This window comes from Hippopotamus amphibius, chromosome 10 (genome assembly GCF_030028045.1).
Source record: "Hippopotamus amphibius kiboko isolate mHipAmp2 chromosome 10, mHipAmp2.hap2, whole genome shotgun sequence".
NCBI classification, from domain to species: Eukaryota; Metazoa; Chordata; class Mammalia; order Artiodactyla; family Hippopotamidae; genus Hippopotamus; species Hippopotamus amphibius.
Window position 1 is genome coordinate 93375954 of NC_080195.1, and position 288358 is coordinate 93664311.

At 34.4% G+C, this 288358-nt stretch overlaps 1 protein-coding gene and 1 pseudogene across 1 annotated transcript; one reads left to right on the forward strand and one right to left on the reverse strand.

Moving 5' to 3' along the window:
• Window positions 1-122952: 122952 nt before the first annotated feature.
• Window positions 122953-239600, reverse strand: LOC130829871 (ubiquitin-conjugating enzyme E2 J2-like; annotated as a pseudogene).
• A 28425-nt stretch (window positions 239601-268025) lies between these two features.
• On the forward strand, window positions 268026-271044 carry LOC130829704 (cullin-4B-like). Its single transcript, XM_057696108.1, is given in 1 exon segment — window positions 268026-271044. A coding segment is annotated over 1 exon segment (2694 nt). The 5' UTR covers window positions 268026-268058; the 3' UTR covers window positions 270753-271044.
• Window positions 271045-288358: the final 17314 nt, after the last annotated feature.

Here is a 288358-nt window from a genome sequence, read left to right on the forward strand (position 1 = left end):
CTGAGGAAGTTTTAATTCATTTTCTTAATCAAACACCTTGAACACATGTGGCACTATAAAGTCATACAAAACTTAAAAATAGGTAGTCTTCAACCTTTAGTGTTAAAAAGATATCATATCTTTAAGGAAGTTCTCTTCTTAAAATAGGGATTGTTAGAATATAAAAGCCACATGAAATAATTTGAAATAAACCACCAAGAACACTGTACATAACCTGTCAAAGCTTCCTCTGTGAGATATTATCAGGGTGACATGCAAAGCAAACATGTTTCACCCAAGAACTCTGCTTGTCAGGAATGAATCATATCATAACAGTTATCACTGAAAAGATAAATGCTTAAAAAAAGAAAATTGATATTTCCAGATGTGGCCCAGAGAGATCTGTCAATTGCAAGGTTAAATTCAAGATTTTTTTAAATGTAAAAGGCACAATTCTGACTCTACTACTTTAATAATGATAGAGTACAAATAAAAAAATTTCCAGTGAATATGAAATTTTAAATTTCAATATATGAGCTAAGGGGCAAATTAACTGGCTTTTTAGAATTCTGAGATTGTTTAAATACATAGTGGATGTTCAATAAATATTTTTTGAATTAATTATCAATGAACTAAGAAGTATACTTTTCAGTCTATAATACTTGCAAATATGGATTTCACATTCATATCTGCATCTGTATTTAGATTTACTTTTAAATCTCCACATTTATGGATATGACTTTGTGAGGGTATTTTTTTTGGTTTCTTTTGCTGAAAAATATTTTGCTATTACTCTAAAGAAACATTTTTAAAATGCACTAATAATCAGTGCTAATTGTCCTGGAGTTGTGGTATTATCTCATTAGTGGTCATCTCATGGATGTGAGAATCCTGTGGTTTGCAGGGGAGAATCTTTGCAGGGCTCTTCCTCCTTCACTGTTTCACTCCTATGTCTCTCACTTTTGCTTTCTGGCATCACATTTCCAAATACACTACTCACAGAGAAGTCTTTGAGCAAAAACCACAATAAGCCACTCTAATCCAGAAGTATTTATTTAAATTCATAATCAATGTTTCATGGTTATGAGTTATTGAGTATGGCATTAAATTCCACCACAGAGAAAACTTGTTGCCCTCACCTGAGTGTAGGGTTCTAGCAGGGATAATTTGTGTTAATTCATATTTGTAATACACAAAGAGCCTGGTATGATGTCTTATACACATAATGAATACTGTTTTCTGTACACAAGCAATAAATGCTGAAATAATTTTATCAAGTGCTTTGTTTATATTATCAGGGCTTTCTTACAATAATGTTTCATACAAAGCTAAATGACAGAGTACTGACAACAAACCAGAAATACCTTAAAGGTGAAAAATATAAATGACATAATTGTTTTGATCTATAATTCCATGTTCACTACCTTAATTGTAAAAAGTGCATAATCAAAACTAAAAATTTATTTAAAAAATGTTTCTGTGGGAGTAGAAGTCACTTTCTATTTGCTAATCACAAAAAAGTTTCTATAAAATTTTTTAAAAAGATGAAAGTTATTTATTTTAATCAACTGGCACCTCTAAATATAGTAGAGTAGATGAAATGCCATTTATCTACAATGCACTTTTAAAAATATTTACCTCAAATGCTTTAAATATTGTGAATAATGTTCTTTCACTTAACCTGATAATCATCCCTACTGTTATCATTACAATAATAATGTAGCATTTTATCTGACTATAGAGTAAAATAAATTCTATATATGAGGAAAACCTAGAAGGCTATAAATTATTTTTGTTACTTTACTCACTGATTACTTCTATTACTATCTGAAAGTCTATAATCTTAATTATGAAGCATTACATTTAAAATATGATTTGTTGCTGATTAAAATGATTTAAATACAACCAAAAGACATTTTATACAATTAGTATGTGAAATTTCCAGGTCATCAAAATGTTAAAATGTATAATTTATTTTTTGCTACATCATGTAGCTTTCACAATTTGCAGTTTGCAACTACTCAGTCCTCTGCAACCTGAGATTAAAAAATACAATCAGTTCAGAGCTGATGTTGCTACATTTCAATCACTATCATTGCAGAAAGAATTCTCAGTCAACTGGATTCTTTTTTTTTTTATTTTTCAATTCTTTACTGACTCAATAAAAACAAAGACTGAAATTAGTTTTCAAATTATTGTTTGAATTAGCAAATGTCCAGAGCAGTAGTTTTTTTTTTAAGTTTGGCAGATGTTTTCTTTTTTTTTAATCCCTTTTTAAATTAGAATGAAATAGTCTTTCAATTCTATAGTGCTTTATAATTTTCAAAAGTTTCACACACATGATTTTATATAATCCCATAATAAGCCTATACTTCCCTCTATCCCTCCCCTTTCCTCTCCCCACTGGTAACCACTAGTTTATTCTCTATGTCTGTGAGTCTGCTTCTTTTTTATTTTATTCACTAGTTTGTTGTATTTTTTATAGTGTATATATGTGATATCATACAGTATGATGTCTTTGTATGACTTATTTCATTTACTATAATGCCCTCTAAGTCTATCCATGCTGCTACAAATGGCAAAATTTCATTCTTTTTAATCAAAACCACAATGAGATATCACCTCATGCCTGTAAGAATGGCTATCATCAAAAAGAACACAAATAACAAATATTGGTGAGGATAAGGAGGAAAGGAAACCCTCCTACACTGTTGATGGGAACGTAAATTGGTGCAGTCACTGTGGAAAACAGTATGAAGGTTTCTTAAAAAACTAAAAATAGAACTACCATATCACCTAGCAATTCCACTCCTGGGTATATATCCAAAAGAAACAAAAACACTAAGTTGAAAAGATACATGCACCCCAATGTTTCATAGCAGCATTACTGATGATTGCCAAGGTATGGAAGCAACCTAACTATCTATCAAAAGATGAATGGGTAAAGAAGATGTGGTATATACATAGCAACAGTTTCAATTGCTGATTTGAGCTCAGCCATCCCAGTATGGGCCCTCCACTAGGTGGTGTTCTTAGAACAAACTTAGTTTCTCACAGGTTCCTCTCCTTGAAGACAACTACATCATAAACTTGGGATATTAGGTGGAAGGGCACTGCTTAGCTTTCAAGCTATGTTATCTTATTTTGAAAAATAACATTTAGAAATATTACAATTAAAAAATACTTTAGTACAGTGGTACCAACCAGTAAAACTTTATTCATACATTCATTCAATAAATATTTTCCAACTTTCAAATATGTTCCAAATAGTTTGCTGAAAGAATAGTGAGCAAACATACATGGTACTTGCCTGCCCATACAATGTTTACAGTATAGTGAGAACATTGGGAAATAAGCAAACAAACTACAAGTATGTAAATAATTACAGTGGAATGTTAGGATGTAAAATAAGATAGATACAACAGTTTAGAGAACAATATGGAATATAACTTAATGGAGAAATCATCTGTAAAAAAGTTATGTTTTTAGTTTTTTAGAAGGAAGAGAAAGAATCAGAAATGTGAAGATAATTTTAGGGAGAAGAATTATGATGGACTCAAATTTTAAGAATGATTCAGTAACTTGGCAGATTTGAGAAATGGAAGAAGGCCAGTGTCCCTGAATCTCACTGCTTGAGGGGAAAAGAGACTTCAGAGAGAGAAGCAATGATAGATTACTTGGGAATAAAATAAGCCATTGTACACAGTGTAGATGTCATCGTAAGGATAATGGTAAGGAATTCAAAAGTTTTAAGCTAAGAAGGGACAAATCTATTTTATTTTTAAAGAAAGCTTTGGCAGAGTGGGTAGAGGTAAAAACAAGAAGATCTGGGAGAGCAGGTAGAAGTTGACTGGAATTGTAAAAAGGCAGATGATATTTGCTTGGATTAAGGGAGGAATCAATAGTGATGGAAAAGATAGATATATCTATAGAAGGTTCTGGAGATGTGACTGGATAAAGCATGTGAATTGGTCCTGTTCTGCACATCTTTGTCCAAACATAATAGTGACAAATATTTAGTGCCTTGACATTTTATTTTACTAAAGTTAACTTCATGTGCTATAAGGATATTAATAAGGAGGACAAGGAAGACTACCAGGTAAAAGAGAAAGAAAGAAGTAGATGACATTTAAAAGAAAAAAGGCAAAGGGAGGAACTCATTCAAGAATATGGTATAAATTAAGGCAAAGATTATATAAACTAAGAAACAGTTTGTAAATCTACTGAAAGTAAAATAAACTTGAGAATTCAGAAAAAAGTACTTTTGATACATTTATTATTCACCTTCTGTTTTTTTCATTTAAATATACATAATCGTGAAAATGATTTGTGAATATATTACATAGTACATTCTGATATTAATGAGTGATACATCCCCAAACTAATCCCTAAATATAAATATAAATGTATAGCATATAAATCTCCCCATAAATTGTCTTATGATGATGAGTAGACAACAACAAAGTCAATGAAAAGAAATGTCCATGACAAGCAAATCCTGTATTCAATAAATCTGTATTTCCAATTTATGGAAAACTTTCTCTTATACAGCTAAATTTATTCCTCATGTATGACCTAAACAGGAGAAAAAAGAGTAAGAAGTAACATAAGAAACTTTGAAGAGGTAATATATGCAAAATGGGGAGTAGAATTTTTGAGAACTGACAGTCCAAGACCAGTGTTGCTTGAGAGAAGTTAAGAAACAGAACGTCAGACTACAATGGGCCTGGGATGCGTGGAAAGGAAGCAAAGCAGTAGCAGATTATATATGAGTAGTAGCACAAGAATATATGGTGACACTGGTGGTGATGCGCAGAGGCAATATATGAAGAGAAATTCTTCTGAATAGAACGCAGGTACAGTTAGAAATCTATCTGATGTGATTCCAGATTCTCAGAATTCCTACATTCACAGTATCTCCTTCAATTATTTTTTAATAATGTTAAGGTCCACCCATTTCTGTTTAAATATGAATACTTTGGGGATAAGTATTTTATTTAGGCATTATCGGTCATTGCTAACATATATATATTTATTTCACAATTTTTTCATGACAAAGGATTTAGATAGGAGAATTAAAAAGCAAAGGATATGCAATTCTTTCATGGAAACAGCATTTGATATTATATCATACTTAATATAATTTATTTGGTAATGTAAATGTCAAGTTATATACTAACTGTATTACTCTCAGAAATTTCTTAGAATAGTTTTTATCATTTATTTGTCCTAAGACCATACAGTAATTTTCTAATCATTGGAATCTGACAAAGTAGAAATTTAGTTTATTTCACTTCACAGGGAACAAAGTCTTCAAATTTGACTTTGTAATTATAATTGTTTATAATCTTTTTTCTGATGATTACACCCATTTACATGAAATCTGTCACAAAATTGGAATAACTAATACCATCTAATTAAGAGCACTATAAAAATACAATGATCATATTTTTCAAAACAATAAAACATTCCTATTGGGTTGCATCTGTGTTAACAAACATTCACTTATGTAATCAGCAATCATTTGTATACACTGGAATATTGGACAGAATTTTAATTATATTCTATTACAAGTTAATCACTAAAGGAATGTTGCCTATAAGTTTAAGTTATACATAATGGCCCATCTCTAGGAACCCTGCTTCCAAGGCAATGAGCATTAAGCTAAAATACCTTTGTTTAGCTCACAGGAAACATCTTGACCAGGCCCACCTGTGAATGACAGCAGGGAGGAAGAAACTAACACATCCCCTCTGGAGGCTGATGGGAACCAGGACGTGTTTGACTTTACTCCCTTCCCTTTTAGTGTAAAAGGAGCCTGAATTCTAACTCAAGCAAGATGGTTCTTTGGGGCATGAGCTCACCATTTTCTTGGTTTGCTGGGTTTTCAAATAAAGTCATTATTCCTTGCCCCAACAATTTTGTCTCTCAATTATTGGCCTGTGGTGCAGTGAGCAGTACCAGCTTAGACTTGGTAACAATATTTTGACCTTCTTCCAGGATGTATCAATTTTATTGTCTACTATCTGACTATGGTATGAATAATTCTAAGATGGACCCCCAAATTCCTACCTTATGGTTACACATGCATTGTAGAAATCCCTTCTCTTGAATGTATCCTAGTCTGTGCACATGACAGATTTCACAACTGTGATTAGGTTACATTATATAACAAACATGAAATAATTTTGCTGAGGGAATTAAGGAAACCAAATCAGTTGATTTTTTGGTTAATAAAAAGGGAATTTTCAGGGATGGCCTGAATTAATCATGTGAGGACTCAAGAAAGAAAGAGACCTAGAGTATAAGAGAAATTCAATTCCATTGTTATTTAAGAAGATAGAGGGGGACCACATGGCAAGGAGCTTAAGGCGGCCTCTAGGACATTGGGCAATAGCTAGAAACAGAATAGGGGCCTGAGTGCTAAAGCACTAAGACTAAATTCTGTCAAAATCCACATTAGCCCTAAAAAAGATGCCAAGCTCCATAAAGAAGGCAGCTCAACCAACACCTTGATTTCAAAACCTGATTAGCTCTTGAGCACAGAGTCAAATTAATACTAATGCTGTGACTCCTGACCTATAGGTATTTTGAGACAATAAGTGGATGTCCTTTTAAGCTAATAAGTTTGTGATAATTAGTTACACAGGAATAAAAATCTAATGCAATGACCAAAGTTATTTTCATCTGAATTCTGAATGTTAGAACTGGACAAGAAACCAAAATTATTTAAGACCCAAATACATCACATACAGTTGAAACTAGTGCCACATTTCTGCGTGGCTAAAAATATTTTATAGCGATAGATACATTTGTTAAAGAAAGGGATGGACATCAGGAAGAGTATATATCAAGAGAGTTTGGGAAGCAATGAATTCAATTTTATAAGGTGAAAGTTAAAGTGAATCTATTGAGATCTAGATCATAACTATAATCTTATTCACTCCGGTAACTGCACCATTATACAAACTCCAAATTGTTAAATCCAGTCAGTCTCTGAAAGACGGCTATACTTTAAAGATAACATATTTATGTTATATAATTCCACACTGTACACTGGCTGATGCTCATGTAAATAGCAACAATTACAATAATTAACAAACAAGTTTTGTTCTAAACTTCTAATTTCCTCAAATACAGTTAATGACCTTAGGAAAACTATTACTTTAATTTTCAAATAAGTTTGGTAGGTGTAGTAAAGAGAATTGATAATAATGATGTTTCTAATCCTTATAATTATGACAGTGATTATCTATGGAGCTCTCATCCTTAGCCAGAAACAAGGCTAAGTGTCTTATATGCATATTATCTTGTTAAATTGTACCTGTATGACAACTGAGATTGCTTCTCTTCATATTTTATACATAAGACCTAAAGAAGTGCCTAACACAACATACCCAGTGTGCAATAAATTGAAGTAATGAAATTAACCATTCTCTATCTCTACAGCCTAAGGTTTTAACTACTAAATTACTCAGCCCAGCAATACGATAAAGATCTATAGTTCGTGGTTTTCAGCTGGCTCCAAGCCAAAAATTTAATTTCTTCCCCAAAAAGCCCTTGATGCAGTCATTTTGTTGAGTGGAACTGAACTTAAAAAATTATTTCTATAAACTTTTATTCAAAGTTGTTCACCTCGCCTGTTAATAAGGCGTACAATTAATGCTTTCTTGAAATATTACTAGACCTACTCATTGCCAGTAACGGACTTTGAGAAAACACGTCCTGACACCCAGAAGTTAAATTACTCTTTTCAAAATATACCAAACTCCCAAAACTTGCAAGAGTATTATATTCATCATTTTCCCATCAATATTTGTCTGAAATTGCATTTTTAATCTACATCAGTAGCGCGTACAAATCAAAATACTAAGTAACTAATATTAGACAAGAGTATTTTACAAATGTTACAATACATATTATCTTGCAATTTGAAACATTACATTTCATATTTGTGTAAGTTTTAGATAACTGAAACCTCACAGAATTTAACAGCAAAAATAGTTTAAAAAATCAGCTTTGGGGCTTCCTAGGTGGCGCAGTGGTTAAGAATCCGCCTGCCAATGCAGAGGTCATGGGTTCGATCCCAGCTCCAGGAAGATCCCACATGCCGCGGAGCAACTAAGCCCGTGTGCCAAAAAAAAAAAAAAAAAAGAAAAATCAGCTTTGTATATTAGTTTCAACTATTTCCATTTCAGTCTATAAGGCTCATGTTCAGTTCAGCACCAAAAAGATCTGCAAAACTATCTAACCAGTCTTCTTATTTGTCTCATGTGATAGTTTTTTTGGTTTTTAAGGTGAAAGTCTGAGAAAATGCTTTAAAAGAGAGTGTTGGGCTTTGTATTTTGTCATCTTGCTAGTATTATCTCTCTCAAATTATTTTGACCATACAATAAACAGCTATTGGCAATATTTAGAAATATATATTAAGACAGTAAACTTCCATAAAAATAATAAAAATTTTAACTCAATCAATCTTACAATGTAACTTTTATTTACAACCAAAGAATTGCATTTAAAACATGTAACTATAAAATGACCAATTATAGTTTATCACTTTAGTTCAACTGTAACCCACTTGAAATAATATATTATAGAACGGAGAGACTTAATATTCAGAATAGACAATGACCAGACTGCATATGACAATGGAACCCTAACCCACATAAGAAGCCCACAAAGCCAATCCACAACCTCTGCAACAATTGACCCAGAATATTTAGGAGTTGATCATGACTACCAATTTATCTGTTTTTGTCTCAAACCAGTCACATAATATGCCCTGTTGTTAGTTAGCTGACTTCAAGCAACCCTATGACAATGACTTCCAGTTGGAGCATACCTGAAGTCATCCATTTTTTTCACTATAAAGCATTCCCACTGCCCAGCCTGCCTTTGAGTCTCTGTCAAATTTAAGCTTGCTATAGAAAGCTCTGAATAGACTCTGTTTGGTCTTCATTTGATTTGTTTGGTCTTCATTTATTTCATGAGCATATTAATAAAAGTATCTTCAAGTATATAGTAATCACAATGATATCTATCAGGACTGAATGATACTTGAATATCTCATTACAACAATTTCCTTCAATTTTAGTTTACATATTATACTGAAAACTTCATATTTTTCAAAGTGCTTGCCATCAGAAAAACAAAGTAGGCATTAAATTGGCTTTTCTTAGGAATTTCTAAATAGCTTTTTTATTTCCTATATATAAACATGAAAAATGTGAAATTTTATCACATTAAAGACTATGTCAGTGGGGCATATCAAGCAGCCAACAATCACTGCTGAAACGTGGAGAAAGTGAAGAAAGGGTGAAAGAGAAGAGGCTCTGAATACTGTGACTTAACCTGACCTTGTAAATATCTGTGGAGTGAATTTAAGGTAGAGGTGTAGTATTTTGGAACTAAGTCGTAGGTTATCTTACAAAATCTGAATTTCTTTTCCGTGATGCCACTCTGCTTGTCACCATAAAGACCCTCTATCCACGCATAATTTTTGTGTTTAAAATATATTGACAGTATGTGAGACGATTACTGGTGCCTCTAAGGACCAGAGTAGCTACCTGAACTTCACAGGTAGCTGAGGGAAGAAGTACCTCAAGAGATCCTATCAAAATAGGGGAAGATAGCATCACTGGAGCATTCATCAGTACTGTGAGGAACTGTGTAGTTCATCTGCATCACGTCTGGTTCATACACTCTACAGATTTTTCATGGTTTTTTAAATAGTTGAAACCTAAAAATACAAGCTATTCAATTTCACATTTAGATTTTTAATGGTTATAAATTTGGAAATCTATACTAAAAGGTTTCTTATATAAGTAAAACACGTGAGTGGAATTTAATCTTAAGACACAATTTTAAATTTCCAACTAAAGTACAGTTATGGTGCTTAAGGTATGTAATTCTAAGTGAGCCTTTTATGGACTTTTAATATAGCTCATTTTTAACACAAAGTTAAAACATAGGCTAAATAGAATACATTAATAAAAATATCATCAACTCTGAAACTAATAAAATGTCAGGGGTACTTAATATTATTGAAATGCTAAATGCTTTAATATGGCCTAAATGGTCCTACCTATGTACACCCATGGCTACTTCTTTAACATTATCTCCTGCAACTATTCCCCTCATATTCTAGCTCTAGCCACATTGGCCTTTCCCCCAGTTTCTAGAACACACCAAGCTTTCCCATGCCTTGAGAACCCTGTACCACTTGCTTCTTCCATTAGAAACACACCCCTTCCCAATGATACTTGCATGTTTTACCCTTCACTTTACTCAATTCTCTGCTCCACCGTTGTTTAAAAACAGCATCAATTATTCTCTTTTCTATAACCTTGCTGATGTGCAATATGCCTTTGCTGCAATTTCAAGATAGCTAGCCCTATGACTTCCTTTGACTAACAGAACACAGCGAAAGTGACATTTATGTCTGTTTCCACCTTAATATTTAAAAGGCCTTGAGCACTTTGGCTCAGTCTCTTGACAGTGTTCTTCCACATAGACAAGTCCTACTTCTCTGCTGGATGTAAGAGACCACAATGGAGCAAAGAAAAGCCATCACAACTGAGATCAACCCAAAACAGTCACCTTAGCAGTTGATTACATACACAGCAGTGAGCCTGAGATCAGAAAAACACCCAGCCAAGCTTTTCTCAAATTACCAAACCACAAAATTTTCAGTCAAATAAATGATTATTCTTTTAAGGCCCTATATTTTGAAATGGGTTGAGCCCTAACAATGGCTAAGTAATAATTTCCTCAGGGTGGGTACTTTTTTCCTATTAAGTAGCATGTGCTTATTCCTCAACATCCACCTTGATTTTTTTGTTCCATCATTGTACTCATACTAACCGCTGAATACTCATTTATTTATGTGTGCATTTATGTATGTAGGTATATATGTATTTATTTTTATGAGTGACCCCAAAGGTAAGTCCTTATCCGTGCCATTCAGGTTGCATCACTAGCACCCAGAACACATAATGCCTAACACACAACGGTCATTAAATACATATTTACTGAATGAATATTTTTATTTTACACTTTCACTTAGTTTAGTAAGACTAAAACAAAATAGCATAAGTAAACAAAAGAGAAGATAAAAAGCAAGATTTACTAATTTAGTCACATAATGAAAAGGGCTAAGTTGAATACCAGAACTTTTCCTGAAAAGGAGATACTTCCTCCCTTGCCTAGAATTTTTTATGATTTTTAGTGGCTAATAAGGGTATACAGGAATAAAAATGTTTTAGTGAGGATATAGCTCACAAGTCATAGACTCCTACATGTTACAATTGGAATATAGAATTAGTGGGCTAGATATCTCCGCACAGATCCTGAGATCTTTGGGAAATTGTTTGTTAGAGAATCTAAAGATGTAGTGATTCATTAGATTTTTTGGAAATATTTTTGCAATATTATTGGGTCATGAAAGACAGAGAAAGAAATTAGTTTGGAAGACAAATAAAAGGATTCTAGTTTGGTCTTCTTAAATTTGATATACCATAGAAGCCTCTAATTTTACAGAAATAAAGAGGATTATGAGACAGTGCTATGAATTACAAGCTGGATAATGTATATGAAATGAATAAGTTCCTAGAAACACAACCAATTTTGACTGAATCATGAATATATAGAAATTCTGAACAGAAAACAAATGAATGAGATTGAATCAGCAATCAAAAATCCTTTTGAAAAAGAAAATCCCAGTCCAAAAGTCTTCGCTGCTAAATTCTACCAAATATTTTAGATATAACACTAATCTTTTCAAACTCTTCAAAAATTAAAGAGGAAGTAACACTTCCTAACTCATTCTGTGATGGCAACATTACCCTGATACCAAAGTCAGACAAAGACACTATAGGAAAACTACAGACTAATATCTTTGTGAATACTGCTGTTGCAAAAATCATCAACACAATGCTAGCAAATGAATTCAACAGCACATTAAAAGGGTTATACACCATTAGTAAGTGGGTATATTCCTGAACTGCAGGGATGGCTTAACATACAAAAGTCAATTAAAGCAATATACCACATTAATAGAATGAAGAGAAAGAAAAACAATGATTTTGCTTGATGCAGAAAAAAATTTGACACAATTCAACATGCTTTCATTATAAAAACACTCAACAAACTAGTAATTGGAGGAAACTATATCACATAATAAAGACCATTAATGAAAAACCCACAACACGTCATACTTAATGGCAAAACACTGGAAGCTTTTCCTCTAAGATCAGGAACAAAGTAAAGATGCCTGATTTTACCACTTCTATTTAAAATAGTAGTACAAGAACAGGTAAACAAGAAAAACAAATAAGGGGCATCGAAATAAGAAGTGGAGAAGCAAAATCATCTCTGTAGATGATACAATCATATTACATAGAAAACCCTAAAAACTAAACACATAAAATGTTAAAACACATAAATGAATTCTGTAGTGTTGTGGGATACAAAATCAGCACACAAAATTAGTTCTATTTCTATATACTACCAATGAACAATCTGAAAAGAAAATTAAGACAACACTTCTGTTTACAATAGCGTTAAAAATAATAAGGTAATTAGGGGAGAAAGTTCAAGATGGTGGAGTAAAAGGATGTGCGCTCACTTCCTCTTGCAAGAGCACTGGAATTACAACTAACTGCTGAATAATCATTGACAGAAAGACACTGGAACTCACCAAAAAAGACACCCCACATCCAAAGACAAAGGAGAGGCTACAATGAGACAGTAGGAGGGGCACAATTGTGATAAAATCAAATCCCATAACCGCTGGGTGGCCACTCACAAACTGGAGAACAGTTACAGCACAGAAGTCCACCCTCTGGAGTGAGGGTTCTGAGCTCCATGTCATGCTTCCCAACCTGGGGGTCTGGCAACAGGAGGAGGAATCCCCAGAGAATCAGACTTTGAAGGCCAGCGGGATTTGACAGCAGGACCTCCACAGGACTGGGAGAAACAGAGACTCCACTCTTGGAGGACTCACAAAAAGTAGTGTTCACACCAGGACCCAGGGGGAAGGAGCAGTGACCCCATAGGAGACAGAACCAGACCTACCTGCTGGTGTTGGAGGATTTCCTGCAGAGGTGGAGGGCAGCTGTGGCTCACTGGGGGACAGAGATACTGGTGGCAGGGGGTCGGGGAAGTGCTCATTGGCATGAGCCCTCCCAGAGTACACCATTAGCCCTGCCAAAAGCCTATAAGCTCCAGTGCTGGATTACCTCAGGCCAAACAATCAACAGGGTGGAAATGCAGCCCTACCCATTGGCACACAAGTGGATTGAAGTTTTACTGAGCTCCACCCACCAAAGCAACACCCAGCCCTACCTACCACCAGTCTGTCCCATCAGGAAGCACACACAAGCCTCTTAGAGAGCATCCTCCATAAGAGGGTAGACAAAAATATCAACCAGTATCAGCAGTACTTCCTTCTGTGGAACTAAAAACCACAGCCACAGAAAGAAAGATGATGAAAAGACAAAAGACTTTGTACCAGATGAAGGGATAAGATAAAACCCAGAAAAACAACTAAATGAAGTGCAGATAAGCAAAATTCCAGAAAAAGAATTCACAATAATGATAGTGAAGATGATCCAGAACTTTGAAAAAACACTAAATGCAAAGATCAAAAAGATGAAAGAAAAGTTTAACAAAGACTTAGAATTAAAGAAAAAACAAACAGAGATAACAATAAAATAACTGAAATGAAAAATACACTAGAAGGAACCAATAGCAGATTAACTGAGGCAGAAGGGCGAATAAGTGAGCTGGAAGACAGAATGGTGATAATCACTTATGTGGAAAAGAATACAGAAAAAAGAATGAAAAGAACTGAAGACAGCCTAAGAGACCTCTGGGACAACATTAAACACACCAAAGTTCACATTATAGGGGCCCCAGAAGGAGAAGAGAGAGAGAAAGGACTCAAGAAAATATTGGAAGAGATTATAGTTGAAATCCTCCCTAATATGGGAAAGGAAATAGCCACCCAAGTCCAGGAAGTGCAGAGAGTCCCAGGCAGGATAAACCCAAGGAGAAACATGCCAAGACATGTAGTAGTCAAACTGACAAAAATTAAAGACAAAGAAAAATTATTAAAAGCAACAAGGGAAAAATGATAAATAACATACAAGCAAACTCCCATAAGGTTAACAGCTGATCTCTCAGCAGAAACTCTGCAAGCCAGAAGGGAGTGGCACAATATATTTCAAGTGATGAAAGGGAAGAACCTCCAACCAAGAATACTCTACCCAGCAAGGATCTCATTCAGACTCGACGGAGAAATCAAAAGCTTTACAGACAAGCCAAAGTTAAGAGAATTCAGCACCACCACACCCCAGCCCTATAACAGATGCTAAAGGAACTTCTCTAAGTGGGATCCACAAGAGAAGGAAAGGACCTACAAAAACAACAACAAAACAATTAAGAAAATGGTAACAGGAGCATACACATCAATAATTACCTTGAATGTAAATGGACTAAATGCACCAACCAAAAGACACAGACTAGCTGAATGGATACAAAAACAAGACCCATATATATGCTATCTACGAGAGACACACCTCAGACCTAGGGACACATGCAGATGGAAAGTGAGGGGATGGAAAAAGATATTCTATGCAAATGGAAATCAAAAGAAAGCTGGAGTGGCAATACTCATATCAGATCAAATAGACTTTAAAATAAAAAATGTTGCAAGAGACAAGACAGGACACTACATAATGATCAAGGGATCAATCCAAGAAGAGGAGATAAGTATAAATATATATGCACCCAATATAGGAGCATCTCAATATATGAGGCAAATGCTAATAACTATAAAAGAGGAAATCAACATTAACACAGTAATAGTGGAGGACTTTAACACCCCACTTACACCAATGGACAGATCATTCACACAGAAAATTAACAAGGAAACACAAGCTTTAAATGACACAATAAAACAGCTAGATTTAATAGATATCTATAGGACATTCCATCCAAAAACAGCAGATTACACATTCTTCTCAAGTGCACATGGAATATTCTCCACAACAGATCACATTTTGGGTCACAAATCAAGTCTCAGTAATTTAAGAAAATTGAATTTGTATCAAGTATCTTTTCTGACTACAACGCTATGAGATTAGAAATCAATTACAGGAAAAAAACTGTAAAAAACACAAAAACATAGAGGTTAATAATATGCTACTAAATACCAAAAGGTCACTAAAGAAATCAAAGAGGAAATCAAAAAAAAAAAAATACCTAGAGACAAAACACAGCGAAAGATAATGATTAAAAACCTATGGGATGGAGCAAAAGCAGTTGTAAAAGGGAAGCTTATAGCAATACAATCCTACCTCAAGGACAAGAAAAATCCCAAATAAACAATTTAACCTTACACCTAAAAAAAAACAGGGAAAGAAGAACAAACAAAACCCACAGTTAGTAGAAGGAGAGAAATCATAAAGATTAGAGCAGAAATAAATGAAATAGAAACAAAGAAAATGATAGCAAAAATCAATAAAACTAAAAGCTGGTTCTTTGAGAAGATAAATAAAATTGATAAATCTTTAGCAAGACTCATCCAGAAAAAGAGGGAGAAGACTCAAATCAGTAAAATTAGAAATGAAACAGGAGAAGTTACAACAGACACTGCAGAAATAAAAAGCACCATAAGAACTACTACAAGCAACTACATGCCAGTAAAATGGACAACCTGGAAGAAATGGACAGATTTTTAGAAAGATATAATCTTCCAAGGCTGAATCAGGAAGAAATAAAAAATATGAACAGACCAATCACAAGGAATGAAATTGAAAGTGTGATTAAAAATCTCCCAACAAACAATAGTCCAGGACCAGATGGCTTCACAGGTGAAATCTATCAAACCTTTAGAGAAGAGCTAACACCCATTCTTCTCAAACTCTTCCAAAAACCTGCAGAGTAAGGAATACTCCCAAACTCATTCTATGATGCCACCATCACCCTGATACCAAAACCAAAGATATTACAAAAAAAAATTATAAACCAATATCACTGATGAATTTAGATACAAAAATCCTCAACATAATACTAGCAAATAGAATCCTACAATACATTAAAAGGATCATACACCATGATTAAGTGGGGTTTATCCCTGGAATGTAAGGATTCTTCAATATATGCAAATCAATCAATGTGATACACCATATTAACAAACTGAAGGATAAAAAACACACGATCATCTCAACAGATGCAGAAAAAGCTTTTGAAAAAATTCAACACCCATTTATGATAAAAACTCTCCAGAAGGTAACCACAGAGGGAACCTACCTCAACATAATAAAGACCATCTATGATAAACACACAGCAAACATCATTCTCAATGGTGAAAAACTGGAAGCATTCCCTCTAAGATCAGGAATAAGATAAGGATGTCCACTCTCACCACTAGTATTCAACACAGTTTTGGAAGTCCTTGCCCCAGCAATCCAAGAAGAAAAAGAAATAAAAGGAATCCAAATTGGAAAAGAAGTCAAACTGTCACTGTTCGCAGATGACATGATATTATACATAGAAAATCCTAAAGAGGCCACCAGAAAACTACTTGAGCTAATCAATGAATTCAGTAAAGTTGCAGGATACAAAATTAACATATAGAAATCTCTTGCATTTCTATACACTAACAATGAAAGATCAGAAAGAGAAATTAAGGAAACAATCCCATTCACCATTGCAACAAAAAGAATAAAGTACCTAGGAATAAACCTAACTAAGGAGGCAAAAGACCTGTATGCAGAAAACTATAAAACACTAATGAAAGAAATCAAAGATGACACAAACAGATGGAGAGATATACCATGTTCTTGGATTGGAAGAATCAACACCGTGAAAATGAGTATACTACCCAAAGCAATCTACAGATTCAATGCAATGCCTATCAAATTACCAATGGCATTTTTTTATAGATCTAGAACAGAAAATCCTAAAATTTGTATGGAGAAACAAAAGACCCCGAATAGCCAATGCAATCTTGAGGGAAAAAAATGGAGCAGGAGGAATCAGTCTCCCTGACTTCAGACGATACTACAGAGCTAGAGTAATTAAGACAATATGATACTGGCACAAAAAAAGAAATATAGATCAATGGAACAGCATAGAAAGCCCAAAGATGAATTTTGGTCAGCTAACTTATGACAAAGAAGGCAAAGATATACAATGGAGAAAAGACAGCTGCTTCAATAAGTGGTGCTGGCAAAACTGGACAGCTACATGTAAAAGAATGAAATTAGTACACTCCCTAACACCATACACAAAAATAAACTCAAAATGGATTAAAGACCTAAACGTAAGGCCAGACACTGTAAAACTCCCAGAGGAGAACGTAGAAAGAACACTCTGACATAAATCAACGCAAGATCTTTTTTGACCCACCTCCTAGTATAATGGAAATAAAAACAAAAATAAATAAGTGGGGCCTAATGAAACTTACAAGCTTCTGCACAGCAAAGGAAACTATAAGCAAGACGAAAAGACACCCCTCAGAATGGGAGAAAATATTTGCAAACGAATCAACAGACAAAGGATTAATCTCCAAAATATATAAACAGTTCATGCAGCTCAATATCAAAAAAACAAACAACCCAATCAAAAAATGGACAGAAGACCTAAATAGATATTTCTACAGGAAGACATATGGGTGGCCAAGAGGCACATGAAAAGCTGCACAACATCACTAATTATTAGAGAAATGCAAATCAAAGCTACAATGAGGTATCACCTCACACCAGTTAGAATGGGCATCATCAGTCAATCTACATGCAGTAAATGTTAGAGAGGATGTGGAGAAAAGGGAATGCTCCTGCACTGTTAGTGGGAATGTAAATTGACACAGCCACTATGAAGAACAGTATGGAGGTTCCTTGCAAAACTAAAAATAGTGTTACCATATGACCCAGCAATCCCACTACTGGGCATATACCCAGAGAAAACCGTAATTCAGAAAGACACATGCACCCCAATGTTCACTGCAGCACTGTTTACAATAACCAGGTCATGGAAGCAACTGAAATGTCCATCAAAGATGAATTGATAAAGAAGAAGTGGTATATATACACAAGGAAATACTACTCAGTTGTAAAAAGGATCAAAATTTGGTCATTTGTAAAGACATGGATGGACCTAGAGACTGTCATACAGAGTGAAGTGAGTCAGAAAGAGAAAAACAAATATTGTATATTAACACATATATGTGGAATATAGAAAAATGGTACAAATCAACCAGTTTGCAAGGCAGAAATAGAGACACAGATGTAGAGAACAAACATACGGACACCAAATGGGGAAAGCAGGGTTGAGGTGGGATGAATTGTGAGATTGGGATTGCCATATATACATTACTAATAAGAAAAAAAAATCAAATTGAACTTTAAATATATGCAGTTTATGCATATCAATTGTATATCAGTAGAAGTTCTTAAAAAATAAAAATAATAATGTACATAGGAATAAACTTAACCAAGGTGCAAAAGCCTGTACACTGAAAACTACAAAATGTTGCTGAAAGCAATTAAAGAATATACACACAATGGAAAGATACCTAGTGTTCACAGATTAGAAGACTTTATATTGGTAAGATATCTATACTACTCAAAGTGACAGATTCAAAACATTCCTGATCAATCTGATGACATTTTTGCAGAAATAGAAAAATTTTTCATAAAATTATATGGAAATCTCAACAGATCCCAAATAACCAAAACAATATTGAAAAAGAACAAAGCTGAATGTAGCACACTTCTTGATTTTAAACTTATTAGAAAGCTAATCGCAATCAAAGCAGCGTGGTACTGGCATAAAAACAGACATGTCAACCAATGGAACTGAATAGAGAGCCCAGAAATAAGCCACTGCATATATGGTCAAATGGTTTTCACTGGTGCCAAGACCATTTAATGGGGATAGGGCAGTATTTACAGCAAATGGTGTTGGTAAAACTGGATAATCATATGCAAAATAATAAACCTGGATCTATTCCTTATACTATATACAAATATTAACTTAAATTAAAAATTTAAATATACACAAGAGGGCAGACAGCAGTATCAAGCAGTATCTGCAGTATCAAGCAGTATCAGCAGTATTTTGTCTTGTGGAACTGAAAACCACAGCCACAGAAAGATACAGAAAATGAAAAAGCAGAGGACTTTGTACCAGATGAAGGGACAGGATAAAAACCCAGAAAAACAACTAAATGAAGAGGAGATAGGCACCCTTCCAGAAAAAGAATTCAGAATAATGATGGTGAAGATGATCCAGGACTTTGAAAAAAGAATGGATGCAAAGATCAAAAAGTTTACCAAAGACATAGAAGAATTAAAGCGCAAACAAACAGAGATATGCAACACAATAACTGAAATGAAAAATACACTAGAAGGAACCAGCAGCACATTAACTGAGGCAGAAGGGCAAATAAGTGACCTGGAAGATAGAATGATGATAATCACTGATGTGGAAAAGAATACAGGAAAAAGAATGAAAAGAACTGAAGACAGCCTAAGAGACCTCTGGGACAATGTTAAATGCATCAACATTCGCATTATGGGGTCCCAGAAGGAGAAGAGAGAGAGAAAGGACCCGAGAAAATACTGGAAGAGATTATAGTTGAAAACTTCTCTAACACGGGAAAGGAAATAGCTACCCAAGTCCAGGAAGCGCAGAGTTCCAGGGAGAATAAACCCAAGGAGAAACATGCCAAGACATATAGTAGTCAAACTGACAAAAAATTAAAGACAGAGAAATGTTATTAAAAGCAACAAGGGAAAAATGACAAATAACATACAAGCGAACTCCCATAAGGTTAACAGCTGATCTCTCAGCAGAAACTCTGCAAGCTAGAAGGGAGTGGCACAATATATTTCAAGTGATGAAAGGGAAGAACCTCCAACCAAGAATACTCTACCCAGCAAGGATCTCATTCAGACTCAACGGAGAAATCAAAAGCTTTACAGACAAGCCAAAGTTAAGAGAATTCAGCACCACCACACCCCAGCCCTATAACAGATGCTAAAGGAACTTCTCTAAGTGGGATCCACAAGAGAAGGAAAGGACCTACAAAAACAACAAAACAATTAAGAAAATGGTAATAGGAACATACATCTCGATAATTACCTTGAATGTAAATGGACTAAATGCACCAACCAGAAGACACAGACTAGCTGAATGGATACAAAAACAAGACCCATATATATGCTGTCTATGAGAGACCCACTTCAGACCTAGGGACACATGCAGATGGAAAGTGAGGGGATGGAAAAAGTTATTCCATGCAAATGAAAATCAAAAGAAAGCTGGAGTAGCGATAGTCATATCAGATAAAATAGACTTTAAAATAAAAAATGTTGCAAGAGACAAGACAGGACACTACATAATGATCATTGGATCAATCCAAGAAGAGGAGATAACAATTATAAATATATATGCACCCATTATAGGAGCACCTCAATACCTAAGACAAATGCTAACAACTATGAAAGAGGAAATGCAAGGCAGAAATAGAGACACCGATGTAGAGAATAAACATATGGACACCAAGTGGGGAAAGCAGGGAGGATTGGGGGGGAATGAATTGGGAGATTGGGATACCAAATTGTACACTCTAAACATATGCTGTTTATTGTCTGTTAACTGTATCTCAATAAAATTCTTAAAATAAAAAAAAAACAAATGTGAGAGTTAAAATTACAAAACACTTAGAAGAAAACATAGGAAAAAATGACTTATTAAGTTGGATTTGGCAATGATTAATTGAAAATGACAACAAAAGCATAGTCAACAAAAGAAAAATTAAATTGACTTTGTCAGAGTTAGAAATATATGCAACAAAAGATACTATAAAGTTAAAAAGTCAAACCATGAAATGGTAAAAAAAATTGCAAGTCTTTTATCTGACAGAAGATTAATATTTAGAATGTATAAAGGACTCCCACAGCTGAACAACAAAATCATCTGATTCAAAAATAAAGGACTTGAATAGATATTTCTTCAAAGAAGATATACAAATGGCCAATAACCACATGAAAAGATTCTCAACATCACTAAATTTAGGGAAATGCAAATTGAAACTGCAATAAAATACTAATTTCAGGATGAATATTGAAAAAAAAAAGGAAATCTACAAGTTTTGGTGAGAATGTGGGGAAACTGGAATCTTCCTGCAATGTTGGTCGGAACATAAAATAACATAGCCACTGTGGCAAATAGTACAGCATTTCCTCAAAAATGTAACCACACAATTACCATTTCATCTAAGAATTCCACTTCTGGGAATAGAACCAATATAACTGAATGCAGGAAGCTGAACAGGTATCTGTACACCCATGTCCATAACAGCATTATTATTCACACTAGTCAAAAAGCCGAAGTAACCTATGTCGATCAGTGGTTGAATGGACAAAAAATGTGGTATATGTGTGTATATATATATATTGTAATATTAATCAGCCTTGGAAAGAAAGGAAATTCTGGGACTTCCCTGGTAGTGCAGTAGTTAAGAATCTGCCTGCCAATGCAAGAGATAAGGGCTCGATCCCTGGTCCGGGAAGATCCCACATGCTGCGGAGGAACTAAGCCCATGCACCACAACTACTGAGCCTGCACTCTAGAGCCTGTGAGCCACAACTATTGAGCCCCCATGCCACAACTACTGAAGCCCGCGAAACTAGAGCCTGTGCTTCACAACAAGAAGCCACCGCAATGAGAAGCCTGCGCACCGCAAAGAAAGGTAGCCCCCACTTACCGAAACTAGAGAAAGCCAGCACACATCAATGAAGATCCAACTCAGCCAAAGAAAATAAATAAAAGCAAATTACACACAAGTATAAATATGGTGGTAAAACAAACAAAAACAAACAAAAATCAGAAACAAATTCAAAAAAAAAAAAGAAAGGAAATGCTGACACATGCTACACCATATATGAAACTTGAGGAAATTATACTAAGTGAAATAAACGTGTCACAAAATGACAAATATTACATGATTCTACTTATATGAAGTACCTAAAGTAGTCAAATTTATAGAGACAAAATAGGATGATGGTTGTCTGACACTGGGAAGAAAGGAGAATGGGGAGTTTTTTCTTTAAAGGGTACAGAGTTTCAGTTTGGGAAGAAGAAAAAGTTCAGAAGGTGGATGGTTGCACAGCAATATGAATGTACTTAACATTATTGAACTATATACTTAAATATGGTTAAAATCGTAAATCTTAAAAAAAAAGATTTTATGTGTTTTTGGACCTTTACAGAGAAGGCCATCAGTTGGATGAAAATTTACATTTTTAAATCATGGGGAAGTCACTATTTACCAGACTACACAGGAATGAAAAGCGTTTCAAGAACTGAGTTTTGGTGAAAAAAGACATCTTCACCAAAGTCCTCAATTCTTAACATGCCTAATTTTTTCCCATTGACACACCTTAATTTCTTTGTGGATTTGTGGAGGTAAATATTGTTTTGTATCATTCATAAATGTTATCATAATAATAATCTTTACAATCCCTTATACTACTATGTTACTTACAAATCCTTCTATGATTTTTAGATATCTTATTACCCAAGTAGGGGGAAAGGACCAGGCATCTCTCAGTCCCTTTAAAGTTAAATACCCAAGCCCTCAGTAGTTTCTAATATTCCAGAGTCCAGACTCCCTTTGGTCAGTCTTTCCAGAGACTAAATTTGGTCTTCACTAGAGCTGTTTTCTGGCTGAACATTAGAAGAAGAATATCATCATTGAAATACTTCTTTTATGCAATTTGTATTTAATTCCAGTCAGCACTTCTATATTCAAAAGGCTATGTTGCAAAATTCAGGTTTCTGTTGTTGGCTTATTCCTGCTTCCCATGGTGGGACTTAGCTTTTGGCTTTTTCTACTCCAGTCAGTTGAAACATCCTTTTGTTTTTCCAGTTTGCAAACATATTTGATTCCTCTTCTCTTTCCAGTATTGATGACCTTATGGATTTATGCTTTTAACACCACTGGCACCATTTAGTGTGGACAGAAGAGGAAAGGAAAGGAAAATTGTGTTCAGTCCTTTATGCTTTCCTTGCTAATGCCAACTGACTCTTAATCTTATTTACCTCTCCCGTTTCGTTCTGTTTCATGTTTGTTTTAAATTGAATTACTTTATTTTCTGAAAATACCCTCTGTACCTTGGTTTATACTGTTCTCTCTCTTCCTTTCATAATCCTCTTAACTTTTATCCAAATTCCAGATTATTTTACATGGTATATGCTCCTGGGATAACTTCATCTCCCAAACTGCTTACTGTATTAATATCTCAGTAGATGATGTTGAATGATTAAATTCCAAAGAGAAAACCATGGAGAATATGCTGTAAAAATAAATGCTGTATAAATTAGTTCTGTTTGTGTATATGTATTTGTATAATTTTTGTTATTACATGAGTGAATGTCCCAATTTACATAAATAGTTCAAAAGGAAAACTGAGGAAACAATTAAATGTGGGCATGTATCCCTTTATTATCCCAGAGACAAAGTAAAAGTAGTACCTTCCTAGGATTTTCATATACTTGAAAAGAAAATTTCTAGAGATGCTGTAAAGAAAGTTAAACTTAAAAAAACTTTTTTTGATGTGGACCATTTTTAAAGTCCGTGTTTACTTTGTTACAATATTGCTTCTGTTTATGTTTTGGGTTTTTTTGGCCACGAGGCATGTAGGACCTTAGCTCCCTGACCAGGGATCGAACCCTCACCTCCTATATTGGAAGGCAAAGTCTTAATCACTGGACCACCAGGGAAGTCCCATTAAACTTTAATTTTACAATAATAAATAAGAAATGTAAATTAAAAATAGTATATTTATTAGAAGAAAAATTAATTAAGAAATTATTAAGTATGAGATTAATTAATTAATATACCATAGCTTTATGTAAACCACGGATATGGTATAAGGTATGCTGAACTGTTATTTAGGAAAGGTTGGAGGGTTATTTTGGCTATAAAAAACACAGATTATGTTAATTAATTTACTGACATTGTAAACAGCAAAGAATATTAAAAGCAAGGCTACAGGTATAGGGTTATATACAGTAGTTCCCACTCATCTGTGGGGACTGCAGTCCAAGAACCCCAGTAGGTGCCTGAAACCACAGGTAGTACAGAACCCTATATGTATTGTTTTTTCCTGTACATACATATCTATAATAAACTATAATTTATAAATTAGGCACAGTGATGAACAATAATTAATAATAAAATAGAACATTTATAACAACATATTGTAATAAGGGTTATGTGAATGAGGTCTCTTTCTCTCAAAATATATTATTGTACAAATTTAATATCTTTTCCATCTTAACTAAGCACTTACAACACACTGTGGCCATACCTTTTGCAGTCTGAGGTGCAATAGCAAATCTAGGATTGATTTCTTTTTCCTTCCTTATAATTTCATGGATAGAAGATTAGTTCTTACCATAGATTTTAGGGATCTCAGCATATGATTTTTTTTCTTTCCTCTTTAAGTCTAGAACTTTAACCTTTTCATTTAAAGGAAGCATTTTAAAGCTTCTCTTGGTCATAGCTGAGTTGCAAGCATCACTACTATTGTGCTTTGGGGCCATTATTAAGCAAACTGAGTTTCTTGAACACAAGAACTGCAGTCAAACTGATAACCAAGACAGCTACTAAGTGACTAACTGGATACACTGGAGAAAGTGATGATTCACTTCCTAGGTGGGATGGAAGGGACCACATGAGAGTTCCTCATGCTATTCAGAACAACACACAAAACTTAGGAATTGTTTATTTCTAGAATTTTGCATTTAATATTTTCAGACCACAGTTGACTGCAGGTAACTGAAATAGCAAAAAATGAAACCAAAGATAACAAGGGACTACTGTATGTATACATGCATATATATCTATGTATATATGAAAGAATGAACTATTACACAGAATACACTGTATAAAGGACTTGTCTAGTATATAGATGTATTTAATCCTCTCTTTTTCTGTTGTTCCAAGAATAAAAACAGTGAAATTAATTCCTCTAATTATTATAATAATAACTAGTGGGCAACAGGAAAAATATAGAGGCTGGAAGCAGAAGAAAATGAAATGTATTTATAATATTTGTCAGAATTTATTTCAATGAAAAGACCGTATATAACTGTGACTAGTACATTCTATTCCATTATGAAGTACAGTTTTAGTGTTTGATTATTCTACAACCCCTGAAAATAGGTGCAATTTTGGAAAAAAAAATTCATTCCATAACAAGTTACTCTTTTAATTGATTTTAATGGTTTGAGAAACATCCTAAAATTATTAGTAGTGAAAAATTATTTGAGATATAGATTGAACCATTGGTCATGCATACAATTTGCCATAATTTTTATTTTTCCATTTCATAAATACAACTTTTTAAAAAAGCAGTGTGATCCCATGGTAAAGGTTAAAATACAACTGGCTGTCTGTATGATCGATTCTAAATTTGATTATAAAATTTTTTTATTATAAAACAAACAAGCCAAAACAATAACAAAGAGGTAAACAGAGACATAAAGAGAAAGAAGTGAGAATTGGGAACCATTAGACTGCTTTGATTGACATGGCCAATCAAAATGGGAGAGTGATTGGTCCCACATATAATAATAAAAACAAGAAAACATCGTAAACTCCTCAGCTTTGCATCAAAATGCCTTACCTTCCTCTCTATAGCCTTACCGTTCTTTTATTTTAGTTTTGAGACAATATGTAAACATAATTCTTCACTAGCTCCGTGCCTAAGACATTCAGCTAAAGGTTAAACCTCTGGGTTAAAACTTCTATTAATGCTGGTGATTATTTCCATTTTAGGTAGTAGAATTAACATTGGTTCAACATACTGACTTCCATAATTACTCTTAAAAACAGTGAAATAAATGAAATTAGTGAACAATAATGTTCTAATATTGACAAATAAAACTGAGTGTGTTGGCTTCCAAAAAAAAAAAAACTATCTCCTATACTGAGTAGTCATAGCTAAATTTCATTTATATTGATGAAAGTTTAAAAAAATTAACACTTTTGCAAAAAATTAAATTATGTGTGTACAACATTGCAGATTGTTCTTACCATTAACCAGCATTTTGCAATTGTGCTCATTTTAATATATTTCAAGACTCTGTAACTTTACAGGATTTTTCAATAGTAAAACATTTATATGTACTGTACTAGTATTTAGATTGAAATGTTTTCTTCATTTCATTTAAATTTTATTTAATTACTGTTAAATATCTATAGCTTAAGAATATAATAGCTTTGATAACATGATTAACTTTTTTCTGGACAATTACTGTCATTATGGAAGAATTAATCACTTTAACACAAAATATTTTTTTGGAATAAAATTATTGTATTTTAGTACATTTTTTAAAGCCAAGACAACAGGCTGAGGTTAAATTTTAATTTTGATGGCACTTTTTTAATGAACTGGACTCCAAACTTTATTTAGATTTCACCAGTTTTTATATTACTGTTCTTTTTCTGCTCTGATATGCAATGTAGAATACCATATTAAGCATTTAGATGTCATCTCTCTTTAGTCTCCTCCAGTCTGTGAGTTTCTCCCATTTTCCTTGTTTTTCATGACTTTGACAATTTTGATGAGTTGATCAGATATTTTGTAGCACATTCCTCAAGTTGAGCTGCTTGATGTTTTCCTCCTGATTGTGTGGCAGTTAGGGGTTTTCAAAAGAATTCCACAGAGGCAAAATGACCTTCTCATCCCATCATAGTAGGACTTACTATAGCCATATCACATCACTAGTGATGTTAACTTTGATACTTGGTTAAAATAGTGTTTGCTAGGTATTTTTAGGTTTCCTTCATAGTTATTATTTTTCCCTTTCTATACTCTTATGATTTGGAAGTGAGTCACTAGGTCTAGACCACACACGCAAGGGGGAAAGAGTTAGCTCCTTCTGGAGAAGGATTACCTAGATGTATTATTTGGGATTCACCTGTAAGATGTTTCCGGCCTACTGCTTGTTTATTCAGTTATTTATTTATATCAATATATGTTTATTATATGCTTGGGTTTACAATCAAAGAATATGTTATTTTTTTGCTCCAATTGTTGCAGATTTGGCCACTGGGAACTATTTCGGCTTGGCTCCTGTGTCTTTGACATACTCTTATTCGTTTTCTTTTTGAGCACTTCTTTACATTTTAGTACTGCAAAATGGTACAGATCCATCTTGTATTTGTCCTGCCCTTGTTGTAGAATCAGTCATTTCTCATAGAAGCCCTGCTTCTATCAACTAGGGAACAGCATTTAGTGCCAAGATCTGGGAGTAGGGTATGCCTGTCTTTACTGGCATGTCATTAATTTAAAGCCCTCTCAGCAGAGAGAGTTAATAACAAATTTATGTAAACTGGAACATGTATACATGTGTATCTATAATTGTTTCTGTATTTATTCATGTGTATTTATATTAAACTAAACGTAATTCACAGTGTCTTCAAGTAAACCTAACAGTACAGTATATTCTAGCTTCTCCCTCTTGTTTATTTGCAACTTCTATGCCAACAGTGAGATGCTTGCTTTCTTCAAAAACCATGTATTCACATATTTGTTCAACCTACTATACATGGAAAGCAGTTTCAGAATATTAAAACTGTGTACCTGTAAGAAGCTAATTTACTAACTTGAGTACAGTGTTTATCATGCACAATTCATTTTATCCTTAGCTTCACAGATTCCAGTCTAAACATTTTTTTCCAGTATTACTTAGGCCAGCTCCTTCTTACCCCCTTGAACAATTTCAATGTGGTTATGTCATGCTTTTGTAATATAGTTAGATTTATTTGTCTTCATTGTGTTATAATTCACATAACCATACAATTCACCTTGTTAAAGTGTACAATTCATTTTATCAATACTCGCAGAATTTTACTCTAAAAAGGTTTAAAATACTGTATGTAAATTGTCTTAATAAATAATAATAACATTTAAAAATATCAATTGAAAAGACATGATAATTCTGGAACACAGAAATATCACTGGGAAGAGATTTGATATAATAAGATATCCAGGGTCGGGTAAGTTTATTCACTTTTTGTGGTATGTATAAATTTACAAGATGATAATTTTATTTAAAATTTAGGGACAACTATCAAAAATTCCCTAAATATTTGCATTTGTTTAATGTAAATTTACTCAATGTTACATAAAAACAAATTGAGCAAATAGTGTATGAGTGTAATTAACAGTACTTGTCACATTTATCATTACATTTCCATAGATGCAATATATAGCTTACTTTATCTTTTTATGCATTATAAAACTAGGTTTCTCTTTGGAATAAATATAAAGCACTTCCAGATTTACATGTATTTCATATAACACCCAGAAGAAAAGGAAAGCTCTTTGTAGGCTGTGACATAAATATTACTGACTTATTTTCAGAAGAATGTAAAAATTTTATGTTTTGAATATTATGCTAAGTATCTAGGACAGATATCAACAGGGCTAAACATGTACTTCCCTGTATGCATACTTGCGTATGTGTGTGTGTGTGAAAGAGAAAGAGAGAGAGATCGATCACATTTAAAATGCATCTCTGAGAACAAAAGAGCAGGAGTACAAAAGCGCAGTTATTAATATTTAATGGAGAGTTTAAATCTAGGCACATCCATTCCTGTAGAACTGCCAAACAGGAAAAGTTTTAATCCTCTTAAATTGGTCTCCTTCATTCATGGTTTAAAAAATAAATATACTGGAAGTCTTCCATAACAGACTCAGTACTAGTCACTGGGAGTGTTGTGATGAATAAATCAATAAATCCTGCCATGGGAGCATTTGTAGTATATTGAAAGAGAAAGGCTTGTAATCAGATAAACTTACTAAAACTCATCAGTGCAATGAAAGGGGCAAAGGTGAAACTGGAGAGGCCAGAATAATCATATTGCATCCATTTTTTAATTGAATGCCTTCATCATTTTCCAAATGTTATTCACTTTAATCAGTATTATTCATGACATTGCATACTGGTGACTACACAAGTCTTGAGATTATTTAACTGTGTAAAACTATTCATCAAGAAACTCATTGTCAAGTATATTAACTTCTTTTCAAATGATGTATATCCTATATTTACATATAAACCAACTCCTCCAAGTACAACTTTACTCTTAGGGAGATATTTAGCTGCATGATGATAGGCTTTTCCTTAATACGTGACTACTCCTTACAACATTTTGAAGAAAACTAAAAAGAAAAAGGAAGAATAGGGAAAACACATTAGGAATAGAGTACTAGCTATGCCTCTTGAATAAATAAATGTATACACATGATCCTGTTTACTGATTAACTGCTTTTGCACAAAAAATGATGTGTGATGCATTGAATAGACGTTTGAAAACTATTCACTGTCTAGAAGACATCCCTCTGGGTGATCTGACCCCAGCCTTCTACTGCCTTTGATCTATTTTATAACTCCCTAGTGGTAAGTAACTGATAACCAAGTAAATGATTCCTATTGACATTTTAATTCTGTTATGATCAGTAGAATTTCAACTAATAAACCTTTTCCCCTGCTGAAGAAAAAAATATTTTTGCCTTCACTTACATACTTCAACATTCTTGATCTACATATTTGTCTCTTCTTTGGATTACCTTTTGAATCAGTTATATCTTCAGCTAGGTTGCCTCAAGAGTTAAAATCTCTAACAGTTTCAATTTTATATCAGTATGAAAGTCATGGTTTTACTGTTTTTTCAAAAAATACCTTTTAGCACTATTAATAACACTCTCTCTAAGTGCCTCAAAATTTTCTTCAAAAATATTAAGTGAGCTGGATACTGAGGACAGAGCCACTAGAAGCAGAGTCTGAGAGAAGGGTTAAGGTGTGCCTGAATTTTGGGGTAAGTGCTCTTCAGGAAAAGAACTGAAGCAGTATAGGGGAGGGAAAGAGAGGACCAAAGATGTTCTGATCCACAAGGAGAGGATTTTGGATTATACATCACCCCATAAGATTGTGTTTTTATTTTAGATCAGGGGGTGGGGCTTTTAAACCCTCATATTGTTAACCATGGACTGAAGGCCATTCTCTGAGGGAGGGGTGATGTTGTAAGTTTTCTAGTGAGGTGGTTCTCTTTAGCCAATTAGGGTAATTCTCTGGAGATACTTGGCAGCTCTGAGCTGTTACCAGTCAACCTTCATTACTGCTAGGGGCTGCACATAAAGGGGGTCTAGACTGGACAATTTTACACCTACTACTGCTCATAAAGATGCTCTATGTCTAGGCCCTCATACAGCAAAGCCTAGATACAGTAAATATTTACATTATGTAAATTATATTTATTTACCAAATGAATATGAATATTTTAGCACGGGATTTTGCCAATCTTATGTACGAAGCCACAGACGTTGTCCACTATTATAAAAAACAACTTTAGAACTTATACTTTTCTGAAAACCTATCACCATTCTTCCTAAAGGACCAGAAATGGACCATTCAGGCCAGAAAATATATGTGGCTGACCTCAGTATAGCAATGGGCAGAGGAAACTCACAAAAGAAGAAATACAAATCATCAATTAAAATCTAACTCACTATCTAATCTCACCAGCAATAAAAAATATTTCTCTAAAAAAATGAAGTATTTTTCCTATCTAATGTGCTAAAATTTTACTTTCTTGGATTAATGAAGATGGCACGTAAGTAAACAGGATAACTTGAGATTGTGAAACTTTTACATCGGTATAAACTTTTAGAACAATTTAGTAACCAGGAGCATATTTTTTGAAATATCAATACCACTGGTGAAAATAATCCAAAGGAAATTAATCAGAGCTATGTAAAACTGGAAGTCATTCTTAGACAGGCAAAGGTGAAAGAAAGATACTCTCTGAGGCACTTCCTGAAAATATACATGACAAATGTCTACAAAAGCTAAGTTCTTTACTTTGTATAAAGAAGTCCTATTATGGCAGTGGTGAGAGATTTATATGACAAAATTACATACCCTAAAAAATTATTCATATATAAAAGTAATAGAGAGAAAGAAAGGAGGGGAGGAAGGAATAAAGGAAAATCTGGTACATACATAGATATAGGACTACAGAAGTCAAGTTCTTCTTGAGAAACTAGAGTCAAGATGATAAAAAATCCAAACTAAGAATTTAGTCTTGGTTCCACTTCCTTAATTTTTTGTCCCTGCTCCTAATGTAACAACATAGTACCCTTGATAGGGTATTTTCAGATCCTTTAAGCCCGTATTAATACTACTTAATGTTGCTCTGCCTTTGCAGAAACCTTTGCATTTGACCATACAGGGCATTCAACTGGAAAACCCAAGTTGGTCCTTATTTCTTTCACCAACTAGAGTTATACTTAGCTTTTTTGGTCAAATGTAATACCAGGCTGTAAGGTGAGCAACACATGAAAATATATTTAATCTATAAACTGTCAGCTCTAAATTTTTTGCTACTTTAAATGTTTATTAACAGCCTTTACATTATAATGTCAATTTCTTGTCACCACAGAAAAGTGCCCAAAGAGGTACAGAGGAAGCGATATTTCATCAGAGGCTGCAGTATGGCTAGTCTTATATGCATCAAAAGATGACATTCAAATTTTAATTATTCCAAGCCTAAGTCTCAAGTGTATAGATACCCCAAGGTTTCAAAAATCCCAGGCAGAGAACAGGACCAGGGCAACTATCAAATGCCCATAGTTACTGTCCTAATCATTTAGAAGTCTTTAAAACCTTGCCTTTTCACCCGAAGAGGCTTGAACCCTCAGTAGCTCTGAAAAATGACTCAAGACTCATACCTTTTATCAGAACCTTCTTGTTCAAGTGTAGTATATATGGTTTCTACCATGTTACCTTGTATTCAAATAGCACTAGTTGTCCTACTTAGGAATTACAAATCAGATAAGTCTCACTGTCTCTCTTAGAAATTATTCTAAACTCAGGTTCTTCAGTCAATCATTCCTATCCTAAACCTCTGCTAATTAAAGCTTCCTCACCCCACAAAATGAAAGGAATTCAAGATACATCCTTGGTTCTTTATAGGACACTGTGAAAGCATGTCTTGAAATAAGTAACAGCATTAGTATTTTGGATTCTCTTCAATCATTAATGTGTAAATTTTCTCTATGTAAAATATATTACAAAAGAATTACAAAATTTTTGTAAAATGTATCACAAAAGAATTACAAAATTTTAAAAATTTCTCTTGAATTATGAGCCACTGGTTTCTTACCTTTCATAAAAAAATAATGGCAATAGGAACAGTAATGCAAATCAGGTTCATAACCTACCATTTTTGTATCTTTTATTGTTATATGTGACAGAAATAACTGTTTTTAAATAACTAAAGCCAGACCTATTGTACACAATCATAATTTTATCTATTTTGAATATCTTTAAACAACCTCACAGTGGGGTCATGGTCTCTAGCAAAGCCTATTCTCCACTAAAAAATACCTATGAGCACTGTATAAAAAGTCAGGCATTTTCACTCCCTTTAAAACACAAAGAGAAAATACTGTTATTTTAAAAGCCTGCTAATAATTAAATGGAGATCTAAAGGACCAATTTCCAATAGGCTTTTAAAAAAGGCAAGTTCATTGTGCTGAGTTGAACTTACAGTTGTTCATTGAATATTTGCATATGAGACTTATCTGCATTCCTCAAAACAGTGGGATAAAATTGGAATTCTCCTCTTCTTAATATATTTGAATGCATCTACATGTGCACAGTGAATTGGAGAAACATGGTTATTATATGGAATAACATTTTACCACTTTCTGAAATATTTGAATATAGAAGCAAATGGTATTTAAAAATGGAATTATTTTTCTCTCTAATTCAGTGTTTCTATTTTAATTTTTAAGCTCAAATTATAGATTATTTAGCAACTATGACTGAGTATAGATACACCAAATATGCAGATCATCTGACTTCTTTAGTTAAAACAGTGGTGGGTTAATTCATGTCCTCGGTGTCACAAATCCTTGCCCAAATGTGTTATTTTTATAGAAACCATGAAGGTTTCAGTTCTATTGATTCCAACATGGTTAAACAAACGTGTCTCCAAAAAAGCATCTAAATCTGTCTATTTATAAATACTTTGTTGTGGCATTCCATTAGAAAATTCCATTACTTTTATCAGAAATTTCATTATTTTTATGTATAATTTTAATTGAAAATTGGAGGTGACAAAAGTATTAAAGAAAAAAATCTAAAAATAAAAAATCTTCTGTAACTTCTATTTTAAATACTTATTTAATATTTTAATCAAAAACATTCTATTATTTTTATTATAATCCTCTTTCTTATCTATAAGTGTGATGGTTAACTTTCTATATTAACTTGACTGGGCTAAAGGATGCCCAGGTAGCTGGTAAACCATTATTCCTCGCTGTGTCTGTGTGGGTGTTTCTGTAAGAGGTTAACATCTGTGTCTGTAGACACAGAGTAAGGAAGTAAAGAAGATTGCCTTCACCAGTGCAGGTGGGCATCATCCAATCTTTTGAGGCCCTGAATATAACAAAAAGTAGAAGAAGGGCAAATTTGCTCTCTCTGCTTGAGCTGAGACATCTATCTTCTCCTGCCCTCCACATTCATGCTCCTGGGTCTCAGGCCTTCAGACTCAGACTGAATTATACCACATGCTTTCTTGGGTCTATACTTTGCAAACGGCAAATCATGGGATTTCTCAGTCCCAATTTCATGACCCAATTTCTATAATAAATCTCTCTCTCTCTCTGTCTCTCTCTGTCTCTCTCTCTCTCCATATAAGTTAACTATATTAATCTGGCTAGGCTGAGCTACATTTAATGTTTGATGTAGCTGTAGGTGCCAGAGTTTCAGTTTCCCCTAGTGTTCTTATTTGTTTTTCTCCCCTATTTTCTTTGGATTATTCATTCATTCCTAGGGTGAAATTTGTAGATTTAATGAGCTAAAAGTTTGTATTTCATCCCAACATTTCAATAATATAAAGATCTACCTACTTCTGCTGTTATGATATGATCTACAGACTGGAGAATGTTTATAGCATGCCCTGTATTTTTTGTCTTCTACCCTGCAATTTTTATTCCATCACTCAAAGCAGAATCACTTCCCTCAATTAAGTTTTTATTATTCAGACACATTCCCATGCATAAAACTGGACTATAAATAGAAAAATATAAAATACACATAATCACTATGTTGGTTTCCCCATGTTAATAATTGTTCTTTATAGATACAGTGTTAATTACATGAGAAAATAAAGAAAGAATATTTATGAGTATAACCATAGCCATTTTGGTTATTTTGATACAGCATTCAAGCTCATACCTTAAGTTTATTTCTCCACTATAAACATTAACTAATTCCCAGTATCAAACATGCTCTCTTAGGTTTTGTAACATCCTGTATTCACTCACTAAGCTTCCATAGAAACAGTGAAAGGACATGATAAGACAAGCACACTCTAAGGATCATATCTATTTAGGATGTTACATATGGTAACATTTGTTCCATAATATACATGATATTATGGAAAACAAAAACCTAAAAGGAGAAATATGTCTGGATAAAGCACCGAGCTGGGAGTTTCTGGGGTGAGCTGGCTATAGACTGAGTCTGTTATTAGCCTACTACACAACCACCAGCTGTCTATGACTGATTTGCCTCTAAAAGTGTGTGGGATGTTCAAGGGACTTGGAGATTGATTAAGGAAAAAGGTAGGACTACAAAAGGCAGTAACTCACAGTAAGCTTTATTGGGCAATGCTTATACAGAATTGCATGAGAGGGGAAATCCCTGAGAGCATGAGACTATCCAAAGACTTAAGGCATGGGGGCCACCAACCAGAAGGAAAGAAGGGTAGGGGAAGTCTTAGGGAAGAGGGGGACCAGAGAGGGTGCCTCCATGTCTAGGTGATGCTGCTCAGCAAAGCATGGTAAAGAGTCTGTGTCAGAGAGCTACAGAGGGTCACAGAAGCCTGGGGACTTAGAACTACAAGGCCCCACTTCATCTATGGACAGCACACAGAAGCTGAAGTTTTACAGCTATGCAAAATAGGCAGGCTCTAAATGGCTAAAAATCTGCTTTGGGGAGGGACTATTTTTGAAATAATTAGATGTATAGATTTTGAGTTTGGCACTGGCAGGCTTTCAAACTAATGGGTGTCAGCATGCCGTGAATAAATAAACAACCTAGGGACCAATACACACAGGCCATCTTTAGCTCATTTGTATGACAAAGTGGAATAAGCATTCTTGCCACGTGCCTGCCACATAAGTGCTAGGGGGATTAATGAAATAATATTTGCAAAGCCTTTTGGGGTTCTTGTCAATGAAGTACTTTATTAATACAAAACAGACTATCATGGTAAGAAGCCTTTTTCCAAAGTAGCTTACATACCATCATTCCTGGTATATTCTTTGCAACTGAAAAGAGCTGTTCATGGAGATTATAAACATTAAAATGATTCCTCTAGGTTTTATTGGGAGGGTACTAGTTTTCATATTAAAGTACTTCAGGAAATTTTTTAATCAATTTAAAACATGGTTTAAACAGTATTATAAAATATGCATTTGGGTTTGCATAGAAATATTTAAATAATTAGTTTTCCAAGGATTATTTCTATTTAAATGAGTTGTTACAAATAAACTGAGTGAAACATTCCTAACATTATAAAATATAAAAAAATTCTTGGCTTCATAAGTCTGTTTTAACATATATCTAAATCAGTGTTATACAATTTAACATATATTTAAATCTATATCTATGATCCCTTTGGGGTAATATATTTTTTAAATAAATGAATTCATTCTTCACATAAGTCACTGTAAACGTTACACTTTAGAGCGTGTGTGTGTGGTTTCTGACCAACTTTTCTGTAAATCTTGTGTTTCCTTACATAAATCTTGTAGTATTTAATTATTTTAAATCAAGAAAATTCCCTCTTTGTCATTATTTTGATCTCTCTCTTTCACGTGTGTGTGTGTGTGTGTGTGTATACATGTTTAGTATACATGTTTACATATGTATATGTGTGTATACATATGTTTAGTGAGACTGAATGCACAAGTGGAAATAAATTGTTTTATATACCAGAAGAGCAGATATGTCATGGTTAATGAGTGCCTTCTGTATGATTTATTTACATTTATATAGCTAATGTCAGCATAGCATAGGTGAGTGAAAAGATAGCTGAAATAATAATCTTACATATTCTTTAAGTAAACTGTATATATTTTTCACCATTAACCTTTTATCAAATAAAGAGCAAATAATATAAATGACAACTGATGCTGATACTTCCTCTAATTTTATAATACATCGCCTCTTAAAATTGTGAATTTATGAAAAGAGGAGCAAATATCTAGCAGGAGAAAGATAAAAACTGTATAATCTGGTCCAACTTAATATTGTCAAGGTACTCTTTATTACTTATTTACCCTAGGTGTTAATTTTCCACCTTCTCTCTTCTACTGGATCTATAAACTTCCTACATATTACCATACTTCAGATTGCTTAGAAACATTAACAGGCAAACAGATACTCTTTATTTTTGTTTGGAGTCCTGGCCCTTACTCTGTGCTTAATCACTGGTGATCAGGCCTGAACAATAATTCATATCAAAAGCATCTATTGTAGTGAATACAGATTTTATATTAGGTAACTTAGGAAAAGGAATTTTTATTTTTTTTATTTTTTTTCCCCCCCTTGAGTCCCTGCCACCCTCCCTGCCCCAGTCCTCTAAGGCATCTTCCATCCTCGAGTTGGACTCCCTTTGTTATACAACAACTTCCCACTGACTATTTTACAGTTGGTAGTATATATATGTCTGTGCTACTCTCTCGCTTTGTCTCAGCTTCCCCTTCACCCTCCGCCCCCTCCCATACCTCGAGTTCTCCAGTCCATTCTCTGTATCTGCATCCTTGTTCTTGTCACTGAGTTCATCAGTACCATTTTTAGATTCCGTATATGTGAGTTGGCATACAATATTTGTCCTTCTCTTTCTGACTTACTTCACTCTGTATGACAGATTGTAGTTCTATCCACCTCATTACATATAGCTCCATCTCATCCCTTTTTATAGCTGAGTAATATTCCATTGTATATATATGCCACATCTTCTGTATCCATTCATTTGTTGATGGGCATTTAGGTTGCTTCCATGTCCTGGCTATTGTAAAGAGTGCTACAATAAACATTATGGTACATGTTTCTTTTGGGATTATGGTTTTCTTTGGATATATGCCCAGGAGTGGGATTACTGGATCATATGGTAGTTCTATTTGTAGTTTTTTAAGGAACCTCCAAATTGTTTTCCATAGTGGCTGTACCAACTTACATTCCCACCAACAGTGCAGGAGAGTTCCCTTTTCTCCACACCCTCTCCAACATTTGTGGTTTCCAGACTTTGTGATGATGGCCATTCTCACTGGTGTGAGGTGATACCTCATTGTGGCTTTGACTTGCATTTCTCTGATGATGAGTGATGTTGAGCATCTTTTCATGTGTTTGTTGGCCATCTGTATGTCTTCTTTGGAGAAATGTCTATTTAGGTCTTCTGCCCATTTGTAGATTGGGTTATTTGCTTTTTTGGTGTTAAGCTGCATGAGCTGCTTGTATATTTTGGAGGTTAATCCTTTGTCTGTTGTTTCATAGGCAATTATTTTTTCCCATTCTGAGGGTTGCCTTTTAGTCTTGTTTATGGTTTCTTTTGCTGTGCAAAAGCTTTTAAGTTTCATGAGGTCCCATTGATTTATTCTTGATTTTATTTCCCTGATTCTAGGAGGTGGGTCAAAAAGGATGTTGCTTTGATGGATGTCATAGAGTGTTCTGCCTAGGTTTTCCTCTAGGAGTTTTATCGTGTCTGGCCTTACATGTAGGTCTTTAATCCATTTGGAGTTGATTTTTGTGTATGGTGTTAGGAAGTGTTCTAATGTCATTCTTTTACATGTTGCTGTCCAATTTTGCCAGCACCACTTACTGAAGAGGCTGTCTTTTTTCCATTGTATACTCGTGCCTCCTTTGTCAAAGATAAGGTGCCCATATGTGTTTGGGCTTACTTCTGAGTTCTCTATTCTATTCCATTGATCGTCCTTTCTCTTTTTGTGCCAGTACCATACTGTCTTGATCACTATGGCCTTGTAGTATAGTTTGAAGTCAGGAAGCCTGATTCCACCAACTCCATTTTTCCTTCTCAAGATGGCTTTTGCTATTCGGGGTCTTTTGCGTTTCCATACAAATCGTAAGATTTCTTGCTCTGGTTCTGTGAAAAATGCCATTGGTAATTTGATCGGGATTGCATTGAATCTGTAAATTGCTTTGGGTAGTACAGTCATTTTCACGATGTTGATTCTTCCAATCCAGGAACATGGTATGTCCCTCCATCTGTTTGTGTCCTCTTTGATTTCTTTCATCAATGTCTTAAAGTTTTCTGCATACAGATCTTTTGCCTCCTTAGGCAGGTTTATTCCTAGGTATTTGATTCTTTGGGTTGCAATGGTGAATGGGAGAGTTTCCTTAATTTCTCTTTCTGCTCTTCTATTGTTAGTGTATAGGAATGCAAGAGATTTCTGTGCATTAATTTTGAATCCTGCTACTTTACTAAACTCATCAATTAGTGCTAGCAGTTTTCTGGTAGAGTCTTTAGGGTTTTCTATATATAATATCATGTCATCTGCAAAGAGGGACAATTTTACTTCTTCTTTTCCAATGTGGATTCCTTTTATTTCTTTTTCTTCTCTGATTGCTGTGGCTAAAACTTCCAAAACTATGTTGAATAATAGTGGTGAGAGTGGACACCCTTGTCTTGTTCCTGTTCTTAGAGGGAATTCTTCCAGTTTTTCCACATTGAGAACGATGGGGCCAGAGTAACACGAGGTGAGAATTCCACCAGCCCTAAAAGTTCTCTCCCCTAGAAACTCCAGAAAGGAACACAGCTCCTCCAATACCTTGGATTTAGCCCAATAAAACATCCAAACTACAGAAAGACTTAATATTCCTTTAATCCAATACTTGGACATTAGTCTGAGGCTTGGACAGTCTTCTATAAACACCTCTATCGCCAGGACAAGTAACCCCAAAAGTTTGGACAACCATGAGGAAACAAAGAAACACCATGCAGGCAAAGGAGCAGCAAAAAAACCCACAAGACCAAATAAATGAGGAGGAAACAGGAAAAATGCCTGAAAAAGAATTTAGAGTAATGATAGTAAAAATGATACAAAATCTCGATAACAAAATAGAGAAAGTACAAGAAACAGTTCATAAGAACTCAGAAAAACAAACAGCAATGGATAACAAAATAACTGAAATTAAAAATACTCTAGATGCTATAACCAGCAGAATGACTGAGGCAGAAGAACGAATAAGTGAGTTGGAAGATAGAATGGGGGAAATAACTGCCACAGAGCAGGAAAGAGAAAAAAGAATAAAAAGATTAGAAGACAGTCTCAGAGACCTCAGTGATAACCTTAAACGTACCAACATTCGAATTATAGGCATCCCAGAAGAAGAAGAAAACAAGAAAGGGTCTGAGAAAATATTTGAAGAGGTTCTAGTGGAAAACTTCCCCAACATGGGAAAGGAAATAATTCACCAAGTCCAAGAAGCACAGAGAGTCCCATACAGAATAAAACCAAGGAGAAATACACCAAGACACATATTAATCAAACTAATGACAATTAAACACAAAGAAAAAATATTAAAAGCAGCAAGAGAAAAGCAACAAACAACATACAAGGGAAAACCCATAAGGATAACAGCTGACCTTTCTCCAGAAACTCTGCAGGCCAGAAGGGAATGGCAGGATATCCTGAAAGTCCTGAAAGAGAGAAATCTACAGCCAAGAATACTCTACCCAGCAAGAATCTCACTCAGATTTGAGGGAGAAATCAAAAGCTTTCCAGACAAACAAAAGTGAAGAGAATTCAGCACCACCAAACCAGCCTTACAACAAGTGCTAAAGGAACTTCTCTAAGTAGGAAACACAAGAAAAGGAAAACACCTACAAATGCAAACCCAAAACAATTAAGAAAATGGTCATTGGAACACACATGTCAATAATCACTTTAAATGTAAATGGATTAAATGCTCCAACCAAAAGACACAGACTGGCTGAATGGATACAAAAACAAGACCCTTCTATATGCTGCCTACAAGAAACCCACTTCAGACCAAGGGATACATACAGACTGAAAGGAAAGGGATGGAAAAAGATACTCCATGCAAATGGAAGTCAAAAGAAAGCTGGAGTAGCAACACTCATATCAGACAAATTAGACTTGAAAGTAAAGACTATTAAAAGAGACAAGGAAGGACACTACATAATGATCAAGGGATCCATTCAAGAAGAACATATCACAATGGTAAATATCTATGCCCCCAATATAGGAGCACCTCAATACATAAGGCAAATGCTAACAGCTATAAAAGGGGACATCGACAGGAACACAATAATAGTGGGAGACCTGAACACCCCACTTACATCAATGGACAGATCATCCAAACAGAAAATAAACAAAGACACACAAGCTTTAAATGACACATTAGACCATCTCAACTTAATTGATATTTATAGGACATTCCATCCAAAAACGACAGACTACACTTTCTTCTCAAGTGCACACGGAACATTTTCCAGGATAGATCACATCTTGGGTCACAAATCAAACCTCAGCAAATTCAAGAAAATTGAAATCATATCAAGCATCTTCTCAGACCACAACGCCATGAGACTAAATATCAATTACAGGAAAAAAACTGCAAAAAATACAAACACATGGAGGCTAAACAATTCACTTTTAAACAACAAAGGAATCACTAAAGAAATCAAAGAGGAAATCAAAAAATATCTAGAAACAAATGACAATGAAAACACAACAACCCAAAACCTATGGGATGCAGCAAAAGCAGTTCTAAGAGGGAAGTTTATAGCAATACAGTCCTACCTTAAGAAACAAGAAAATGATCGAATAAACAACCTAACCTTACACCTCAAACAACTAGAGAAAGAAGAACAAAGAAACACCAAAGTGAGCAGAAGGAAAGAAATCATAAAGATCAGAGCAGAAATAAATGAAAAAGAAAGGAAAGAAACCATAAGAAAAATAAATAAAACTAAAAGTTGGTTCTTTGAGAAGATTAACAAAATTGATAAACCATTAGCCAGACTCATCAAGAAAAAAAGGGAGAAGATGCAAATCAACAGAATTAGAAATGAAAAAGGAGAAGTCACAACGGACACCTCAGAAATACAAAACATCATGAGAGACTACTACAAGCAACTATATGCCAATCAATTGGATAACCTGGAAGAAATGGATACTTTCTTAGAAAAATACAATCTTCCAAGACTGAACCAGGAAGAAATAGAAACCATGAACAGACCAATCACAAGTATGGAAATTGAGGCAGTGATTAAAAATCTCCCAACACACAAAAGCCCAGGACCAGATGGGTTCATGGGCGAATTCTATTAAACATTTCGAGAAGAGTTAACACCTATCCTTCTCAAACTCTTCCAAAATATTGCAGAAGGCGGAACACTCCCAAACTCATTCTACGAGGCCACCATCACCCTGATACCAAAACCAGGCAAAGATGTCACAAAAAAAGAAAACTACAGACCAATATCACTGATGAATATAGATGCAAAAATCCTCAACAAAATACTTGCTAACAGACTCCAACAGCACATTAAAAAAATCATACACCATGATCAAGTGGGGTTTATCCCTGGGATGCAAGGATTCTTCAATATACGCAAATCAATCAACGTGATACATCATATCAACAACTTGAAGGATAAAAACCATATGATCATCTCAATAGATGCAGAAAAAGCTTTTGACAAAGTTCAACATCCATTTATGATAAAAGCTCTCCAGAAAATGGGCATAGAAGGAAATTACCTCAACATAATAAAAGCCATATATGAAAAACCAAAAGGAAAAGGAATTTTTAAAAAAGAACTTTGGAGAGTAATTTTTGTTTATTTTCTACCAAGCAAAGAAACACACTATCCAATAATTAAAATAACCAGACACTAACAGGTTAAAAACCTCCAAAATAATTCAATATATTCAATTTAATGACTGATGGTCAACATCAACATAACAACTGAGAGATGAAATACTTCTGCCTTTTTATGTTCTTAATCCACAAAATTGATTTATAATGAGTAAAATCTATTTGTGATTAGTTGCCCCAGTGGAATCTAGGATAAAACAAATGACCAAGGGCCAGAAAACAGATTCAAGAAGATGTGAGGTGATAAGAGAAAGTATCTTACACAGTCATGTTAGTTCGTTCAGGTCCATTTGTTTCCTTACTACCAAGCTCCCATCTAACACGTGGAGCCTCCAAATTTTGTAAGAATAATATGCTTTCACTTATTACCTGAAAGAGTAGCCATGCACATCCAAAGAATCACAAAATTTCCTTCACATTGGTGACCAGCCACAGTATCTGAAAAGACAAAGTGAGAGAATTTTAGTGAGACAATCTCCAATCTCCAGTGCTATAGCTATTTTCAAGGTGTGACTGATTGCACTTTTTTCCACAACCCATTCAATATGTCCTTCATTTTCAGCCAGAACTTCTACTGGTCTGGCTGCTTTATTAGTAACAGGTCTCCAAACCTTCATCCCTGAGAGATCTGTGCTCACACACAGTTACTTTGCCCTTGTTATTAGGTGGTTGCTGCAATTTACAATTTTCAATTCTTTTTTGGGTATGGATATACCAAGAAACATCCCATAAAATCTCCAGGATCCAGTCATATTTCTTCCTTACCCTACTGTGTATAGGAAACTATAGTCTCACCTGGACAAACAGGGTTAATTACCCAACTAGTTCTGTAAATCCTTTCTTTTTTTCTGGATTCATTGGTGTGAGGAGGCTAAAATGGCAAGAAGGTTCTATTTTGCTTTTAGTTGAATGTAACTCATAATATTTTTCTTGAGGGAGGTATTCTTTTCCTAGGAGCAAAGACCTTAAACCTAGTAGTATCTAAGATTGCAAAGATGTGAAGCACACACTGGAAGTGATGCAGCTAACAACCGATTCTACTTCTACTCCATGGTTCTAGACCTACTGTTATCAAGGCACTCTGCCATATGTCTGCTCTTGGAACAGTGCATCTAGCGCAACCTAGAAACAATGTCTCAATCCTATAGGGTTTTTTGTTCATGCTGACTCTTCAGGAGAAATCGAAAGCTTTACAGACAAGTAAAAGCCAAAAGAATTCAGCACCACCAAGCCAGCTTTACAACCAATGCTAAAGGAACCTCTCTAGGCAGAAAAGATAAGGCCACAACACTTCTGAAACAAGAAAATTACAGAATTGAAAAATAAAGCCACACTGGTTTAGGCAAACAAACAATAAAGGTAGGAAATTATCCATGCACAATGGTAGTAGGGAGATTAAAAGACAAAAAAATGGTAAAATCATTTGTATCCATAATGCACAGTTAAGCATTGACTCTTAAGAAGATCCTTTAAATGTCATTACACTGGCCTAATATTTTGCCATAAAATGGATCCCCTTCTCTGAGGTAGTATTGTTTTTGAGATACCGCATAAATATATTGCCTTTTAGCTTTTGGATATTGGGGATGAAGAAGGCACTGAATATGAGGAAGACAAATACTTATCTAGAAAATTACATAATTGATAATTTAGAATAGTTATCAATTACGGTAAGGCTGTCCTCTTCAGGCTGGAAGAATTGATATAAGTGATCTACTACCAAATGGCTGAATGGTTCACTAAACAGTACTCACTGTTGGTATCTGCAGTGGTGACATTGACATTTACTACTGGCAGAGGCTAGAACTGACTTTGGCAAGAAGAAGCCTATGAAATTAGGCCATTTCATAGTTGCCATCCTTGCCACCATGACTCTTCTGTTAATGAGGTTATTATACTGGCCCTGAAGTAGCTAAGAAGAGAAGATGACTGACATCATTCTATGGTCGCAGTTGTAGTAAGAGTCAAATATGTATACATTTGTGCTTACTTCTACATCTCCCTCTCAGACCTCCAGGCTCCTCATCTTCCAATAAGTTTTATTCTTTCCAAACCCATGATGAAATGTTCAGTTGCTCATCAAGCAATCGCACTTAGGCACTTTCTCCTTTCATAGAAATCCATGTGAATTACAATGGCCAAGTACAATGCTCACAATCCTGCCCTCTGGGCGCCATCCCTAAGCAGAGATATCATGTGACAGTTTTTTTCTTCCTAGCTATCACCAGCTCAAACCCCTAACTTACCTGTGATCTAGGCCTACAACTCTCAGTTAGTTGTAGAGAAACCACCACAAATCTACAGTTGTGAAGTAGGTAACATGGTAGTTTGGACCCCTTATTATACATATTACTTATGTATACCATCTTATTCATAAGCCATAATCATCTGGTTTTCATAGAGGCCAGAGAAATACAATAAACTGGAATTGATGAGAATCACTATTTCATTCTTCAAGACTTTGAATACGAACTCAATCTGAAATTTGACACTGCTTTTGATTTGCTATTTTCCTCAGAAATAAGTTATTTCCTATAACATGTCCTTTTATTCACATGTGAGATAAAAGACATGAAAATTCTATCAGATTGTAAGTATATCTCTCCAAGTTGACCCCAGTGTGATATAGGCTTAAACCAAAACTCTATTTAACAACAGACTAATCAGAAAATCTGATAGTGTCTCAGGTCTCAGTGGAAGAAGTTATTTTACAGCTGGACTAGGACTGCCTCTGCTTATCTCTGAGGAAGTTTGAAATTATGATACTTAACTTTAGCCAAAATAATGTCAAATGAGCTAAATAATAATTTATAATATGCTGGTTAAAGTTCTAAAACCCCACAGTGGCTCCCAAGGCTGGTTTGTTTATTGGAGGCTGTGTGAAAAGGACATAAAACACTCTGCTAGAAACTTTTAGAGTTCTTCCAAAACCAAAATTCCTCACACAAATCTCAGTCATTGAGATAGAAAACTTTATAAAAAAGAACCCTGGGGAATATGCCTAGGAGTCTTCTGGGCCTCACAACTTGTTTGCACTCATTTTTCTCTTCCTGTATCATATTATTTACCTTCAATAAAGCCTTACAGTAAAATTCTCTGTGGAGTTTAGTAAGTCCATTTAATTATCTGATGTGTATAACGTACAGTGCTCTTACAGCAACGTCAACCAAGATTCAAAATCTAAGTGTTCACAATTGATTATTGATTTTTTGGGGGGTAGGATCTGAGGAATATCTATCACATATACATGCAAGATCATTTAAGTGTCTTTATTCAACAGAACTCAGCACTGTTTGATCAAGAGACTCTGTGCCTGATTCACATTAGTACACTGGGTGGGTGATGACTTTTCATGCAATGGTAGCCTTTAGCCTCTGCTCAGCAGTTCTTACTTATTTTTTACTTCTCCATTTTATTTGTTATTAATTTATTATTCTTGAATTTAGACAATTCAAGAAATGTTATAGTCAACTGTGTACATAACATGCCCCTAAGAGCACCATAATATACTACCTTAAGGCATCAGGTAACTGAGAATCAAATACCCTCATTTTCACTCTGGCCTTCCTTTCTTCTATGGCAATCATTTCCACCTTGCTTTCTGACAGTTAAATGCTGCCATTATGAAGGCTCCAATATCAGTAATACTATGGACTCAAGTTTCATGGCAACAATGCCTGCTACCAACTCTTGTCTTTAGAGGATAGCCACTGTGGAGCCTCGAAGATACCAGGTTCCCTCACCAGGGAATTCTTTATCCCTTTAGTGCAGGGAGTGTCTTCTGGGCTCATCCCGGAAACAGAACTCATAGACAGTATATGCTAAATATAGTCTGAACCCTTTTATCCCTTCCTCAATACTCCAACAAAGTGGTTCTGTCATGTTTTACTCCCTTATTCCAGGCTGTTTTCAACTTTCAAGCTGACATTTCAGAAAACTATGAAGACTAGGTTCAATTTTCCTTCCAGTACATAAAATCTTGAGCCACAGTATGGTCATATAAATAAATTCTCTCCAATACATGTTTATATCCCACTCACCTTATCCCTACACTTTCCAGTCTACTCACAAAGTTTTCTACCAGTTTCTGCAGGACTCACTTTCCAGGTTCTGTATTTTCTTTAGCAGATAAACTATTTCATTTTGCTGGATGAACCACACTGCCCTTCTGAAGCTCTTCTCAGAAGTGATTCTGATTAATGTCCTGAAGGCAATGAGTGGTGAAACAGACACATGTTGAGGAGAAAAAGAATTATCTTACGAGGATCTTACCTCCCATGAGGTCACTGCACATGTTTAGACATGAGGACATTTCTCACATGTAAGACTGGGATGAGGGTGCTGTTGATGTTAGCCCAGGGGGTGGAGGAGAATATAAGGGTTCAGTATTTTCAGGTTCAATTTCCTCATTCTCCTTGTCAGGTCACAAGTCCACAATATTTACTTATCAGAGCCTTGCTGTAATGTAAGAACATTGTCAAGGCTGGCCATTAATTTTAATTGTCAGCTTTGCTACCTTTACAATTAGATCTGTGGCTTAATTTTCAATAAAAGCTGCCCTAAGCCCGTAAGAGATGAGCGTTTACTCAAAAGCTGCCGCAGAAGCTCTTTTACAGTTTTACAGAACACCTTCAATTTCCAGTTGGCTGCCCTGAGCCTATAATTTTCTTTCTGTGGGCTTTCCAATGCCATTAACGGAAGCCAGCTCACTCTTCAGCCATCATCATTATCACTGCCCTCGTACCATTCAAGTGCCACAGTTCCCAGATACCCAACAGCTCTCCGTCCACTCACACCTCATCCCGATTAATCAAAGGTGAAATCCTTAACACTTGTGATGGGAATACATGCCATATTTTATCACCAGTTCATTTCTAGTATCAGCTGTTTTATTGTGGGCTTATCAGAAAGCAGACCTTGAGGCAAACACTCATAGGCTACTACTTTACCAGGAAGTACAATCCTAAAGAAGCCAGAGGTGGGGAAAATGTGAGTGAGACAAGGAATGTCAAGGAGAAAATAAAACCTCAAGGTTATCGGAAACTCTGTATTGAGTAAAACCAATTCTTTTCTGAGAAGCAGTACATGTCACTTTGCCTATCAACAATTCAGACCTGGAGTGAAAGAATTTACCTGCTGGCTTCTCTCTCTCATTGGTTAAAACTTTATGTCTCTCCAGTGTGGGATATGTGGGGGTAATATGCATGTCCCATGGATTTGCATGTCTTGGGGTCACAGGGAAAACTTGAGGGGGAGGAGAGAGACACTTAGGTGGACATGAGGTAAAGCGACCTTGGGCTGTGCCTGCTGCTTGGGCTGCAACTTGGCTGAGACAAAACAGAGATTGCTGCCATGGTCAGCTGGTATGAATCAAGTTGGCAAGAGCTCCAGACATATGCAAATTACAAGTTTATGAAATTGTGTAAATGAAGTGACTCATCCAAACATACCAAAACCAAAACCAACACCAAACAGCATTTCTCTTCTCCACACTCTGTTGCTCTCTTGATTTTTACCTCTCAAAGGCAAAACTTTCAACTCTTTTTAGCTCTTTCTTCTGATATTTAGCAAAATACTTTTAATGACAAACTTATTGGTATTTAGGCAAACGTTTTAAAACAACATGCTTCTACTCTTCTTCCTTTTTTGCAAAAATCATGTTAGGCAATAACTATTGATCTTCTGAAGCTGATGATTAGGTCACATGAATTACACTACCACATCCAACATTTACACCCATACACACACACAGTGCACTCATGCTCTAATATGCATGCACACACCAAAAGTGCACACACACACATCTGTTCTACCCACTTAAAAATAAGATTGTATTATAACTGCTTGATTGAATTACTGTTATGACCACATAAATGCTATTCACAGCTGGCCCACATTCTAATACATGTTTCTGTTGCTCTTCCACTGATCTAGCTTTAATAATTGACTAATTTATTTGCTTGCACAGTTTTTCTCCTGCCACTAATTCAGCATCAAACATTTTTTTAAAAAAGAAAACTATAAAAATTGCCCTCAGGTTCATCAAAAAGAACTCTCTTATGATCCACCTCTCTTACTCTACCACTGAACTGCCAGCTTCAGCTTGTAGCTGTGTTCCACAGCTGTCCTACTGGGATGTCCACAGCTGTTCTTCTGTGATGTGCCCTCATAGTTAGTCTGGGATTTGCTTATTCCTCAATCTTGCATTAAATTCCTCATTGAGATTCCTGGGTTCTAAGGTTTTCTTTTGCTTGTTTTACTTCATTATTTATTATAGAGTATATCTTTTTAAAAAGGAGAATTGTAATATAATATATTAACACCTTGCATTTCTTAAAACATATTCATACTGCTCTTATATCTGACTATTTTGCCTGTACCTCTCTGCCAAGTCATTTAGCACCCTCCTATCTCAATACCTCCTATTTTCCCAAGTCTTTTTTTTTTTCTGTCTCTCATTTGATGAGGTCTTCTGATTAAAAAATTTTTTTTATTTATATACAATTTTTATTCTCTAATATATTCTGAGTGACAATTTAGGAGAGAATGAATATACACATGTGGCACCAACCAACCATGTTTAATCTTAAGTCTATATTCTCTAATCTTTTCATTGTTCCTAAATTATGAGGAAGGAAAAGCTACTGAAAGATTTACATGAATCTTGTGATATCGTCACTTATGTTATATACTATTTTCTTCCAGTGGGACATTCATTTCTTCTGGACACATGATTCCCCAAAATAACTTAAATAAATAACATGCCAGAAGACAATATTCAAGTCCAGAAAAATGCAAGAATTTCCACAATTCAATGGGTCTTTTATTATCAATTGGGTAATAAAAGCCACTTCTTAATCACTCTAATATGTAATAACAAAATTGTGTGATAGTTTCTTCAGTAAATATGTCAGAATGCTAGTCTAAATCTTGTTACCAAGAACATTCTACATATTGACATTTTCTGAAGTTGCATATTTCAATTAGACACCAGAAAATTTCTATTTTCTCTCAAACCCTCTTGCAAAGGTATTATATTTGACTAGATTAGGCAAGCTATGTTTAACTTTCTTGATGGAAAAACAGAATATTTATGTCATTGTATAGTCAGAAAACAAAATAATAAGTGGCATTGTTTAAAATATATATTATTACAAACATAATGAATGTGAGGTGAAAAACAATATACACCACTTCTCTTGTGAAAATAAACATAACAAAGATTGATGTCAGCTGACAGAAATTCTTTGTAAATGTCATAGTTGGAGACTGATTTGCTGCTTTTTAAATATATGATGGCTATTATTAAATTCAATTTATACATAACTTCAGTGCTCTGGAAATGAGATGATTTTATAAGAAAGAGTTTGCTAGATTTGTTAAAGACTGTGAAGGCATTCTAGAAATGAACGGTCACTCATGCATGTGTATCAGGTTAACTCTTACCAAAGATGCTAAGCTTTTTCAACTTTAAGAATGTTATTTTCTTAAATATTTAAGCAGTTATCAGGAGAAAAGTATTTAAAGTAGTATTGATTCAAAATTTTGGGAAAATAGTATCTCAGTAGTAGCAGGGTTAGAAAGAAACAATACAACCTGCAGCAGAGCAATGGGGAATCAGATACACCTTTTTCTTTGTGCACTTACTGTTAAGAAAATACCGGGATTTTAAAGATTCACAATGTTTTAGACATAATACTTTGATGTGACAGAGATTTACAAAGACTGATATTTTCTTTCTTCCTGAAACTTAGTTTTAGAAAACCAAATTTTTAAATGTGACATTCTAATAAAGTTATGTTGAATTTTTGGCCTGTACATTTTGCAATATATTTTAAAAACAGTATTAGCTTTTGACTTCAGATTGTTGTGTATATGAATTATTAGAAGTGTAATATATGGAAAAGAGTTAAATGTTCCATTGCTAAGACTATAATTATAAATGTGAGACATTTTTACATCCAAATCCCCTTTAAGAGAAGAAGTAAAAGCATAATAAAGAGCTTTTTGTCTAAAACGGAACAAATATGCTTAGTAATAGAAAGAAGTACTGTAACGTGTTTAATTGACATTAAGAAGATTAGTCTCGGTCCTGCAGTAAAGTGAAATAGCCAATTCTACTTAACAACATGATTGTTCCAAAGGAATTTAATAAGAAACAGCTGAAATTTCTTGAGTCCTTAATCAAAATCTTTTGTTTTCAAGTGTATCATCAAATAACTTACTCCCATACATTCTGTATTAGCTGAAATCTTAAATTAATTTACTTGACATTTCTAACTAACTTTATTCTAATTCCTAATGTTCTAATGATAAATGTACGCTAAGTTAAACATGTTCAACCTTGATTCGATTGTATAGGCTAGTTTTATTTCAGGTTTTCAAGAGTATATTTTTATACACACATAGTCTATGATTTATTACATTACAATGATGCTGGGAACAATAATAATGGATGTAAAGGTCTGTGGCCTTTTAAAGAATATATGAAAACCTTTTGGGTGAATGATTAATACAAAGTACGTACAAAGACAGATGGTGTAAGATCTTTGACATTATACCATGTTAGTATTTCAGGCCAGTTTGCTATAGAAAAAGGTCACTCAATATTAGAGACAGGCTGTAATAGAAAACGTAGCTTCAAAGACTGAGGAAATAAAAGTTGAGAATGTGGTAGGACCTCTCTGAATATTAACTGTATTATGATTATAGATATAAGCAAATGTATCTAAAACTCCTGCAAGTATATAAAGGAGTAAAGATGCTCTATCATTGATACAACTTCTAGAGTATTTTGAAGTATGTTAACTTTCAATTAACTCAATACATAAGTATATGTGATTTTTAAAAAAAACAATTTGGCCCATATCTGCCTTTTCTTCTCTAACTTCACACCACCTTTGATCACATTTTCCCCTTCTTTAAATACTGTATAAAGTGTTGACTCCCAAATCTATGAGTTTCCATCCCATAATCTCCAAGGATCTCTAGAATTGCACGTGTAAATTCCTCTGACATCTCCCTTTGAAAATCTAAAACATCTTAATGTTAACATGGACAAAAAGTAGAATTATTGATTCCAGCCTAGCTGCTCCCCCACCCCATGCTATCTGTCTCCTCAGTTTTTCCTGGTTCTGTACATAGTGTCTCATCTAGCCAACATAAAAATCAAGGGCATAGAAGATAGGATTAAGATGGCTGAGTAGGAGGACGTGTGCTCACTCCCTCTTGCAAGAGCACCGGAATTACAATTAACTGCTGAACAATCATCGACAGAAAGACACTGGAGCTCACCAAAAAATAAGACACCCCACATCCAGAGGCAAAGGAGAAGCCGCAATGAGATGGTAGGAGGGCCACAATCGCGTTACAATCAAATTCCATAAATGCTGGGTGGGTGACTCACAAACTGGAGAATAGTTATACTGCAGAAATCCACCCACTAAAGTGAGGGTTCTGAGCCCCACGTCAGGCTTCCCAACCTGGGAGTCCAGCAACGGGAAGAGGAATCCCCAGAGAATCAGACGCTGAAAGCCAGCGGGATTTGATTGCAGGACCTCCACAGGACTGGTGGAAACAGAAACTCCACTCTTGGAGGGCACACAAAAATATGTGCTCACCAGGACCAAGGGGGAAGGAGCAGTGACCCCATAGGAGACTGAACCAGACCTACCTGCTGCTCTTGGAGGGTTGCCTGCAGAGGTGGGGGGCAGCTGTGGCTCACCAAGGAGGCAGGGGCACTGGAAGCAAGGGTTTTGGGAAGTGCTTATTGGTGTGAGCCCTCCCAGAGTCCACCATTAGCCCCACCATAGAGCCTGTGGGCTCCAGCGTTACATGGCCTCAGGCCAATCAACAAGGCATGAACACAGCCCTACCCATTAGCAGACAAGCAGATGAAAGTTTTACTGAGCTCCGCCCACCAAATTGGATTAAAGCTTTACTGAGCTCCGCCCACCCAGCCCTACACACCATCAGTCCCTCCCATCAGGAAGTACACAGGAGGCTCCCAGATAGCTTCCTCCACAAGAAGGCAGACAGCAGTATCAAGCAGTATCAGCAGTATTTCATCTTGCAGAACTGAAAACCACAGCCACAGAAAGATAGAGAAAATGAAAAAGCAGAGGACTTTGTACCAGATGAAGGGACAGGATAAAGCCCCAGAAAAACAACTACATGAAGAGGAGATAGGCACCCTTCCAGAAAAAGAATTCATAGTAATGATGGTGAAGATGATCCAGGAATTTTAAAAAAGAATGGTTGCAAAGATCGAAAAGTTTACCAAAGACCTAGAAGAATTAAAGAGCAAACAAACAGAGATATGCAACACAATAACTGACATGAAAAATACACTAGAAGGAACCAATAGCAGATTAACTGAGGCAGAGGGCGAATAGGTGACCTGGAAGACAGAATAGTGATAATCACTGATGTGGAAAAGAATAAAGAAAAAAGAATGAAAAGAACAGAAGACAGCCTAAGATACCTCTGGAACAATGTTAAACATGCCGACATTTGCATTATAGGGGTCCCAGAAGGAGAAGAGAGAGAGAAAGGACTCGAGAAAATATTGGAAGAGATTATAGTTGAAAACTTCCCTAACATGAGAAAGGAAATAGCAACCCAAGTCCAGGAAGCACAGAGAGTCCCAGGGAGGATAAACCCAAGGAGAAACATGCCAAGACATATAGCAGTCAAGTTGACAAAAATGAAAGACAGAGAAATGTTATTAAAAGCAACAAGGGAAAAACGACAAATAACATACAAGCGAACTCCCATAAGGGTAACAGCTGATTTCTCAGCAGAAACTCTGCAAGCCAGAAGGGAGTGGCATGACGTATTTCAAGTGATGAAAGGGAAGAACCTCCAACCAAGAATACTCTACCCAGCAAGGATCTCATTCAGATTTGATGGAGAAATCAAAAGCTTTACAGACAAGCAACAGCTAAGAGAATTCAGCACCACCAAACCAGTCCTACAACAAATGCTAAAGGAACTTCTCTAAGAGGGAAACATAAGAGAAGAGAAGGACCTACAAAAACAACAACAAAACAATTAAGAAAATGGTAATAGGAACATACATCTCAATAATTACCTTGAATGTAAATGGACTAAATGCACCAACCAGAAGACACAGACTGGCTGAATGGATACAAAAACAAGACCCATATATATGCTGTCTACAAGAGACCCACTTCAGACCTAGGGACACATACAGACTGAAAGTGAAGGGATGGAAAAAGATATTCTATGCAAATGAAAATCAAAAAAAGCTGGAGTAGCAATGCTCATATCAGATAAAATAGACTTTAAAATAAAAAATGTTACAAGAGACAAGAAGGGCTATTACATAAAGATCAAGGGATCAATCCAAGAAGAGGAGATAACAATTATAAATATATATGCACCCAATATAGGAGCACCTCAATACATAAGACAAATGCTAACAACTATGAAAGAGGAAATGCAAGGCAGAAATAGAGACACAGGTGTAGAGAACAAACACATAGACACGAAGTGGGGAAAGCGGGTAGGGTTGGGGGGGAATGAATTGGGAGTTTGGGATACCAAATTGTACACTCTAAATATATGCTGTTTATTGTCTATTAAAAAAAAAATCAAGGACATATTTCTGGTTCTTCCCTATCTCTAAACTTCTATCTCATCCGCCATCAAATTCTTCAATTACTATCTTTAAAATGTATATTAAGTCCCCACATATTCCATCTCAACTGCAACTATCTACATAAGCAATGTCTTCCCCTAGACCACTGTAATACATACTTACTGGCTTCTCTGCTTCTAATTCTGGCCTTTACAATCCATTTTCCACATAGCAAGTTATTATAAATTTCTCTAAAGAAAATTATTTATGTAATTCCCCTGCTTAAATTGTTTCCATCATTTCCCAAAGCAGTAAGAATAAAGCCCCAACTCTCTAAACTAGATTACAAAATATGACAGGATCAGCTTACACATCCTTTAACTACCTACTCTTTCACATTGCCATTATTTTCCAAAGGCACTGGCTTTTGAAATGCTAAGATTATTCCTGCCCTAGGACATTTGTGATAATTGGCTGCTCTTCTTTGGAATATACCTTCCTTTGGTCTTCATGGAGATGACATCTTACCTTTTCACATGCCCCCAAATGGCATGTACAAAAATGAAACAAAGAATAAAAAGGAAGTATGGAACCCTGACTACATGTAGTGAAAAAAAAAAAGGGAGGACCCTGGGGTGACACTGAATAAAAAACCCAAAAGATTAGCACAGAAGCCTAGTGATAAGATTTATGTATTCAACCCTAAATTCACTTGAACTTTTTATAGTGAATTACTGTTCTTCCCTTACCACCTCTAATATGTTCCACATCCCCATATCAGTTGATGGCTAATACATAATAGCTGATCATATAAAATCCCCTTAGGATCATCTTTGACTCCTCTCTCGTTTTCATAAGCTGTATCTCTTTTGTCTGAATTTTTTTGGTTACACATAACATACCCAGAATTTGATTACTCATCAACACACCCATTACTCCACCTTGGGTTAAATTTCTATTCCATATGGCTACCAGCAATAGCCTCCATAGGCATCCTTAAAAAAAAGTAAGTCATATCATATTTCTCTTCTGCTCAAAAAACATACATGGACTTCCTAGCTCACTCAGGGAAGAATGAATGATTATTGAACTGGATAACAGAAATGATAAGACCTGGCTTCCAATTCAGATCTAGTGTCATCTTCTACTTGTCCTCTTTGATCTTGTCACAAAGGTCTCACTGGATATTTTAAATCAAACCAAGTCTGCACAGGCTGGATTTGCCACTTCCTTGGCTCTCTGCCTTAAATGCTCTCTCCCCTGGTATTTACCTGGCTTGTTCACTCATCAACTTCAAGTCTTTTCTCAAATGTTAACTTCTCAGTGGGAGATAACTAAAGACTGTGTTTAACAATACATGCTCTTTCTTTCCTCACTCTTTCTCTCCCTTCCTTGCTTTATTTTTATAGCACTTTTCACCATCTAATACTCTATAAACGTTACTTAATCAATTTGCTTAAACTCTCTTCTCTCTTTCTCTTTCTTCTAAATGAATATAAATTATATAAATGTAGGGATTTTTGCCCGTTTTGTTCAATGTTATTAATGCTCAGTAGACAAGATGGCAATACTGGATATTAAATAAATAACTATATAAATAAATATGCAAATGACCAATTAGTTAATGAACCTAATACACAATATGAAAACTTTAAAGAAAAAATTTTAACTTTATGGTAAGACTTTAAAGAATACATATATCAGTATCATTTACTCCATTTTCACAGATAAAAATGATCATTACAAACTTAACCTCTTCAAATAGGTTACAGATTCAATGCAATTTAAAATCAAAATGACAACAGAAATTTAATTTTTTGAAACTTGGTAAGTCTATTAACATTGTATAAAATAATTAAGTCCCAAGGATATTCAAGATACTCCCAAAGAAGGATATATTGGTGGCACTAGCCTTATCAGATACACATTCTAATTATAAATACATTGTGTGGTAGGCAGCCTTTAAGATGGAGTTCAGCGATTTCTTCTTCCTGGTCTTCTAACCCTTTGTAATCCACTCCCTTTAAGTGTCTCCTGAATTTACTGACTTGTATGTAATAGGTAGCATAGAGCAGATACATGTGATGTTAATTTAGAGACTGGGTAATAAAAATATGATGACTTTTGCCTTGGGTGTACTCTCTCTCACTTGTCCTCAAACTGTTTTTACTGTGACATGAAAATACAGCTGCCATGTCATGAGGCAGCCCTGTGGGGAGCCCCAGGTGATGAGGTGCCAAGGCCAACCACGTTGGGACACAGATCCTCCCCCAAGCTGAGCAGTCAGTTGACACTGTTGTTCAGTTAATATCTGGACTACAACCTCATGAGTGACCTTGACCCAGAGGCACATGATGGATGAAGTCATGTTTGGATTGCCAACCCAAAGAAAGTGTAAAATAATAAATGTTTGTTGTTATTAGATTCTAAGTTTGGGTATAATTTCTAACGCAGCAATATGCATTACAGCAGCATAATATGCAGCAAAATCAGGGTAATAGGAAATGATGTATTGGAAAGAAGATATAGAAATGTTAAAAGAAGAAAACAGAGAGTCCAGAAACATATTTATGTATATATAAAATCTTGATACAAAATAGATGTAGCATTACAGGTAAAAAAATGGGTCCCACTTATTGCTGATTTGTCTAATAAAATTTAAAATGTGATTTTTTTTCTTGTAAAATTGCAGAAGTGAGATGGAAAAATACTAACCAATCTAGAATGCTACTTGTTTATTTGGAACTGATGCAACGAAGCTATATTTCTAGCTTGTGGAAGAACAGATTATTATTAAGTTCTTATTGTTACTAGGCTATCAAATGCTATAACAAATTGGTACTGACAGAAGGATTTGACTGAATTATCAAATGCACTCAGTCAAAATCCTAATACAACAAAATCAACTGCACTTCTGTTCTTTTGTCATTTAAGCCCATTTGTCTCAGATGGGGAAAGAAATAGGAAAAAAACAGGAAATAATTTTACTCATTCATTAAAATATTTCCATTATTTTTTCTGAAATAAAAGTTTTATACATTACCCAATGTTAATACTAACAGTAGTCTGAGTAGCTTACTAAAACAGGACATGAAGACCTCTAATTATTACCCAATATCTTAAGAAGTGTATATATCTACTAATGTGGCTAATTAATCATCAAACATCACTGGAAGATGCAGAGGTAACTAGTACCAATCATCTAGTATTTCACATAGAAGCATATCTGAACAACATAAGTTAAGTCCCTTGTCAAAAGTCACACATTGATTTGTTAACAAACAAAAACCTGTCTCATCTATCATCAAGAAGAAAAATAGCTTTGTTATTATTATACAAATACTTCCTGAATAACTGACAGTTATGTACAACCAATCGTTTTTGGTTCCTACCCTTAGTATTAAAGTCAATAAAATATGTATACTTGAAATTTTTTTCTGTACCTGATGTAATTTCTTAGGCTCTATGCTTTCATAAAGTAGAATTTAAGCATCAAGATGATCTCCAACAGTATGTAATTTCTCCATTTTCATCACTAAATTTATGGGCTATAAAAAGAAGAGATTAAACTCTAGTTGTGTCAGACCATAAAGAAAAAGGCTCAAAGTATCTGACCTTATAGACTTTGTATGAATTAGTGTCCATCAAGGATGATGAAAAGCTATTAATTGAAAATTCTGAATGTATCATAAAAGTTTTAATAGAAGTTTGGACCCATCATTTACTGATAATATATAATTTTAGGAATTATTTTGGCAAATTATCAGACAATTGTGTGATGGAGATATTGATATACATGTTATGATCTTAATATATCCTACAATTAAATATAGAGTGAATTCAATGTCTATGATTCCTAAAGGTTAACTTCTGGTAGCTTGGGTGCATGTGTGTGTGTGTGTGTGTGTGTGTGTGTGTGTAATGCCTTTAATTCTCATCTTTCATGTGTATATGGAAAACATATGAAATGTGATAGGGCCTCAGTGTTCTATCATTTGAACTCACCATTTCATGCATAAATCCTCTTTACTTTGCTCTTAAAAGATAGTTTGGCCACCAATCATTGATGGAAATTATAGGTATTAATGACCATTACAACAGGTTATTTAAAAATTATTTTAATTTTACATATAAGCTCCAAGATAATAAAACATCAACTACTCATATATCAAAATGAAGTGTAAGTTCACTCTTCAGGACAAGCAAAAATGTTTCCTGAAAAACAAGTCTGTGACTCTTTCAACATTACCCACATTTAGGACAGAAAATGGTTAGGATTAGAAATTAAAATATAAATAGGTCCATGAAAGAAAAATCAATAAATGGTATATCATGCAAGTTGGAAATTTCTGCTCTGCAAAAGACTTTATTCATTAGATGAAAAGTCACAGAATGGGAAAAAAATATTTGCAAATGGCATATCAAAGGAATTTTATCCAGAATATAGAAAGAGCTCTCTATGCTCAAAAGCAAAAAAAAAAAAAAAAAAAAAAAAAAAAAAAAAAAATTCAATTAGAAGATATGCAAAGGAGTTGAATAGACACTTTAATTAAAAAGGAGAGTAGATGGAAAATAAGCATATGAAAAGACATTTAATTCATTAGCCATTAAAGAAATGCAAATTAAATCTATGAGATAGTACTGCACACCTATTAGAAAGGCTGGTATAGACAGTACTGATTGTTCCAAGTACTGGTGAGAATGTGGAGTAATGGCATCTCTCATACATTTCTGGTGGCGAGTAAAATGACAGTCATTCTGGAAAACCATTTGGCAGTTTCTTATAAAAATATAACATGCATCTACATACAACCCAGCAATTACACTGATGGGTATTTAGCCTAGAACACTGAAAGCTCATATTCATGGAAAAACCTGTTCATCCATGCTTATAGCAGATTCGGGCTCATATGACCCCAAAACTGAAGTCAACCCAAATGTTCTTTAACAGATGAATGCAAGAACAAATGGTTTTACACCCATGCAACTGAATATTACTTAGCAGTAAAAAGGAATTGACTATTGATTTACACAACAACTTTGATGGATTTCGAGGTCATTACACTGAGTGAAAAAAAGCCAATATCAAAGGTTACATACTGTAAGAATCCATTTGTATAATTCTCTTCAAGTTACACAATCATTGTGTCAGTAATAGAGAAAAGATTAGTGTTTCTCATAGATTAGGGTTTGGAGGAGGTTATATCACAAAGAGTTTCTTTTTTGTGATGGAAGAGTTTTGTTTTCTGATTGTGATGATGCTTACACAAATCTATACATGTGATAAAATTACATAGCACTATACACCAAAAGAAAGAAAAAAAGGTGTATGTAAAAACTAGTGAATCTGAATAAGGTTTGTAACTGTGTTAGTAGTATTGTATGCTTCCTGGTTTTGACAACATATCATGGCTATGTAAGGTGTTGTCACTGAGGGAAAATGGGTAAAGAATACACAAGAACTCTGCATTAATTTATAACTTGTGAATCATTTTCAAAATAAAAAATTACAGAAGATGATGTACTCTAAAATTCAATTTAAGTATTAAAGTATTCATGATGGGGGTATTTATGGTGTCATTGATTCTACTTATTATGGCCTTTAATTCTCTGAAAAGTTTGTAGTAATAAAGCATAATCATTTATTGTGGTTGCATCCCACTCACATTCCCTCTCAGCTTCAACAACAAAGGCTGAGAGGTACTTGCACCTCACCCTCAAGCCTGGGAAATGGAGTGTCACCAGGTCTACACAGAACACATGTTATATTTTCTTTGTGTTTTTGAGAACTCAGTAGACTTTTATGAGACTAACCCTTCAACATGTCTAAGAAAAGAGAAGAAGGGTGGGTAAGTGCTCTCATGCGGGGGAAAGGAGCACCAGCTGTGCAGTGACTGTCTTGGATTTCAAATATGGATGCAGATAACAATCCTGTGTGACAGAGAAGGAACAGGGGACTGGGACTGAGGCCAAACATAGCTCATGGAATAACAAGTTCCAAAGACTCCCAAAAGTACTGCATCTTTGAAATTATGTTTGGCATATAAAGCTGAAACTGCCATAGTTCATTTAAGAAATAGTGTCCTTTTTTTTAAGGTGCTTACAACAGAAATTGTACATTTCAGTCAATGTTTTTTTTTTTTCAAAAAATTTAAAGGGCTACAAGGACATGTTCTACTGAGAGTCTTATGGAAAATTTCTGTCCCCAATTCTGGTACTCAGAAACTCCTGGGAACCGTTCTCTCTCTTGCCTGTTCTTCTGATACACCTACCCTTAGAAATACAGGGTTTCTCCTCTGACTGCTTGCTCTGACTTCTCACTAATCGTCATCAGTCCTTTTCCACATAGAGAGAAATGAAAAAACAGCTCAGTTGTGATGCCCAAATGCTCTGATCAGGAGACCCACACATTGATATTTTCAGTCTCTCATTATTATTTGTCAGTTGATCAAATTCACAGAACTTTCAAAAAATAATTTTATTTGGGAATTTGGGGCCTTGATACACATTACCTTTTTCATGCCACTCCTTATTCAACAGTAAATACGTACATATATGAGTTATTTTTGAAATACTAAAATTTATGTTTGACGAGTTGTATTTTTAAAATTTGCAACAGAGGCTTTTCTTTAACATAAATGAAAAGTTATAGCCACATCTTTTCTTTGACCATTGGAAAAATGACTCACTTATAAGTTTGATTTGTACTAACAGCATTATGTTTTTTGTCACTTCTATATCAATTTAAAATTTCCCATTTCATTTGTTAATAGGCTTTTTTGTTGAAGTCTTGCTAAACCTACCATTTGTCATTAGTTCTTATCCATGTTACATTTTTATATGTGTATTCTTTTGAAGAAATATTTATGATATGTGACTGTAATTAGTTAAGGTCTTAGTAATATTAGGTACTAGTGTGAAAATATAATCATTTAAAAATTATACTTAAAGAAGAACTAAAGGAAAATACCACAATATATTATATAGAACTGATAGAAATAATTTCATGTATCCAAAAATATTTATTTTTCTAATTATATAAACACTTCCTATATAAATAATTAAGCTGCTAACATTTTATCTTTCTGTTTGCAACTTAACAGAATATGAATATTTTAAAATAGTACCTTAAATATATTACCTTCTTTTGCTCCTAAATTTAGGATTTATTGATATTTTCCAAGAAATGGTGGAAAAATAACTGTTTCCAGGTGTTATTAATCTTTAGCCATCTTAAAAAATAGCAACATGCAAACAGCTTTATGTCTAAAGGCCTCAGTAGGTAATATTCCAAAGCTGACATTCATTCCTAGTGTTTATTAGCACTCTGATTACATAAAACTAATAATTAATGCAAACCAAAATTTTTGATCTTGGATGTCAATTTTCCATTATGGAACTTAGAAAAATATGTTTTACTAAGTGGTACTGGGAAAACTGGACAGTTACATGTAAAAGAATGAAATTAGAACATTCCCTAACACCATACACAAAAATAAACTCAAAATGGATTAAAAACCTAAATGTAAGATCAGACACTATAAAACTTTTAGAGGAAAACACAGGCAGAACACTCTGACATAAATTGCAACAAGATTTTTTGGACCCACCGCCTAAAGTAAATAAAAACAAAAATAAACAAATGGGACCTAATTAAACTTAAAAGCTTTTGCACAGCAAAGCAAACCATAAACAAGATGAAAAGACAACCCTAAGAATGGGAGAAAATATTTGTAAACGAAGCAACTGATAAATCAGTTTACAACAGTGTAGAACAACTATACTCCAATCGAATTAATAAAAAATAGAAAAATATGTTCTACTTCTTACATCTTCTTTCTTTACATATTTTTAAATAAATGTGTGAAAGCCTAATTTAAAAAAAATATGGAAATTATAAGTGACATTTCTGATCAAAAGAAACTGGCAAGGTGTCTATTCCAGAATGCATGCAGCCCTACCAGCCATGGAGCTTGTGACTTATGGGGCCTCATCTACCAACCTGCTTCAAGCCAAGCAGCTTTGTTTTGATCTCTATTATATATTGGCTACACTACAAAATGCAATTCTACTTGAAGAAAGAGATCTGCTGCTGAAAAAGAAAAAGAAACACCACCAAACTCTTCCACTGGCTTCAGGCTTAATCTCCACCATTTCTGAAATGGGCTCCTAGATTCCATGTAAAATACGGACTGGCCAAATTTTACATTAACTTAACCTAGCTCTTCATAATTTTTTTCTTTTTTTGTTGGCCATGATTCTGCATGTTTAATAAATATGAGGTTTTTATCCTTTACCTAATGCTACATTTCTTTGAATAAAAATAAGGGCATTATAGGAGCTACAAAACAAAAAAATGGGGGGTAATTTTGTTTCAATATTGCTTCTTTTGTTGTTATTATTCTATTCATTAACTATACTTACAAAGAATTAGAAAAACTAGAGTAGAGATTCAAGTAATTTAGAGGAAAATATTTTTTCAGAAACACAAGCATATGTAGGCACAAAAATTTAGATAATATAATCCGTTTAACCTATCATGAGTATTCTTTAAATTTCTTATTGTTTTTGTTTGTACATTAGCAGGTATCTTGTGGCAATTGCACTCCTGTGTTTGGTATGGAAATATATGTATGAATTTTCTATCTTTTTGTTCAATTTGGGAATGTAACTTTGTCTTTCACAGGAGAGTAGCTAAATTTTCCTTGGCTTTGTGTCTAACCAATCCATCATACACATCAACAACTTAAATCTTCTTTCCTTCTTTCCTTCCTTCCTTTTCTTTTTTTGGTACAAAGTACTTCAGGCATGTGTGAGGAACCAAAAAAAAAATAGAGATGTGAAACATCTTCCTTGGTTCAGTCTGATCAGTCTCCCAAGATTTAACTTAACCCATTATATCATGAAAACAAAAAATTAGCATTTTCACCACAGTGATTATACCATATAACAAGAGAGGGTGCATGAAGACCCAAACAATTTATCCTTTAGTGCAGTGTTAGGAGATGGTGTGTCATATGCCAAAGGAAAAAAATTTCTCAATTGTCATTATTATTTAAGTGGTTTAAATTCACTTTCTTTGGGATATGTTTCCAATACTAAAATGAGATAAAATTTTCACACCCAGAAGAAACAGCTGATTAGAAATAGAAAGGTACATGACTCTACGGGTGATAAGATAGTATGGATGATATTTAAGTTAAGTTAGCATGAAAGCAATTAAATTAGTATGAAAGTGCTCAGTCCTATACATACCTTGAGAATTTAGATAGAATATACTAGAAAACAAAACTCTAATTTTATGTTCCTCTGCTTTCACTAGTAAAACCAGCATTTGTATTTTCCTCCAAATACATTTAAAAGTTATTTTCCAATAACAGAAGCTCTATTATTCTTTATTTGAATATTTTCAGCAATATTTCCAAGAATTATTTTATTTATAATAGCTTTCTAATACACCTTTTAATTTTATTTCCTGTGCAATCTAGCTCCAACAAATTCTATATCATTTCACCTATCTCAATGTTATTGAAAGGATATGAAGCAATAGCATGTGACAGAAAGTGCATATCTTGAGGAATGGTTTTATATCTCCTGAGTCTTATAACCACAAGAATAAAGGCATTTTCTTCCTATTTTTAAAGCAAGACAGCTATTTTTGGATAAATTCCATAAGGTACACAGACAATTAGGAATGTAGACTTATCATCACAAAAGTAAAATTTGCAGTGAACCAAGAATGAACCAAATTAAATGGAGAAAACAAGACAGGGCCTGAGTTGTACTAGAAAGAACTTTAATCAACAAAAATGCAAGGGTTATCCTTTTTAAGAATCTGAATAAGATTACATTCCATTGTTCAATTTCTTTGAAGATTAACACTCTGCTTATGAGATATGTAGCAAATCTTGAAAATTAGCTTAAACTTAAAATAGAAGTTTAGAATTGGCAGAAATATATAATATCACATGTCAGAAAATTTATTTCATACATATATGTACATACTCAAAAATATGTGTGTATACTTATGAATAGAGACACCACTCTACTTTAAATATTACAAATTTGTTAGGTAAATAAATTTGTATTTGAAAATACAAAGCAAACATTTAAAATTTTTTTCTATAACATATAAGGCTTTTAACCATTGTACATAACTTATGTTTAAGCACATATTTTACTACGAGAGCTAGTTTAAAATTCCAAATTTTAGCAATTATGAATAAGGCTGCTATAAACATCCATGCGCAGGTTTTTGTATGGACTTATGTTTTCTACTCCTTTAGGTAAACACCAAGGAGCACAATTGCTGGACTGCATGAGATAGTTTTATAAGAAACCACCAAATTGTATTCCTAGCTGCCTATACCATTTTGCGTTCACACCAACAATGAATGAGAATTCCTACTGTTCTATAACCCTGTCAGCATTTGGTGGTGTGAGGGTTCTAGATGTTGTTCATTCTAGTAAGTGTGTAGTGGTATCAAGGTGTTAATTAAATTTGCAATTCCTTGATGATGTATGATACGGAACATCTTTTCATATGCTTTTTCCAACTGTAACTCTTCTGTCATGAATCTTTTGTTAAGCTCAGTTTTTAAGTGTTGTTTAGTTATCTCATCGTTGAGTAAGAACACTGTATATTTTGGATAATGATCCTTTATCAGATGTGTTTTTTGCAAATGTTTTCTCCCAATCTGTGGCGTGTCTTCTCATTCTCTTGATATTATCTTTCACAAAGCAGAAATTTTAAATTTTAACTTCAACTTATCCTTTAACCAATTGTGACTTTGGTGTTGTATGCAAAATCATTTCATATCCAAAGACATGTGGATCTTCTCCTATGTCACTATGTTGTCTTTTAGGAATTTTATAGTTTGGGGTTTTACATTTAAGTCTGTGACTCACTTTTTTTACCTGTGGATGTCCAGTTGTTTAAATTTAATCCCAATGCAAGAATGGTACTTGTATATAATGGGATAATAGTAATACAATCTGTTATTTGGGGGGCTGTGCACTAAAGGATAGAATCAGAAAATCTGGGTTATATTCCTACCTTCTGCCACTTAGTAGCTTAGCTATGTAGCTTCTTTAAACCATAAATTTTTATCTGTATTATGATAATAAAAATATTTATTACATGGTATTCATTTGGTGATTCAATGAGATTATGAATTTGAAACTGCTTTATAAACTCTTAAATGTTCTACAAACTCTCAATAACGTTTGAAACTATTGAGGACTCCTTGAAATGTTTCATCTTGTTTCAGAGACACCATGGCCCCTGATAATCTTTTTGCTTGATTAAATTGTACTCTCCTGTATTGTCTTTTTTTACGTATATGATGCTGACCAAGTAAGTTTATGATGATCAAATGAAATTCTCTACTCCTCTTGAGCACATTGTTCATCATTTGGTTTACAATAATTAATATCAATGATATATGGTCACAATGTTGCAGGACAGTTTCGATTCCCTTGGTGCTTAATATTCTTAACTATGTGATATACTATTGTACTCAGTCATGTTCAAGACTTCTTGTGCTCAAGATCATAAAATCTAAGAAGCTAACTAAGGAATAGAGAGTGATTTGGATCTAACAGGTTGGATTCCATCTTGGGTCTATACATTCACAGGAAAAAAATCTCACTATTGGTGTAAAAATTCTATATTTCTCAAAATTAGAGAATCTGTTCATTAACAATTTGAGTAGAGTTGAAAATAAATAAAACTTTATCAAAATGACAGACTTTACAGATCAATCACTGACTCATACTAATGTGAATGGTATATTATTTCTGCACAAAATGTTGCCAGATATATTTTGTAATTTCACACCATTTTACTCTTATTTAATAAAAAGGTCCCCATGTTAAAATTTTACTTACCTAAATGTTGATGACTTAAAAGAATTAAAATATAGCATCAGAAAACTTTTTTCTCAAGCATACAAGTACTTCTATTTGGGTAGGTTACTTAAACTTTCAAGGGTTGATTTACATGGTCAGCCTAAGAGGATAAATTAATAATAATAACACATATTTTTATTTAGACTTTTCTACATGCCATGTTATTTATACACAATGAATCTACCCTGTATTTGAATATGGATGTATCCAAATTCAAAGTTTAGGTACCTTTGCTGCTATAATATTCCCACACCAGAGTGTTTGCTATTTTAAAAAAAAGAGAGAGACAGGTATAATAAATTGCTATGAATGTTTTTTGTAAAATTTGTCAGATATTTATTTTTCAAAATCAAATGGCATAAATTTAGAAATACTCCTTCAAGCTATTATGCACATAAAAATGCAATTTAAAGCTTATAAAATATTGATATAAAAGATAGCATGAAATTGTAACCAAATATTTGATAGGTTACAATCTATTTTGGGATGTGTTAAATTAGAGAATATAAAATGTGTGCACCTTTTAAAATTCTGTTTTCAATCTTTGTAGCATATTAAATAGAAATTGTACATGAATTCTAGTAAATATATTTTCCTTTAGATTTGATAGTTATTGATCATTTATAATATGAACAACCAAACCAAGAAATCTGAGTTTTGCAAACTGAGAAGGAATAAGCTACCTCTATGCCACTCTTTTCTTTTCATTTTATAGTAAAACAAAATTCTACTTTGCTGTTTCTTTTCCTAAAAAAATGTTGATAGAGAGCAACAGAAATCCAATAAACCAATGAAATGAAAGTATCCTCTGAAACATACCTCAGTTAAATCTGTATAAAGTTTTAACAAATCAGTCATTTTTATTTACTTAAATTTACCAGAAAAGAAGCTTCAATATTTGGCTAAAATGAGGACAGACATTTTAGTCAGACAGGAAAAACCAGGATGCCCAACTCTACTTTAAAATAAAACAAACTAAAAAGGAATAACATACTATAACTTAAAATACTGCCCTCATCAGAACTTGGCAAAATAAAATGAATACAGACCCACTCTTTGTTTTAATTTTTATTTCTGCTTAATATTCAATTCTAGTACTGCAACCATGATGCAATCGTGTTGCTAACCTGCTTCTATGTGCAATTCTGGTTGGATAAAATTAGAAAATTTTCTGATTTTTTAAAGTTCTGTGATCTTTTAATAGTTTGTCTTAGATCTTTGTTTACTTTTTCATATTTTTAAATTTTATTTTAAAAATTAGTCAGCCAAGCCTGGTACAAATTAGTCTCATACAGACTTTGATTAAAAAAAAAATAGACTAAGAAACCACAGAAATCATCTTTCCACTAACAAAGGAATGACCTTTACTATTTACTATCTTTTATACTTTGTTGAGGAATATGGTCATAAGGAGTATTTTTAAAATACTAATGTTTTTATCATTTGGAGACCTTTAACTCTGAGGAATTTATAGTATACAGATATTGTTTCCCTGCGTCTCCAGCCATAGGGCACTAAATCACTGGCAAGAATTACTAGTTCACATATAGCCGCAGCTTCTATTATTCTCCCAGTAAGAAGCTCTGCTGACTGAGGAATACGTTCATGGTTAGTTGTGTGCTTGGAAGCTTCACCCACTAAAATAACAGATACTTTCTATTTTATAATATTTACATTTCACCCATGACATTGTTTGCCTTCATTTCTTCCTGAATTATTTTTCAGTTTCAGCTCCTGCCTCCAGTTCAAATGGCTTAAAAAGCTCTTGGTATTATGCTGACTTATGATCCATTTTTACTCTAGTTCCTCCAGGATCCCAGTTTGTGTCCTGTCAGTCAAGATTTTTTTCTTGTCTCCAGTATCTAGTATCTTCTAATGCTCTCCATATACTGAAAACTACATTTGAATCAAAGTCTGCAGCTCTATAAGATGCAGAAAATCCAGTGCAGATGAAAATATTCCAGAGTATAGAGAAGAATCAACATGTAACAGATTATGTCATGTATGATTAATATCAAAATTATTTAAAAGCAAAAACTCGGGGCTTCCTAGGTGGCGCAGTGGTTAAGAATCCGCCTGACAATGCAGAGGTCACGGGTTCGATCCCAGCTCCAGGAAGATCCCACATGCCACGGAGCAACTAAGCCCGTGTGCCAAAAAAAAAAACTGTTATTTAAAAGCAAAAACTCTGCAAACCAATCACATTAATAAATGTTAACAAAAAAACTTTAAACAAAACATCAGAAATCTGAAGGCAGCAGAATACTAGAGTATTTTCTATGTCATAATTAATAATTATGATAGTAATACAAGGAGAATTTATAAAAAATAATCTATAATATATTTAATTAAAATAATAAGCTAAATAAAATTATAATGAAAAAATCTAAAATTTATAAAATTCAACTAAATATCTGCTTATGATAAAATATTTTACATAAAATCATACAAATATATTCTGTAAAATGTTTTATTTATAGCAAGATATTCACAATGAAAGGTTAGATAAAAGTCAATTCAAAAGCATGGATATGAGTAACGACTAGTACTCTGGAAATCTGAGCCACTGGCAAAAGACAAGGAACATAAATACACATAATTGAAAGGAAGTTTCAGGATTCTGTATAAATCCTATGATTATCTACTTTCAAAATATAAGAAATGCAACTGTAAGCTATTAGTTCTAGAAATTATGTTTAGTAAGGTGATCAGGTAAGTTACATACACACACACCTTTTTTTTTTAAATATTTGCAAAAAAATCTTCTGAGTAGTTATAGTAAATGTGCAGGAGTCATTTGAAGAATATTGCAAACATTCACTTACAGGAAAAAGAAAAGACTTAGATAAGAGTATACAGTGGTACAAAATGTATGCTACTCCCAAACAATCTATGTAACTCAGAAAATTTCAACCAAAATACTGATGTGATTTTTTATTTGTAGTAACCTAACAAAATTATTGTAATAATCATCTAAAATAGCAAAAACGAGAACAGCCAAAACCGATTTTCAAAAATAAAAATGTTTGAGGTTAAGCACAAGCAAACATAAAATATACTAAAAATCTATAGAATTTAAAATCATGTGGTGCAGGGGTAGAAATATATTTCCGTATGTATTTTATTTCTTACCACTATCCTTATCCTTATTTCATTTGTTTTACATTCATTTTTAACATTTTCAAGTCTGTTAATTATGGTTCTGTGTCTAAAAAAGCCATACTGCTTTGTCTCTAAATCTGTTGTAAGTTTGAAGCCAATGTATTCCTCTACATGTATGTAAATATTCTTTATTGTAGGATCCAATTACTAAGTCCATTTTCTTTTTCATTGATAAAACAGCACAAATCCTGGGACTCTGAGAGCATGTTCACAGCTTAAAGAATATCTTGCTATATGCACTTTTAAACACACTGTACTTACTGAAAACCCTGCCATGTTTGTGTTTGCTTGGAATATGGATTAACATTGTCTTTTATGCCACTGGTGTTCATATGTGTGTGACTGAATGTTCAAGTACGGGTGTCTGGCTGTATGTGATGTTTCTAAATTAATTTTATATTTTTGTTGTTGTTTTAAAAAAATGGATATGGCCTATTTTCACACTTATCTAGTTTGGTAGGTAACATATGTTTAGCAGGATCCTGATTTCCTCCCTAGAGACATCTCTCCTAGTATCCTCAGTCTTCTGCCTCTAAACTGAACTACAGTACTTTACTCTCCAGAGCTGCAAGGAAACTATTGTACTGGAATTACCCCTCCACTGTTTTCCATATGGGAGCCACTATCTCCTGGTTCTCAGATAATTTCTCTTGATATCTTTGACTTATTTCATTTTTACAGATTTTATTATATATTCATATATATGTGTATATATATATATATATATATATATATGCAGTCCATTTTCCTTGCAAAGTTTGAAGAGTTGTTCTATTGTTTTTTATCATCAGGCCTTGCAGATGCAAGACTGACACCGACTTGAGATGCATTTCTTGGCAAGAGATATGAATCACTTGGGTTTCCTTTATCCTTCTAGAGGTGAGACTTCATAAATGTGTTAGCATGGGTCAGGTTATTTGATATAGTGCTCAGTGGACCCCTGTTCTCAGAAAGTTATTCCTTCAAATGTTCTTGGAAATTTTATTTTGTTATTTTGTTTATGATTTCTGTTTTCATATGTTCTTAGATTCTTGTTCTCAGGTACTGTATCTTTTGGAGTGATCTGTACCTCTTTACCATTTCTCACATATTTTCCTTATTTTTATCTTTGCTTCTAATTTTAGGAGAATTTAATTGGATAGTTTTCTGACCCATTGAATCTCTGCTTTTCTTATAAATCATAATTTTTATTTCAATTAATTCTACATTCATCTAATTGTTTCTTCTTCATAACATCCTTTTATCCAATGTTTCTATCTCTTATATTACTATATCCCTGTATACTGAGTATATAGTATACCCCTTACATATAATCTCTATGTCTCTCTTGGGAAGCTTTTTCATGCATTTTCATCCATAATTTAAATTATATTTTCCACATCTATAACCAGTTTTTAAAAAATGTGTTCTTTGTTTTGCTGTTTATTTATTTTTACCTATATTCACTTTTTATGAATGCTGTCTGCTTGATTGTCTATTCATATTTAAGAATGGAATACTGGATTTTTTATTTAAATTAGTAAGGTGTCTTTCTTCTGCTTTAGTGTATAAAAATCTGTTTCCTTAAGGACATAATTAAAAAATAAAAAAACTGGGACATTTATTCAGATAAAGCTGTATGTTAACTGAACAACTTCATTTTAAGAGTGATCACTAGAAAACCAGTGCCACCTTCCCCACACATGGTATTCATAAATAAATGTTTACCGTGGATGACCCACAGATACTACAAACACCTTTGCTCTCCTGTAAAGCCTGTATAATTTCTTTGCAGAAGTGCCCTATATCTTTTTAATTTCCCCGGAGTTAAATTCCTCGCATGATGTTATATCTTTACATTTAAATCCTGCCCATCAACTTTACCTGCCAAATAACTGTGAGTTCCCCTCTGGTATTTCAACTTGGAGAGTGACATCATACTTCCTTTCAGTGTTATCTAAGCTGCACCTGCTTCCATCCTGCATATATGTAAACAGTATTTACCAATAGTTCATGTTTGTGAATACAAACTTATTTATTTAATGTTGAAGGTTCATTTTTCTCCTCAACCCTTATATCCTCTTTATTGTTATACCATTTTTACTTTAGTCATGTGGCATTGTTATTTCAATAGGGGTATTGGGAAGGATAGGCATTCACATGATCTTTATACCCAGTAGCTGAACTATCTTAGATTTCAGAGTACCAAATATATAATGTTAATTTCATGTGAGTTGTGTATATATATATATGGCTGTGGAGTTCAAACTTAATTATATTAATATAAAAATAATATTTGCTTATCAATAGTATATAAAATATATTTTGTACCTTATAGGATTTTTGTGAAGATTAAATGTTCTCTATAAACATTAATTCTAAACCTTAGTAACTATTTTATTGCTATTCAGTTGATCTGAATTCAACACAAATTAATTACTGCTAATTATGTTTTAATCTGACTCTTTGGAATATTCACTTTTCTGAAAATCTAATCTAAGAAATAATACCCAAGACTTTAATAATGCATGGTGATACAGCTTATGTAAGCTATTTACATTGTTGAACAGTAAAAAAACAAAAGTCATCAAATTAAGCAATAAGAACAAAACTTTTATAGGTTAGTTAGTAAAAAGACATGTCCTGAAGGAGCAACGCATTTTCGCTAGTATTTATGTGTTATGTACTAAACATACATAGATTTTTTTCTGCGGCGCCACAGACAGTTTATGTGTCATAATTAGACAAGTGACACCTAGTTAAATCTAGCTTAAGTAACAAATGTTTTCATTATTCTCCTTTCTCACTGAATATTTATTTTACATGTAAAACATTTGTTTTCACTATTAAATATATATTTATATCTATTTTTGAAATTTTGACCCATTTGGTTGACCCGTTGTGACTGCTGGTTAAGTAAATTTCTATGTTTTATTTTGTAATAAATGGCAGCATTTTTGAATAAACAAAATTAGCCAAACTTTCAGCTTTATAATACTTTTCTTTTGGCTTTTATATTTTTTCGATCCTATGATAATGTTGTCACTTAATAAGAAAGAACTAAAAAGTTGCTTTCTGCCCTATTTGCCATTGAAAGAGGTTGACTACAATTGGATTGAATCCAGAAATTCTAATATATACTAAACTCTTAAGAAACATTTTCACTTTGAGCATTTTCATTCAAAATAAAATTCACTTTGAGACCATGAAGAATTAATTTAAATATTCTTTAAAATAACATATTTCACTTACCCGTTCACACTTAGTGATTGATTTTTAATGTATTTTTGAAATATATTTAGTTCTTTTAAAATATTATCACTTATAATCAACATCTCATACATTGTAAAAAATGAATGTCAAATTAACACCACAGTATTTAAATGAAAGTTTCAAATGTATTAAATAAACAACATTTTACATCTCATATGTCTTTAAGCTCACTGTTAAACTCACTGCACTTTCAGAAGGGCATATAAGGAGGTGGTAGATCAATGTTTTCCTTTATAAAACACAGTGCAAGGAATTTTTATTTTTCTGAATGAGTTTAGTTAGACTTGGACAAAACATACTGTCATCCATAAGAAATAAATACATATTTACACAGCAAACACTTATATTTTTTAATAATCTACTTATTTGGTTTTATAACTTCCATACAATTTATGTTTTATTACAGCAATGTAAACTTTGATATTTTCAAAACAGTTCTCCCAAATACAGGTCTGAACCACAAAACTCTTAGAAGAAAACATAGGCAGAACACTGACATAAATCATAGCAATATTTTTTTTTTTGGATTAGTCTCCTCAGGCAAAGGAAACATAAGCAAAAATGAACAAAATTGAACTTAAAAGCTTTTGCACAGCAAAGGAAATCATGAACAAAATGAAAAGACAACCTACTAAATGGGAGAAAATATTTCAAATGATATGACTGATAAGGGCTTAATATGCAAAATATACAAACAGCTCATACAACTCAACATCAAAAAATTTTAAAAAAATTTAAAAATGGGCAGAAGACCCGAACAGACATTTTTTTTCCAAAGAAGACATACAGATGGCCAATGAGTACATGAAAAAATGATCAACATCTCTAATCATTAGAGAAATGCAAATCAAAACCACAATGAGATATCACCTCACACCTGTGAGAATGGCTATCATCAAAAAGATTGCAAATAACAAATGGTGGTGAGGCTGTGGTGAGAAAGCAACCAAGTAAACTGTTGGTGAGAATGTAAACTAGTGCAGCCACTGTGGAAAAAAATGGTATGGGGATTCATCAAAAAACTTAAAACAGAACAATCACATGATCCAGCAATTCCACTCCTGGGCATAGAGCTGAAGAAAACAAAAACAAGAAATAGAAAAGATACACACATCCCACAATTTATAGCAGCATTGTTTACAAGAGCCAAGATAAGAAAGTAACCTAAATGTCCATCAACAGATGAATGGATAAAGATGTGGTATATGTACAATGGAATACTCATCAGCCATAAAAAATAAATTTTGCCATTTGCAACAACATGATGGATTTGGATGGTCTTATACTCAGTAAAATGTATCAGACAGAAAGAGTAATATTGAATGATATCACTTATATGTGGAATCTAAAAAATACAACAAAGTGAATGTAACAACAAAAGAAACAAATCCACAGTTAGAAAAAACTAGGGTTACCAGTGTGCGGAGGGAAAGGGGGAGGGGCAAGATAGGGTAGAGCAGTAAGAGACACTACTATGTATAAAATAAATAAGCTACAAGGATATATTCTACAACACAGGGAATATAGCCAATATTTAATAATAACTATAAATGGAGTATAAACTTAAAAAATTGTGAATCACTATGTTGCACACCTGAAACTTATATAATACTGTACATCAAATATACCTCATCTTAAAAACCAGAAATTTTTAAAAAATAAAATAAAACGAACTTTAATTTTTGACCAGTGCAATGGTTACAGACTGGATCCACACAGTAAACAAAGTGTGAATCCATTTAAATTTCTCCCTACATTAAAGACTGCAAAGACATTTTTCTTTGTCACTTAATTTTTTCTTCAGCTTCCTTAGTTCCTTTATCTACTGTATTTCTCAAGTTGTCCAATTTATGTTTATGGTGCAAATCTAAAAAAAAGTATCAAGTACTATGACTGATGTCACCACTCACACATTTTAACTGACATTTACCGAAAGGATGACAAGCTGAAGAATACATTCTGTGTAGCAACATGACTTTTATTGGCACATAAACATCTCTCTTCCAACTGTAAGAAACACTATGCTTACCCAACATTCCAGCTGGCACCTCTGAAAGATCATAAAGACATATTCACACAGTGATATAAAGTCACACAACACTGCTGGTAAAGTTCTGCTGGTAGAAAGAATTTATTTATATTTTCTATAAATTATATTTTATTTAAGGGCTTCATATTTTTCTATGATGTGGAATCCAGAGGCATCTTAGAGGATGCCTAAGTAATTTTTCAGGATTTATCTTTATTTTTATTTCATTTTTGGCATTTTACAGTCTATACAATTGTATAAGAATGCCTTATTTTTCTTTATTTTTTTGAAACTATCCTAGCCACTTGATAATTTTCAATCTAAGTATTCAGGCTACAACTTAGCTTGTATAATTGGTAATATATAATCTACATGTACATTATATATAAAATTCCCCTTCTCTAATTTTCTTCTGTCTTTTCAGGGATTCTATTTATATACCTGCCCTTATGTATTGCTTTTAATGTTTTTTTTTCTCTCATATAGTCTGGGATTTCCATCCCCCCTTCATTTGGGAACATTTCAGGATTTTTATCCACCAGTTGTTCTACAGAATGTTTATTTTCACCTATCATATGTATAATATCTAAAACTAATTTTTCTTTAATCTTCAGCTGTTCATAATGTCCTATTTGTTATTTGAATGTGGTAACTTCTCAGTAATTTCACTAATATTAAATTTATTATGTTGATTTAAGGTTTTTTGTTTTGTTTTGTTGTTTTGTCTCCTGAATTATCTCTATGTAATTGTATCCTGCTCTTTATTTTTTCGCCAAGTATATGAAGGTCCAATCACATTCATGTTTATGTATACTGTCCATTCTTTTGTCCTCCCAATTCTATTTCCCTCTCTCCTCCAGAATTTTTAATCCCCTCTTTGTCCCGTGCTTCACCCTCTCCTTTTAGAAAACATCTTTTTTTGTTTGCACTTCTGTACAGTACTAGTTTCTTATGAAAGATAAAGGGAATACATATAAGCCTGGACCGCCATCTTAATCTAAATGTTCAATGTTTAATTTTTATATAAAAACATAAAGAACAATATAATATTAGCATATCTATTGAATTAAAGATAATATAGTTTATGGAAAATGGATATGCAGTTACCTAGTATTAATTTTATATGATTTCTGTAAGTATATCTATACTGTTACTTAGTCTAATTAAGGAATTTAAATCTTTTAGATCTCAAATATGATAGACTCAAAGTTGTAAATGTAGGAAAATGTTTAAAGGTAAACAGTAAAATAAAATATTTATTAACAAACAGGAAGGAAAATTTTTGTTTGATACAATGATCAATTCTGCACCATTAAAAATATTCCTCTTTTGTGGGTTAAATTGTGTACCCCTGCAAATTCATATACTCCAGTATCCTAAAATGTAATCTTATTTAGAAATAAGATCTTTGGAGATGTAAATAGTTAAGATGAGGCTATTAGGGTGGACCCTAACGCAGAAAGATTGGTGTAGTTGTAAAAGGGGGAAATTCGAACATAGACACATACACACAGAAGGAAAATGCCATGTGAAGACTGAAACCATGTTGCCACAAGCCACAACCAGAAGCTGGGAGAGAGGCCTGGTTTAGTCATTTTCTGGACGGTGATTTCATTCTTTCGTATTCTGTTGTCACATATGCTTTTGGGAATCAGAATAACACCAGCAGATACATTTCTAGAGTCATGTAAGATCAAGACAGAATGAAGACAGCACATATTTTTAAGGAGCTGGATGGAAGGTATCAGAAATGCCTAACTTATTTGATTCCTCCAAATATTTATGCTTCAATATCCAGGCTTTTTGTATTTGTAATCTGAGAAGCCTAAAGCAGCAGAGAATTCAAGTCAGGCTGTAGTTAAGCAACATATGAGAGCACTATTTGGACCAAGTTTTCAGCAGGCTCAGAGCTCTGGCTACACCGGGAGATGTGGCAGTAGCAACAGCTACTAATTTTGAGTGCTTATATGTCAAACCATGTTTAAAATTTTCATATGTATAAACTGGTTTAATTTAAACATTTCCTTATCTACTTATAGACAGACAATATAAGACTAAACTGGTTGGACTCCTGCTGCAAATAACAATAAAATTTAAAACACTCATTCTTATCTTTTCCTTAAATTGCTCTAAAATCACCAGCAAAAAAGGTCTCTAGGTATTTAGATTCCAACTGATAATCAACAAAAACTTTATTAAGTGCATCAGTAACACAAACTGTGGACCATCAGCCTGTTCTCCTGGCACTGGAGTCCCTAGAGTCTGCTGCTCAGTGCTATGCTTCAACCAGCTCAATATGCCCTCTGTTTATAGATTTCTTCTGGAATCCCACCCCACTTCTTTGGGTAACTTTTGTTTTTCTGACTCTGAAGAACAAAGACAGACAGAGATTATTATATGGGAAGTGAAAAGCTATTGTTCCCATAAGCTTGGGTGATAACTGAAATCAGAAAACTGCCAGGGATTGAGTTATTAGGATCAGCTTTGCTATCTATTCATTTTTACCAATTGGAAATGTGCTTTATTCTGCATGTTTCCTCACATTACACTTGTTAGCCCTCTTCTTAATTCTTAGTAAAAACTCTCAGAGCTTCTAAGTGCATAGTTCTGAACCCTGAGTAGGGTACTATAACCAGGACAATTATAGCCATGGTGGAATTTGGGAACAATTATAGCAGTGATGTACTTGCCCATAAAATTAACATATCATTTGCATGATTCAGTTACTGTAGTTGCTCTTCTTATAAGATATAAAATGCAAGTTTAGGAGTCATCCTTACCTGAAATTATCAATAATTATTCTTAATTTGAAAAACTGCGTTTTAAAAGTAAAAAAAAAAAATTAACATTTAAATAAATCTTACAGATATCACCAAGTATCAACTAAGAGTGAATACTGTGCTAGCCATATAGGATACCAAAATGATTAAAATATAGATATTATCCATGTAATAACTGTTTGGAGACTAGAGACATACATACTGTTATGGGAGGTTATTAATCATTATATGCCTCTTTTTCCCTTCGCTACTGTCACCTATGGAAGAATAATGAAATTGAGTACTGGAGAATAAGTGACGAAAAAACAGAAACATGTCATGAGGCAGTGTGGGAAGAGGGAGAGACAGAGAGACTTTTGTTTTGGTAATGTCCACAAATGATTAGAGTTAAAAGTAAAGAAAACAAAACTACAGCTGAAACAGGGAATTAAAAACAAAGATCTATGTGACAAAATGCCTTTATTCATTCAGGCTGCTAAAAAAAAATAACATAGACTAAGTAACTTAAACAGCAAACATTTATTTCTCACGTCTGGGGAATTCAAGCTGAAGGATCCTTCAAATTTGGTGTCTGGTAAGAGCCTGCTTCCTGGTTCTTAGGCTGCTGCCTTCTTGCTGTGCCCTTACTTGGCAGAAAGGATGAGGGAGCTCTGTGGGTCTCTTTTATAAGGGCCCTAATTCCATTTATGAGGACTCTATTCTCATGACCTAATCACTTCCAAAGGTCTCACCTCCAAATACCATCACACTGAGAAATGTTTCAATATACAAATTTTGGGGGGGATATAAAACTCAGCCTAAAATACTCAAGATAGAAAAATAAGCAAACATCAACATGAACACACAATTATTTGGGAGTTGAGGAGTACAGCAGGCTGGTAAATACAGTAAGAGGTAAGGATTTTATATCCAACTTAGTTATCCTTCTAATACTAAGGCTACAGAAGCACATAGAACACTATAGAACAGGAACAACAACAAGTTTTAAAATGCAACACTCAGGGAATACACTGGCCCACAATTCCTTCCTGAGACTCTACAAAAGAATGACCTTCATCCAAAGAAGCGATAAAGGAGGAAATACTAGCAAAAGGAATGATGGTTAACATTTCATATAGTTAAAAGTAGTTCTAATTGTTTTAAAGTGGATACATATATAGGAGAAAAGTAAATATTATATGTTCTGATAAAGAAGCATTAATATAATAGCAAAGAGAGGTGAGAGAAAGAAAAAATAAAGCATGGTAAGCCCACTATCTAGTGCATAGGAAATAGATGTGAGTCAAAAATACCCAACAATGCAGTGTTATCAACTATAATTGCCATGTTTTACATTAGAACCTCAGACCTTACTTATCTTATAACTAAAATTTGTACCCTTTTACCAACCTCCCTCTATCTTCTCCAGCCACTAGCCCCTGGCAATTACTTTTCTACTCTCTGTGTTTGTTTTTATAAGTTCAACTTTTTTTTTCACATGTGATACCATGCAGTATTTATTTTCGTCTGTCTGGCATTAAACCTGACTAACCAGATATTTGAAGGCTAAATAAGATAACAGGAATCTAAAGACAAGTTTAAAAGGAATAAGAACAGAGGAAAAAATTAGAACAAAAGTGCAAACTTTCTTAAATATCAAAATTATTTTTAAAACCTGTAAGAAATCACATTGTACAGAGAAAGAAAAATATTTTATAATAAACATAGTAACCATGACATAAAATAATGTAAAACTTGAGACCCAATATATCACCTTATTCATAAATGTTAATGGGCTCAACTCATATATTGAAAAAAAAAGAAATCTAATTGTAAAATAAATAGGAAGAAAGATAGATAAAGGGACATGAAGCATTCAAATCATGGGTAAATTCCTCTCTAACCTGAGTTATGGGAAAGAATCTCTAAATCTACCTCAAAATCTAGACACAATAAAAGATTAATATAACTGACATGAAACTTTCTTTAGAAACCCTGCATGTCCTAAATAACACACAGACAGAAAACAAATGACAAAAAGTAGAAGAACTGTGCAACATATATCAGAAATAAAGAGCTAATACATGTTTTAATTGTATAAAACATTCTTATAATTGATGGAATCAAGACCAACAACCAGGTAGGAAATGTGCAAAACATATGAACAGAGATCTCACAAAATGTTATAATGACCTTTATACATTTAAAAAGTTTTCATTCACTCATTATAAATGCATGCAAATCAAACCTACACTGAGATACCATTTCTCATCTCTCAGATTATGAAAAACAAAAAGCTTTACAAAATGTTCCATTGGTGAGGCTGTGAGAAAACGAGCCTTCTCCCAGATTCACACATATGAAAGAAAATCTGGGTATACTGTTTATGTGTTTACATTTTGATCAAGAAACTTCACTGACGGTACCTGTCTAATAATATGAAAATATATATTACAGCATTCTTTACAATCACAAAATTTTAGAAACAAACTAGATGCCCATACATTGGGAGATTAAGCAACCTGCAGCAAATCTTCAGATAGGAGTAATACGCAGCTGCAAAAAGGAATGTGTAGCATTTCTGTTAACTGAGTGATTTCTAGGATATAGTGTTACATAAGAAAAGCAAACTACTAAAGAGAGTATGTATTTTACATTTTTTTCTGTAAGAAAGAGGAATAATTAAATATTCATGTATCTGCTTAGTTTTGCAAAAAGAAATCCAATAGAGAGAAGCCAGACAAAATTTTAATTAGTTATTTATAGTGAGTGGGTGGAAAATGTTTGGAAGTGTTAAATATCATGGTTGGAAACTTCTATAACTTTATTATATTCTTTACTTTAGGAACTCATCCTAAAAAAATAAGATAAAATATTTCAAATGACTAATATGACTACAGTAAAGAGGAGGAAAGAACTCCCCGAAGTAATTTAAAAAGCAGAATTGTAATGATAATGTATAGTCTACAAATAAAAAGAAAAAAATACAGACAAAATCTAAATTATAATGAATAGGTTTGGGTCTAGGGGCAGTGCTATAAGAAATAACAAAACTATTCTGAGATTTTTGGTTTTTTCTTTCTTTCTTCCTTTTCTTTTGTTTAGTTTGAGCAAAATAATTTTATTATGGATAAAGGGAGCCAGCTTTCTCATTGCTGAAGTAATACTGTATCTACACAAAAATGGAGGCAGACTAAAATAATGCTGGTGGTGTTCTACTGGGATTGGGGTTACCAGTGTGAACATATGACCTAAGCCTCCTTGAATAATTGGCTGATTTCAGGACTGAAGAAGTAAAGTATAAGATAAGCCTGGAATACCCTTTTTAAAAAAAATTTATTCTTTATTGGCCAGAAAGTAAAGATGTACTCAAAGAAAATTAGGGCATGTAAAACTAAGACACTAAGGGACACTGGATCCAGTCTGAAGGGGCTCCCACTGGATAAATCTGGGACACTGACTATCAAAGTAATAACAATACCTATAACTTACACCAAATAAATAAAATGAGGAATCATGTATTTATATTTAAATAAATAAACAAATGATTATGTCAAGAGGGAGAAAAAAATATTCATTTAGGGTTGAATTCCACCTAATAGGAATGATGGAATGACGGAGATTTTTTAAAAATGCCATTTAGTGACTACGATATTAGTAACTGTTTCAGGTAAGATTCACTAATGGATGCCAAGACTCATTGCAAAAAGGTTGATGAGAACCAGGGTACAGTATGTATTAATTACCTACATACTACTCTCTCACTCGCTCACTCACTCTTTATCTAGAGAGTGAGAGAGAGAGAGAAACCAATATGACAATAATTTTAGATTGGGAAATCTGGGTGAAAAGTATGGGAAATTGTTTTCAGTATTCCTGCAACTTTACTATAAGTATTAAATTTACCAAAATGGCAAACTGTTTAACACTTGTGACCTCAATTTTATTCAATACAGAATGGGATACAGAGTATAGTTTTGATTACAAAAATGATACAGGTAAGTAAAAGTAGGTATCTGAACAACTAGAGTGTAGATTCTAAGCATATAACAGTTTTCCCCTCTTCCTCAAAGGTGTAAATCTGGTTAAAAAAAATGTCAACTCATGAATGATTCATCATTTTATGTCTACAGTGGATGCATTACAACAATAACACATAACATAACAATGCTTCTCTGTTTAAAAGTGGGGGTTATCAGAAAAACATGTGTACAATGACAGAAGGTGTATGGCATGAAAACAAGAACTAGGTTCTAGAAGCAGACAGACATGGGTTCAGATTCCAGTTCAGCTGCTTCAGCTTCTTGATATCAGAAAAATTACTTAGAATCTCTAAAGTTTTGTTTCCTTATCAATAGCATGAGGATAATTAGTAATAATCCCTTAACGGAGTTGTCACAGGGCCCAATGGAGAAAATTCAAGAAAACAGCAAGCACAATACCTGCACCATAGTTAGTTTTTCATACATGTTAGCTATTATAATTAATAAGGATTTCATGTAATAAATAGAGGTAGTTTGGTACTGCTTCTCCTCAAGCCCTACATGGGAAACACTTCCATAGATTTGAAATCTTAACCAATTCATGATCTAAAATTAAGTTGATTTATTTCACTCACACATCAAAGAGAACGAACTTAGACTTCTTTTTCAGCACCTTTCTTGTAGAAGAAAGAAAAACAAAAGGAAAACTATATCTAAAGTAAGTTCCTCAAAGTGACACTTCAAATGATTTCCACTGTTTTCTGTTTCTACTTTCATTAGATATGCTCTGACAACATTTCACTGCCTCAACAACCAACCACTTGAGAGTTTTATAAGACTGTTTTTTTAATATTATTTGCAGGACAGAGACATGCTGTGCAATTGAAAATTTCAAATTTTCTTACATTTCTTTTACTTGCAACTCTGCAATTTTCTCAATGTCGATTTTAAAACATTTTTATTATTATTTATTGGGCTTTACCCTGGAAGCTTAAATGCTTTATTTTATTATTGTTTCACTTTGCTAAATAAAATTAGTAAAGCAAGAAGAGCAGAGAAAATCAGTTTTCTTCTCAATTTTTCAGGTTTACATGATTGGACGGCTTCTCTGCCTCCGGACACTGCACATTTTGATGAATACTGACTTCAGGAATTTTAGAACAAAAATAAGTTTAGTCAAAAGTAAGAATGTCAACGAAACATTATTTTAGAAACATCAAAATAACACAAAATGAAGAGATAATAGAGGTTTTATTATTAAGTTAGTAGCTATGAAATTAACTGCTATGATACTTGGTTAATTTGTTGATTTAACTATTCAACACCCAATTATAGACAGAGGACAGTGCCATTTCAAGTGGTTTAAAAAATGAAGGTACCATCTGTTACCATTTTTTGATAACAATAAAAATAATCTTTATTGTTTTAATTATTTCATGGTCACTGTTTGTAACACAGTACGTGAAAATATACAAATCCAGTTTTAAATGAAGTTATAAGTTGCATTACAGAAGTTAAGCTTTTTTTTTTTAATAAAATGTACATTTCTTTGAAACACTAAAGGAATCTACAGACTATCTTCCAAGGATCTATCATTTTCTTAAATATAGTTGTAATCACAGGTTTATCATTATCAGGGTAATTTATAGTAATTCGTAAACACAACAAAATACTACTGGGCCATTTAAGGGAACTTCAATATGCAGCTCCACTTATTTGCATATGAAACAGTCTGAGTTTGAACAACTGGTGACAGTTTTAAGTCTGCAGTGTTCCACTTCTTTGATTTTTATAGATTGGTATAGAAATCTTTATCCTAGAGAAATAGCCACTGAATTCATCTGGGCCACCATGTGCCCTGAGAAATGTATCTTTAGGCCTGTGCATATCAATAATTCAAAATAAAAGGGTGAAGCAGTATCAACAATTAAGCTCTTAAAACGTGACTTTTAATTAGAAAAGGATGTTAAAATAGGGCAATACTTTAAAGTAGTAAAATGAAACCCATTTGTAACATTGGCAATTAAACTTATTCATTTTTTATTATTCCTTAGAAACTCTATTGCATTTACAAGGCAATCCTAATTCTTTAATGCTAGTTTTGAATTACAAGTTTAAGTCGACGGTTACTAGGTTTCTTACTTCAGGTTTTTAAGTTCCCTTGTGCTGCTTTTAAAAACTGAAAAGCCATTTGTTTCTTTAGGTCTCATGTATTTCTTGAGAAAACAATTTTTCTGGATTTATAACAATCCATTTTCTAGATTGTACCACATATGTTTAAAATACAATAGTGTTAATTGAACTTTATATTCAGAAATCTGGTGCTCTTAATGAGGGTCTGAGGATTTTTACACATTGCATTTAATACATTTAAATGAACTAAAAGTTTTTCTAGAGGTAGAATTTTCAACCTAAATATTGCTGACAGAATTATGATTTTAACCACTTCCTTGATGTTAATTTTCATACATTTAACTACAATTTAATGAGTGCCCAGTAATTGGCAGCACTGAGAACAGATGTAAGGCCACAATACAACATACTTTTCAATCAAAAATTTCTCTGCAGGGGAAAAACACTCTACTTACAATGTATCTTTAGAAAACACATCAACACTTCCATTTCAAAAAGGTAAATGGAATTTGTACTTTAAACCACCTGTACCACTAATTAATATAGATATCTGACCATACTTGTAGTCTCAAAGCAGCACTGGGCTTTTATCCAGAATGTCTATTATATAAGAAAATATGTTTGGCAGAAGAATGATTGATCTAATGAAGCCCCCAAGTGTAGCAGTAGTATTTGGCAGAAGGCATAGTAGTCTTTCTCCAACACCTGAGCTAATATGGATCAGAGTTCTACTCCTCAATAACTCAATCTTCCTCTACATCCTGATATCTTTCATAATTTATCAGAGCTATTGTTAAGGCCTTTCATATATAGGGCTGATTACTATGGGATTAACAAATGTCAAGGATTTATAATTCTATCATTTCTTTGACTAATATTTAATGGGATCAATTATGCTCCTAGCATTTAGTTACATTTGCATGTACCTTTTTCATGTTTTAAATTTACTTTCATACCTCTGGGCCTTCACACGTGCCATTCCTCTTGTCTGTAATGACCTTTTCCTTATTCTTTACTTGGATTATTAATTTGCCTTTAGGTTTCAGGCAAAGTTTGGCCTCATGGAAGCCTTCTCAAGTTTTCCATTCAGTACAGTATGATTCAAAATGCTCCTCTTCTCTGTTCATAGATGATCCTTTGCTATATTTATGAAAGTATTTATTGCAATATACTATGATTATTATTTTACTTACCAAACCTGTAGTCAGATTCATACAGCAGTTAAGATTTTTAACTGCTATTCATTTAAAAGAATTCACTCCATATTTCGGGCAGTTTTCAAAAGTACTCACAGATTTATAATTTTTCATGACTCTCATTTACATGTAGTTTTAAGGGATTATGTTTTTAAAGTGATTTGTACAATGCTTTATTAAAATAATATTTATTGAAGAGGTATGTGTCACACACTTGTTGGGTACTAGAGCGGAAGTTAGTATGGCATATAGACCATCACAAACTTCTGTTTCTGGACACGACAGAGCAGCTGATATTAACTAATCTCACTGAGAAAAAAAATCTGTGAAAAATTACCCCAAATCCCTCACCCCATGCCAAAAAAAAAAAAAAAAAATCACTCTCTTAACTGGACACAGCAATCAAGTCAGTCAAGAGATTGTAGATAGAAGAAGAATATACAGTGAGTAAAGAGAATAGAGGCCCAGTGGGAAGCAGCAGCCAGGGGATTCCATTTGTAACTGAACTGGAGAGACTGTTATTGAAATTAACACTTTGAAAGTGGCTATGAGTTGAGTGGATCAAGTTCCCAGAGAGAAGAGAATTAGAAATAAATGAGTTTGAACAGAGCATGTAATTTTCCCTGGAGCTATCTGCCTACCCTAAGTGAGATATATATAAATGTGTATACATATAACCATTTGTGTGTGTGTGTGTGTGTGTGTATATATATATATAGTCATATATATAACCATTTATATATATACATATATGGTTAAAAAGTATAAGTATAAACACTGTCAATCTGATTGATGATGCTGAGACTCCTGAAGTTGCCATTAAGGAACTGAGGAAATGGAGGGCCTAGTAACCATTCCATGCTTTTTTGTTAACACCCCTGAGAAGAAAGAGTAAACAGGAAATCTGTCAAGGCCTACCAACAAATGAAATAAAAGACCCAACTAGGTCAGTATCATCCATATACACAGATGTTTGTCCAGAAAAATAATCAGAGGCTGGTTAAAGCCAGAAGACAATATATGACATCTTATATTGGCTGAATAGAAAAAAAAATATGCAATAAGAATTCTATACCCAGAAAATATGTCTTAGCACACTAAAGTAAAATAAAGGTATCTTCTTTAATTAAAACACACACACGTACAAACACATGGAAAGAAATCAGTCATAATATAAGCCCTAAAATAATTACTAACAACAGTCTCCATATAAAAGGGTAAAAGGTCATATGTGGAACTATGTGGGAGAATGGTCATGAAGGAAGAAATTAACTTTTCAACAAAGTAATAGGTTGGTAAATAAAAATAAATACTATCAAAACAATAAATATAAAGTCAGCATTTAAAATATGTGTGAATTGAAATATTTATCAGCACTAGGTAGACAGAAGGGAGAAAATGGAATTTAAGAATTGTTTGCCTTAAAAATTCTTAGGTCTTTTTTATTCTTAAAAATATAAAAGTACTAATTTTGGATATACTGTAATGACTCAAGGATACGTAATGTAATCATTACAATAAATATTGAATTGATTAAAAATTATAGTTATAGTATTAATAAAATGCTAAATAGAAGAATAAGAAGCATTTGATTGATCTAAAGATGGTAAAAAAAGAAAAAAAAAGAACAGAAGAAAAAATAACAGAGAATGGTATTTGACTTAATCTCAAAAATACATCTATACTTTTAAGTATGAATAAAGGAAATATTCCAATTAGACATATTATAGAATAAATTTTGAGCGAACAGCTATATACTGTTAACATACTACAAATATACTACACCATTAATTATATGCTGCTTATAAACTATGCATTTTAACTATAAGTATATACAGCATTCAAAGTAAAAGAATGACTAAAAAAAGATGAACCATGCAAGTACAAACAAAAAAAATGTTGCATATATAAAGAAAATTGATAAGCCTTGAGACGGGATCATTAAGAAAAAAGAAGACACAAATAAACAAAGCAAAAAATGAAAGAGGAGAAATTACAACTGATATCAAAGCAAGACAAACAATTACAAGAGGATACTATGAACAGTTATATCACAACAAATTGGACAACCTAGAAGAAATGGATAAATTCCTAGAAAAACACAATCTTCTAAGATTGAATCAGAAATAAATAGATAATCCGAACAGACTGATTACTAGTTATTGAAACTGAATTAGTAATAAAAAAATCCCATCAAACAAAATTCTGGACTTGATGGCTTCCCAGGGAATTCTACCAAACATATAATGAAGAGTTAATGCCTATATTGTGTGTGTGTGTGTGTGTGTGTGTGTGTGTGTGTGTGTGTGTATTTAATAGAATATTATTCAGCCATAAAGAAGAATGAATGAAATTTTGCCATTTGCAACAATATGGATGGACCTGGAAGGAACTTTGCTTAGTGAAATAAGTCAAACAAAGAAAGATAAATACTATACATTATCACGTACATGTGGAATGTAAAAAATAAAACAAAGAAATGAATATAACAAACAGAAACAGACCCATAGATACAGAGAACAAATAAGTGGTTACCAGTAGGGAGACAGGTGGGAGGAAAGGCAAAATAGGGGAAGGAGATTAAGAGATACAAACTACAAGGTATAGAATAAATAAGATACAAGGATAAAATGTACAGCACAGGGAATTTAACTAATATTTTATAATAATTTAAAATGGAGTATAATCTATAAAATATTGAATCACTGTTGACTACACACCTGAAACTAATATAACAATGTAAATCAACTATACTTCAATTAAAAATAAAGAATGTGATTATAGATATACCAGTACTGCATAAAATATTAGGTCAGATGTGGTGCTAGGGATAAAAAATTATATTTTATATTGATAACAGCTAAATTCCAGGAATAAAAAAGCAGTGTATTTATTCTACATAAAAAAGCAATAACTGTAGTAGGACAATTTCTAATTATGTTGCAGATTTTAAACACACCTCCATCAGTAAGTTATAGAACAATCAGATGATAATGTCAGAAAGTAATATAATTGACTAGCTGAACCTTATTTTCATTTATAAAGCATTATATGAACAAAATAAGAACATTTTATTTTCAAGTTCACATGAAGCATTTATCAAAATAGAATATACATGGCCTAAATTTAGAAAAAAGACCATAAATTAGATGTTAACAAAATTTTAAATAAATAATAAAATTATTTAGAATGTGTCTCAGCACAACAGAATTAAACTAGAACTTAATAATAATATAACCTAAACACCTACATACTTAGAAAATAAGGAACAGACATTCACAAATAAAATAAGTTGTAAGTTAAGGAGTAAATCTAAAAATAAATTTGCACAGGGCTTGATTATACATATGAAAATATGACAACACAGTGGACACAGCAAAACCAATTGTTACAGGGAAATTTATAGTTAAAATGCGTCTAACAGAGATAAAAGACTGAAAAATCAACATTTTAAGCATCCATCACAAAAAGTAGATAAATATCTCCCCTGCCCCCATAACACACAGGAAATAGCAGAAATGATATAACAAACATGAGAACAAAACACGATTTAGAAATTGATCATACAAAAGAGGAACCCAACAAAGCTAAAGGCTGGTTTTCTGAAAACATTAGTAAGATGTCCGTGTCTCTAGGAAGATTAATCCAAAATTTAATCAAAGCTACAATTTATAGTTAATTGGTATGAAAAATAAGGAATTCTTTCTATAAGTTAGATTTTAAAGGTTACCAGAGAATAGCAATTTTATACCAATGATTTTTTAAACTATATGAAATAGAGGAATTTGTTGGAAAAAAAACAGATTTTCAAACTAATTCAAGAAGAATTATCAATATAAAGAGTCCTATATTTACAAAATACTTGAATCAATTATTTACAACATTGCCAAAAGAGTTCACTAGTGAATTCTTAAAGTATTATGAGGAAGTATTAACATCAATTTCATAGAAATTCTTTCAGAAAATAGAAAAAAGGGGAATATTTCCAAGACATTCTATGAGGCTAGCATATCATGAATATTTAAAATTTAGATCAGTACAAGAAAAGAAACTCTCAGCTAGCATATCATTAATACTAAAACCTTACAAAAACTGTACAAGAAAGGAAACACACCAAATCTCTGGTATGAATATAAATCAAAAGAGTTTAAGCAATTAATAAATTGAGTTGAGCAGCACAAAAGATAATATAAAATGACCAAGTTTACATTATTGCAAGGTTGAATTAATGTTAAAAAATAAATCACACTGAGATGTTTATAGCAGTTTTCTTCATAATTGCCACAAGTTAGAAGCAACCAAAATGTAAGTAAGTGGATAAATAAAACACAGTACATCCAGACAATGGAATACTATTGGGTAATAAAAAGAAATCCATGGAGGGATCTTGCATGTATTTTACTAAGCTGAAGAAGCTAACCTGAAAAGGCCACCTACTGTATGATTTGAACTACTTACATGAAATTCTGGAAAAGGCACAACTATGGAGACTTTCAAAAGATCAGTGGTAGCCAGCAGCTGGGGAAAGGAAGGAATGAATTGGTGGAGCACAGGATTTTTAGAACAGCAAACTTATTCTGTATGATACTATAATGGCAGATACATGCCATCTTATATGTGTAAAAACCTACAGAATGTACATTAAATACCAAGAGTGAGTCCTAATGTAAACCACAGGCTTCAGGTGTTAATGTTTTATCATATGGGTTCATCAGTTGTAACAAAAGTGCCACTGTGCTGTGGGATATTGATGGTAGGACTGGCTGTACATATGTGGGGCAGTGGGTATAAGGGAATTCTCTGTACTTTCTGCTCAATTTTGTGTGAACCTAAAAATCACGTCTATCACTAAAATCTAACAAAATACATGCAAGAGCTCCACACAGAAAAATATATAACAATACTTAGAAAAAAAGTAAAAATATAAATGAGTAAAAGGACAGATCATACACATGAAATAGAGAATTCAATACTTTAAATGTCAGTTTTCCCCAAATCGATCTATACTGATTTAATTATATCAGAGTGCACGCGCGCACGCGCGCGCGTGTGTGTGTGTGTGTGTGTGTGTGTGTGTGTGTGTTAACAACCTGATTGTAAATTGTATTCAACAATGTCAAGGCCAGCAATAGAAACAATATCCTGAAAGAAGAACAAAGCTGGTTACTGACATTATCAGACATAAAGACTGACTATAAAGATGTATTTCTCACCATCATTTGCAAAATATTTATTTAGAACTATGGTGATACGATGGTTAAAGCAGGACACTTTTTTTTAACAGAGTTTTGGAGTATTTGCATAGGTCAAAGGGATAATTCGTTAAAAAGCAGAGGGTATGTTTGTGAGATACTTCTACAACAAAAACAAAACATGCCCTTTTGTCCCTTAGAAATTCTAGAAATTCTACTCCTAAAGCCTGTTTTTTAGCTCTTTATTCATATTAGAAGACTTTTCTGAGTGTAACATCTTTTATTCTCAGTCACCCTCCACCTCTCTTCTTGTTCTGCACAGAGTAAAATTCAGAGGAAGCTATGTTAAGGCTGGATGGTAAGAGTCCTTTAAACTTAAACTCTGATTTTATGATATATCCTATATGGTATGTGGGGCATATTTTAATAAGGGGGGTGGGACATGGTGGCATAATGATGGTGTTATCTGCCCTCGTTTAGACACTTCTAGGAAGATGGGGCTCTGTGTGGCAGATCGTTTTGTTTTTCTGTATGCTAACTCCAGGCCAGCCTGTTTTCAGCAAGCCAATTCCAGTGAATGGGCTACAATTTTCTGCTTTCTGCCACAGGTTCTTTAGTGAAACCACAGACAAGTGCAGTTGGGAAGTGAACTGGGTGCCTCTCCTCCCTCCCAACAAGAACCGCTGGAGGAGAGGAGCCCAGCCACAACTGTCCCAGACAACCTTCTTTGAACAGACAATTCTGGGAGGCAACTATGGTTCTCAGATGTCCTTGGATGAATGGAGCCCTTACAATCTGCATAAGAAAAGTCACGTGCAGACCCTTTCTCCTCTTCTCCTGTCTCTCTCTGACTTTTCCTTTTCTTACTCCTATTCACCCGCAACACACCTGCCCTAGTCCTGTTTCATGCTGTGCTTTTAAGGTAACATAAAATAAAAACTATGCTTTGGAACAAAGCAAGAGGAAGTGGCCTTTGATTTAATACGTAAAAGGCAGAGGAAAGTTGAAAGTCACTCAGAGGTTTGTATTTTAGCATAGCATAGAATAACCATGGCACTATGGCAAGGAACTGAAGCACGCCCATCCTCTTTCCTTCAAAAACAGTAATGAAAATATAGGTCGTACCCTCTGCCATTTTGCAGATAACGAAATGCAAGTTGGAAAGTAGAATTCTTTCACAGATGCGTGCAAAATTCAGAAATTCTTAATCCTTGCCTGGTCTGACAGAAATACTTCTTTTCTGCGAACCACACTGTTTAAACCTCTGATAAATGCTGCCATTTAACTGGAAGATAAAACAGTGATTTTACAACAGAACTCAATGTTTTAGTGACATTTATTGTAAATGGCATTTACAATAAATGTCACAATCTGAAACTCACTGTGATTTGTAGGCAGTCCTCAAGTTTGGTTTTTGAATAAGTTCCTTCCATTTATTTATCTCTTCTATTTCCCTATAATATTGCTATGCGATTTACATGCATAGACCAATGAGTTTAAAAATAAAATCTTCTTAGTGAAAAAAAGGAAAATTTCTCATGGATACTTTTCAATATATTACTACCGTAAGTGCTTATCTATGTGATACTTTTGTTTTATTCCTGTTGCATAAAGCAGAAAATATTATATAGAAATCAATGGACCATCATTTATATTTTCCTCCAAATTACAATATTTAGAGAGCCTTACAAACTTTTATTGTACTGTCTGCCTAATGTGCTCACAGTAATCATTTTATTATAGTGTTACTTAAGCTACTGCTGCTTTAGGTGTTAACAGCCATATTATTTAATCAATGACATCAAACTGTGGTGTTGAGAGTATAACTGTACTTCTTCATAAACTGGTAGGTTGTAGTGCTGTGTTAAGTAAAACAAAGTACAATTTATGCCTGTTGTTACCACATATTTTTACTGCTCATTTTCTCTCAAGGTCTTTTCTGTTAAATCAATGGCAGGACAGTATTTCATACTAATTTTTGTTTCCAGTCCTTAAACTGCATTAATGACATCTCCTGGTTTCCCTATTGAGTCCCCTGAAATGGAAATTTGACAGCTAAGTGTAACATATAGTTCATTCAGTTTAAAAATAAAGTGAATATCTGTATATTTATAGTAGTACCATAATGGATTTATTCTAATTGCTAAGGTGTTTTGAGCCAAAGCATTCAAAATATTGAGAAAGTTGAACACACACTGGCATAAATATTTGTTTTTTTTTTAGGACAGGGTAATTCTCATCCAAAATGAGCCTTGATGTGAGTGCAAAGTGAAGTCAGGTGAGTAGAGGTTTCTGGAGATGAGCAATTTCCTCCTGTAAGGTAAGTGTAAATGTTTCAGGAGAGCAAGGTACTATCAACAAAGGTAGAAAAGATGATTAAATTATTTGCTGTCCTAGAGAAATTAATATGCTTTGCTGGGAAAGCCATTTATTCTCAGAGTATTTTACTTATTCAGATTCATGATAGGGTCATATGCTTATCTTCCTGCTCATAAGTCAACCCTACATTAAAGTATTTATGAAAGTAAAAAATAAATTTATTATTTATTCTTCAAATTCTTTTCAAGGTTGCAAATAGATTAAACTGAGAACATGGAAGAGTTTAGGCTTCACATAGAAAATGTTGCATGCTTGTTAATGTCTACATGTATAATTTTAATCAAAACTTTTATTCAATTTCATGACATTTCCAACTTTAGGTATTTTAATGGCTGGCATCAAAATAAACATGTAATATTTGTGTCTTCATAATTATAAGAATAATTATTCTATTACTGTTGTTAATGCTGTTCTAATATACAATTTACTGAGTTATGCAGTGTAGTATTTAATTAAAAATGAGAAATAATTAAACATACAGATAGGTCTAGTCAGGGCCACCTGCCCACATGGACTGCAGTTTCTATTCAGCTTAACACTGACACCATCTGGGTGGAAACAGAAATGAAGCACAGTAGCCAGTGGGCTAACTTCAGAGTGGTTTAGCTAGTGATAACTCAGGAGTCCGGGCCAAACTCTAAAAGGATTAACCCTATGGCTTGGATAATGGGAAGCTGAGGGATGGATGTGATGAATAAACCCTTATGCGGTCAGGACACACGGAAACCATGGTTTTCCTGCAAAAGCCTGAGGCAGTTCTCACTGTCTTCTACATTCCAGCTCATAGGACGCTGATCCTTTGGCAATCAGGAAGCTGATGCCATAGCCTGAGTACGAGCCCTGACAACTAGACTTCAGTAGAAACAGCAGATTGGGTGCACAGAAAAAGTGTCCACATAGCACCAGGGTGGGATGGCATATTGCCAAAGATGCCAGATTGCCCATGAAATACAATGACTAGTTTAATGCAGTTATAGCAAGTCCTATGTGTTCTAAACAACTTCCAAAGAAACTGCCAAAGAAATGTGGGGCCATCCACTGGAGTTCCCAACCAGTGAAGGATTGGCAAATTGATTATACTGGCCACCTCCCACCAAGCAAATGTTTTAACTATGCCTTAGTTTGTGTGGATACCATGTCTGGCATAACCCAAGTTTCCTCAGTCAGTGTGCAAACTGGGCTGTCAGCATTAGCGGATTAGAGAAGCTGAGTACCATGAACAGATACCCGCATCAAACAGACAGTGATTGGGGACTGCATCTCAAAGGTCATGATGTGCAAAACTGGGCAAAAGAACATGACATTGATGGAGACTACATCTCCCCTACAACCTGCAAACAGCAGGGTTGGTAGAAAGGAAAAATGGAGTATTAAAGCAGCAGATTAAATGACTGACAAGTAAAACCACTTTGGCCAGGTGAACTAAAGGATCATCCCAAGCTTTAACACATCTGAATGATCAACCAGTAGGGCCTTTGTCCCATATGCCAAACTTGCCAGACTAGGGACCCCTGCTGAGACACACAATACTGCAAAGTTTTACAAGTCACCACAGACAGACATTGCCTCCAGTATCACTATGGATTAATGTGCTGAAGAATACCAAGTCACATCACACCTGGAAGAGGAGTTACCTACTGGAATCTGCAGTGGGATGTCCCAGCGGGATGGTGAGTTACTTTACACCCCTGGCTGAAGGGAACTACTTAATCTCCTCTGGGGGCCCACTGTCCTGCTGCAAGCTAGGTCTGTTGATACACGTACCATGGAGAGAGGGGACAAGATGGGGGTCCTGGTCTGGCATCGGGTCCCATTCCCAGCCCATTTCCTTATACCTGACAGCACTGCCTCCCCTGGGCAACATGCATGGTATGCACAACCAGGTCAAGTTCTTAAAGCTACAGCCACATTAATATCTAAGGACCACGCCACAGTGTCATTCTTATAGAAAGGGAAGACATTCCCATTACAAGTTCCTACTAAATATCTGCCTTTTCAACCTTAGTCTCCTGCTGTGGTTTCCAGTCACAGAATGGGCATCTGATGGAAATAGCTTTCAATAGTGGGCCCATTCGTATACTCAGCAAGGGAATCTATCCCACTGTTGGGTATTTGAACGGCTGCCCTTCTCAGCTCGCTAGGATTTCCCTGGTGGTATCACCACTTCAGGGGGAGGGTTGGAGGGCCCTAAAGCAGTACATTAAGGAAGAAGAACAAGCTAGGATTAGTACTCTTAATCCATCTGATATTACCAATACTGATCCAGAAACCTGGCCTGCAGCACACGCTATCAGTAACACTGGGAATGGGTATTGTTTTGTTTTGTTTTGTTTTTCCTGGTCAACCAAACTACTTAGGCAGCACACTAAATGGCTGACCAAAAGGGTCCTAAAAATATTAGCATCAGAGCCACGGGTGGCTACACTCAGATTCAGGATGGATTCATGTGGCTTACCCTAGGTTACAGACATTTGAGCACTCGTGCACCCTTATACAGGGAACAAAAAAATCACTCTAAACAGAACCAACCCAACAGTACCAGGGATATGGGACGGATATCACCAGAACCAAGCAGTCATTCTGCCAATTTAAAGAACAACTGGTGTGGCAGCCCAGGTATTTACTGGGTAGCACTGAATGGGATCCAGTGGTTGTGTGGCACAAATCTTTCGCCATGGCTTCCACCTGGGTGGGCGAGTGGGTGGGCTGCTGTACCCTGGGTTTTCTTTTGGCACAGGGGAGAATCTGCCCTACAGTAACAAAATTTGCCAACTTCCCTCTCCTCAAGGCCAGAAGGACACATTCTGTTTTCCACTGGTACAATCATGTGGCCACTGTCTTTGTCCCCTCCATTGGCCTGGAGGATGTTATAGCACACATAGTAGCCCTTACTAAATTCACCCAGCAAGGCTTAAATAGCAAAGCCTGTCCTTCAGGAATACTGAAATATCTCTCATGAGATAAGCTCTGCTCCAAAGTGAGATGGCCTTGAACATCATCAGCATCTCACAACGAGGCACCTGTGCCCCTCTCCAAACAGGACGTTGTGTGTTCGTACCTGATGAGTCTACTAAATGTATCCTCTTTATTAAGTCGCACAAGGACACAAGCGAACGCCCTGAGTGACCTGCCCCCAGCCTAGGGGACTCAAATCAGTGTTTCAGATCACGGGGCTCTCAGTGGAAAAAAACTGTTACTTACACGTGCTTTCTTTTGTGTGCGCCTATACTGTTGCTGTGGCATCTGCCTCCGATGCGGCCAAATAGCTGCCAAACAAGCTACCTCCGTGCCAATAAAACCCCTTGCTGACTACTCAAGGCACACTGTGGAAGAGACGGGCATGTAAGATTATAAGAGTTGGTCACCAGGTGTGGAGTGTTGGGGGAGGTCATGGAGAGGATAGGACGGCAAGTTGACCACTGACCTGGATTCAAGCAATTTGGGGCTCCTTATCCCCTCTGCTGTCCTGGGAATGTACATCTCATCCTTTTTCCTGTACTCGGAGTCACTTCAAGGACTCAGCCTTAAGAGAGTAATGTGTTTTTGAGACCACCTGGTGTGTATACATGACCAAACTCTGTTAAGGCCTCTATATAAACTCTTTCGATTCTAGCAGGTGGGCACAGAGACCTCCGCATTTTGAGCCGCCCAACACGAGCCTGAAAAGTAAGTCCCTTGCTTATTAAAACTGCCACCGACCAGTCTGGAGTGGGAGGCCACTTTCTTCAGTCTCTCTTTGCCTTTCGAGTTCCGGGGCCAGTTTCAGACTTCACCCCGGGCCGCTCCAGAGTTTTCCAATCAACATGCAAGGAGAAGATGGGCTGGGAAGCACTGAGCACCAGGACACTTCAGAAAAAACACAGAATCAGGCCGAGGCCGGGCAGAGCCGACCAACTTCCCCGAAGAAGCGTGATCTCGCGGGATCTCGGGGTTCTACGGGGTTCTACGGGGTTCTACGGAAGCCCGGAAGCGAAGGCCCGGGATGAGAAACAGCTGGGTTCCCCGGATGCCGGAGGCCCCTCGTGCGGAATTTGTCAGTAAGGAGTCTGGCTCCTACCACTATCATGCGAACCCCAATACTCATGGACACCTGGAGCCGCCCACCCCTCCCACCCACCCCGAGTCAGTCACAGTGCCTCCGTGGAGCCTGCGCGAGGCCTGGCCAGGTACTGGGGAACGGGCACCGGCAAAGGCGGTGCAGGGAGGGACTGACGGAGGCCCGAACGGGGTAGTAAAGTGCTCAAGCGCAGGCTGCAAACCTAATAGCCTTCCAGGAGCCCAGAGGACCCGAGGCAGCGAAGCAGGCTTCCACCGTAGAAGCCTGGGGCTCTGTCCAACGGCTGCCGAGGTCTGAGGTCCAACGTCCTATTAACCCGGCTTCCTCTTCCGTTGCACATGCTCGGGGGCAGCTGTTTCTCCCTGAGGCTTAGAGGTGCCTAAAATTCAGTCCAGGAGACCGGTCGTGTTCCTGGAGCCCTTCCCCTGAAGAGCAACCTGGCAGCATTATTGTTTCTTTCTGACCTATCTCATCTGCTGGTCTAGCTATATCTGTATTTATCTATCAATAGATCTACCTTTATTTATAGATAGATAGGTGGAGAGAGACAGAAATAGACTGATATAGGTATAGATGTAGGAGAGGAGAGATTTATTTTAAGGAATTGGCTCATGTGATGGCAGAGGCTGACACGTCTAAAATCTGCAGGGTGGGCCAGTAAGACTGGAGATCTACAGAAGAGGTGCTGTTGCAGCTGAAGTCTGACAGTCGAGGTAGTAGTTCCCTATTCCCCAGAGAACCTCAGTCTGTTTTTTCTTAAGGCCTTGAACTGATTAGATGAAGCCCACCCACATAATGGAAGATAACCTACTTTCCTCAGCGTCTACTGAATTAAATGTTGATCTCCTCTAAAAAGTGCCTTCAAAGACACATCCAGACTGGCGTTTAACCAGATGTGGATGCTGTGGCCTAGCCAAGTAGACATATAAAATTAACCATCACAGTCACCTGCTATCTGACAGAGAATGCATGTCTGTGTATCTGTGCTTTCAATTTTACTGTCCACATTGCTTCACTTTATCACTCTAATTTCTCTACCTCCAGCAATGTCTGGTCATATTTTCACAGACTGTAAGAGGATTCTCCCTCTAATGTAACCCTGTATATCTCTTTTGTGTCTGCCAATTTTCACCGAAATTGGCTTCCCTTTGTGATACTTCTCTTTGACTTTCAGAACTTCGCGTTTTCTCTTTTTCTGCACATTTTGTTGCTTGCTTGAGCCAGTGAGAGGTCTTTTTATGGTTCATCTGGCTTTTGGATGAAGAAAGCCTATCAGTTGAGCTCCATAAAAGTCTCCCTCATTTTCCAGATCACAATGTTTTATTTGATGAAGTATCAAAATTTATATATTACCCAAATCCAACATCTATCTTTTAATAATCCCATTTCTAGTTTTTATATACTTAAAAAGCACTAATTTTACTGTACTATATTGTGTGTAATAACATTATGTCTAAAAAAAAAAGTTTGCCATGAACTTTCAATTTGTAAAATAGTATTTGTGAAGTGCAGTAAAACAAAGTATAATAAAATTAGAATTGCCTTTATCTTCTGCTGTAAGTCACCAAATTAATAAGTTGGTACTTGCTATTAGGAACCTGAGTAGAGTGTCATGATATTAGCCAAATGTACCTAACATTCAATACAGTGTCAGGCACATAGTAGGTTGGCAATAAACAACAATAAAATAAATACTGTGAAATAGGGTTGCGAGATTGACTTGCCAAAATGCTAAGATTTATAGGAGTTACCACGTGGTTTAAATGAAATACAAAATATGGCTCAGACCCAAAAGCAATTTTTAAATTATATTGAGGACTTCAGTCTTTACGTAAAACATTAATAAGCATCATGAATAACATTACTTTAAAATACTTTAAATCCCTGTATTATATTATACTATTCAAATTAATGCAGTACATGATGGTATGATTTTGTAAAACAAAGAGGCAGCATTTTCAAAAGGTATATAAAATAGTTGACTAAAATTTTCTAAGGCTATGTGTAAGGTCCTCTAAGAATTGGAAGCTGTGATGACATGTTGGGCAGATTGCAAAGAAATGGTTGCAGTAATGAACAGTTTGGAATTGGGCAGTCTCTAGGCAAAGTAGAACAATGGGGAATTATGGAAAGGACTTGATATGATATGATAGCTTTATAAATACCAGTCAGATATTACAGAAAACATTACAAACATTTGGCCACAGCAATATATTTATAAGAAATTTCTTTCACCTGCCAGATAAAACCAGTGCACAAGGGAGCACACATGCGCTTGAGAGAGAGCTTGAAAATGTTTTTCAGGAATGTAAAACTTTGTGTGTACTAAAGTCAGAAGCAGCACCTGATACAATTGTCTTCTAAGAATAGTACACCCCAATAATCCAGGTATAAAATTAATATTAAATGCCAATTCTCAGTGTTACAAAAAATTGCTGGCTTTGCACAGTATATAATTTAAGCTAATTTGCTTCTCTGACTAATATCTATAACAAAATCTCACTGGTATAGTCATCAGTGACTTATTGGCAATATAAAATAATTGAAATTATCAACAGATAAAATTAAAGGAGAAGGTTTAAATGATAGAATTATAGTACACGCCAGCAATTTCTCAAAGTGAATTACCCAAATATAATTGCACATCTCTGCTGTGTTCTAAAGTTCAACAGCCTGAAATGTTATTGAATTATGCATGCGTTAATAAGACACTGCATATCAAAAGGGGGAAAATAACAGAAATGGTTTAAAAATCTATATGGGCTAGAAATCTATTAATAGTGTCTATGAATTATATGCTCCATTTTCTGTTACATTCACTTCAGATGCATCAGCCAAAAAGTATGAGGATAATATTAATTATCCATTTATATAGTATCATAGTAATCTCATCCCTAAAGTCTTAAAACCTAAACTTCATGCTTTTTATATTATTTTGCTTCAAAAATTGATTTTTTTTGTATCTGACTTCAGTAGAGTTTTGTACTAACATAAATAAATAACATAAATTTAAAGTAAATAAATTTGAATTTCTTGAGATAGAATTTCATATGGCCATGCAGATAGATGACAGTTTGGAAAACATTTACTAACCAATTGCCTTTTTGAAGCGTTAAGTTTCTATAAAGGAGATGGAGCATAGATGGTATAAAGTGATGTTTGTGGTCCCTCTTTTTGCAATTCTAATGAAACCAGTATTGCTTAGTGGAGGGTCATTTCCATTGGCAAACTTTCAATTTATTATGTTTACCGCTTAGATGTCTTAAATAATGTGATGTCTTAAATAATACTGATTAAGGCATTTAATAGTAGGGATTAATCTAGTATATTTTAAAGAAGAAAATTTATCTACAATATGTTCGCAAGATTTGGACATAATGGAAGAGATACTCTAAAATGCTAAGACATATATGAAGAAAAACTAACAACTGAAATTCAAAAATAGCCGAAAGCTAAGAGATTAGACATACATAGTTTTCTGATGAATACAGTTTTTTCTTTCAAATTCTTAGATATGAAACAGTAATTCCAAACTACTTGGGAATACACAAGTGCCCTTAGAACAGCCTGCAAACTGAGTAAATAGCTAAGACATATATGCATTCATGCAAACATGCTTATCTTTGAACATTCTCAAATCTTTATAAGGTAAAGTGTAAATATGACCAATATTCTGCTGGATTTATGATGCTTTTATCTCAATCAGTGTATACAAAAAGTATAGCTGCTAGTTAAGAAAAGATACACAAAATAAATGAGACAAGATTATTTTGAAAGAGGATACTTGGACAAATGTTTTGTGTATAATTTGGGGGAAGGTGGGTATGCATTATAGAAGGTAACTCTGATTTGTAATGGTCCATGTTGGGAAATAGAGCTGCTTGCTTAAGACATATATTTTAATGCAGCCAGAAAAATATCTTACTGAACAGTAGATTTTAAACTTTAAAAAAATTTTCATTGGTGTAATATATCCTCATTGTTTTAAAAACATATGTCTATGAGTTTTACAATGAAAACTTTTACTCATTGTCTCTCTCTTTTCCATCTTCATACACTTTCAAAGCAGCCATCCTCCGTTCATATGCTAACTTTTCACAGAAAGTATCTCTGTATCTCTAGATTCCCTGATTGAAAGGCTATTTCATGATTTATGTATCTTATACATAATCTCATGAGAGCTGCAAGGTAGATGAGATCTTCCCACCAACATTTTGATCCTTATCATCCCTCATAGTTAAATCAAAGCATTTGGTTAAATAGATAATCTTTACAGTACGTCTGTGCAAACACTAATCAGTAATGAGTCTCATGAAATATAATACAATAACTTTTATTTTGCATCTATTTTTCTTTGTTTAACTATTGTTTCATTATTTTCACCTACAAGATTTACTGTGTGGGTTATTATTTTACACAAGTAAACGATTCTACCAACTGTCTTTCAGTGATATAATTAAATGTTAAAACACACCAGTTCTATTTGTTTAGGCCTCTACCTGGAATACACAGCCCTCTGACTGCTATTTGGATTGTATGCTCTCTGGCTCTGTGATATGGAAATTGAACTGTGGATTCTTTATATAATCATTTTGGGATTTCCAATCACATATCCCTACATAGATCCACTGTCACAAGAATTCCTTGTTTTTATATTTGATTTACATTCTACTTTTCTGGAGCACATATTTCACTAGCTTTCTAAAAACAGCTAGAGATTTATAAACTGCTACCTAAAAAACATAAATGTGGAGAGAAAAGATGGCGGCAAAGTAGAGGGACGTGGAATGCATCCCTCTCCACAGATGCATTGGGAATGCACTAAAAGATGCAATCATTCCCACAGAAAACCAACTGAACACCAGCAGACAACCTCAGACACCAGAAAGAACTGCAAGGATCCCAACGTAACTGGTAGGGATCAAAGATGGTGAAGTGGCTGAGCTGTGGCAGACGGGAGGGAGTGAGAAACACACTGAGGGTCCGCACCACAGCTCAGCATTCCTAACTGAGATGTCGATTCACAGTGGAACAGAGGGTCTGGGAGCAGGAGCGTGGGAACCGGAGAACTGGTTCAGGGTGAGAAACATTGTTGCCAGTAAGCAGACGGGCAGAGAAGACAAGAGGGAAGAGGTCCACAGTGAGGAGTGCCTGCCCCTGTGAGCTGCCGGGCCATGATGGCAGCTGGATGCTCCTGGCTCACCCGCGGTGGGGAGGAGTCATGGGCATAGCCTCTCTCTCTCTTGGTGCCTGCAGTGGGCAGAGGAGGGACCCCTGTGGGCCAAGCTAAGGTACTCAGGGATAACAAGGGCCCTTAGGCCCTCAGGTGGGGCTGGATTAAAGCGCTGGCAGGCAGCCAAGAGCAGGCTTAGAGCACCAGCAGCAGGGAGGCAGCCGAAAACAAAAAAACCCAGAGAGAGGCCCAACTCTGAGACATTGTGTTTACACCTGAGCCACTGGTGTCCCGCTGCAACAGGCACCTCCAAACCCGACTGAAACGACAGTGCACCACTGCTGACTCACTCCCAGGGGAAGGAGCCACTATTGTACCCTCCCCCTCCCCACACACCGGCTCTTACAGACGAACAATAAAGGAAGCTCTGCTGGTCACAGAATAATGCAAAAAAACCCAAGGCGAGGAGAAGGACACTTACAGCTGAGACTCTAAGGAAACAGAAATATTAGTATCGATTCTATCGAACTGGTCCATTCTGGGGTCAGTTCTATTTTTTTTTCCTTTATTAATTATGATCTTAGTCCTAAGGGATCTACAAGTTTTATAACATATTTTTTATACTTTTTTTTTATTTTTAGCCTTTTTATATACTTCTATTTCTAGCTAAGATTATTGTAGTGCAGACTATATATCTCTCCTACTTTTTTTATCTCTATCTTTTATACATTTCTCTTTCTTTGTTTTTATTTGCATATTTCCAATCACACTATGCTCTTCTGTTGCCCTGTCTTCCATCCTTTTTTTAGCTTATTTTATCTTAACATACTTATAAGCAACACTATTGATCTGCTCAGACTTCTTGCTCTATTCTCCAGATGACACTGCCTTGATATTTAATATTAGGATTTTGTCTTTATCTTAGTTCTTAGTATAATTGTCTAATTTCATTCTGAGAATCTCCATTCTGTCTGGTAGTACTCTACCTCTTTTTTATATTTGATCCTAGCTTTCAATATCTCCCTGAATTTTTATGTGTGTAAGGTGTTATTTGTTTGTTTGTTTTTGCTTTTGGTTCTGTTTTGTTCTGTTCTGGTTTTGAATTTCTGTTGGTTTCTTGTTTGAATGTCTGATAGCATACTGGGGTTCTTCTGTCAGGTTTTTCTAGTGCCTTATGTTCTATTGGATTCAGTAATTGTGTGTCTTATACATGTACGTGTTTCTTAGACTTAGTATTTGTTTGACCCAACACTCCGTCATTAGTCTGGGGCTTGGACAGTCTTCTTTAAACTCCTCTATCGCCAGGACAAGCAACCCCAGAAGTTTGGACTACCATGAGGAAACAAAGAAATACCATGCAGGCAAAGGAGCAGGAAAAAAACCCACAAGACCAAATAAATGAGGAGGAAACAGGAAAAATGCCTGAAAAAGAATTTAGAGTAATGATAGTAAAAATGATACAAAATCTTGATGACAAAATAGAGAAAGTACAAGAAACAGTTCATAAGAATTCAGAAAAACAAACAGCAATGGATAACAAAATAAATTAAATTAAAAATACTCTAGATGCTATAACCAGCAGAATGACTGAGGCAGAAGAATGAATAAGTGAGTTGGAAGATCGAATAGGGGAAATAACTGCCACAGAGCAGGAAAAAGAAAAAAGAATAAAAAGAATAGAAGACAGTCTCAGAGACCTCAGTGATAACATTAAGCGTACCAACATTCGAATTATAGGCATCCCAGAAGAAGAAGAAAACAAGAAAGGGTCTGAGAAAATATTTGAAGAGGTTCTAGTGGAAAACTTCCCCAACATGGGAAAGGAAATAATGAACCAAGTCCAAGAAGCACAGAGAGTCCCATACAGAATAAACCCAAGGGGAAATACACCAAGACACATATTAATCAAAGTAACGACAATTAAACACAAAGAAAAAATATTAAAAGCAGCAAGAGAAAAGCAACAAACAACATATAAGGGAAAACCCATAAGGATAACAGCTGACCTTTCTCCAGAAACTCTGCAGGCCCGAAGGGAATGGCAGGATATACTGAAAGTCCTGAAAGAGAGAAACCTACAGCCAAGAATACTCTACCCAGCAAGAATCTCATTCAGATTTGAGGGAGAAATCAAAAGCTTTCCAGACAAGCAAAAGTTAAGAGAATTCAGCACCACCAAACCAGCTTTACAACAAGAGCTAAAGGAACTTCTCTAAGTAGGACACACAAGAAAAGGAAAACACCTACAAATACAAACCCAAAACAATGAAGAAAATGGTAATTGGAACACACATGCCAGTAATCACCTTAAATGTAAATGGATTAAATGCTCCAACCAAAAGACACAGACTGGCTGAATGGATACAAAAACAAGACCCTTCTACATGCTGCCTACAAGAAACCCACTTCAGACCAAGGGATACATATAGACTGAAAGGAAAGGGATGGAAAAAGATATTCCATGCAAATGGAAGTCAAGAGAAAGCTGGAGTAGCAATACTCATATCAGACAAATTAGACTTGAAAGTAAAGACTATTACAAGAGACAAGGAAGGACACTACCTAATGATCAAGGGATCCATTCAAGAAGAACATATCACAATGGTAAATATCTATGCCCCCAACATAGGAGCACCTCAATACATAAGGCAAATGCTAACAGCTATAAAAGGGGACATCGACAGGAACACAATAATAGTGGGAGACTTGAACACCCCACTTACATCAATGGACAGATCATCCAAACAGAAAATGAATAAAGACACACAAGCTTTAAATGACACATTAGACCATCTCGACTTAATTGATATTTATAGGATCTTCCATCCAAAAACGACAGACTACACTTTCTTCTCAAGTGCACACGGAACATTTTCCAGGATAGATCACATCTTGGGTCACAAATCAAACCTCAGCAAATTCAAGAAAATTGAAATCATATCAAGCATCTTCTCAGACCACAACGCCATGAGACTAGATATCAATTACAGGAAAAAAACTGCAAAAAATACAAACACATGGAGGCTAAAAAATTCACTCTTAAACAACCAAGAAATCACTAAAGAAATCAAAGAGGAAATCAAAAAATATCTATAAACAAACGACAACGAAAACCCAACAACCCAAAACCTATGGGATGCAGCAAAAGCAGTTCTAAGAGGGAAGTTTATAGCAATACAGTCCTACCTTAAGAAACAAGAAAATTATCGAATAGACAACCTAACCTTACACCTAAAACAATAAGAAAAAGAAGAACAAAGAAACCCCAAAGTGAGCAGAAGGAAAGAAATCATAAAGATCAGAGCAGAAATAAATGAAAAAGAAAGGAAGGAAGCCATAGCAAAAATTAATAAAACTAAAAGCTGGTTCTTTGAGAAGATTAACAAAATTGATAAACCATTAGCCAGACTCATCAAGAAAAATGGGAGAAGATGCAAATCAACAGAATTCGAAATGAAAAAAGAGAAGTAACAACGGACACCTCAGAAATACAAAAGATCATGAGAGACTACTACAAGCAACTATATGCCAATCAATTGGATAACCTGGAAGAAATGGATACATTCTTAGAAAAATACAATCTTCCAAGACTGAACCAGGAAGAAATAGAAACCATGAACAGACCAATCACAAGTATGGAAATTGAGGCAGTGATTAAAATTCTCCCAACACACAAAAGCCCAGGGCCAGATGGATTCACGGGCAAATTCTATCAAACATTTCAAGAAGAGCTAACACCTATCCTTCTCAAACTCCTACAAAATATAGCAGAAGGAGGAACACTCCCAAACTCATTCTACGAGGCTACCATCACCCTGATACCAAAACCAGGCAAAGATGTCACAAAAAAAGAAAATTACACACCAATATCACTGATGAATATAGATGCAAAAATCCTCAACAAAATACTAGCTAATAGAATCCAACAGCACATTAAAAAAATCATACACCATGATCAAGTGGGGTTTATCCCTGGGATGCAAGAATTCTTCAACATATGCAAATCAATCAATGTGATACATCATATCAACAAATTGAAAGATAAAAACCACATGATCATCTGAATAGATGCAGAAAAAGCTTTTGACAAAGTTCAACATCCATTCATGATAAAAGCTCTCCAGAAAATGGGCATAGAAGGAAATTACCTCAACATAATAAAAGCCATATATGAGAAACCAAAAGCCAACATCGTTCTCAATGGGGAAAAACTGAAAGAATTCCCTCTAAGAACAGGAACAAGACAAGGGTGTCCACTCTCACCATTATTATTCAACATAGTTTTGGAAGTTTTAACCACAGCAATCAGAGAAGAAAAAGGAAAAAAAGGAATACAAATTGGAAAAGAGGAAGTAAAATTGTCCCTCTTTGCAGCTGACATGATATTATATATAGAAAACCCTAAAGACTCTACCAGAAAACTGCTAGCACTCATTGATGAGTTTAGTAAAGTAGCAGGATACAAAATTAATGCACAGAAATCTCTTGCATTCCTATACACTAACAATGAAAAAGCACAAAGAGAAATTAAGGAAATTCTCCCATTCACCATTGCAACCCAAAGAATCAAATACCTAGGAATAAACCTGCCTAAGGAGGCAAAAGATCTGTATGCAGAAAACTTTAAGACATTGATGAAAGAAATCAAAGACGACACAAACAGATGGAGGGACATACCATGTTCCTGGATTGGAAGAATCAACATCGTGAAAATGACTGTACTACCCAAAGCAATTTACAGATTCAATGCAATCCCGATCAAATTACCAACAGCATTTTTCACAGAACTAGAGCAAGAAATCTTACGATTTGTATGGAAATGCAAAAGACCCTGAATAACCAAAGCAATCTTGAGAAGGAAAAATGGAGTTGGTGGAATCAGGCTTCCTGACTTCAAACTATACTACGAGGCCATAGTGATCAAGACAATATGGTACTGGCACAAAAACAGAAAGGAAGATCAATGGAATAGAATAGAGAACTCAGAAGTAAGCCCAAGCACGTATGGACACCTTATATTTGATAAAAGAGGCACGAATATACAATGGAAAAAAGACAGCCTCTTCAATAAGTGGTGCTGGGAAAACTGGACAGCTACATGTAAAAGAATGAAATTAGAACACTTCCTAACACCGTATACAAAAATAAACTCCAAATGGATTAAAGACCTAAATATAAGACCAGACACTATAAAAGTCCTAGCGGAAAACATAGGAAGAACACTCTATGATGTCCATCAAAGCAAGATCCTTTTTGACCCACCTCCTAGAATCATGGACATAAAATCAAGAATAAACAGATGGAACCTCATGAAACTTAAAAGCTTTTGTACAGTGAAAGAAACCATAAACAAGACAGGGAGGCACCCCTCAGGATGGGAAAAAATAGTTGCCAACGAAACAACGGACAAAGGATTAACCTCCAAAATATACAAGCAGCTCATGCAGCTTAATACCAAAAAAGCCAATAACCCAATCCACAAATGGGCGGAAGACCTAAATAGACATTTCTCCAAAGAAGACATACAGATGGCCAACAAACACATGAAAAGATGCTCAACAACACTAATCATCAGAGAAATGCAAGTCAAAGCCACGAGGTATCACCTCACACCAGTGAGAATGGCCATCATCACAAAATCTGGAAACAACAAATGTTGGAGAGGGTGTGGAGAAAAGGGAACTCTCCTGCACTGTTGGTGGGACTGTAAGTTGATCCAGCCAGTATGGAAAACAGTTTGGAGGTTCCTTCAAAAATTAAAAATTGAGCTACCATATGATCCAGTAATCCCACTCCTGGGCGTATACCCAGAGAAAACCATAATCCCAAAAGAAACATGTACCATAATGTTTATTGCAGCACTATTTACAATAGCCAGGACATGGGAGCAACCTAAATGCCCATCAACAAATGAATGGATAAAGAAGATGTGGCATATATATACAATGGATATTACTCAGCTATAAAAATGAAGGAGATGGAGTTATATGTCATGAGGTGGATAGACCTAGAGTCTGTCATACAGAGTGAGGTAAGTCAGAAAGAGAAAGACAAATATTGTATGCTAACTCATATATATGGAATCTTAAAAAAAAATGGTACTGATGCACTCAGTGACAAGACAAGAATAAGGACGCAGGTGCAGAGAATGGACTGGAAGACTCAAGGTTTGGGGGAGGCGGGGGGTGAAGGGAAAGCTGAGACGAAGTGAGAGTGTAGCATAGACATATGTATACTACCAACTGTAAAATAGATAGCCAGTGGGAAGTTGCTGTATAACAAAGGGAGATCAACTTGAGGATGGATGATGCCTTAGAGGGATGGGACGGGGAGGGTGAGGGGGAGTCGAGGGAGGGAGGGAATACGGGGATATGTGTATAAATACAGATGATTGACCTTGGTGTACCTCAAAAACTGGTACAGGAGTGTAAAGCAATTATATTCCAATAAAAAATAATAATCAATGCAATGAATATTGGGGCAAAGATTGGTAAAGAGATAAACAAAATACAAAGTCTAGAAATAGACCTTCATAAAGTAAATAAATAAATAAATAAAAATAAAAAACATAAATGTGCATGTATAACCTTATACAGAGTATTCTCATAAAGCCGTATAAAGAAGAGAGAAAAGAATATATGCAGTGTTTATCACTTGTTATTGTTAAATTCACCAAAAGTGCTTCTCACTTGTAAGATAACTTGAAATGTTACTAATGAAAGCCTAAACATTTTGTTAGGTTTTTTGTCATCATATTTCTGTACATTATCTATTATATATAATTAGCTTTATCCTATTTCATATCATTATTCAATTTGATAAAGTCTTTGGTAACTATTTGCTGAAGAAGTGTTGAGTGACTTATTAAAGTGCTCTTTGAGGCATGTTTTCCTTATCTGTTACATGATGGAAGGAATACATAACTTCTAGGATCGTATATATTTTTTAAAATACACATGCAAATGTAAACAACTAGAATTTATTGAGTGCTTACTAAGTATCATGTACCTTTCTATGTAGTTAATCTCAATTAAATAATTCAGTCCTTACAATAACCTTATTACATTGGTACTAAAAGTGTACATGTTTGTAGATGAGGAACAGGCTTTGGTGCAGAGAAATTCAGTGGTTTGATCAAGGTCACAAATTCACAACTATAACCATGTATTTAACAATTACTGGACAAATGATCATTTGTTAGTATCAGTACCAAAACATCTACTTAGCTTTAACAGATATTCAAATTTGGTATAAGTGCCATAATTTCCCACCACAGTCACATTTATTAAAATATGTATTGCTTTCAAAGTAAAATCTACATTATTCTTATCTACATATTGCAGTCTTTTCTAGAGTGATGCAGACAATAATGTTTTATTTAAATTTACGTTACCTTAGTGTGAATATAAATTGTGTTGAGAATCATTCTGTCATTCTTTTAATCAAATGGTCTGACCTATGGAACAATTATTTACTAATTTGAACTAGAATTTAGTCTTGATTAGAATATGCTGTTAATGTTAAATTTAATCTAACTTTTAAAGTAACAATCGTTATCTTATATTTTCTTAAAAGCTGGCATAATTTCTCAGTTACTGTCAGTCTCTTGTTAATAAGGAGAAAGAAATGAGAAATTATGTTATTGATGATATACAGAACTCTCAAGGGAGTTAAGAAAAATAAAATTTATATCCTATTTGTATAAAGTTATGGTATGTTTAATCATTGCTCTACCTAAAATACTTATGTATTTGTTGAAATGAATACATTACACAGGTAAATGAGATAGGAGTCTACTCTTTGGCATGCTACACTATTTCTGAAACTACGTTTGTGTTAGTAGAATGATAAAAACATTTTAATAAAGAAATAACTTGATTTTTGCCACAAATTTGCAGTTTGCTCACCATACCCCTTCATTCATCTTCCTGGATGTATATGTACTTGGTCCACACTTACCAGATTTTCTTATATTCAGTGTAACCATGTGATTGAGTTCCAGTTAACTGGATGAATATGCTAATGACATATCCAGGCCAGTCACAAAAAAAAATTTCCATATGTAATTCTGTTTTTTGTCTCCTTTACTCACCTCAGTGGTTAAGACCTCAAGGTCATAAGGAAGACTAGAGCCAAAGATGGATGGAATCTTGGTCTTTAAATGAATTTTATATGGGTAAAAAAATGACAGTACCCATGTATAAGCCAATGAGATTTTTCTGTTGATTGTAACTACATATTGTGTACCCTGACTAAAGAACTTCAAAGAAACAAATCCTTTCCCACTAAAGTAAATATTCTCATGACTTCTTAAAATACCTACTAAGTTTCTGCTAAAAATTTCAGTATATCTACCAGACACTTACTATTCTAATTTAACAAAAAGAATTTTCCAAGTCTAGAGGTTTATTTCACTAAATAAATACTAATATGTTGAAGTGTTTTGCATTAAGCTGAAAGCACTGAAATCAAATTAGATCAATCCTCTATCCAAAATACAAAACCAATTTTTGAAGTATGAAATATAGTTTATTAAAAAGGGGTTTATTGTTTTAGAAAAAATTGAAACCTGCATATGAGATGTGTATTGACTAAATAGCTACTCTCAAGAAAATTATAATCTCTGAATTTATTGTTTGATTTACTTATCTCCAAATAACTTGTTTAATAGGGAACAGTATTTCATTTAATTCACAAAACTATAGCTAGAAAGTATCTTTTATAAATTGACTGGCATATTGGTTGGGAGAACAAGATAATTTGTTTTAATATAGTTCCATGTTCACTTGTTCCTTTCATTTACTTCCCTTCGTATAATAAAATTCAAATGATGCAAAATTGTTGATGTTTTAAGACGTTGCCTTGTTACTCTCTTCAATTTGAATTATACAGTAGCTTTGTTTCAGCAAAAAATAACTCTAATAGGTTTGTCTTTCAGTTCTATTTATCTGGCTTGATAATTTTCAGCTTAGACCATTATGTCATCTAGGCTAAGTGAATCAAGTGCATTTGTTTTGAATAACAAAGCAAAATTTGTTTTAAAAACATAATTCATCATAGATACATCATGAATGTGTAAAGGACAGATTTATGTGCGTCCTCATCTTTATGGTCAGAAAATCATGACATCTTGATTTTTGTTTAACAATCTTGAATTTTATTTGCATTCTGTATCATTACTGTTCACTTGGCTGCTCTTATGATTAATTCTAGAAAGAACAACAAACCTTGCAAGAAAAATACTGTAAGAGCCTCAGGGCACTTCCTTGGCTGGACTGGAAATGATATGCATGAGGAATTTGCTACTGAATCATAGTATTTAAACAGATTAAATAAATTAGCAAATGGCATTAAATTCTGTAATACTTTTACTGAGAGACCAGATATATTTTAAAGTCACAGTAACATTTTTATACAATATGATATTTATATGTTTTAAAAATCTATGCATACTGATAGGAGCTCAATAATCACACTTCAGTCTGGTGGTAAAAGAAGTGTGTGTGTGAGGGGGAGGGGTTGTGTTTGTGTGAGAATCAGAAAATTGGAAAGTCAGTTTTTGGCCTCAACAAAATATCAGGGCAATGTATATAGGGCCATGGGCATAGTATTGGACAAGAGAGTCCTTTTCAGATAAGACAGTGTTGGAATGAATACTTTTAATTAATTTAAGTAACATAAATACATAAAAATGCTTAGAAATGAAAATCAAGTCTCTTGTAACAAGAAGACCCAACTAACTCTGTGGGCCTATGTAAGAGAGAATATTTAAGGGAGATAAAGCATAATTAAGTTTTAAAGCTACAAACGGAATTAAAGAGTCAAGAAACTAAGAAAAATTCATAAGTCAACAGAGTGGTAAACATAGTACACTGAGAGTCAGGAGATGTGGTCAGAGAGAAAAATAGGGGCCAGATTATACTAACCATGGTGTCTATTTGAAGGATGACAGAATTTGTTCTGAGAGCAATAGAATACATTTATTTATTGAGTAAAATAAAATATATTTTTAGATGCACAATGTTGTCTTCTCTATCATATTTCTATCTTATGTCACTAAAATTTTTGACTGATACTTTGTCATCTTTGTTGAGAGTGTATTTTTTTTCTGAACCCAAATGTATGTTTTAGCTGAACTTGTATTAGTTAGCTGCTGGGATGAGAATGCAGAGCCAGAGAATTTCTCAGTCCATTCATGCTGCTGTAGCATGTATTTATTAAAATATGGATTCAATGAAAATGAGAATAAAGGAAAACAGAAGTAAATAGGTAAACCTCTTAAAATAATTAGTACCAACTACCACAAATTTTGGAATTCTAAAGTAAAATTACTCTCCACTAAGAACTTTATACCTAACAACATTAGTCAATCATTATGGTAAATAAAGGTCTTTTTATATATTCAAGGGCACAAAAATTTTAGCTCTCAAGAATTATTTTTAAGAAAGCTATAAGAAAACAATCTTCATCAGAAAGATAAGAAAACAAAGAAAAATTTGTAGGGTCTGTGGGCAAAGAATGACACTAATTTAAAATAAAGAGATACAAGAGAGTTGCATTAAGAAAAACAGAACTGGTAAATTATTTAGTGTGTTTTTTTCTTGAAGGAGAGAAGTGTTCCAGCTTTACAATTTTCAAATTAGCGAGTGTTTATATGCAAGGAAAGCATCTAATAGAACATATAAATTATTGACTCTGAGTAAAAGAGAACATTATATAAGTTAGGAAGTATAATTATAGATGACTTAGTTATTAATATTCATATAATAGAAGTTAAAAACACTGAATATTGTTTCAAATAAAGTTTTTAGTATAAGGATATTGGAAGGATAGAAAAAGACAGTATCTCTGATGGGAGGTGATATTATAAAACATCTAAATTTTCTTCTTGTATAAGATTTAGGCACTAGATAGCATTAAAAAGTTAAGCATTAAGAGATAACATGATATTTACATTAGATAGATAAAAGTGAGTTAGTAGCATAAGAGAAACTTGAGTTAAAGTTTGTTAGATCTGGTGACTCATGTGCATGTAAAAGAAACTCTGAATAAACCTAATATCTTTTGACTAAACAGTATGCACTTAAGCATTTGATTTCAAATTTAAACTAAAAAGAAAATATTTGATATATATCAATTCTTCATTTGTTTAAGAGATGAAGGGAACTTTACTGGCTCTACCTACCTACAAAATAAGAAATAGAGAAAACTTACATGACTATTTTCCAGGTTGTATTCATCTTTGTTGATAGAAAAATCAAATGAGAAGAAAAGAAAAACAAATCCCAGGCTTTGAGTGTCTGAAGTTATTCTCTCATTTTTTAAAAGGAAGTGTTAATTCTTAAAACTGGATTAAAATGAGAGTTTCTGGTTTTTTTTCCGCAAGATAGCATAGAATTATGGATTGTTTCTGTAATACATTTAGGCACACACACATACATATACATACACATTCACATATATATGTATATTCTATTTCTGTTGATTTTGAATACATAGTAATAGAAAATAGCTGCTAAAATGCTTATTGAAAATTTGTTTTTCTATTGCTTTGCACCAATTACCTTCGTAATATTATGTGGGAATTAGTTAGATTAGTTTGATGAAATGTTCTGATTGAGACACCTCAGGTATAAATCAAAATTGACTTAATTTAATTTCCATTTGTGATTTGATTAGAATCATATTGCAGCTAAACTTATGCAGATGGGCTAGAATTGACAATGTTTTTTTTATTACTTGAATTTCATTTTTGGAAAACCTAATCACTGAAGAGTATTAAGTGACATTTAAAGAGCATAATTTTATGCAGATACTTATTTAACTCCTTGATTTATTTGGAGAATATTTTATAATGCTTTCATTTTTTTTTAGGTTTAATTTTTTAGCATTCTATCTCTACATTAAATTTTCTAAGAATTTGTCACTTTTTGTTTCATAATTTTCAAAGTTTTAGCTTCTAATACAAAAATATTAAAATATTCATACTCCCAAGGAAATTGAAATAGAAATATGATCACTACAAGAAATTACTCATATAAGCATTGGGTTCTTGAGGGAACTTTTTTCCTAAACTGTGAGGGTAACATGTTTGTGGACACTCTAAAATATTAATTAGAAATTTCTGACAAAATCCTCCTATATTAGTTTTCTGTGGCTGCTGTAATAAATAACCACAAACCTGGTGACTAAAACAGCACAACTTTTTCTTACAGTTCCAGAGTACAAAGTCTGAAATCAATATCACTGGGAGGAAATCAACATGTCAGCAAGGCCTGGCTCTTTTTAGAGGCTTTACAGAAGACTCCTTCCTTGCCTCTTCCAGCTCCTGGTGTCTCCTGGAATTCCTTGGCTTATGGCTGCATCACTCTAATCATCAAGGTCAGTATCTTTAAATTTCTTCCTGCTCCACGTTTACATAAAGTATTCCTATGTGTTTATACAGTCTCCCTCTTATAAAGATACATACAATTTAGGGCCCACCGCGATAATCCAGGACAATCTTTCCATCTCAAAGTCCTTAACTTTATCATATCTCCAAAGACTCTTTGTGACATATAAGGTGACAGTTACAGTTTCCACAGTTAAAGTGTGAAAAGTTTCTAGGGGGACATTTTTCAGCCTCTTCTACAATCACTTGGGCCCCAGGGCTACTGAGTCTTTGATTTCTCTAGAACAAATAGAGTCAACCAAAATTAAACCATTTTAAAAACGGCATGTTTTGTCTCACCATGGACCAGGAGCTATTCTGTCCTGATAACATCTTGAATCTTGCTACTCAACATGCAGTCTCTAGATTAGACCAGCAGCATCAACATCATAGGAGATATGGTTAGAAATCCAAAATTGAGTGGATTCCTCACAGACCTAATGCATCAGAGCTTGTATGCTAACAGGGTGGCCCATATGTACAAGCTATTCATGTGCACTTTGGAATGGAGAAAAAAAAATTCTGATGGATGCATGTGCTTAGTAGAAAAAGAATTCCAATTTGTCTTTGTAAAAAAAGGAAACAAAAGTGGACTAACAGGATATTCAGGGTTCAGATACTGACTGGAAAAAAGTCAAAGAAAAGAAAACATGTAATATATTTAGGAGGGAATTAAGAAGATATAGAGTAATACATTTTCTATACCTTTATTATAACACATGAATTACATTCCAGATTATTTAACAAATATTTGCATATGTTTTACCTTCTTATAGGCATGTTAAAGAACTCTTTTTATGCAGTATGATACCAAATGCATGGTTGACTTAAATAAATTAGTTAACAGCTTAAAAATAGTCTGAAAAAATTTAATAAGAATTTATGAAACAAATGTCAAATTAAAAGGGCAGCACTTTTTGAATTAGGAATCTTGAGGATTTATTGTAGCTCAAGTATATAGAATGGCACTTGGGAACTGTCAAAAATTAGACCAAAGCTAAATGGAGGCCAGAACTGAAGATTTTTTTATGTACTAACACAGGCTTCCTGAGTGCTTATTGTACTTGACATTCCTTATAGCACTCTAAGAAAAGTATTTAATACCTCTGAAATTCTATGAGGTAGGTACAATATTAGTCTCATCTCACAGAAAGGAAGCCAAAAAATGAAATAGCAAAAATAAAAAGTTCTTAAAATTTTAACTGATGGATGAAATTACTGAGATTTAATCCCAGAAATTCTAGCTCCAGCACCTATGTACGAAGCCACCATGTCATACTAACGTCTATTAGAATGAAGTTCTACTAGTTGGAAAAACCTAGTTCATATTGACTGATACATTACTTGGTTTAGAGTCAACAAAGCATCAGCAGCTGGTGGACAAGATCTTTTGTGTATCAGTATGGATAGTTTATATTAGCTTGGGTATTAGAATACAGTCTTCGTGACAGTAGTGTCGCCGTGTACAGTTAGCACTTGAATATCAAATTTCTAATTGACTCCTTTTATCCAGTTATCAATCTGTAGTCAAAATTTTTGTAAAGTCCCACAAAAGTGGGACACATAGTTTTTCAGTCAAGTAGTATAATGAAATTGTACTTAAATTAAAATTTAATTTAAAATATCTACATCATTGTAAAGAACAAAATTATTTTCATCCGTGCAAAACCAAACTATAAGCAAATGTAAAAGTGTAGGTTCAATATGAATTCAAGAAATCACATTATGTATTTGTAGATTATAACTCAGTATAAGTTAAGGATTTTTATAGGGGTCCTGAAAGTATTCTCAAACTTTGAAGTAGTCATCATAAAAAGATCAATATTAAATTAACTCATAAAATATCTATGGATCCTATACATAGAAAAAAAGCACAAATGACATGTCAGCATGTTGATCAGGAAGGAAACGCTTACCTGTGGAAAGCTTTCTGATTCAGGGGAAGATAAATGTATTAACATTTGCTATAATTTTATTGTTTTCAAAGTAGTTTATCTCGCAAACTCACCATGTGTTAGCATTTCTTTGTTGTACAGGAAAATATGTCACCATATTTTGCTCTTAACTGGTAATATAGAAGTGAAAAATTGTTTTCACAGTCTTAATTTAACATATTCAGTTAACTTGCTAAAAGAAAGTATAGAAAAAGTTTAAAGAAACTGAAGAAATGTTGTATGGGGAAATTCTGCTTAAAATTTCTATCACCACTTAAATTTTTAGCAACCAAGTTACCACAAATATTCATGTGGACCTCTGATAAAAAATCATCCCTCAGCTTTAAAATTCTTAAAAAAAAAAAAAAAAAATATATATATATATATATAAACTCGTTTGGCCAGATGTTGAATAATTTTGACATAGAAGACAGAGTAGCTTGTTAGGATACAGAGAAACTTCTACATTCCAACTTTCTTTGTTAAGCTATCTGGCCTCTCTCTTGCTTCCTATATCACTTGAGGACATTAATAACTTACTAGCCTGGCCAAAATAACTTCCTGAAATTTCCATCAGATCAGATTTAGAATTTCTATTAAGTTCTTCAACCAAATATGTTAAAGTATATCAATAATGTTGAAAATGATGAAAGTTTATGAAAGAGAAGCTAGTCTTCGTTGCACAACATTTGAAATTCTTCACTGTGAAAATATCTTTTATACATGCTGAATGTCCCAAATTTTGTTTACTTACTATTGCTCTTCATATGTTGCATAACATGAACTGTAGATCTTAGGTTCATCTAGAATAAGGTCTTTTATTTTGACCTTTGTCTTTAAGAATGAACATGGGATAGATGAGCATTTTGAGCATTAGTTTGGTCAAAGGATAATAGTACATGGAATCTGGTCTGTTTTATTGCCTTTGAAATTATTTCCATTTGGAAGTTTGTAATGTGTACCATCATGGCTCAATGAAAGTTTTGCCTTTCAGAATCACAGTATGTTCTATTACTTAGAAATAACTTTGTATATGTGTTTATTTAGGAACGCTTTTTATCCTAAAGTAAAACTCCTAAGACACTTCAGTTTTCAACGTAGTGGAGATTATCTGAATAATATGAAGTTACCAGAAGGCGAGGAAAGGTGCTTTTTTTTTTTTTTTTGGAACTCTTACTTATCCTATTAGATCATAGGACAGAAATTAAATATCCATAACTATAACACTATAAGGACTATCAAGGAAGAAAATAATTTATTTGATTAAGATTATATATTCTAGGCTGTGAGAAACAAGATTTTAAATAATATTGAAAGACATATTGAGATATTTTAGTTTTTAAAATTATAAATTTTGAGGGAAGTTGTTATATATCTGCTTAGCTCTACAACTTTTGGTAATTATATTTTCTCAAAATCTCTTTAGAATATTAAAGACGTGTTCTTCATGCAAATAAGGTTCTGTCTCTATCTAGATAGGACTCCTCCTCAGATCTTTCAAGGGATTTTATCTTCAGATAAAATGCTGATCCATTTGTATTCTTTCCTAACAGAGCAACCACATGACCCACTCCCTAAGCACTTTAACTAAAACAAGGCAACTTACTTTTTTTTTCAAAGAGGAAAATTTTACATTCAATGACAATGTACCAGTGCTCCTTTCATATTTGTTTCTGGGTTTTTTTCATTTTGTGATTAATTTTTGGTTGTTTCTTTCAATGCTATTGTAATTCAGTTTCTAACATCAGCTAAGTAGTCATTCAATAGTAAATCATTTTTAAAACAGGATATTGTAGATGAGTTACACAGTTTTATCCAATCTATACATCTGCCTATAGGTAGATTATTTCCTTTATAACAGACAAACCTACTCGTGAAAAACATTTCCCTAAACTATCTACAAAATATCTCAATATCAAATTTTTACTTCATAAAATAGTTTAATGTCTAAATAATTCTTCTAGCAATTAAAATCAATTTGTTTTTTAATTTAGATTGAAGATATTTAATCAACAGTTCTTTTATGACATTTGCATGTTTTCCATAGGTCCATATTCAGAAAAATAAAATGTGCTGTTTGATTCTTCTGTAAATGTTTACACATTTTTATTAATTTATTAGTTATAAGAAATAACCCAAATCATTACATCTGTTGATTACTGAAAGGTTAGTCCTACTCTTATCTATAAAGTCCCCATTGAGATACCCAAAAAAAGTTTTCTACTAATCAGAACAGCACTCTAATTTAACTCAAATATTTGTAAGCAAATTGGTCATTATCAAAGGGAATGTTTTGGCTAAGATAGTCCATTTGTTCATAAACTCACCCCAAGTTTCTAACTAAAATATACATATAATAAGTATCTAACTAAATACAAAATATACATAAAATAAAAATTTGGAATAGTCTCAAATGTGAAAGGTAAGAGTCTAACACGTACCTGATTCTGATCTCATGTAGTGAGCTTTTGAACAACAGCAGGAGCCATGAAAATAACAGGATAAAGAAGAGAAGGTCTTGGACAATTTTCACTCCCAACTTTATTTATGGAAAAGTAAAATATCGCTCGCTTGGGTGACAGGTGACTGGCAAGGATAAAAACTTCATTAGAATATCCCATTTAGGTTCTACAACTGGCAGTATTCAGACTTAATTTAACTTCTGTGTATCAGCCATATTAAATTCTTACAGCCTGGCTGTAAATAAGATAAACTATAATAGTTCATTAATCCATTGCACATACTGTTATTTCGATGTGAAGAACTGAGAATACAGATATAAAAAAGGCAGACCTTGTCCTTGAGGATCTTAGTCTGAATGCAGAGAGATCCTCAAGAGTATTTTAGTATCACAAGATGAATGCAATAATAACATGTATATGATAGAGCAGAGCAGAGAAAAATGATATATACTTAGAGCTAGATATGTATTTGCTTTTTACCAAGGAGATATCAACTTGAGATATAAATATGAAAGTAATCATAAAATATTAGATAGTTAAAATATTCTGTTATATAGAAAAGCTAAAGGTGCTTAAAAATGTTTTAATATTATGGATAGTGAGAGGAAATGAACACAGTTCTCCTTGCTAAGTGCTTTAACATTCAATGATGGACACAAAATGATTTGAATAAAAGACAAATATTTTTCATGTTATCCAGACATTAAATAAGGCTATGAAACCAAATAAATAATTCCCCACATATTTTAAATGGATCCTATACATTAACAGAGTGGAAAATTTGATCTACATAGAGTATCAGTGAGCACAGCAGGTAACATAGTCCTAATTGTATCAGTGCCTGAAAGCCATGGTGGTGGTGCCTGTAGAGTGAGGGCAGTTCCTGTGGGACATGTGCTGTACCTAGGGTCAGAAGTCTTGGATTGGATTTGGAAATCTATTATCTGACATTACAATGGCACTTAATCTTCTCTGAGCCTCTGTAGCTACATTTGAAATTATGTTTCTTTTATATAACTGATAATTAAAGATCACTGTTTATTGAAAGCATTAAGCAAAGAGCTGGTACACAATGGGTACTGAATAAGAGTATGTTGACTTGAATTATGGGTAATCTCTACTGTGTCCATATGTTTGCCTTTACAATTAAATAGAAAGACATTTTAAATTAATGATATGCATCTCGAATAGCATTTATTCATTCCTGTTAGGCATATGCGTTTGTTTAAAAGTGTAAAGCAGTTTAATTGTCATCATATTTATTCTAGCGTGCTGAATTAAGAGTTAATAGAATTTTACAGTGTCTTATATTATGATTAGAAAGTGGTTTGAGCATATGGTGTGAAAAAATATTATAAGTATCACATGTTTTCCTTTTAAGACATGATTATCTTTTTGGAATTAGATGAAAGGAAATATTATAGTCACTCTTCTTACTTGGGTTTTTGTTTTCCTCAGAATTTCATAAGAGTTAACAGATATTGTCAGGCTAGGGGAAATGAAACAAAAGTAATTTTTGTTTAGACATGTTTCCTGTTTTTCTGCCTTCACAACAGAAGGATTCACAAAGTCTTAACAGATACAGTTGCTTGCCTGCAGTTGAAGTTGTAAGAGGTCTCTTTGCTAAGCAAAATTCCACATGTCATCTGTCTTATCCTGCCTGGGTCAATAGATACACAACCACTGTAAAATTAATTTATTTGTTGTATTTCAAGTGAAATTTTCTGAAACCCAGATATTTGCTGAGGTTGTTTTACCTTCTTTGTTTTATATGAAATTTCAGTATTTTTGTCTTTAATACTTTGAATTTTCATTTGCACACTTTTCCTTGCTGCTTTCTTATTTCATGATAAATCAAACATATTAGAATTTATGTGACTGAGGTTTTTCAAATCAGGGTAGGTGCAAATGGCAGCAAGATGTGAATGTGTTTTGAATTGATTTTTTAATCAATTTTGATATGTTGAACAACTGTTCTTTACAACATTTGGAACTTATTCTGAATTTCTCATTTGATGTCATAGATGGCTTCCATAATTTATCCATTTGTATTTTCCTTAAAGTGTGTAAGGATTATAGAAGGGAGTTCTGTAGTATATAATCAATTTCTTTGGCATTAACATCTTGATTTTCCTGTGAAATGAAGACTTGTGCTTTATCAAGAACATCAGTAAAGTAATAGAATAAAATAATTAATCTATTCTTATTCCAAACAGAAAATAATGAATTGGCTCTTTGAGAACTTCATGGGCATTAAAACCTATCTCCATATAAATCCAGAATGCTCTCAGTAGCATACCCTAATCATCACGAAAACTCTATACATTCTTTGCAAGACTCGTTACTTTTAACTCTTTCATAACTATTGTATTATCTTTCCATATATTTGCACAGCTAACATAAATGTTCTTATGTTTTGATTCAGTTTTCTATAAACAATTCAATTTGTTTAATTTATATTTATTTTTGTAACTTTTACTTCTTTATCAAAGTAATTTTGTGTTTAAAAAATAAATCCTCGTAAAAGGATTCTTCACACGTGACGTCATATATAACACTATTAATAACATGGAATGATTATTTAGTGACTCCATTATGATAATTGTTCTCAGTCCTCCATGAGGGCTGTGGAAAAATTAGGAAAGGTAATTATTTTGGTGAGGCTGAGAAAAATAAAAGTGTCTTTTAGTATAATGATGTGTCTGAGTTTGGCTAAGAGGCTATCAATTTTCCCCGAATTTCCAGTCTACCAAAAAAGATAGAACAGTGTTTTGTATAATAGCACAGAGGAGTTTTGCTAAAAGGTGAGTGATAATAGTTGTAAAATACACAAGTACTGTAAATACTACCTGTTATGTACTGAATATTTTTGTCTGCCCAAATTTGCATGTTGAAACTCTAATTCCCAATACGATGGTATTAGGACGTGGGGATTTGGGGAAATAATTAGGTCATGAGGGTGGAGCACTTATGATGGGAGTGTCTTTATGAGAAGAAACAAGAAAGATTTTCTTCTCTCTCTGTTCTCCACCATTTGTATATACAAGGGGAAGGCTGCCATCTGCAAGCTGAAAAGAGAGCCTTCACCAAATACCAGATCTGCCTGCACATTGAATTTGAACTTCCCAGCCTCCAGAACTATGCAAAATAATGTTCATTTATTTCCCGAGCCTATAATAATTTGTTGTAGAAGCTGGAGCAAACTAATACACCACCAGAGGCTCAAAAGTGAGTATTTCTTAGGAGCTGCAGAGTGAGAGGCTATAAAAACGAAAGTTTGAAATGTGGGAGAGCAAGATTCTTCTTGTTATATCTTTGAGCATCATGGGAAAGTAGTTCACTCTCCTGTAATAGATGAAAACATCTGTATTAAATATTAGTACGGGATGAGTAGTAAAGTTGTATTTTATTTACCACAAGAATCACCAATAAGTTGGGAATGCAGTATCTATTGGTGGATATGAATGTTCCTCAAGGTCCTAAATTTCCCAAGGAGGGGCATGACTGACAGCTCAGAAATAATAATTTACAAATCATCTCTACTTGGGGTTGGAGAATTACCTCAGCGCTCAGGAAAAAAAAATGGAACTGCAGAAAATGGTAGAAAGGAATATGTAGCCCTTCTATGAGAACAAGTGGTTTCCCCATGGGTGTGACTGCTTTACTTGGATATAGAGAAGAGAGCTCATTAATGGGGTCTTGTACAGAGAACCACACTGCCTCATGATTGTGCTGTGGAAGCAGTTGGTCCTGTTGAGGGTGATGTGTGAAACTTGGGTCTTTTGGTGAAGATCCTAGAGCTATTTAGTGAACAGGTAACCTAGCAACTAAACTAGTACACTTTTTAAAAAAATTAAAGCATAGTTGATTTAACAATGTTGTGTTAATTTCTGCTGTAAAGCAAAGTGATTCAGTTATACATATATATCTATGAATATATTTTTAATATTCTTTTCCATTATGACTTATCACAGGAAATTGAATATAGTTCCCCATGCTGTACAGTAGGACCTTGTTGTTTATCCATTCTACGTAAAATAGTTTGCATCGCTAATTACAAACTCCCAATTCATCCTTCCACCTTGGCAACCACAAGTCTATTCTCTACGTCTGAGTCTGCTTCTGTTTTGTAGATAAATTCATTAGTGTCATATTTTAGATTCCACATATAAATAATATCATATGATATTTGCCTTTCTCTTTCTGACTTCACTTAGTATAAAATAATGCCTTTTGCAGCAAGATGGTTGGACATAGAGATTATCATACTTAGTTAAGTAAGTCAAACTAGCACCCTTGAGAGTAAAATGGGAAATTATTACTATTAATGATTATACTAGGATAACCAGCATAAACCAGAACTATGCTGGGCAAGCTGTAATCTACATGCATTCTAAATTTAGAACATGATTTCTTTGCTCCAAGATGACAAATAATACTAATAAGCAAGAGTAGAAAAATAATCTTAATTAATTTAGTGAAAATGATGTTCAACAAACATGATCAGAAAACTTAGACATAGGATACATTTATTTTTGACTCTAAAACCATATATCTCCATATGAGGTAACATACCTGTGTTGATCAACTAATGTATTGGCTAGAATTCTGCATATCCTGTGTGAAATCAGGAGGCTTCTTACATGGAGTTAATTTTTTTCTCTTTGTGAGTCGATTATTTACATTCATAGTGACCCAGGCACTATAGAATTCATTGCAAAACAGATTGATTCAATTGATGAAAATCTGAAAGACAGAGTCCTTCTTCGTTTAACAAAAATTGACATAATTCTCAGCATGGCCCGCAAAATTAAACAAAACTAAACAAAATTTTATTGAAATGCCAGGAACTTTTTGCTTGGAAAATAACACATAGATTGCCTCGTCCACAATTTGAAGGCAATAAGTTACCTTTCTGCGTCTTGATACATAGGAAAGAACTGTGCCTTTCTATTATGTTTGGCAACAGAAGAGCATATTGGAATAGCCTCCCTAAAACAGAACATTTCCATTGGGCTTATTGTTGCCTGCTGTTGCAATTCACATGTGTAGGAAAATAAATACTGTGATACCCAGATAGTGGATAGAAATTGAGGTTGGTATTCAAGCCTTTGTATGAATCTGGGAGCAGTTGTGGCTACAGGCAGTGGGAAAGGACCCTAACATTTGATAATGGATAATAGAATAGCTTCCAGTTTAGAAATTACTGGAAGAAGATATTGGGGCTACAAGGTAGTACATCAAGCCAACATTCTAAACCCCTGAAAAACTAGAATAGGGCATTCCCTCAAAACAGAATGTTGAGTGTTACAATATGATCGCAGGAGTGTACCTTTGTTTTCTTTGTCAATGAGCTGCTACCATCATCATCATCATCATCTTGCTTGCCTAAAGCATAAAAATCATAAAAACTGACAGGATAAAACTTGATAAAGAAATAACCAGAAGTGTCAATAACTGCCATTAGCTGGCATGCACATCGTCTCTCTTAACTAATTCTAAGATGTTTCTAGGAATGAAGTATACCTTCTCACCCTTTTATATGTTAAGGGATTATACAGCAAAAATGTGACACACCGGCAGGCAGACATGATGTTTTGTTTTCAATGTATTTTTTGAACATTAACACTGGTAAACATCATGAAGATGAAGTTGGGGAGCGAGTCACAATACAAACATGGTTTGACTGCTTGGCTGCTAAGTACAATGAGAATACTGGATTAGTTGTTAAGTGTTAAAAAGGTATTTAAAGTACACTGGGTATTAAAATTCTAGAGTTTCATGTTCCAACCTCAGCAAATATTTTCTGTAATGAATGTTAATACTTTGTAGATCTCTCTCCTTCCTTAATTCACTTGTCTAGGGAGGTCATAATCTGTTTATAAATACAGAGTCTCTTGTGCCTGTTCAGAATCATCAATGCATGAAGAAAAGCAAAAATGAAAACATGATTTAATTTATCAAGTACATTTTTTTTACAACCCATGAATATTGAAAGAGAAGTTTAATCTTTTAAAATAAATAACTGCAATTAATTTCCTATTGTTTAAATTAGGCATTTAATTAGGTATTTTCTGTGAAGTTATGTTTAAAATTTTGACTTCAGAAAAGTCAATTTTCTGTATGGCTTCTTTATATAATTTTCTGTACACTTGAAAAGTTAGTTTTCAAGTATATTTTACATACTATACTAAAGTAAGAGCTCAAGGCATTTTGGAAAACTCTAAAAACTAGCCAAATGGGTGTCAACTTTCATTTTATCCTTCTATAGAAAGAACTATCTCATATTCCATTTTGTGTTTTTTCATATTTCAAAGTTAAATGTATTCTTTATATTTTAATGTACAAGTTTTTGATTGTAGAAAAAGTGGATTACATCTGGTTCTAAAAGGCTTTTATTTATGGTAACCCTAAACTTACTATTTTATTATTAAGATGACTGGTTTAATTTTAATATGAAAAACTTATTTTTAGTATACTTCATTAGGAACTCTGCAGTGATATCTTGGGTATTGTTGAAATGGAATAAATAAGACTAATTAAAAATGCTTATGTTTGAAGCTTATTATATATAATTTAAATTATATATAATTTAAATGATGTATTTTTAATGACATTTACCACATCTGTGTTTTTTTTTAAACTGCAAGTTTATTTCATATGAAGATTATAAAATAACCATTTTCATATTGTAGACCTTGAAATATCTACAGGCAAGCCACCTCATAAGTTCCTTTAAATAAACTTGTTTGGATCATAAACATCTCCATGTGGCTGTTAAATATGATATTTGTAATATATTTGTAGAATCATTGCAAAAGATTTTCTGTTTTACCCACTTACTTTCTCTTTTTTGAGGCTTCCTCTTTTTTGGGGATCTCCATCATCTCATTTAAGCTTCGTGAACTTTTAAAAATACATTCTACCCTGTCTCCTTGAATTATCTTAGGTTGGAATTTTTCCTGTTGTTGGAATTCCCTATCTGGCCTAGTATGTAACTTTCTATTGTTAAAGCAGCTTCATATTTAGCTTTAAAAAACCCACTTGGGTCCCTTATTTGCCAAGTTATCTATTTGCATCTTTCTTTCATTCATCTGATAAAATGGAGCACTTACAAGTATCCATGTGTGATGAGAAGGTTTTATATTATTCGTGGAATATTTTAAAAATTCTTAAGTTAGGACATATGGTTACAATCAGGTTAGTCCTAGTTTACATGCTCAAAATTACATTTGAGTAGCTTTTCCAGTAAATATGGCTATCAGGAACTGAACTTGAGGTCTAGAAATCAAAGTGTTTACTCTTTATTTAAATGCTTTCTATTAGATTGGACTCTTACTTCCAAAGACATAGTTTTATGTTCTTTGAAAAAAGCCAACAGTCTCAATATGTTTAAAATAGATGAGATATTTAAAATGTAGTCAACAATAAAAACGTTCTCATTTTATTTTTTTTTGAAATGACTACAGTTTCAGATATTTTTTCAAAATTGTTTTGTAATAACAAATCTGTGTATTATAGGTTTCATTTTTCCTCACATCCTATAATATAATGATTCTGACAATATTTCTAAGTTTTGGACAAATGAGTCTTAAGTGTGTTCTTTGTAAATCCATTTGACTGTATGACCCAGAAATACAATATTTCAATACACATTTAACAAAATCAGTAAATATATGGCTATCTAGAGGATAATTTATCAAGGCTATTGCATTTTTAACTGTACGTGAAAAATTTGCACCGGAGTTGGATCCATTACATTATGATAGAATAGTCCATAAATGTATAGTAATTTAGATATTTCTGTTTTATTTTATATATAGCATTAATCCTTAATATTATTCCTGTAGGCAATAGGAACATTTTTAAGATTCAGAATACTACTTTTAAGATAATAAATTATGTTTTAGCTTACTATTTATCTTGTTTATTTAGCATATCATTTAATCACTACATTTTATTTCTACTTCCAGCAACTATAGTTGATCATTTCAATAGGAAGTGAGATTTTAACTACACAAATATTAATTTTACCAGCTGAAATTTTAACCTAGCTCAATGTTAAAATGTAAAACTGGATTGATTTTGACAGATGAAAATATGTGGTAGGTGGTAGTTTACAAATTATTCTCAAATGTTCAATGTCAAATATTCCTCCCTTTAAGTGAAACCGGTAGATTATATAAATGTATTTATACACAAAAGTAGTTTGGCAATTAATAATTTAATTTTTTCACATAACTGGTTATTGTGACAATATCCCATTATATGTATATGCATATATATGTATATGATATTTCTATTACTAATCTAAATAATTTTATACTTATTATGATTCATGTTAGATAAATTCCTTTACTTATTAAATGGTTTTTCTTCTGTTTTAAGGATTCCCTCGACAATCACACATTGTTATCCCATCTGTTGAATAAGAGTTCAACAAAGAGCAGGTTAATATCTCTTTCACAGGGACATCCAACCTCAGACCAAACTCAAGATCCTCAAGTCCCTCTTCCATTTGCTGACATGCCCAGGTAGTGAATGAAGACCATTCATTTCTGATACAATAGATTAACATTAAGTTGTCCGGGGCCTTTGACACCCAAATTTCCACACCAGCTATAAGATGATTGCACAAACGATCAGCTAGTTGGCAAGGAATCTTTGACAAAGCTGTAAGTCTCTTAGGATTCTCCTCTGGTCAGTGCTTTTGCCAGAATCATGGCTGCATAATCCTCTGTCCCATACTTTGTAATTTTATAGTACTCCTCAGCTTTTGAAGCTAAAATAAATTGTTCTGAGACAAAGTCTTTATTATTATTGTTCACTTATTCAGGCAGATCTTAAGTGGTTAATGTAAAGCACTATCTCCCTTATCTAAAACGTATCAGTAAAAATATTGGATTCGCCGAAAAGTTCATGCGGGTTTTTCTGTAAGATCTACCATAAACCTAAACAAACTTCTTGGCCAACCCAATATATTGGCAATGCTTTGGGAGGTGATACAAAGTCAGCTTTGGTTTATACTCCAAAGTGCTGGCCTCAGACTAGAATTCACTGACCCAACATCATGACTACATCATCTCAAGCTATTCTCAAATTCTCGAAGCTCACTTGAGCCTCTCTGAACTAGTTTTTTTGCATATTCTAACCTTTTATTTTCCTTGTGTAGGAATTAGAATATTTGGAAGCTCTTTAAACTTTAAAATGAATAAACAACTGTACTTTTTGAAGAAAGAGTGATTTGGCAAATATCATTTTAAATCAAAGATAAATATTTGATTGATGCAGGTATGTGTTCAAATAAGAAAGATCAAATTTTGCATCATTCAGATGAAGATTTGTATCATATGAGAAGAAAAATGTGTAGCTAACATGTCACAGAAAAAATTTAAATGTATTTATTTATACTGCTGAAAATTTTTAAATGTATTTATTTATACTATTAAAAACTCAAGCTCTAATTTAGGTGTTTTCAATGTGAACTAATTTCCTATTAACTGCAATAAGCCGTATTTTCTATTTGCAGCTCTTTGTAAAGTCCTATGTGTTCAGTTAAAAGAAAGAGTATTATCCTTAGATTAGAGAATGACAGTTTTATACTGGTATAACCGGACTGTCAATTGAGCTTGTGAAAGAAGAAATAACAAAATAATCTACCGAGATGTTTTTCTGTTATATTTCAGCCTCAAGTGTGTGGTTTCATTAAATCATTTAAAATAGTTTCAGCCATAAACACAATATCACACTTCTTTATGTGAGACATTATAAAAGTAAATACATCAAATTTTAACATCATATTTTTGTTTTAAGGGCATCTCAGTCATTGTTTCAAAAATAATTTATGACAAAATATTCCAAAGAGTGAATAAGTTAGGAATGGGTCACTGCTGCTGAAAATTTGGGACTTGTTTTCTACTGACTGTCTTACCTATTTAACTTCAATTTCAATATATTTATTATTGCTTGGGAAATGATACTCAACAACTATTTCTTATTTTACCTTGTGTTAATTATAGATTTATTTCAATGTTTTCATTTTAATTCAACTTAAAAATATTAAAGATAGGATTTTAAAGAATTTTTATCCTCAAACTAGTTGGTCAGTAATAAAGAATAATAGCATTGTGTGTTGTACTAAAATTATAAGCATTATGCTATCCCATATTTCTCACTAGATACAGTTTGATGTGGTGTACTGTTATACAAAAGTTGACATAGCAAGAATGCAGAAAAGCTAATTAGCTTGTCCATGGCCAAGCTTCTAGTAAGTCACAAAGTTGCTGTTCATAGTCTCTACGTCTCTTATGGTACCATGTCCTTTCATAATTTCATGGAATTATACTATCCAACTTACCTTGACTAATATGATCCTAGTAATATAATGTTTATGGATTCTATTATGTATTATAAAGCTTTAATATCCAACTCTTTTCACCACTGTGGCCTATATAAACATGAACATCCCCATTGAACCTACTAGTGGGAGATAAATGAAAATCCTATGTGATTTAGAAATTTTAGAATTTTAGTATCAGGTATAGCAAAACTTTGCATAGCTTCATAAAATAACAATGTGACCCAAACTTTCTCACTCTCTCAGTTTTATATCTAGGACTCCCAATCATTCTGTAATTCTAAAATAAGGTATTTGCTTGTAAATCTATAATGCTCCTTCCTTTTATTTAAAGAATGGCATTATGAAATTTAAAATGAATGACTTATTTAATAATGTCTTAGTATTAGAGAAATTTTTGAATAATACATACAGGTGACAGAGACTTTTACTGTTGCCAGATTTCCATTTATTCCCTCTCCCCTGATTCTCAATTCCTTTTAGATTTAGAATCATGTGATCAGTTCTCTCCAGTGGACTTTGATAATAAGTGTGTTATTCCCAGACAAAAGCATTTAAGATCTAGTGTGTGATCCTCCAGCTTTCTTTTCCTCGGCTTTGAAGAACTCTGAAATTGTATATTGACACATGAGGCTTATGGATACACCCTGAAAATGAGCAAAAACAGAAGTTCATAGTGTTATGCCATGGAGATTTCAGGGTTAATATTTTATTGCTGCGTAACTTAGCTTGTTGACTAATGTGGATATTTTTTCTTTTTACTTTTTGTTTTTATAGGTTACATTATTGTGTTTGTAGGAGAGGAAAAACTATTTTACCTCTACCTATTGTAGGTTTATTGGTTGGGCCCAGAAAATTGAAAAAGATTGACAAAAAATAAATTAACAAGAGAGAAAAAACAACAAAGACAGAAGTTCATTAACATGTGCATCTTTATGCACATGGATTACCCTGCCGTGAGTAACTCAAAGGCATGGTCAGAGCTTAGGTAATATAGAATCTCAACATAAGAATATTATGTCTTATTCTTGAACAGGGAGAAATTACATTGACACAAGAGAGAATAAATCTCCCCTCATTACACAACAGTGATTTTCATTTTAAATTTATTAATCCTATTCAGGTAAATTGGTCAGGAATTTTTAAAGCATGAAATAACTGGAATGTCCTAAGTTTAAAGGACTTCTTTATTTACCTACCTTTTGTCCAACTAATTATTTAATCCAATCAGTAGAATTTTTTTAAACCATTGATTGAAGGTATATTTAACTGCATTATATGCAATATTTCCAGGTAAATTTTAACTTAGCTCTTTGGAAGTAAATATAGAGAGCTTCATTTGTTTTTCTAAGATACTTGAGGAAATTGAAAAACTGTTCAGTTACTTGTAAACCATGCAGATTTCTTATGAAAATAAAATATATATCATCATCCAAACAAATTTATCACAAAGCTCATTCTTAGAGAAAGGATAGGTTTATGAAGAGAGATACCAATGGTGAGATTAGACTAATGCTGAACTGTGCTTATAGCTTTTTTAAAAACTAAAACCCAAGCTAAAACTTTCATGTAGCTCCACTTAGAAAATTATTTTACAAATTATTTTATAAAAGTCATTTATACAATGATCTAATTAAAGATTAATTTCTAATTTTTACTGCATCAAACACTCCCTTTTCTTAGAAAGAGACAAAAGTGATGTTTTCACAAAAAAGTAGTCATAATCCTAGGAAAAGTGAAAGTGTATTACTCATAACAGGAATGTTTATTTACTCAAGCTTACTCCACAAATAGTTGTATTTTGGCTTATTAATGTAAATTATTGGAGATTGGTTCAAGATGGCAGAGTAGAAGGACGTGCGCTCCCTCCCTCCTGCTAGAGCCTCAGAATCACAATTAACTGCTGAACCATCATCAACAGGATGACACTGGAACTCACCAAGAGAAGATACCCCACATCTAAAGACAAAGGAGAAGCTGCAGTGAGACAGTAGGAAGGGTGCAATTGTCTTGAAATCAAATCCCATAACCACTGGGTGGGCAACTTACAAACTAAGAACAATTATACCACAGACGTGCACCCACTGGATTGAGGGTTCTGGACCCATGTCAGGCTTCCCAACCTGGGAGTCTGGCAATGGAAGGTGGAATCTCCGGAGAGTCAGACCTTGAAGGCCAGTGGGACTTGATTTCAGGACTTGCACAGGACTGGGGGAAACAGAGACTACACTCTTGGAGGGCACACACAAAGTAGTGTGTGCACCAGGACCCAGGGGGAAGAAGCAATGACCCCGGAAGAGACTACACCAGACCTACCTGCTAGTGTTGGAGGTTTTCCTGCAGAGGCAGGGGTGTGCTGTGGTTCACTACAGGGACAAGGACACTGGCAGCAGAAGTTCTGGGAAGTACTCAATGGCATGAACCCTCCCAGTGTCATGCCATTAACCCTGCCAAAGAGACTGTAGGCTCCAGTGCTGGGTCACCTCAGGCCAAACAACCAACAAAAAGGGAACTCAGCCCCACCCATCCGCAGACAAGCAGATTAAAGTTTGACTGAGCTCAACCCCCCAGAGCAACATCCAGCTCTACCCACCACCAGTCCCTCCCATCAGGAAGAGTACACAAGCCTCTTAGAGAGACTCATCCACCAGAGGGCAGACAGCAATAGCAAGAAAAACTATAATCCTGTAGCCTGCAGAATGAAAACCACAGCCACAAAAAAAATAGACAAAATGAAAAAGACGTTTGCACCAGATGAAGGAACAACATAAAACCCCAGAAAAACAGCTAAATGAAGTGGAGATAGGCAATCTTCCAGAAAAAGAATTCAGAATAATGATAGTGAAGATGATCCAGGCCATTGGAAGAAGACTGGAGAAGATGCAAGAAATGTTTAACAAAGATCCAGAAGAATTAAAGAACAAACAAACAGAGGTGAACAATACAATAATTGAAATGAAAAATATACTACAAGCAATCAGTAGCAGAATAACTGGTGCAGAAGAACAGATAAGTGACCTGGAAGACAGAATGGTGGAAATCACTGCCACAGAACAGAAAAAAGAAAAAAAGAATGAAAAGAAATGAAGACAGCCTAAGAGACCTCTGGGACAATGTTAAATGCACCAACATTTGCATTATAGCAGTCCCAGAAGGAGAAGAGAGAGAGAAAGGACCCAAGAAAATACTGGAATAGGTTATAGTCGAAAACTTCCCTAAAATGGGAAAGGAAATAGCCACCCAAGTCCAGAAAGTGCAGAGTCCCAAGCAGGATAAACCCAAGGAGAAACACACCAAGACACATAGTAATCAAATTGACAAAAATTAAAGACAAATTATTAAAAGCAACAAGGGAAAAATGACAACATACAAGGGAACTCCCATTAGGTTGACAGCTGATTGCTCAGCAGAAACTCTGCAAACCAGAAGGGAGTGGCACAATATATTTAAAGTGATGGAAGGGAAGAAACTACAACCAAGAATAGTCTACCCAGCAAGGATCTCATTCAGATTCGACAGAAAAATCAAAAGCTTTACAGACAAGCAACAGCTAAGAGAATTCAGCACCACCAAACCAGCGCTACAGCGAATGCTAAAGGAACTTCTCTAAGTGGGAAACAAAAGAGAAGAAAAGGACCTACAAAAACAAAACAGTTAAGAAAATGGTAATAGGAACATACATATTGATAATTACTGTGAATGTAAATGGACTAAATGCTTCAACCAAAAGACACAGCCCAGCTGAATGGATACAAAAATAAGACCTGTTTATATGCTGTCTGCAACAGACCCACTTCAGACCTAGGGACACATACAGACTAAAAGTGAAGGGATGGAAAAAATAGTCCATGCAAATGGAAATCAAAAGAAAGCTGGAGTATCAATACTCATGTCAGATAAAATAGACTTTAAAATAAAGAATGTTGCAAGAGACAAGGAAGGACACTACATAATGATCAAAGGATCAATCCAAGAAGATATAACAATTGTAAATTTTTATGCACCTAATATAGGAACACTTCAATACATAAGGCAAATGCTAACAACTATAAAAGAGGAAATTGACAGTAACATAATAATAGTGGGGGACTTTAACACCCCACTTCAATGTGACAGATCATTCAGACAGAAATTAATAAGAAAATACAAGCTTTAAATGACACAGTAGACCAGATAGATTTAATCAATATTTACAGGACATTCAATCCAAAAACAGCAGATTACACTTTCTTCTCAAGTGCACATGCAACATTCTCCAGGATACATCACATTTTCGGTCACAAATCAAGCCTTGGTAAATTTAAGAAAATTGAAATCATATCAAGTATCTTTTCTGACCACAACACTATGAGATTAGAAATCAGTTACAGGAAAAAAAACTATAAAAAACATAAACTCATGGGGGCTAAACAATATGCCACTAAATAACCAAGAGATCACTGAAGAAATCAAAGAGGAAATCAAAAAATACCTAGAGACAAATGACAATGAAAACACAACAATCCAAAATCTATGGAATGCAGCAAAAGCAGTTTTAAGACGGAAGTTTTTGGCAATACAATCCTACTTCAAGAAACAAGAAAAATCCCAAATAAACAATCTAACCATACACCTAAAGAAACTAGGGAAAGAAGAACAAACAAAACCCAAAGTTAGTAGAAGGAAAGAAATCATAAAGATGAAAGTAGAAATTGACATAGAAACAAAAAAATAGCAAAGATCAATAAAACTAAAAGCTGGTTCTTTGAGAAGATAAACAAAATTGATAAACTTTTAGCTAGACTCATCAAGAAAAAGAGGGAGAGGACTCAAATCAATAAAATAAGAAATGAAACAGGAGAAGTTACAACAGACACTGCAGAAATAAAAAGCACCATAAGAGACTACTACAAGCAACTATATGCCAATAAAATGGACAAATTCTTAGAAACAGTTAACCTTCCAAGACTGAATTAGGAAGAAATAGAAAATAGGAACAGACTAATCACAAGTAATGAAATTGAAACTGTGATTAAAAATCTCCCAACAAACAAAAGTCCAGGACCGGATGGCTTCACAGGTGAATTCTATCAAACATTTAGAGAAGAGTTAACACCTATTCTCCTCAAACTCTTCTAAAAAATTTCAGAGAAAGGAACACTCCCAAACTTATTTTACGAGGGCACCATCACCCTGATAGCAAAACCAGACAAAGTTACTACAAAAAAAGAAAATTACAGACCAATATCACTGATATCATAGATGCAAAAATCCTCAACAAAATACTAACAAACATAATCTAACAACAGATAAAAAGGATCATACACCATGATCAAGTGCAATTTATCCCAGAGTTGAAAGGATTCTTCAATACATGCAAATCAATCAGTGCAATACACCATATTAACAAACTGAAGAATAAAAACCATATGATCATCTCAATAGATGCAGAAAGAGCTTTTGACAAAATTCAACACCCATTTATGATAGAAACTCTCCAGAAGGTGGGCATAGAGGGAACCTACCTCAACATAATAAGGCCATATACGACAAACCCACAGCAAACATCATTCTCAGTGGTGAAAAACTGAAAGCATTCCCTCTAAGATCAGGAAGAAGTCAAGGATGTCCACTCTCGCCACTACTATTCAACATAGTTTTAGAAGTCTTTGCCACAGCAATCAGAAAAGAAAAAAATAAAAGGAATCAATTGGAAAAGAAGTAAAACTGTCACTGTTTGCAGATGACATGGTACTATACATAAAAAATCCTAAAGATGCCACCAGAAAACTACTAGAGCTAATCAATGAATTTGGTAAAGTTGCAGGATACAAAATTAACACACAGAAATCTCTTGCATTGCTATATACTAACAGTGAAAGATCAGAAAGAGAAATTAAGGAAACAATCCCATTCACTATTGTAACAATAAGATTAAAATACCTGGGAATAAACCTACCTAAGTAGGTAAAAGACCTGTGCTCAGAAAACTGTAAGACACTCATGAAAGAAATCAAAGACAACACAAACAGGTGGAGAGATATACCATGTTCTTGGATTGGAAGAATCAATATTGTGAAAATGACTATACCACCCAAAGCAATCTACAGATTCAATGCAACCCCTATCAAGTTACCAATGGCATTTTTTACAGAACTAGAACAAAAAATCCTAAAATCTGTTTGGAAACACAAAAGACCCTGAATAGCCAAAGCAATCTTGAGAAAAAAGAAAAGAAAAGAAAAACAACAACAAAAACGGAGCTGGAGGAATCAGACTCCCTAACTTCAGACTATACTACAAAGCTAAAGTAATCATGACAGTATGGTACTGGCACAAAAACAGAAATATAGATCAATGGAACAGGATAGAAAGCCCAGAGATCTATCCATGCACATATGATCAACTAATCTATGACAAAGGAGGCAAGAGTATACAATGGGGAAAAGACAGCCTCTTCAGTAAGTGGTGCTGGGAAAACTGGACAGCTACATGTAAAAGAATGGAATTAGAACACTCCCTAACACCATACACAAAAATAAACTCCAAATGGATTAAAGACCTAAATGTAAGGCCAGACACTATAAACTCTAAGAGGAAAACATAGGCAGAACAGTCTTTGACACAAATCACAGCAAGATCTTTTTTGACCCATCTCCTAGAGTAATGCAAATAAAAACAAAAATAAACAAGTGGGACCTAGTGAAACAAAGGTTTGCACAGCAAAGGAAACTTTAAACAAGATGAAGAGACAACCCTCCGAATGGGAGAAAATATTTGCAAACGAATCAACAAATGATTAATCTCCAAAATATATAAACATTTTATGCAGTTCAATATGAAAGAACAAACAACCCAATCAAAAAATGGGCAGAAGACCAAAATAGACATTTGCCTAAAGAAGACATGCAGGTGGCCAAGAGGCACATGAATAGCTGCTCAACTTCAGTTATTATTAGAGAAATGCAAATCAAAACTATAATGAAGTATTCCCTCACAGCAGTTAGAAAGGGCATCATCAGAAAATCTACAAACAATAAATACTGGAGAGGGTGTGGTAAAAAGGGAACCCCCTTGCACTGTTGATGGGAATGTAAATTAATACAGCCACTATGGAGAACAGTATGGAGGTTCCTTAAAAAACTAAAAATGGAATTACCATATGACTTAGCAATCCCACTACTGGACATATACCCAGAGAAAACCACAATTCAAAAAGACACATACACCCCAGTGTTCATTGCAGCCCTATTTACAATAGGCAGGTCATGGAAGAAACCTAAATGTCCATCAACAGAGGAATGGATAATGAAGATGTGGTACATATATACAATGTAATATTACTTAGCCATAAAAAAGCAATGAAATTGGGTCCTTTGTAGAGACATGGATGGACCTAGAGACTGTCATACAGAGTAAAGTAAGTCAGAAAGAGAAAAATAAATATCGTATATTAACTCATATATGTGGAATATAGAAAAGCAGTACAGATGAACTGGTTTGCAAGGCAGAAATAGAGACGCAGATGTAGAGAACAAACATATGGACATCAAGGAGGGAAAGTGGGCTGTTGGGGGGGGATTGGAGCGGCATGAATTTGGGAGGTTGGGATTCCCATATAAACATTACTAATAAGGAAATAATATCAAATTGTACACTGTAAATATAGGCAGTTTATTTTATGGCAATTATATCTCAGTAAAATTCCTAAAAAAAAAAAAAAAAACACAAAGAAGTGTCATACTATCCAGCATTACCACTAATGGGAATATATCCACAAGAATTGAAAACACTATTTTGAAGGCATATCAGCAACCCCACATTCATACCAGTATTACTTACACTAGTGAAGACATGAAAACTACCTAAGTGTCTATCGAGAGAAAAATAAATAAAGAAGTGGTGGTATATACAGAGGCAATGGAATATTATTCAGCCATAAGAGAGAAGGAAATCCTGCCTTTGGTGATAGTATGGATGGACTTTGAGTGCATTGTGGTAAGTGATACAAGACAGACAAAGAAATACAAATACTGTCTGATCTCACTTAACATGTGAAGAAAGAAAAGACCCCATAGAAAATGATCAGATTTTTGGTTACCAGAGGCAGGATTAGGGGATGGGAGAATTTTATGAAGATAGGCAAAAAAACTTACAGGATAAATAAGTATTGCAGATATAGTGTACAATATGATGAATAAACTCTGCTGTGTGGTGTTAGTTGAAAGTTGTTAAGCAAGTAGATCCTGAGTTCTCACTGGGAAAAGATATTTTGTTTCTTTTTTGTTTTTCTTTTGTTTGTTTTTTTACATCTAGATGAGATGATGTATGTTAACTAACTGTATTGTGGTAATCATTTAACTATATATGTATTTCAAATCATAGGTCAATTATATCTCAATAAAACTGGTAAATATTTCATCAGCTTTACAATAACGTCTTTGAAATAAGTAAATTAATAGAAATATATTCTAGCTTATATTCAACTAAACTGTCATTCATAAATTACTGGTTATATTTTATAGGACATTAAGAACCAGATCCACTTCTTACTTATTGTACTTTTTTTTGCCATGTAATTTTGTAAGATGTGTACAGTCATCTTCTGAATACAGCAACAAAACCCTTCCTTGTAATGCCATTTAGCATTGTGTTTTCACATTTCAGTTTCACCATGAAGTCACAATCAACTGATTCTCTGTGTATTGATGCAAACAGTCTTTCCTTGGATAATATAACTAGTACATGTTGGTATTAATATGAGCCTTTGCCCTATCATACTAAATAGTATTTCAGGTTTTCTTAAATGATCAATTTCAGACTAGGCTATTTTACAAAACCATCATGACTTGGCCTCAAAATTCTTTTCAGTAATCAGTCTTCCAGGAATGAACTCCCTGCATGAAAGTTCAATGCACCTTTGATGCCATGCACTTATTCTTTTGGAAAGCATATTAATACTCTCAAGTCACCTGGGCACCATTTGTTCTGTATAACCATGCAGTGGTTGCACATCTTAATGCAAGGATTATCATGTAACATTAGGGTGAAATGAGGTCATAAATAAGTAAAGGGAGAATTTTTTGAAAGCTTGTGAGTTCTAGACATAAATGTCTTCTTCGTCTCTGCCCTCTTGGGTATCAAGTTATTCCTTGAGACTAAAATATTGCCTCTATTGACCTTATTCTCTGAACCTTAGTCAGGACTTCTTAATTTCTGCAGACTGATAGGCCAGTGCTGCATACTTGAATCCTCAAGTAATTTGCCTGAGAGTGATTGCCATACTTCCAACAGTGCGTGCAAACTTTGCTTTCTGCTGTGAAAATAGGTATGCTTTTAGAGCAGATTTACTTCCCTTATTTTGAATAGTACAAGAATCAGGTGAAGTCACAAACAGGAATGGAATTAGCTAAAGCTATGAGAAATTGAAGATTCTGTACACAAATATTTAATTTTTAAACATAGAGGAGCACTTTCAAACTGTTTAATGACTTTTTTATGTAGTTGAATTCCTTTAACTGAAAAATGTATGGAATGGATTAATAAGGGGATATTTTAAAATGTGACTATTCAACCATCACACAAAAACTCTGAAATACAAAGAAAATATGGCCTATACCAGGCCAAGAATGTTTTCCTCAGCCTTTCTACTCTTATGTATAAGCAAATTCCTAATGTAGATACATTTGTTTTAGAATGAAAGCATTTTTAACAGTGATAGTATTTTCATGACTATCTAACCTTCAAAACAGTTTGAAAAATTACCATGTGCCATACAATAGTTAGATAACAAAGGTCTATTTTGTTTGTTTTATTTCATGCTAGTTCGAAATAAGACGCTCAGTAGATATAGCTCCATATTTTCCAAATCATCAAAGAGTTGCATCCATGTTGTGCAGGTGTTTCATAACCTGATTTCTAATGTAAAATTTATTGAATTTTACCCTTTTCCATTTTATGTATATAAGTTCCCTCCCATGACCAATTTCATGCAACCAACTTGATGTCTTTGCAAGGTTGTGGTGAGATATCTCAGGTGGGCTCTCAGGAGATGAGAAGCATCTGCTCCAGCCCAACAGTGGATTCAGTCCTGATGCAGATTTATTAGAATATCATTGTTGTGATGGCTAAAGTTGTAATTAAAAGATTTACATTTATTTTTTTCTAGTTGTTTACATTTTCTAAACCCCCATGTCAACATTTATTTGGGGTCTCCTCCATACTTAACGTCTGTTACCTCTAACATACCTTTATTGCATTTGTCCTATTGGGAAATGATGCCACTATGCAACTGCCAAAAATGCATGGAATGGAAAATGCCTTTCCAGTAGCATTCACAAATTTAAATGAATCAATCCACAATTTTAAATATACACAGTGTTGGCCAGAAAATTCATTCGGGTCACCTCATTCCAATAACTTCTTTCTGGATTGTAGTCTTTATAAAGTTTGTCCTTATAAAGCTCTGGTTCATTTGTACTTTTAAAATATGCCCTATGGGGTTCCAGCTGAGTTTGTTTTTTTGTATTTCATTTTTCTATTTATTTATTTACTTGTTTGTTTTCTTAAATTCAGGACTGCCCTACTTTCAGAGTGGTGAGTTTCAGTTTTTGTTACCTTAGCAACATATGACTGCTGAAAATTCTGCTTTACCTTTTTTTCTGTTATTTTTTACTCGGCTTTCTTCCTTATGTCCTTCAAAGTTCAGGAATCAGCAAATGTCTCCATGGGAAATTCAAGTACCTGGCTCCCTTCTCTGCTTCTTTCTCCTATCCAAGACCTTGTATCTTTATGTCCTAGCACTCTAGAAAGCCTGTAGTGCCACTTTTAATTTCCATGTAACTGTGATTAATCTTGTGGTCTATTCTGCATATTAGCAGCTGTCTTCTTCATGGCTTATAAGATAAGAGTTGGCACATTCTCCGAGAGGAAAAGCAGCATACAGAATACTGAGATCAGTTCAATGAGTTATTCTTCTCTGTTGGATCTTAGTTTAAAATACTGTGTGAACACAGTGCTAGGATCCACTAAAATGTTCCACTGCAAGGAAAGAATCTTGAAACTTTCACTTCATAAACCCAGCTGTGATTGAAATAAAGATTTTAGTTAATTTCCCAGTACTCTCTAAATGTTGATAGGTTCCATAAAATGCTGTGAGGAAAAGGGTAGTGATGCAAATTCAGAGTTTGCTAGCAGAGATCCATAAAGGTTTCATATTAGAGGTCATATTGAATTTAGATGTTAAAAATCATTAACATATAGAGTTAAAGAAGTTCGAAGAGAAGGTTGAGTCTGAAGGAAATAGCAGCCTGTGTAAGCCTGAAGAGGTATGAAGCAGTGTGACCAGTTGCTCAGTACAGCTGGAGGATAGAGTATGACTGGGAAATGGGTGGAAATGATAAACAATAAAGATGGACAGTGAGCCCCAAAGGCAGATCACAAAGAGCTTTGTATATTGTGATAACAATATAGTCCTTAACTGTTGTTCTTCATATAGTCATAATAGTAATAATAATAGTGGTAGTAGTTATTATTATTATAAAGATAATTAAAAGTGTTAAAGTCAACTTAAACAAGTGAATTCATTGTTTCTTTTGTTTTTTTTTTTTTCCAAAAGGTGAGATTAAATGCCAGAGGACATGGATATCATGTCGGTTGTTTTGTTTTTAGTCATTTGGAATAAGGCAAGCTGTTTAATGTCTTTGAGATTTTGTTCTTTATCTAGGGTAGTGTTATTTTTTTCTTTCCCTATTCATATCATTAGTGCATTATATAATGTTTTATTATGGACTAAAATAAATTAACATGTCTAAGGAACTACATAAATGCAAGGTATTAGAGAAATATGTTGGACTAACAGCACAATATTTGATTCATTTTTTGTTGTGGCTAGACTCTCACTAAAAGACAGTGAGTTTATGATCAGTGTTACTACATTAGATTAATTGCAGAGGAACTCAATTCAAAATCACATCTACTTGAGAATAATGTGCATACAACAGTCAGAAATCATAGGATGTTTACATGTATAGCAAAGACAAGGTCCAAATTCATTTAGAATGCCCTGTCAGAGCTCAGATGAAAATAATCCCTCATGCACATTGTAGGGAAGGTCATTGAGAAGAGTAGCTCCAATTGCCTTATTAAAATGGCAGTGAAACCAGTCAATATTGCCAGACAAATGAGAATCTGAAGAAGTGTTTAAACTTTCACTGGAGCATGTCCAGATGTTATGTGCCTACATCAAATAGCTTCTGTTCTGCTTTCATTTCATTGACCCTTGGGAATATTTTCATCTCACCACAGCTCTTACATTTCAAATGGTACAGTGTTAATTTGTACTTGACTCCAGTTAGTTGTGTGGTCTCTCTCTCTTAAATCACTCTCATCTTTTGTCTCTAATTCCCACTTATATTGTTATCATTTTGTCCTTAATTTTTTTGATTCAGTTGATTATTTCTTATCAAATATGTACTTGTTCAGGAAAGACATGCCAGCTTGTGAAAAAATATATAGTTTTTCATATATATGAAAGAGAATATTTTTTCTTTGCTACTTGATCTTTAAAAATTAAATCAAATTTTTTTCTCTAATGAAGCTCACCTTGTTAATTTCCATATTTAAATTTCTGTATTTATAAGTAAAATAATCTAGGCAAAATGATTTGCTATGAAATCTTCTCAATAGAATAAAAATGAATGGGTTAATTGAACATATATATGATTTCAGAAAGTTGAAGGATAAATGGAGCATAAAACAAATTTAAAATATATATTGATAATCATACAATATAAGTACTTTAAAGTATTATATGTATTTTATGAAGCCATGATATAAATTGTAAACATTGTTTCTAAAATGAATCATTTTCATAATTGTATCATACAGTAAAAATTAAAAAAAAATTAGTAATAAATATTGGACCTATAATGAACAAGGAGAGACCACAGGTTATCAAGAAAATGAGAAAGGGTAATTCCAAAACAAATGGAAGAGGGAAAAATGGGTAATTTTTTTGAGAGCATATTTAACCTAATAATTTAAAAAATAAAATTAAAACAACAATGTGGTATTACCTTTTAGTTCAAATCTCCCAAACTTAGAGCCTCTTTGAAAACGATAACCCTCCACGTGGCTTTTTTGCAGTAAAAGAGTCATTTGTATGAAGCTAGTGGAAATTAAATTAGCATAATCTACCTGGAATGATATTTAGCAAAGTATGTTTTTTACTTCAAAGGCATGAAATAATTTATGGTATGCCTATTGGCTGCAATATAATTTAGCCATAAATATTATCTTCTGAAAAATGTTTGATTGACATGGGGAAATTATCACCATATAAAGTTTATTAAAAGAGTAGCTGCATTATATTAAGAATAACATGATCATAGATACACAAGAAGCCTTTGTTCTGTCTATTCAGCCATCCATCCATTCACCTGTTTGTCTTCCATCTGTCTGTCATCAAGATAGAAGAATTAACCCTCAGGCACTCTTTTTTTTTTCCAGATGGTCATGTTGCATTCCTTTTGTTGCATTTGTGTTTTTCTAGAAAGGTATGTGGCTTTTATTTTTCAATTTGATTTTTCAATTTGGAAAAGCTTTTATTTTTCAATTTGATTTTACTGTGGTAAAAACACTTAACATGAGATCAACCTTCTTAACTATGTTCATTGCTGTTCAGCAGACCTATAGAACTTATTCATTTGCTTGATTGGACTTTGTCCATTGATTAGCAAGTTCCTATTTCCACACCCCCAAAAGCCCCAAACCACCATTCTGTTCTCTAATCCTATGAGTTTCACTATTTCATATATCTCATATAAGTGGAATCGTGCAGTATTTGTGCTCTTGTGACTATCTTATTTTACTTACCATAATGTATTCAAGGTTCATCTGTGTTGTCACATATTGCAGGATTTTATACTTTTTGTAAGACTGAATTATATATATATATATATATATATATATATATATCTCACAGTATTTTTATCCATTTATCCATTGATGGGCATTTACATTGTTTCCACATCTTGGCTACGGTGAATAGTGCTTAAATGAACACTGGGGTGTTGATATCTCTTTCAGATCCTGATTTCAATCCTTTTTGGATAAATACCAAGAAGTAGGATTGCTGGATAAAATGATAGATCCATTTTTAAAACTTTGTAGGTATTTTTTAATTCAAAAAGAGATAACTGTACCCTAAATATGTTTAAAAATTAAGCAGTAAAAATAAATATAAGAATCTTCCTCCAAAGCTAAAATTTCTAAAAGTGGAATTTCTGGGGGAAAAAAAAGGTATTACAGTTTTAATTTAGAAAGATATTGGTGATTTGCCATACAGTGAAGCTTCACTAATTTAAACTTGTACAGTGTGCACTTGTATCTATCTCTTATCACTCATGCTAACATTATTATCAAACTTTTAAACTTTTATACTGTGGTAGGTAACATGTCTTAAATTCATTACGTCTTTAATAATGTATGAGGTTAAGCACTTCATGTTGTAAGGCTTTTGAATATATTTTTATTACATAATGCCTATTCCTGTCTTTTATCACTTTCAAGTTGGCTGCTATTCTTTTAAAAAAAACTGATTTGTAAGAATTGATGATTCAACGACTTCTTTCCAGCATGTGTTCTATCTCTACTCAATCACTAATTTCTCCTTCTCTATGGAATTAATGCACTAGCATCTAACATACTTTGATATTTCTCTTTAAAAATATTTTATCTACTTCACATTCCATCAAATTTACTTTCCCTTCAGCCACCAAGTTTATGGTGACATATATAATAAGCATTTATAAATCCTGTCTTTGCCTTCCCATCACCCTTTCTGTCCATGTTATTCTGTACTCTTATCATCCCCTCCAGTCAACTGAAATATCTCCTGTCAATCAAACCAAATTTATCATGGCTTCTTTCTATATATCTTATTCCAGTTTCAGACAGTCTTCTTCTTAAAGGACCACTTCTTCTTCCTAAGCATTTTCTTCATTTGTGTTTAATAATATCATACTTTGTTGGTTTGCTTCCTACTCCCAAACCTTTCAGTCTCCTTTATTGGATCTTCCCTTTCAGAGTAATCTCTAAATATTTCTTGATCAAGACTCAATTCTTATTTCATGCATTCTCCTTCTAGGTGATCCCTTCTACTGCCGTCAGCTTAGTCTTCATCAGTATGCTGATAATATCCAGGGTCTTCTGTCCATTGCTGACTTGATATCTCCACTAAGATGTCTAAAAAGGACCTGAAATTTAGCATTTCTGAAATAAAACTGACACTGCATCCAAACATGCCCTAGTCTTTCCTTCGTAATGGAATTACCACATATTTGCTTGCTTAATCCCCAGAGACAAAAGCTATCCTTGAATACGCTATTCATCCTCTAAGCCAAAATTGTTACAATAACCTAGGAGTCCTAGCAATATTTTTTCCAAAATGTGATGTGACTTCAGGCCAAGAAACTACCATAGCAGATTAGTATTCTTGTATCTTAGTCTGCTTGAGCTTCTATTATAGAATGCCATAGACTGGGTCAATTAAACAACAAATTTTTATTTCTCATAGTTCTGGAGGTTGAGAAGTCCAAGTTAATATTAAGAGTCTGGTGAGGGTCTTATTTCTTAGGTCATAGACAGCTGCCTTCTCACTGTAACCTCACATGGCCAAGCAAGATAGAGATCATATCATTTTTTTCCTTTCGTAAGGGCACTAATGCCTTTAAAATGTCTCCATATTTATGATTTAATTACTTCTCAAGTGTTCCACCTCCAAATACCATCACACTGGGTATTTGGAATTCAACAGATGAATTTGGGGGAGAACACAAATATTCAGTCCACAGTGCTTTGCTGCTACTTCTTAAACCCTGTAATAAACTCTCCTTCATATAGCCTTTAAGTGACTTTTGTACAACTTAAAGGAAGACAGCATAGCACAGTGATTATACATGCAGGATTTGGACACAGAAAGTGGTGTTCATACCCTGGTCATTTACAAGATGTGCAACTTGTGGGGAAACTTCTTAATCTTTCAAAACCTCCAATTTTTTCACCCAGAAATAATAATAGTACCTTTTAATGGGCATTTTAGAGAAATACTTTAATGTGGGTCAAGGCCTTGGAACAGTGATGATAGAGGCTTAATAAAGTTAACTTCTGGGGAATTTTTGAAATATTTTTACAAATAATTTCCAAATGTCTTAGCAATAATTTCCTACTCTAACCACATCCTATATCAATCTCAGTCAAACATACTTTCTTTGTGTGCCACAAATACTTTAGGAATCTTCCTACCTGAGTACAGTGCCCGTTCAGTTCCTTCTGTCAGGATCATTCTTCCCATCATCTCTTTGCATGGTTCTCTCCTTTCATTCAGGCCCTAGCTGAAATGCCATTTCCTTGAGTGCTTAAGTCTTGATCTCCATGGCTAATAGTCATATCCCATGAAACACTATTATTTTACACAGTTTCATGTTTAAAATAAATCATATTACCATCTACAGTTAATGCTTATTAATTTGGTGATTGTTTTTTGCCTGTGTCCTCTAAGAGTCTAAATTCCAGAGATAGCAGGACCTTGTCTACTATCTACATCATCTATTCCCTGGACTAGAGCACTGCATGTCATATTGTAGAACCACCATGGACATTTGTTGAAAGAATTAATGTGTGAATGAATAGTTTGATGAATAAATAGATGAATAAATCTCATCCACTAAAACCTTGAAATGAGCCTTTATGGCCACCTTGGCCAATTCTCTGAGAACATATTCCTTTATCCAGGGGTTCTGCTATATCCCACAGTTTCCCTTTTTCAACTATTTAGAACCATGCCCACTTCTAAAGATGATTTACTGGGTGTATGGGAGATTTTATCTCTTTTGGGAAATTCCATGTTAGCAATATATCTATAAAATTAAGCTATATGAACTTCGGAAAAGTAATATTGATAAAATAACTGATTTACCAATCTATTTACTTGGACAGGAGTGTTTCAAATAACAGAAATAATTTTTAGATGCATTCTTTCTTCAATTACTAATTTGTTGTTTACAGAAAAGAAAGCCATCTATTTACAAAGAGGAGAAAATAAAAATCAAGGAAAATATGTTATTCTCTTGTAAATTAATGTTATGGTTTATTGGTACAAAAAGTCAAGTTTTATGCTAAGAGACAATATACTTTTGTATAGAAAACATTTAAATTTTCTACTTTCCCAAATGTACAGAATTATCAGCTTTTCATTCAACAAGAATAGAAGGCTAAATATTTCTATTGGTTATGATATTTATTCAACTGCTAATCTGTTAAAAAATATTTGTGTTTATATATGTATATACAACTGTATAATAATTTCCTGTAAAGTTTAGCCTTTTGGGGTTGAGGGTCTTACATGTGCTTTATAGAGACTATTTTAGCATACCTAGGAGTTTCAAAGAGTGTAAACAAAGAAAGAAAGTATGTTCACTCAATGGAAATTAAAATTCCCATAATTAAGTAGCTTTAGAAATAGACATGAGATTTATTTCCCTTACCATGAGATTGCTTTGCCAGCATTCCAAAGGACGTGTCACTTTGCATAATAACTTTAGTTTGAAAGCACTACAGAAAAGGTAGCACATTAGAAGACTTTCATGTTTACCTGTCTATAATGGTTCTCCATTTTGAATAGTAACTAGTTCTGAGCTCCTGTCATACATTTAAGTTTTCAATAGAAATAATGCCCTACAGCTATGTCCTTTTCCAAGTTATATTGTTCTCTGTGCAGTATAACTTGCTTTACTAAGAAAAATAAGAGTTAATTATTTCAAAAGAATAACATACTCCTTAGTATCTGGATTTGAAAACTAAAACATGGTCATATAATCTGATAATATTCTTGGAAATCAATTTACTTAATAAGTTTCCAGTATTAAAAAATATAAAAGAATTACTGGCTTGCAAGAAAAATATATTGAAGGTATTATTTAATAATCTGAATTACTGAAATAGTTGGATGAGTTTTAAAATGGCATACTATGCTCTTGTGTTCACTAATTGTAGATATTCTGTTAAATTATTTTCTCTGTGTTTTAGGAATTTAAAAATCAGTAGAAGTGTATTGAGGTTCTTTGTCAGAGGTGCTATATTTTAAGGTTATACATTGCTATCAAATCATATAGAGCAAAAGATTTATTTTTATCTGTTTATGGTTTTTAATGCTTGATTCATACTTTGAAAAATCGTGAAACGTTTTTAAAAAGAGATGATTTTCCAAGATACCCACGTTACCACACTGTGACTATATATGAAAGAACAAACCAAATAGACCCTACTGTTTTTCTAAAGTACTTAGTTGAAAAGGAAATCAATGGCAGAAAAGCATTCATTCTATACAAAATTACTCATATTAAGCATGGTAATTTCACAACATTGTGAGTTAGATACCATTATTATACCCGTGTAAACATAAGGAAACTGAGGTACCATTTGATTACCTAACTTTACCAAGATGATATAACTTGAGTTTAAATAGGATTGGAATCTGATCATAGTCCTCAATGTGTATCTGGTATAAGCATGTGATATAGAATACATATTTTAATATATTTACTATATATAGTTCTCTAAAATTGTACACATGCACATACATTTTATGGGATATATATATATATGTATATACATATATATATATAGAGAGAGAGAAAATTTTGAAATTATGTGTACATATTTAAAAATAAAGGCAAAAATAATTGTTATATTTTACAAAGTTTACAATGATTATTTATAGAAGATAGAATATTATGGTTATAAGCTTCAAATTTAATTTTCAAATGAAGTATAATTTAAATCAGTTATTCAACAATCTAATGATTAGCTTGTCAAATACTTTTAAATTTTAACTGTCCATGATAATGCAATCTTCCGTAGAGTAATGGCTTTTCAAATTACTGTATCCATCGGAAGTTAGTTGGCACAAACCGTTGGTAGGGCATTCTAACTGCTGCTTTCCTTTCTTCCTTTTTTTAGACTAAAAATATTGTTCAGCAAACCTATCTATACTGAATATGCTGGATGTAAAACTGAAAATTTTTCTGTATATATTTATTATTTTATTACATAATTCAGCAATAATTATTAGTGGTGGCAAGTAGAAAATAACAGATTCTTTTTCTTTAAGTAGTTTACAGCCACATAGTGTTCCTTTTAATTTTTTCTATTTATGTGTTTAGATTTGTTAATATTTCCTCTCAATCCCTACTTTCCTTCCTCCTTCCTTCCTTCCTTCATTTTCTTCCTCCCTCCCTCCCTGCCTCCTTCCCTCCCTCTCTTCCTTTCTTTCTCTCTTCCTTTCTTCCTTCTTTCTTTCTTTCTGTCCCTTTGTTTTGTTGTTTCTACATACTTTACACCTTTGGTTATAGTTTTCTGTTACAACTTGTTTTTAATTTTAAAAGAAGTAAGTATTCTCTGAGTTGTATTTTAGATTTTGAAAGCACTGAAGCTTAGGGGTTAGTAATATACAGGAAGAGAAGATACTGGAAATTATTTATCACATATATAGAGAATTAAAAAAAACTCTCTGGAGTCTTAGATATAATTCTAGTGAGTTTTTTAAAAAATAATAACAAACATAATACTTTTAAAATATGCACTATAAAATGTTACTTTTGAAGTTTGCTGATTGGAAAATCCTTACAAATAATGCTAGGTAAACATGCAGATACAAATTGAAATGTACAGATTTTACAGTTTTATAAAATTATTTCACCTGCTTTCATTCTTGTACCCAACCTGTCCCTAATCCACTCTCCCATTATGACCCATTCATTCTCTTAATCCATAGAGAAAAAATATCTTGAAATAAACTAAGCCAAAGATGCTAACAAAGAGTGAATTGTTATACAGATGATATTGAATTTAAATTTATTTTTTAATTTGCAGTATGCAATCAGTACTAGCCATTACAATATGAAAGAAATTTAATAAAAATTAAATGTTATTTAAGAAATAAGATATGATTGATTTATTTTAAACTGTGTTATTCTAACAATATATTTAATGTTTCTCTAATAAGATAGTTTGTATGATTTAAATGCATAATGAACACTGATATGTTGTTACATAATCTGTGTAATAGCTAAGAACTCAAGCAAAATTATAATTAATAAGGTTACTCTTATACTTATATAGTGCATTGATGTCAAACAAGACATATAAACAAGATAAAAATAATTGCTATCATTCTAAGGATTTTGATTTTGGAGTATAGATAAAAATTATAGGTCTATGAGAGTATTTTTAAAACTATGTATTACAGGAATCCTTAAATATGTTTGTTTCAGTAATGATTCATATATATATATATGTGTGTGTGTGTGTGTGTTCTGTTTCTTTCAAATATGACCTTGATGGTATAAAGGCTACCATTGTAAATCAGATATATTTTTGGAACTCAAAGAAATTATATCCTAGTAAGAAACCACACAATATATCTATGAAAAAGAACATTAAATGCACACACACGCACACACACACATATGTTTTATTAACCGCCTTGATGGTTCTTCCATGTTGAAATCATGGTGTATCTCGTGATTATACAATAGGATCTTCTTCCATTATCCCTCTTCTTTAGGGCTGTTATGAGCTCGTAATGTTACTTCTGGAGCTAAAGTCTCATCACTTGCTCCTAGGACAGCCAGAGAGACTCTTGGTTTGAAGAGGCCCCTACAGTTGAAGAATGCCCAGGCACAGGCTGTTTTTCAGGCACCCTGGTTCCTGATTGTGCTGATGATGGGTTATTACTCAATAATTCCAGGACCTACTATACTCCTGATCCTAATACTTTGTGAGATTATTAACTTTATGTCAATAAAAATGCGATTTAATTTTAAAGGATTGTTTTCTAAATGTTTTCTTTGGTATTATAGAAAGAAGTAGAGATACAACTGCTTCATTTGGGTAAATGATGTAACCATAGTATTTGACTTAGAAGGAATCACAACAGTTTCTTTATTTTGTTAATATGAATTTTAAAATGGAAGGGATAATTTAAAGATAAAGACAGCTATCTCCTATCCCAGGTTCCTAGATAGTTTTTAACCAGAATTTTGAAGGGCATTGGTTACGGTGAATGCTTATGTCCATTAGGATTTGCACTAATATTTGTTCTAATTATACCTGAGGTTTCCTGTCATATCCTGAGCCTTCTCAGAGGAGAAAATTAGCAGATTGTCTTCTGGAACAGAAATGTGCTCAGGATTATTGTATTTTCCTAAATAATCATTAGGGAAAATCTTAACAATATTTGGAGGGAATGGTAACTACAACTACCCAGTAGCAATGTCAGTGTCAGTATTTAATTAATTATTACACTAGAAATTTCATTGGTCTTGTAAAAAATATGCCTTATTTAAAAAATAAAACTTTACATAAAGAAAGGATATAAAATATCATCCTTTCTCATAAAATATCAGCAGTTTATTTTCTTACATTGGATATTGTACTCTGTTCTATAAAATTTATATAAGCTTAATGTTATTTTGATATAGTATATGAGTTTAACTTTAATGTATTATATTATTTAAACCTTACAAGAAATTTTAATTTAGAAATTATTCATGGATCAAAGAAACTAAAGAAGTCAATCTTTTTTTTTAAAGAGTCACTTGTAGTCAGTTGCTGATTCACCTTTATATCACCTTTTTATAAATACATAATTTTTAGAATTATCCACTTCAAGTTTTCCTTTGAAAATCTTTCATTAATTGTCAGAATTTGATTTACTGTAAATAAGGTGCCTATAAAATAGCATTTCCTGACTGATGAGCTATAGGAATGGTCTTAGATGTTGCTTAAGGTAGTGGTATAATTTTCAGACTCCCTCAAGATAACTGGAAATAAAATAATGTATCTCTCCTCTTATATGAGAAAGGATTGCTAGAATTGGTCTAGTGTGTTGGCTTTTTTAGCACATTTAACTGCTGGAATAATTTCACCACGATGTCACCTTTTCTTCCAGGAGAGGAAAATCATTGTATTTTAAACCTCAAGTGACACTCAGAATATAAAAATGGTTACTTGAATTTGAAAGTAAGAGCTTAATGTAAGGGTAAATTCTGTTTTTGAGCATGGAAACCAAATTCAATATTAGGCAGCAGGCATCTGTAAAGCAAAATTTACTTTTATGTTATTTCACAAATGTACTATGCAGAAAAAAATAAATGTTTGCCAGAGCTGTGCAGTCTACCTTCTGCCACTAACTCAGGCCCTATAAAAGCATATTCAGTGTTGGGCCAAAAACTGCTCTCTTGACCTTTTTGTACAATTGCCCTTCTATCAAGATTCCTTCCCCCCACCCCATCCACCCCTGCTGTGCTCCTTCACTACCACCCACTCCTCAGAAGTACATGTGCGTGATGTGCCAACCTGTTATCTAAGCAGGCAGGGAGCCCTAGTTCTCTTGGCAGGAGGTAGTTGAGTGAGGAGGTGTATGTGTCCTTTTCTTTGATAGTTAGCTGTTATTCTACCAAGTTTTTGGGTGGGTGTGTTTTTCATTTCAAACTCAAATCATCATTTTATAAGTATATCAAATTTCCCCTGATATTAAAATGTGTGAGTAAAAATTGGATCAAAATGAGATAGTAAACAGAATCAAGAATGGGAAATGGAAAGTTAATTATGCAGTATTTGTCATCTAATTTCTTAGCTACGCTGCTAACTGGGCCTTTGTGATCCCAGCAGTCTCAGAGGTTGCACAGGTTTTTGATATTATGTTGAATAAATACCCCTAGATAATCAGCATATGCTCTTGAAACACTATTTCTGTTAGGTTATAAGTTGTTAGCACTTTGACACAAGAGGTACTTGATATTTCAGTCAATGACTGGTTTACTGAAAACTATATTTTTCATTTTCTCTTGTAAACTGTTTACTAGCTCAGACAGACAATAATTGATCTCAATCATATGGCTGTACACTTAACCACTGAGCAGCAACCAGAAGTGAGGGTATATTTCTATTAAAACACTTGAATATTGCCCATGGAGAAGTGAGTCTAATATCAGTTCCATCCTTGATGTAACAAGTGCTCTTTGGTGAGCTGAACTCTTTTAATGAGATTATTTGTAAGCATAATGGGAAATATGGATATGTGCCAATTGAAGAGTCAATGGGAGAGGAATAATAGGAATAATGAGTAATAGGGAGAGAAACAGGTAGGCCAAGCAAATCAGGCACATTGAGAACCTGTAATATCAAGTGAATGAATTATAGCTGTAAGAGGATGTCTAATGGTAATTATTGATGTGTTTTATACTCAAGAGTGTGAAAGTCACTTTATGCATTCTATTTTGATAATTAAGAGTAATTTATAGGTATGCCACCTTTCCTCTTGCAAATAGCAAGCCTCCAGATTCTTTCTGTACTATCACACTGTAGAGGCAAGTGGCAGCAGAACAAGCTCTCAATAAGCACACTAAAATTCCTAAGTTATTGCTATCAAATAAATATTTTGTAAAATAACTTTGTTATATTTTTTACAAATTAATGTATTTCTCTCCAGCAGAGGTACTGAAGTCACATTTAAACAGAGTTAGTTGAAAGTGGTACAGGAGTGAATCATGTGGTTATCCAGATACAGGAAACAGCAAGTACAAAAGCTCAGAGTGGGAGAGTGGTTAGCAGGTTTGAGGAACATCAAAGAGACCAGTGTAGCCAGAGTGAATCAGTGAGCAAGGGCGAAAGTAGTGGAAAGTGAAAAGTAGCAAGGGGGCACAAAGCCAGGGCCTTCTAGGTCATAGTAAGAACTTTGTCTTATACCCCAAAATACATTGTAAAGCCATATTTCTTTATAAAAATATAAAGAGAAATCAAACTTTGAGAGAGTTAGAGAATGGATAGCTGAAATAATACTTTTACAATATATACATATCTCTTCCTATCTCCTGGGTGTCTATGCAGATAGATTATTGAGAAATATTTATTGGAGCATCTCCACAGTGCTTGTATCTCTTCTAGATGATTTTTCTTTAATTGTTATTTGCCAAACTATGATCCCTTTCCCTTTCTACAACTCCAAATTATGGCATGTTTTCAGCTGTTGATAATTAGTATAGTTTTATATTTTAAACAGTAAACAGAGGAGGGGGTTTGATTGACAACAAAAATCAGGAATAAAACATGTTGGTTGACTGCTATTGAGAAAATATGGAAGATGTGTCTAGGGTAGTGAAGCAATGCCAACATGAAGGGAGATTTTATTGTTGTATTGTCAGTTTTTAAACGTCTCAATATTTGATTAGTTTCAATGGAGTCATATGTTAAAGGTTAGAATCCTGCTTCTGATATTACATGAGAACTTTAGATGAATGTCTTAATCTTCATGAACTTTAGTTTCCTTTTCTTTATTTTTTAATTTTATTTATTTATTTATTTATTTATTTATTTATTTATTGACTGCATTGGGTCTTCCTTGTTGTGCGCAGGCCTTTCTCTAGTTGTGGCAAGTGGGGGCTACTCTTCATAGTGGTATGCAGGCTTCTCGGTGTGGTGACTTTTCTTGTTGCAGAGCACAGGCTCTAGGCACACGGGCATCAGTAGTTGCAGCGCGTGGGCTCAGAAGTTGTGGCTCGTGGGCTCTAGAGCACAGGCTCAGTTGTTGTGGCACACGGGCTTAGTTGCTCTGTGGCATGTGCGATCTTCCCCGACCAGAGATTGAAACCATGTCCCCTGCATTGACAGGTGGTTTCTTAGCCACTGGGCCACAAGGGAAGCCCCAGGTTTCCCTTAATTTAACATGAGAATTATACATGTTTTATATATTTGATTTTTGTACATAAAATGAAGTCTTTAACTTCCATCCTTCTCCATATACTTGCTTCTCTCTTGCTCTGCTTCCTCTGTGGCCCATCATGCAATGACCCTAAAGGAGATTGTGCATAATATTTGACAAATGTCGTCATCATTACCTGTGTCCCATGGTCTTATTGAACTTGATGCTCAATTTATAACAATGTATTACTATCAACATGTAAAACATCACATTATAAGGGATCAGCCAAGATAGACACACACACACACACACACACACACACACACACACACACACATATGCACATTCTTTTACACGTCCTTTTCAGAAAAAAAGAAGTGTTTCTCTTAAAGTGAGTGTTTCACTTAACATCTTGTTGAAAGCATAAGGGTGTGTTGATAAAAATGGAACAGTTCAGAATATATGGAGTGAATCTTAATAATCTTAAAGTTAGGTGAGTCACCACATGCAAAGGACTCTTGTATTTTATTGCTGGGGCCCTTACATTTGTTGCTGCTGTTATTTAAATAAAGTGTAAAGGCAGAACTTTTCAATTTTAGTTACAGTTTTCATTTGGAAGCCAACTACATAAAATAAGACTTTAGTTTCTTAAGTTAGTATTTGAAAATTGGAAGCTGTAGACACCTGGGGAAACCGTGTTTATATTTAGGACATTTCAGAAATGTGTCCCTTTAAAATATCCAATATTATTAAAATACCCTATATTATTCATGTTTGAAATATGCTTCTCTAATTGGTTGCTTTTGAATAATCCCATTAAATATATGCTACAGTTTGTTTATAGGTTTAATAATCTGTACATACCACCTTAAATAAAGTAGTTTGCTCTGTTACTGCTAAATTTGGATCACAGTTGCACTCTGTTTTTGTTTTTGTTTTTTCCTCATCTCTTTCAATGTTCAACTCTCTGAAAGAATGAGTGTATGTCTGTTTGTTTTTAAAATGCCACCTATAGACATTCATTTTCTTTCAAGACAGATCAAATAGCCCATCAGTATTTTAGCACAACAATTTAAGAAGTTTTTTAAATTAATAAAATTGGGAAGAGCACATGACATCTTTATGCATATAATACTTTCTATGTTTTAGAGATTAATTTCGTATTTTACCACAAAGTCTGTGTTTTAAACCCTATAAAATTATTTGTGATATAAATTAAAAAATAGAATTGAACTTTCAGCTTTTGAAATAATATGAAATGCTACTGAGAATGAAATGCAATGATAGTATCATTTCTCTGTCTATCCACACATTCCATCCATCTTTAAAAATACTTGATATCTGAATGTAATAGCTTTAATTCAAAGGGATAAAGCATATTATTAAGTCTGTCAGACTGATTTATCATGTGCAGTTATAACAGCTATGTCAGATCATTTCATTTTTTCAGCCTGTCCAAAACAACATTTTCCATAAGTTCATTATACTTCCTTACATACTATTCTGAACAGCCAGTATGAGCTTAAATCTCAAAAAGAAAAAAAAAAAAAGCAAAACAAGCAAACAAAAAAGTGTGGTGTCACAAAAGGATGAGGAATATTTGAACTATATCAGCTAAATTATTTTTTAAAAGCCTTTAATTTAATTCATCTCTCAACTTTGTAAATTTATCATTAAATTAACATAAAATATGAGATCTTAATATTGAAAATTCTTTATCACATAAAAATGTCCTTTAAAACTTTTAAAGTGACATCAGAATCCTTAGATATTTTCTGAGAAATAAAAAGATCAAAACACCTATATCTTTTCTTTCATTGGCATATATTGCTATAAACTTTCCAATTAAATAAATCTTTTTTAAAATTATCACAAAAAGTCCAGTACCTTAATTGTGGAAGAAAATAAAGCTTTATTAAGGATTGGCATGATTGCAATGATTGGAGATAATAATGAATGAGACCATCAAAATAATTTGTCACGAAATGTTATCATCCACTTTCACATTCCTATTTATTCCTGATACAATTACCTCTTGGTAAATGTGGGAGGACAGTCCCTACATGCGGAAAATGCCAGTGTATGTGGGCAATGGCTGCTTTACAATTACACAGAATCATTTCATCAAAGAAAATGATATCATCATTATTTTTAAGTATGGTTAAATGTAATATCTAAAATAGTTCTGTTTTTGTTCTTTTCATTCATTTATTCAGATAACTTATTCAAAAGTATTATTTTCCTGAGCACTCTCATAGGTGTTTGACATATAGTCAGTAAACTGAGGCAAAATATCCATTTATATGGTACATCTGGTTGACTGCTGTTCACACGTATGCTCATTCTCTCATGTTAGACGATGGAAAATCAGTAAAATAGGTATTTTTTCTGACTTCTTTATAGTAATAATAATAATAATGTAACTTTTAATGAGCATTAAATGAGTTTATTTAGGTAAAACATTTTAATTCCTTTCTTGGTACAAGTTAAGTGTTAAAAACCAGTGTTTTATATCATTATAATTATTCATCAGAGATTTGTTAGTGAAGATAATGAATGATTTGAAAATTTATTTTTGATAACCTGTCAATTTAATATATTTCTACTATTTTTCTGCTTTTGATTTTCAAAAAGCAAAGTTGGTTACCTAATTTTAGTCTAACAGTCACCCTTACCATCACTCTTATGTGGGCAATTTTTTTTAAAAAAGACTCTTTTTCATCACAGAGAAAAGAGCTAGGAGTTTCAGATTCTCAGAGAGTAAATTGGATAATAAAAAATTATATCTACTCCAAAATGTTTAATCTTGAAATATTTATCCTTTGAACCTGAACCAAAATTCAGGGCAAACTACCCAAAATATTTATTTTCTTAAATGACTTGCTAAATATTTTTTCAGTTGGTGTTTGTTCAGACTATTCAAAATTTAACAAATAAATCATAAATAGTATTAAAAAATAAACAAACTGCAGCCATTGCAGCAACATCTTCACGCACATGCACTGACACACAAGAATTTGGAAAGTAGATGTTCTACTATGATTGAATAACTTTATAGATAGACATGCAGTATCAATTCTAAGAAATGATAAAACTTGTCTTCCTTCCTTATGCAGTGATGCATCTTTAAAAAATGAAATGGAAAACTGATTGTTTAGTCAAGCAGTTTTATCAATAGCTTTAGCCTGCATAGATGACTCAGGCTCTGAAGACCTCTTCAATAACAGATGGCCAGTTATAGTATGGGCAAAACAGTTAAATTCCCTAAGCAGTGCTCTTGGTCTAGCCAATGCATAAACTGTCTTAGTTTATTTGGAATAAAAATGTACCCAGTGCAATTTACAAGTCTACAGATAAAACGGATCTGCCAAGGGTACCATATTTTCCTGATTGGATCTAGAGCAAAGAAATCAGATATAGCTATAAGGATGTTGAATATATAGTCCTAGCCCTTTATACTTCAGTTATCAGCCAGGAGTTTTGTGACTTTATTTGGTGAGTCAGTTAAAAAAAAAAAAGGTCAAATCTGACAACTTTATGAGAACTTCTCTATGGGTTTCTGCATGAAAGCAAAAGAGGGGAATTATTGGAATCTCTTTATAAAGTTGTGACTTTTCCATAAGCAATATTATTTAAAAGTAAGTGTAATTCTCCCTTGAGCCCTCATGAATCAATTATGGGTATGAAGGAGTTTAAATGAGATCCAAGCATAAATGTATAAACCGAAGTATTAAGATAAAAATTATCTGGGTCATAAAGAAAGGCCAAGATTTAAGCTTTGGGATGTTTAAAATTAAACTGTTGGAATGTTCAGAAGCCATCTTGTCTTTAAATATAATATTTAATCTAGACATGTTTCATGATAAATTTTAGCATTGTCTTTAAGGTGGATAATATTTATATTCTCTTCTATTAAATAAGTTTTGCTTTAATATTTAAATTATGAGTACTAGAAAGTATGATAGTATAATTTGTTTCATTCCATATAGCAATTCCAGATAGTTAGATGGAAAAGGTCAGGGAAGTTGATTTATGAAATGAAATACCTGGGAGAACAAGTGGAACAGATATTTATGTACAGTATGGATTTTAGTGTTTTATGATGTGTTTTACAAGACGAGCTTATCAACATTTTTATTTAGTTTGTATTCTAAGCAAATACTATAGACAAAAAAAATGTAGATTTCTACCAAAACTCTACTTATGTTTTTGTTAAAGACCTGATAATTTCATTTTTTATGTTAGAAAAGGAATTAAAATAACCTTCCAGATAAATTTTTTTAATTAATTCCTCTGAATGGATATGTTTTAGTTGAGGACAGATTTCAATTTCTCTTATTTTCTATTTATACTTGTAATTATACCAAAGAATATAGTCTTGGGCAACATGTGAACATTTCTGACAATCTCATTATAGAATCTGTGGTACCATAATTTTTCCTCAGCGCTATTTCAATCTTTTTCTCATAGATTTTCTGGGAATGCAGTAACCTTCTGTTTGAATGAGTACTTCAACAATAAACAAATGCTATGGTTCTAAATTTAGCCATGAATCAAAGAAAATAAAAAGAATTTGAAGTTTATTTTAAGATTTAGTCATAATAATTCAATAATACATAGATATTAAATAAAATTTTTAAATTTAATAATAAATAAATAATGCATGTATAATAAACACACAAACATACATTGTATACATATGTAGGTAATCAGAAAAACAAGGCAAAATGTGCTTTTATATGGGACACCTGGTTGCCTACTGCCCACGTGTGTGCTTACTCTCTCATGTTGGAAGCAGGAAAATCAGTAACATAAGTATTTTTCCAGACTTAATAATAATAATGTAATTTTGACTATATATATAGGTTTTATATCTATATATACATATTATATAATATAGATTATATATTATAGATTATATATTATAGATTATGAAGAAGAAATCCTATTCAATATTTAGGTTACTAACGATTTAGTCGTTGTGTCTGTTTTGCAGCAGACATTCCTTTTTTTGAAATCTTATGTTTGTATGTATATATATATTTTTTGTGATCACGCCGCATGGCATGCAGAATCTTAATTCCCCAATTAAGGGATTGAACAGGGGTCCCTGTGCCCCCCGCAGTGGAAGCAGAGTCTTAAGCATTGGACTGCCATGGAATTCCTGTAACAGATATTCTTGATTGTCAGCATGACCTTTGCAATGATCCAACTTTTCCAATGATCTTAGTGTCACTGTGTATGGGATACGCACTGTGTATGGGAAGAGATTCAGGTGGCTTGAGATCTACTCCTAGTTCAGACATTTTCCAATCAGGAATAGGCATATCACTTGTTCTCTTTTAATATCGAACTTAATTCTTAGTATTAGGCCAGTCATAAGGGAAAAGTGACATGGAGTTAAAGATCTGGGATCAAGACTAATGGCAGAAATTAAATGAGGAGGGGTAAAACAGCATGCCTATGTTTACACCTGATAAAGTCTGACAATAGTTGTGGACGAGACAAGGTAAACTGGTTGGTGGTGGTAGAGGGCAGTCAGTTCTGAATTAACTAACTGTGATGATTAACTCTATGTGTCAACTTGACTTGGCTAAGAGATGCCCAGACAACTGGTAACACATTATTCTAGATATGTTTGTGAAGGTGTTTCTGAAAGAGATTAGCATTTGAATCAGTAGATAGAGTAAATATAGCTCAGCCAATATGATAGGCATCATCCAACTTGTTGAGGGCCTGAAATGTGTAAAAAGGTAAAAGAGTGAACTCTCGCTTTCTCTTCTTAAGCTGAAACATCTGCCTTCTCCTGCTCTTAGACAATGGAGCTCCTGGTTCTCAGACTTTTTGGACTCAGACTGAATGGTACCACTAGCGTTTCTGGTTTCCCAGGTTGCAGATGGAATGTTGTAGCATATCTCAGCCTCCGTAATTGCATGAGCCAATTCTCTTATATCTTTCTACATATCCTAATCATCCTGTTACTCTGGAAAACCTTGACTAATAAAGATATTGGCACTGAGAAGTGGGGGTGCTGCTGTAACAAATACCTGGAAGTGTGAAAGTCGTTTTAAAACTAGGTAATGAGTAGAAGCTGGAAGAGTTTTGAAGTACATGCTAGAAAAAGTCTGTATTGCCATAAATGGATCAACCATTAAAGGCAGTTCTCGTGAGAAATCAGAAGGAAGAGAGCTATAGAGAAAACCTCAGTTTTAAAGAGTACTTAAATGGTTGTGAATACGATGTTGGTAGAAATATGAACTATAAAAGCCATTCTTATGAGATCTCAGAAATGAGGAACACATTAATGGAAACTGGAGGAAAGATGATCCTTTGCTGTAAAGTGTCAAAGAGCTTGGCTGAATTGTGTTCATGACCTAGTGTTTTATGGAAGGTAGAAATTGTAAGAGATGAAATTGGCTAGTGGCTGAGGAAATAACGAAGCAAAATGCAGAAAGAATAGCTGGTTTCTTCTGAATGCTTACAGTAATATGAGAAGAGAGACAGTTTTAAGATGGAATTGTTAATCAAAAAGTAAGCAGAACTTAAAAGTTTGGGAAATTCTTGGCCTATCCATAGTAAAAGGAGTAAAATAAAAGCTTGTTTGGGAAAAGAATCTTAAAAAAAATAAAAAAGAGTGGATATACGCATGTGCATAACTGATTCACTTTGCTGTACACCTGAAACTTAACACAACATTGTAAATCAACTATACTCCAATAAAATTTAAAAACAAAAAATGAAAATAAAAACAAAATATTTCTAAACCAAAAAAAAAAAAAAAAGCTTGTTTGGGAGTAAACATGAAGGATGTGGCCAACTTTGATAAGAATCTGGATTGGCCATTTTAACAGCAGCTAGGACTACCTCGAGAAAGTGTGGGAGATTGGTTAGCCATGTGAACGGAAGCCTGGACCTATTGTCCAAAACAATGGAAAAATGACCCTAAAGGCATTTCAGAGATCACTGGGCTGCCCTTCCTGTCATAAGCCTGGAGTGCAGGGGTTTATGGGCACAACGATTTTGAAGGAGGGGCTGCCTCTGTTTGATGCTCGCTCACATTGTGGGCTCCACTCCCTGCGTTCCAGCATTACACTCCTCGGCCACTGCAGGTGCAGCTCCAACAAATCCTGGTGTGGCTTGTGCTGTTTCAAGCAAAGAGCATGGGGGACCTGGCTACCTCCATCTAGATTTCAGAAGTTGGAGCCATCTGGAGCCACTAACACACAGCTGAGGCAGAAGGCTGCTGCAGGTGTGGGGCCACCACAGAGAGTCCCCACCAGAGTAATACTTGTGGAGTATTGGGGATGGGGCCACCCCCTCAACCCCAGGTCAGTAGAGTCATCAGATCATGATTCCATCCTGGGATAGCTGCAGAAATTCCACTCCAACCTGTGAGAGCTGAGGATTGGACTATACCCAGCAAAGCTGTGGGGATGGTTATGCCCAACCCCTGCCCACTGTGTCCAGAAGGCAAGACATTAAGCCGAAGAACATTGTTCTCAAGCCTTGGGATTTAGTGTGGTTTGCCCCATTAGATTTTAGATGTACTATAGACCTTTTACTCTTTTTTTCTTTTTGTTTCTCTTTTTTGTAATGAGAATGTGTATCCTCTGCCTGTCCGATCATTGCATTTTGGAAAGACATAACATGTTTGATTTCACAGGTCTGCCACTGGAGAGCAGTTTGCCTTAGGATGAATCATACCTTCAGTCTCACCCATATCTGAGTTAGATGATATTTTGATGAGGCTTTGGACTTTAGACATTTAAGCTGATGCTGGAGCAAATTAAGGCTTTGGGGGCTATTGACATGGAATGTATTTTGCATGCAAAAAGCATGAATTTTCAGGGCTAGAGGTAAAACATTATGGGCTGAATGTTAGTGTTTCCTCAATTTTAATCCCCAAGGTGACACTATTAAGAAGTGGGACCTCAAAAAAAAAAAAAGGATTGGGGCCTCTGGGAGATAAATAGGTCATGAAGGGGGGCCCTCATGATTGAGATTAGTGCCCTTTAAAAGAGGCCCCGAAGAGTTCCTGAGCCCTTTCTGCTATGTAAGGATACAATAAGAAGTCTGCAACTTGAAAGACAGCCTTTACTGACTGACCATGCTAACACCTTGATTTTAGACTTCCAGACTCCAGAACTATAAGTAAATTTTTGTCATTTACAAGCCACTGATTCAGTGGTATTTTGTAATAGCAGCCCTAACTGACTAAGAAACCAATTGAATCCATGTTTTTCTCAATATAGTCAGCCTTCTGTGTATGCCAAATACACAGATACGGAGGGCCTACATATGTTATCTTGTATCAGGGACTTGAGCATCCATGAATTTTGGTGTCCATGGGGGATCCAGGAATCATTCACTCTTGTAGAAACCAAGGGGTGACTGTCCCACAATGTTTACCTATAATAAAGGGCCAAAACATCTCAACTTACTTTTAGGATATATCTCTAAAAAGTCATCACTCTGCCTAAGGTCATCTAGATTTTCTCCTACGTTATCCATAAAATAACTTACCGGGATTTTTATTAGGATTGCATTGTATCTATAGATCAAGTTGGGAACAGCTGACATCGTGACTATATTGAGTCTTCCTGACCATGGATATGGAATATCTCTCCATTTATTTGATTCTTCTTTGATTTAGTTCATTAGAGTTTTGTACTTTATACAGCATTTTATAAGAAAGTCCTGAATGTCATCAGTTTTATTTCATATCATTCAGTGGCCAGTTGAACACATAATACCAATATATTCTTTGGTGTTTTATTGTTCTTACTTCTGTCTCTCCCCTTTCTCTCATTCATGCCAGGATTGCTTTGCTGAATAAAGCACTAGCACATATACATTTTCCTCAGGCTGTACTTTCTGGAGAACCCAAGCTAAGACCATTGATACTAAGTATAGCCCCAGAAAACAGGCCCTCAGATTTAGAGCAAGGAGCTTAAATGCTCATAGTTCTGATAAAGACAACATTGCTGATAAAATATGGTGATTATAACTCCTGGCATGCAGTAGCACCAAAAGTATTAATAATGCTTTGAACGAGTTATAGGTGGAATCTAGGGCATTAGGATATGTGGTGTTTGTGGTGTTAGGATTGCATGGGACAATGGCAATTATGTGAATTGGGGCACTCTCAACAGGAACTCCTCCAGTACCTGGGCATCAAATAATATCTCATGGCGTACTATGATTAACTTCTGTAAAATTTTTCAGAAGCTGCCATCTCAGGACAGAGCTTAATTGTGTTTTAGACTATATAACATAATTAAGTGTGAAACTTCAATAAGTTTCATTTGTCAATGTTAGGACTTTGATAGGAGAAGAGTAGAACTCTGAAATTTGTGATGAGGAATATGGATGAACAAGTCTGATAAATTTGAATTCCTGAATTCCACTGAATTCATTATTTCAGCAGAAGCTGCTCCCCCATCCTCTTGTTAGAAGAAAACAGCCTCCCCTTGAATAGTAACTTTGCAATGACTTCATTTGAATCAGATGCTTACAGAGAAGAAACTCGTTTCCATAAAATACATTTCCCTGACTCCCTTCGTTGATGCTAAGACAATTCCAAGCATCAGATTAAGCACAGTCCAAACAGGGAAATAAAATTCCTCTCCCATAAGGAAGAAATAAGGAAATAGTGTACACATTAAAGGAAGTAAAAAAACCCAGCTAATTTTTGCAGGCAGGACTTACTGGACAATATTTAGGCATAGATCTTGAGTGTATTCATCCAAGGGTTGGAAATATGGTTTAGTAAGGGACAACTTAATTACTTTTGAGAATTTATTTCCATTGTAAAATATCCTAATAACCTATTAATCTGGCTACTTAAATCTTGCACTCAATTACAGTAGATTAGGAATAAATGTTGTTACTTCTTTGATATAGTAGTGAGAATGAAATCAGAAAAGTAAGAGAGTATGAGAAGGTAAAATGGATTTAATACTAAAGAACTAAGAACCCAGAATAGACTAGCTACTACTCTCGTCAGTAAAACCATAAGAAATGAAGTCAGAAGGAGTTCTATGCTCCTAGTAAAGGCTATTCTTTGCCTGGGGCAGGTAGGCACAAAGCATGTGGATCTTTATTTTCCATGACTGGAGCTGTCCATTTTGAGGTGTGTTTTATCATATTCATTTTGGCATAATGTCAGGCAGAATAGGAAGGGTTTATTGTGAACCTAGAGTGTCACAGTAGAGATTTGTCTCAAGCAGATCAAATACATATTTAAATCACATGAACAGGTAATCCAGATGCCCATGTTACTGTCTCTTTATACAAATGAATTTCCTTCAACTCGTGCCAAGAGTTGATGGGGGTCCCCTTTGACCAACTGATGGAGTAGGATAAATCTCAGCTCATTCACAGATGAATTACAGCTCTGTATTACAAAGGGGGTGGTACTAAAGTATAGCTACAAGGGACCTTATTCCAATGGGCAAAGATGTGTGAGGTCACCTTGTTGTCGCTTGTTATGGATGAGAAGTGGCCATAAGTATGGGTATACGTGGAATCTAGGACAGAGGTAAAAGGTCTGAAAGGTTAATTCTGGATGTGGAAATTAGAAAAAAAAAAAAAAAGAAAGAAAAGAAAAAAACCTGGAAGGTAAAGATTTAGAGTTCTGGGGAAGAGACATGTGGGTAGACACATGGGAGTGGGCACAAAGAGTGAGGATCTTTATTTTCCATGTTAGTGCATCCCAGAATGACTAATACTGTGATTTTCATAAGCCTTTCTTCTCATCCCAACCAAGTTTGGGCAGTGGTCCATGAACAACAGAATTATGTGAATGATGAAATCAATGCATGGGAGTCATAATATATGCATTAGTGCTTGTAGGCTGATCTAGCTAATTGCTACTGCTGAATAACCACCCTGCCATTAGCAGAGACCAATGATGGGTGTCAGGATGATATCATCCCTCAAAAAGACTAGTTATGTGCTCGGTGACATGTCACCTGTCTTAAATACCTTCCTGCTCTGAAAAGGGCAGCAACACATACTCATTGGAATCTCTAATTACTCTGGATATGAATTCCTATCTCATAGTCTCTCTGTCAGCACCAGCACACAACTGATTATTAAAGTACCCTCTTATTGGCTCTCCTTCTTTCTCTCCTGTCTTCTTCTTTTTTTCCCTTAACCCAGAACCCTAGGACTGCACTGCCTATAAAGTAGTAGCAGATAGCTTTTACTCAGGCTCTGTGTCCTTGGGAATCTGGAGTAAGACAACGAGTACATAACAATTTTAATCATTATTTACCTGACATCCCTATCAAAATCTGTTTAAAGCCACCATTTTTTCTTTCAAGTTATTCTGGCAACGCTTCTCTGTAGTCTTTATTTTGCATTCAAATTTATCTTCCTGTAACTCAAATGTGATAGTTATCCTGCTCAAAAGCTTAAAATCATTATACGATTGTTCATCACTGCAGGTGAAAATCCCAAGTTCACAGGAGGGCACACACAGTCATCCATCCTTCAGAACAGGCTCAGGTCAACCTCATGTAACTCTTTTCCCCGTCAGTCACTGTGAGCCTTACTCACAGTTTTAAGTCTTGTCAGCAATATTAGTTCCTTTGTCTAAAAAAAGCCTTTATACTTAAAATCCCTGGTTTTCTACTCTGTGATCTTCACAACTCATCTTAGATATAAGAAAAAAGAAGGAAGTGTGAGGAGACCAAGTAACAAAATGTGACATAAGCAAAGAGATTACAAATGAGGAACATCACAGGAAATTGAGAAGTATAATACTGCCTCACAGATATTTCAAGACAGGCCTAAGAGTTGGAAGTACTTTCAATTAAGTATATCAAGGCTTACACTAGGGGGTAAGTACTGATTACCTGTATATGTCCCAGAGTGTTTGTTTAGCTCTGGTCTGATACATAAAACACTTTTCAATTGCTAAGACTTTAGTCAAGTCAGTTTACAAAACCAAACTCAGTGATAGGTATGTAAACTGTATATTGGTTTATGTAAAATTGTATACATTTTTAATGCATTGTGTGTGTGTGTGTGTGTGTGTGTGTGTGTGTGTGTAGAGAGAGAGAGAGGATATGGTGGAAGTTTTTGCAAAAAGGAAGCTATGTAAGAAAAATATGCATTGCCTCTCCTGATGGCTAGCTCTAGGAGACCAGATAATCTCTCCATTTTCTGTCATGATTTGTTTGTGGCAAGAAGCCTGAGACATTTCTTTTTCAGACATGTCTTCTGAATCAGTCTAACAATTAGAGTCTCACAGATTATGTGTACCAACCACTGGTCACTCTCAAAGAAAAGGAACTTGACAATACACATTACTAGAAACATTTATATCTTTCCTTTTAAAACAAAACCAAAATAAAACCAAAGGCAAAACAAACACACTCTTAACCAAAATTTCAGAAATGAAGACCTGACTGAAATAAAGAGATGTTTTGAGGGGATTTGTTAGGACTGTATCCCGAGAGACAGATTCAAGAAGCAACTGAATTGTGTTCTGCCAGACTACAAAATGGAAGCTTACAGAGGCAAAAACTGCAAGACCACAGTTAGTTACAAAAGTTGTTTGTCGTGAATTGTAATTGGAGCTGGCAAGAAGCAAGGGTGCTTGTTAAGCAAGGATTGGTTGGGGTCTGAAATACTTGCATAGTTACAAGGGAGGACCTTGAGACCATAAAGTTGCTGCTGACAGATGTTCCAAAACACTTGGTGTTGTCCTTGGGTCTGATATAGTTCAGAGAAAATTCGAGTTCTCATTGGTGCAGAAACATATCTGAGACCAGATCCTCAATGGCTATCATTTTTGTATGCCTGGATTATGATTACTTTATTATAATTTCAATTTGTCATCAAAACAAGTGTCTGAGCAATTCCAGTACTTCGCTCAGGAAATAAAATAACAACAGTAACAATAACAGTAGTAGTTAGTAGTAGTCTCAGTAGCAGAACCCACACGGGCAGTAGTATTCATAGTGAGAATGCAGTAATTGCCGTAAATTAATTATATGTGAAAGAAATTGTAGGTCTCTTACAAAATAGGAGATAATGTTTCTTTCTGACCTTCAGTAGTCACCCATTTAGTGAGTGAGTGGGAGGAAAAGAATGATTATTTATACTGCAGACATTTATTACAGAAATTAATCGTCACAAATTAGTTCACAAAATGTATTAATGGATAAGTCCAAGAAATAAAAAGTCTCACAAATTGCTAAGTCAAATGCTTCAAGAGTCTTTCATTTCATGGAATGAGTAGTTAGTGTTACAGGTAAAAAAAAAAAGGAAGGATAATTAATCAGGTTATTAAGTGGATAATTTGGCTCTGTCCACTTTATTCCGAACAATCCATACTACATTAAATACCTTAATCTTTGTTGCTAGTTAGCTGTTCCTGATTCTCCAGGCATCCTACACATTCATTAGTCAAAAAAGTTATCAAGATTGCAAGTGCAATTAAACTAGCAAGTGTATTCAGTAGCGTCTTCCACATAATATTCAAATTGAATTCATAACGTGAAGAAACAGTACACTGAGGTTTTCACTTCAATTTTAAGATTGAAAGGAACTTGGCTATCCTTCTCTCTTTCTTTATGTATAATCCATTCATATAGGTTATATTGTATTGGAGGAGTATTGGAGTATTTATTTGTTTGCTTATTTACTTATTTATATACTACTTCATGGGATTTTTTTTTCTTTTTGAGACAAAACCAAAGCCTGAAAACATTTATTTCATCACAAAAGATGAAGCACATGGGTTTAGTTTATGTAGTACACTAAGTAGTTGGTAGTTATACAGATTTTATAATGTGACATCATAGACTTTTTTCCTCAGATCTTTACTGGAGTATAATTGTTTCATAGTGTGGTGCAGTTTCCACTGTACAACAGAGTGAATCGGCTGTATTTACACATATATCCCTACATCCCCTCCCTCTCTAGCCTCCCTCCCCTCCTCCTTATCCCATCCCTTGAGGTCATCCCCAAGCATGGGCTTTTCAACAGGCTTCTCTTCCCAACCCATTGATTGGGACACTATGGATATGAATTAAAGTAATTTTTTTGTAAATGACTAAATCTATAAAATGCCTGATACTCTCTGCATGGCTCTATGATACAAGAACACTTAGGACACTCACAGTGAGCGTCATCCAGCTCCCTGTGACTCAGTCAGAGACCAGATCTCATTTACTGGAAGGTCAATTCTTTTTTCTCAGCTTGGAGTATTATTTCTCCATAATCGCTTTCAGTTCTTTCATGATCCTTTTAAATCCTGTTCATGCTGACTTAGAGAAACAAATTTCTTAGTGTCTGCTCTTCAACCATAAGATTTTCCTTTTTGAATGGTCCTATCACTTCCAATATTTAGGCCATAAAATGAAATTATTCTATGAAGCAGCTGCACTATGGAGTAACATCTAAGCTGTTTGAAATGTTGAATGATTCAGGACAATTTTAGTGGCCTGATGCCAGTTCATTGACTCTTAATTGTTTTGGGTGGAGGAAGAGGGTAGAGAAGTAAAAGGGTCAAAATGCAATTCTCAGATTCTCTCGAGGCCCAAAACATAGCTCTCATTCTTCCATTCTGGCAATTGTCAAAATAAATATCTGGAAGAGAACTGGGTACTTTGTCTCATAATCCCAAAGCACCAGAGAAAGCAAGTTTTATTTGCAGTTCTTCAAGGTATTTATGAAAGGTACATTTAAGAATAGTTTGGAAAAAAAAAAAAAGAGTAGTTTTGAGTTACCCAGGTGTGCTCACACAAGATATGATTGTGAGCATATCACTAATTGTGGTTCACAGGATGGGGTTGATACATGACTAATGACTGAAAACTCTTAAACCTCGGTTTTTCATGTCTTTCGTCTGGAAGCATGTAAACATGAGATGAAGTTTATTTGCAATTTTAGGTGAAAAATAATACATCAGGATTCTTTTGGGGGCCTAAGATACAGAAAGGCTAATTATTAGAAGAAATGGCAGGAGGGTGGGTTAGGGTGTGAGTAAGGGTAACACCAAGGCCACTGTAGTATGCATGGGCAGCTGTGTGTTTCAGATGACTCTTGATGCCCTTGCTCCATGTTAATGCTTCTTATCTCAGTAAAACCATAATAATGATAAAACTCATAAAAGTGTGTTATCCTTTTCTAAAAAATATAAGTGAACTTCATTTAGCTAATGCCCGTGTTCTTGCTGTTATGAAGAGATTATTGGGTACTGTAGCATAATTAGCTCAGCTCAGCATTTGAAGAGGTTTCTCTTCTTCATTTGGGCTGTAAAGTGAACACGGTGAAAGAACTTAGTGATATTCATTTGGAAAAGTGATGAGGATGTGCTCATTCCCTCTCTCAGCAAAGTTTCAAATTGCAAGTTTCCTCAAAGGTAGTTTAAAATAGCACTCCAATGAAATGATTTAGCAAACATTGCTGTAATATTTTATAGTTCACTAAAAATTTGAATTTGAAATGGAAATCAAGTTCATTCATGAACTCATCTTAGAGTAGTAATATATCATTTTAATAGCAAAGTGTCTAGACACCTAATGTCAGACGAGACGATGATATTTTCAGTGCTTTATATCTATCTATTCATCAGTGTAATTATACTTTTTCTGGCCATAATTGAGTATGTTAAACAAGAAATCTGATGACTTAAAAGGAAATATTGGAGAGGAGCTCAGGTGAAAAGACCAGTTTACAAGCTCTATTTTAAGGAAATATTTTTAAAGATCTGGAATAATATATAAAATATTTTAACACACATTGATCTACCCAATATAATATAGTTCATTTGCCATACTTTCTTCAGAGTTAATTTCCTAGAAAATAAAATAAAAGCAACCCAGTTGGAAGTCACCTTTGCATCCCATGCTGATCCTATTCACTTTCCCTCTGCCTTAGAGTGACCCTTGTTTTGATGTTGCTATTTATCTTTACAAGCTATTTGTTTAAATTTCACTACGTATGTATGTGTATTAGTCAGAATATCAGAATCACCAACTGGTGGTGTGTGAGCAGGGTTTAATACAGGAAACAGGACAGCCGTGTGCAAAGAGCTGAAGCCAGGGAATCAGTGAAATAATAAGTTTCTGTACCTTCCCCTTGATTTTGCTGTGAATCTAAAACTACTCTAAAGCATAAAGTCTTTTTTAAAATAAATTATGAACAAAGTTAGCCTGAAGCACTGAGTGATAGTAGTGGTGGGGATGTTGCCAGTCATGGGAAAGACCTGGAAGAAGAGCATCCTGAGATACGGCTGTCTCTGTGGTGGTTGTTGGGAACTGATGTCTAGACAGTCTGAAACTGCTGGTTACCACTTCACTTCCAGGTTCAAATTAATGAACTCCTTTCATTGGTAGACTTTAATAGGACACATTAAGAAGATTATTCTGGGAAATGTAGTCCCCGGGTTTCAATAAAGTGGTGGTGCCAAGGTGACAATGGAAAGTACAGCACAAAATGCATCCACAAAATAAATGCAACGTGGTTTGTTTCATAATTTTACATAATTGGTCTCATAATATTCATCTTACTTTAAATATCTTTGTAGAGGCTCTAAGAGTTATACATATGCATTTTAACATTTGCCAACAAGAATGCTTTTGCTTCATTCCTAACAATTATTCTGCTTTTTGTTACTTATCTTTTGTACTACCAAGGGACTATGTTATACTTTTGAATAAAGTACTTTATAGTAACCATTTTTTCTCACATACTTATAAAGAAAATGCTTATAACATTTTCCACTGATTACTGATTTTGTGTAGAACTTATTACTTACCCATTATAAACTGTTTAAGTCATTTAAAGTGATGTAAAATTATTTTATTACAGATTAGAGTAGAATAATATCAAGTATATTTTTGTATCTATTGAGATCATAATTATTTTCTCCTGTAATTTATGCAGTGAATTATGTTAACAGACATTCTGATAAAATGTCACTGCTTTTTTTGGATAATTCGGTGAGAAGGAGATATATGGCACACACATACACATATAGACACATACATGGACACATGTTGAATTTATATCACACACACACACTACACAAATAATTTAATCACCTGGATTTAGTTAAGGGGTATTTTATCTAAGTTGTTTACATTTTAATGAGATAGGTTTAAATTATATTTTCTAAGTCCTTATATTCTGTTAATATAAATGCTTTCATAGATTGCCCTCCTTTTCCATTTGGTAAGATACACAGTATGAGGTAGGTAGCATACACTTCTTAAAGAGGTACTAAAACTCAGTGTTTAAATTGCCTCGGGGTGGTGCCCTATTGTCCCTCTGCTGTGGGAAAATTATGGACTTAGGTTTCATTTTCCTTAAATTTTCAGGTATATATGTAGTTTTAAATAGTCAATTTTGGCATTTCATATTTTCCAAAATTGAGAATTTAGTACCTTTTTAGACTATTGGAATAAGTTTAGTGTATTACATTAATCTCTTTCCTATTGGCAGTTTGTTTCCTTTTATAATTTCTTACATTATCTAAGTGTGTGTTCAATTTTATATTGAATACTCTTTCCGAAGGTTTTCTGTTTGTATTAATTTTTCAAAATCTATTTCAAAATTTTTTTTATTAATCACTGTTATATCTTGTTCTCTTATTTCTGTTTTGTATTTCGGTTTTCCCACTTTTCTATTTTTTTTTTAAAACTGAAATGTCTTTTTTTGTGATTCAGAAAATATCTGGCTTCTAATTTTATATTGAAGTTCTAAATTTCCATCTGTTTAGTGCATTAACTGCAAATCATAATTAGGGAATGCAATATTTTATATGCTGTTTAGTTTTAAATATATTTTAATATTTAATATTAAATAATATGCAATGTGATTATCTCTCTGATCATGGAGTATCTGGAACTATATTTTCTAATTCGTGGAGAAAATAATTAGATTTCTTTTAATCTTTTTGGTATTGCTTTCTAATATTATTTCATTTTAATATGTTCAGAGAAGTGACCATATATTATCATTTTGTATTTTCCCTTTACATTTTACACATATACTTCTTTGGTATAATTATTAATTTTTTTAATGTATCATGTTTGCTGGAAAAAGTATGCTTATAAGTGACTACTAGACTAAGCTTATACCATGTTGTTTAAATCATATGTCCTTTCCTTCTCTGTTTCTTTCTCGCTCTTTCATTTTCTGCTTAATACATCAATCTAGAGGCTAAGTGAAATGTAAAAATATTCATGGTGTTATTTTCTTAGTGATTTTTGTTTCTTTTATGATTAAATAATAACTATTTGTATCTCATAGAACATTTTTATTTTATAATCTGTTTTGTCCGATCTTAATATTTTGTGACCATCTTTTTGTCAGTTTGAAGTTTGCTGATTTTCATGCATTCACATCCAGTTTTACTACATCATTATGTTTTAGGAAATGCTTATAGCTGCATTTAAAAAAAAAACCTAAACAAAGTCCTTACATATATTATAGTTATTGATCATTGAATTAATTACTGGAAACTTATTCTGAGTCTTCTAATTTAGTGGATTTTTTTCAACTTCTACCTTAAATCTTCTCTACATTTTTGGGAAGTCTGTGTGGTTATGGTGGTCTCTTCCCATTTTTTTTTTTTTATTTATCTTTGTTTGACTGGTTTACATTTTATTTCCTTATTTTTAATTTTTATTAATTTTTATTGGAGTATAGTTTTTTACTGATTATTTTATTTTTATACATCTTTATTGGAGTATAATTGATTTACAATGTTGTGTTAGTTTCTGCTATGCAACATAGTGGATCAGCTATATTTATACATATATCCCCATAGCCCCTCCCTCCTATACTCCCCATCCCACCCCTCTAGTTCATCACAGAGAACCAAGCCAATCTCCCTGTGCTATGCAGCAGCTTCCCACTAGCTATCTATTTTACATTTGTTAGCGTATATATGTCAGTGCTACTCTCTCATTACGTCCCATCCTCCCCTTCCCCTCTTGTGTCCTCAGGTCCATTCTCTATGTCTGCATCTTTATTCCTGCCCTGTCCTGGGTTCATCAGTACCATTTTTCTAGATTCCATATATATGTATCAGCATACAGCATTTGTTTTTCTCTTTCTGACTTACTTCACTCCGTATGACAGACTGTAGGTCCATCCACCTCACTACAAATAACTGAATTTTGTTTCTTTTTATGGCTGAGTAATATTCCATTGTATATATGTGCCACATCTTCTTTATGCAGTCATCTGTTGATGGACATTTAGGTCACTTCCATGTCCTAGGTATTGTAAACAGTGCTGCAGTGAATATTGTGGTGCATATATTTTTTGGAATTATGGTTTTCTCAGGGTATATGCTGCTGGGTCATATGGTAGCTCTATTTTTAGTTTTTTAAGGAGTTGCCATACTGTTCTCCATAGTGTCTGCACCAATTTACATTCCCACCAACAGTGAAGGAGGGTTCCCTTTTCTCCAAACCCTCTCCAGCCTTTATTATTTCTAGATTTTTTAATGATGGATACTCTGACTGGTGTGAGGTGATATCTCATTGTGCTTTTGGTTTGCATTTCTCTAATAATTAATGTATTGAGCATTTTTTCATGTGCTTCTTGACCATTTAGGTCTTCTGACCAGTTTTTGATTCGGTTGTTTGTTTTTTGATATTAAGCTACATGATCTGCTTGTATATCTTGGAGATTATTCCTTTGTTGGTTAGTTTGCAAATATTTCCTCCCATTCTGAGGGTTATCTTTTCATGTTGTTTATGATTTCCTTTGCTGTGCAAAAGCTTTTAAGTTTCATTAGGTCCCATTTGTTTATTTTTGTTTTTATTTCCATTACTCCAAGAGGTGGGTCAAAAAAGATCTTGCTTTGATTTATGTCATAAAGTCTTCTGCCTATGTTTTCCTCGAAGAGTTTTATAGTGTCTGGCCTTACATGTAGGTCTTTCATCCATTTTGAGTTTATTTTTGTGTATGGTGTTAGGAAGTGTTCTAATTTCATTCTTTTACATGTAGCTGTCCAGTTTTCCCAGCACCACTTATTGAAGAGGCTGTCTTCTCTCCATTGTAGAGTTTTGCTTCCTTTGTCAAAGATAAGGTGACCATATGTGTGTGGGTTTATCTCTGGGCTCTCTATCCTGTTCCATTGATCTATATTTCTGTTTTTATGCCAGTACCATACTGTCTTAATTATTGTAGCTTTATAGTATAGTCTGAAGTCAGGGTGCCCAATTCTTCCAGCTCTGTTTTTCTTTCTCAAGATTGCTTTGCCTATTAGGGGTCTTTGGTGTTTTCATACAAATCATAAGATTTCTTGTTCTAGTTCTGTGAAAAATGCCATTGTTAATTTGATAGGGATTGCATTGAATCTGTAGATTTTTTAGATAATATAGTCATCTTCACAATGCTGAGTCTTCCAATCCAAGAACATAGTATATCTCTCCATCTATTTGTATCATCTTTAATTTTTTTCATCAGTATCTTATAGTTTTCTGCATACAGGTCTTTTGCCTCCTTAGGTAGGTTTATTCCTAGGTATTTTATTCGTTTTGTTCAATGGTACATGAGAGTGTTTCCTTAATTTCTTTTTTTGATTTTTCGTTGTTAGTGTATAGGGATGCAAGAGATTTCTGTGCATTAATTTTGTATCCTTCTGCTTTACTAAATTCAATGATTAGCTCAAGTAGTTTTCTGGTGGCATCTTTAGGATTTTCTATATATAGTATCATGTCATCTGCAAACAGTGACAATTTTACTTCTTCTTTTCCAAGTTGGAATCCTTTTACTTCTTTTTCTTCTCTGATTGCTATAGTTAAAACTTCCAAAACTATGTTAAATAATAGTGGTGAGAGTGGGCATCCTTGTCTTGTTCCTGATCTTAGAAGAAATGCTTCCAGTTTTTCATCATTGAGAATGATGTTGGATGTGGGTTTGGCATATATGGCCTTTATTATGTTGAGGTAGGCTCCCTCTTTGCCCACTTTCTGGAGAGGTTTTATCATAAATGGATGTTGAATTTTGTCAAAAGCTTTATTTGCATGTATTGAGATTATCATATGGTTTTTTTCCTTGAATTTGTTTATATGGTGAATCACATTGATTGATTTGCATATATTGAAAAATCTTTGCATTCCTGGGATAAACCTCCCTTGATCATGGTGTGTAATCCTTTTAATGTGCTGTTGGATTATGTTTACTAGTATTTTGTTGAGGATTTTTATATCTATATTCATTAGAGATATTGGCCTGCAGTTTTCTTTTTTTGTGACATCTCTGTCTGGTTTTGGTATCAGGGTGATGGTGGCTTCGCAGAATGAGTTTGGGAGTGTTCCTCCTTCTGCTATATTTTTAAAGAGTTTGAGAAGGATAGGTGTTAGCTCTTCTCTAAATGTTTGATAGAATTCGCCTGTGAATCCATCTGGTCCTGGGATTTTGTTTGTTGAAAGATTTTTAATCATAGTTTCAATTTCAGTCATTGTGATTGGTCTGTTCATATTTTCTATTTCTTCCTCGTTCAGTCTTGGAAGGCTGTCCTTTTTAACAATTTGTCCATTTCTTCCAGGTTTTCATTTTATTAGTATATGGTTGCTTATAGTAGTCTCTCATGATCCTTTGTATTTCTGTGATGCCAGTTGTTACTTGTTTTTCATTTCTGATTCTGTTGATTTGAGTCTTCTTCCTTTTTTTCCTGATGAGTGTCACTAATGGTTTATCAATTTTGTTTATCTTCTCAAAGAACCAGCTTTTAGTTTTATTGATCTTAGCTATTGTTTCCATCATTTCTTTTTCATTTATTTCTGATCTAATCATTATGATTTTTTTCGTTTTGCTAACTTTGGGTGTTTTTTGTTCTTTCTCTAATCGTTTTAAGTGTAAGTTTAGGTTGTTTATTTGAGATTTTTCTTTTTTCTTGAGGTAGGATTGTATTGCCATGAACTTCCCGCTTAGAACTGCTTTTGCTGCATCCTGTAGGCTTTAGGCCATCGTGTTTTCATTGTCATTTGTTTCTAGGTATTTTATTTCCTCTTTGATTTCTTAAGTGATCTCTTGGTTATTTAGTATCATGCTGTTTAGCCTCCATGTGTTTGTATTTTTTACAGTTTTTTTTCCTGATATCTAGTCTCATAGCATTGTGGTCAGAAAAGATGCTTGATACAATTTCAATTTCTTAAATTTATTGAGGCTTGATTTGCGACCAAGATGTGATCTGTCCTGGAGAATGTGCCATGTGCACTTGAGAAGAAAATGTATTCTGTTGTTTTTGGATGGAATGTCCTATAAATATCAATTAAGTCCATCTGGTATAATGTGTCACTTAGAGCTTGCGTTTCTTTATTTAATTTCTATTCGGATGATCTGTCCATTGGTGTAAGTGGGGTGTTAAAGTCCCCTACGATTATTGTGTTATTGTCTACTTCCCCTTTTATGGCTGTTGATATTTGCCTTATGTATTGAGGGGCTCCTATGTTGGGTGTATATATAATTACAATTATTAAATCTTCTTCTGGGATTGATCCCTTATCATTGTGTAGTGTCCTTCCTTGTCTCTTGTAGTAGTCTTATTTTAAAGTCTGTTTTGTCTGATATGAGTATTGCTACATCAGCTTTTTTTTTATTTCCATTTGCATGGAATATCTTTTTGCATCCCCTCACTTTCCTGTCTGTGTTCGTAGTTCTGAAATGTGTCTCTTGTAGACAGCATATATACGGGTCTTGTTTATGTATCCATTCAGCTAGTCTGTGTCTTTTGGTTGCAGCATTTAATCCATTTGTATTTAAGGTAATTATCAATATGTATATTTCTGTTACCATTTTCTTAATTGTTTTGGGTTTGTTTTTATAGGTCGTTTGCTTCTCTTATGTTTCCTGCCTAGAGAAGTTCCTTTAGCATTTGTTGTAAAGCTGGTTATGTGGAGCTGAATTCTGTTAACTTTTGCTTATCTGTAAAGCTTTTTATTTCTCTGTCAAATATGAATGAGATCCTTGCTGGATAGAGTAATCTTGGTTATAGGTTTTGCCCTTTCATAACTTTAAATATATCCTGCCACTCCCTTCTGGCCTGCAGGGTTTCTGCTGAAAAGTTAACCTTACTGGGATTCCCTTGTATGTTATTTTTTTCTTTCCTCTTGCTGCTTTTAATATTTTTTTGTGTGTATTTAAATTTTGATAATTTGATTAATATGTGTCTCAACATGTTTCTCCTTGGGTTTATCCTATATGGGACTCTCTGTTCTTCCTGGACTTGTTTGAGTATTTCTTAGGGAAGTTTTTGACTATAATTTCTTCAAATATTTTCTCAGACCCTATCTTTTCATCTTCTTCCTCTGGAACCCCTATAATTTGAATGTTTGTGTGTTTAATGTTGTCCCAGAGGTCTTTGAGACATCCTCATTTCTTTTCATTCTTTTTTGTTTATTCTGCTCCATGGCAGTTATTTCCACCATTCTATCTTCCAGGTCACTTATCCATTCTTCTGCCTCAGTTATTCCACTATTGATTCCTTCTAGAGTATTTTTAATTTCAGTTTTTGTGTTGTTCACCACTGTTTGTTTGCTTTTTAATTCTTCTAGCTCCTTGTTAACCATTTATTTTATTTTCTCCATCTTTGCCTCCATACTATTTCTGAGATCTTGAATCATCTTTACTATCATTACTCTGAATTCTTTTTCCAGTAGACTACGTACCTCTTCTTCATTTGTTTGGCCTTGTGGGTTTTTAGCTTGTTCCTTCATCTGCTGCATCTTTCTCTATCTTCTCATTTTGTTTAAGTTACTGTGTTTGGGGTCTCCTTTCCTCAGGGTGCAGGGTCATAGTTCCTCTTACTTCGCCTTTCTGACCCCAGTGGGGAGGTTGGTCCAGTGGCTTGTGTGGGCTTCCTGGTTGGGGGTACTGGTGCCTGTGTTCTGGTGGGTAGAGCTGGATCTTGTCCTTCTGATGAGCAGGGCTGTGTCCAGTGGTGTGTTTTGAGGTGTCTGTGAGCTTAGTATTTCTATAGGCAGCCTGTCTGCTAATGGGTGGGGTTGTGTTCCTGTCTTGGTAGTTGTTTGGCATGAGGCATCCAGCACTGGAGCTTGCTGGCCATTGGATGGAGCTGAATCTTAATGTTGAGTTGGAGACCTCTGGGAGAGCTCTCGCTGATTAACATTCCTTGGGGTTGGGAGTTCTCTGCTGGGCCAACCTCCTGGACTCAGCACTCCCACCTTGAAGACCCTGTCTCACCCCCTGGCTGGAACACCAAGACCCTGGAAGCTGCATAGCACATAAGAAAAGTAAAAGGAAGAAAAAAAAAAAAAAGAAAAGGAAAAGAACAAACGAAATCCTAAGTCAGACGGTGAAAGCAAAACTAAACAGACAGAATCACAAAGAGAGGTACACTCACGCACTCACAAAAAGAAAAGAAAAGAAAAACAGAAAGAAAAAAAAGAACAGAAAAAAGAAAGAGAAAACAAAGAGAGCAACTAAACCAATAAATAAACCCACATATGAAAATATACACTGAAAATTAAGCTAACAAAAACAGAACCAAAAATAAGTTAAAAGCGGAAGGCAAACCAGAAAGTCCTCCAATACTGCTAGGTATGTCTCTGCACCTGCTATGGGCACTTTAGTGTCAACTCAGACTCTGATCTGGCCTTACTCCCACATGTACTTGCACCCATAGTCCACAGTTGTCCCCAAAATCCACTGCCTCAATTGTAGAAACACTCATCTATTCAGGTATTCCACAGATGCAGGGTCTACTGAGCCTATTGTGGGTATTTAATCTGCTCCACCTGCAGCTGTACAGAGAGGTTTTCCTTTCTCTTCTTTGGTCCCACAGCCCCCCAGGGTTCAATTTTGGTTTTGGTCCCACCTCTGCATGTGGGCTGCTTTCAGGTGTTGGTTTCCTGCCCATGCAAGAGGGGTTGAAAGCAGTAGCTGATTAGGGCTGACTTGCTCACTCAGGCCAGGGGGAGGGAGGGATATGGCAGTCCAATTGAAATGTGTGGGGAGTGCCTGCAGTGGCAGAGGTTGGCGTGAGCCTGAGGTGTGCCATGCGTTTTCCCAGGGAAGTTGGCCCTGGAATGTGGGATCCTTGGTAGTGGCGGTCTGCACAGGCTGCCAGGAGGTTGTGGATATTGACCTGCCTTGCACACAGGAAACTTGGTGGCAGCAATGGCAGCCTCTGGGGTGCGAGGTAACGGCCATGGCTCACGCTCCCGTCGGCGTTGCCCTGGTGTCTGTGAGCACAGGGGGCAGGGAGCAACAAAGGTCTCCTGCCTCTGCAGCAGGCCTGGGTTTTTTTTCCCGGCCTACCCCTCACCCCTGCTAGCTGTGGCACACTAGTCCCCCCAAGGATGTCCTCATGCAGCCAACCTCAGTCCTCTCCCTGGGGTCTGACCTCCAAAGTCCAAGCCTCAGTGCCCAGCCACCACTTACTCCAGTGGGTGAGCTGATAGGTGTCTCAGGCTGGTGAGTGCTGGTCCACACTGATCCTCCATGTGGGAATCTCTCCACTCTGCCCTCTGCACTCCTGTTGCTGCCCATTCCTCCGAGGCTCTGAAGCTCCCCCCACCCTCCATCCCCACCAGTGAGGGGGCTTACTAGTGTGTGGAAACTTCTCCTGCTTCACAGATCCCTCCCAGAGGGATGGGTCCCATCCTGATTCCTTTGTCTCTCTCTCTCTCTTTTTTTTTCTTCCCCACCCCTACCACCTTATGTGGGGATTTTCTTGCCTTTTTGGAAGTCTGAGGTCCCCTGCCAGCATTCAGTAGGTGTTCTGCAGGTGCTATTCCCCATGTAGAAGTATTCTTGATGTATTTGTGGGGAGGAAGGTGATCTCCACATCTTACTCTTCCACCATCTTGAAGGTCCTCCTTGCTGATTACTTATTTTAAATGGAGCTTTAGATAATGTCTTGGCATTGTTTTGTGGTGAATCATGCCTTCACTTTGAAAAACTTCACAGATAAGAAGGCAAGGATCACTCTTCTTCCTTCCTTCCTTCCTTCCTTGCTTTTTTAGAAGATAACAAACCTTCTGTTCAAGTTCTAGTTTCCTCGAAATCTTTCTGCATTTGCTCTCATTTGCATTCATCCATACGGTTGGCTGGAATATTCCTGTTGGGAGAGACAGTTCTTTGGCATTTTGTATCCCTCTACAAATCTTGCTGCGTGTGACTGCTCTCTAGTGGACTGGAACAGGACGTTTCTCAGTGTTGTTTCTGGAGCTGGTAACTTTGAGAAATGAGATAATGCTTCCCCTCAACTTAGGTTCAAGAGCTTAAACACAGGTCTTTCCAACTCTAGATCCCAGATCTTGACATCACTGGAGGGGCTGCGCAGCGCATTCTGTGGGCGGTGGTGGGCAGGTGGCCAGGCGCATGATGAAGACATTTCAGTTCCTCAGGCAAGGCTTTGGCCTGCTGTGTGAGAAGCTCAAGCAGGAGCTCTTCACCTTCCATAGGATCGAGGCCCCTGGAGTAGAGCTGAATTACAACGTTGTGTTAGTTTCAGGTGTACAGCAAAGTGAATCAGTTATACATATACATATGTCTCCTCTTTTGTAGATTCTTTTCCCATATAGGGCATTACAGAGTATTGAGTAGAGTTCCCTGTGCTATACAGTAGTTCCTTGTTAGTTATCTATATTATATATAGTAGTGTGTATATGTCAATCCCAATCTCCCAGTGTATCCCTCCCTACCCCTTCCCCCTTGGTAACCATAAGTTTGTTTTCTACATCTGTGACTCTATTTCTGTTTAGTAAATAAGTTCATTGACACCTTAAAACATTTAACATGTATAACTGAATAAAACTATGTATATTTTTTGAAAGTAATTTTCTCCTCAAAATCAGTGTATAGTGTTAGAAAGAGTTTACACAGATTTCTGCCCTCCTGCCATCCCTAAAGAAAAGAAGCTATCATTTTACTTCTACCTGGTGTTAAATTATTTTCTACACTTAAATTAATGTACGTAATTTTCAATGTTCAACACTTTTTTGTATGTGTCACTCTGTTTGGCAGTGTATTTGCTTACCTTTGCGTCTTGCATCTCCTTTATTTTCTCAGCTCAGTACTCTTTTTACTGAAAACTAAGCTTCTAGTTTGTTCAGAAAGTACCTGTGAATTCTAGGCCCTTTCATGATTTATCTAATTTATGTGTTCTTATTTCACCACCAAGATTTTTTAGGTAATTTTTATGGATAGGATAATCTACCAAATCTCTTGACTCTGTGTATAATCTCTTTTTCATTTCCAAGCCTCTCCTAAATCATAGATTTTATCTTGTTTCTGTGGAAATATTAAATCCCCACCTCCTTTTTTCAAAATTCATATTTTAATCTTATATGTTCACTGAAGAATTTCGATTTGAATTCCTATATGATATTTTCATTTTACTTACATTTTGTTCTTTAAATGTCACAAATTCCTTCATTTTAATATTTAATATTAAATTCTGAAACCATAGTAACTTTTCTGAAATTTCTAGTTGTTTGAGAGGTAGGCAATCCTAACATAACTTCATATTCACCAGAGGTTTCTGTTCCTTATTCCTTCATCCCTGCTCTTATTCTTTCCACTCAGTTTTTGTAATAAGACTCTCCATTTTAATTTTATAAGGCAGCAGTCCTTATCTTGAATTAACTTGGGAAATGAATAAATTATTTTTTTCTAGTTATCACAATGAAGCTGAATCTACTTTTTCTTTGTGGAGAGTTGTCCGCTAGAAATGATATATGTTTTATCTAATGTTAACTTCTATTTGATGTTCATCTTAAATTTTAATGTCAGCATAGAAGTTAACATATAAATGAAATACTTATGAAAATACTTTATTATTTATTTTTGTTAACTTTTTTAAATTATGAAGGAAATGTAAACCCAGTCTATACTACTTATATTAAAGCATTAATTAAACCTTTATTCACTATTTATGATGCAGTAAATACAGGAGCTCAAATTATAATCTTAGGATTTCTCTCTAACTCTTGACTCTACTCTTCTCTAAGGTGGTTTATTTTCAGGTCCGTGTAGTGGCCCGATAGCTGCCACCAGACTTGGCTGCATAGCTTCCAACATTCAAGTCCAGTTAAAAAAATTTTCCATCGTTCAAGTCCAGTTAAAAAAAAAAAAAAGTGTTATCCCCTGAAAGCCATTCTTCTGCTTACCCAATATTTTTATCTTCACTTCATTCTATAGATAGATTTTAAAAAATAGCCCAAATGAATGACTGAAGCACATTCCAGACAATAGAAGCAGAAAGTACCAAAGATGTGAGAAACAAGTTTCCCTTGACTGTCAAGAGGCTGGAGCAGAGAAAAGAGTGGGATGTGGAGGAAAGGACAGTGATGTAATGGAGGTCTAGAATATGTATATTTTGGGAACCATTTAAATGGCATTGGTTTTTATCCAGAGCAAAATGTGAAGCTGCTGGAGTGATTTAAGCAATATGGTAGCAATGTTCTAAAAGCATTTTATTCTGGCTGCTCTCTTGAATATAGGCCATTGAAAAGGACAGGATCACAGAGATCAGTTAGGTGGTGTTGGCTCCACTATTTACTAGCTGGGTACGTTTGAACAAGTTACTTAAACAAGCTGTATCTAATTTTCCTTATCCACACAAGGAAGATATTAATAGTGCCTACCTTATGGAATTGCAGTACTAAACATATTATTTAATGCATATCAAGTGTTTAGAACACTATACTGCCTAACAAATATTTGATGTCCAATAACCATTAGCTATTAGATTAACCATTCTACTAGGTCTCACCTGGCTCCTACCACTGGATAACTCATAAAAATGACTCTAGGGAAGCAAATTAAATCTGGCCCTCGCCTCATAGCTGCCTCTTTAAAACAGAGAAAAGTATTCCTTTTTCAACATAGAAAGTGTGTTTAAAAGAGAAGCTTCAAGGCACAAAAAAGGAAAAATTTCTTCTACATGCCAATCTGCCTTCAGTTTTATTGCCCTACTACAGTTCAAAGTAAATTCCATCTAGAAAATCATCCTCCCATCCATTTCGAGTGGCAGGAAATAGATAGAAAGGAATTCCCACCAAACTCATCTGCTTCTAAATAGGGTAGCTTAAGTCTAATATGTTATCTTTCTAATATAATGTTATTGAAACTGAAAGTAAAAAAACATTACACCCAAAATCAATTTTTTCTAACAAGTACTTTAATGTCCCAGATGTTATTGAGCCAGACATTCATTCCCTATACCTCTTGAGAGGATCAGCCTCACCACCACCTATAAGTGGCTTGCTTGTGCTTTTAGTGAATAATTATACTCCCCTGTCTGATTGATGACATCTCAGTCCTATGAATTGCTTTAGCCCATGAGATTTGAATCATTAAACTTCATGCCATAGTTATGTTATATGTCAAATTAGAGCAGTAGATATCACTGGAATTGCATGGTTCAACTCACCTTCTTAACCTCTTTCCCCGTGCGATAAAAAGCCTGTGTTCTTCAGGTTGAATCTTGGAATGGAGACAGTCTGAGACACTCTGAGCTAAACTGAGTGAAAGCTCATCTTGGATCACTGATCTGTAATGAAATGTGTCATTATAAGCCACTTAGATTTTGGAGTTGTTTGCTAGGTGAAAGACAGATGATATAACTGCTAAAATTCAAATCAGAGAAGTTACACATTTCGCTGTTCCAGCCCAGGTTCTTACTTTTACTCACCCTGCTTTTACTCAGTTTATTCTGAATTATTAAGATGATTATTTTCATTTTGTGCCTTAGTGCTGAATTATTTTGGATTCAAGTGACAGAAAATCTAAGCCAAAAGTACTTTGAAAAAAAAGTGGTATACGTAACTCACGGTCCATGAGTTTCAAGCAGAAGTGAAATCTGAGATTCAAATAATTTCCCCAGGACAAATTCTTATCTCTAATTCTGTTCTGTTCTGGATTCATTGTCAAGATCCATGGCGTATCATGGTGGCTGACAACTACTCTTGACTCATTTTCTGAGAAGTACAATTACATTTGTAATAGTCAAGCTTTGTGTGCTTTCAGTGTGCCAGGCAATATTGTAAGGAATTTACGTGAGTTAACTCATTTTATCTTTGCAGTTCTTCCATGAAGTAGAAACTAATAGTGTCCTTATTTTATAGGTAAGGAAATAAATGCATAGGATATTAAGATGCCTCATAGTAGCCACAATTAATACAGACCTAATAGAAAAGATTATATACTTGCAAAGGTATTTAAAGTCTTAAACCTCATTTTCCAAAGTTCAAATTGTGTCATAATTTTCTCATCATTAGTTTAATCTCTATGTTAAATGATACTCTAAATGTGCACAGCTGAGATGTATGTTTTCTGTTTAGCTGGATAGAATTTTTTCACCTGAAGAATATATAGACAAACTGATGAGGAGAGTCTTTCCTCAGAGGAAAATAAGGGCATTTGTATTAGATGAAATATTATGTATGCAATGTGAAGAAGTTTTAAGCATATGAGATTTTATGCTACAAGTTAGTCTGCCAAAGATTCATGGATATGGAGAAAAGACATGAGGTTTCAGGTTCAGCTACAAGAACTTTAAGACATAGAAGCACCATGAACTTTGTGTTCTCAGAAGTCCTGTTTGTCACAAGGGGATGAGACAGAGCAGTCCAAGTGAATGATGAGAATTTAGGCTTAAAATAAGTGGGCCATTCATTGGTTATAAAAGTCTATAGTTAGTCATTCTACGTTGTGGGATTTACCAGTAAATCAAAACGTAAGAAGACACATTTTACAAATTGCTAGTTTAAGTTCATGCTAATAAATGACTAGATGAGTATCTGGAAGGGTATTATCATTATTATAATTGTCATTTTTATGAGAGATTTTGTAAATAGAAGTTGTACAAAATATTATAGAGAATTTTGCAACTGGTTTAGGCATAATGACAAGTGTTACATGCTGCTAAATATGAAAAAAATGTTATTTTATAAAATTAAGACACAAGATAGTCCCATTACTAATATTCAAAATCAAACCTAGAAAAAAATTAAAGAAAGAGGCTGTTGCATTTACTGATACTTAAAATTCAGTTTCCTAGTTTATTTTCTTAAGTAGGAGAAAAAGAACATTCTTTTGTTGAGGTCTAAATCCATAGATCTTCTTCACTATTATTTTTCTGCTTACTCTAAGACTCTTTTCAATACTGTAGTGCCTCTTAAAAGATGCTGTTCGTGATTATTTATAAACTTGCTAAACTCAATTAACCATGCTTCCATGAGCAGATTGAGCTATAGTAAAAATGGCATAATACTTGGCTTATACAATTTAAATAAATGATACAAATAACGTAGTTGAATTCAAGTTCAGTTAGAAGCAGATTAATTTACTTGCATAATAGGAAAAACCTTAGTCCTAAGGCCTAGAGAATGAGAAGCATAATTTTCTTTGTCTTTTAAAAAATGTTATTACTATTTCAAGTCCTCATTTTACTGGAGTATTGAAATCTTAATTTGCCTAAAATCACTATTCCCATTTTTCTTAGGGCTGTTTTTTAGGGCCAGCATAGCTTTGGTCTCCACTGCTTTGCTTTTTTAATCTGATAGTTTTTCAGTTGCCCCTACCCCAATGGAGGAAATGGGGTTTACTGTCATCACTCAGGTCAGGATGCGGTTCAGGAAACCACCATCTCTCTAAGGCCACATGTCTACATGGCACTTCTGTCCCCTTTACCAATCTACTACTTCTCTGAATCATCCCTTCTCCCCTCAGGTGTGGCAAGGCTGGTGAGAAGGAGGGGAGCACACAGGGAGGCCTTGCTCTTATTGATCATTTGCCTTTCCACATATTTTATAGAAGTTTTTGGTTGTTCTTCTTCTGAAAGTATCTAGACCTCTGAAGAGTAAAATCCAGGCTACAGCTGTTTTTTCCCTCTTTAATGTCAGCTGTCACATCATTTCTCTGAGAAAGGAAGCTCAGGATAGCCTAATGAAGATTTAAAAAGAAAACTAAATGTTGGAGAAGGATAATTGTTAATGTCTCAAAAAATACTTTCCTGCCACAGATATTTATGACAGTTTCAAAATCAAAGCAGCAGATTAAAGAACAAATAAATAAAACCGTGCTGAGATGGCCTGTCTGAGAAAAATATGGATGTACTATTTTAGAGGAAGAAATATCTAGGAAATAAGTCTTGGATTCACTTAAAAAGAGCTTCTTGTTAACACAAGATATGGTGTAGGGGATAAACTGTTCAAAATCACCACAGATTATTCTCTTATAATATTAGGTGTGAGATAAAGATTAGAAATTTTCTGTAAAATCTGTATGTACCAGCATGAGAAAGTTTTCATAAGACAGTAAATAAAAAAAGTTGAAAAATTATATGAATTTATTTCACTTTTATGTTAAAGTGAGTATTTTTGCTGTATAATTTGTAAATTTTATTTTTAAAGGAAAAGTATTAGCAATGTGAGTTTTAAAACTTTATATAAAAACTTGCTGAGATAGGAAAGCGTTAACACATCAAATCTAATATAAATGTCAGCCCTGATCAATAACTTTGAGGTTATTAGACTTTCTTACATAATACATTTGTAAGCATTTAATAAATATAAAATATTTTAGTGCCTATAAAACTCCCTTAATCACTCCTGGTTAAACACACAGGAACCTTAGAGAATAGAAGAGAGTAGGAGTAGTTACATCGGTTTTATAGTCTTTTGTTTTAGGTACCTCCTGTGTCTTTAATTTTTTATTAGTCTTTATGATGAATCATTCAATGAAACTATTTTGGAATCTTGACTCCTTTTGGCAGCTTCTGCATGCCAATTAAAATAGGTATCCCATTCTGTTTGATTTGGAAGCCCTTGTTTTTAAGTGCACTTCTTAAATGAACAGTCTTGTCTAATTGGAACATTCCCGTAGTGGCTCTTATAATTCTAGGTTATTTTAGTAAGACTTTGCCATTTTTGTTGATATCTGCAGCTTCTATACCACAGTTCTTAGGCATAAGCAGGTGTTCCAGAAAGTGGTGCACTCAATTCTTTGAAACTTGAGGATTCCATTTCTTTAGTTAAGCCTTGGATCTCTTGGGGCCAAATGAATACCTAAGAGGGATGTGCTGCTGGTTTGGGGATTTTGTGGCATTTTGCAGTGTACCTCCTAGCACAGACATTTTCTTCAGGTTGGCAGGTGACCTAATGTGAAGCTAACCTGTTCTGTGGCCAGCTTATCCTATCAAGAGAGTCTTAGCATGGTGGCGAGTGCTCTAACAGCTTTTAAGTGCTTGATCCCTGCCTGCCAGTTTTGTGGATCTAGTTACCGAGATTCCCATTAGCAATAGGTTGAAATATATACCCCTGAAGCATTAAGAATCACTGTTTCATGCCTTGAAATTTGGTTCATTTCCCATTATTTATATGATAATCTACATTAAAAACTGTTAGTAAAGACGACACAAACAGATGGAGGGACATACCATGTTCCTGGATTGGAAGAATCAACATCGTGAAAATGTCTGTACTACCCAAAGCAATTTACAGATTCAATGCAATCCCAATCAAATTACCAATGGCATTTTTCACAGAACTAGAGCAAGAAATCTTACAATTTGTATGGAAACGCAAAAGACCCCGAATAGCCAAAGCAATCTTGAGAAGGAAAAATGGAGTTGGTGGAATCAGGCTTCCTGACTTCAAACTATACTACAAGGCCATAGTGATCAAGACAGTATGGTACTGGCACAAAAATAGAAAGGAAGATCAATAGAATAGAATAGAGAACTCAGAAGTAAGCCCAAACACATATGGGCACCTTCTCTTTGACAAAGGAGGCACAAGTATACAATGGAAAAAAGACAGCCTCTTCAATAAGTGGTGCTGGGAACAGCAACATGTAAAAGAATGACATTTGAACACTTCCTAACACCATACACAAAAAGAAACTCCAAATGGATTAAAGACCTACATGTAAGGCCAGACACTATAAAACTCCTAGAGGAAAACATAGGCAGAACACTCTATGACATACATCAAAGCAACATCCTTTTTGACCCACCTCCTAGAATCATGGAAATCAAATCAAGAATAAACAAATGGGACCTCATGAAACTTAAAAGCTTTTGCACAGTGAAAGAAACCATAAACAAGACTAAAAGGCAACCCTCAGAATGGGAAGAAATAATTGCCTATGAAACAACGGACAAAGGATTAACCTCCAAAATATACAAGCAGCTCATGAAGCTTAATACCAAAAAAGCAAATAACCCAATCCACAAATGGGCAGAAGACCTAAATAGACACTTCTCCAAAGAAGACATACAGATGGCCAACACACACATGAAAAGATGCTCAACATCACTCGTCATCAGAGAAATGCAAGTCAAAGCCACAATGAGGTATCACCTCACACCAATCAGAATGGCCATCATCACAAAATCGGGAAACCGCAAATGTTGGAGAGGGTGTGGAGAAAAGGGAACTCTCCTGCACTGTTGGTGGGACTGTAAGTTGGTACAGCCACTATGGAAAACAATTTGGAGGTTCCTTAAAAAACTACAAATAGAACTACCATATGATCCAGTAATCCCACTCCTGGGCATATACCCAAAGAAAACCATAATCCCAAAAGAAACTTGTACCATCATGTTTATTGCAGCACTATTTACAATAGCCAGGACATGGAAGCAGCCTAAATGCCCATCAACAAATGAATGGATACAGAAGATGTGGCATATATATACAATGGAATATTACTCCGCTTTAAAAAGGGATGAGATGGAGCTATATGTCATGAGGTGGATAGAACTACAGTCTGTCATACAGAGTGAAGTAAGTCAGAAAGAGTAGGACAAATATTGTATGCTAACTCACATATACGGAATCTAAAAATGGTACTGATGAACTCAGTGACAAGAACAAGGATGCAGATACAGAGAATGGACTGGAGAACTCGAGGTTTGGGAGGGGGCGGGGGGTGAAGGGGAAACTGAGACGAGGCGAGAGAGTAGCACAGACATATATATACTACCAACTGTAAAATAGTCAGTGGGAAGTTGTTGTATAACAAAGGGAGTCCAACTCGAGGATTGAAGATGTCTTAGAGGACTGGGGCAGGGAGGGTGGGGGGGACTCGAGGGGGGGAGTCAAGGAAGGGAGGGAATACGGGGATATGTGCATAAAAACAGATGATTGAAACTGGTGTACCCCCCAAAAAAAATTAAAAAAAAACTGTTAGTAATTTAGTTGATTAGTTTGTTGCATGTATAGCAAAGTGCTCCTATCATCTGGTAGTTTTAATTGAAACTACAGATGGTAGTGAATCAGCATCTCTGTTAAGACTAATGGTGGGGCTTCCAGACTAAGAAAATCATTTCTGAGAGGGACTTGCAAAGTCCATTCAGGCATAAAGAAATCCAACAGCTATATATTTACAATTTATTCTATGAGAAATGCATACATTTGTAAATTTGTATCTAATATCCTTCTGAAAAAAGTAATTCATCTATACTGTGCATATAAGACTCTGTATCTCACAGAAGTCAAGCAGTTTCCAAAGTCTGATAGCTTAGTGACATCTGATAGTTAATATAATTTATCCTATACTCCACTGATAAACTGGGGATTCAAATATAATAGCTGGAGTGCAAATTTGATAAGTTAAGAGAATATTAACTTTCTTCCTCTTTGTGGTAAAGTTTGTTACTGCTAAAAGATAAGTTTAAACTGAGCATAAGTTTTCTTATTTTCCCAGTACTCCCATCTTTTGTATTTTTCTTACTAGAATAATTGACAGTCTCTGGACAACTAACTATCCATCCAGTATCCAGATCATTTTCTTAGAAATATTCTAAGAAGAAAAAAATAGATGTCTCAGGTGAGAAACAGATTCCTGTCTCAGTGGAAAGCACCTAGCTCTTTTTATCATATTAGATAAGGAATATTTCCTTGCCATTTTTAAGAAATTGCTTAGTGCAGTTCCACTAAGACCTATATTTGTGCAGGCTTTGGATCTCAGACAGCTTTCTTCAAACTCTCATGGTCTTCCCTTAACAGTCTGGCTGGCACTGTATACATCTGCCACAAACAAGGATTCTCAAGACTTGCTCTGCCCCAGTCAGTCTTCTAAGCAATTGACAGCAGCCATAGAAAAGAGTTAGCAAGAGATTAAAAAAAAGCCTTTAATTATGAAACTTCCAGAGATTTTAAACTGCTGTGTCCCCCCACACACTTGGCTTATTAGGATTCATTAAAATTCCAGCTGAAAAGAAAAGGGAGTATAGAAATACAGAGAATCTTCACAGTTTAAGACAAAACCATATGTTGATTTTAATTCATAGAATAAAATAGGAAAGAATTAACAGGTGATTTACCTTAAATTATTCAGCCTTTCTATATCTCTTCACAGTATCTGTGGTATAAACGTGTAACTTTTTCTGTGAAAAGATATTTGATCATATCTTCTAAGGGAAAATATGACTTTGAAACGTATAAATCTCTAAGAAACCAAACACGCCTTGGCAGTTTTGTAGCTATCAGAAGGTTTGTTTTATGTATTACTGTTCATATTGTACTGTTAGTTGATTCTATTCTCTTAAACAAACTTTATAAATTCTGTGAGTTTTATCTCAAGGAAAATTATTTTAAAAAGATATTATTAGATTTGCTGTTTTCTTTTCATTTCCTTGTATAAATAGCTGATAAATGTGTTACAAAACTATTGTATAATAAAACAGTCATCCTTATCCATTCTTATGAAATGCAGAACTCTCTTCAGGGTTTCCACTGACATATCTTTAAATGCCTAACATTATCCCTTCCAAATGTTGCTAATTAATTTGGGGATGTATAAAAAATAATTTGTTCAAATATCAAGTATTGGTGGATTTCTATTAAATCAACAGGAACTTCAAGGATATAAGTATCTTATCCTAAATGTGCAAATAAGCCTCTCTTTCACCTTTAGCCTTCTGTGGATTATTAGTGGTAATAATTAGTATTATTGTGAAGGATGAGTGTTAGATGCTATTAGTGATACATTTTATGTGTATATGCTTATATTATTCTCTTAAATTTTAATGCTGTTACTATCTGCTGGCAGTGGCAAGAGTGATGTCTCAGTTACTGCAGAGTTGTATCTGAACATGAATAATAGAGAATAATGTAAATAGGTTTCTATTCTTCAGTGTGCTTAAAGCAGTAGTTAATAAATATGAAAATTTAATGCAATTCAGGTTCCTATTATGAGTAGTCCCCTGAAGTAAACAGTAGCAAAAAGTTATTGACAATAACTTTAGCAATTGACATTAGTAATTATAATATTACTAAATACAGTTAAAAATTCCTACCACATTCATGATTTTATTTACTACATTTTGGATAAGTTCAGTCAATTGAGAATTATATTATGAAAGTAAACAGTGCTAGTTTTTCCATAATTGGAATTAATGTTGTCTTGATAGCTCCTTGAAAACATGAGACCAGAAATTAAAGTAAGTATATACAAGAAAGAGCAGAATAAACATGGGCAGACCTTTTTTTCTTTACCTTTATCATGTTAGTCATACCATGTTTTCCTTTACTGTATTTGCTCTGTGTTTGTTCTTCACTGTATTTGTTCTATCTGTTTTATAGAACAGAGAGTGCCCTTCACAATGTGTCCAGAATACCTCATTGAGAAATCCTGGGCCCCACACTGCACTTTCTGAATAAGCATTTACAGTGATGCATTTTTAACAAGAAACAAGAAAATTATTATAGATATATGTGTCTAATACTGGGTGCCTGGTGTACAGCAAGCTGAGAGCAAGCTGTGAATGGATCAAGATGATAACTAGACATGAATAAGCTAACAAGGGATGTGTGGCTGTGATCTTATTTCTTTGGCAACAAGAGAGAACCTGTTACGTGTGTCCTTAGAATTTTAAGAGTGATTCTAAATAGCACTTTTGGGATCATTCAAGGAGCATACTGAAATCCCAAAAATTCAGTATTGGCCCCTCTTAGTTTAGAGAGTTACACAAAACAAGGTGCTATTAAATAGCTAAATCCTTCATCAGATTTCCTTTGCAAATAAGGAGAGATTTTGTTTGAAGAAATACTAGAATATGACATATAGGAAACTATACAATGATCATCTGTCACAACTAATAGAGGAGAAAACAAATCACAAAATAGGTATGCGGCTGGAGAATATGTAAAATTTAAAAAAAAATTGAACAGATACAATATCTGCAGAATTTAAGAGAGATTTCTTTTGCATATGGTGATTGAGCTTGGTTAAAAAGATAATAACTTAGAAAAGTAGTTGGGCTATTTTCTGCAATTTATTATGAAGAAATATTATGAGGGTTATCATTATTTTTCTTTATGATCATAATGCAGTAACAACATAATATATGAGAAAAATGAATGCAATAAGAAATACAGATGAAAATATTACAAAATGACTTATTTTATAGTAAGATAAACTCTATTTTTAGAAAAATACATGTAAGGGGAGAACTTTTTGAGAGGAAGTACTGAGTTGAAATTGGAATTGGATCTATGATAAAGAAGGAGAGGATGGCACAAAAAGTTAAATTTAAAAGGAATTGGAAAAGACAATCCAGATTTTGATAAGAGAGAATTAGACCTTAATGGAATAAGATAAAGAAAGAAACAAAAAGAGAAAGGCATAGTTATAGACTGGTTTTCCTGTTTTTAAATATCCCAAGGGCAAATAAACTCATTATCATGAGATGAATCTGACCAAGTGGATTTAAGTTCTATAAAAAATTATACTATGACTCTACCCTCTGATGGCATTTTAATCTGAAATACTACAAGCAACTGGTGTGACCTATATCACACATGAAGTCACATGTGGTCTATTTGGTTCTATTTTAAGGAAAATCTAAGGAACTAAGGGAGTAGAGGATGAGTCAGGAAAAAAAAAAAAGGGAAGAAAAAAAGAAAAAAAATTGAGCTGTGTGTAGAATAGCAACCTTGCCCAGACTACTCCAAAGCTTTGCATCCCTGAATAAATGGTATTTTTATGATACTAAAAGTCCATGTCAGACTTTCTTGATTCGGAACACCCTTAGTGTTTCAGTAATATTTTCACAGGTCTCCTGCAGGGAGGGTGGGGAAATAACTGAAAGACATTAGGTAACTTAAACACCGTAACATGCATAGTTTCTGACAAATGTCACTGTGATTCTCTCAAAAATTTAAAATAGGCTATGACTCTTCTGTGATATCCTAGGGTGTTTTGGCACATAGTTTGAGAACCATGTGTGTGGTTACTTAGTGTGGTAGTCATATGTATGTGTTGGGTCATCTATTTTATTCACTGGCATTGATGTCTCAAACAAAGCATTGATTATAGCCCTCTGTGATTTGACCAGGGTTTGAAGCAATCTGGTGACTTGCCTTTTTTGAACTCTTACTCTACCATCTCTCTAGTGTTTCAACCTTAATGCACTATTGGATTCATGATTATGGCCAAGCCTCTAGGATATCTAGAGTTGATGATATGAAGTAATTTATGAGGAGATAAAATGTTACAGAAAATGTTCATGACACTCATGTAATTTTTTGTTTGATAAGAGATACATATTTGGATTTATGATATAACATGAAAATAACACCTTGAACCTACATGATGATGCATTTTGTGATGCATTTTCTCACTTAATTCTTTAATTATTCAAAGAAGGTGATATCATTATTCCAATTTTTCAGATTAGGAAACTGTAGCTTAGAGAGGCTATGAAAACTTTCCAAAGTAAGACAGGTGATGTGAGATTTATATCAAAGTTTTCTGATTCCAAACTTCATATGAAATTTATATATGTGTGTGTGTGTGTGTGTGTGTTGTAAACAATAAAGGTTAAGAATGTAGTAACAAATTCTTTATAGAAATTTAGAAATTTCAGAAAGAACTGATATGGTTATAAATTAAAGGAAAATAGTTATATAATTATATGTATATGTGGATAGGTATAGATAGAGGTCGTTAGATGGTAGGTAAGTAGATAGATGATGGATAGATGATTGATAAATTATGGATAGATGAGGAATGAGAGGGAAATTTCTTCTTGCTCCTGGAATGTTTTCTCTGCTATTGTTATAAAATTAGTATTATTAGAATGTGCCTTTCCATAACCTGATGATGTGGTTCTAAGGTTTATTATAGAAAGAAAAATTAGAAGGTTTTTAATAACTTCATGAGTCCTGAGGTGAGAGGCAGAAAAATAAGGAGACCATAAAAAAACTCTGAAAGAGTTAACCCTTTAATCACTTAATGTGGCAACATAAAAAATTCTAAACCAGAGAAAGCACTTACTCCCCATGTTCCATTTTCTCCAAGGGACAGTGCTCCAATGGAGAGTCAGGTATATCAGCACAGACATGGGGTTGTCTCATTGTTGAGGGAGCCCCAAATAAAAGGCCTGTGGCAGTTTTACAGACAGGACCCAAGTTGAGAGAAGGCAAGGGAGTAGGACTAGAAGTAGAAACAGGGTTTTCCCTCATTCCCTTTCCCTACTGCCCCCCGCCACCCCATCCCCACCAAGGAGTCCTTGGCAAAGGCACCTGAAGTGGACCTCAGATAAAGAGATTTTGGAATGAAGGTGACTGGGCTGGGAATGCAGATTTGTGAAGAGCATCACTGTGACAGGTGGGGAGGAGTTGGGGGAGGGGGTATTGTAAGTCCTAGAAGGCAACTTCCTTGGACTGCAAGGCATTAGCTGTGCACCAAGTCACTGTGAGGAGGGCAGCTTTCCCCCTGTTGGGGTCTGCCAGGAAAGGACTTTTTGTTATTGCCTATGGTCAGCCTAAAAAACTACACATTGATTTTTAACTAGGAGCCCGGCCTCCTCCAGGATAGACACTAGCCTAAAGGAGCAGCAAAGGTGTATGGACAGTTCCAGAAACTTTTCCTGATAGAAGTTACAGCTCTTCACAGTACTGTGCACCCATCTGGGTGAGAGACAACCAAGATATATGGAGCACTGTGCACACATTATCTCCCTGAATCCTCACCAGAATTGGTGAAATTGATGTTATTCGACTCATTTTGGTAATGAGGAAGCTAGAACTGAGAGATTAAGGAAATTCACCAATTCTATAGTACCTTCTACTACATAATGAAAAAAAGGAGAGGCTTTTTTCTATGTAAAGATGTTCTTAATATTCAAAGGATGAGTGTTACATGACTTCCTCTCATTTCTTTTCAATAGATGTGAATTTTTTAATATAAAACCAATGTTGAAAACCATACTGAGCTTTAAATTCTCAAGTGGCCACATTTATCAATATTTGTGTTGTTTTTTTCCCCATGAATTGTCTAATAAATTCTTTCCAAATACAAATGCAGAAATAAGCTATATTATTTAATTTTTTACTCTTTTATTTTAAATAATTTTAAACCTTTGTTTTTCAAATATACAATTATAATGGAGTTTGAATTAATAACTCTTAGGCAGTAGGATCCCAACAATAGGATCATTGTGCCAATGTGACTTAATATAGAGTATGTTTTTCTCCCTTCAGTGTGTAAGAGTTACTATATCATATACCAAATTTCCATTTGTGCCTGAAGCTACTTAAAAGCATTTTATAATTAAATATAAAAGTAAAGACTAAATAGCTATATGTAAAATTATTGATAGTAATTGTTTCTGGTAATAAAAGAGTGTAAAAGTTTGAGAGATTCAAGCAAAGTGGACATAAATTTTACCTGTAAAGATTGACTGTTCTATTAATATTTGGAGAGAGATAATGGAAATATTATGAGTTAATACTGGATGGTTATTTCACAGTTGTGGGAAACACTATTCTCTAGACATTTCTGTGTCATTTTTTTTCAATATAAAATACTTTATAATAAAAGCTTAGTATTTAATTTTCCTTTGTGTCATAATGGGAAAATTATTTGGCTCTTTACTAATAAGAAGGTTTTAGACAATAATAATTGCATTATTAGATTGAGCTGAAGGGTGATTTCCATTAAATACATCCCTGAAAATGACTTCCAACTGCCAGTAACTGCTTTTGCTAACTTATGATCCATGCTTCATCTTATTATTAGGAATGACCTTAATAAGTAGGCAGGATTCAGAAACCATATATATCGTGCTATTTTATGGGCACCAGGAAGGCCAACTACCCAAAATTTATACCCTGCAGCCTGTTATGGTTTCTGAACTCAATTATTTGAGATTTATTCCTTTGTTTCTCAGACCCTTTTCAGTCTTCTGAAACACTTTCAGAATGCAAATAGCCCTCAGATTGTAAACTCTGAAGCCATAGCATTTACATTAAAAAAAAAAAAACTGATTTAATTCAGAATTCTCACTTTTCTAATTATGATAACTGAATGTAAGTGATGTAACTAATTACTGATTGCATCTAGACTCAAACCCAGGACTCCTGATTCTTAGTCTGGACCTCTTCTTTTACAGTAAATCAACTTCTACCAGATAGCCAAAGGTTTTATACATTTTTCTGCAGGGACATCTCTTTTACATGATTCTCTCTCCAAAATCTACACGTCAACTCTCCTTGAATAGAAATAAAATAATGGAAATAAAACACAAATTTGTTTTAAATGTACTTTGCATTCTTCTGCCTGCTTTTATAATATCAAGAAAAAGGCTCACAGAAGCATCCATTTAACTTCTTAACCATCTTCCATTTCCTTTCCACAAAACCTAACAAAAAACAAAGGAAAATAATTTTTATTTATTAAAAATTTCTAAAATAACAGAAAACTGATGAAGAAATTATTTGCTGTTTATCATTCATTTGCTAAGAAACAGCAAATAAATTTATCCCTAAAATATGGTACATATTTCAGTTCCTCTTCTCTTTACTCCAAATTTCCTATTTATTTAGTAATCTTATATAATAAAAATAAGATATATTACATAACAAAAATCTTTATATATGTTTAGCAGCCACTAATGATTTCAGAATAAAAATGTCTTACAATTTTAAGAGGTCATTTCTCCTTTTCTACATCATGCTGGCCTTAAGATTCATGAGTATGGTTATCTACCAAGGTTCCTGATAACACCTCACACAACTGCCTCATTCAAAAAGTCTGTCTCATGTCTTATTGCTTATAAGACATTAACCACTGATATTTATTTCCTCTTTTATATGAATTGTCCAGTATAATATAATTTATAATCAGGTTTCTTAGCAATTTTCACAAGTCTTCCCCATTACTTACTTAAATATCTTGTAGTGGTTGGTACAGGCAACCTTCAGTTATTATGGCATCTTGGCGTTTTCAATCTGCATGCCTCGTGCTTCTCACTCTACAGGTAACAAAGACGTCACATCTTGTGTGTCTGATTCATTCGTGGAGAGAGTGTGTTGGGATCTGGTCTGAGACTGCATGTCTGAGGCAGCAGGGTGGACACTGGAAAGAGAAGGAATGGCACAAAGTTGTGACTTTGTTATCTCAGACTGAATCTTGCTTTTACCTTTGCTCTTACTGTTTCTACCACAGACTCAATTCTCTATTATGTATCTATTGCACTTTGTGTTTGTCTCTGATTCAAAATTTATGATATTCTATCATAATCCATGGTTGAGTATCTATTCTATTAAACATTTAACCCATTAAGTAAAGAGTTTTATTAATTTTTATATTTTCAGCACCCAGGAAAGTGTTTAGCAGGAAGATTACACTTAATAAATATGTTGAAAGAAAGAATGAAAAAGCATGGAATTATATTAAGTTTTGTGTAGTAAAGAATCATTAATCTGAATGATGGGACTACAGTGCAGCATGCATTTGAGGATCAGCAAATCTTAGGGTGTTCAGTTTGAGAATGCCCAGAAAATGCAGGTGTACATGAAAATTAAAAATGAGTCAAACAAACACTAAAAAATTGTGTATGTTTATATGTTTTTAAGTAGAACTATTGTTCAAATGACAGTTTCTGTGCCAAGAATCAATAGCAAAAAAAAATGGATGAATTAATAGCTGAACCTTTGAGATTAGATATATCAGTTATAAAAAGGAAAAGAAGCTTCAGAATGTTACCTTAGTTTCCAGTTTTTAGTGAATTCTTCACGCTAAGGGAATTTAACAATACAGTTGGATATGATGTATTATTAATGATCCTAGAAAATAACATTTTGGCTTTAAAAAAGTTAACAGTGTAGAAAGAGTAGTACCAATTACAGACATATATTGAGAATCTGTTTTCTGAAAGTCAGCTTTTTGCACTGAAATCAAGACTGTGAATTATAAATATAAGTGAATCTAAAATTCATTAAATATGATTTCTTTTTGAGGGCATAATTCTATATATTTAAGTATTAAGTACTTTTTTGATTTTTATCCATCTCTTATTGCTTCATTTTTTTTCTTCACTCAGCTTTCTAGTTAGATTGTTGTTAGTATTTTGATAAGAAACACTGAACTGAGTATAATCTTTCTTAAAGTAAATATTATTCTACTTCTGCTCCAATAAGAATGCTCAAAAGTGAATAGGTATATCTAAATCCTTTAAGGGAACTCATTCAATGTGAAATTGAATAGATGTTCTGATAACTAACAAAACATATCCTCTCAGAAACTGAATTCAGTATATCCAAACTTGAACCTCTTCTCCAAATCTTCATCCCTGTCAACGGCAACAGCATTTATCTGATAACCATATAGACACTATTCTAGGAAACTTTTTTATTCCTTTTTTTCTTTTTCTTTGTGCTTTTGCATATCTGAACCTCAGTTTCCTTATCTGAAGTAATAAGATACTAGAAAGAAAGCACCATAGAAAACCAACTAACATCACTTGCGTGTGGTGGATATTGATAAATAGCAGTCTTCAATATCAGTATCAGTTTCACCATCATCAGCTAGAACTTTCCTATTCAACACATGTCCATTTGCACAGACTAGTTTTGTCCAGGTTATTTTAATTTCCTGTCTGGATTTTTGTTACTACATATGAGTTAATAAACTCTTACATCTGTCTTTTTCATTTTCATTGTGTATCAACTTAATAAGACAATGTGTCTCATTTTTATACATTTCATATTTATATAAGTCAAAAACCTATCAGCAAAATCTAAATTTATAAACTAGACATTAAACACCTTGCATTCTCACCCACCATACTTACATTACGCATTTTTATTCACAAAATTATTTTACTTTATTTTAATTGGAATTTACTTAGAAACTACTCTGAGATTGTTAAAACCTGACATAATTCACATTGAAATTGGAAATGAAAATGTTATGACTAGAAATCAATTTGCCAGTGAAATTTGAACATATACATTGAAAACTGAAAATGTGAACATATACATTTTACCTAAACCACTCCTAATAAATGTGTTATTGGCTATTCATTGGAGAATTGTTTATAAGAGGAAAAAATGTGGATACATTCATACAATCACAGGAGGTATCACCATGTAGTGTCTATATTGCAGCATTGTTTTGAGAAGTGCCTTGGAAGTTACAATGAGCTGCAAAATGTGTGTCCCCCCAAAATTCATATATTGAAACCCTAACCCTGATGTGATAGTATTTGGAGGTGGGTTGTTTGGGAAATAATTAGGTCACAAAGGTGGAGCTTTAATGAATGGTATTAGTGCCCTTATAAGAAGAGACCAGAGAGCTAGCTAGCTTTTTCTGCCATGTGAGGATACAATAAGAAGTCAGCTATCTGCAACCCAGAAGAGGGCTCTCATCAGAACCTGACCATGCTGGCACTCTAATCTTGGACTTTCAGCCTCCAGAGCTGTGCAAATTAAATTTCTGTGTATAAGCCACTCAGAATATAGTTATTTTATTTTAACAATCCAAAATGACTAAGTGAGGAGTGTAAGCAAACATGGTGTAGAGTCATCTATTCTGTGAGTCTGACTTTAGGATTCCCACAGTGGACTAGAGTAGATTAGGAAGTAGCAGAAGTTGGGTGGTCTTGGTGACAGCACAGAGGTTGAAGAGCCCATGACAGTTCATGAGTAAATTTTCTGGGCACTAGGGAAAGCATTAGACGTGCAGGTATACCATGAGTTGTCAGGGTACCTTAGATCAAATGAAAAGTAAGATAAAGTGCCAATTTTTGGACACCCAGGGATTTATTCTTCAACCCTACAATCTGCCATGACAATAGTGCTACATACTTCTTTTTCCAGTCCTACTGTACATCAGACATTATCATAGAAGATACTTGTTGATATATGGTGATATGTATAGTTTATATCAATGAATAATAACTGAATTTATTAAATAATAATATGATATAAAAGTAATGACCAAATTTGAAAATGATAATAATAATATAGTATATTGCTAAAATTTATTGAGAGTAGTTGCAGCCTGAATATTTGTGTCCCCCCAAATATGTATGTTGAAAATTAATGACCAATGTGATGATATTAGAAGGTGGCTTTTGGGAGGTCATTAGTTTATGAAAGCAGAGCCCTCATGAAGGTGTCAGTGCCCTTATAAAAAAGACTTCAGAGGGATCCTTTGAGGGGTCTGCCATATGAGGTTAAAGTGAAAAGACGGACATTTAGGAAGCAAGCTCTCACCAGACACCAAAACTGCCCACACATTGATCTTGGACTTCGCGTCCTCCAGAACTTTGAGAAATAAATTTATATAAATCATTTATAAGTTACTCAGTTTATGGTGTTTTTGTTATAGCAGCCCAAACTGCTATATCAGAGGTGAGGGTTTACTATGTGTCAAACACTGTTCTTGTCTTATTTATTGCTATCAATACATCCAATCCTCAAAACAACCATAAGAGAAAGGTATTCTAAAAATTGCTATTTTATAAATGAGATAATGGAGGTTTAAAGAAGTTGAACAATTTTTCCAAGATAATAGAACTAGTTGGTGGTGGATTTAACCTTTAATTTCAAATCTGTCTTGAGCCATGGATTTAAATATAATTCAAATCAAGTTTCTATATAACTCTACTTCAGAAGCTATATATTTTTATGTATTTACTTATATATATTTATATGTATGCGTATGGTTCATGTCATTTAAATTCAAAATAATGGTAATAATGATGTTGGATTGAGTTTCATTAACAGTGAAGTGGCAGAGATTAAGGAATAGCGAATTTAGAGAAGACCCTCTGGGATATCATCAGATAAATTCAGTACCATCAAGTTGTCTAAAGAAAAATTGAGGGTCAGTAGTCTCCTTGCTTCTTTTTTCTTTTTTTTTTTCCTTGCTTCTAACTTTTTACTGACATCATTTTTTTATATGTTAATGAGATGTACTTTAATTTTACATATGGATATTTGAAATAAGAGAATAGCAGTATTTGAGGTACTTGGTTTTGAGACATCTGATTTTATTATATCTTATATATAATTTAATCTTTTTAAACTTTATGAGGTTGATTATTTAGTTTTTAGTTTTTTGTTTGTTTTCCTGCTAGATTAACTGTGAATTAATTGTCTATTCTACCTAAAATAAATCTTCTTATGTGTTCAGGTCTGCTTTCTGGGTCCATGTTTGAAACAGTTTACTTGTTTGGGGGCAATGAGCACTTTTATCTCCTGTCAAAGCCTACGTACATATTGTCCCCAGCTTGTTCAGACTTACCTAAATGTCTCAGTCAATCCTCATCCCTAGTTTATAAATGTTTTCTTTGTTTTTGTTCTTATTTATTTACTTCCTATTCTAAGCATACGAACCTAGCAGTGTAATCTGTTTGCCTGTGTTTGTTCATCCCATTAAACTGCCTTTTAAGGGCAAGGAGCAAATAAAAACTGTAAATCTCAAACCACTTATTGCAATGTCAGGCACCTGGGAATGCACAATAAATATGAGTGGATGGCAAATAGTGGAGCATCAAGGGGAATAAATAAAGACAAGGAGAGTGAGAATCTAGTACCACACAACTCTTAGGCAACTTGCTTTGCCCTGAAAAACCTTTAGAGTTAAGGTCAAAACATCACCAAGTTTTGCGTTGATAAACTCTATTCTATCCACTCTCCTTTTTACAGAGCAGGGAGCATAATGCTTAGTATTGATTTTACTCTGATGATTGCTTAACAAGCACGGTTATGCCTAAGTGACTGATGAGACAAGCGACCTGCCAAAGTGGCAATGGGAGAAAAAAAAAATGTATCCACTGTAAAGGTAAAACAATTAGAATGAAATATACTGACCAGGCTTTGCCAGTGTTGACTTGCTGAGTCAAACTTTAAGTATGTCTTTCTTAATAGGAGAAGGAAGATGAATTACATAGGGATATAGGCATAGCTTTGCAGAGTATTTGTTTGATTTCTGAATTTGGTTCGAAAATAATTATGCTGAGTATTCTTGCATAGTGAGATTGAGATCATTTACCTTATATGGCTTGATCATCATTGTGTTATTACAAGTTCTGCCTTACTGAAACATTTTTTAAAAATTAAGAAAAATAGTCTCTGTATTAGACCAAAGAACAGTTATGTTTTCTCCCCAAAGTGATATTTGAGCATTTAAATCTATTTTTTTTAACAAATGTGACACAACAGTGTCACTATCTCTGGTGACATACAAAAACATTTGAGAAAGTTTCCAATCTCCATAAGGAATCATCTTCAGTTATCTAAGTGTTTGCATATCAAGCTGTCCTTCACTACATCTTATTTTATCCTGGAAACACATGTGAAAAGTGACTAAAATACCATTTTCTTTTGCCTGGGATATTTACATCACTTTAATTTTATCTTGTGCTATCATTAAACCTTCTTTCCTATAAGGGCTTAAGCTAAAATTGGCAATTGATTAAAGCCTAAGTTCAGCTTACTTGGGTGATTAAAAATATTACATGGATAGGAAAAAAAGACTAAAGTAAAGGACATTCTGAAACATAGGTTAACTGCAAGACCTAGCCCCAAATGGAATGTTACGTTAGCAGTAGTCTTCACATTTTCTGAATTCAGTTTTCAAACAAAGTATTCATTATTTCATCCATGATGCCTCTAAACACATTAATTTTAACCTGTGGGCAGTTATGACCTGCAGCTACTGAAATGACTTCCAGGGAAGTTCAGTATTTATTTTGGAAAGGTCACAAGAGCAGGTTCAAATAAGAGTACAGTTGATATTTTTCATACATTTTCATTGTTTGATATTATCAAAATTAATTGGGCTCAATCAAATGACCTTGATAATTCAGAAGTGCTAAAGTAAGGAGGTGCCAATGTTTGTTAACTGTAGTTTCCATTACTTACAGAAAGTTCTATGGTATGCCTGGCTAGAAAGAACATCCTTTGTTACACAGAACACAGAATGTTAAAGTCAGGAGTTACAATTTTTTTTAATTAGTAATAATATTTGAGCTCAATGCTAAGGAAAAGGGAAAGGCAATGGGACTTTTCAGTACTTCATTTGACAAATAAGCATTTTTAATTATTGTGCACCTGGCAATGGGCAGAAGAGAGAAAGGGAGATTCATGAGCAGAAGAAGAAAACAAGTAAAACAAAAACAAGTACAATGAGTAAAGAATGAGAAATTAAATTTTACAGTATTGAACTCATGAATGTAGGGCTTTCTTTTGGAGCTGAGTCCTACCATGTGTAGGGTGGCATAATGTTAAAAGAACAGAAATGAGTTGGAAATCAGTCACGTTGATAACTCTTGTTTTCCCTTTTTGCTAACTCATTTTCATTTTTCTCTCTTTCTTTGTTGCAAGTAGTTGGAGGGCATTTTCCTTGGCAGAGAAAAAGATAATAAACATTAGAATAATCAATATGTGTTAATTATTATGTGTGTCAGGCAATCTGATATTCCTGAGATATGTTCAACCTCAGAGGGCAATGGGCAAATGCAATAGCCAGGAGACTTAAGTCAAGAATGTTCACACCCGTTTATGATAAAAACTCTCCAGAAAGTGGGCATAGAAGGAAACTACCTCAATGTAATAAAAGCCATATACAACAAACCAACAGCCAACATTATTCTCAATGGTGAAAAACTGATCACATTCCCTCTAAGAACGGGGACAAGACAAGGGTGCCCACTCTCACCATTATTATTCAACATAGTTTTGGAAGTTTTAGCCACAACAATCAGAGAAGAACATGAAATAAAAGGAATCCAAATTGGAAAAGAAGTAAAACTGTCACTCTCTGCAGATGACATGATATTATACATAAAAAATCCTAAAGATGCTACCAGAAAACTCAGAAAACTACCAGTGCTAATCAATGAATTTAGTAAAGTAGCAGGATACAAAATTAATGCACAGAAATCTCTTGCATTCCTATACACTAACAATGAAAAAGCACAAAGAGAAATTAAGGAAACACTCCCATTTACCATTGCAACAAAAAGAATAAAATACCTAAGAATAAACTTACCTAAGGAGGCAAAAGACCTGTATGCAGAAAACTGTAAGACATTGATGAAAGAAATCAAACGCAATACATACAGATGGAGAGATATACCATGTTCTTGGATTGGAACAGTCAATGTTGTGAAAATGACTATACTACCCAAAGCAATCTACAGATTCAATGCAATCCCTATCAAATTACCAATGGCATTTTTCACAGAACTAGAACAAGAAATTTTACATTTTGTATGGAAATTCAAAAGACCCTGAATAGCCAAAGCAATCTGAGAAGGAAAGATGGAGCTGGAGGAATCAGGCTCCCTGACTTCAGACTATACTACAAGGCTACAGTGGTCAAGACAGTATGGTACTGCCACAAAAACAGAAATATAGATCAGTGGAATAGAATAGAGAGCCCAGAGATAAACCCACGCACATATGAGCACCTTATCTTTGATAAAGGAGGCAAGAATATACAATGGAGAAAAGACAGCCTCTTTAATAAGTGGTGCTGGGAAAAATGGACAGCATGTTGTAAAAGAATGAAATTAGAACAGTAACACCATACACAAAAACAAACTCAAAATGGTTTAAAGATCTAAATGTAAGGCCAGACACTATAAAACTCCTGGAGGAAAACATAGGCAGAACACTCTGACGTAAATCAAAGCAAGATCCTTTTTGACCCACCTCCTAGAAAAATGGAAATAAAAACAAGAAAAATAAATGGGATCTAATGAAACTTAAAAGCTTTTGCACAGTAAAAGAAACCATAAACAATATCTATGCACACACCTATGCACACACCATAACTCTATACAAATTCATGTAAATTGTACAGCAACATATTTTAAGGTGATTTTTTGCTTTTCACTTTTGCCCTTATAAAATAAACTGCATCTCCAGTTGCTCACTACTTTCCCACTTCTTGGTGATTTAAAACAAAACAAAACTATATATATATATATATATTTATATTCACAAATGTAAAAGCATAGCAAAACAAACCTTACTGGATAACACATTTGGTGAACTGAAGTAGCTGGTAGACATTTGAGTTGTGTGCATTTTTATTTTCCTACACAGTTTGGTTCAGCTGAGTGCAATTTTCTGTCTTCACCTAGTTATTTCTCACAAATTAAATCATGCATAGTCAAGCACAGAATTCCCATTACATTCAGATTTTTCACTAATATATCAATCATGTGGGAAACAAATTTGTGGTTTCAAAAAAAGCATTTTTGTCAAACTGACTGTATTTGTGTATCTTGATTCCTTTCACGTGACCTCAAGTATGTGCATTTCTAAAGCAATTCTCAACTTAGTACATTCCTTATTTGCTGTTGAAATTCTCTTATTCATAACTCTTGTATGAGAGATGGGAATTAGTGGTGATGGAGACAGAATGAGAGAGAGATGTTTCGGGAATAATTACTACAAATATTTCATTGTTTGTTCATGTAGCATCTATGCATGCAGTTGTAAATCTTCCCTCCCTGTTGAATGCAATTTAGATCATTAAATTATTATAATAAACATATGAGCAGTTCCTAGCTGGCAATATACAGTTATTAGAATTCAGGCAAAACACACACCCACACACATGCATGCACAGGTGTGCACACACACAGTAAAAGTCAGTATCCTTCCTAAAAGTATTCTCCATGAGCCAAGTTCCTGGGTGAGCCCAAAAATGTCCTTATGTCAACAACCACAGATGATGAGTCTCCACTTTTGAAGTCAGTTCTGACAATGTCCATTGAAAAGGTTTAGGATGTGGACTCAAAATTACTGGACCACTTCAAGCATGTTAGAGATTGGAAAGCCGAAGTAAGTTTTAAGAAAAATTAAAATGAAAGAAAAAGAAAAAATAGCAAAAAGAGAATAACATGCTGTTATAAATCTGAGATCTCAAAAGTAGACTTATAGAGTACTCCAAACTCAAAACTATTTGCATAATAATACTAAGACAGTACTTACTCTCATTATCTCAAGATAAAAAATAAGGTTTTCTAGAGACTCTACATGACTTGTGACATTCCAAAGTTAAAGTAGAATAGATTTGAAAATCATATTGTTTTCTATTAAGCCAGACAATGTGAAAATGTAAAGTGATGTCACTCTGTTCATTAATATTTATATTGAAAAATAAAATAATTTGCATTTATATACATTATTTATATTAACAGGTAATAGTTGTATTACTATTATTTGTTAAACTAATATGTAAATATTTTAAAAACATTTTAATTTTACATGGTAAATATTGATAAATATAATCCATTTAAAAAGTTATTCTATGCCTTCAAATTTTAGAAAATTAAAGATTATCTTGACCTACAAGTTTGATAAAAATTGTTATCAATTAATCTAAAAATTCTGTTGTAGAAAATAGCTAGAAAAATAATTTTAAGATAAAATTTCTAAAGGTAATTTGGTTAATGTCTATATGATAAAGTTTATAATCTCATAAAGTGATCTATTTAATAATGATGGGTGGATATTTTCTGCTTTTTATTTTAAAATTCCTCTGTTAGATTTGAGTCACAATTAAAATGCATTTCTCTAAAAATAAATGATAAAATTGGGCAGAAATTATTATCTATTGCTATTGTTAAATATGTCAAGTCAAACTGCAGGTTTCATAAACAATTTTAACTTTATCAAATCAGGAAACACTGTGAATTTAAATGAAACCTTCATGAAAGCAAAACACTATAAAAATCTGAAGTGATAACACATCCAGGTCACATTCTGAAAAGTAAGATGTGTTTATTCAAGAAATGCCAGTTGTTTAACAGCAACAATGACTTCTCCCCTGAATTCCAGACTCATATATCCAACTATCCACTTAACTTCTCACGTTGATCTTTACTAGGCGTCCTTAACTTGACATGGACAAAATAAAGCTCTTTGCTTTTTCACAAACCTGGATGGCCTCTACATAAAACAATCTAAAATTTACCACCATGAACTGAGTAACTCAGGGGGGAAAATTTTAGATGACAAGCTAGATTTGGCCCACAAGCTGTAGTATGCCAACTTTTCTCTCTCCAAATGGTGTATGATCTCAAAAACCAACCCCCCCCCCCCCAAATCGAGAATCTCAATTACTAGTACATTATCACTAAGTAAATTCCATAGAAGTAATAAGAAGTGTTTTGGAAATGGTATTTCTGGGGTCTTTTTGAATCATCTTTTGTTTGTGTAGATACTGTAATCAATTGGTTCTTTGTATTACTTGGTTTGTTTAAATTGTTATATATGGGTTTGTTTGTTTTATTAGAGACATTTATGGAAGTGATATTGCCTGAGTTAAAGAATTCTTGAGAACTTTTTTCATCTGATTAATATATGGACTAGGATGAAAATTATTGAGTAAAAAATCCTCTGACATTTTAAAGTCTTCAGAAATGAGCCTAAGTCAGAGATATTTTACTGCATTGATCCTTTCAATCTTGCTAAGCACTTGGATTAGACATTTATTAAGTGGACTTGATTTGGTCCATTGAATTTTCAAACCAAAAACTTTGGTTTAGTTGATTTTTTTTCCTCCAGGATTTTGTTTGGAACAATTCTCTCTAATATAAGATTAAATTCCCCTATTGTTACTTCTGTGATCTGCCACCCCCTTTCACACCTCCAAAACTGGGCTGGTTGCTCTACTGATCAGTGTTTCTAACTGAAAACTCTTTGGCTCTTGCTTTATAGTAGATGAGCAAGATTTGTCTCATTGACCTTCTCTACTCTCCTTAGAAGTTCTGGGTGTGGTCCTTTGATAAGACATCATAAAATAAAGAATTATAATCTACAGTTCTGACATTGGTTATTTTTGAGAAATCCAAAGCTAGCATTTTACTTCATGGGTAATCCACCTATGAAGATGATTTTATTTTCTTTCCCTATGCAGATGAGCAATATCAGTTCTTTAGAATTGTTATTAATATGGGCATCTTTTTTAAAAATATAGTTGAGTGTTCCCTATAAATCTTTAATTCAGTCTTTCAGGAGTGTTTTCTTTTAATATTTCTTCAGTATAAATTTTCTTATATTTGTAATCATTTTTTCTTCAGGGACAGCACTCCTTTTTCTCTTTTATTTCTTTTCCATACCTTTCACTTTCTTTCAAATCAGTTTTTATTTACATTTTTTATATTTTGATTTATACAATTTTCTTGCAGCTTACTGATTTTGTTACCAGTGAGTTTTTATCTCATCTTTTTGTTGCTTCTAGTTAAAGCTGGTTTCTGTAATGGAACTTTGTTGTCTTCTATATTATCTTTCATTCTGTAGTTCTGTCACTTATTTTGCACTATCTCTATATTTTTATGGACTCTTATTTTTGATATCATTTGACCAACATAGATTTCTTTGAGAGCACTTACAAAATAGGAATGAAAGCTGACATTTATTGAACACACACTGTTTGTCAAACATAAATGAAACTATTTCACTATTCTTGGATAGTTTCTAATTCATAAATATTAAGGGTGTATCTGGGATTTAATAAGAAATACAATTATATACTTGCTACTCTGTTACAATATTTATCTTATTGAATTCATAACACTGCTCTGAAATATTTATCATATGTATATATGAGGAAACTAGGAATTATATAGTTGAAGAAAAATAATAAAAATAACAGTAAAGACATGGAAGATTAGATGCTAAAGCAGATGATGGTTAATCCTCTTAGGTGGGAAAGAAAGTAGCTCTCATCCAGGCTGTCCAGAAGCTGGTGTAATCTTGTTCTAAAGGAAATGAAGTATCAGCTTTATAGGTCTATGAGATACTTATATCTGCTTAGAAAGATCAGTTCCAAAGTCAAAAAATGCTGAAGAATGTTGAAGAATAATAAAGGTATTTTCAGTATCTCAAAAGTGTTAAAGACCTAGGTGTAGGATTCCCATGTGCCTCTCTGCTAGGATCTGTGAAGACCAGAACCAAATCTTAAAAGATACTCTAGACCTCAGTGACCTCTCAGAAAAAAATACATTTCTGGATAATTGACAGCCTGTGAGACTGAGGAAAGAGTGAAGCTGATGTATATGTATGAAAAATGCAAAATGAATTAAGGAGGTTTTAGTGACATAAGCAGTCCTAGCATTAATGAGGCATTAGTTAACTGTAAATTAGATGATTCTCGGTGATGAAAACTGACTCAGTTATTTAGAGAACGAATGTAAGGTTTTAAACCTACTTTTAGATTATGCAATTACCACTGGAAGGAAGACTTTTACAGCTTTACCTCCTGTTATTCATACAAACTAGATATGATATATGCACTATTCCAAACTATGTGTCTTTGATCCAAAATGATACCTTTATGTCCTCCCCATATCAGGGTTAGATATACGGTTACAGTTTGATTTACCACAAAAATCTTGTTTTCTTTACTTAATTATTTTGTACTGAATTCAGAGATTCTATTAATTTATTTTAGTTAAAATAATACCATTTTAAGAGACGATAAGACTAATGAATACATTGATCTTTCAACAGGTCCTGTGTAATGGGTAATATAAGAAAGAAAAGGCTAGTAGGGCAAAACACATATTGAATAGAGGCATGGAATTGTTCAACTTATGAATTAGGAAGAATTAATTATCATTGTTCTTTGAAGTGCTCCAAGTTGAAATGACGTGGATTGAATTCATGGTCTTTACTATTATTTGTCCAAAGTCTCAGGGAATTACAGGGAGGCAGTTTAGCAGAGAGTAATAGAGGAAAGCCTTTGAAAGCAAGTGGGACCAGGTATAGGCACTGCAATTTATATCAAGGAGTACAAGCAACTTGACTTATAGTATGTATATTATAAATCATTATACATCATTTAAATATTATACATAATTTAAGGTTTTCTGTCAAAATTGAGACAACAAATGCAAAATATTTAGGCTGGCACATAGTGTTCTGCATATATTAGATTTTTTTATTTGATTATTTGCATTCTTTTCTATTATTTGCATATTAATGTTGTATGGCTGATCACATTGGCAAACATTAAAAAGAAGACATTAAGGTTTTTCTTTTACTTCAGTTAAGGGCAAGCTCTATGATACAAAAGAGAACAGCTTTTCATCATTTTTTTAAGTTGATTTCTTGAGTATTTAATGTCATTGTTTGGGAACATGCTTTCATTGCATTAGACTCATGCAGTTTTCTTTTGCTAAGATTATGTATTGCACATTGCCTCCACATTTCCTATCTAATGTAGAGATCTGATAGTGCAACTTCATTACTCAAAAAACTCACCCTAGTTTCTTAGAGCATATGATTTGAAGTTTAAACCTTTTTAGATCAAATTTAATATCTTCCCAACTTGGCCCTCATTTAGTGTGCCTTAGATTCTACTACAGCATCCCTGCCCCCATCTCTTCATAATGAGAAATTTATTTCTTATATTCTTAACATATGGACAACAGAATTCTAATGAGTGATTCGGGAAGATTTAATTTGTTCAATATAAAAATTTCAATGAAAATGCTCAAAAGTACAGCCTATGAGTAAATATCCCTGTGTTTAGAAACATATAATGTATGTATCATATTTTGTAAGCTGTAGAAATATCAATTGTTAGCAAATTTTTTTATCATTTTACTTCATAGATATTATCCTCTAAAATTAAAATGAAAATCAATGTACCTAGTCATTAAATAGTTCTTAACTTAGAATTTTTCTATATTTATCATTTAAGGCTGGATTATAACTTAAAAAATGGATTTAATGTGTTGTTTAACATATGTAATATTTCTTCAAAATATTAATATTTAAACTTAAATAATAATTGACAATTTGTTTCCTAAAGTAGAGCCAATTTTATTGTTCCTTTAGGTCTTTAGTTACTTAATTTGTCGACCAAGAAAAAGGAAATTCATGGTGTCGAATGACTTAAAATGGAGATCTGAGTTTGATATTTATATAACAATCTCTCATTACCATATCTCCTATAAATTATTGAAATTCCTAAAGATCTGGACACTATATACTTGCTGAAAATTCTGGAAATTTTTGATATGTGTCATAAAGTTATGTTTATTCACATCAAAGATCCTACAGTTAGGACAGGATTATGAAAGCAAATATATAATTTTTTATTCAATTGGTTTTGTAAAAACATGAACAGTAAAACACAACTTGCTTGGAGAAAAATAATTAAATTGATTAGCAGAATTTAAACAAAACTCTCTGCCACTGTGCAGAAATGGACTGAAGATAGCGATGGGGTAGAGAGCAAGTGATGGCACAAATATCCAGTGCTAGCCCCTGGAATTTGCGCACACAGATAGATTTCATACTATGGGAATATATTGTGGAGCCAGTGGGATGCCCCTAGAGTAGACTATGTGCTGAAAAGAATAAGAGAACCCCAGATGGAGCTTCCAGGGATGGTAATTATGCAAATAGAGATATGAGCTTCTACACAAATAACTCTCACTATCACAATAAGTCTAGAAAATAAACTTGTCAGTAGATAGTGAGATATATCACAGCTAATCCCTACAGGTGCATAGATATTTACATAGACACTCTCCCTACTAAATATACATGTCAAGTAATTTTTACTTAAGTATACTTATTTTAATACTAACTGTACATAGTTTACATCAATTAAGTCATCTTGTATCAAAGATATTAAAATTTATATTTAATTTATATGTTGCTTTATAAGCTGACAGTTCATGTGTATATTATATACATAAAATATACAAATCAGTGCATATTTAATATCTAGTATCACAAATATCTTTTTTCCTTCTTCCAAAATCAAAATGTATAGATGTGCTCATTCTGTAAGTGAAAATACCCAGAAATATATTGTAAAAACCCAGTGAAAAAGTCCAGAGCTAAACTTAATGAATAATCTATTTTATCGAAGTTAATTCTTTCAGAAGTACCTGGAATTTTTTATTGCAGAAAAGCTCTGAGTCAAGTGTGTAAGCACAACTAGAGCACTTTATGAATAAATAAAGCAGCACTATCCATAAACATGTAATTCATTCTCTAAGGAGGAAATTTATGAAATTATAAGACCTCATTGTTTGGTATCCATTTTAAAAAGTGTTGGAAATAAAAGAAATAGCTTAACAATGATTTTAACTTATTATTTTTTAAATCATGAATATGCTTTCTTTTAAATGATATTTTCATAGTTCAGTATATGCTGAAAATAGTTCAACAAAGATGGGGAATGGCAGGGTAAAGGAAAAGAGTGCCCTCTTTATAGCATTCCATCAAAGGAAGAAGAAAGAGAGGGTGTTTTAGTTTAAAAAAATATTTTGTGGTAGAAACCAACACAATCATCCCTCTATTATTAGGTGTTGAATTGATGAGAAATTTCAAGTGTCAGTAAACAGGGACACAAAGTCATCTATAGCCCTCTTGGGTATTTACAGGTACTATAGAGTCTCTAGGGATTCCATAACTGTGCCTAAGGCTATTACTTCTTCCATTATGATTTTTCCTTTTTTTTTTTTATTATGTTTGGGCTTTGACTGAGTTTTCATCAAAGGTCAAAGTATAACTTTATTGCCTGAAGGCCTGCTTTTTGAGTCCAAAGAAAGTGTCAGCTAAAATAAAGGATCTTTCACTAACATATCCTCTTCTATCCTCAATTTCACCAATACTTTTACAATGAAACTAAAGATAAATAAATTCCCTAGATGAGAAGAGTAACATACAGGACTAAACTAATTATCCCTATGTTTATAACAACATAATTGATTAAAATGCTTTTAAACCACTATCAAATGTACAAATCATTATGTGAAGCATCTTAAGCTCTGTTGCCATAAGAATTTATATTATTTCCCTTTCAAAGATAGTAAATTTTGTTGTAATATGCTGCCTATTATTCAGTTGAGATCAAACCAGATAGTTTTAAAGGCAGGGCTGGTGCAGTTTGATCAGGATAGCAAGGATACCATCTTCTCTCTCCAAGCTGAAGAAACGCTACTAAACTAAGTCCACAAGAAACAAAGGAGCAAAAGGAACTAAAATTACAAGCAATATGGTTGTCAATTTCCATACACATTCTTCTTTTTCTTTTATTATAGTAAGAACACTTAAGGTGATATCCAGCTTCTTCATAATTTTTAATTGCATGATACAGTATTGTTAACAATAAGCATAATGTACAACAGGTTTCTAGATCTCTTTCTTCTTGCATAATTGAAACATTATACAGTTGAATAGCAACTCAGTTCTCCCTTTCTCCATCCCTCCAGCTTCTTGCAGCCACCATTCTACTCTCTGATTCTATAAGTTTGATTATTTTAGATCCTCATATAAGTAGAACCATGCTGTATTTGTCCTTCTGTGACTGGCTTATTTTGCTTAGCATAATGTCCTCAAGGTCCAACCATGTTGTTGCATGTGACAGGATTTCCTTTTTTAAGGCTTTATAATATTCCACTGTAGGTATATGTATACGCCACACTTTTTTTTTTTTTTTATCTATTTATTCATTGATGGACATTTAGGTTGTTTCCACATCTTAGCTAACGTGAATAATGCCTCAGAAAGTGGGACCAGAAACACTTGTTGATTGAGTCAGTTCACCCAAGATTATCAACTGAGGTTCAGAAATAAGCCTAGTATCCTCATGAAACAATTATCGTGAGAAATAAATATAAGAGACTAGAGCAGAGAAGCCAGTGAGACAGCTTGGACACCACCAGTTTGGGTTATGTAGAGAGGTCGTGCCTGATGATCATCAAAGCATTCCAGGGAGATAAATGTAAGCCAAGGTCTTGTGGACACTATCATGGGGGAAAGTATGAACAACAAAAATAATAGCAACAACAACCATGAACCATCCACATTGCCCAAATTCCTAGAGATTTAGCGAAAACACAAAACTGAAATGAAAAGACCTAAACTAAAATTTTACTTCATCTCTTAGTAGCAATGTCATATGAAACATGAGTTTATAACAGTTATAAATGTTATGTGCTGTTATGGCTAGTAGTCTATAGTTCACTGAGTCATGTTCTAGAAGATAGTAAACAAGGAAGACTGTTAGGAGACAAAGTGGGGAAGACATGGTGATAGAATCTCTCAAATACTTCAGACTCATATTTATCCTACTGCCTTCTCCACATTTCCATTTGGATGTATGATAGACATATCAACTATAATATCTGCAAACTGGAGCTCCAGAACTCCTCCCAAAAGTCTGCTCCTTGACAGACTTTCTCAACTCAATTGTTGGTAACCCCACATTTCCAGGTGCTCAGGACAAAAACCCTGAAGTCCTGGAATTTAAATGTATGTCCTTAAAAAGATTCCAGGTGATGGCAGACACTTTTTACTTGAAAGTGAAAATTGCAAGATCTCTTAAGAACTAGGCTGAAAACTGGCTCTCTGTCAGACTTGTCTCATTTTAATAGCCCAAGCAAATCACAAGCTGCATACCAAGTTGAATTGCCCTTTTCTAAGAAGGGTCTACATAGTCTCATGGCAAAAAGAGTGGATGCAAGAAGGTAAATAAGTGAAGATAATAATGCAGTGCACTAAAAGAATAATTTCACTTTCCCCTTGTGTACTTGCATTTATTCATGGGACAGGATATACCAAATGTCCACTCTGTGCCAGATTCATGTACACGTAGTGGGAAGATACTCTTCCTCCCTTCTTTTATAAAGATATACTTTGGTGGAAAAGTTGAAGAATCAAACAGTAAGGATAATATAAGAAATGTACAACTTATGAAGGTTATTGTGATTTTGTTTAGCCTGATGAGTGACAGTTAAGTTGAGATATATAAAGAGAGGAAGTATAAGAAAAACCCAAAAATAATTTGAGGCAGAAGAGTGTAATATGGATATACTTATATACATGTATGGTTGTATATGTATTGATTAAAGCATAGGCCATGGCATCAGAAATACTGAATTCAAATTCTAACTCCAGCTCACCAAATGTGCGATGTGGGGAATTTGTTTCAGCTGTCTGTTGATGTAGTAACAGATACATAATAAAATAAAATAACACTGAGAGCAGACACCTACTTGGGCAGTAAAGGACAACTTCAAAATGAGTTTTTAAAATGATAATAGGCTTAAAAATTCAGAATTATACTTTATACCTTACAATAAAGTTAACATCTTGAATACTTATTTACAAAAAAAAATTTACTTTATACATTATAAATAACAATAGCCCACATTTTTGAATACTTATTTTATATTATATTCTTTCCATGATTTACTCATTTAATATCCAGGTACTCTGTATGAGAAAAATGTAATTATAATCTTTAGCCTATAGCTGAGAAAACAAAGACTTAAAGATGCTAACTGTTTGCCTACAGAAACAAAGCTAAGACAGTTGAAACTGGAATGTATGCCTATTTAGTCTGAGTCTAAAACTGTTTGCTTAGCTACTGTACTTGATGCCATTGTACAGCACTTTAGAACATTTTAAAACCCTTTTGTATTTGTGTAATTTGCATTATACAAGCAGCAGGCAAATTTAAAAAGTAAAACACAGACATTGTTCTTATTTTTGTTTCTCTACATTTTTTTAATCTTTATTGTAGTATAATTGCTTTACAGTATTGTGTCAGTTTCTGCTGTACAACAAAGTGAATCAGCCACATGTTCACATATATCCCCATATCCCCTCCCTCTTGAGCCTCCCTCCTAACCTCCCTATTCCACCGCTTTAGGTCTTCACAAAACATCAAGCTGATCTCCCTGTGTTCTGTAGTAGCTTCCCACTAGCCATCTATTTTACATTTGGTAGTATGTATATGTCAATGCTACCCTCTCACTACATCCCAGCTTCCCCTCCCCGCAGTGTCCTCAAGTCCATTCTCTACATCTGCATCTCTTTTCCTACCCTACCACTAGGTTCATTAGTACCATTTTTCTAGATTCCGTATATATGTGTTAGTGTAAGGTATTTGTTTTTCTCTTTCTGGCTTACTTCACTCTGTAGGACAGACTCTAGGTCCATCCACCTCACTATGAATAGCAGCCACTATGGAGAACAGTATGGAGGTTCCTTAAAAAACTAAAAATAGAACTACCATATGACCCAACAATCCCACTACTAGGCATACCCAGAGAAAACCATAATTCAAAAAGATACATGTACCACAGTGTTCATTGCAGCATTATTTACAATAGCCAGGACATGGAAGCAACCTAAATGTCCATCGACAGATGAATGGATAAAGAAGATGTGGCACATATATACAATCAAATATTACTCAGCCAAAGAAAAGAATGTTTCTCCACATTTAAAACATGCCCTTAGACACCCCCACTACCAGTTCCCTACTCAGAGGTAATAACCCATAACAGCTCAGTGTATACCTTTAAATTGTTTATATTTTAATTTTTAAGACTATTTTTAAAGCAATTTTAGGTTCGCTATAAAATTGAGAGGGAGGTACAGAGGTTTACCATGTACCTCCTTCCCCAACACTTGCAAATGCAAAGCTGCCCCTGTTATCAACATCACTCAACAGAATGGTACATTTTTTACCAAAGAATAATCCTCTATTGACCCATCATAATCACCCAAAGTCCATATTTTTCCAAAGTCAGGTTCATTCTTGGTGTTGTACATTCTAAGGGTTTGGGCAAATATGTAATGACATATACTTATCGTTATAATATCATACAGGATGTTTTCACTGCCCTAAAGAGCCTCTGTTCTCTGCCTATTCATCCATCCCCCAACCTCTGGCAACCACTGATCTTTTTATTGTCTTCTCCATAGTTTTGCCTTTTCTAGATGATGATCTACAGTAACTTCAACAATGCTAACAGAGTGATAATCCCCTTTTCCTACTATAAACTGTTCCGAATTCTCAATCTTCTGTCCAGTTAAAAATATTAGTGCTGATCCTATTATCCTCCAACTTTAGTTATCAACTCACAATTATTCTTTTCTATCTGTAGTACCATTTTCTGCCTGACAATTTCCTACTGATAGCAATTTGCCATTTATTTTGAACACTTATTAATGTTACCATATTCATAGGCGTTTCTTCAGGTTTTTTTTCTGACTCCTGTTTCTTCCACAGATGGTACCCTTGCCACAGATGTGATCATTTTATTTATATGGTTAATGTTTTTTTTATGATGTCCACTTTTAAATGCTTACTGGTCAGCAAACAAATAAAAAACAAAACACGACTGTATGATACCCGACTACCAAACTTTCTTTCCTGAAAATTCATACCATGTATTTTCTAGTTTAACACTAAAATCAATTGCTATTAATTGTCTTCATGAATTATTACACACATCAAGTCCTTTTATTCTTCCAACCATTTATACATCTTGTTAACCTTTCAAAAATGAGCGTATATGTGTGGTTTTATTTACTAGATGTCAAGATTCTTCTATCAATAAAATATTTTCTGTAAAATTGAGCTTTTTCTTAATATTATTGAAAATCTTCAATATAGTCTTCAAATTACCTGGCTGACATTTCAAGTCCAGTTTTATTTAGATATTTTCATTTGTATGAATATTTTCTCAATTTTACTCTCCTATGCATTCAACAAATAATGTAGCTATCTAAGGGGATGATTAACCACATTTATTCAAGAGTAAATGTCATGGCATTAACTAAACTATATCTTCTGGAAACTCTTTGAATGGCTATGTTAATATTCACATGTTTATATTCATAAATTTTAGTTATTTCTGTGCATACATAAACTGTGTGTATGTGTATGTGCGTGAGATAATCAGTCATTATGTTTTATGTATGAGACATCATTCTAATGGTAAATTCTGGTACAAGTCCTTAGCTGGCCAATTTTGCCTTAACTTTCATGTATCAGTATGAATATTCATAATATGTAGCAATTTTACAAATGTGCTTGAGTAGGCAGCAATAATTGCTGCAATATGTTGAGAGTTAAATTAACTGAAGAAAACAAAAGTGGCAGAACTAATTAAAAACCTGGAACAAGAATGAATGGGGATTTTTTTCCAGTGGCTTATAAAATGTTTTGTAGCCAGTTCATTTGTTAGAGGAAAACATATTCTAATTAAGAGATTATTTTTGTTCAGGATGCACTGAATATTTGTTATATATTTTTACTATTTTGTCATTAAGAAACATATAAAAATTATTAATTGAAACAAAGATCTCTCTGATATGCCTGGAAAAATTCTGTTTTTAGGGAAGAATAATTAATAATTAATTAATCAATTTAATAGGCATTTTTATTGTATACCTACCATGTATAAATAAATACACTAAATGATGTGTGGGATTAACTACTAGCTAAAATACAATACTTGACATAAGCAATAATACAATTTATTAGAAAAGATCTGACACATATAAAAATTACTTTTAAATTAATCTGTTATAAGTTTTATGAAAGTGACTAGATTGGACGTTAAATCATAGAGAATATAAGGGAATGATTTAGGAGGAAGCATATTTTATGGAGAGAACATAGGAACATGGCATTGTGGTACAAATGCAGTGTGTTCACAGAAATCACATTCTTATTCTTCCTTGGTACCCAGCAAAAGTAAACTACACTTCAGCCTCCTCGGCAGATGAGTGTATCCATATTACTGAGTTTTAGCCTGGGGAACATATCCAGGCCCTTGTATAAAACTATCCTTCTACATTCCTCCATGTTCTTGCTGGAAGCAAAAGATTCAAAGCCATAGAAATTTTGGAACCCTGTAATGGAAGGATCCCAATTACATGATGCTTCTGCTTGGTAAACCCATTAGTAAATATCCATGACAGAGTTATATGAGTGAGACAAACTCTATGTGTGTGTTAAAACCTTTAATATTTGAGAGTTAACCTGTTATAGCATCAGATGTTGTCCAACAAGTAAAGGGAGCATATTCAGTTTTACTCCAGTTTGCACACATCATAGGTAAGATGGAAGAGTAGAGTGAAAAGTAAAAATAGGAAAATGGGAAAGCAGATTGAAAGCTCATTATGAAGAGAAACAAATTCAGGAAAAGATCATTTTTGAATTTATTTTCCAGAGGACAAGATAAGATGAGATAGGATAAGATGAGGTAAACAGAACTGGTATAAGCAAGATTACTCTGGCAACAAAATAAATGATAGAAGGTGAAGGAAGAAGAGATAAGCAAGTAGATGACTTTTAGAAGAACTAACCTACTTTAATTCCACAAAATGGAGGGACAGGTATAAAATAATTTTAAGGGTAAAATTAACAGGTTTTTATAAAGGAACTTCATAAGTGAGAAAATTAAAAAAAAATCAGTCTGGCAATGATTCAAGACAGAACTTGAGAAAAAGGTAGAGAAGCTTGATGGAATAAATCACATTCAAGGTTGAAATCTAGTTTTGCTAAGGAATGGCCTAATGAAGACATTGACTTTGATTCTCCCAGGCTCATTGTAGGCTCTCAGAAGTGTGTTAGGGTTGTTTTGTGCCAGTTACTTGTGTGTGATAAATAGGTAACATGTAGCCAGAATCTCAAGTGTAGGGTGACTAAGAGAATGACCCCTGCTAGAATATCATGCATGGAGCTTCTTTATTTTGAAAATGGGCTTTTTCTGATGGGAATGATTGAGTCTGGATAGCATGGAATGTTTGAATTCTGATTATCTAAAGTCTGCTTTGAGTCAAAATTTTTGAATATTCATATAATTTAGCATTAAAATTATACCATGTGTCTTTTGACAATTCCCTGTGAATCTCATCATCATGTGGTAGGAAATCTATATAGACAAAAGAGTGCAGAGAAAATTAGGACAATAAAGATGTTTGTAAGAAACAATGGGAAATCTATTATTAGTTCTGTTTTCTGGTTTAATTGAAGATACTGGACAGACATGTTTTGTCTTTTAATTGGAATATTTAATTCATTGACATACATTGTTATCTTCCTTATATTTGGATTTATATCTACTGTCTTACAATGTATTTTCTGTCTCAATTTTTTGCATTCTTTCTCTCCTATATTAACTCCTTTATGATTAATCAAGATCTCTAAAATTCTATTTTCCCCTCTACTAACACTGATGTACACTCTGCTCTTTGAGTGTTACCCTAGCAATGTGAATTCTTGACATATTAAACCCTCATTTAAATGAGAAATTTTACTACTTTTCAGATAATGTTATTACCTTAAAACACTTTACCCCCCAACATTTATGTGATTGTTTTAATTAATTCTATTTCTCTATATATTTAAACTGTATACATTACTTTGTTTTAATCTTAAGTGAATGTTAATTTAATTTAATTGTATAGTTATATCCCTGTTGCTCTTCATTTATTTCTACATTTCTGTGTTTCCCTCTGGGAGCATATTTCTTCTGCCTGAAGCACTGCTTTAATATATTTTTAAAACAGGTCTGCTAGAGCATTGCTCAACATTGCACTCTTCTATACTACAAGATTTATGAAGGGGCAGGGTCCTTTCCACTTTTTGGGAGAGACCAATATTTAACAGATTGCAGGTGAATATTAAAAATTAAACAGGAAATATAATTGCTAGAGCTTACTATTTTTCCTCAATATTCTTTGCTCTCCTCAAACAACCAAGAGTTCCTCTCTTACCTGACTCCTTGTTGATAAACTTACTTTTAATTTACTGATGAAAAGTTAAACTACAAGAGGAGAAATAGTAGAAATAACTTAATCACAACTAATCATCTACTAGTATCTACCCATAAAGGTCAAAATTTAACATAAAGGTGTTACACTTTGACCTTGGTTGTTCTTAGAGAATTCTTTGGCTTTCTTTGGATTACCATCATATCAAGAGGTGACTAAATTTTAACATAGGAAGGGTCTTGATCTTGGCCTGCTATAGAGAGGGACCTGCTTCCCAGGTCATGTAGGACTTAGCAGTGACTTGAAGGCCAGATGTGTGACTGACTGTAGTATATGGTGGCTGTGTAGGGTATATGAAGCTAACATTCTTGACATTCTTTTGTTCTTAGAAGCAAGCTGTTTCCAGAGAAAATACATTCTGCTGATCCTTTCAGGAAAATTCTACCTCTGAGGGGTTGGGAATTGAAGAGTAGAGAGGTTGAATTCCATGTTGGTCCAGTATTGTCTTTCATAGGGATAAAGGTCTTTCTCTTATAATAAACTACATAGACAAATTAGATGATAGTTATCAGTAATAAAAGTAATACCTTAGACTATTTTTGCAGCTTAGGTTGCAGAGGAGTGGAGAGTCAACCAATGTTTTGCTTTATTTCTCAATTCAGAACCCAGACAGTTACATTTACCAAAATATATGTATTATATGTTGGTAGATACATATAACAGAGTGAAAAGGAGAACTAATAAGGGGTGAGATTCATTTTATTTGAAGTGTTAAGAATATAGGGGAAAAGGGTTTTCAGAGGAAATGAAGTCTTATTGCTATTTTATAAAATAAATAGGAATTTTTAAGAAGGAAAAGCTGGAAAAGGATAACTGCAGAGGAATTATGCCCAAAGAAATAAAAATATGAAACAGAACTAGATGAAATCTGGTGTTATGTATATCTCAAGGCAGCTATACCTTTCTCTCTGGATGTAAGTCCATTTTCTACTCCTATTCTCAAATTAGAAGGTGTATGCTTTTTCGGGAAATATATTTAATGATTTTATTTCTGAAAAGTTTTTTAAAATGATAAGAAATCTCTTGTTCTCTTTTATATATACCTGAAGCACTTTCTCTTCTCATTTCTAACAAGACCTCTCTCCAAATGTCAGCTCATATTTGTCTTGTGTCTTGAACTTCATTCTCTGTATGGTCACTTTAGTCATATAAATTATGCAGGAGTATCACTTTTCACAATACATACATACAAACAGATAAGCCACCCTCTCCTTAGTCTGGCAACTTGTCTGCCTCCCTGCCCACTCTCCCGTGCACACTTCTAGAAAGACTACTTTATACTTGTCCTCTGTACTTCCTCAGATATAGCAACTATTCGATGCATTGTTTTTTTTTTTTGTTTTGTTTTGTTTTTTATCTTTTTGTTCTGTTAAACTGCTCCGCAAATATGAGGGTAAGTCAAAAATTATCCACACTGGCTGTAGAATTTACTTTAGTTAATTTCTAGAAAAGACAAACATCATTTAATCTCCTTGCTTTTCAATACACTTTGTCCTTCTGTCAACAAGCTTTCATATTCCCTCCTTAAAAAATGTTTTAGGCTGAGCTGCGAGCCATGAATGCACCGCTGTCTTCACTTCTTCATCAGAAGTGAATCTTCATCCTCATAGAGCTGTTTTCAGGGGACCAAACAAGTGAAAGTCCGATGGAGCAAGATCAGGACTATAGGGAGGATGCTTTAACACCTCAAAATGAAGTTTTTACAGAGTGTTGACAGCGTGGGCAGAAGTGCACAGATGTGCACACCCTCAGATCACAAAAAACAAGTCACTGCACACTGCTCTTCTTTCATGCAAATCAGAAATGGGGAGTCCATTTTTGCTTGCACCACAGTTACAAATGAACTGATGTAACACGTTCACACCTGCACAGCAGTGACTGGGGAGGCAGTAGCGTTGAACGGAAAGTGTTGATAAGACAGTGAGGCCAACAGAAGTTTTAATATAATCAGAGTGTGGATAATTTTTGATTCACTCTCGTATATCCAATATCATACCCATAGCAAAATAAAAATGGAGATTTTCCTGTTCTTATATAATTGTACTCTTCAATAATTAAACACGATTCGCCATTTTTAAAACTTTCTTTAAGGTGTCTATTTCCTTTCCAGGTATCCTGCCCTTCTCCCTTCACTTGCTATGTTTAGTATATTTTTTAATACATCATCCTTTTTTACAGCTTTTCAAATGCTGTAGTTTTTAATGCTCTATCATTAGTCAATTTATATCCAAAGTACCCATTCTACTGCACTTTTATAATGGCAACTACAACATAAGCCTTATGAGTCAAAATCAATTTTAAAGCCTTTATCTTTTGTGCATTTTGTATCCATGAAATTAATTCAAATTTATATGGGTATTTATGGTTGGAATTGTTGTATACATATTCAAAATTAAACTTGTTGTCTACCTGGCTTGCCTTGCTTTTCATACTTCTATATCTGTAAATGGCACAAATTGCTTATCTGTTGTGACAACTTCATTCAAATAGTTTATATATATAAAATATATGGACATATATAATGTTACAATGTGTATGTATATGTATAATGTGTAGATATATATATAATAGATATATATTCTATATAATGTATACACACACACACAAACATACACGCATTTATCAGTAACACTTTGAGTCCATTCCTGTGTCTATATTTAGTATAGTGAGATCAAGTACTACCAGGATGTACTGGTTAATTTTCACTCTATTCTTTCTTATCTTCCTCAAACTCCATTCAAACACATGAGTGTTACTGTCATTTAGTAAGATTCTTGATATTGTTAGGGACAAGGAAATAGGAAAAGAATAATCACATTGCATTAAAATATTCCCTGATAGTGTTTTAATAAAGTTTATCTGTTGTTGGATATAGAAAGGTAATGCAGTGTGAAAGCAAAATTCTCATATTAACAGTCACATTGTCTTATATTGTATAATGGTTTTAATTGATGCTCTTGAGACTGAAAAAGAAATACTACTTTTTTTTTTTTTTTTGGGGGGGTACACCAAGTTCAATCATCTGTTTTCATACATATATCCCCGTATTCCCTCCCTTCCTTGACTCCCCCCCTCAAGTCCCCCCAACCCTCCCCGCCCCAGTCCTCTAAGGCATCTTCCATCCTCGAGTTGGACTCCCTTTGTTATACAACAACTTCCCACTGACTATCTATTTTACAGTTGGTAGAGAAATACTACTTTTTTAAAGTAAATAAAGTAATTTACTTGCATTTGCAAATTAATTTTCCATTTTTTTTATAATTTGCAATAGTCCATTAGAATAAGAACTTCCAGTTGAGGAAAGGAATGTACACATTGTCCTTTGGAATACAGTTTTACATTAAGTATCTCTAGGCATAAAATGCTGGGAAATGAAGATCTAAGAACCTCATAGATGTCAGACCTGTCACTTTCCAGAATACTATAAAATTTAGTCAAACGCATTTATTATTATTTTATGTTCTCTTGCAATACTGTAAGCTCGAGTTTGAGAATTTGTTTTGTTTTCTGATGTAATACTACTGTTTTACAGAACAGTGATAGATATGTAGTATATGTGTAACTTTTGGAAAATTATTCAGTTATTTCAAACTGTACTTTTTAAATAGTTTGTTGATAAAAAGGATAATTGACAAAATAGACAATTTTTTCTTAAATATATTTCATGATTTTTCATTTGCAGTTATGTAATGTGACGACTCATTCTGACAATCTTATTTTAAATTTTCCATTTTATCATCTAAACAGAAATTTACAAATGTTATATCAACCATTTCTGTATTGGTCCACACTTCATTTTTATCTCTATATATTTATTTCTAACTCAAAAAGCTAAAACCATCAGTGGTATTATATGAAAATAGGAATTATATTAAAAGCAGCGTGAAGTTCATGGTTCTAAAAAAAATGAATTTTCAAGACATATTTTACCTTCAAACTTGGGAGGATCTGTCTTTTATCTCAAGTGGAACACATGGCAAAAAGATACTAAAGGAAGACAGATTCACTAGATGATTATTTTACTGTGTACTTCAGAGAATTTAACAAGGAAACAGCTTAGAGTTTGATTAGCACTGACACAGCAAGGATTATTTCAAAATGTAAAATAACATATATTCCTTTATAATTAGATGGACTGAACTATATCATTTTTTTTTTAATTTATTTATTTATTTTTTTGGGGGGTACACCAGGTTCAATCATCCGTTTTTATACACATATCCCCATCTTCCCTCCCTTCCTTGACGCCCCCCCCCAAGCCCCCCCCACCCTCCCCGCCCCAGTCCTCAAAGGCATCTTCCATCCTCGAGTTGGACTCCCTTTGTTATACAACAACTTCCCACTGACTATTTTACAGTTGGTAGTTTATATATGTCTGTGTTACTCTCTCGCTTCGTCTCAGTTTCCCCTTCACCCCCGGCCCCCTCCCATACCTCGAGTTCTCCAGTCCATTCTTTGTATCTGCATCCTTGTTCTGGTCACTGAGTCCAACAGTACCATTTTTAGATTCCGTATATGTGAGTTAGCATACAATATTTGTCCTTCTCTTTCTGACTTACTTCACTCTGTATGACAGACTGTAGTTCTATCCACCTCATTACATATAGCTCCATCTCATCCCTTTTTATAGCTGAGTAATATTCCATTGTATATATATGCCACATCTTCTGTATCCATTCATTTGTTGATGGGCATTTAGGTTGCTTCCATGTTCTGGCTATTGTAAATAGTGCTGCAATAAACATTATGGTACAAGTTTCTTTTGGGATTATGGTTTTCTTTGGGTATATGCCCAGGAGTGGGATTACTGGATCATATGGTAGTTCTATTTGTAGTTTTTTAAGGAACCTCCAAATTGTTTTCCATAGTGGCTGTACCAATTTACAGTCCCACCAACAGTGCAGGAGAGTTCCCTTTTCTCCACACCCTCTCCAACATTTGTTGTTTCCAGACTTTGTGATGATGGCCATTCTGATTGGTGTGAGGTGATACCTCATTGTGGCTTTGACTTGCATTTCTCTGATGATGAGTGATGTGGAGCATCTTTTCATGTGTTTGTTGGCCATCTGTATGTCTTCTTTGGAGAAATGTCTATTTAGGTCTTCTGCCCATTTGTGGATTGGGTTATTTGCTTTTTTGGTGTTAAGCTTCATGAGCTGCTTGTATATTTTGGAGGTTAATCCTTTGTCCGTTGTTTCATAGGCAATTATTTTTTCCCACTCTGAGGGTTGCCTTTTAGTCTTGTTTATGGTTTCTTTTGCTGTGCAAAAGCTTTTCAGTTTCATGAGGTCCCATTCATTTATTCTTGATTTGATTTCCATGATTCTAGGAGGTGGGTCAAAAAGGATGGCACTTTGATGGATGTCATATAGTGTTCTGCCTATGTTTTCCTCTAGGAGTTTGATAGTGTCTGGCCTTACATGTAGGTCTTTAATCCATTTGGAGTTTACTTTTGTGTATGGTGTTAGGAAGTGTTCTAATTTCATTCTTTTGCATGTTGCTGCCCAGTTCTCCCAGCACCACTTATGGAAGAGGCTGTCTTTTTTCCATTGTATATTCTTGCCTCCTTTGTCAAAGATAAGGTGCCCATATGTGTTTGGGCTTACTTCTGAGTTCTCTATTCTATTCCATTGATCGTCCTTTCTATTTTTGTGCCAGTACCATACTGTCTTGATCACTATGGCCTTGTAGTATAGTTTGAAGTCAGGAAGCCTGATTCCACCAACTCCATTTTTCCTTCTCAAGATTGCTTTGGCTCTTCGGGGTCTTTTGCGTTTCCATACAAATCGTAAGATTTCTTGCTCTAGTTCTGTGAAAAATGCCATTGGTAATTTGATCGGGATTGCATTGAATCTGTAAATTGCTTTGGGTAGTACAGACATTTTCACGATGTTGATTCTTCCAATCCAGGAACATGGTATGTCCCTCCATCTGTTTGTGTCGTCTTTGATTTCTTTCATCAATGTCTTAAAGTTTTCTGCATACAGATCTTTTGCCTCCTTAGGCAGGTTTATTCCTAGGTATTTTATTCTTTTGGTTGCAATGGTGAATGGGAGAGTTTCCTTAATTTCTCTTTCTGCTCTTCCGTTGTTAGTGTATAGGAATGCAAGAGATTTCTGTGCATTCATTTTGTATCCTGCTACTTTACTAAACTCATCAATGAGTGCTAGCAGTTTTCTGGTAGAGTCTTTAGGGTTTTCTATATATAATATCATGTCATCTGCAAAGAGTGACAATTTTACTTCTTCTTTTCCAATTTGGATTCCTTTGATTTCTTTTTCTTCTCTGATTGCTGTGGCTAACACTTCCAAAACTATGTTGAATAATAGTGGTGAGAGTGGACACCCTTGTCTTGTTCCTGTTCTTAGAGGGAATTCTTCCAGTTTTTCTCCATTGAGAACAATGTTGGCTTTTGGTTTTGCATATATGGCTTTTATTATGTTGAGGTAATTTCCTTCTATGCCCATTTTCTGGAGAGCTTTGATCATAAATGGATGTTGAACTTTGTCAAAAGCTTTTTCTGCATCTATTGAAATGCTCATATGGTTTTTATCCTTCAATTTGTTGATATGATGTATCACATTGATTGATTTGCGTATATTGAAGAATCCTTGCATCCCAGGGATAAACCCCACTTGATCATGGTGTATGATTTTTTTAATGTGCTGTTGCAGTCTGTTAGCTAGTATTTTGTTGAGGATTTTGGCATCTATATTCATCAGTGATATTGGTCTATAGTTTTCTTTTTTTGTGACATCTTTGCCTGGTTTTGGTATCAGGGTGATGGTAGCCTCGTAGAATGAGTTTGGGAGTGCTCCACCTTCTGCAATATTTTGGAAGAGTTTGAGAAGGATAGGTGTTAACTCTTCTCGAAATGTTTGATAGAATTCGTCCGTGAACCCATCTGGTCCTGGGCTTTTGTGTGTTGGGAGATTTTTAATCACTGCCTCAATTTCCGTACTTGTGATTGGTCTGTTCATGGTTTCTATTTCTTCCTGGTTCAGTCTTGGAAGATTGTATTTTTCTAAGAATGTATCCATTTCTTCCAGGTTATCCAATTGATTGGCATATAGTTGCTTGTAGTAGTCTCTCATGATGTTTTGTATTTCTGAGGTGTCCGTTGTGACTTCTCCTTTTTCATTTCTAATTCTGTTGATTTGCATCTTCTCCCTTTTTTTCTTGATGAGTCTGGCTAATGGTTTATCAATTTTGTTAATCTTCTCAAAGAACCAGCTTTTAGTTTCATTTATTTTTCTTATGGTTTCTTTCCTTTCTTTTTCATTTATTTCTGCCCTGATCTTTATGATTTCTTTTCTTCTGCTCACTTTAGGGTTTCTTTGTTCTTCTTTCTCTAGTTGTTTGAGGTGTAAGGTTAGGTTGTTTATTCGATCATTTTCTTGTTTCTTAAGGTAGGACTGTATTGCTATAAACTTCCCCCTTAGAACTGCTTTTGCTGCATCCCATAGGTTTTGGGTTGTTGTGTTTTCATTGTCATTTGTTTCTAGATATTTTTTGATTTCCTCTTTGATTTCTTTAGTGATTCCTTGGTTGTTTAAGAGTGAATTGTTTAGCCTCCATGTGTTTGTCTTTTTTGCAGTTTTTTTCCTGTAATTGATATCTAGTCTCATGGCGTTGTGGTCTGAGAAGATGCTTGATATGATTTCAATTTTCTTGAATTTGCTGAGGTTTGATTTGTGACCCAAGATGTGATCTATCCTGGAAAATGTTCCGTGTGCACTTGAGAAGAACGTGTAGTCTGTCGTTTTTGGATGGAATGTCCTATAAATATCAATTAAGTCGAGACGGTCTAATGTGTCATTTAAAGCTTGTGTGTCTTTATTTATTTTCTGTTTGGATGATCTGTCCATTGATGTAAGTGGGGTGTTCAAGTCTCCCACTATTATTGTGTTCCTGTCGATGTCCCCTTTTATAGCTGTTAGCATTTGCCTTATGTATTGAGGTGCTCCTATATTGGGGGCATAGATATTTACCATTGTGATATGTTCTTCTTGGATGGATCCCTTGATCATTATGTAGTGTCCTTCCTTGTCTCTTTTAATAGACTTTACTTTCAAGTCTAATTTGTCTGATATGAGTATTGCTACTCCAGCTTTCTTTTGACTTCCATTTGCATGGAATATCTTTTTCCATCCCTTCACTTTCAGTCTATATGTATCCCTTGGTCTGAAGTGGGTTTCTTGTAGGCAGCATATAGAAGGGTCTTGTTTTTGGATCCATTCAGCCAGTCTGTGTCTTTTGGTTGGAGCATTTAGTCCATTTACATTTAAAGTGATTATTGACATGTGTGTTCCAATTACCATTTTCTGAATTGTTTTTTGAGTTTGTATTTGTAGGTGTTTTCCTTTTCTTGTGTTTCCTACTTAGAGAAGTTCCTTTAGCACTTGTTGTAAGGCTGGTTTGGTGGTGCTGAATTCTCTTCACTTTTGCTTGTCTGGAAAGCTTTTGATTTCTCCCTCAAATCTGAATGAGATTCTTGCTGGGTAGAGTATTCTTGGCTGTAGGTTTCTCTCTTTCAGGACTTTCAGGATATCCTGCCATTCCCTTCTGGCCTGCAGAGTTTCTGTGGAAAGGTCAGCTGTTATCCTGATGGGTTTTCCCTTATATGTTGTTTGTTGCTTTTCTCTTGCTGCTTTTAATATTTTTTCTTTGTGTTTAATTGTCGTTAGTTTGATTAATATGTGTCTCGGTGTATTTCTCCTTGGGTTTATTCTGTATGGGACTCTCTGTGCTTCTTGGACTTGGTTCATTATTTCCTTTCCCATGTTGGGGAAGTTTTCCACTATAACCTCTTCAAATATTTTCTCAGACCCTTTCTTGTTTTCTTCTTCTTCTGGGATGCCTATAATTCGAATGTTGGTACGCTTAATGTTATCAGTGACGTCTCTGAGACTGTCTTTTAATCTTTTTATTATTTTTTCTTTTTCCTGCTCTGTGGCAGTTATTTCCCCCATTTTATCTTCCAATTCACTTATTCGTTCTTCTGCCTCAGTCATTCTGCTGGTTATAGCATCTAGAGTATTTTTAATTTCAGTTATTTTGTTATCCATTGCTGTTTGTTTTTCTGAGTTCTTATGAACTGTTTCTTGTACTTTCTCTATTTTGTTATCGAGATTTTGTATCATTTTGACTATCATGACTCTAAATTCCTTTTCAGGCATTTTTCCTATTTCCTCCTCATTTATTTGGTCTTGTGGGTTTTTTTCTTGCTCCTTTGCCTGCATGGTGTTTCTTTGTTTCCTCATGGTTGTCCAAACTTTTGGGGTTGCTTGTCCTTGGGTTTTTTGCGTTATTCTGTGACCAGCAGAGGTTCCTTTATTGTTTGTCTGTAAGCCTTGGTGTGTGGGGAGGGAGAGGGTACAACAGTGGCTCCTTCTCCTGGGAGGCAGTGAGCAGTGGCGCACTGATGTCTCAGTCAGGCTTGGAGGTGCCTGTTGCAGAGGGCGCCGGTGGCTCAGGCGTAAACAGAAAGTCTTAGAGTTGGGCCTCTCTCGGGGGTTTTTTTTCTTTTCTTTTTTTTTTTTTTTTTTTTTCTCTCGGCAGCCTCCCTGCTGCTGGCGTTGCAAGGGGTTTTAATCTAGCCCCACCCGAGTGCCTGAGGGTACTTGTTATCCCTGAGCCCCTTAGGTGGCCCGCAGGGCGTCTCTCCACTGCCTGTTGCAGAGGCGCGGAAAGAGAGAGAGAGGCTATGTGCGTGGCTCCTCCCAGCCGCCAGTGAGCCTGCAGCCTCCAGCCGCCATCATGGCCGGGCAGCTCTCAGGAACGGGCACTCCTCTCCGCGGGCCTCCTCCCTCCTGTCCTCTCGGTCCGTCACCCTACCGGCAACAATGTTTCCCACACTGAACCAGCTCTCCTGCTCCCACACTCCCACTCCTGGACCCTCCGTTCAGCCGCGGATCGATGTCTTGGTCCGGGAACGCTGAGCTGCGCTGCGGACCCTCCGAATGTTTCTCACTCCCTCCCGTCTGCCACAGCTCCGCCGCTTCACCCTCTTTGAGCCCTCGTAGATGCCTCCCTACCGGCTATGTCGGGCTCCCCGCAGTCCCATCCGGTGTCCAAGGCCGTCTGCTGGTGTTCAGCTGTTTCTCTGTGAGAATTACTGCGTCCTTCCGTGCATTCCCAATGCATCTGTGGGGAGGGATGCACTCCACGTCTCTCTACTTCGCCGCCATCTTTAATTCTTGAACTATATCATTTTTAATAACTTCTTTAGTTATTAAAAACTTGACACCAAAATTATCATTAGCTATATAACCATACATAAGAACAATATCTACATCATAATGATGCCTACAAATTTCAAAAATTTTATTTTGAATATACCCTAATCTATATGTGTGTGCACACACACATAGGTATGTATTTTCTTCCTTTAAAACACTGTTTTTTAGAGAAGTTTTAGGTTCACAGACAATTTGAGCAGAATGTACAGAGACTTCCCAAATACTTTCTGTTCCCTTCTTCACATACATACACACACAGCCTCCCACACTATCAACATCCTGCACCAGAGTGGTACATTTGTTACAGTCCATGAACCCACAGTAACATATCTGTATCACCTAAAGTCACTGTAAACCCTAGTTTACATTAGGGTTCGCTTTTGGTGTTGTACATTCTATGGGTTTTGATAAACGGATTGACATTACCCATCATTAGAGCAGAATAGTTTCACTGCCCTAAACCTTCTGTGCTTCATCTGTTCATCTCTCCCTCCTCCCAACCCCTGGCAACCACTGATCATTTTATTGTCTCCATAGTTTTATCTTTTTCAGAATGCTGTAGAGTTGGAATCACAGAATATGTAGAATTTCAGAGTTGTTTCTTTAACACTTAGTAACATGTGTTAAAGTTTTCACCATGTCTTTTCATGGCTTGATAATTCATTTCTTTTTGCCACTGAATAATGTTCTATTGTCTGCATATGCCACAGTTTATTTATTCATTCACCTACTGAAGGACATCTCGGTTTCTTTCAAGTTTTAGCAGTTATGAATAAAGCTGCTACACACATCCGTGTGTAGATTTTTGTGTGGACATAAGTTGCAGTCCTTTTGTGTAAATATCACAGAGTGCAATTGCTGGATTATATGACCGCGAGCACGTTAATTTGGTGACTTACAAACTGTCTTCCAAAGTGACTCTACCATTTTGAATCCTCACCAGCAGTGAATGAGAGATTTTGTTGCTCCGTATCCTTGTCAGCATTTGATGTTGTCGGTGTTCTGGATTTCGGCTATTTTAATGTATGTGTAATGGTATCTTATTTTGTTTCAATTTGCATTTCCTAAGGATGTGATGTGAAATATCTTTTTAAATGCTTAGTCGTCATTTAGATAGATAGATCTATATATATATATTATATCTTCTATAGTGAGGTGTCTGTTCATGTCTTTTACCAAGTTTTTTATAAGGTTGTTCCTTTTCTTAAAGATTGATTTTTAAGAGTGCTTTGTATATTTTGGATAACAGTCCTTTACCACATATGTCTTTTGAATATATTTTCTTGTAGTATATGGTTTGTCTTCTCATTCTTTTTGTCTTTCGCAGAGCAGAAAATTTTAATTTTAATAAAGTCCAACTTACCAATTCTTCCATTCATGGATAATGCCTTTGAGGTTGTAACTAAAAGTCATCATCATGCCCAAGATTGTTTACATGTAAGGTCTGTGATCCATTTTGAGTTAATTTTTGAGGAGAATGTAAAGCCTATGTTTAGATTATGTTTGTTTATATTGACCGTTTCTTTATAGAGAAGAAATATATAAATTAATAGATTTTAAATATACTTTAAGGCAATAACTGCTTAATTTAGGGGAAAATTTTTAGTTAAGAAAAGTCTAGGCATGTAGAACTTTACATGCAATAGAAAAATAAATAGAGTTACTTAGTTTAACTCTTTTGCCACATGTTGTTTATACAGAATGATCTACAGTATCAAAAATGAGCATTTGATACAAATGTGTAATAAACCAACATACTGTCAAAATAAAAATTATAATATTATTTGATTACATTCTGATCTTTTAAAATACATTTATATAAGTGACTAAATGATAAGATAGTATTTTCATGTGAATTTTAAGGCCTAGCAGTTGTATTCCTTTGTTAGGGCAGCCATAATGAAGTACCACACAATGGGTGACTTAAATAACCAAAATTTATTTTCTCACTATTTTGGAGGCTAGAAATCTGAGATTCAGGTGTTGGCAGGGTGTTTCCTTCTGAGGGCTGTGGTAAAACATTTGTTCTATGCCTCCCTCTTAGCTGCTGGTGGTTACTGACAGTCTTTGGTATTCCTTGCTGCTGCTGCACCAGATCGATCTCTGCCTTCATCTCCACATGGCATTGTGTGAAGCCTAATTTCCCGTTTTTATGAGGACATCATGTATACTGGATTAAAGTCCTGTCCTAATCCTGTATGACCTCATCTTTACTTTGCAACAACCTTTTTCCCAAATAAGGTCACATTCTGGAGTGTAAGACTTCAATGTCTGAATTTCTGAAGGATACGGTTCAACTCATTATGACAATAAGGAACACTTTTCCACAAATACTCTCCCTACAAATCCCTGTTGTGGTTGGAATACAAATGGGGCTAAAACATATCTTTTGAGCATAATAAGCTGCAAAGGACTAGGGTTCATCACATTCATTACTTCTTTAAGGAGAAAATAAAGATGTTAAAGCATTAAAGAGCAAAAAATATGAAATAGTTTGTTTCATTCAATCGAATATATTTCTTTTAAAATTAATAATGTATTAAACTATGTTGTGTGAGTGTACCACCTGTAGACTGAAGAGTAACAAAGAGTTTGTATTTCTTAGTGATATAGACAGTGATGATAAGTATTGAAAAAGCAATGTATTGAAAAAGTATTGAAAAAAAGTACTGAAAAAATATTGAAAAAGAAATGGTGCTTTGTGCTAGAAGTGAAAGAAGAATAATGCAGAGGACTTCTGAAGACAGGGCTGAATTAAGAATGTCTCAGGAAAGTAGTTTCAACCACAAAATGAAGGAAGAAACTAACAATTGAATGAAAATGACATTTTATCACAGATTTCTACTGTTAAATGATGGCTCAGTTTTTATAGAGAAAGAGTACAAATCATCAAAACAGTTATCAAAAGTGGCTGCTGGAATAGAACTTAAAAGTGGAGTGAAAGAGGAATTTGGAAAGAGAAACAATGTCTTAAAATTCTACAAAGTTAATGTAATGGCTACTAAATAATATATTATTATCAAATTTAAATTCAACATTAAGAGATTTGATTTTCCAGTTAAATTTAGTAATCTGCAGTTATGCACCATCTAAGTTTTCTCAAATTCACTACTTATATAAGTCTATCTAAAACCATTTCTGAAAACAGAATTAAACTTTTAAAAAGTTTTTATGTTAGAGTAATATTTCAACATATAAAAACATTTTATATAAATGTTTTATTGTTTATTTTATTTGTATTTGCAATTTCTAGGTGAATTATTTGCTCTATATTCTCTCCATATCAAATATATTCAAACACAAGACACTTAGTATTTCCATAAAAATAAAAATGCTGGTGAAAAATGTGTCCATTTTTATAGTCTATTCACTCAGCATTATTGCTCATTCATATTCATTTATACGTTATTTTCCTGCATTTTCTGCAGTGGTTATCATATCTCAAACTGACAGCTTCCAAAATTAATATTGAGTCCAGTTCTTTTTTGTGGATGTAGGTGGAATTGATTACCAACCCCTTCAATACTCTGAGTTCTTTTTTCCTGAATTGCTGCACATAAGCAACATATTTAATGCCTGTGTACATAGGACTAAATACAGGATAGACCCTTAAGAAGTTTATGAGATAAATGAGTGTGGTATGGAATGGACTAAGAATTTTAAGAATTAAGAAATGTTGTTAATGATTTTGAAGATTTTTAAAATATTTTGAATCATACTGTAAAGGCTTTGTTTATTATATACTTTTTTTATTAAATCATGATGATATTACTGATTTCATTTTAATTCTTTTAATTCACAGTAGATAAAACATACCCCTGAATGGTCAAAATAATGTTATAATATTAAATCAGTTAGAGATAATTTTAAGTCACCAAATTTTGTATATATATAAACAATATTAAATATTAATTTCCATAGACAAAGTTAGGTTTTTACTTGCACAAAATGTGGAAAGTTAGTAAATGAGAAAATTACCTTATTATGAAATATATAATAATAGTTTCAAGAAAAGAAGTATATTAATGGCAATTAAAACATTTTATTTTTCACAGTTTTTACAAGTAATGATTCTAAGGCTCTCTTTCAAGTACGAGTATATTTATAATAGACTATTTGTATGAAAATCATTTTCCCTATTCTGGTGTTTCCTGAATGATATTTCAGTCGCTTGGCTGAGTCAAATATAAAATTCAAAAATATTTATCTAGATCTTTTCCTACTTGCATTTATATTGCCTTAGGCTAGAATTTGTCAGTGTTGTTGTGAGTCAGAGACAACTAGGTGAACTCCAGTAAAGGTGTTGCGCTTCTATACAGCAAGAGAACTCTTTAGCAAATATAATCACCACAGATTAAAAATGTGTAGTATTCAGTCTGTCTTCATGAGATCCGATCTGTGACGAAGTTCTAGCAAATAAGAAGTGGTAGAAAGTGTCACGAGGAAATTTCAAAGAACACTTCATGAAAGACAGTTCAGATGAAGACTTTTTCTTTCTTCCTATTGTCTGGAGCTATGGACAGCATCTTTAATGAGGGGTGAATTGTTGAGCACAAAGGAACCTCAGTCTCTAAAGACTTCTGGACTTAGACACTTTATCACCATTATGCTGTCGAGGTCTTGCCTATTATGAGGGGAAAATAATTCTATCTTGTTGAAGTCACATATTTTAGATATATACAACTGAGGAAAAAACCTAACTTTAGCTGCTACACACTTGGAGTACACAATATTTCTATAGTTTACCATAATATATCTAACAAATGTGATAGTAATCTGTTTCTAGTTTATATTTATACAAATAAATGTAACAATTAGAATCTTAGATGAAACAATCATGGCAGATACTGGATAGTGGTTACTAGATATTTTTATTAATGGCTTTTCTCTATAGATAGCTACAAGGTACTTCACCATTCCTACCTATACTTTTATAAACCATCTCTTCATTAAGGCATTTTAAATTACTCCTTCTGAGTATACTGCCTGTTTCTTATCAGATACTTGTCTAGCACACATGGATAGCCACTGTGCCAGAAGCAAGTGGAGCACTGATATCATTGATATAAAGAACATCACTACTGTTGGCATGGAATGGAATGCAGGTGGAGGCAAGGAGTTGAAAGAAGCAGTATTTGTGGCAATTATAAACATTCTACATGGTCTAGCTTATTTTAAATTTCCTAAAGGGAGTGAAAGAGAATCATTTTAAAGGTCTTGAATACAAAATTTAGAACACATATGAAAAATCAGAAAACTTGTTAATTGCAGCTATGAACGAAACCAAGAGACTTATTTTCAGAGATGCAGAGTAGAAAGGCCATTTAATACACATTTAAAGATAAATAAGCAGAGGGAGGAGTTGAACACTCAGATAATTGGATCAAAACATTCAGGCAGACACAGATGAGGGTGATAATTTTGATCTCTAAAATAACTCAGTGTTTCTTGCCTTAGAAATAGTTTACCCTCTCTGTCTGAGGAAATTGGCTTTCTCCTCATAAAATCCTTCCAATGACTTCACAAGAGAGTTTCTTCATGAGGAGATACTTAGTATACTCAAAAGTCACAACTATGACTATTCATTCTGCCATCAGCCATTAAGAATTAGAATCCCAGCATAGCCCAGATAGAAAATTACAAGAAGTGGTCTGGGACAATGTAGACTACACCTTAAAAGAATAACATGGCCTTGCCAATTTGTAACAGCAGGAGTTGAGGGAACACATATGGGAGTGGAATAAGAGATGTGTGACAAAAGAGGGCAAAATATGAGACTAGGCAGATCGAAGGTACTGATATGGATACACCAAATGGGGATTAAGGATTGGTTTAAGCAGCAGGTAATTGTGTGGACTAGGTTGGTTAACTACATCCTGAGCTCCGATATGACCTTTAGTCAATGAGAAAGAAATAAAATATCTCTGGGTATTGAAGAAGAAGAAATCGAAAGACTCAGGGAGAATAGAAATTTTATAGTGGTCAGTTATGAGTAATCTGTGGACATCTGGGTGCCCTTTTCTCTAGGTGCCCTAATTTTTACACTGTGGGTCCATGTACAGACTGACCATGGTGGCAAAGACAGAGGCAATTCATTAGCACTAAAACATGGATTTCTCCCCACCATGAATGATCTGTTTACTGTCACTAGTAAGTGCTTAAACTACTAACATTCAGCCCTATCAGATGATCTTTCCTCAGTGATAATAGCCAGCCATCTGCAAGAAAGCTGAATATATTGGCTTACTTTATCATGAAGGGGGTACAGGTTTGTTCTCATGGGTTTAGATATATTCTGAATATTAAATCCCTTTTCCTATCTGCAATGCTTCAGCCATCACATCATTCATGATCTTACAAAGTGCTTTATCCACAACATGTAATCCCATAGAATATCTCTGCTTACTTATGGTAAAGTGAGTACAACAGTGGGATCAACATGTACTGGCTTCATTAGTTTTAACACTTGGTTAGAAAGAGCAGGTTTAATAGGATAATGGAATGATACACTAAAGACTTAGTAATGGGACCCATACCTAATAGGTTAGATGTGATGACATCTACTCCTTAGGCAAACAACATGGGTCCAAGAACCAGGCAAAAGAGAGATGTGGGCATTCTCACTATTACAACTACTTACCTACTTAAGATATTTTTCTTCCAAATCGTGAGTCAAATTGTTTGGAGTATTTGGATGTTTTGGTGCTCAATGGACAACTTTTTCCCTTAGGAAAAGTTTCATATCTCTAATTGGTTGGAAACTGAGGCTGACTCCTCAATCACTCACTAACATTTTTGAAATTTCATACCACTGAACCAACAGGCAGAAAAAAGCGGTCCTTGTACTTACTGGCCAAGGTGAATAGTTCTTGTTACCAAGCATGAACTGAGATGTTGCTTGTTGAGAAAGGTCATTAAAAAGGCATGACCACCAGTTTGACCTGCAAGCTGGACCAGAGCATTTGGAGGCTGTTCATACCACCATCCCCACCTCCCACCTTGGAATGTGTGGTCTGCTTTCTTCCCCAGCTGGAAGCTACCCAAGGACAAGGCTTTGAGATAATGGTAATATGGTGGTGAGACTATCTGGACTGTCTACATGATTGAATCCAGTGAAGGCTCTGTATAAACTTTTAAGATTTGGTGGGTAGGTGCATAAAAGTTACTGGCCTTGCAGCTGCCCAAGACAAACTTGAAAGTTCCCTTGCTTCTTTTTTTTTTTTTTTTAAGCTCTTTATTGGAGTGCCATTGCTTTACACTCTTGTGCCAGATATATGTATAAATACAGCTGATCCCTTGCTTCTTAAAGCTGCCACCTACCAATTGAGAGTGGGCTGCCTCTTTCTTAGGTCTCCTTGCCCTTCATGTACAGGGCAGGTTTCAGGTTACACAAGGGACGCTCCTGAGGAGGTTGCAAACCAACACTGTTACAAGATGGGAGCAAAGAGAACCACTAGGAATCCGCTAGCATTCTTAACATTCCTTTGCTCAGTAGACTTGGACGATGAAAAATTACTTTTATTAAGGCATTAATGAATTAGACCTAGATATTTCAGAAAAACATAGTTTTAGGTCACCCTTGCCCCAAGAAACAACCCATTTTATCAGGTTTCCAGCAAATAATAAAAAAAAAGAAATGGAATACATGGTTAAACAAAACTATAGTTAACCAAATTAAGCCTGATTAAGCTACAGGTGTGTGGTTATGGGCAGTGGAAGAGTTAAAAACACCAACTTTTAAGTTAATTTTCTTTGTTCTCCTTTTTTTCCCAAAGATTTAGAAGTCTTTGGAAACATGACAAAATTGAATCAGCTTCACAAGGATAAGTAAGCCATGGTGCTTTATACATCCTATTTTGAATATAAACACATATACAATATATTATATATAATATGTATTTCTATATACAGATTATATGTAGCACAAATGTATGTGTATATATATATTCCATATATGTGTATATATATATTCCAGTAATATTTTATTTCAATGTTTAACCTAAACTCTAAAATAAAACAATAATATGAGGGCCTAATTTTCTTTCTTCACTAAGAAATATTTTATAACACTTTAGGTAAAAAAGTATAAGACTAAGAGAGATTTTGACCACAAGAATAAAACAATATATATACACTATTATATTTTACTGAAATTAAAATAAAACTGTTACAACAGTACTTACCAGAGTTCTCTTAAGTTCAAATGAATAATGTTTTCATCTAAATGCCAATCCTGAAGTTTTGATGTTTATTTCTATAGTATTATGTTAAGAAAACTTTTGAGATTACAGCTAGGCTTGTCTTCAAAATATGAAAATCAGTGTTAGTCATGCTAACGCATTGGAAGGCAAAGTCCCAACCACTGGCCAGCCAGGGAAGTCCCAAGTTTTATATTTTTAAGTGACTAAATCTGATAAAATGAAGCAGGTGTACTAAAACAGGTCAAAAGATAATATAGGAGATAATCTATAAAGCCAAAGCACAGGGCCCCTCATCATGTACACATGATAATGTACACCCAAGGGCTGTGAATCTCACATCTCCTTCAAATCCAAACTGCCCACTTTGTTGTTGTTGTTGTTGTTGTTTAAGGTTTTTAATAAGCTAACCCCAGGAGTCTAGTGGGTCAGCCCTGCAGTGAGCAGCGTGTGCAGCCAGCCTGTGTCAAGCTGGGGCCCAGCATCCCCAGCCACCTCTGCTGCATCTGGGCTCCTCCTACGCTATCCTTCTCGGCATGTAATTAACTTACTTGACAGTATAGGCAAGGCTGCAAACTCAACTATAACAGACAGTGTCACCAGGGCTCCTTCCAGGACATTGGTGCAGATTTGCCTGCTCTAGCCCAGCAAGGTTAGGCCCATCCAGCGACATGGAGGAGCTGAAGCCCCTTCTGGCCATGGTGTGTGTCCCTCTCTGTCTGGAACCATGTCTTGGAAGGGGAATGTCTGGGTCTGGAGTTCATCTTGTGCTTTATGTTTTTAATTTCCTACACAACTTCGGCAATAATTCATTGTCTTTTCCTGAAGTCCCACGTTTCTCTACTGCCCAGAGCGGGTCCTTCACCATGAAGCTAAGGAGCCCAGACAGGATGGGGAGGTTGTCTATATGGAAGTCTGTGATGAAAAGACTTAGCCTTGTATTACACTTAAATTTTCTGTTGGGAGCTATCATATAAATACTAGGAGGTTTAAAAGAAAATTCTCTGGAAAAAATTAGTTGTCCATGATAATAGCTACCTTCACAAGGAGTCATCTCAGGGATTTGAAGCACATATAGTAGTCCCTTGGTATCTGCCAGGGCTGGGTTCCAAATCCCCACAGAATCAGAGGATACTCAAATTCCTTATTGAAAATGGGGTAATGTTTGCATATAACCTATGCACACCCTCCACTTTATTTTATCATTCCTAGATTACTCCTAATACCTCATATGATAGAGAGACTATGTAAATAGTTGTAAACACAATGTAAATACTATGTAAATAGTTGCCCCCATGGTGGCAAATTTGAGTTCTGCTTTTTGGAATTTTCTGGAATTTTTTCACCAATATTTTTCATTTGTAGTTGGCTGAATCTGCCATGTGTAACCTTATCGATACAGCTGGGCTGTAGTGCTATTCAAAAATATTAGAAGGGAGGATCTCAGCACACATGCAAGGTACCAGTCTTTCTAAATCTGAAGATAGTCCTGTATCAGCCTCTAGGCTGCTGTTGCTGGAGCTCTCTTATTGCTGTATTGCTCTCTTTGCCCATCTCTCCCTATTGCCACCATGCTCAGGTAGACACAGTGCCGGGACCAAGTCCGATGAACCACTGCAGTGCTGCCACCTCTAGATTCATAGTTGTGCAAATGGGTTTCCAATGGACCACTACCAAAACCAAATTCTTCCCCATTTCACTGTATGTCAACTTTTTAATGTCAGATTTCTGGGTACTTCATTGTATTCTTCTTATCCATTTCTGAGCTAATTGTGTTACAGAACCAAATTTGGTTCTCATGCCCACCTGCAATAAAGTCAATCTACTGACACTGGGTTGTGCCGAAGGAAAGTGCAACATTTATTGCAGGGTGCCAATCAAGGAGTCCAGGCAGCTAGTGTTTAAAAGACCAGAACTCCCTGATGGCTTTCAAGGAAGGGTTTTTAAACAGCGTGAGCTTGTGGACATTTTCCTGATTGGTTTGTGGTGAGGTAGGCAGGAATCAACATCATCAATCTTCTGGTTCCAACCGATCTGGGGTCTTCATGCTTGTGGGCAGCATATAGTTATCTTCTCCCAGGTATTTCACTATCTGTAAAACAGCTCAAAGGATATGGCTCAGAAAATTATCTATAGCCCTTGAGGAGGAACTAAAGCTCTTGACTTTGTATAGTAGCTAAACTATTATTATTTTGTCTTGCTTGACTGTTTTCCTTTGCTTCTGCATTTTCTCACTTCTCTGATTAAATTTATTCTTTGGAACTTGAAGAAGGCCTAGGAGGCAAAAGTTTTTCTACAAATAAGAGGAAGTGGGAGGACATGAGTTGGGGAGGGGCTCTGTCCCAGGAAGGCCACATAGGGTCATGCTTGGTTATAATTGTATATTGTCATATTTATTATATATTTATAATTCATCTTTATATCTCAGAATAAATGTTCCTCAGATTTTTTTTAATACTTTCGCAAGATTGCCCAAGCTCTTCTTGACTCTTATTTTTCATGCAATTTTAGACACAGCTAACCAAGTTTTGCCAAGACACCTGCTGGGATTTTTATTGGGGCTGCTTTGAATCAATATATTAATTAGGAGAGAATTTACATGTCTACGATATTGATTTTTCCAAACCTTGAATCTGGAATAGTGTATTTATTTAGGTCTTCTTTAATTAATGTTATATCTGTTTTGCTGGTTTTAGGTGGGGGCTAATGTTCCTCTTCTGCTAGATTTATTACTGCACATTTTATCTTTCTTATGCTATCAGAAATATTATCTTTTATTTCCTAATTGTTTTTCCTCATATATAGAACTTGATTTTTATAAATTGCATTGCTAAATTCTGTTATTATATTTCAAATGTATATCAATATATTAAACCATGTTATTTGTAAAATAAATACACTTTTATTTATTGCCTTCCAGTTCTCCAATTTTTATACCACATTTAAAAAAAAAAAGTCTTTCCTTATTGCGCTGGTTGTGACCTCCAGTATGATAATGACAGATCACAATATCATTTTTTAAACACCCATAACATGTTCTCAGATGAAAAATCCATACAATTATTTTTAATAAGCATTCTCTCATTTTCTTTATTTCCCTTCCTTCCTTCCTTCCTTCCTTTCTTTCTTTCTTTCTTTCTAGTGGAGTCACTCAAAGTAGCACACTAATTATCCCTTGTTCCTCACTTCTCAGTCATTTTACAACTGAACACATAGTGATTTCCTCCATCCTATTTCTATGACATTGTATATGCCATCCATCACTCCCTCAAATTGTGTAATTTTCACTTCACTCTTCTGTGGTATCTGTAATTCTTTTGAGAGTCAGTCTTTATTGCCTTCTGTGAAGCCACACTTCTATAGTGTTTACCAAGTTTAGTTATTAGACAAGAATTTTAAAACCAGGAAAGTCTTATTTGTGTCTTTCTATTAAGAATAACTTATTTTACCATTTTAAATTCTTGAAGACTAATTTCTTTATCTTGATATGAGATAATATCTGTTTATAAGAATTTTGTAGGAAAAAAAAATGTTTGAAAGGTCTAGTACATGGCCAGGCACAGGATAAACGAGTGTGTACTTTTTATTTCTTTGAAGTGTCTGCTTCTGTTCTTATGCTCCTTAAAATTAGATTTTCCTACAGGTTTCATTTAGAGCTTTGTTCTCATTCCAATCACTGGTCTTGAGTAATGTGATCTTATTATTGTCTTTTAAATTTCAGCTTGAGCTTTACCTCCTTCACTCTTCTCGAGCAAATCTGACGTATTTTCTTTCTTTGTGTTCTGGTGATATTCTCACATATCACTTGCTATACTTTAATAACAAACACTTCCTATTATCTCTAGCTTGAAATTTGTGTTTCATTTCATCTGAGAATTTTGGGATTTGAGGTTTCATGAAGCCATTCAGCCTTTCATATGCAGATAAATTTTTCAGATTATTACTTATGTGTATGGCTACTTAAATTCATTACAAGGCTTTCAGTAGTATTATTTACTTTTAAGTATATTATGAAATACATACATTATCCAGAAAAGTATAAAAGTAGAATAAATAGTGTACACATAGATTATGGGATTATCATTTATGTATATTTCCTACTTCTGTTCTCTCCATTTCTAACAAGAACTCTTTCAAATTTACTTTTTCAAACAATGCTACATGGAATCTTTGTTTCCTTATGACCTCCTTGATGAGTGTAGGGAATGAACACTTTAAATCTTACCTTATATTAAAGAAATTGGCTCTTAAATAAACAGAAAATTTACAATCCCACCAGTAGTTTTTATTACTTCTTTTCTGTTTTCCTACATTCTGGCCAATGCGTGGGATTTTGAGAGTATCTAATACTTACTAACTTAATAGAATAAAATATTGTCAGGGTTATAGATAAATTGGTATGTTTATTAGCCTTTGGTTTCCTCTTATGTTGATTATCTTTTTTGATGTTTGGTTTTGTTGCTTCTTTCTCTTACTGGGATATTTGTCTTTGGGGGCAGGGAGGTATATAGTTATTGTTTTTTAATTATGTTCTTAAATTAGCCATCTTTTGTCCTATATGTAAATATCTTTCCCAGTACTTTTTAACATTTTTAGATTACTCATTATGCTTTTGACATCACAGAGACTTTAAAATTGTGAGTCAAAATTTTATGTGCAATGAGATTTAGCAAATTTCTCCATTAGCTTTTGAAAACTTTTTGTAGCTTCATATAATATTTTGATTTGCTTGTCAGGTTCAATGATATTTTTTCTTGTTTTTTGTATATATTAATTATTTGTTATTACTGATTCACTTGAAGGCTATTACTTTCATATTTTGATACAGTTACTCTGCTAAGTACATCTTAGCTGTGGAGGAGTTAATATTTATTTTCTTGGATTTTTAGCATGCTTATGTGATTTTTAAGGAAGTTACATTTTTTTCATCTTCATTTTTTTTCCCCTCAACTTTTTGATTATGTTTCTTTGGCTAGGACTTCTAGTACCCTACTGATTATGAGCTATATTAGTGAGCAAGCTGGCATTTTGCTTACAGTAAAGGAAATGACTATATTATTCCCTCTAAAGTATGATGTCGCTTTGATTCTTGGCAGAGAGGTTTATCAAGTTGCTAGGATTTATCATAATTGGTACATTTTTATTAGATATAGTTTATGGATCTACTGAGAGTTTTTCTTTTTTACTGATTAAAGACAGTTAATGTGATGATTTACAGTGATAACTTTTTTAAAATACCAACCCATTCTTTCATTCCCAGGGCAAATTATACTAGGTAATGAGTTTAACAGCTTTTAATTTTTACTCTTTGCCCAAATTTGTATAATATATGAGATTATCGCTATTCAAGACATTTTTCTAAAATTATAATTTAATAATACATGGAACATCTATGTTTTCAGAGGGAAAGTATTTGACTATTGATTTGGTTTGTAAAAGGCATTTATTTATTATGGTTTTCTATTATCCTTAAAGTACTTCTGCACTCTTGGGTAGTTGTATTAGTTTTCTGTTGCTGCTTAACAAATTACCACAAATTTACAGAGCTAAAATATCTCATATTTTTATCTCAGTTTCTGTTGGTCAAGAATCTGGGTATAGCTCACCTGGGTCCTCTGCCCAGGGCATCCAAAGGGTGTAGTCAAGGTGTCTTCAGAGGTGCATTCTCCTCAGAGGCTCTACTGGGTAAATATTAGCTTTCATGCTTCCTTGGGTTCCTGGCCAAAGCCATTTCCTTGTTGATAAAGAACTTATGGCAGCTGTCTTCTTCAATGCCAGTTGGAGAGTCTCCCACCTCAGGGAGGTTCCCCCATCCTTTCATTAAGAACTTTAATCATTTTAAACGGGGCTTATCCACTATAATCTCCTTTTGATTAACTCAAAATCAACACACTTGGGACTTTAATGACATCTGCAAAATCCTTTTACTGTTTCCATTGTCAAGACCTGTGTCAAGGCAAGTTTTCCCTATGTTTTCTTTTAGAATTTTTACAGTTTTACATCTTACCAGATCCATTTAAAATGAATGTTTATAATGTTAAAAACATGCCTATTCCTAAGGAGAAAAAAGTACTGTACCCTATAAACACTGTGTTTTCTCCTATACACACATTCCTATGATAAAGTTTAATTTATAAATTAGGCACAGTAAGAGATTAACAATGGTAACTAAAAATAAAACAATTATAACAATATACCGTAATAAAAGTTATGTGAATGTGATTGCTCTCTCTTTGCCTTTCTCAGAATATCTTACTGTACAAATTTAATTCCTTTTCCACCTTAACTAAGTACTTATCATGCACTGTAGCCATACCTTTGCAGTTTGAGGTGTGACAGCAAAACTAGTGCAAAATTTCTTTTTCTGTTATACAATGTAATGAATAGAAGATTCATTCTTACTGTGGGTCTTAGCAACCTCAGCATATGATTTTTTCTTTCCTTTTTAAGTCAAGAACTTTCACCTTTTCGCTTAAAGGAGGCACTTTATAGCTTCTCTTTGGCATATCCGAATTGCTACCATTACTACTTTAGCATTTTGGGGCTATTATTAAGTAAAATATGGTTCCTTGAACACAAGCATCATGATACTGTGGCAGTCAACCTGATAATTGAGATGGCTACTAGGCTACTAGATGACTAAGGGGCATGATACCCTGGACAAAGGGAAGATTCACATCCATAAAGGGACTGAGCAGGAGTGCTGGAGATTTCATCACACTACTCAGAACTGCATGCAATTTTAAACTTATGAATTTTTCTTTCTAGAGTATTCCATTTAATATTTTTGGACCACTGTTGACTGTGGGTAACTAAACCTCAGAAAGCAAAACCACAAATAAGCAGAATCTACTATACTTTCTGCTTCGCTTCCTGAAATCTATGATTAAATACTATAAACTTGCAATTCTACTTACCTTGTACAACCTGTCTCTATCTTCTTGCTTTATCTTTTCTCCATAACAGTTATCTGTTACTGTTTCTTTGCTGTTGTTCTGTGGGTTAGTCTGGTTCCTCTGAGATACAGACAAAAGGATGGAATTAGTCATTCAAGAACTCTGTAAGGGACAATGCCTGTGGGGAAAAGTAAAAGGGATTTGGGGGAGTCTGAAAAGTTGTCAGATCTTAATGTTAGTTGGTTCTGGGTAAAGGAGAGAGAGAAAGAAAGAGGAAAGAAGGAAGGAAGGGGTGACATATCTGGGATTTCTGTACAGACCTAAGAGAATTTGGCAAGGATACTGGAGAGTCCTTGAGCAAAAACGTCCCATGAGAGTAGTACCCACTCTCCCAGGAAGGGGCGAGCCTGAGTATCCCAGCTACACTCAATCATTGGCAGGGAAATACACACAGAAAGCATGTCCTCATATATCACAAATCCAGTGATAGATTTCAGAATGCAACAGCTGCACTGGCCATCAGTTACATTCCTGGCAAATAAGAGTCCTGAGTGAAATCTGAGAAGCTTATTTCAAGGATGCCACAGACTGTCTCTACCTATTCAAGCACAGGTTTACTTCCCTATCCACATCACCTACAACAGTACCTGGGTCATAGTAGTAGTCAGTAAATGCATTTGAATAAATGAATTGTCTCTGGAAAAAAAGTAGTTGTTTATATTTCCTAAAGTATCTTCCTGCACATTAACCTTCTGCTAAGTGCTACTGGCAATCTTGCACTAAAGACTAATGACCTGAGAAGATGCCCAAATCCTCATTCAAACTTCACAAAAGGGCAAGTAAAAACTTTTAAAGGCACCATTTGTCAATGAACCAGAGAAGTGCCCTTGCAGTAAATACACAAACTATCCTTATCACTAGTTACTGAAAAGTAGTTTCACAGGATTTCAATGGCCAATGAAACACGATCAGTATTGTTGAGTTTCAGAATGAGGTGTGGGCTATCTGGAGTTCAGAATCCTCATGGCACCTATGTTGTCTTTCATTAAATGTAACCATAGTTTCAAACAATTGTATTACTGAAATTCAATGTTTGTTTGCTCTTTTATTGAAAACATCTAATTCTGCTGAAGATGATAAAAAATACTTAGAAAAGTTGAAACTCATAGGATGTGTTAAGCATAGAGAGAGAGTAAGCAAGTAGCTTGTAAGACAAAGAAAGAATTCATGAAGTGTGTATGAATAGAAAGGAATGCAGAGTAAAAGAGAATAAAGGCAAAAAAAGAATGGCAAAAATAGAAAAGGATAAAAAGAACAAGTAAATCGGAAATATGCATAAGCACATATCCTACGACCTCCAGTTTGACAGTCAGTCATCCCTAAGTCAAACACCCATAGGTGACACTCCATATGGCTCCATTTGGACTCATGTGTGCCCTACCCCAGGAATGCAATTAATAAGCACAGCTTAGCAAATCATAGAAAACCTGTAGTTACTGGCCAGGTGTACTTACTCTGAATCTCTTCAGTAGAGCTAGACTTCCACGTGTCTTCTTTCTGCTGAGTCTCCTTGCTCAAACCACAGCTTTGATTCTCATAAACATATCATTGTCAAAGAAGAATGTTGTGGCAGAGAGAGTGATGCAGTTATATAGATTCCTAATGAAACTTTATATCTTTAATTGATGAAGTAGTTCATTAGCTTGGAGGTAAAAGACAAAATTATATAAAGTGGTTGATAGAATAGAGGTTCTTGGCCCAAAAATAGTTGATAATGGTAGTGAGTGTGTTAAAGATGTGCACAGATTTCCTCAGTAGACAGATGAACTGAACTGGACCTGAGTGACCCAGAGCTTTGTTCTGTCACCTCAGGCCACGAGCAACCTTCGATGCACCCATTTCTGTAAAATGTCATTGTGTATGTGAGATGTGGTATTAAAAGTTTGAGAGTCACTGGATTTTGATAATACACTGGAAGATGTCTATGGCAGTAAAAGGTCAATGTATTGCCAAAGATCCCATGGTATCCATGTGGAGTAAAGCATCATGCTCTTAGTTACCATATTACTCTACAATATCCCCAAAATGATAGCTGGCATTACTTCACCTATCTCTGTTAATAACTTTTAGAGCTATATACTATTATATTACTTATTTTCCAAGTGGGTAAATAGAGGTCTTTTAAAGACTGGTGAATATCATTTCTTTCCTTCTTGGAAGCAGCCAAACTATCATTTTCATAGGGATCAATTGCACCTGGATAAAGGATTAGATTTTTCAGCAATTCAGTTGTAAAGTCAGGTGATTGAATTTTCTAAAGATGATTTAAAACAATATCTCTTACAACAAACGGTCTTCTATAAGACAAATGTGCCACTACCCCCACGAAGAGTGGAGTCTAATAACTCTCCTCTTTAGTATAGGAGAGAAGGTTTTAGTATGCTTGCAGGAAAAGATTGTATTCAAATGGCACTGTGTGCTACTCAAGTCTAGGTTAGAAAAGAGCACACAGCTTCTGCCTGTTTTACGCTGAATGCTTACTTTTGGAATCTAGCCCATCTTCTTAGGGAAGCCCAAGGACCTTGAGGAGGTAGTGCAGATATCATCTTGATGTTGTCTATATATCCTAGTTGAGGTCTCAATCAACAGTGATTATCAGCTTCCAGGCATGTCAGTGAGTTGCCTTCAAATTATACAAGCCCAGTCATCAGGTTACTCCTGGGTTTTGAGTCTTCCTAACTGAAGCACCAAACATCATGGAACCAGAGACAAGCCATTCTTCCTATGGCTTTTCTAAATCCCTAACTGATGAAAAGTATCAGTGTAATAAAATAGTTGTTCTTCTATTCCAGTTGGTTTGAGGTGGTCGGTCTGTGATACTAAATGGCATAGTAGCTGACTATAGTTAAGTGAATAAGTTTGGGCCAATAAGATGTAAGTGGGAGTTGGAAATCACATAAAGGCTCATTAAAGGAAAGAAACCACTGGGCTAGGTTGTACTGTTTGCCCTTCCCTTTATCCACCTATCTACTTCCTCAAATAAGGATGTAACTGCTGGAGCTCCAACAACTACCATGTAGCCTTGAGGATGGCAGTAGAGATAGATAGGTACCTGCTCTCCTGATATGTTAATGGAGTCATCCTAGCAATTCAAGACCTTTGAAATTAAACTATATGAGAGAAAAGTAGCTACTTAGGCATTTAAGACATTAAGATATCTAATGGGTTTCCTTGTATGTGTTACCAATCCTAAATGTGATTCATGCATGGTAAAGAAGAAAAAACAAAAACAAAACAAAAATTGAGTCACTTGCCCAAATTAGTAAGTGGAAGAACAGAGATTTACCCCAGATGTCTGATTTCAGGACCTACAGTTTAATCACCACAGCATAGTGCCTCAAGGGCAAAAGTGCAATTGTCAAAAATGGGGAAAGAACAAAAATTTTTAAACACCAAAAATTATAAAATATATCATAATCATTGAAGGTAAAAATATGCAGTGTATGGAATACCATCGGTAGCATATTGGATTCCCTGCCTCCTGTGCCTGCCATGGTCACAATTACAAAAGAAAATCTTTAACATACCTCAGAACTTTAAATTGAACAGAGCCTTTTGTTATCCTAGTCCATGGGCACTCAGTAAAGTTTTGTATGTTGAAGTAACACTATTTATGGGAAATAACTTAAAACCTTTAGAAGGAGTGATGTATTTTTTGGTCAAGTTTCCCTTTCTGTTTTTTCTGATCCAGACTCATTAAACATAGTACAGGCATATAAACAAACAAACAAACAAAAATTCTGGTTCTAAAATCTAATTCTGAAATGAGAAACTTCCTTATAGCCTGGGGTTGCAAATAATTAAGAAAGCATCTGATTCCGTGTAAGTAAAAAATTCATTCTTTCTGATTTTCTGTGCACTTGCACATTTGTAGCTCACTAGTTTCATTTGCAGCAGGGATATTGAAAACACATTTCAAGGGCTCCTACTGATTTGAGAAATTTATTGTACCTTAAGGGCTGTCAGAGGAAATTTGCAAATTACTAGTCCAAATTATGTCAACAAGAAAACATACTGATATGTTCAGGTAATGGAAAGGGGAAAAAAAGATTAACATAAGTGTCATAAGAAAGCTATGTGCCGCATAAATCACAGGCAGTCAAAGATGTTTTGTAAGAAAGATGCTGTGCTAAAATGCAAGAAAGACTCTGTACTTCCTTTCTTATTTGACAGAGAATACCCCTTTGATTTTAATATTAAAATGTACACTTCCCTTCTTCTATACCACGAGCAAGACGTTAAGCCATTTCTTTATTCCTTGAAATACTATTTGGTGAATGAAGAAACATTATCTTTAACCTAAGTACCAATGGATATATCTCTATACACATGACAATTTTAATTAAAAATATTCAAAGATTCCATAAACCCATAAAATCTATTAAATTAGGCGTCCTATGTAATCACTAACAGCAGCGATTAAATTCAGTTACATTTTAAAGAAATGAGTTATGTGATTAATACATCCTATATAAATCCCTATAGAAACAATATACTTAATTTATCATTAATCTAATTACATATAAAATGTACTCTTCAACACCTACAATTGAGAAAATATATGTTTAAAAAGCTGGCACCTATTAGTGGAGAAACATGAATTAGTTAGGAAAACGCCTGCTAGCCTATTTAGGTATTGAAATGATTGGACCTAGGCAGGGTCTGAAAGGGGAGGGTCAAGGCAAAGCATTTCTATAAGAGCTGGAGTGCTTTGCTTACAAAAATAGGAGACTTTTCCTTCATTTCTACTTATTTACAGCACCTTCTTTTTAAATAAATTCCTTTAAGGAAATGGCACTGATGGTGGTGATAATGGAGGTGTCGGGATGGTGGTAGTGATTGGGGAGGTGGTGGTGTGTTTTTGCAAGCAGTAGCTGGAATGTAGGAGGAGGATGGAAACAGCAGAGTGGAAAATTGTGCACTGTCAAGATACCGAGTTTTGTTTTATGTTTTCTGTTGTGTTGTAATTCACATTCCCATCATCCATGATTTCAGTAACATTTCCACAGAAAAAAAACCTTGACTATTTATTATATGTTGCAAGGTAAAGGATGTGCCTATTCACCTTTTCCGTAATTCATTTTAAAGAATCCATGCAGTGACTGGGTTCCGTATGAAAATAGAAGCAAGGAGCAAGATACCAATCAAATTGAACAGAAAAAAAAAAAGGCATACAGATTTGAGGATGATTTAAACAGTTTTAAACATATTATGGTTGCAAAGTTTCTCCAAATGAGCATGGATGTGGTACTCCTATTAAACATTAAATAGTCTCTGAGTCATATGCATTTCAAAGAATGTATTATTATCTGTGTTACAAAAACAGCTTCTAATGGAGATATTCTCATATCTTTTCTGTGTATGTGTGTGTGTGTGTGTGTGTGTAACTAGATAAACTTGAACTTTGGCAAATGTTTAATTAATCCAAAATAAATATTTAAAAAAATAGTAGACTGTATTAATCTGGCATATTTAAAGCAATCCTTTGAGTTTCTAAATATTTTGTAAGCAAACTCTTTTTAATTAGAAAAAAAGTCTATATCATTTTTTTTCCAATTCAGGGTAATGATGAAAGTGTGTAACTTTCATCATATTTCATTCTAATGTATTTAAATAATTTTTGGTAATGCCTAGAAGCATGTATGTAACAATTTAGAATGAATTATCTGGTAAAATCTTGATGAGGCAGGCTGAATAGCTTCAACTAGGTATTTAAAATGATTTTGGGGAAAATCTGTTCATAGGCAGATCTTTCTGAATCACAGAACTGACTTGTTGAAAATAATTTTAATAGTTCTGTGATATATTGTTTGCACTAGATAAAAGTTGGCCATAACTTGTGCTCTTTACAGTCTTTAAGCAAAGAACACTGGCAAGATAACATCTATTAAAATATTCTCAATTTCCTGTAATTAATATTATTGCAATGGTTAAAATATGGAACACATTTTAAAGAGAACAAAACAGCATATTAAAGCGTACTTAATCTAAATAAAACCTCTAAATAATATCAAAGATTAATATAATGAGCAAATATATTTTGCTATGGGGTAATTTTTTTGTTTCCAGAAATTATTGCATAGTATACTTGAGACAATTTTTGTTAGTTTAAACTGGCAATTTAAGATTGCTTTAATTTCCATGTTACTTTGCATTAATAAACGTCCATATACAAGGTATACTCATAAGTTCTATATAGTAATATTGACCCAAGTCTTTTTTTTTCTTTTTTGTACCGTTTAATCTACTTATACCCTTCACTTATTTCACCCATCCTCCACTTCCCACTTCAGGCAATCACCAATCTGCTCTGTACATCCATAAACTCATTTGTTTATTTGTTTGTTTTTCAGATTCCACATATAAGTGAGATAGTATAGTATTTATGTTTTTCTGTCTGACCAGTTTCACTTAGCATAATGCCCTCGAGTTCCATCCATGTTGTTGCAAATGGCATGATTTCATTTCTTTTCACGGCTGAATAATATTCCATTTTATTTATATAACACATTTTCTTTATCCATTCATCAAGCAATGGACATTTAAATTCTTTTCACGTCTTGGCCATTGTGAATAATGTTGCAAGTAACATGGGGGTGCATGTATCTTTTCAAATTAGTGTTTTTGTTTTCTTTGGATAAATATCCAGAGGAGAGTTGCTGACTCATATGGTAGCTCTATTTTTAATATTTTAAGGAACTTCCATACTGTTTTCCATAGTGGCTGTACCAGTTTTTATTCCCACCAACAGTTCACAAATTACCTTTTCTCCACATCCTTGACAATAAGTGTTATTTCTTCTTTTCGGTAATAGTCATTCTAACAGGTGTGAGGTGATATCTCATTGTGGTTTTGATTTGTGTTTCCCTAATGATTAGTGATGTTGAGCATCTTTTCATGTACCTATTGGCCATCTGTATGTCTTCTTTGAAAAAATATTTCTATATATTCTTGAAAGTACCAGATTAACAAAAGTGATGCTACTATGATAATTAATTGGTATAATACATTTCAAGCTACTGCAAATACATGATTGGGTATCATGAATAAGTGCTCTAGAAAATCACTTTTATGTGAAGTAATATAAAAAAGATCTGTGGAGTAGAGAGGTCATAAATAAGTTATGCAGAGCTTGTGAAAGGAGTTGCAATAGGAATTCCAGATGAATTCTGTATTATGACAAAGTGAAAAGGTGAGAGTGTCACATCATGGGAGAAATGAGATATGAGTTCTAGTTGTGGCCCATGGTTCAGATGTGTGCACTTAGTAATTTACTTAAACTTCTTGAGCTTCAGAATCCTTATTTTTATGCTGTCTATTTGATCTGTTTTAATATCTGGATATGAGAAAAGTCACATCTCTTTATTTATCCAAATAAAATTATAATTAGGCTTTAAACTTCTTATCTATTAGTTTGGTAAGGTCGGCAATCAGGCATTTTTAAAAATTTCCCCACTTTGGAATAAGATAAATTTAAATCTAATTTATTCTCTGTCCTTATTGATATACTATACCAGTTAAGTTACTTAAACCTTGAGTCTCAGTAATGTTATCTAGAAAACGGAAATAATAATAGCTGCCTCCTAGGTTTCTTTGTTACCTTTAATATGGCGTGGAAAAATGAACTGCTCATGTAGAATCTGTTATATGGTAAATGTTTGATATATTTTAATTAAATTTTCAGAGAGTAAGGTTTTTATTATATCATTTCAATAAGAAAGGAGATTTTTTTCTCTAATTTATTCCCAACTTGAAGTTTAAAAAAAAAAAAATCACTAAAATTCTATTTAAAAGAGTTCTTTTTTTCATTTTCTTTGTTAAGGAGATTGATTTTATTATAATATAAAAGTATGATATTGGATCCTTCAGTTTTCTTTAAAAGATCAGAAAAATAATTCTGTATCAACATTACTTCAAATGAATTACCTTGTATGTAGATTATCCCACTGTGTAACAATCTTGGCATTTCAAAAGAGAAAATTATGTAGATGGTTTTGAGTCACATTTTGTATATTTAATGCTGTTTTACATAAATGTCCTTTGACTTGAGCTGTTAAAAGTTCTGTTATAGCAGACTTTTATTTCCTGGTGATCTGCTCTCATAAACCAAGAGTTCTATGACCTTGGTAAAACACTTACCATAGTATATAGCTGTAAGCATTTCAGGGAGGCTTTCAAGAAACATCAGATAGATTCCCTCTATCAGGGGAAGTCATAAAATTCCTCCACTCCATTTCCTGCTACCCTTTCCTGGTCCTGTCTAATTCAGTTCTGGTCACTGACTCATGAATTAAGTGGCCTTATGTTAAAATGGTGCTTGGCCATTCACATACTCTCTCAAAAAGACAGGAAAGGATAATTTCTCTTATTGTAGGTAGTACGCCCTATGTTAAGATGTCAAATGACCATTGGTAGTCCTTTGTGCTGTATTCAAGAAGAAAAGGAAGCTGGCTGAGAAAAGAGTGAGGAGAGAGTTGGAGCAGATATTCAGGGAGAAGCAGCAAGTTACAGACCTTGTGGTTCCAGAAAAGGAAAAAGATAGTGATAGAAACTGATGGCTAATCATAGAGTACAGTTAGGTGTGTATGTTTTGAAAAATGACAACAAAGTCTTTGGATATGCTTCCCAATGAGAGAATCAGTGCCCCCTCCCACTGGACCTGGGCCAACTTTCTACTGCTGTGACTGTAGTAGGGTATGGCAGATGTGAGGCTATGTGACCTCTGAGATCAGGTAATAATCATTAAAAACTAAACCATCAAGATATCCTTTAGCAGTAGAAGGAAAAACACAGTACAACCATACAGTATTGTGTATATATACATAGGAGAGTACTATACAGTGATAAAAAAAATTGAACTAGTAATACCACAACCTAGATTATTCATTTTAAAAATTAAAATTAAAAAATAAAATTAATGTCTTCTAAGCTTTAATGAGACTTTATTCTCTAATTTTGAAAATCCAGTCACTCCAGTTTTCAAGTACACGATTAAATATTTGTGGTATCTCATAACCAGTGGTTCAAGAAAATACATTAAGATATTTGTATTGCTTAACCCAACACCATAAAATATATTTTTTCAAATCAAATGACAGACACAATAATTTGTTTCTCCTGTAATTAGAAACATAAAGGTATATATGTTTTTGCTATTTTACTTAAGCCCTTCAACTTGTCCATATTTGCAAACTTCAAGTTATGAATTCTTCTGAGCCGTGGCCACAGGGCATCGCTTTCTAAAACTGAGTTTCTACAATACATGAGGAACTTCCTTCAGCACGTCTTATATTGCAGTCTGCCACTGATGAATTCTCTTCACATTTATTTTGTGTGTAAAAGATTTCTTTTTGCCTTCATGCTTGGAAAAATGTTTTATCTGATAAAGAACTTTTGTGTTTTTACTTGTTTATTTATAGTTTTCCATGATTTTAAAGAGTCAGTTTATTGTCTTTTGGCATGTATAATGTTTGATAAGAAGTTGGCTGTAATTCTTTCTTGAAATTCCCGTGTGTGATGTGTCATTTTTCTGTGGCTGCTTTTAATACTTTTTTATCCTTGTTTTTCAGATATCTGATTATGATGTTTCCTGTACTTGTTCTGTTCATGTTTCTTCTGCTTGGGAATCATTGAGTTTTGTATATGTAACAAAATTTAAGATTTTTCTCTTTATCACTGTTTTTCAGAAATATGTTTATGTTATACCTGGGTGTTTTTTCTTCATGTTAATTTTGTGTTTGCTAAGGGGTTTAAGTTTTTTTTAGGTGTGAGATCTTATATTTTTCCTCAAAATTGGAAAAAAAATTGGCTATTATTCTTCATATATTTTCTTTTTACTCTTACTTTTCTACTTCTCACTTATATATTAGACCAGTTAATATTGCCCAACTAATGATTTAAGGTAAGGATCTGGATTAATCGGGCTAGAAGGTAGGCTGTATTTAATATTTGCTGTATCTATAGCTGTCAGAGACCTCAAATCCCTCCAATGTCCTCCTTTTTGGCCTTTTGCCTTTGGTCTTGCCTGAGCACTCCTACCCGGGAACAGTTGGTGTCTTGCAGCTCTTTGAGCTGTAATCCAGTGTTGTCATACAGTTTGTTCTCATTATCCTCACCATAGTCTGTGTTCTATAGTTACCGGAGACACTGAGTGAACTAGCACTGAACTATTGCTGCTAGGGGACATACAGGGTGAGGTTCCTGTGAGTCCCATCAGAACCATTTCACCAACTGAAATGCTGTTTGGGTTATATAGGTCCATGTGCCAACATCCATAAAACCAAGCCAGTCACAAAACATAGAAAACCTGCTCTTCTACATAATCCTTTTCCTATACAACATTTAGCAGACATTTCTGAACATTTTTCCTGCAGCCTCTGGTCTGCAGAAACTGCCTCGCCTGTGAATTTAGCATATTTATGCCACATTGCCTTTCAAAAGGAGCAGGCTAGCCAGCACTAGCGGAGAAGGGTTTGGCACTTCCCTGACCTTGGGTAACGTGACCCTAAATTCCTTTAGGCTTTCAGCCTCACAACACTGCTGTCCACTATGCTTTTCCTCTTATTGTTCTTTTCTCCCTCATGAATCCAAAAATTTAGGCACTTTTTGATATTTCGATAGCTGTATCACACACTATAGATGCTACTTTAGCACTTTCCAGAGCAGCCTCATATACGGATCAGTGAAATTCCTCCTCCGTTTTTTGAAGGTACCATATTGTGATGCATTTACATTGAACTCACAAGGAACAGCGCTGTAAATCCTGCCTGGATGAAGCCACTCTTCCGCACGTGTTTTGTCACAAAGGCACATCACATCCTTCTCCCTGTAGAAACACTAGACAGCATTTCAGCACTTCATTTGGGGGCCATTTTAAACAACAACATCACCAAAAATAGCACGATTTTTTTTTAATGTGATACTAAATAGACCCTAAAAAAGGGTACGTTTTCAGTATAAGAGCTGAAACAGGAAGGCAGAGCGTCTCCTTATTCCATCTCATATAGGGCATGCATGTCAGGAAACTAAAATATTTCACCATTCTGTCCTTATCTGCAAATGATTGCAAAATCTCCACAGGTGTTGATTTGAGGGTTACAAATAAATTTTAGGAAGTAGGTGAATTCATAAGTACAGAATCTGCAAATGAGGAGAGTTGACTATATTTTATCCCATTGCTGCTGCTGGTATGGTAGTAAGATGTGTGGGAGGAGAATCTTACAATCAAACTTCCGTCTCTTGATGGGCCTGCTTTCTGTGGTGTGACCTTCACAAGTCTTTCTCCAGTGGTACAGCTTTATCCGCACTTGAGATAAGACAGGAGTGTAAGATGGGGCTGCGGTTGGCGAAATGCTCTTCCCTCAGTGGGAAAAGATTCTGCTAACATCTTTTCCACTGAGAAGTAGGCTTCTGTCATGCAGACATTTCTGAAAGAATTTCAAAATGATTATTGCTTCTGCCAGAATCAAGAGGGAATCTTTCGGAGATTTTCATCTCGAAAACCTGGTGGGATTCCTGGAGGTAAAGCCCGTGAAAGAGTGGGGGCTTTAGTGGTGGTTAATTTTATGTGTCAACTTGACTGACTACAGGGTGCTCAGATTAAACATTATTTGTGAATATGTTTGTGAGGACATTTCTGAATGAGATTAGCATTTGAGTCAGTGGACTCACTAAAGTAGATTTATGCTGCGGGTGGGTACAATTCCTTTATTTCTCATGTTATGACCCCCACATACTCAAACCCCTCATAGCCCCCATGAGGCTACCACTGAGGCCCGCCACCCAGGAAGGGACCCCTTTGAAGGCCTCACACCCTTGAAAAGGGCTAAAACAGAAGTACAGCACCTGTCAGGCCACCACAAAAGCATCTGCATGACATTATAACAGAAGTGGGCCAGGGACACTGAAATCACCTTTATGAAAGATCCTGCGGGAGCCATTAGGACATAGGACACCAGATCCAGCCAGGGAGGAAGTATGCATTCTCCAGCTCAGGTGCTCACCCACCCATCCCAGAGTCCACCCACCCTCAGGTCAGGAACCAAAGCTGCCTCGGAGCCTTGCCCGGGGCTGGGCTCAGGTAACCAAGAGGCCAGAGGTCCTCAAGGGCCAATGGATGCCACTACAAGCTGCTTTTGCATTTGGTAGTCACCACAGGCAGGAGGCAGAAGGAAGCCGTGGGTGACACCCCGGGTCCCCACATGCTGAGAAGACCTGCTTTCCCTGTCATTGTCCACACAGACTGTTTTTCTGAACTCCAGCTCCAGATGGCTCGGGTGACAGAGGCCTGGCTGGACTCAAGGGTTCAGGCCCACAGGGTGTGGGTACCCATGGATAGTTCTTGCCTCTCTCTGGCCAAGATCTTGGCACAGAACCCTTCATCTCCTGTCCTCTGGGTCTGAAGTCAGCTAAGTCAGGATGCAGACCATGGGGTGCATGTGGCGATTCTGGGAGAACAGCTGGGCTACTCAATAGGACCCCCTCTAGAGACTGCTCTCAAGGGCTCTTCGGCTCCCTCGAGCCCTCTCCTCTATGTGTCTAGAGGGGGCCTTTGCCCAGCACAGGTCCCTGCTGCACAGACCCATCATTTCACGGCTCCAGACTGCATGAGCTGAGGGCCGAGGGGGACAAGGCCAGAGACCTTTGTTGCAGTTTCCACATTGCCGAGGCTCCCAGCTGATGGTACACAGGCAGCGTGGTCCTTCCTGGAGATGCTGCCAGCGTACAAGGAGCACAGAGCAGAGCCAGGACCCAGCCCTGAGAGCCTGCAGCACTCTCACTTAAGAGCCCAGCTTACTTGCTCTGTCTCAAATATTCATGTCCCCCCACCCCCAACCACATGCATGCACATAAATCTATTATTGTGGAAGTATTTAACTTTAAGAGGTTAACCTCAGCCTACAGGCATGTCAGGGTAAGTAAAGTAACTGTGACTGTGCTTATGATAGTATTTTAAACCTAATAATACAAGTAGGAAACTTTTTTTGTAAATTTGCTATGATAAAAGAAGTATGCATCATAGTTAACTTAATTAGTGGAAAATAATAATTCATAATCAAGGATGAATAATAGATAAGGGAATGTATTAATGACTTAAAAAATCATAATATCCTTTTCACAACATTCCAGCAACCTTCATCTAAGTATAAGAGCAGATGGTTATCTATTATGAAATGACAGATCCTCAGTAAGAGATATTAAAACTTGATTTAGTAAAACTTTAAAGAATATAATTATAATGAATGAACTCATCTTACATATGATTTCTATCTTCCATATATACCAAAAGAAGTTAATTGTTTTAAATTCATATATTGCATATAATGAAATACATTAACCTGTAAATTTGTGCAACCACTTCGGAAAGCTGATTGGCATTATCCATTAAAATAAAATATTCATGTAAGTGACCTAGAAATCATGCTCCTAAATAATACCAAAGTATATGTGTGTGTATGTGTAACAACATATTCAAGCATGATCAGCAGTATTGAAACAGATTAAAAACTGGGGGCGGGGGGTGGAAATAAACTGCCATTGAATAGTAAAAAGTATTTGTGTTATCTCTAGGCAATAGAATACTACAAAGCAATGAAAATAAAAACATGTTTGCTACATACAATAGCATGTGTACATCTCAAAATAAATGATTGAATGAAAGAACCAGACATCAAATAATAAATAATGAGTGATGGCACATATAAATTAGAAAAATGAGCGATACTAGTCAAAGGTTGTAATAATGTAGTATAGTCAGTAAGATGGTTACCTCTGAGGAGAAAGGATAGCATAGTGATTGCGAGGGGGAAATAGGGCTACTTCTGGAGTACTGTCATACTCTATAACTTTAGGTCATATTTACGTACATGTAATTACTTTATTATTCATTGAGATATACATTCATAATATGTAGTTTTGTATAGAGCTCTAATAAATTAATTTATTAAGAAATATTATGAGGGCTTCCCTGGTGGCACAGTGGCTAAGAATCTGCCTGCCAATGCAGGTGACATGGGTTCAAGCCCTGATCTGGGAAGATCCCACATGCCGCGGGGCAATTAAGCCTGTGCACTACAACTACTGAGCCTGCACTTTAGAGCCTGTGAGCCACAAGTACTGAAGCCCGTGTGCCTAGAACCCATGCTACACAACAAGAGAAGCCACCACAATGAGAAGCCCGTACACCACAATAAAGAGTAGCCCCCACTAACCACACTAGAGAAATCCTGTGTGCAGCAACAAAGACCCAATGCAGCCAATAAATAAATAAATTAATTAATTAAATTTTTTTCAGCAAAGAAATAGTTTTACTGAGATTTGTAAAAGTATTTTTGATAGTTCAGAAGTGGTCATTTTTCTTTTTTTTTTTTTTTTAAAGAAATATGAGTCTTCCAGATTCACCTCTATTGTATAAAGATCTGGAAACACATCACTCTCACTCTCAATCTTAAAGAATGAAAAGCTGAATAAACTGAAAATAAATATTTTTCTCAATTTCTTCAGAGAATTGAGGTTGCAGGGCAAACAACTACCCCCAAATCTGGCTTTAAGATTTAGAACATTCAGAGAGATGCTGCCAAGATCTGATTTTCTGGAGCAGAAGCTGCTGAAACCATAAAGTTAGAGGAATACTTAAATGATAATTTTAATAAATTTATGGAGAATGAACTGTGAGCTAGTTTGAAAATGAGAATCTCCTGGTGACCACAGTCTTAGGAAGATGTATTAGTCACAATTCTCCAGAGAAATAGAATCAATAAGACATATTATAGGAAAAGATTTAGTAGAATTGGCTCATGAAATTATGGAGGGAGAGAAGTTCTACAACCTGCCATCTGTAAGCTAAGACCCAGGAAAGACAGTAGTATAATACAGTCCAAATTAGGAGACCTGCGAACCAGGAGCACCAGAAGAACAATGTCCTAGCTCCAGCAATCGGGCAGGAAGAAGAAGGGGGCTAATTCCACTATATATATATAGTACACATGTTTGTATATATAGATATAAATATATCTATGTATATTTACACTCAAACACACATATATATGTTTCTTTGATGGTCAATGATTATGTGAAGTTTCTACAGGTGCATTCTCCAACAAACTTCATATAGTCTTTGATCATCATATATTAATTATCTGTAGAACATGAAGTGTATTGCTAGTACGATTTCGCTGATGAAAGAGGTCATGTAAAAAGTACATTTACATGCCTAATTAAACACCAGCCAGCCTAAATTTTTTATATAACCTTTGTTCTAAATGAGCAATATGTACACATGCATATTTCTTTAGAATGAGTTTACATTAAGTCCCCTACATATGAACGAGTTCTGTTCCAAGAGCACATTCATAAGTCCAATATGTTTGGAAGTCCAACAAAGTTAGCCTGGGTACCCAACTAACTCATCTATATAGTACTGTACTATAATAGGTTTATAATAGTTTTCACACAAATATACATAAAACACAAACAAAACATGAAGAAAACATTTTTAATCTTATAGTACAGTACCTTGAAAAGTGCTGTAGTGCAGTACAACAGCTGGCATACAGGGGCTGGCATCGAGTGAACAGGCAAGCAGAGTTACTGACTGGAGGAGGGAGAGGAGATGGGAGATGATAGAGCTGAAGGATCGTCAGCAATAGGAGACGGAGGACAAGCGGCAATTTCACTCACACCTGACCTTGATGGCACAGGTTTTGGTTCCTTGCTGGATTCAGTTCTATCTACCATTTTGAAAAAACGATCCAGGGATGTCTGAATAGTAGTTCATTTGCATCTTTGAAAGTTCTCAACTTGAAGGTTTGTATGTAGGGCATTTACTCTATTTTTTATGTTTCAAATTTTAGTATTCATGGATGCATATAAATGCTAAAAACATTGCATTACATAGATCATGTAGATTAATCACAATTAAATGCCTATTAGCATATTAGTTGGGCAACAATTCCAAAGCTTGACAATACCTTTAATTGTCAATGCTGTGAGAAAATAGGCATTCTGATACATTGCTTGTGGTAATGCGAAGGGAATCTCCTCTAGAGGGGAATTAGGCAGTGTTATTAGTATCTATGCCCTTACTCTCAGTAGTCTTATTTCTAGAGACTTACCAAGATAATAAACCTCAAAAATTACAAAGATACATATATATGATCTGATTAATTGTGCTATCATTTATTGTTGCATAACATAGAGAAAATAAAAACCTTATTGCTCATATAGAAAATTGGTTAGATAAATTATGATTGAATAAACCATGAACAGATATGGAGTGACTTTTAGGATATGTTAATATTAAGTAAAATAATGAAAGGGAAAAAAAAGTCATCATGAATAGTTCTGTGCTTTTGCATAATTATAAAAAACAGAAAAAATAACCATTATGCAATAGGTAGAGGAGTGGATAAGTGGGAGCAGACAGGATGACATGGAAGAGAGCATGATGATTTTCTCAGTGTATATATATATATTTTATAATTTTCACTTTTATAACTATGTTAATGTCTCATATATTCAAAAATGAAATTTAATTTAACAAAGATGGAGAGAAGTATTGCTCAAATAGAATGCAGACACAAACACATTTAACTGTACTATAAATAAATAAGCATATAAAGCATCTAAATTAATTTAAACTCAATACTTTGCTTATATATCCTTGGTCAAATAGAAATAAAAGGAACTATATACTAATTTTGAATTCTACTTAGTATCTTTGTTTGTTGTAGTGATATGGGCATAGATATTCTGAAACTATTTTTGCATTCATGTGTGTGTTGTGGAATTGAACAAATGATTAAATATATTGATATTGTAGGAGCCAGGGTTTTTGCAATCAAAAAGGAGACATGTACATAAGAAGTGGGGGGAAGCAAGGAAAGAACCCTTTCGTGTTGTAATAATAATATACATATATACACATATGAGAAAGCAAAAGAGAGAAAGCAAGTGTGACAAAATGTTGTATTTGGTGAATCTAGACAAAGGATATTGAGTAGTGTGTGGTATTTTTTCTCAACTTTTCCATAAGTATATCTGTTTCAATCTATTACCTATGTATTGATATTCGTCTATTATATTTATTTATCTATTATAGATAGATATGGATATAAATGGAGTTATCTCACATTTACATAAAATAATGTGCTCGTAAACTCTCTATATACACACACAAATTCAACAAGACAATAATCAGCAACAACAAAAAGGATCTTTAGCTGCTGCCAATATCTATAGTGTAAATACTATCACAATGGCAGATATAACCCAAGATAGCTCCTATATTTCCTAAAAATATAACAATTTGTCTCAGTAAGCAAAATTCTGAGACAGATGCCCAATTTTCTGATAGTAGTGACCTCCATAATTCCCAGCACTATGAGCATTGTGGATTTTAATCCTGTAATTAGATTATTTACATGATATGGTTAAATTTAAGATAAAGAGTTTATCTGGGTGGACCTGAGCTAATCACATGAACCTTTTTAAATTAGAGTCTTAGGGTAACTGAAGAAGGAAAAGTAAGATTTGAAGCACAAAAAGGATTCCATGCAGTGTGGCTCCTCTGAGGATGGGACTCAAGGAATGCAGGTAGCATCAACCAGTTGAGAGTAACCCCCGGCTGACAGCTGTTAAGAACATGGAGATCTCAGTCCTAAAACTTCAAGGAAATGAATTCTGCCAAAAGCAAGATTAATTTTGGAAAGAGATTACTGAAAAGTGCTTTCAGAAGAAAAGTGAGCCTTTCCAACAACTTCTTTTCAGCCTTGTTATTGCCTGAGCAAAGTCCAGTTATGCTGTGCCAGACTTCTGATTTATAGATCTGTGGGTTAATAAATGGGTGCTTTTTTAAGCCAGTGAATCTGTGGTAATTTGTTATGAAACAATAAGAAATTAGTACAGATGTTGGTACCTAAAGTAGGGTACTAAAGCCCTAAAATCAGTGAGTGCCTTTGGAATTGGGCAGTAGGAGAAGGCCAGAAGAATTTGCAAAAGCACGATAGAAAAAAACCTAGATTTTCTTGAGCAGATTATTAGTAAAAATATAGATTTTAAACATGTTATAGCTGAGGGTTCATAAAAAAGTAAAGAGTGCTATAAGGAAATTCTAAATAGCCCTAGATGAAGCTGAAATTACTTTAAGTAGAATGTTAGTAGAAATACCAACATCATAAACACTGCTGAAGCAGGCTCTAAGGGAAGTGAAAAAAAAATAAGTTATTGGAAACTGAAGGATGATTCTTGTTTTGTGGTGGCAGGAAACATAACAAAATCATGTCCCGTAGTTATGGGTAAAGCAGAAATTGTAAGTGATGAAACTGGGTATATAGCTAAGAAGATTTCTAAGCAACGTCTTGAAGATGTGCCTTGGTTTCTTCTCTCTTTTTCAGTAAAATGTAAGGAGAAAGAAGTAAGTTGAGGAAAGAACTTTTAAACAAAATGAATGAAGTCTTGGTGAATTGGGAAATTCTCAGTCTATCCAAATTGCAAAGATGCTGACATTCAGAAATTGCCTCTGGCAACATTGCATAGAAAATGCTAAGATCTGCTTCCAAGGGGAAAAGGGAAAAGATAAAAAAATGAAAAGTTCATCATGAGTTTCTTGATTAAGCCATAGGACGCGTAGGAGATTTAAAGGAATTGTCCCTAATTCATATCTGTAGAAACCAGAGGGATTATCTTAGATCTGTAGACATGGCTTTGTTCTACTAATGAAAACCAGTGAAATCCACAAAGGCCCATAGGGCTTCTGAGAAAATTATATAAGCAACAGCACTGGAAACTTGGACTGAAAGGGACTGAGAAAGTAGAAAATAAAAGAAGGCTATTAAAACCCCCAAATTCTACTTCTAGTGGCCAGGCTGATAAAACAAATAAGATACATTTATGCACAACCAAAATTATTCCAGATGGCAGAGCCAAGAGCTCAGAGTGGATCCAAAAGCTATAGAGGATTATTCCCAGGATTTCACTGCTAATCAAGGAAATACAGGTTGAGTTCCTATCTGGATTTCAAAACTATTTTGATCTGTTGACCCTTTTAAACCATTCTTTCTTTTTTCTTTCTTTTGAAACAGACTGTCAAAAAATAATACTATATGCTCATCATTCCACTGGATATTGGAAATATTCAGCTCAGATTATTTGTGTCTTTAGTTTCGTAGATTGAGTTATACCTGGGAGTTATTCTTAATAATAGATTATACTCAGTAGCCTCATTTGCTCCTGACCGAGATGGTTTAGAAATTGAAATTGTGGACCTTTTACAATGAAGAGATTTAAATGTATATTTTGGACTTTGAACTCATGCTGTAATGGATGAGAACCTTGGAAACACTGGGCGTGTGTGAATGTGTTCTGTGCCTGTGAGGATATCGGGGGAGGATGGCAGTAGGCAGAGTTCTAAAATGGCCACCATATAATGTGTGTGTGTGTGTGTGTGTATGTAAAAAACTGAATCACTTTGCTGTTCATTAGAAACTAACACAGCACTGTAAATCACCTATACTTCAATTTAAAAGAAAAGAAAATGGCTGCATTTCTCACCCCCTACTCTATGTAAAAATTATGTGCAATCTCTAGAATAGTGAATATGATTGGTTTTACTATCATGATTTAGGTTATGTTAAATGGTACAGCTGATTTTATGATATGTGTTTTATCTGGGCAGGCCTGATATAATCACATGAGCCCCTTATTAGCACAGAGTTTACTTATGCTGACCAAATGAGGTCAGATATTTGAAGTAGAAGGAGTCTAAGCAGTGTTTCTCCTTAAAGATGGAGGGGGCCACATGTCAAAGAATAAGGAAGGCCTCAAGCAGCTGAGAGTGGCACCTGATGACAAGTAGCAAGGAAATGTGGGCTTCAGTCCTACAGCTGCAAGGAAATAGAATTTTAACTGCAGCCAAACAAAGGGAAAAATATCTATTTTATGCAGAGACCATCTTATAAAACATTTTGACTTAGAGGGATTAGTTTATCCTTTTGACTTACTAGATGATAATACCAATGAAAAGAATGAGTATGAAAGCCAACATTCCCATAAAGCCTCAGGACAAGAACTCAGCCTAGCCAACATGTTGACTTTAAACTTGTTATGCCATAAAAAGAGACTCCAACCATAACATGCCAGACTTCTGATCTACAGAACTATGTGCTAAAAAATGAGTATCTTTTTAAGATGTTAAGTTTGGGGTAGTTTGTTATGTACCATTACCAAACTAATAGAATTAATTCTTGCAAGCTGGTAGGAAGAGCTCTCAATAAGAAACATTTTATGTTTAACATTTTTTTAATGTTTTTAATTGAAACATTTCTCGCCTTTACTTCTATATTATTATTATTTTAAAACTCTTTGCTTTTTGATGGCAAAAAAAAGTCACATTAGGCAAAAGGATAAAATTATAAAAGAACAGCTTTCTTCAAACACAACTAAAAGAACAAAAGCATGTATAATCTGAAAAAAAATATTTTACTTGTATATTCCCTTCTATAATTCCTCAAAATACAAAATGTCCAATTAAAATAAACATTTAACTTTATTACCTTAAGTTCTGATTCTCTCTGACCATTAGGCCAGCTAGTAGATTTTTAGGTATATAATGTTTCCTGAATTATGTTTATTGACATGTACATACCAGGTCATGTTGAACTGAGAGAAAAAAATATCTGTTTTTTACTATATATAGGCCATGGTGATGTAGAGGGCAAACCTACCACATACTTTTAAAGGGCAAACACATAAGCCATTAAAAAAAAAATGAAAGGAATAAAAACAAAAATTTATTTCACCTCTAGCAAAGGAAAGAGAAAATACTTATTTTGCGCACAGAGACCTTATACAACATTTTGACTTGGATTGGTTAGTTTATCCTTTTGATTTAACAGTTATCAGTTTGTTTAAAAAATACATAGAAATAACCCCCCTCTAGTTAGCTGCCCAAATAGCTGTCTTACTGTTTTCAAAGTGACTGAACACTGGAAAATTTGGAGATATTAAAGTGATTCAGAATAAACCTTAGTGATATTACAAAAATTGCCTGAATCTTCTTGTAGTAGTGCATTTCAGAATCTTAAATTTATGTTACAAATTTTACCAAATAAAAGGTATACAATTTGAAATGTAACACATACCTGAAAAAGCAAAATTTTCCAAATTTGAAAAAATTTTCAAAAACGTGCTGCTAAATTACAGTCTTTGGGAAATATGATTTGCCTTTGTATAGCTTAAAACAGAAGTTTACTTAGGACAGTTAAGAACATTTTGAAATTATCTTCCTAAAATTAAAACCATATCCTGATTTAAGAACTCTATCTTTTAACCTAGTTATGAATTTAGAATTTTTAAAATAAAAATCCTTTTCTTCTACATGGAAGATATTTTTTTTTCTTCTACATGGAAGATATTTTGCTTTGGTGAGCCACAGAGATAAAGATTTGATCTAAAGTAAATATATTCTTAAATATACTAAAGCTATGAGGGTAGACTTAAAACTTAAACCCTCATTATCTTTTCTCAATTTTTTCCATTTGCTATAAAAATAAACCCTTTTTGAATGGCTATATCTGCTCAGTAATGTACAGAAATACAAACTTTTCACACAAGTATACACTATTAGAAAATGTTATTTACTATTTTTTTAGCTATTAGGTAAAAGGATAAAAAATTTTTAAAATGCTACCATGTTTTGTTCTTTAATGATGCTTACAGCTTTATAAATCAATATTAAGGAGATTTTAGCCCACTAGGCTATAACAGCTTGTTTGAACCTGTTATAATTCATCAATAATGTTTTATGAGATTTTTGAACCTATGCTTATGTGGCTATATGGGTATACACATTATACCCATATTTTGAATTAATGTTTGCAGCATATAGGGGAAAAAGGAAAAAAAGTCACTTCTTTCTCCACAGTCTTTTAAGACAGTTCATCTTAATGTGCCAAATGTGCTAATAACATTATTATTTTCAATATTATGAGAATGACTTAGTAAACATACCTTATTCTCTGAATCTTAACACTTTATTTTCTAGCATATGGCATGCTATTAAAATAGCATCTTCACTCTAGAAATATCATGCTCCCTTGTAATCAGAGAATTTAAAACTGTTGGAATTTTAATTAGGTATTTTCAATGTTTGAGGGCAATGTACAATGTGAATTTAAAGGGTATTTATAGATAACATGCAGGCATAACATGCATTTACTTTAAAGCTGAAGAAAACAAGGACATAAGAGTTCTTAAGTCATAAAACAAGAATGAAAGTCCAAGTTTTATGCCTCCTGGTCTAATTTCTTTCTACCTCTTCTTTAAAAATTGATAATTTATTTCTTTTTAAATAGATTATTAACATATTGAGTATCTTTATGAAATCTTATATAAACACCTTATCACACATATGTGGCTGACATATTACATAATAATATCAAATGACTTTTATTCATGCAGTCATTAATTTCTTCATCTATAAATACTTTTTTGACACCTAGTACTTGCAAAATATTGTGCTAGGCGGATAAGAATACAGACCAGTAAGAAATGACTTTTTATTTTCTTCTGTATGTAGCACATTACTTTGTAGATGAGGTAAACATGGAAGCAAATAATTACAATGGAGAAGTTGACTGGTTGAGGAAGAGATTGCCTCAGCCAGGATTAAAAAGACAGTCGAGAGGGTGAAAGAAGTCTTCATAAAGTAAGCAACACCTGATTTGGAAATTTAAAAACATTAAACTTCATGAAGACAGGGCGCAGAAGTATTCCATTCCAAAGACTTGATTAATATCTGGTGTTATTTGCATGGAAACATTAAACATGCAACTGATTGTTTAATATCAGGGATAATTTGTATTCTAATGCTCTTGTATACATAGGACATGATTTGCATTGGCTTTTTTAGAATATGAACACTACATTTGCTTAAATTTCATTGAATTAGAGTAACAACAAAGTGGTTGAAAGAACATCTGAGACTTCCCCGCCCCCCTTTCTCCCTCCCCCAACCCTCCCCCCCCACCCCCCCCTCCACTGAAGTCCTGCGGACCTGGGGGCTTCGGGATCTGGGCGCTATGAAAAGTGTCTGCCCAGTCACTTCCGGTTTTTCTTCCCCCAATCCCTCAGCTGCTGCTGCTGCTGCTCAGGAGGTCAGATCTGCCACTGATGGTAATACCAGCACCACTCCGCCCACCTCTGCCAAGAAGAGAAAGTTAAACAGCAGCAGCAGCAGTAGCGGCAGTAACAGTAGTAACGAGAGAGAAGACTTTGATTCCGCCTCTTGCTCTTCCACTCCTCCTTTACAACCCAGGGATTCGGCATCCCCTTCAACCTCGTCCTTCTGCCCAGGGGTTCCAGTGGCTGCTTCCAGCCACGTACGGATACAGAAGAAGCTGCGTTTTGAAGACACCCTGGAGTTTGTAGGGTTTGATGCGAAGATGGCTGAGGAATCCTCCTCCTCCTCATCTTCACCAACTGCTGCAGCATCTCAGCAGCAGCAACTTAAAAATAAGAGCATATTAATCTCTTCTGTGACTTCGGTGCATCACGCAAACGGCCTAGCCAAATCTTCTACCACCGTCTCTAGCTTTGCTAACAGCAAGCCTGGCTCAGCTAAGAAGTTAGTGATCAAGAACTTTAAAGATAAGCCTAAATTACCAGAAAACTACACAGATGAAACATGGCAGAAACTGAAAGAAGCAGTGGAAGCTATTCAGAATAGTACTTCGATTAAGTACAATTTAGAAGAACTCTATCAGGCTGTGGAAAATCTCTGTTCTTACAAGATTTCTGCAAACTTGTACAAACAGCTGAGACAGATTTGTGAAGATCACATCAAAGCACAAATTCATCAGTTCAGAGAGGATTCATTGGATAGTGTTCTTTTTCTAAAGAAGATCGATAGATGTTGGCAAAACCATTGCAGACAAATGATCATGATCAGGAGCATTTTTTTGTTTCTGGATAGGATTTACGTTCTTCAAAATTCAATGTTACCCTCCATTTGGGACATGGGACTGGAGTTATTTAGGGCTCATATTATAAGTGATCAGAAAGTCCAGAATAAGACAATTGATGGCATTCTTCTCTTGATTGAGAGGGAAAGGAATGGTGAAGCAATTGATAGAAGTTTACTCCGAAGCCTTTTAAGCATGCTCTCTGATTTGCAAATTTATCAGGATTCTTTTGAACAACGATTTTTGGAAGAAACTAACCGACTCTATGCAGCCGAAGGCCAAAAATTAATGCAGGAAAGAGAGGTTCCTGAATATCTTCACCATGTTAACAAACGTCTAGAAGAAGAAGCAGACACATTTATTACTTACTTAGATCAGACCACCCAGAAGTCATTAATTGCTACTGTGGAAAAACAACTTCTAGGTGAACTCTTAATTCTTCAGAAAGGTTTAAATAACCTCCTTGATGAAAACTGAATTCAAGATTTATCCCTCCTGTATCAGCTCTTCAGTAGAGTTCGAGGTGGCGTTCAGGTTCTCTTGCAGCAATGGATTGAATATATTAAGGCATTTGGTAGCACTATTGTAACTAATCCTGAAAAGGATAAAACCATGGTTCAAGAATTGCTGGATTTTAAAGATAAGGTTGACCATATAATTGATATCTGTTTCCTGAAGAATGAAAAATTTATCAACGCCATGAAAGAAGCATTTGAAACATTCATTAACAGAAGACCAAACAAGCCTGCTCAACTTATAGCTAAATATGTAGATTCAAAGCTTCGCGCAGGCAACAAAGAAGCTACAGATGAAGAACTTGAGAAAATGTTGGATAAGGTTATGATTATATTTAGATTTATCTATGGCAAGGATGTTTTTGAGGCTTTCTATAAGAAAGATTTAGCCAAACGCCTGTTAGTTGGAAAGAGTGCATCCGTGGATGCTGAAAAATCAGTGCTGTCCAAACTTAAACATGAATGTGAAGCTGCTTTCACCAGCAAACTTGAAGGAATGTTTAAAGACATGGAACTTTCTAAAGACATCATGATTCAGTTCAAACAGTATATGCAGAACCAGAATGTACCTGGGAATATTGAATTAACTGTGAATATCCTGACAATGGGTTATTGGCCAACATATGTGCCTATGGAAGTTCATTTACCACCAGAGATGGTAAAACTTCAGGAGATTTTCAAGACATTTTACCTAGGCAAACATAGTGGCAGGAAACTTCAGTGGCAGTCAACCCTAGGACACTGTGTGCTAAAGGCAGAATTTAAAGAGGGTAAAAAGGAACTCCAGGTCTCTCTTTTTCAAACACTGGTGCTGCTAATGTTTAATGAGGGAGAGGAGTTCAGTTTAGAAGAGATCAAGCAGGCTACTGGAATAGAGGATGGAGAGTTAAGGAGAACACTGCAATCATTGGCCTGTGGCAAAGCCAGAGTTCTGGCGAAAAATCCAAAGGGTAAAGATATCGAAGATGGTGATAAGTTCGTTTGTAATGATGATTTCAAGCACAAACTTTTCAGGATAAAGATCAATCAAATTCAGATGAAAGAAACGGTTGAGGAACAAGCAGGCACTACAGAAAGAGTATTTCAAGACAGACAGTATCAAATTGATGCTGCAATTGTCCGAATTATGAAGAAGAGAAAGACACTTAGCCACAATCTCCTTGTTTCAGAAGTGTACAACCAATTGAAATTTCCAGTAAAGCCTGCTGATCTAAAGAAGAGAATAGAATCCTTAATTGACCGGGACTACATGGAAAGAGATAAAGAAAATCCAAACCAGTACAATTATATTGCATAAAATGTTGGCCTTGGAGCATTTGATGTCATATGCAGTAGCCAGTGGATAAACTAACCTGTTATTATTTGACTTCCTTTATACTACCAATGACCAAATGAAGCAGTGTAATGGAAATAGTTGAGTGACTTTTCAGTGGTTAACATGCCCATTTAAAGAGTAATACTTACCTTTAAGAAGAATATTGTTGAACTCTTTGCATGTTATTTAGTATGATGTGCAGAAAACTCTCAAGAAAGTACCTGGTCTTCATGATTCCTATTTGGAACTGGGGAAGAGGTCCCTATGGCTATTAAAAAAGGAGGGGGGGTTCTTATACACCATTAATTATGAAGCAAAAGGTTTATTTGCTTAAAATGTCATTTAAAGATACTTAAACTGCATGCAAACTTTATTTACTGTACAGAGTTCTGGATATATTTATCAAATAGAAAAAACCACCCTGGACTTGATTGTTCACCTGTTTTGTGATTTCCATTGAAGAGAAAAATAAGTTGTCATAGCTATTGATATTTTACTAAGTAATGTTCTGTTACACTGAAAGGGATGTTTTTAAAAATTTTATTTGGAAACAAGCTTTCAAGTAGAGGGACAGTTGCTTACATAATCTTGTATACACACATCCTAAAATGTTCCATTTGTGACTATGGGATGTGTGTTTTTGGTTCAGCCCTGAGTTTACTGTGCTGATTAACAGGTGCTTATAAAATTAGCTGAAATAAAAAATTGCTGATGAATTGTACTAGAAGAACATGGTAGGAGAGAAAAATCCAACTCTTTCTTCATATTAAAAATGAATATAATATGAACATCACAAAAGAGACCAAAACCCACATGTTTTGTAACTTTTTACAAGGGCAAAAATTCATAAAATAGTTTTCAGCTTCCTTCAGACTTTAACATTGTTTGGACAGTTTTGTCTTTAACTTGGACCAGTTGTAGATTGTTGCAAGCTTCCTGGGATTTAGCATTCCTATTTTCTCTACCAAAGTTTGGTTTGGAAGCACCTCAACTCTCCTTTTTGTTGGCATATAAGCCTTTCCTGTCATCCTTATTTTAACTTCCTAAAGCCTTAGATAGAACTAGATCCTTCCTCATTTCCCCCACACACCCCCTAGTTGGGAATATTAAATTCTGTATTATGCTGATCTTATTCCTTTCAGAATTGCTTGAAGATAAGGAGTTCTCATAGCCACTGGACACCTACTTTTCAGGGGAATGTCCTAGGATTGATCATACATAGAAAATAGCAAAATATTGTTTTTCAAATTGATGATGTGAATAAAAGGCTTCTCTTTACCATCAGTGGTTTTTTGGGTTTGGGTTTTGGGTTTTATTTTGCTTCCTTGTTTGTTTTTCCTTGAAGCTTTGAAGGGAATTGATCTTGGAGGAGAAGCAGAAATTTTGTTTTGATTAAAAAAAATCAGAACTGCTTTAATGGTTTTTGCAGCAGTGTATTTCCTTGACTATTTGGAGCCATTAAGAAGAATATCTAGGTCCTAACTCTCAACTGAGAAGACTTTTGGCTCTTGTGTTTGCTATTGATTTTTTTCTTGAGTTCTCAAAGACCTGTGACCAGCTATTTTTTTTTAAAAAGCTGCCTGTTTTCTTTCTAATTGCATCAACTCACACACTGTTGTCTAATAATATGTGGTGTTTAGAATGCCTTCCTAATTATCTTTGAGCAGCCATTGCCTGTATTTTCTTCGCACCTCCCTGGTTTTCTTACATGAGCTTATCTGACAAGGAAATGCAGCTATTTTGTTTGCCCTCTCTCCATACTGGACCATCTAAGTCAGTGTTCTAACTCATCCCTGATGGTCTCTGAAATATGTAGACTGTTCCACCAAACTCGATAATTACTCTTAAAGAATTTTTAGGTAGAATTGGCCCTATTAGCAGATTTCTTGGTGTCACCTTTGTTATCTTGAAAGCTGGTCCCTTCCCTGAGGCTCTTAATTTTTTTAAAACTTGATGCTATTTCAGCTGAAAAAATTGGCCAGACTCTTAAAAACCAGATCGAGGGGAGCTGTTTAAGAAATTGAAAAGTAATCGCAAACAACATTGGATAATTGTGACTTTCAGTTCTGTATCAGATGAATTTTTGTGCTCTTTTCCTTGTGTATGTGGTGGTTCTATTTTTCTCCAATAAAACTTTTATTTAAAAAAAAAAAAGAAAGAACATCTGAGTTGAATATGAGTAGTTGAAAAAATCTGGTGGAAGAAATGATTAGACACTGAAGTTGACTGCACATCCTGTCTTCCAAGGTATTGTCCATCTGCTGGAACATCAGCAATCCAGTCATCTAAATGTCTATAAGTAAAGTAATTTCTTTCCGCCCACTAGAAAATTCTTCCAAACTGTTTCCCCATTGAGTCCATTTACCCTTCTAAGTTTACACTTAGAACAGTAGTGTAAAATAAGTCAATCTAATCATCTATATGTCCATTTTGATTTATTCCATTTGATTTTGAAAGATAGCTTATGACTTTAGAGACCTTTAGTGTTCAGGTGATTTCTTCCTTTTATCATCCATCCAGTTTATATGTTCTCAAAGGCACATTTAACTGTGAAATTATGTGATCCAATTTACAATCTTAAACAGAGTGTATTAAGAGCTTGTTTAGATGGTTGTGTTAGAATTTAGGATAGGCTATAAAAAATGATAAAAGCAGAGGATGGCATCAGGAAAACAGGTTTTGAGCAACTGTGTTGATACCCTTAAACCTTAGTATACAAAGTAAAGACTACTTCACACAGATTTTACTTAAGGGAGTTTGAATTAATTGAGATAAAGTTTGAGTATATGCAATGAGTGACATGCGTAGAAAAAATAAGCTAAATCAAGGCAGTCTTCTGAAAGAGAAGTGCTTGCCTGGAAGTATTTTTATTACTATTATTATTATTATTATTAAGATATAATTGACATATAACATTGTGTAAGTTTAAGGTATCCAACATATTGATTTGATACATTTTATATACTGCAATATGATTATTATCATAGCAATAGCTAACACCTCTATCGTGTCACGTAATTATCATTTCTTTTCTGTGGTGAGAACAATTAAAATCTAGTCCCATACCAACTCTAAAGTGTTTCTGTGTGTTACAATTTGGGTTTATCTGTATATTAGATTTTGGTGATCCTGACCCATTTGTCTCTACATTCTGCTAGAGCTCTCCACAAAACGTGAATTATTGAAGCCATTCTACTGTGTAGAGCCAGCATTTGATTGGGATGTTCTTTAAAACCAATTCCTTCATTGGGTGGAGTTGAAAACAATGTCATTTATCTTAACAAAGCCTTTCAAGTTTTTCTTGTCTGCTTCTAGCATGTTAAAGGCAATTGTGCCAATTCCTCAATGATTAATATTTCTGCATGTGACTTCCTCAGAATCTTGTACAATAACAGAAAAACCTCTGGTGCAGGTTTGTAGATACCTATACTACTTTTGGCTGCAAAGTCTGGAAGAAATAAATTACTGGCATAGTTGAGTACCTGGGAAAAGTTCTTTTTTTTTTTATTTTTTGGGGGGTACACCAAGTTCAATCATCTTTTTATACACACATCCCCGCATTCCCTCCCTCCCTCGAGTCCCCCCTGAGAAAAGTTCTTGACACAATGGCTGGTATAAGTTTGAATGCATTGTTTTGATGGTTCCCTTTGATTAATCTCATTTTAGTTAGTAATTCAATACCATCTTAACATCTAGTAATGGTAGAGAAATCAGTGTTAGCACTGTAGGACTTGCAAGTACCCCACACTTGAAACATATTGCTTTTCATATAGTAGTGCCTTGAACTTTAGGAAATCAATTCATCTCTTTAAGCTTAGGTTTTCCAAACAATAAAATGCATGTAATAATAATTCCTACTTAACTAGGTTGATGGAAAGTTTAAAAGAGACGTGAGCTCTCATGGAAAGCACTCAGCCCACAGCATTGGGTATTCAGTGAGTTAGCAATAAGTATGAGTCATTACTACTTATTAAGTATTGCAGAAGATGACATTTGTTATCTTTGTGGTGTTGCAGAGCAAGTGAAAATAATGACAAGTTTTGAGGAATCATTCTCTAAATTTTTTGGAACAAAATTATAATTAGATTCAGAGAGGTACCAATTAGTCAACCATATACTGTTAAGCACTTATAATAATTAGGTAGAATTTTTTCCTTCTATTTCTCTAAACACTATTCCATCAAAGTTAATTTTATCAAAAACAGTTCATTATAAGCTATATTTACATCTCTAGACAAGGGAACCTTTATATTTTGGAAAGCTGGGGGAGAAAAAACCTCAGATAATTCCTTCTCTTAGAAAAGAACTCATGACCACTTAGACACTCTCTTTCTCTAGAATTTCATAACTCCCAGAGGGGCCTAGAGGGGTCAGTGAAAGCAGGGTCAGGATACCCTGATCTGGACAGTATATTTCACCTGTAAACCCTAATGCTTTATTCTTCTCTCTGTTTCTCTCTGTCTGTTTCTCTGTCTCTCTATCTCCCTTTCTCTCTCTCTGTTACACACACACACACACACACACACAGACTTTTTCCTAAATACATCGTTCATTTTTAGAGCCTAGAGTGTGGTGGAAAAACAGTTTTTTTCACCTTTGACTATTGCTAATGGCTTCCCTTGATATCTTCTCATTTGACATCAGGAAATATATTTAAATGAGAGACAGCTAGGGAACAGTTTCACTCTTGCTGATATTAGTTAATCAATACAGTAGCATTAGTCAGACTTTGTGGTTACATTTCCTTTTTAAACTAATGACATTTTAATTTTAATCCAGTGTCATTAAGATTCAATATATTGTCCCAAGAGTAAATATTTTAAACATTCTATGGATATTTTAGGTTAGGAGAATTCTAAGTTGTATTGAAAGAGAAATCAGAAAATCTAAAACAAAGAGTGTATATTTACCAGACATTTATTTACACTTACTATTATAACATTATATTTGTTATTTAATTAAATATCAAATATATTTAAATTCATACATATATTTGAAAATGATCCTTTATTTTTTACTATTTTTAGATTGTAACAAAACTTAGAAATCATGATGTAAATTGACTGATTTTTCATTTATTTCAAAAGCAAATAATTTAGCTATTTATATTGTGCCATATTTTACATTTTTGCCCTACACTACTTATTTCATCTCCAAATGGCTATTCGTTTTTTAGAAAAAATACTACAAATATATTAAATCAAGTAATTCCTATGCATTGAAAGTTCTTTTTGTCAACAATTTTTAAAAATAGCATATACTGTTGTTTTATGAATCTCTAGGTACTAATGAATTCTCTAAGTAGAGAAAAAGTAATCTTACATTAATAATGAATGCATTGATAGCAGTGCACTATTAGTTCAAGGATTTACATTTCTTCATAAAGTTTTCAATTTGTGGAATAAAAAGTTTATTACATATTACAAAGGGCCTAGTATTTTACATTTAACTTCATCAATTATAGAAGTATCTACTTCCAGTCACAATGTTTACTCTTCATTGCACCTAACACATAAATGGTGTACAGCCTGAATCCATACCCCACAGTCATTTTAACGACATCTTCTGTGTAATGAGTGCTAGTGCTACTTAGTTGAAAGGAGTTTTTTTTCAAACTGCATCACTTAGAAGTTAGCAAGCTTGTCAATTACACATTAGACAAAAGAAATCAAGCTCCTAAGATATTTTGCCAGTTAAAAGTCACAAAATTGTATACATTTAAAAAACTCATTCACACGTACTATTCTGGGTTATGACTAAAATAATATTATACCTTCTTTGCTGGTTCTTTTGATAACTGCTATCCAGTCCAGATGCAGGTGTTGTGTGGCTGAAGCTTATATAATTTGAGGGAAGGAGAGCCATTAAATCGGGATTCTCAATTGGGGATCATGCCCAGGCTCCCAGCAGGGGATTTTGAAACTGCCTGGACATTTTTTTATTGTCACAGCTCCTGGAATCTAGTGGGTAGAGAGTATTGATACTTCTAAATAGCCTGCAAAGCACAAGACAACCCCCCATGCCCCCACAACAAGGTATTATCCATTCAAAAGTGCTAATAGTGCCCCTGTTGAGAAATGCTGCTTTAATTAAAAGAATAAAATTATAAAATTAAGCACAGGGAAAAATGAGGGACTCTAAAGAGTAAGCTTCATTAATTTGATAGGTAAAACTACTTCAGCTATTGCTGTAATACAAAATACCAAGTCAAATGTCTTTCTTTTTGGATACTGCATTAGGCCGTATAAATTTCCACCTCTGGCTAAAGGTTTCAGAAGAGTGGAGAAACTAATGTGCTTTAAATGGAAGGTCTCTGTCTAATAAATTTAAAAGACAACTACATAATACATGATAATGAGGTTGGCAAGTACCAAGTTACAATGATTTGATTAAGTTAATGGAGTCTAGGGGGGGAAATCAGATAGAAACTTCCCATATTGCAGGTAACATTTGCCTAGAAGTAGGAAATTAGTGAAAGTAAAAAGTATCTTTAAATTAGTTTATTTCTTTTATAACTTCTGCACTTCTCTGTCATTCAAGATGTAATCGTTTTGCACAACTGTAATAAAGTGTATTACCAGTGACACATTCAAGCCCTTATCGGGCACAGACAGCTATAAAAAGCTGGCTCTGTATGTGGTATGTGACCCCAACTTATGCACCATAGTTCACCTGCCTAAACACACACACACACACACACACACACACACACATGCACACACACACACACAAACTGATGTCAGGCTTTCTAAAAACAACCTGACTTATTAAACTACCAGAATTTTTTAAACAAACAAATAAAAATTATAACTATTTAATTTGTGTATATTGCTTATAGTAAATGTAATATTCTTACATGTAGGCTACTGTCAAACTACCAGGGGAGCTGCAAGGTGTTAGTGTCTAGTCTAGCCAAGGTTAAGCTGAGTGGTGTATGCCATTTATACCTACATCATGTGAGAAAGGCATCACTTAGCCCTTTGTTGAATCACATGTATTCAGCTTGTGTACTTGAGTTACATCACACTGTCCACATAAACACCGTCAGAAGTACAAATTTATATTACTTTCTATAATGTGTGCTATTTTGCTAAATAGAATTAATTTCAACCTTTCAGAAAGTTAAGAAAAAGTGGATATTGCTTTGGTTATTTGAGAGTTTAAGTTTCATAACGGAGAAAGAAACTGGTAAATATAGGCTTTCATATATTTTTTTTAGAAATATATTAAATATCCAAAGCAATATTCACTTGCACCTAAAAATATAAACTATTCTTAGCCTCCATACTCATATTACTGTATCTTTATCTTTTTCCTTTTCTTAAACAACAGTCTTCTCAAAAAAATACCCTGCATTTGTTACCTCCGTTTCCCCATACAGTTCTTAACATTTCCTGCATTCTATCCCCTTTCCCCTGCACCAAATCATAAATGCTTTATTGGGGAATATCATTGAGTTCCTAGGTTTCTATATAGTTGCAAGAATGCCATTAAGTGCCTCATTTTCTTGGCATCTCTATCCATTGACACAGTCTTCTTAACATTACTCTTTTTTTCATAATTGTCACTGTTTACACAAATAACTTTCTCATGTATTAGAAATAAACAGATTTAAAAATCAAAACATAAGTGTTGGCAAGGCTTTGGAGAAACTGATACCCACACTGTTGGTGAAAATGTAAAATGGTGCAGACATTATGGAAAGCAGTATGGCATTTCCTCAAAAAATTAAAAACAGGACTACCACATGATTCAGCAATCCACTTCTGGGTATATATATAAAAGATTTGAAATCAGGATCTAGAAGAGATATCTATACTCCCATGTTCTTTGTAACATTATGCATAATAACCAAGATATGAAAGCAAGGTAATTGTATGTTGACAGGTAAATGAAAAATGAAATTGTGATATACATATACAGTTGAATTTTAACATTACCTTTAGAGCCTTCATGGACTTGATTATATCTTTTTTTAAACTGAGATACTACCTCTTTAAGTCCATAAACTTTTCATCTCTAGTGACTCCACATCTGGGTGAAGATCTCTTCAAAGTAACACCATATTTTGTAGTTATGGCCCGTATCTTACTATATTGTCATTGTCCATTTAATTATTAGTTTTCTCCTCCAAGAGACAACTTACTGGAGAATAGAAACTGTCTTATTTTTGGCATGCCTAACTAACCCCTAGTATGGTGCTAGGCACAGAGCAGGTGTGTTTTTTTTCTCCTTGCTACCCCTAACTACCTACAGACAAGAATGTCAAGTATTGTTTTAACCTAGTTTCTTGCATGTTTTCTATACTCTCTTCATTGGTGATTATCTATTGCCACACTTTCACTTACTATTTGTGTTCAACAGGCTGATAGAACAGCATCTCTTGTCCCAAGATCCAGTGCTACATTCCAAGATGACTATACAAACTGAGATAGTCTCATAAGTTAAGCTTTTCATCCTTCACTATCACCATTTCCTGTAAAGCTTTCCTTTGTAACTTTCCCATTTTTCCTAATACTGCTTAAATCAGGCCTCAATTGATGAATCTCAAACTCTAGCTATATGTTTTAACATCTACCCTTCTTATTCCCCCATATCATTTAAATTATTAGCAGCTATTAATTGCACTTCCTCCTTCTCTTAGTTTTCATTTCTGTGGCCACTTCCCCAACAAGTTATCATTGCCATCAAAACAAAACAAAAATCAACCACTCTACTATCTGATTAATATTCCCCATTCTCAGTTCTAGATCTGATTCTTACCTGCTTAAATACTTTCCTGAGTCCTTGACAATGATTACTATTTGCCTACCCAAACTCCATCTCAAACAGAAGCCTTTCACTAAAAATAGGTCACAAATTATATTTGGGGTGATTACATATTCATTTGGGAACAACCATTTCAGTAGCAACAGCTCTGTATCAACTTGGTTAATGAGATATAATCATAAGTCTACTGAGAATTTGTGGGAAAGTTTTAAATTTCCTAATAAAATGGGAGTAATGTAGCTGATGCTTGATTTGTGGAACATAAAGTATAGAATTGAAGCAGCCATCTTGATTCCATGAGGCAATAATCGTGAACATAAAGCCAATATGCCTAAGGATAAAATAAGGGAAATATATTAATAGCTGGAGTCCTTGGTTACATTTTTAAATAACTGAATAAATGCCAGAAACTCCTTCTTCCTTGATTTTATGGTATTTGAGAAAAATAAACCCTTTGTGGATACCCTTGGTGTTGTTTGTTTTCTGAACAATGACAGTAGTCTCAGTGTACTCATCCCAAGCCCTTGACATTCAAATACATGCTTTGGCTCCAAACTTCAGTTTTATATAGTTTCTTCTAATCACTACATACACATTGTACTTCAAAAAGCCAAGATTCTCGATGTTTTGGAAAATCCCACCTGAACTGAATTGCACAGAAATTGCAGCAAATTGGTTACAGAAAAATAAACCCCCCAAAGTAGCGAAATATTCTTTGTATTCCTGCATGAAATCTTGCAATAAATACATTCATGGTAATGAAGTGGATTGTTTTTTATTACTTAAAATGACAGGGAACTATAATTACTTGGAATTCTAGAATGTATAGGGACATTGGCGAATTTATGTAGTCTTTATAATACCACAGAATGAAAATTTTTAGAAAGATACATTTCACATATTTGAGACCTCTAGTCTTTTCAGGTCCCTTTAGGTTCTTATTTAATATTTTGAAATACAAGGTTAAATGAAGGGTATCTTCTGTGTAATGACAGCTGCTAGGTAACTAGAGTGGCCTTTGATATGTTTAAAGCCAAAATAGAGAAGTAAAACTTCAAAAAACCTGCAAGAGAAAATTGGTATTGTCAGCTTTATCCATACTAATATCTCAAGTGTGTGAAATTAAGTCAGGCTTTGCAACACATAAATGTTACAGAGATGTGTAGTTAATTTCAGCTATACTGTGATCAATGACATCATAATTAAATTGCTCATATGTGAATACTTCTACCTCACTGGAAATGTGGAACAAGCAACAATGACAATAGTCATTTTAAAGTTTAAAGTTGTGCATTATCCATCAAGTTTAAAGTTGTCCATTATCCATCCTGATTAATACATGTTATGCCAATATTGACTGTCTGGTCCTCTAAATTGCCATCCTTTATTTTATTTTAATTAATTAGGAGATTATTTAGAAATTGTATTTTCCTTTATGAGTATTCATTTTCCTATTCAACTATGATCCAACTGTACTTTGATTCGATGTAGTAGGGAAACTAGGGAAGGGAAAACAAAAGACCCGTGCCAGGAAATAGAAAATTAATAAATAGCAATTCCCTAAAAATTAAATGGCTGTGAGCATCCCAAAGGGCATTGAGAAAGGTAACCATCCTAAGTATTTTGCATGGTCATTTCTTCTTTCCTAAAGGGATGTTAGAATGAATCAGAGCTCCTTCTGAGTGTGTTGGTAGATGACAGCATTAGCAGCAACAAAAATAATAATGACGTTAACAGCAAGAAGCTCCTTGCCTGTGAGGGAACAAATACACTCTGAGTGTTTCCCCCCTCTTAAGTAGAAAAGATGATGGAAATCTTTTAAAAACTCTGAGATCATAAGCAGCGCTGGTAAACATTTTTGGAGGTCAAAGCGTCCTTTGGTTTAATAGCCCAGAATTTACATAGAAAATCCAATAAACAAGGGCTTTTGAAAAACACATTTTTTGACAACATATTTGAAATACACAAGAAAATATGTGTAACATATATTGAAGCCATTAAGCATAGGAGAGAATTGGAGCAAAAAACAATACTGTCATTAGTGTCATTGAACTGACTTCTGTGTTTCTTCCATGTTCCATGATGTTACCACCCTTGCATCATTCCACACAAAAAATACTAATACGAGTTATTAGTTTCTTGCTTTTCTCCTTAATAATTTTATTACCTATGTGAGTAACTTTTAAATAATATGTTATTTAGTTTTGCTTATATTCAGTCATTATAAAAATGGCTTCATGCTCTAGGGCTTCAAATTCTAGAGCTGGCTTTTTTTCCAGGTAGAATGTACTTGTAAAATTCATTAAACATAGTTCATTTCCTTTAAATATATTAGTCTCCCAGTGGACATGTGTAAGAGTTTCTAGCGTATGTAACTACAAAAGGATTTGTTGGGTCATTGGATTACTTTCATAATAAAATGGTTATTCCAGACATTTCTACTCCAAAGTTCTATCTGAAATTTTCAAAATGTAAAACCAAAACTCTAATATATTTAGTTATTTAAGAAAACTACTGAATAACACTTTAAGAAATATTAAAAATTCTACCACAATTAACTAAAATATCTGATGCAAAGGTTCATCCTGACCTAAATTGTAGGAATATCTTGCCTGGCTATTTAGAAATCCATAGGAAGAGTCATTAATTGCTGTGGTTTTTTTTCACCTAAATTAACATAATTATTTTAAACACTAATTATTTAGCTATTTGATAGATCTCAGAAGTATAATCAAAATAAGTGGCAATCTACCAGACTGATTTTTTCTGTGATTATTTCATCAGGAAATATCATTCTAAATTATTAAAATCTGTCTTAAAAATCACATCTCTCTATACTTCAAAGAAGGATACAAGAAAATAAAAGTTTATGTTTTTATTCACATGTTTCATTTATAAGTATTCTATTCTGATTTTAAAGAAAGATATGCTTATAGATAATAATTAACAAACTTTAGAAAAATCCATTCTTCATTAGGATTCTACAGAACTTTTCGCTTCACATCTGTAGCCAATCAGCCACTGTGACTCATACTTATTGATGAGAGGTGCTTTCAAGTATGCAGCTATGATGGAAAGTACAACAATCACCCATCTAGAAACACTTTATCAACAGAAAAGATAAATGGAGATGGTGATTTCTTTTTACAAAGATAGAGCAACCATGCTAGATAAAACTAAACAAAATGAAGTTTTAAATCATCATATAAATTCCATCTTCAACTCCCTGGACTGCAGAGCACATGTGAATGTTGATATGTTTGATTATGAGTATTAAAGTGAAATAAAGTAAGTCGCTAAAATAGGTAGAATGCATACAAATCCAAAATTTTCAGAGAATTTGCACATTCCTGCTAGTCGCTGACCAGACTTTTATGTGCTGTCTAAGGAACTTGAACTGTGATTGAACAGGTTAGAAAACGAGGCCAGCTGCACTGTCATTGTGTATTCTCTATCTGTGTGAAGAAGTCTCCTAGGGCTCCTGTTAATCTGCACTTTTCTGTGTTCTGCATCTGCCAACACTCATTTTTCTTCTTAGACCATCTTTTATTTCACTGGGGCATTGTACATGATTTTTGCCACCTTTCTAAGCAACTAAAGACTCAATGGGCTCTGTGGTTAAGTCCCAACACCAGCGTCTCATTTATCTGAAGTCAGTAAACACACACAAAGGGCATGCTTTGGGATGGTGTATTTTCACTGAAGAATTAAGAATAATTTTTCCACACTTCCAAAAATGGTGTCAAGAATCCTGTGTATAAGAAATGGACAGAAGTTTCTGAAGCATTGTGGGCCAACCAAAAATGTGATAGGGTTCCAAAAATTTCAGTTCCACAGAACTCGTGGTTAAGTTTGAAATGAAGACAGGTCAAACATTATGCAGAGTGATAGAAAGGTTCCTCCACATATAGTTAAGTGTGTACTTACAGGAGAGAAGGACTATAACTGCAGTATGTACGACAACAGCACCACGTAGAACCTATAATCAAGTTTGATATATTATCTTAGTGCCAAGTTTATTTCAGTTTATTTCAAACATAACTTCTTTAAAGAAAAAAAAAACTTTTGTTTTTTCCTTATGTATACCCATATCACTTTATAATATACATAATATGAAATGCATGGAAAATGAGCTTTGAAGAGATACAAGGATTACCCTCCTGTGGTTTAAATAACATTTTTATTTTGCAAAACTTTCATATATATATAAAGGTTGTCAAGATGGAACAGAGAGTTTCCATATACCCTTGACCTAGTAGTAACACTGACATGACTATGGTACATGTGTCAAACTAAGAGATTAACAATGGCACCTTACTTCTTACTAAACTCCAGAGTTTATTTTGACATCATCTTTTTTTTTTTTTCCACTATATGCTTTTGCTGTTCCCAGGAACCAATTAAGGATAATGCATTGCATTTAGTCATCTGTGTCTTCCTAGTCTCCTTGAATTGTGACAGTTTATCAGTCTTTCTTTGTCTTTCATGATCTTGACAGTTTTAAAGGGAAGCAGTCAGGGATTTTGATGTGTCCCTCAGTCGGGCTGTGTCTGATATCTTCCTCATGTTTAGTCTGGGGTGACTGGATTTTAGGAAGAATAGCACCAAGTTGAAATGTCCTTTGCATGCCATCACATGATGGAGTGTATCAGTGGTAGAATGGAGAATATGATAACATAACTCACCACTGGTGATGTTAAACTTGATCACTTGATTGAGATAGTGTCTGCTAGGTCTCTCCATTCTAAATTTCTATTTTTTCCCCCATACTTACTAAGAATATTCCACACTCAGGGGTAGGTTAAGAGGATTAAAACATACATCCTGAAGGGGGCAGTATATACATACTATGTGGGATTTTGTAAGGAAGATTTATCTCTTTTGTTTTTCAATATTTATGTCATGTTCTTGTTTACTTGTTTTATATTTTGACTTATAATCCAATACTACATCCTGTGTTGTTCAAATTGGTCTTAATGTACCCATCCAGAGCTCTTTCAGCTTAAACTCCTTTGACATGTGTCCTTCCTTTCAGTTTTTGAACACTTCCTGTTTTCTGAGACAAGATGTTCCAGGCTCCCCTTTGCATATTCCTTGCTCCAGCACTGTAATCAGTAACTTCCCTTGCTCCAGCACTGTAATCATAACAAAAGGAGTCATAGTTCCTTTTGTTGGAGAATAGTATTTAGAAATGAAGATCTCTTGGGGATGTTACTGCTCTTAGGCCCATTCGGCACGCAGAACTAGGAAATATGTGTTTGTAGATTAACCCATGTATACCCACATATCTATAAATATTTTTTTATTTGTCTGTTTTCTATGTCTGTCCATTCATCCATCTCTACCTATCTATTAAATATGAGTTTAAATGAACGTTTCCAACTCTAGTCTAACATCACAGGGTTTATTCTAGCCTTACTTTGCTTATTTGTAACTTCTTTCTCTGATAGTGAAAATCTAGTTTCAATTACCTAACATGTATTTACCTACTTTTTCAACTCTGATGTACTGATGTAATGTTCTTCCAGAATTTTCCATCCATATCCTTGTGAGAAACAAATTTACACACTATAGTACAGTGTTTTTATATACAGTTATAATTGTTATACATTTTCCAATCAAATTACTGTCATCCAAAGTTACTGAGGTTACAGCTTTTTTTTTTTTTTGCCCAACCCCTTCTATGAGGTTATATCATACATTTAAAGCACAGATTCAGTTATCATAATCTGCATTCCATCCCAAGATCCTCTAACATTCTGAGGGTTTTTGTTGTTGTTGTTATTTGCATGTACCTCATTTTAATTGCACTTCATTTTTGCAGATGTTGCATTTTTTACAAATTGAAGATTTGTGGCAACCCTGAGGTGAGCAAGTCTCTCGGCACCATTTCCCCAACAGCTTTTGCTCACTTTGTGTCTCTGTATCACATTTTGGTAGTTTTCATAATATTATAAACTTCTTATGTTCTTATTGTATTTGCGATGGTTATCTCTGTGATCAGTGATCTTTTATATTACTGCCACTACAACTAGCTAAAGGCTCAGAAGATGGTTAGCATTTTTTAGCAATAAGGTATTTTTAAAATGAAGCTTAACATTGTTTATTTAGGCATAATGGTATTACACACTTAATAGACTACAGTATAGTGTAAGTATAACTTTTACGTACACAAGGAAACCAAAAAAAAAGATTGTGCAACTTGCTTTATTGTGATATTTGCTTTATTCTGGTGGTCTGGAACCAAACCTACATATCTCAGAATATCTCCAAGGTATGCCTGTACTTTTTAATTTTTTTTAATATTTTATTGAAATATAGTTGATTCATAATGTTGTAACTTCTGCTGTACAGCAAAGTAATATAGTTATACATATATAATTTTTCATATTCTTTTGCATTATGGTATATCACAGGATATTGAATATAGCTCCTTGTGCTATACAGTAGGACTTTGTAGTTTACCCATTCTGTATAGGCTAGACCTTTGCATCTGCAAGGTATGCCTGTATTAAAGTTCACTCTTTATGATGTATAGCACTATGTGTTTTGACAGGTGCATAAAATACCCACTACACAAGTGCTATACAGAACACCTGCTTTTACTGACAAAAATTTACAATTTACACATGTTACTTCCATCTGCCATACCATGTTGCAGTCCTCTTTGCCAGGTAAATATATGTTCTCCATTTAAGATTCAACACAAGCATTACCTTTTTTTTCCTTCGATCTTTATTGGCGTATAATAGCTTTACACTGGTGTGCCAGTTTCCGCTGTACAACAAAGCGAATCAGCTGTATTTATACATATATCCCCGTATACCCTCCCTCTTGAGCCTCCCTCCCACCCTCCCCATCCCACCTCTCTAGGTCATCAGCAATCATCGAGTTGATCTCCCTGTGTTAGACAGTTGCTTCTCACTAGCTATCTTTTACATTTGGCAGTGTATAAATGTCAATACTACTGTTTCACGTTGTTCCAGCTTCTCCTGGTATGGATGAACTCAGTGGCAGAGGAAGAATAAAGACACAGGTGTAGAGAACAGACTTGTGGACATGGGGAGGTGGGGAAGGAGAAGCATCACCTTCTCACTGAGGATGACCTGACTCAGGAACCTTTAGAATCTCCTGCCCCTAGGCTTCATTTCAGCTGTGTGTAGTCCGTGTAGTTTATCTTCATGTTTTCACACTATACTTTTCATCTCAACAGAGCGATGCTTAGAGCAGAACCTGGAGGAGTTGTAGCTGGAACCCCCTTTGCTACTGAAATTGATAATTAGTTCACCAGTTTCCTCCAGTTAGGTAAAAATCATCACCATGTCTTAGTATTCCTTGGTTTTGTCTTCCTTTGGCATGGGATGCTCTTGTATCCATCTTTTGTTTGTTCACCACTCACCACTTAGTGATCTTTAATGATATGTCATAATCCCAATTCTTCTCCTAGTCCTCAGGCACCCTTCATGCTGTGGATCGCTGTTCTTCACGCGCTTACTGTATGTTGGTATTCATAGGCAATCTATCCTTAGTTTACAGAGAATGTGGTCTCCCTGGAAATTCTCAGATTCACCTGCAATAACCCTGACAAGAATAAATTAATAACCAATAAAAATATGCCTCCATCCAAAGCTTAACCAGTGAACTGTTTATTTTTGTATTCAACTACCTACAGGGAAACTCTATTACATAAATAGCTTAAACTCATCATTTACTAAGGATGATATCTCCCAAGTCTGTTCCTCCTACTATACTGACCACACTGATTGAGAAATGGCAGTGAGAAATCAGAAATCTGGACAGTCACTTTCAAATTCAAGTACAAATTTTCATTAATCCCTTGCCAATCACCACTTTTCTGTATTCTTTCGACAACAATCATTTAATCCCATTGCAGTTGTTCATGTTCTGATCTTACCAACGTTATGGCCACTTATCCCTCACCTACCGATACTCACACTTACAACCTTACCCGAAATAAATTTCATGGGGGAGGATTACGGGTTTTTCCCTTGCCTGTACCTTGACCTCCCTTGTCACTTAGGTGCTTTGGTTTACTCATCTGGAAGAGTAAACATACTGTCATTCAGCCCAACACAAGATCTCACTCACACAGCTCCCTTGAGTGCTGCTCTTACTTTTTATATCAATTCTCCTGAAAGGTGATTCTCTCATATGGAGCTTACAAGCTGTTTTCTGACCAGTAGTAGTCAAAGATGACCTTAGAATCACATATTATCATATTAACTCATATTTTTCTTTGAGTCTTTTTAACTTTTTGAGCAATCATCTCTTATTATACAAATTGAGTTAAGATGGAGTTCTTCCTCTTAATTTAAACAATTGTCAGCATTGATTTACTGTGTGTTGTGTGTATGTGTGTGATTGTGTGTATGTGTGTGTGTGTGTGTGTGTGTTTGGTAACCAAAAATGTTGCTCTTTATTATTATGGAATTTTTAGTAGCTAATTTCCCTTAGTGGTTTGTAAGCCCTCTTTATCCAATCTTATTATTATTTACAGAAGTATCCATCTGTGGGGTGCAGTTGATGACAAATAATCATTGCATGGTGCTGTATTTTTTTTACCAAGTAAGGATGGTATCTGGGAAACACTTCTACATTACATTTTTCAATCAGAAAACAGATATACTAAATATTGGAAACTTCCAACGGAGGTAGGGACATGGTCAATGCCAGGCAGAGTTATATTGGAGCTCAAGGAGAAAGGAAAAATGTGTGCCCGATGTACAGTTTTCATTAATTTTAATGGATTTAGTTCTTAAAACAGCTCTACATTTGCAGAAAGATTGAGAAAATGGTAC